General features: G+C 38.8%; 1 protein-coding gene, 1 non-coding gene and 1 pseudogene across 3 annotated transcripts; all 3 read right to left on the reverse strand.

The window, feature by feature from the left end:
- Positions 1-2,942: 2,942 nt before the first annotated feature.
- Positions 2,943-194,240, reverse strand: NEDD4 (NEDD4 E3 ubiquitin protein ligase). 2 transcript variants are annotated; one of them, XM_058294242.2, is made up of 29 exons: positions 194,031-194,240; positions 163,869-163,942; positions 157,710-157,788; positions 157,576-157,614; positions 115,756-115,809; positions 46,671-46,721; positions 45,187-45,248; positions 42,469-42,571; positions 37,138-37,304; positions 34,320-34,437; positions 34,071-34,238; positions 30,058-30,123; positions 27,634-27,753; positions 21,937-22,134; positions 20,838-20,918; positions 20,568-20,622; positions 20,419-20,477; positions 19,478-19,543; positions 15,356-15,585; positions 14,957-15,078; positions 14,791-14,861; positions 13,594-13,689; positions 13,224-13,297; positions 12,888-12,948; positions 10,581-10,640; positions 10,387-10,494; positions 9,691-9,787; positions 6,336-6,408; positions 2,943-5,824 (listed from the first exon to the last, which is right to left on the reverse strand). In XM_058294242.2, the coding sequence occupies exons 1-29, from the start codon at positions 194,073-194,075 to the stop codon at positions 5,722-5,724; spliced, it is 2,700 nt and encodes an 899-aa protein (XP_058150225.1). In that variant the 5' UTR covers positions 194,076-194,240; the 3' UTR covers positions 2,943-5,721. The 2 variants fall into 2 exon arrangements, with proteins under 2 accessions (XP_058150225.1, XP_058150224.1); XM_058294241.2 differs by lacking the exons at positions 115,756-115,809; positions 157,576-157,614; positions 157,710-157,788; positions 163,869-163,942; positions 194,031-194,240 and adding an exon at positions 101,551-103,478.
- Positions 88,497-89,541, reverse strand: LOC131278013 (kinetochore protein Spc25 pseudogene; annotated as a pseudogene).
- LOC111766527 (small nucleolar RNA U13) lies at positions 148,236-148,338 on the reverse strand. The gene has a single exon (XR_002798558.1). It is a non-coding gene; the product is annotated as a small nucleolar RNA U13 (small nucleolar RNA).
- Positions 194,241-287,927: the final 93,687 nt, after the last annotated feature.

Genomic DNA, 287,927 nt, shown 5'->3' on the forward strand with positions numbered 1-287,927 from the left:
ATATTACAATACTGAAAGAGCAAACCCAGTTGGTTGCCATCCAGTCATCATTGAGAACTTGGCCCTCCCTTCGGAGGGCTGAAAACATAGGGCATTTTACTGTCATCAGTCCTTGAAGAATATTTACACACTTGGGCTAACAACCAGTGTCATTCACCTGGATGTTTTTAAGTCTAGCATCAACAAAAACCCTGTTTAAACTGATATTATCCTTAGTTCACTGTGCTCATTACCTGTAGCTAATTTGAAAGAATGTGCTTGAATCTCTCATTTATAGAATATACTCAATAAGAACAAATCTACGGAAGGCATGGGGTTTGCCTTGATAATAATAGATTATTTTTCATAAGAGAACTTAAGTCAGAACCTAAAGGATGGATTGAGCATAGCTTAAAAGAGAAGAGTGTGCAGCCCACAGAGCTACTGGTATGGCTTTAAACTCTGGTTAACTTCACAAGAAGAAAAAACTGTTCTAGAGTTCCCATGATTACGTGGATCTTTCAGTTGCTAGGACATTTGAAGGCCTTCCTTCTCTCACAGAGGTTTATAGCAGCATAAACACCTCAACACTAAGTGATCACCAACTCTGGGCTGTGAACTGGGTTTTCTTCCCTTCCTGGCTCTTATTTCGATCTGGACTCATCTCATAATCCTGAACATGATTTCAGTGGAAAGACTAGCAACTCTTTAAATGAATAAAAGCAGCAGCTAGGACCTTGGTGTTTCCCTTTATTGGAACAAGGAAGCTTGTAAGGATCAGATGAATCCCATTTCAGGCCAATCCAACCTGGATGCCACTGAGAAAAATACAAACCCATAGATCATCTGAGAGTAGTGAGAGCTGCTAAAGTTGAATTCTACTGGAACCTCAGACCTACAGCCACAGGAATCAGGTTCTGCAAGTAACCGAAGGATCTTGGAAGCAGATTCTTTCTCAGAGCCTCCAGATAAAGAGCTCAGTCAGTGGAAACCTTGATTTTTGCCTGGTGAGACTCTTAAGCAGAAAACCCAGCTGAGGTCATGTGGATTTTTGACCCATGGAACTGTGAAATAATAAATGAAACATGTTGCTGTTAGCTGCTAAATTTGTGGTAATTTGTGTTACGCAGCAAAAGAAAACAAATACACCTTCGGTGACTTGTTTGTTGGAGTCCACTACTTTTCTTTGTTGTGGTTCATAACCCACTGAGTATACAAGCTGAGGCCTCAGAGGAGTTACTTGTCTTTCTTCAGCCTATAAAACCTGCCTCTCTGAGTTTTTATGAAGAAATGGGATCCACAAAAAGTGTTTACTGTTGGATCAAGTGCTCAGTAAGACCTCAACCAAGTTCTCTCTCTGCATGTGTACTTATGTATTTTCCAAGAGACCCCTAAATGCAGAGCCTCCTACAGAGTATAGCATCATGCCCAGTACACTGTATGAGCCCAGGAGACGAGTGCTGAACGGACATATACACAAACTATATTTATCAAATATTTATGTGCTGGGAAATGACCTATTAGTAGTAAAAATTTGTATACATAATAGCCTTTGTCTTCAAGCCGCCCAAGATAGTAGGAGAGAATGATGAAAACAATTGCAATTCAATGCCAGCTGTGCTAGCATACACCAAATGCTGAGGTGAAGGCACCTTCCCACTGGGTCCAGGAGGAGAGATTCATCAAATGGAAACCAGGAGCAAAAGCAGTCCAGGCAGGAGAGGCGCAGAGGAGCCGCGGTGATTAGAGGCGGCAGTGAGGTCCGGTTTGGGTGGAGCATGGGGTGCCCGCGTGGGCCTGGTGCAAGGTGGAACTGTACAGCAGGCTGCTGGCAGACCGCATTCATCCCGTGGGCTCTGCGGAGCTCTCGGAGTTTTTCTGGTAGTAAAGTAACCTGCTCAAATCTGTACACGAGAAAGGAAACACTGGTGTGTGACAGAGAGACTATATTGGGAAGACTACAGGGGAAGAGACTGGCAGAACAGAGATGAGAGGCTAATTTTAGTGGTGATCTTTAACAATCAATACACAAAATGTACAAAAACCTGCTATGGTCCTTTATTCATAATGAGGGTAGATCCTGACTGCCTAACACCTCCATTTACTAGCCTTCATAGAATGAGTGTTTGCCTTGACAGACAGCAGAGCTGGGGACTTCCTCTACTGGTAAGGCATGGTGTGTCCTAGCCACTGCCTTGCGGGTTGGAACTGGAGGGCTGGCACCAGAGACAGTGGCCTGAGTCCCACGCTGCAGCCCACGACCGAAGGCTCTGGTCTGGGTGTGGGCAGCAATGTGGGGTAGGACAATGTGGGGTAGAACAGCACCTTTCCAGGGCTGGTTTGTGGGGAGGAAGGGGAGGAGGAGCACTTTGGTGTGCTGTAAGAGAGGGGAGGAGAAAATACTTCTGAATTAATATGTGGAACTCATTTTCTCATAGAAACAGTGCTATAAGCTAGGTAACAAGGTTGGCGTCTTTAATGAGTGGCAGTGTGCCTGAAATCTAGTATACTTGCAACTTTATTATAATTGTCTTTTGGATGTCACTAAAACCCAGACTTTTGGAACATGACCTGTCTATAAAGTTATCTGTGGTTAAGTGTTTATAATCATGTTAGTCCCTCAGATATAAATTCAAGATTATCTGGAGAATTCTGTGGGTTGCAACTAAGGACTAGACCAGAAAATATTACCCAAAATACTGCCTTGGAAATATTTCTATTTAAAAATGAGTCACAATTTTAAAAATTAGAATAGAACTTTATTTATGGCATCAAGATTTTTAAAAATGGCTTTGTACTTATGAATAAACTTTAATGCATTAATTTTGATATATATTTACCATATCAAAAGAATTTAATAAACAATGTCAAATGGCTTATTAAAACAAATTGTATTTAACTTGGTATTTATATGGAATAATTTCAGCATTAAAAATAAAAACCTAAAGCAAACACCATGTAAATTTGAGTTAGGATAAAATTTATTGGTAATAAAATTGAGGTCTATTTACATTTTTTTTGTTACAGAGATGTGGACTAAAATTATGTGCTTATAATTTCTAGAAGAGTATGCTGTCCCTGCTGGATGAAAATGACCCCATGGACTGTCCAATGGTAGGATGCATTTTGAGATACTTTGTCTGGGGTAAGGGCTGTGTTCCTTCATCCAGATTCCTTATGGACTGTGAGCTTACACCGCAGAAGGGGCTGTTCATCTGTGATGGCAGAATCCAGTCTGGTCTCATTAACACCATGTTCTATCTGAATCACGGGATCATCCAAAGGCATATCAGTCAGATGAAAAGAAAGCTTTATATCTTCTCAAAGCTCTGATATTTTTTATCATACTTCATAGAACTGATATTTAAACAGTGATGTGGTAAACTGTTTGTGTTAACAAAAATAGTTTTAACATTCAGTTCTATATAATGAGGACATTTTCCATGTACTAGCCCATATGGATATTACTTTGCTGATGTGGATAAAATGAATTCTGATGGTAAGATTCATGTATAGATACATATATACACATGTGCACACATACATATATAAACATATCTATATACATAGTCAGTATCAGATGTGTTCATATTCCCTTGTATATTAGACATCATTTTATTTCTCAGTGAAGAGATTCTTCTTTGGGCATCTATTTAGTGTGTACACCTGATCTGACAAGTTCTGATGGTCAGCACAAAACATCTTTGGGTTGTATAATACTTTACCATTTAAAACGCACTTTCTGATACCTCATCCCTCTGGAACTTAAAACAATAACAGTGGGTAGATATGAATAATCTCATTTGACAGATGAAGAAACAAGAGCCCACTGAGGTTAAGTAAATTGCTTCCCTTTACATGGTTCCTTCATCTCTCTGGAACTTTAAACAATGACAGTGGGTGGGTATGAATAATCTTATTTGACAGATGAAGAAACAGGAGCCCAGTGAGGATTAAGTAAATTGCTTCCCTTTGCATGGTTGGCAAGAGACCAAACAAGGACGACATACCTGGTGGTCCTGCCCGAATGCTGGTTAAACACGGGTGAAGAAAATGCAGTGTGCGTGATCTGTGGATTATTTCCCCTACACCAGGCTGATGAGGTGGGGTTTGGAAAGTGGTTTTGCTACTGTTTTAAAAATGAGGTCTCTGCTAGGCACTGACAAGTACCCATCAAGCTTATTAAACCAATACCCAAAAGCAAAGCTCTCAGAAAAAAAAAAAAAAATTTTATATATATATATACACACACACATATATATTTAAAGATTATTCATAATATTTAATACATAATATATTCATAAATCACCAAAATACCATATTGAGAAATAGGTTTATATTTTAAGAGCATTCTCTGTTCATTCCAACAAAGGTATGAAAGCCAGGAAGAAATAGTCTTGGCACACTTTATCTTTGCAGGTGTAATGGCACCTATAACTCTTCCCCTTTGGCCTTATTCTGATTGTTTAATAATTCATATACACATTTGTAAGTTCCTGGAGGATTTGGACTGAGCTAGATTCCTTTGTAGTTGATCACTTTTTTCCCCCAGGGCCCAGCTCAGTGCTCGGCACACAGCAGGCATTGTTTATCACACTTCAGTTGGCTTACAGTGGGATTCTATCTGTAGCAATTTGCCTAAAGAGTTTTTGGTTTTGTAAAAGAACATCATTTTCATAGTAAACAGTATTATTTTTAAAAAGCATAAGAAATATGGTAATAAATTTAATACAAATTAGGCATTATAACTACTCTTTGGTTGTTTTTAACAAATTGTTTTTTTGACTGAAGTACTAAAAATATAAAAATGCAACTACAGAAATTAGCTTAATCTGTAAACATAATAAATCCTGTAAACATATATTTACTACATAATTGTGCAAGTGTAAAGAATGACTAATAAAGGCAAGTACTATCCATTTACCTTATTTCTTCAAGGCATACTTAGAAATACTGCTTTGTGGAGCTTTAGTTTAACATTTGAAGAAGAAATCTTCTAACTACACTAAAACATGAAAGTCATGTCTATGCCAATGAACCATAAGGATATACAAGCAAGAGGAAGGCTTTAGTACTTTCCACTTATTGCAAATTTGAACTTGTTTCACATGTGGTATGAACCACCTTGTTTAGTAAAACTACATTTTAACAAAAGCCAAATCCTCGTAAAATGAAGTAAACATTTTTTTTTTTTGCAAGTGAGTCAGTTAACTAAAAATATAGGCAATAGTTTTCTAAGGTTTAAAAAAAAAATTGGGTAGTAAGGTGCATTAGGCAGGACCACATAATAATAAATAGCTGCAAGCAGCACTAAATATACTGTAGTTTACTCAAAATTATTTTTTCCCAAATTTCAGCTTTCCTTTTCAAAAACCATCTAACTTTTCACACATAAAATTATCACAAATATTTCACAGTTATAATTTCAGTAGTTTAAGAAAGAACTGCCTGGCAAATACTGTAAAAGAGGTAAATGTTGAGAACAAAACTTGCTATTTCAGGCACAGAGGACTTATATCCTATAGTATGAACTCTAAAGATAGAATGAAACAACTGTGTAAATGCAATGCAAAAGTGTCTGAAATAATGACAAAGTTGTCATGAATTCTAATGCTTTTATATGATTTTCTAAAGTATCTGGGAAAAGTCAATGGCCAAGTTTTAGTAGTTCCCAGGAAAAACTTTAAGTCAAAATTTTAATAAAACTGAGGCAATAAAACACCACAGGTTATTATTTGTAACCTAATCAACCCCATCAAAACCCTGAGTGTTTTCAATTGCCATCTGAAGTTTATCCCATAATTCTTCAAATGATTCGTATGGTGGCAAGTCCAAGCGATTAAAGCTGAAAGAACAGAGAGGAACTGGTTATGAAAGGCATGGCAAACACAGTGATGCTGGCTAATTGGAAGGCGGCTGTGTTCCAACAAAACTAATGCGTGTTTATCACCAGGGGTAGAAATAAAGGTATAGGGCTGCACTATCCCCCTGACTCCTCGGGGAGTCCTTCTGACGGTATCTCATGCTCCAACTCTCAGGTTTCTCTGCCACTTAAACCCCAAAAGGGAACGTTCTAATCTCTAGGGGTGGCCACTCACTCATGCTTTGGTGGCAACACATTGTCAGCTGTTCAGATGGGCCTCTCTGATGTTCAGCTACCTGGACTTAAAGCCTGCCCTACCTGGTAAAGAAAGGCCTGCTATTGGGTTAGGTCACTGCCTCCTTCTCATCCATAGCTGCCACAGATACAGCCCAGAGGGGAGAACATCTCCCGGCCTCCTGTGCACCTAGACTAAGTGAGAAAAGAACTTTGCTCTCTGACGATAAGTTCCAGCAAGGTCTAAGCAACTGCTTACCAGGTATGAGCTCTTGGCAGCTTTTCAGGAGTACCCCACTGTTCGACTGTAAAAGACTGTGGTCCGTTTGAGCCTACAAAGAAGAAATGTTTCTTTGGTTTCATTTACTTAATACAGGAATCCCTAGGCATTTCTAAACTCACTTTTTCTGATGTAGAACTCACACATATAGGGAGCCAGTTCGGTTTCTTTGAACTCAAAAGAAATGAAGGCTGCCTTGTGCCTGCTGGCTTCATTGTTCAGCCATGAAATAAGGATTCCTCTTCTGTCAGTCCGTTTTTGACCCCATATCACTCTACTCCCTGGGGAGGCAGGTTTGATAAAGCTTTTGCTGATTCCTAGCTCTGTACACAATTGTATTTCCATGAACTATTTATTTCATAGGTACACAGAGAAATGAGCTTTTTTTTTCTTGAGTCTCACTGAAAAAAGCTTTTTTTTTCTGATAAAAATAATACATGCTTATTGAAAAAAATTAAGCAATATAGAAACATACCATGAAGGATGTGACTATCACCTCAAATCACCATTTTGAAACACACCATTAATTTTTGGGTAAACATTTTGACATGAATTTTTTTTGTGCATCACATATTTTTTTTACATGCATGCAATCATGTTATATATGCCACTTTTTCTATTATGGACACATTTAAAACTGACTTTTTTTTTTTTTCAGGGGTTTTCCCTTAGCATTTCTCTCTCCAATTCTCAACATCCTCTAACCATTCAGGTAATCTACGTTAACAACCTGATATGTAACCTTTCATACTTTTCCCCATGTCTTATGATCATGTACAAATATGTGTGTAAGTATAATTGTCAGAGGCAGCACTAAATATACATAATATTTTCAATATAAAGTCTTTACAATTTCAATTATCTTTCTCAAAAAAGGATTACTTTTTACATATCATCCATCACAATTATGTTCCGTTAACAATTTCACTACTTTTATCATTGTTTTCCATAATATGGACTCATTAGATATTTTTCTCTGCCTCTTAATTCTCTCACCTAAGCAATCCATCATGAAACTCCCTGCAAGTCAACTGGTATAAACTTAACAAGCTTTTTATTGGTTATATAATATTGCATTGCCTTACTGACATTTTGGAGCAACTTATATTATACATTTGTAAATACATAAGAATCTGATTTTCTAACACAAATAACACTGTTGTATAGGGTATTTTCCCCCAAATTCCAAACAGTTCATGAAATTAGTGGATATCTGAAGGTTTGAGTTGCATAAAAGAGGGAAGTAGAGCTTGAGAGGGAACGGGTATTTGTTTGCTCTGTTTTTTTTTTTTTTTTTAAAGATTTATTTATTTACTTATTGATCCCCCTTCCCCTCCTCCCTCTCTGTTTTTGCTGTCTGTGTTGTCTTCTCACTTTCTCTTCTCTAGGATTCACTGGGATTTGATCCTGGAGACCTCTGATGGGGAGAGGGATTCCCTGTCAATTGCACCACCTCAGTTCCTGGTCTCTGCTGCGCTTCAACTAGACTCTCCCCTTGTCTCTCTTTTGATGCGTCATCATCTTGCTGTGTGACTCACTTGCACGGAGCACTGGCTCACCACGCAGGCACTCACCACGCGGGCACTTGCATGGGCACTGGCTTGCCAAGCGGGCACGCTTTCTCTTCTTTTTCACCAGGAGGCCCCAGGAATCAAACCCAGGTCCTCCCATATGGTAGGCTGAAGCTCTATCACTTGAGCCACATCTGTTTCCTTGTTTGCTCTATTTTGACTTTCTCTATTAACTGGTTAAAATTAGGAGAAGAGAAAGGAAGGGAAGTCAGGCAAAACCACTAAAAGACAATGGCTAAGAAATCCTAAGATTAGGCATGGAGTAAGGGTATTGGTGAACTGCAAAACTCCTGCCTCCTCACTGTGAGTGGTTACTCTAGTTCTGCAAACAAATATATATGAAGCTTAATGAGGAGACCAAGTTTGCCAAGGAGATCTAGGAAGTTGGCAATCCCATCAGATAGTAACAGCTTTCTGTTTGCATGAAAAATTTAGTTTAGCAACTACCTATGCAGCAATCCCTGACTTCTAGTTCCCAGCCCAGAACAAGTCTATTCTTTTCTTCCCATTTCCCCCGCCCCACACCCCCCTGCTGTTTTTTTGCTGTGTCCATTCACTGTGTGATCTTCTGGATCTATTTCTCTTTTTGTCTTCTCTTCTTGTTTTTTTTTTTTTTCCTCCTCCAGGATTCACTGGGATTCGATCCTGGGACCTCTGATGTGGAGAGAGGTTCCCTGTCACTTGCACCACTTCAGTTCCTAGTTTCTGTTCAGCTTCACCTTGACTCTCCCCTTTGTCTCTCTCTCGTTGCACCATCATCTTGCTGCATGACTCACTTGCACAGGCACTGGCTTGCCACGCAGGCATGCTTTTCTTTTCTTTTTTTTTTTAGCAGGAGGCCCCAGGGATCAAACCTGGGTCCTCCCATATGGTAGGCAGAAGCCCAATCACCTGAGCCACATCTGCTTCCCTCTATTTTTATTTGTTGCTCTGAATAGGGATTTAACCATAGCTATATCTTTTCTTAAAGACTAGTACCTTTAAAAGCAAGGGAATGTCGTTTCAATAAACAAAATATTAACCAATGTGAAACAAACTGCTGTGCTTTATATCAGAAACAGAACTTTTTACAAAGCACACCTCTAGTGGTGTGATGTAAATCAAAAGGAAAATAGATAGGATGTATAGAATTTCACTTTATAGAATTAATATGAACTGTTTTGAATATTAGGAGATATATGCAGTCTTACCCCTAGTCCAGCATTTCCTACAAGAGGCTGAGGAACAGTACGGCCTGATGAGATTCTCTACCCACCAACACCCACCACAAATGAGAAAGGATTCCCTGATCAAATAGGTTTTGCAAACTCTGCATTTTAATTTAATAGGAGGGTTTCTGAACAAGGTGCAAAGAAATCTGCTTAACTCTGTTTTGTCCAGGATCTCCCTAAACACATTCTACCTTGATACTGTTTGCTTTTATTGTACACTTATTAACATTCTGTGGAATTTTAAATGCTGTCCTCAACACACTAGAGCCAAAGCTTTCTCTGTAATGCATCCATAGTGCAAATAGAATTTAAAGCTCAAGAGTGGAAAGCAACGCAAGGCATTTCATGTTCTCAGTTTTTCCCTTTGCCATCTGATTAAAATGTATTCCTATAGTTCAGCCTACCTCAGTATATCTAATTATATCATTTTAAAAATCTTTATGTTTTTAAGCTTAATGTGTGTAGAAATGACAGGTTGAAGGATAATCAGCTATGAAATACACAATCGGCATCACTCTATTTTTTTTTTAATGATCTATGGATAATCCTTACCATATAGTTCAGCAAATCCATTCATAGGCACACGGGATGTGCCAGTGACAAACTGAAGTAATCTTATTCTTTTTTCTGAATCCATCATTAAAACAGCCTATATAAGATTGAAACAACATTTAAGGACTATCATTGGAAAACAGGTAAACAATTATTTAAAAAATGTTATTAGAATTTAGTTATATTACTAATAACCATTTATTAAATTCGCATGATTCTTTTAGTTAACTTTGCTGTAACATGTTGATGGGTGATTTATTTCTCAGTTGAAGCTTTATCTCCAAGGTCACATGGTAACTCTTCAGAAAAGGATTATAGCCAAATAGAGTGAGAAATATTTATTTCCCAGATATGATGCATGGACTTCTAACAATTATATTAAAAATTATGTTTACTGATATTATTGAGTGGCATAGAAATTTCTTTATAAAATAGAAAGGCACATTTAAAGGAACCATGCAGGAGTCCCAGAGAATACTTTGCAGGTTATTTTTACAAGTTTTCTTTTAGGAAGGATCTAAGTGCCCATCTCATTTGGTCATTGCCATTTACTGCATTCTGAATACCTTATTCACTTATCTATAAATACATATGGAGGTTAGGATCAGACCCTGAAGGTATATGTATACAGTGAAAAATCAAAGATAATTTGAATCTATCAAAAAGTTATTTATGAAAAGAGAAGCTTTCAATTACCTTCCAAAACCACTGTATGACTTGATGATTTACATTGTAGCCATTTTTATACTTTGTGTGTTCTCTCCAATCATTCACGTCCACATCTCCCAATCCACACATAAGAAGCTACATAAATTAGAAATGTCAAACTGTAAACAAGAAAAACGGTGGGTACAAAATTCCTGTTTTAAAATAAAAATAATATTTCTTACCTCTAGTTCATTTTCATCAAAAATTTTGATGAGATCCTGTGGTATTAGTTCAAAAAATCCCTAGTAGAAAGAATGCATTTAAAAACCTGGTTAACATGGTGAACGGATATTCCTAAACTTCAGCTGCTGGCTGCTACTGGAGAAACCCATATCCATGTAGATTTCTACCAAGACATTACGGCCTCTTAACTCAACAGAGACTGCAGTGTTGCAAGAAAACCTACGTATCCATAGTCTGTTCTCTCACTTATTTCTCAAAGTAGATATTGTAAAACTTCCTCACACTTCTCGAGCTTCCTTCTCCTCCATGTCACCCTTCCTTACAGCAGGTGACTGCTATTCGAGAGAGAAAATAGAGGTAATTATGGAAGACAACTCTCCCTCAAGCCTCTGTCTCCCCACATACCAACCAGCATCAACATTCCCACTGCAGTGGGGGAGAGGCAGCCCTGCCTCTTTCAGGCCAGTCCCTCTACCTGGGCTTCATCTGTACACTCCGGGAGTTCATCTCACTAACCCTGCTTTTCGTTAGCTCACTTCTTAAGCATTTAAATTTGCTCAAGTCATATCCACCTTAAAAACAAAACCAAAAAGCAAATATGCTCTCTTCCCTTCAAAGCCAAGCTTTCTGTCAGTGTTAAACACCTACTGACTATTTGCTCTCCTTCCATCTATCGCCCAACCCAGGGCAATCTGATATCTATGCCATTCCTTCCCTGAAACTGATTTGGAAAAAGTCAATGACAGCTTGCTTTGTGGCTAAACTGAATAAACATTTTTAGTTCCTTATTTTATTTGACTCCTCTGCAATACGATATTGTGTTAAACATCTTTGTCCTTCAAATTTGGTCTGTTCTTGATAACTTTTTTCCTATTAAAAAAAAATTTCCTCTTAAGTTTTCTGTTTTACTGATAATTCCTTAAGTGCTGGTGTTCCCAGGTCTCCACGTGTTGTCTACCTATGCACCCTGCTTTTGCTCTTCCTATTTTCCATCTTTTCTAGTCCATAGACATGTAGATGGCCCCAAAATCCATACTACCACCCTAGATCTCTAACCTTTAAATCACTGCAAGCTATGACGTACTTTCCTAAATATCATTCAAATGCACATACAGCTTTCTTCTCACCACTGCTATCTCAGTTCCTGTCCTTATCATTTTTCAGCTGGATTACAGTAGTACTTTGCCTGCTATTCTCTGCTACTAGTCTTGCTCTCCTCCAATTCTACTTTTCACTTCCAGAAAGATCTGACTAAAATGCAGATAGAATCCTGATGCTTTTTCTGTTTAATAGTCTTTAATGCACCTTCCTTCTTCTCACTGGACATCAAAGAAAACTCCAAACTCTACTGCTTAATAAATAAGGCCCTTTACCATGTGGCTTCTGCTTAGCTCTCCATGAATATTTCTTACCTCTTGCACCCTATTATCCAGCATATTAAATTAACTGTATTTTCCGTAGTGTTTGCACACTCTTCTTATTGCCAGACTTCACACTTGCTGCTCCCTCTGCTCAGAACGGCATTTCCCTCTTCTCTTTGGCTGGCCAATTTCTCTGGTCTTCAGGGCTCAACACATGCCTGTCCCTACCTCTCCCCTCCCCGCTTTAGTTTTGTGTTCAGAACGTCTCTGCTGTGCTCACCTAGCCCTTTAGGCTTACTTCCATTCACTTCACTCTTTAGATTATACGTTCCTTGACAGTAGGACTTAAGTCTTTTTGCCTAGCATAGCACCAGGCACAGTGCTCAACACTGAATAAATGAAAAAGTATGTGATGAATATTTAACACAAGATTTTAAGATAGCTTATAAATGAGTATCCTGAAAATAGCATAAATGTCCACCAACTGGGGGACGTTTAAGTAAATTATGGATTTATGTTGTACATAAAATATAGCCAGAGAGGAAGGTAGTATATATCTTGACATGTAAAGATCTCCAAGAAATGTTTGCTAAGGGAAGCAGGTAAGTCACAAAATAACAGATATAAGGTGATCCTGTTTAGGAAAAGAAATAAACAGTATATTGCATGATCCCTATAGCACTCTCTTTCCTTTGCTCTCTGGAGGTAATTTAAGGTGAGAGGTGTGGGATTGGGGTGAAGGGGCAGGGAGAAATGTAAAGAGGTCTGTTAATGTTTATTACATAAACTTTCTGTATGATTGAATTTTAAAGCAAATATCTAAAGAAAATGGTTTTACAAAGCAAGGCATATACTAATTTTTCTCAGATGTGATTAGGCTTAATATTTGAAGCTGATGGAATGCACTTTGAAATTATAGAAGAGCAAACAAAAGAAAATGAATACCTCTTTAAAAGCAGCCATTTGCTTCTGGATTCGGTTTACAAAGCGCCATTGTATTACAAGACTGAAAGGAAGCAAAACATTTTATTCTTTTTCACATGAACCACAAAAAAAATTTAAGGTATATTTATGCCAATTAGAAACAAAAAATAACTAAGCACTGGTATAAACTGACTATAATGGGTAATAGTGTGTTGTTATGGAAAGAGAAAACAGAATATTCACACTTGGGCCATGGAGGAAGAGAAAGAAGGTGAGAAGGTCTTCCTGGAAAGAAGTACAACATTAATTCTCATAAAATATTTACTAAATATAGTAAAACACTAATTAAATACTTACTAAATATATTCCTTCTTGTTCTTGTTGGTGACAACTATTTCTGATCCACCATTTTTCAACTCATGTTGATGTGTCTAAAATTAAACATGATACCTTGGTATGTTATTTTAATGAGAAAAGTAAACAAATATATTTTATAGTTATACTAGAAACCTGGTGTTTTAAATTAAATTCATCAAAAGTTAAAAGCTAAGGAAACTTAAAATATTAGTTTTACTAAAACAAGTATGGAATGAGTCAAGCACCAATTCTTGCTGAGACAGCTTTTGTTGCTGGAAAACACATTTAAAAAGCGAAGCACAGAAATAAGTTGAATATAGTTATATTTGTTTCACACTATGGACATTGTAATTGATCCATATTTACAAACCTGTCCAAAAAGTTCTTCATCTATGATAAACCTAAGGTCCAATTCTGTTGGATCATTTTCAAGAATCCATCTCAGTGAATTGTAATATTCACTATCCTAGATGGGGAAAATTGCATATATAAAATTTTAATATATATAAAGACACCAGAAACTTGCAAAAAAAACAAGTATGCTGAAGGTCAGAATAAACGAGCACAAGATGGAAGGATCAGTTGGACATCTTTCATACACACACATACTCAAAGAGTTGGCTGACCAATAAATGTTTGAGTTGAGATGCATAAGTCAACGGAGTGTTGCTGCTTAGAAGTTTAGACATCTACCTCTACGTGGAAGCAGTGGAGGTAGGTTTTATTATCTAGTGAAAGGGTTAAATAAAGCAGTTTTCAGATAAATGCTAAATTCTGTGGCTATGCAGGAGCATTAGCATATTTCTCACGTGGCTATGTATGAGACTGTATAAAATGTTTGAGCAGCTATGAGGTGTTGTTACATACACCTGTTTCAAGTTAAAAAAAAACCCTCAAATTAAATACAGAACCAACTCAAATAACTGTGCAATCTTATGGTTTGTAAAGAATTATACTGTTTGCACTGATAATACATAATAAGAAAAGAGTTAAAAATGTACTTGGACTCCAGTATATACACACATTGTATGAGGTTATTCAGCAAAGGTAACAACAAGGCTACAGACAGGGATTTGACTCTTGGGTTTATGTTTCTTTGGAGAGGCCTAACCTCAAGTCTTGCTTATGGACTGCCATTTTGAAAACATACTCCATTCTTTATAAAAGATCTCAATTCAAATACTGATGCAAGAGATACATGTTATATAGCATGTTAAAGTATTTAGGGGGAAGTTGACTGATACCTGCAAATTACTTTGGAATGCATCCAAAAAATAAGATGAATTGATGGATAGAGGGATGGATAGATATGTGATAAAGCAAGTACTGAAAAGTGCTAATAGTGGAATCTACATGGTGGGTATATAAGTATTCACTGTAACAGTCTTTCGACTTTATTATAGGTCAGAAAATTTTCATAATAAAATCTTCAGGAAAATGTTCATCTGCATTTTGGAACACTCTAGTCTATTAATTTCCACATTATTAAAAGCTAATTCTTCAAAAATTTCAGTGTCTTGTTAAATTATACTTCCTTTGTATTATAAGTAAAAAAAAACAAACATACCACTGATTCCATATCATGAAGTATTATTGGTTTGTGTAGCATCATCTTGTAAAATGGGCGGATGAAAAAACCTTGCAAAAAATCAAATATATTTAAAATGATAAAAAGGTAAGTGGAAATAATCAGATAATTACATTTTTAAAAAAGCTTTATGGTTAATACTAACCATCCAACAGTTTTCCATGATAAACTGCCATTCCAGCCACTCGGCCTATAAACTTGAAGTAAGAGAGGTGATCTTCATTACATAATCCAGAGTTGGGATTTATCTGTAGGGTATAATTATCTCTGTAAAGAAAACCACATTTGAATGTTCTCTATATTTCGTATAAAATTTTTACATGACAATTATAAATTATATCCCTCTTTTTAGAGTTATCTCTGTTACAACCACATTAGATTGTCAGACTTAATGGTTTTAAAAACAGTAATTTCTGAATCAGCATTAGATGTAGTATCCCTTTCCTGGCATATTTTAATATACATTTTCCTTGTATCATGCAACTCCATTACTTTCAAAAGAGTGCTTTTCTTTTCTGTATATAGTCATTGTAAAGGCACTTACGTAGCAGAATATTCAAACAACCCATAATAAGGGTTAAACATTTCCTTTGAGATTAGGAAAAACCATTCTCTGGCAACTCCTCCATAATCTAATCCCTTTTCACCATCAAACTCAATCCACAGTCTAGCCTTGAGGAAATCTGCTCTCTTGACAGCCATAATTCTTCTGTAAGAATCCTCAAGAACAGTTGCACGGCGAAGTTTCATTTCAAATTTGTTTGGAATGTCATTCTGAAAACCCAGAGAAGAGAGACTTATAGTTTACATCAATTCAACATGATGGTAAGCTTACCTCTCATGAAAGTTATAAAATTTTATAACTTGTACTCTACCCTAAGCCCAAATTCCTTTTTCCTTAAGTAAAGTACTCAGGAAAAATGCAACTAGGTATACTGTCTTAAATATTTTCTCTATGGATTGAAATAATTCATGAATTTTCTCTAATCACTTAGTAACACAGACTTCTGATTTTTATATCTGAAGGAGCTATTGATGGTGACAATAGCGCCCTTGTGAAGGCATTTTATGAACAGTTCTTTCCATATTAATTTCCAGCGAAGACTATTCTGTGACCTAGTCTTGCCATACCTGCTACCTGCCACTTGCCTATCTGTTCAGGGTTTTCCTTACCTCCACTTTACTTCCTGGAGTCTATCCTGCTCTGCTCATTAGTAAGAACTAATATTTACAGAACACTTACACTGTGCCAGGCACTGATCCAAGCATTTTAAATGGATTAACCCATTTATTCCTAATAACACTATGAGATAGGTACTGTATTGTCCCCATTTTACAGATAAAGAAACTGAGGAAGCTAGAAGTCTTAGCTCTCTGTTCTTAATAAATGAGTTACACCGATTGACTCACTAATCTATTCTACAGCTTTTGCTTATGTGATAAATGTAGATAGCTATGGCTTTGGCCAGATATTGTAAATTTTATAAAAATATATCTGAATATTTGATTCCTGAGGGATTCATGTGCAACTTTCAAGTAGAAACCATTAAGAGAAAACATAACATTCTGTCACTTTAAATAATTTTACTCTCAATATACTTAAGAAAATGTAAAGTCCTATAGAAAAACACAATATAAGCAGTTTCCTCTTCTGCTTATGCAATAAAAAAATAGTAAGATTGGAGAAAAGCAGTTTTAGACTGGACACTAAGCAACATGGTGCAAGTAAGGTACTCAGTAAACATTTATGGGCTCGATGCTAGGTAGATGCCATGGTGGGGCCAGGGATGGGGGACACCTCCCCAAAGAGTTTATAATCTGGTGTGCACCCGAGGAACAAATGTAAATGTTACTAATTCTAAGACTTAAAAAGAAGAGGAAGATTGTTAATAGAGATATAACAAGGTTGCCTGGGGACATAAAAGATCTAGCTATTAACTGAATATGAGGCAATCAAGGAAGGAAGCTTTAGGATGTCTTTCGACATGAGAGGAAATGAGAGAAGGACTCAGAAACGACTGGCTGAGAGTACAGCATCCATGAGTCTGATATATTTGATAGTTAGAAGGAGGAGGGAATGGGAAAATAGGGGAAAGAAAAGGGAGGGATTATAGTAAAAGAAGAAGCTGGAGAAGCAGTTTGGTGCCAGATTGTAGGCAAATACGGATGCCAGACCAGGAAGAAGAGAGTTTCGGAGCAGGGGAGTGCTGTGATCAGATTGCTGTGTTTTCAGAAGCTGGTCAGGCATAAAGGTAAAGAGTGATTTTAAGGAGGAGAGACAAGAAGCATAGTATTCAAAGACCCCTGAAGCAGACCACATGAGAGAAGACAAATGGACAATGTGAGCGAGTGATAGTAATGGAAGAAAGAAGTGGCTAAAGGAAAATGAACTGAGTAGTGGACAAGGACATGGATTCTGGAGTCAGGTGGCCCTTAGTTCCAATTCTGACTCCACCATATACTGGATGTATGACTAGGAAAGTTTCCTGCCTCTACTAAGGTTGATTTCCTCATCTATGAAATAGGGATGATAATACCTACCCTCATGAAATTGTTTTAGGATTTAATGAGGTAATATATTTAGATGCTTACACAGTATTTAGATGGCACATGGTGAGCTCAATGAATGTTAGTCATCATTATTCCTTACTAATGAGATATTGAGGATTAAGGAGAAGAAAAGGTTAAAGAGAGCTTAAGGGTTTCTAGCACTGGTTTTAAACATTTTTCTTTGCTTAGGTGTTCTGCTCTTTTGTTGTAATGTGTCTAGATACAGAATTTTTTAAAAGTCACATTTAACATGTTTTTTGTCAATCTAAGATTCAAATTCTCAGCTTATTCCCCATGCTCTTGAGTCTTTTCCATGACTCTTAACCTTTCTTACATAGATTTTTAATCTCTTTATGTTTCTTTGTTGCATTCTGGATAATTTCTGGACTAATTTTCTCACTTAATAACGAATATAATTAAGAGTTAGGCTCTGGAGCTAGATCCCTTGGTTTCAATCTGGCTTTGCCAATTAATAACATAGAACTTGATCCAACTACTTAATTTCTCTGTGTCTCTGTATCTCTATCTATAAAAAGTGATTACAGTACCTTCCTTTTAAGGTTTTGTGGAGATTAAATGAGTTTTATGTAACTTGCTAGGAAGAATGCCTGGTATGTAATGAAAACTCAGTAAATATTGTTTTCATTATAGTTTTTGTATTCTGTGACCTGTTCATATCTCCTACTGGCTGGAAGACTTCAACAAGTAGATATTATAACATGCTCAGATGTTTTAGAATGGCAAATGGAGAAGCTTGGGCTTCAACTCCACCAGCATAAGAATGAAAATACTCGCCAAAAAAAAAAAATCAACAAAGAATTAAAATCCCAAAGCCTAGAATAGAAAATAAATTTCAAGAGTCATTATGCCATGAATTTATTATTTAAAGTGAATTTTAAAAGTTGTTGCTATTTTAGGACTCCATCAGGGCACAAAATATTTGCACTAAAAACTATTTTGTTTCATGTTTGTTTAAATTTTGATTGAAAAATCTATGGTAGCCCACCCACCATCTTGAATTTTTGGAAAAGCAGGCTTCTGGCTCAGATTGCAGGAAAGTGTAACTCAATATAGCCACCTAGTGGTAGTATTCCTAAACTGCAGGAAAAGGAGGAAAGTATGAGCAAATTAGGCACTAAAATAGATCATCACCAACAAAATGAAAGACATGGATAGTTGATGAGTTTAGTTCTAAACATGCTGAATTTGTGGTGATGGAAAAAAGTTTAGTAAAAATACATATCAACCATAAGGAAAATAGGAGCACTGTTCTACTCATAGTTATATTTTAAAATTATATTTGAAGTTGTAGAGAATGACTATCAAGGGAAAACAACAAAGTAGAAAAAGAATCGAGAGAATCCTCCAACACAATAAAAAACTAGGATTGAAGATAATCTCAGATTCTACAAACCCAAAGCCCATAAAACTAGAGCTTGTTAAAATAAACTTGAAAAATTTTTTTATTTTAAAGACTTTTAGATTACATAAATGTTACATAAAATATGTAAGGGATTTCCATATGCCCCACTCCTTACCCCTCCCACACTTTGCCACATTAATAACATCCTTCATTACTGTGGTATATTTGTTACAGTTGATGGACACATTTTGGAGCACTGCCACTAAGTGTGGATTATAGTTTATATTATAGTTTAAACTCTCTCCCGCACAATTTTGTAGGTTATGACAAGATATATAATGGCCCATATCTGTCATTGCAATGTAATTCAGGATAATTCCAATGTCTCAAAAATGCCCCCATATTACTTATTTTTCCCCTCTCCTTCTCCCTTAGAACCTCCAATGGCCACTGCCTCCGCATTAATAATAAAAATTCTTCCATTGCTAGAATAACAATACGTCTACAGTAGAATAACAGTAAGCCTACTCTTTCTATGTTACAAGATATCTTGAAAAATAAGAAAAGTCAAAATAATTGTGGTCTCCAATGATATGTAACAGTTACTCGATAGATAAGCACTATTTCCCTATAAGAAAAAGTTGTTACAAATACAGAATAAACATTGCTTTACTTAAAAAAAAGTGTATACCCTAGTACTTTCACTATATATAAAATGATCATTCCTGAACACTTACTATAAATATTACTAACCTGCTTCTTCATCTTTCTTCGGAAGAACTCATACTTTCGTTTATAATCCCTTGAGTAAGGCACAGCCTTTAGTTGAAAAATTTGGAAAAATAAAGAAGATTTAGATTGTTTTTATTCTGGAACAATTTTTAAACTTGCATTTTGGATATTTTATGAACATGAGTTAAAGGCATTAAAAGACAATATGTGGAAAGAAAAGTTTCATTTGAAGAAAAGAACAAAGTTTTAAAATTTTAATTTCTCTGTTTAAGGTAAAATTGTATTCAGTAATTCCTATAGCTGTAATTTTAATCAGGCAATACTCTTAAAGTGCAACATGCCAGAAACAGGAAATTTCTTCCAAGTGGAGAAATGCTAGAATTGAGAAATTCCATTTCTAAAGAGACTTCCACAGTGATTTCTCCATTATGGGAACAATTTGAAAAATGTACTTTTTCCTTAACTCTGAGGAGTTGCCTTTTTAATCCATTATTCTATAAAAGACTAAAGATGGAGATACTAAAGAGTAATCTTAAAAACAAAAACAAAAGCTGTATCTTCAATTTTACTTACTTTTGTGAATCAGAAACAAGTAAAAATCTGAAAAACTAAAATGGAAAAAGTGGCTATGTTTATAATAAAAAAGAGAATAATAACTTTCCTATAAGTAACCTGACTCAAGACTAGTATAATCATTATACATGTTAACATTTTTATTTAAATATGGGTATATTTAATATACCATAAGAAACTGATAATGATTTCTTCCAAAATGTTCAAGATGTGACTCTGGAGCTCGAGCTCGAGCCAATACCTGACATTGTCTGCAAGAGAATGTTGACAGTCCTCAAAAGATCAGAGTCCAGAGTAAGTTATCAGCATGAGGAGGCAGACGGCACTGCATCAACTCCAGAGTCTTAGGAGAGGACAGTCACAGAGCACAGTGATACAAAAAGACTTACTGGTCCAGTTATGGCTACATTCTGTAAGCGAGGATCTTCCCATTGTGTTCTTTTTATATCTGAATGGAAAAAATAAAAAGATGTGTTGCTTTCTCATGTACAAAATTCAGTATTACAAAAAATGTAATTAAAAATCACAATGCACATACTGTGATTTATGTAGAAGATTCTTCCATCTGTGTGAGTTCTTTCTTCCCATCCTGGCTATAATGAAGAACGTATTTTAATTATTTTAGGAAAGAGAGTTAGATGTAAAGGGAGAAAAAGGCAATGGTTTTACAGTTAATTTAATTTGTATATTACATTCTTAGTAGAAGGCAACAGCATTTTAATAATAATATTAATTACAGTTGTTAAAGAGCTACTATATTCCAAAATACAAAACAGTTAAGATAGCCATAGCAGTTCTATAAACTCACAGGTAAAGGTCCTAGATCATTAGAAGAATCAAGTGATGTCTTTTGTCTCAGATGAGCTGGAATTTTCAATCTTGGATCTTCCTTTTTTGGTAGAGTAAATAAAACAATACATAGAAACAAAAACACAAATTTTCAAACAGTGAAAGTTAGTCTAATTGTTACCATGTTTTCTAATATCAATGGGCATTTAAAATATTCTCTTTTTAAAAGTCCATTATATCCTTCATGTGTAATAACAGTTTCTCTTTTAAAATCTATTACTCTTAGGCTACAATAATAAAGCGAATGATAAGGATCATTCTGAGTGGGATTACTATCAGCTCATCATCTCTTTCAGAGAAACTATTTGCCCCACTCTTTAGGGATTGTGTCGCTACTCAGCACTTTTCTCTAAATAAAAATTGGGACTTCAATTGGACCATGTTATTTCTGAGTCCCTTGAATATGCTAATTTGGCACACATTAAGGTGTTGATTTATTTATATATGCGAAAGATAGGACGGTTAACCAAAAAGGTTATTAAAGTTAAGACTTGAATAAGAGAACAAAATTCTACTTATATGAATTAATTTTATATACAATCTTAATTATTTTATTAAATTTTGCATTAAATTAGCTTAAGGTACATTGGTCTTTTTAATTAAAATCTATTCATCTGTTACTGATTTTGAGTCATTTTTCTACTAGTGGTGAGCTGACTATTAAACAACTTAAAGCCTTATCTTAAAATAAAAATACTTGTTCTACCTAGCCTCACAGGATTATTTTTGATAATAAATGAGATATGAATTCAAAAGTGCTTTGCATAAAGATAAGAAATTATTACTAAATATATTCCTAAGCATTTATGGCTAACAAGCTATATATAAATTGGAAATGGGCACTAAATATATCTCCATGACAATTCAAAACAATACTAAAAATAGGCGCAAACATATCCTGAATAGGAAAATATTATAATTAAGATTTCAATATAACTTTGAGAGTACTAGGAAACACAGGCTATACTAATGTACACTTGAAAAATTATAAAGAAATCTACACAAGAGATTTTTTGTTACTGTTGTTATAAATTTATACTGGAGAGTATTGACGTTACCCAGGTGGTAGTTTTGGTGTTGTGGTCAATAAAGAAAGGCCTCCCATTTGGTGCATGCCGGACTTCCCAGCCTTTCGGAAGGAACCCCTGCTCAGTTTCGGATGGTTGGGTCACCTGCTGTGCTGAGTCACTTGTCTGTGGTTGAGGGCCCGCAGAAGTATTCTGGCTTGATGGGAGCTGACTGGTCTCCATTGTGACCTACCGCATTAATTAAATAATGTTGTAATGTTTTATAAGGAACTTGCAAATAGCTGTCGTAAAGGTAACAACCTGTAAACAGAGTACAGACTCACAAATGGGCCTAAACATTTGAGGTTTATTTTCAAATGTATTATGATATATAATTAATTTTCCTTCAACATTTTTATAATCTTTTTCTCTTTGGCTCACTTTTCTAAAATAAAATGTTTTGTCAAACTTTGTTTTTATAATCATTTATAATTTCTCAGCTAATTTGCAAGCAGTAACATGCTAGTTAACAGTCAAAGGCTGTTGCAAGTGCAAAGTCTGATTGAGGAAGGAAGATTACGAGGCCCCACCCTGGCTGTTAGTACCTACAGGAGGAGGTCGCCTTTGCTCCCCAGCCCCCCAGCAAGATTCACAGAGTAGGGCATTTTCCATATCCGAAAGTGGGTTCAGATGCTGGGTAGACAAAATGAACAACAAATATCCACCACAGATATGGATAATTGAAATGTATTCTATTCACGTGATGAAATCTTAGGGAATAGTTAAAAGGAACAAACTAAACCTACATATAATAACATGGGTAGGGTATCGAAGTATGGTTGAGCAGAAGAAGATGGAGAATAACATGTACAACATAATAACTATGAAAATTTTAAAACACAGACACACTAAACAATATTGTACATTGTTTAACTTTCTAAGGAAGTGTATAAAATAGGCCAGAAGAACACACAACTCAAGGTGATGGTTAGTTACCCCTGGATAATGCGACCAAGAACTTAGCTAAAAGGAATTTAGTTTTATCTGTAAGACTTTTTTTTTTTTTTGAGGTATAGGGCCAGGGATTGAATTCAGGACCTCATACAGGAAGCTCAAAACCACTGTGCCATATCAACTCCCCTGAGTTTTTTTTTTTTTTAAATTTATTGAAATATATCACCCATACATAAACAATAACTGTACAATAGCTGTGAACTCACAAAACAAATATTCATAACATCAAACATATATAACATCTCCCCCTACCAGCAATAACTTGCACTGTTTTTAAACTTTTTAAACTAATGATTAAAGAACATTGTCAAAATATTACTACTAAACAAAGTAGTTTTCCCCTAACCAATCCGATTGTTATTATCTTTATATAGTTTGTACATAAACAATTAAGTGTATAGTAAAAGTTGTGACTTACAAAGCAAACATGCATAACATCATACAGGGGTCCCATACATCAACCCTCCACCAACACCTTGCATTGTCATGAGACGTTTGTTACAAACTATGAAAGAATACTGTCAAAATCTTACTACTAATCATAGTTCTTTTCTTACATTTGGTGTATTTCCCCCCCAACCCATCCTATTATTATTTTTTAAATATATTTTTTTACGACAGAAGTTGTAAAACAATCATGCACATGTGCAGAATTCCCAAACAACACCCCTCCATCAACACACCACAATGTGGTGTGTCATTTGCTACAGATAAAATAATCTGATTGTTACCACGTCCATAGTGTACATTTGGCTCACATTTTTCATATTGCCTCAGTATCAACACAGTACATCTTTTGCATAGATATAAGAATATTATATTATACTACTAACCACAGTCCATAGGTCACTCCAGCTGTATTTTTCCCCTGCTGCTCCACGTTCCCATCACCCTGCAGTAGTGATATACATTTGTTCTAGCTAACATAGGACACTCTTGCACCTGTACCATCAACCACAATTCTCACCCACCTCTTGGTTTACTGTGCTATCCAGTTCCTAGATTATTCTCAAGCATTCTGTCAATTGGCATTTACATAACTACACTACCATTTTCAGTCACATCCCCATTTATAAACTAGCTGTTACTGTGTGTTACTATCCACTCTATACATTTCCACAATTTTACAGTAAAGCCAATTAAAACTTCTACATACATTAAACATCAGTAGTCCATTCAGTCCTTCTCTTATCTCCTTTAAGAATCCACTACCTACCACCAGGTCTTGAAGATATTTTCCAATAATTTCTTCTAGAAGTTTTATGGTTCTTGCTTTTACTTTTAGTTTTTTGATCCATTTTGAGTTAATTTTTGGAAAAGGTGTGAGATAGGGATTCTCTTTCCTTCTTTCAGCTATGGATGTCCAATTTTTTCAGCACCATTTGTTGAATGGATTGTTCTGTCCGAGCTGTGTGAGTTTGACAGGCTAGTCAACAATCACTTGACCATTCCTGTGAAGGTCTGTTTCTGAAACACAAATTTGGTTCCATTGGTCTATTGTGTCTGTCTTTAGGCCAGTACCATGTTGTTTTTACCAGTATAGGTAGGTATTATGACTTAAAGTCTGGAGATGAGGGTTCACTTTTCCTTTTTATGATGTTTCTGGCTTTTCAGGACTCCTTACCCTTCCAAATAAATTTAATGATCGTGTTTCCAATTTTTTCTTTAATGCTGGTGTTATTGGGATTGCATTAAATCTGTATATCAATTTGAGTAGAAATGACATCTTAATGATATTTAGTCTTCCAATCCATTAGCATGGAATGTTCTTCCAGTTATTTAGGCCTTTTTTGATTTGTTTTAACATTGAGTTGCAGTTTTCTGAATACAAGTGCTTTACATCATTGGTTAAGTTTATTCCTATTTGGATTTTATCTGTCATATTTTATTTTCACCACTCTTTTGACACTTTTAGTTATTTTATTGATATAATCTTCATTTCCAGACTCTCTTCCAGGCCTCTCTCTTCTGATTTTTCTTTTCAGGCTCTAACACACCCTTTAGTATTTCCTGAAATTCTGCTCTCTTAGAAATTCTCTGTTTCTGCTTATCTGTGAATATTCTAATTTCACCCTCATTTTTGAAAGACAGTCTTACCGGATATAAGATTATTGGCTGGAAGTTTTTCTCTTGTAGTATCTTAAATATATCAGACCACTGTCTTCTTGCCTCCATGGTTTCTGGTGAGAAATTAGCACTTTATCTTATTGGATATCCCTTATATAGGTTATGCATTGCTTTTCTCTTGCTGCTCTCAGAATTCTCTTTGTCTTCGGCCTTTGACATTCTGATGAGTATGTGTCTTGGAGTTGGTCTATTTTGATTTTTTCAGATGGGAGTACGTTGTGCTTCTTTGACAGGGATATCTATGTCCTTCAATAGGGTTGGGAAATTTTCTACTATTATTTCTTTAAATATTCCTTCTGCCACTTTTCCCTTCTCTTCTCCTTCTGGGACACCCATGACACATATGTTTGCATGTATTTTGCTGTCATTTAGTTCCCTGAGACCTTGTTCAATTTTGTCCATTCTTTTCTTCATCTGTTCTTTTGTGTGTTCACTTTCAGAGGCCATTTCTTCAAGCTCACCAATCTTTTCTTCTGCCTCCTCAACTCTGCTATTATATGATTCCAATGCTTTTTAAAAATTTCATTGATTGCACCTTTCATTCCCATAAGATCTGCTATTTTTCTATGTATGCTTTCAGATTCTTCTTTGTGCTCATCCAGTGTCTTCTTAATATCCTTAATCTCTTTAGCCATCTCATTGAATTTATTAAGGAGATTTGTTTGAACATCTATGATTAGTTGTCTCAACTCCTTTATGTCATCTGGAGGCTTACCTTGTTCCTTTGACTGGGCCATAGCTTCCTATTTCTTGTTGCGGATTGTGATTTTTTTGTTGGTGTCTTCGCATCTGGCTTACTAAAATATTTATTCTCAGTGCAGTTTTTCTCGTTAGTTTAGGGCTTCCTATCATTTCTCCCTTGCTGGTTGCACAGTAGGAGCCAAGCATGTAGTTGGTGTCGTAAGCTGTGGAGGCTCAAGCTGCCCTCACTGCACCAGGGACTGATGAAGCTTCTTCCAACTTTTACTTTGCCAGGGGTAGGGACAGAGTCACAGCTATATGGAATAATCCACATACAGGCCTAGACTGTAGTTGCCCAGAGAGACTGATGGAGCTTCACATCTTTCTCCCCTACCTGGGGCAGATGGAGCTGCAGTTGTGGGCATCAATCTATGCAGTGCGGGTCCAAGATGACCGCAGTTGCCCTGGTAGACTTCTGATTTTCAGTCTACGGCAGACAAAGTTACCTGCTTTTACCTATATAGGCTGGTGCAGGGCTCCTCAGCCTCCTCCCTGCCAGAGGTGGGGCTGAAGTCCAGGCAGGCTGCAGGCTGATCTGTGTGAAAGAAACTGGTTCCTGCCGACACTGAGAGTTTCAGTCAGCGCAGCTTCCCCTCAGGCTGGGGGCAGACTCAGAATGGTGGCTATTGGCCTCTTTCTGACTTGAGCTGGTTCACACTCCTCTGTTCCCAGGGTTATCTCTAAGCCAGCCTAGCCTACCAATCAGTAGCCAGAATCAGCAGTCAACCGTCTCCTCCTCCCCTGCTTCTGGAAAATGGAGCTTCCAATTCCTGTCACAGAGCAGCTCCTGGGGTGGCTTGTGCTGCCAGAGTAGGATAATCACTGACCTTTGCGGCTTGGCCGGAAATTTCCCAGAGAGGCTGGCGCAGGTCCTCGCAGCTTCCTCCCTGCTGGAGGTGGCACTGGGGCCTAGGCTAGAGCTGTAATATGACCTGGATGGGAAGAAGCCGGTCCCAACCAGCACTGGGATTTTCAGTCCACCCCGCTTCCCCTCGTGCCAGGTACGGAGTTAAGATGGCAGCTCCCAGCCTCTTTCTGACCTGGACAGGCTCAAGTTTTAGCTGTTCTCAGGATTGTGCTGTGGCCCACTGAATTTCCTCATCAGTAGCTGGAATTAGTGCCCAACTGTTTCTTCTCCCCCCATTTTGGGGAAGTGGAGCTTTCGATTCCAGCCATGGAGCAGCTCTCAAGGCGGCCTGAGCCTCCAGTGGAGGCTGGGCCATCTTGCTGGTTCTTCCCGACTTGGTTTTTTTTTTTTCATTTGTTTGCTTGTTGTATGTGTTCTTGTTTTTAGGAGGCACTGGGAACCGAACCTGGGGCTTCCCATGTGGGAAGTAGGTGCTCAAATGCTAGAGCCACATCTGCTCCCAATAGTTTATTTCTTAAAAATATCTAGAAACAAATATGATACTTTGTTAATGGTGGTTAATTCTGTTAGGAATATGAGCATATGCTATATTATTCTTTGCACTTTTCAGTCTCTGCTTTTTGAAAAAAAAAAAGAAATGATGGTAAGACAAAACATTTGCACTACTGCCCAAGACAGAGTGTCATCATTGCAAATTGTTCAAAAGGTATCAATCACCAAGATTACCTTTTAGCAAAATAATGTTCTTAAGCATTCAAATTAAAAAATCACCCAATGGACTAGGTTATTAAATCGTCTTCTTATTCACATTTAGGCTTGTTTTATATCACAAGTGGTAACTCATGTATATTAAAGATCCACAGGAAGTGGTATGTTTAGCAGCAATGTCAGAGAATAATCAGGAGATGGTAGAAGCCTTCAGTGATGTGAGGACTTCCATAGGAATATGTAGGTATAAATCTGTAAGAAAATAAGTTAATAGATAGCCTACAGCATACCTGTACAGTGGGCTTTGTCCAGGTAGTAGTTCTGGAATTGTGATCTACATAATATGATCTTCCTCTTTCATCTTGTTTTTCTTCCCAACCTGGTGGTAATCCAGATGAAGTAGGCAAAAGCTGAAGTGAAGAGTAAAAGAAGGGTTAAATATTAATAAATAATCCTTTCAAAGACCACATCCCCACTTTGTTGCTAGCTCTCTGTAAAAAGAGCCATGTTTTAAATCATATTTTAAAGTGTATGAAATAAAGTGGACAACATTTCACTTGGGAAAAAAAAAACAGTAGGACAGCAATAATGACAAGAGTGCAAACAATAATAAAACATGACAATAATCACACACCATGTGCTTTAACATAGATTGTGTCATTTAACCCCCATTCAAATCTTAATGAGATCACTGCTATTATTGGCCTATTTTACTGGTGAGGAAACAGAAGCTTATAAAATTCAAGTCATTTGCCACCAGATACATTGCTAATAAGAAATGGAGTTGAAATACAAACCCAGGTAGTCTCACTACAGAAATTAACAAACATGTGCTGAGTTGTTATCCCTGCCTTGTTTTTCTAAGGGATAGGGAGAGGCTGTTTATTATAGTTCATTACAAATGAACAAAGAAGGTCTGATCATTTCCAGTTCTACCTAAAATAGTCCCCAGTTTGACCTTTCTTGTGTCATTTTGAATCAGATTAGACTCTCTCAGGATTGATTGGCCTGGCTCCTGAAACATAAAAACCTTAAAACATAAAAACCATTACCACCAGTCTGTTTGCTAGAGACAACAGGAGCTGGATGCACTTTGCTGCCAGTTATGATGAGCTTTTCGACAAAATGATGGAACTAAAATGTGGCCAGTTTTCAAATGTCCATTTGTTGGTTGGACAGTTGGAATGAATAAACAAAATGTAGTAGGTAAATCTCACCACAAATGATTAAGACATGCAACAACATGGATAAATCTCAAAAATGTCATGCTAAGTAAAAGAGGCCAGACAGAATATACTATATGATACCATTCACAGGACATTTCTAGAAAAAGTAAACCTCTAATAACAGAAAGTAGATGAGTGGTTGCTTGGAGCCGAGACTGGGGCAGGAATTGATTGCAAAGAAGAATGAGGGAATTTTTTGGTGTATAGGAAGGGTTCTTAAACTTGATTGAAGGTGATGTTTGCACAATTGTATAAACTTACCAAAATTTACTGAATTGTATACTGAAAAATGGGGGGATTTTATGTGGGTATGAAAAGAATGTCTCAAGAAACCATAAAAAAATGGTAATTAACTAAAATGGCAAGAGACAATAAGCAAGAATAAGGCTGGTGAGGTCAGTCTTTCTGTGGCTTCTGCCTGCTTGGTGAGAGTCAGTGGGTGGGCCCTCTCCTTCCTCGACACAGGATCTGTGTTCCGGTCCTAGTTCAGGACCATTTTCTCAGACAGATGAGCAACTCCTGGGTCAAGTTGTTGAGTCTCTGAACACCTACACTAGAACTTCCAGAAAAGCAAAAACATGCCCCATCTTTCAAAATTAATATATAGACTTCCATTTAAAATTAAGAATGGTTGGTGAAAAAGAGTGAGGTGGCCATTCCAAGAGGGGAAATGGAGTATGCACAACCCAGAAGGGGAAGACAATCGGGACACAGAAACAGTCTGTTTGGAATAAAGGGCACAAACAGGAATGAAGGCAGGAGGTTTCCATGGGTAGATAAGGAGCAGGTTAGGCAGAAAAGGCTGGGAGTTTAAATTTGGTTTAAAAAATAAATGATGCCATGTAAGTGAGTGACAAACTTAGACTAATGTGAGCTGAAGTAAGAAAAGGATGGAAGCTAGAAGACCAAAAGGAGTCTAGGACAATAGTCCAGGCAGGGACTGGGAATACTACTGAGGAGGAAGCAGGTTTTTGTAGACTTGTGGATTTAAGACTGAAGGGAAGGGAGAGATTGGGGACTGATAAGCTCTGACCTGGTCACTGAGCCTGCAGACATTAGTGCACACTGGACCAGGGACTGAATCCTGACTTATGCACTTTGTATACACAGAAGAAACGGCTTCTAGATACAATGAGCCTTGTACAAAGCAGAGGCAGCTGGACACCATAACCCGAAATTGTATGCTGAATGCAGCCGCCCTCCTCCAGCCAGCACAGTGCTTAACAAGCCCAGATAACACCCACAGTCACCAGCACTCAGAGACTGTGCTTTTCTAATATGAAACTTCTCCAACTTTTGTCTTTAAAGGTCCTGCCCCACTTGCCCTTCCCTCCCTAGAGCTTCAATTCTAATGCCCAAATTAAAAAAAAAAAAAAAAATCTAATGCTCGGTCTGGCAGTCAGACTTTCATATGCAGTATTTTTTTTTAAGTTGCTTTGCTGAGTTTTATATTTTTATTAATTATTGAGGGAAGAGGATACAACTCACCACAGGAAGTGTTGGCTGTTCCTCAAAAGTATAGGCTTGTAAGCTGCCTCTTCTGCTGGAATGATTCTTGTTAAAAAAAAAAAAAAGATAAAAGACGTCAGGTTTTTAAATTTGTCTTTGAATGGCAAATAAGGTAGAGGGGGTGGGTATCAGGGGGCAGAAGATAGAAAGCTGGCTGAAAAGCACCTGTTGAGACTGCACGCAGGCAACTCAGTGCCCTCAGTGCCACCCAGGTGTTAATTCTTTCCAAACTGCAGCTCATGCTTCTCCTTCAGATTCTAGACTGCCTCCCGGATGCTTTCTCTTCAATGTTTAACAGATACTGCTCCTCTCATGTCCAAAATTGCATTCAGATTTCCCCCAGCCACACTCACCAGTCAGCCAGCTACCCACATCAGATATCACTCGACTTTTCTTCCCCTTCTGCCCCATACAGCCAGGTAGCTACCAGGGTCTACTCCTTGTATTTCTTTCTTAGCTCTCAAATACATCCCTCCTCCCACAATGGTTGCTACTTTAGTTCAAATCTTTACCATTTGTCCCTTAGATTTTTTTTTTAAAGATTTATTTATTTCTCTTCCCCCCCCCCCCCCCCCCCGTCCCGGTTGTCTGTTCTGTGTCTATTTGCTGTGTGTTTTTCTTTGTCTGCTTCTGTTGTTGTCAGTGGCACGGGAATTTGTGTTTCTTTTTGTTGCGTCATCTTGTGTCATCTCTCCGTGTGTGCGGCGCCATTCCTGGGCAGGCTGCACTTCCTTTCGCGCTGGGCGGCTCTCCTTACAGGGCGCACTCCTTGTGCATGGGGCTCCCCTACGTGGGACACACCCCTGCATGGCAGGGCACTCCTTGTGCGCATCAGCACTGCTCGTGGCCCAGCTCCACACGAGTCTCTTCGATTTTCACTGCAACCCCTCCTAATAGGTCCTCCTGCTTCAAGTCTCATTTCCTAACTTCTATTCTTCATACTGCATGCTGCAGCCAGAGGGCTTTCTAAAGTGTGATCTAGTCATCTTATTCTCTAGCTAAAAGCCCCTCAGTGCCTTCCTATGGTCCCTAGGATAAAATCAATAGCACGGAACACAAGGCTTCATGAGCTTCAAGACCTGGCTCTTCCCTGCTTCAGCCACTTCCTACCTTGCAGCCTACCATCTGGACAGTCCAGAAACTTGTTTTCTGGAAATCCCATATTTCTCTTTCCTTGTGCCTCTACATACACGCTGTTGTCACTATCTGAAATATTTTAGTTTTATTATTTAATGACATAAAAATCTACAAAATGCATATAAATTGAATCAGAATACTTCAGTATTTTTTATAATAACTATAAACAATTTATAGTCCATCAATAGGAGACTGATTAAACACCTTAAAGGTTAATCGTACAATGGAATATGGATTTGATGGTTGTTTTAAAAGGTGTACATCTACATTTGCTAAAATTGTCCGATGTCTAAGATATAGTAAGTTAAAACAGCATATTACCAAAAAAGTACAAAATTATTTCAGGTTAAAAAACTATACACAGATATATATGTATGAAAGCATGAACATATAGAAAATGTTTAGGAAAACAGATACCAAGTCATTAATGACTGAGGGAACATGGTAGAGGGAAGATGAAGATTTCTTTTTAATTTTATAAACCTAATTTTTTCAAATTTTAACCATAAACATATAATGCTCTGAAAATTTTGAAGAGGTAACACACACAGTATAAAATTCAAAAGGTACAAAGGATATACATTCTGTCTACCCTGTTCCTCTCTTAAGAGGCAAGCAATGTTACCAGTTTCTTTAATTCTCAAGAAATATCATATATATTATCTATCATTTACATACATAAATGGTAGCATACCAAACATACTGTTCAGTACCTTGTCTTTTATCATTTTCCAGTATCTGTTAGAGATTATCCCATACAACATGTATATTCAAAGCCACCTCATTCTTTTCAATGGCTGCACAGCATTCCATTGTATGCTTACCACTTTTATAATTGAAAAATAAATAACAGGAGGAAGAGGAATAGGATCCTATGTGATTTATCACCAGCATATCAATATAGCTTATTCTTTAAGACTTTTGACTGACCTTCCCTACCACCATGCCAAAAAATGAAATGAGCATAAGACAATAGAAAGATGGAAGCATGAAGGAAAGGAGGCAGGCAGGTTTGTTTTTCGATATTCTCAGTTCACACAGAACTGTCCACATCGAAGCTTTTTTTTTTTTTTTGGTGGTACTGGAGATTGAACCAGGGACCTCACTATACATGTGGAACTGTCCACATCGAAGCTTTTTTTTTTTTTTTGGTGGTACTGGAGATTGAACCGGGGACCTCACTATACATGTGGAACTGTCCACATGGAAGCTTTTTTTTTTTTTTTGGTGGTACTGGAGATTGAACTGGGACCTCACTATACATGTGGAACTGTCCACATCGAAGCTTTTTTTTTTTTTTTGGTGGTACTGGAGATTGAACGGGGACCTCACTATACATGTGGAACTGTCCACATCGAAGTTTTTTTTTTTTTGGTGGTACTGGAGATTGAACGGGGACCTCACTATACATGTGGAACTGTCCACATCGAAGCTTTTTTTTTTTTTGGTGGTACTGGAGATTGAACGGGGACCTCACTATACATGTGGAGCAGGCACTCAACCACTGAGCTCCACTTGCTCCACTGAAGCTTCTTGAGGAAGGCACCAGAAGTCGACAAATTTTTTTCTGAAAAGGTCCAGGGTTTGCAGGTCAACCATTCTGTAACCACACAGCTCTGTTGACGAGAGTGTGAAATTAGCTGTGTGTCAGTGAACCTTTATTTACAATGACAGGTAGCAGGCAGGCTGGATTTCAGGCTACATTTCCCAAGCCCCGCACTGAACTATTAAGTCTCATGAGGGCAGGAATTTTGTCTGTTTTATTTACTGATGTCTAAGTAACTAGAACAGTGTCTGGCATATAGTCAGCCTTCACTAAATATTTACAGAATGAATAAGAAGCAGGGAAACCCCAACCAGAAATAACCATAGTGTCCTCAGAGAAAAATCTTTGTCTCCCACTGATGTAATAACTGAGAGAGCTAGTCACGCATATCTCATCACAGCATTGTATGCTGTGAATACTTCCTTCTGAATCCCAGGGGCAGCAATTTTTATAGCGCTTACTGGGGTAAGAATGCCATCCATCTCCTTGGCCAGTCTGTATTCACAGATGGACGGTGGCATCTGTGATACAGTGTTAAACCAGCATCATAACTGAGAGAGAGAAAAGCAGCTCCTGACATCCAGGAGCTGGTCTAGTACTCGCCCCCAGGCCTTGGTCTTCTCCTGCTGAACGTAAACAATTTCACAGAACAGCAATGCCAGACAGCACCACTCTGACCGTGATGATCAAGACAAGAACAAGACTACTCTAATTGTGTCTGAACACAGACAAAAACAGGAATATTGTCCAAGCCACAAAATACCAAATAGCTCCCTATCCTGGCTGATATGAGTGGTGGCTACTTTTTTACCAGTTATAGCTTTAGCCTTACTACAAATAAAATTTATTGAGACACCCAATCTTAGAATTACTCCTGCTTCCTGACAGCATCCAATCCAGAGCAAAGCCCTGCTTCCTTGAACTCTCCTCCAAATCACCTAATCTGCACTCAAAGCCTTTAAAAGTTTTTTTCTAATATGCTCTTACTGAGATATCCCACAGTTTTCCTTAGTGCGTGCTCTTTCTTGCTGAAATGAGTAATAACTTCAACTTGTTCAATTACAGGTGTTTTTCTGGTGGTCTCTGACAGGAGGGCATTGACATAATGGGCATTTTGAATACAATGACTCTGCTCCATACTAATAGTGTGAATATGTGAAAAACTGACAAACTGCAAAGTTCCAAAGTCCCTAACACATTATTATATGCCAGTTAAGACAATATTTTATGCAAAAGTTACACTTATTGAGTGGAATAATATAAAGTGTGTAAAATCCTGAAGCCATAATAAAATCTAAAATCATCTTACTGAGCTGGATACTGGCTGGCTGGTGGCTGAATTTCCAGAAGTAGTGAGTCTGTCATTCAGTTCTTCTGCAAGATGACTCTGAACATCCAAGTTAGTTGATGGTGGAGGTGATGGGAATGCCTGATTGCTATACATGGTAGTTTCATCTTCTTTTATGATTTCCCAGTTCTAAAACAACCAGAATAAGCTTAAACAACATGTACTTTAGTCTATTGCAATAACACACGCCTGTCAAGGAGAACAAAATACCTCGGAAGACTCTCGATTGTCAACACTTTCTGTTTCCTCGGATATTTGCCGCCTGGTGGTAAAGGCACGTTGTGCTTGCAGTTGAATGTCACCATTCTCAACATCTGTTAGGGTGTCCCTATGTTGGAAGTATAAAAGCCACCACCCATATGTTAAGAAAGTTAAAAGGATAGTCAAAGTTTCTATGATCATTTTTTAAAAATACTTATATAGGTCACAATTTATTGTTTTGGCCAAAGGCTATTTCTTTTTTTTTTTTTTTTAAAGATTTATTTGTTTATTTATTTCTCTCCCTTTCCCTCTCCTCCCCTCCCCCCTAACGTTGTCTTATCTCTGTGTCTCTTTGCTGTGTCTTCTTTTTTGTCCGCTTCTGTTGTCAGCGGCACGGAATCTGTGTTTCTTTTAGTTGTGTCATCTTGTGTCAGCTCTCCGTGTGGGCGACACCATTCTTAGGCAGGCCACACTTTCTTTCGCGCTGGGCGGCTTTCCTTACGGGGCGCACTTCTTGCGCATGGGGCTCCCTAGCGCGGGGACACCCCTGCGTGGCGTGGCACTCCTTGCACGCGTCAGCAGTGCGCATGGGCCAGCTCCACACGGGTCAAGGAGGCCCAGGGTTTGAACCGAGGACCTCCCATGTGGTAGAGGGGCGCCCTAACCACAGGGCCAAGTCCGCCACCCAAATGCTATTTCAACATACATAGATTTAAAGTAGTGGACAGGGAAGTGGATTTGGCTCAACTGATAGAGCATCCATCTACCATGTAGGAGGTCCAGGGTTCAAACCCAGGGCCTCCTGACCCGTGTGGTGAGCTGGCCCACATGCAGTGCTGATGTGTGCAAGGAGTGCCATGTCACGCAGGGGTGTCTCCCGTGTTAGGGGAACAAGGAGTGCACCCTGCAAGGAGAGCTGGCCCACAAAGGAAAAAAAAAAAGCACAGCTGTCCAGGTGTGGCACCACACACATGGACAGCTGACACAGCAAGATGATGCAACAAAAAGAGACACAGATTCCGGGTGCTGCTGACAAGAATATAAGTGGACACAGAAGTACACAAAGTGAATGGACACAGAGCGCAGACAACAGTGGGGGGGCGGGGAAGGGGGGAGAAAAAATAAAAAGTAGTGGACACAGTGGTACCTTCAGAGTACCTTATGGAGTTAAGGTAAGTTTCTATGAAAAAGTATAACCTGTCTGGCTTTGATATTTTAGTTCATCATTGTGCTTAGAACAAGGCTAACACATACAGGTACTCAAAAATATCTGTTGAATGAATATCACCATTTGATTAATAACTTCATTACACTATTATTTTACCATGTTATTACAAGAATAAAATCTAAAGTAGCTCCAGATAGTTTACAAAAGAGAAGCTTTAAGTGTTACATAGATATTTTCATGAATCATATAGCAACATCTTCTAGAATTAAGCCAGTGCTAGAATTCCCCATCCATGGAGACAGAGGGCAGAATGAAAAATAGTGTAATCTTTAATATTTATAAAACAAAAGTTTAATAGATTAGGGAGTAAATGGTATGTGTTTTTGATCACATATAGCTATGGGCCTGGGTGGAAAAGGCTGACAATAAAGGCTTCTCTGAGTTTACGAAAGGTATGATTAATCAGACTGAATACTTATGCCCAGTCATTTACTAGTTATATTATCCTAGATTAGAAACATTTGTATTTAAAATACGACTATCAAGAATTTTGTTCAAATATCTAATAATGTAATTATTGTTAATTTAGCTAATGCTGCCATATAAGCCCAGGATAATCAGAAGTCAAGTTCTTATAATACAGTAGCTGGAGAAAACACAATTTTGACAGATGATCCTTCAGGGAATGATTCAGGGTTATTTCCTCCGCTCCCTAAATCCTTGATTCTGGCTAGATAAATACAACATCAGCCACAACTAAAAGAAATGCAATTCTGCTCAAGTTGGTGTGCCATGATACTCGGTTATGCATAAGGGCAACTGTGCAGAATTTTATGGGATCTTCAGTTCTGTAATATGTATATCATTCTACAGAGACCAATGCCTCTGTGCCATGAGGAACTTGGATCACAATTTGTTTTAGAAGGTTTTGATAACAGAAAATATCTATGTAAGTACTTGGGGATACATATTTCAGGCACAAAATATCAAAGCCAAAAGGTATAAGGTTACCAGACAAATAGAGAAGTTATGTTTGTGTCAAAAATATGAAAGAGATTTCATAAGACTATGTGGAAGGGGAAAGGGAATGAGTTTTGAAAATAAATATGTATAATGGGAGAATTTGTAAATGTATGTAGTCTGATGATTAAAGAAAAATGTCACTGAAGAGATACAAGTTAGAATCTTAAAAGTCATTCTGTCCTTGATCTGTATAAATTGGAAATTATGAGTACATCAACCAGACTGGCAAACAAGTATTGTTTAAAATAAAACCCACGTTACTGAGTCCTATTATTTAAAAAATAAATTAAATTGTTTATTGTAAGCATTTCGTAGAAATTAACATTTTGCTATATTTTAATAACAAATTTACAAAAATTCTCCGAGAGTCTAAACCAGGCTAAAGAGAATGATGTACATTTTGTGGCTATATAATACTTAAAAAGAGGCTTATAAGTAATTAATTATTATAAATTAAAAAGCAGCTAAAGGGTGGTTTATGTTTCAAATAATTTTGACTGATATCAAAATTCTGGTATTCCTACAGTTTATGGATTCCTATACTATTATGAATCCATTTGAGACATGACTCTTCAAAATGAAAACTAGTAGCCAACAGGTTTCCAGACCACAAATGTGAAAGCCATCAGCACATACTGAGGGGTTGGTCTTTTCCACTGTGTTCTTCTAGATTCATGGTTTACATAGTAAGTCCTTCCAAGGACATCCTGCCTCTCTTCCCATCCTGGAGGTAGAGGAGAAGGTTCTTGTTGCTGCTGCAAATGGCAAGCAGCATCTGGTTGGTCCAAAACAACCCAGCCAGGCTGAAAAACAGAGTGACAGCAATTAAGAGTTGATGCTTGATTTTGTGACTTTATCAATCATATGGTAAAGAAAAATTTAAGAAGAGATTTAGCATATACAGTCTAGAAATTAAGCACAGCCAGAATTATTAATAGCACATTGTCAACTTTTAAGACATTATTTTTTTCTGATAAATGAAGATTCTCTTTGTAAAATGAAACCATTTAAATTCTATCTGAAACTGTTTTAAAAGTTTAAAAAATTTAAAACATATCTAGTAGGAAAAAAGGCCAATTTTTTTCTTTATTAGAGAAGTTGGGGGTTTACAAAATAATCATGCATAAACTACAGGATTCCCATATTCTATCTTATTATTAATACCCTGCATTGGTTTGGAACATTTGTTACAATTGATAATAGCACATTTTTATAACTGTACTATTAACCAAAGTCAATGGTTTAATTTAGGGTCCACTGTGTAGTATATTTCCATGAACTTTTAAAAATTTTTATTCTGTTACTATATATACAATCTAACATTTCCCCCTCTAATCACATTCAGATATGTAGTTTAGTATGGATAATCAAGTTCACAAAGCTATGCCACAATCATCACCATCTATCACCAAAACACTTCCATCATTCCAAACAGGAACCCTGTACACCACTTCAAGTCCTGATGATATAAATTTGGAAAGCACTGAAAAGCTGAAAAGTATAGTTTAAACCAGCGTAACCTGAGGCACATCTCTAAATTAAAAGCAAATGAAGGGTACAGATCATGTCTTATCAGTCTTTGTCTCACCCACAGAAAAGCACTATGTATATGGTAAGTATACGAGACCTGAAAAAAAAAATCATTAGCTAGTGGTCACATATAGAGTCATGATAGGGAAAGGCAAAAAGGCAAATGATTTAGAAATGAACTCTCTATTGAATGAAGTCTTTATAATTCTCTTTTCTGACTTTTCTCATTATCCTTGACCAAGAAAAGGAACTGCAGTCATGAAATAGCCAAAGGAAGAAAGCTTTTTTTTTTTTTAAAATACCAGGAAGGCATTAGAAGCTTGGTTCCTAAGGAATTAATTGAAGTTTCATAACAAATAAGGCAGTAGGAAAAAGTTCTACTAAATACTGATATGGTTAGGAAATCAATAAGAATAGAAATACACTAGTGAAGAAAACTTTAAAGTGCTTCTAAAAAGACACAAAAGAAGTCTTGAATGAGTGAAGACATACGATGATCTTGGTTGGCTAGGAGGATTCAACCTCACAAAGATGTCATTTCTCCCTAAGTTATTCTAAAATTTGCTATGATTCCAATAAAACGACAATATTAATTTTTAAAATAACAAGCCAATTCTCAAATCAAGTAGAAATACAAACAAACAAGAATAACCAGCAAAATTCTAAAAAAGAGTAATGAGGACAGATTAACCCTGCCAGATAAAATATATTATAAACTATAATAATTAAAACAGTGTGGTCCTGATGCTCAATGGAACGGATCAGAAAGCTCAAAAAAGATCCACATTTATAGGAGTTTAGTATATGATAAAGACATTTTTTATCTGGGAAAAGTTATATTATTCAGAAAATGGTACCTACATGGGAAAAACTAATTTGGATCCCTGCCTTACATCTTACACTAGAGTAAGTTACAGACTGAATAATATAAAGATGTTAAAATGTAAAACCAAAAAGATAGTAGGAAGAACATTGGGAGATTTAAAAAATATATTCTAAGAATATATTCAAACCCAGAAGGCATAAAAGACTGACAGATTTGACCACAAAACTCTCAAATATGTACATGGCAAAATCTGAAACAAAGTAAAAAAAAAACACACAACAAAAACAAATGACAAACTGCGAAACATATTGGTATGGACAAATGATAGTTTACTTAGTATGTACAGAGCTTCTGCTCTAGGCACTGGGGATTCAGCAGAAAAGGACTCGTGCTGGCCATTTCTAACCATCTGTTTCCCTTCCTTCTTTCTCTTTCCCTTTCCCTTAAATAATCATAATATAGGATCTATTATACCTCAAAATTAGTCTTATATATTAATCAGATTTTACTTCTCTAGTTTCAATTTCAAAAGCATGTGAGTTGAATTTTTTATATTTCATTCTCTTGAAAAAAATTAAGTTTTTTCATTTTGGTTGAATATGCCATTGATTACTTTTCTATAGAGTAATGACATTTACTTAATACAATCCTTCATTTATTGCTATAAAGGACTGTAATAATATTCAAAGCTGGGAAAATGGTACCAGTAGAATATTTCTGAAAAGCTTCTTTAAAAAGATTTCTCTCTTAATATATATATATTTTTAGTAATAATCAACTTTATATTTTCAAAGAAGTTTTGTATTTACAGAAAAATTACACCAAAAGTAAAGGGAATTCACATATAAACCACACACACACATACCCTCCCACACACAGTTTCCCCTATTACTGACAGATTAGTGTGGTACATTTGGTACAGTTGACAAACCAATACTGCACTGCTACTGATCAAAGTCTATAGTTTACATTATGGTTTATACTTTGTGCTGTGCAGTTTTATAGGCTTTGACAAATGTATAATATCATGTACCTGTTACTGCGATTTGGGGCAATTTCCACTGCCCTAAAATGCCCCGTGCTTCACCTATTCACCCCTCCCCTCCCCTCTAAACCCCTGGCAACCACCATCTTTCTACCAACGTTACAAGTTCTTCCATTAACACCAGATAATAATCACAAAAGCGATAAATTTACTTTGGTCTGTGGTTACATTCCCCCTGTATATTTGTTCATTCCTCAATCCTGAAGGATTTGAGATGATGTACAAGTACTTTAAGTGTAATACACACTGGATTCAAAGACAGTACACAAAAGGGATGCAAAATATATCCTTAATAACTTTTATATTAATTACATGGTGAAATGATTATGTTTTGATAAATTGTGTTAAATAAGATATATTATTAAAGAAATGATTTCTCTCTTAAAGATGAGCTTATTGAATTTATGTTATCCCAGTAAACTCAAGAAGATGGGGGGAAAAACCTAATTTGTTTAAGGGCCTTTGATAAAAACTTGTTTCAAGTCTGAAGAAGTACAGCTGGACATTTAAACGTTGTTGGGACTATCTGAGTTTTCACTTTTGGTTTAGCACACCTCTCTAATAACCATAAATATTCTTCACAAAATAATTTTTTAAGTATCAATGAACCTTAATTATCAACCTCAAAGCTGATGATGCAATTACCTACAACTTAACAGAGTCAAAAAGAAAGCATTTACAGCTACAACAAACATTATATATATGTTAATTTTGTAAGATACAACTAACCCTAAAGTTGCAATGGGTACGAAAATCAGGGTACTATATAATTATCTATTTTGGATACACCATACTAAGGAATACAAACTACCTAAGAATGAGCCTTGTTTTAAAATTGCGATTGTTTTCTTTAAATAGAATTTTATACATCCAGTCACAAACTAGATGTCAAAGGACTAGGCAAGACCTCTCTGGTCATTAGCTACACGGAAGATAAATAAACACAGATTCATGTGTTTGAATTCCTAGGGCCTTTCATAAATAAACTCCTACATGCTTACATCTATGAAGTTATAAGGTGTATTCTGAGGGAATTCAAACATTGAGACATGAAACCACAGACTGAAGCAAAGCAGCTCTCCCCACAGAATCTGAACTGTGAATAAGGTACCTGTGAAACATGTGTGTGGGCAAAACTTGGAGCAGGTTACTAAATAGTGAAATGCTGTTAAAATTCTTATAAGTTACTAATTAAAAGAGCTTTCTTTATAGGATTCATCCTCCATTTCAAACAAAATTCCATTATGCAAGATATTCTGTGTTCCAAAATGCCAGGCAGTGAAACTTCTCATCCAATAAACATATTAAAATTTAAAAATGATTATTATATGATAAATCAGAGAAAGACAAATAAAGAAAAAAGCAATTGTATAAGTGAATACAGACTTCAGAATGATAAATTCTTTGGTCACCCAATTAAGGGTTACCTATTATACTTTATGATTTTAGGAGGAAATGCTTCTTCCTTCTGTTATTATAGATTCTCCTGCAAAGTAAAAGTTCACTAATGCATATTAAAAGTCCCCAGAAATTTTGTTGTAAATCTACCGCCCATTCCAGAGCTTGATATCTCTGGCAAATGGGCATGTGAAGTGGAGCCCAGAGTCTTTGGAGAGGTTCCTCAGCTTCACAGTTCAGTTAAGACTTAAGCAGACCCTCAGTCAAAGAGGCAAGAATGTTAAGGAAGGCACAGAAAAAAAACTTTCCAAAAGAATTTGGTCCCTAATACACTTTCCGTACATGTTGAATAAATGATGCCACCTTCACAGAGAACCTCAAGGAGCAGGTGTTTTTTTGTCCCCTTTTCAAATCATAGAATTTTTCTACTAGAAGAAACCCTAGAAGTCATCTGGTACAACCTCATCATTCTGCAAATGAAGATCCTGAAGTTCAGAGAAGTTCTCTGAACGACAGGCTGATTCAGCTGGCTCCAAATCCCTGTCCAATTCTATTTCAAATACATACTCACTGAGTCTTCTTCACTTACCCCAGAAATGTGCAGCTCTACCCAAATACTGACATGAACTTTCCTCTTATTCTGTCACTCATGAAAATTGTTAAATTCTACTTGACCCAAACATGTTTTTTATTAGATCACTTTAATTTTCTCCCTTCCTTTCTCTCATTTCCCTCCTTTTCCAAGTGTTGATCCACACACCCATGATAGGAAAAGTAACAAAAATTTCATAAAGAGTTCCTAATTAGTGGCAGCACCTCAGAATGAATTACAAATACTAAATTGTGTTCTTGCTTTAATGAAGAGGAACATGAAATGGTTGTAGAAAACTTTTAAATACTAAAAACAGTTAATAACTTAATCACAATAAATAATTTCATTTATAAACATTGTATTCCCTACTTAAAACTTTTAAGAATGCCATCAATATCCTTAGAGGTAAGAAATTACTGATTCATGCTTGGGTGAAATAAACAAATTTCCGGGTAAATAATTTTTATTGTATACATTAACGTCACTGAACAAAGTTGATTTTTCCTCTGAGTACAGTAGAATAAAAAATTACATAGTCTCTTTTTTATTTTAAGCAAGCTATTTACAGAGTCTCACCTCTAATTCCTCAGCCTGTTCTGTGTTATCCTCTTCAGAGCCACTGGTTTTAGGTAAATAAGTCATTTTTAATCTCAGATAACCTTTAACTCTTGATTTGTTACTGTAGAAAAAAGAAAACAATTATTTGCAAAACTTTAACACTAGAAAGAAAAGCATTCATTTCATAATAATTTATTGAACACCTGCTAGCTACTAAAGGAGATTCAAGGATGTGCTCTGGAGTAGAAGTTATCTAGCAAAAGGTATAGATAGTAGAGAAAAAGAAAAACACTTAAATAAATAATTGCTATGATATAAGTTGCTAAGGAAGTTTAAGTGAAAGAGAGAATTTCAAAGAGAAGTTGGCATTTGAGTTGGGCCTCAAGAATGGGTAGGGTTTTGATCTGTGGCAATGGAGGGAAAGACATGAAAGAGGAGTGGAGAGAAGAGCAAGAAGAAGGGTTGGGGTGTGATTAAGAAAATAGCAATAGTTGAGTTTGCTGGAGTTTAGTATACACAAAGGGGTTGTACAGGAGGTCAGGATGGTCCAGGTGATGGGGCCCTTGGAAAACCACGGAAATTAGACTTTATTTTACATAAGCTGGGAAGTCACTGAGAATATGAGGGAAAGGAAAGGCATCAAGAGAGGTATGCTTTAGGGATATTGATCTGGCCTTGTTGTATAGGATGAAAGAAAAGTAGAAAGTAAGGCCTGATAATGTGTGAAACCTGCTACCGTTCCCTGACAGCTGTCTGAATCTGACATATATATGTTAATTTACCTAATCTATTTTCATTTTATATTACATCTTTGAATAAGAGTTGTCTAAGCTAAAGATTGCCACCCACCTATTAATATTTTAAATATTTTCTTTTTTAAACTTGTCTGTCTGGGAGTGGATGTGACTCAAGTGGATGGATACCTGCTTCCTACATGGGAGGTCCCGGGTTTGGTTCCCGGTGCCTCCTGAAAAAACAAAAACAAACAACAAGCAAAACAAACAGAAAAACCAGGGAAGCCAATGTGGCTCAGTGGTTGAGAGCCAGCTTCCCACATACTGAGTCCAGGATTCTAGCCCCGACCCCCAGTACCTTAAAACAAAACAAAAAACAAAACAAAAACAAAAACTGTCTTTCTTAAGCTTCTAACAGTCCTATTGCCCCTACCAATTCTAGCACTCTAAGGTTTACTTAAGAAATCCTTGCTTTTCATATAGATTTTTTTTATGTGTATGTGTGATTTTTATAGATATCAGTCATGTAACCAATTATCCTGTCCATTTATATAACAGAGTCCTAACCTTCTATTCCGTCTTTAAAAGATAAACTCCCTCTACCCCAGCCTCCCTTAATCTTTTTAGTTGTTTTTCTCTGCATAGGTCTCACTCATTTAGCAAATCTAGTGTATCTTTTCCCGAGCTGTCACTAAAACCTTGCTGCTCCTTTCTAAGGCCATTATGTGGCTCATGTCTTCATATTCAAGAGGATGTGAACACTCTGATTTGCTGCTGTAATAGATGGATACAGACAATATGCTCAGATATTTTGTTGAAATTCTTTTTACAATTATCTGTTTCATGCTTTTCCAACTGGATAATAAGTTGTAGGTCTTGACTTAATGTTGCTCAAAAACCTGAAGAATGCAGTACATTTTCTATTTGAATTAAAGTTCCTTCTGTATTCATAATAATAGACAGTGCAGCTAGGAGAAGTAAACTGTTCTATTTTTAAAAAGATACTAGAAAGCATGTGACAAACTGAAGAGCAGGCTACTAGGACAATCAAGTAAGCAAGATAGATTTATTTAGTTATTCCTGGTATGCAGATGTTATAATTTATTATACCTTAAATCTAAAATTAAAGGAAGAGATTACATTCTAGACTTCTATAGAAATGAACTATGTTACTTTTCTTATAGAGAGTAACTATTAACACAGCCCAAAGCACTGTCCCTTTAATTCTATTTTAGTATTTATATTAGTCATTTTCAAAAATGGTTTTTAAATGAAAGTTTCCAGTAGCAGAGTCTTTCAAATGTATTTTTCTAGTTTAAAAAACAAGAAAGATGCTGTTGTTTTCACAGATGTCCTTCTGCTTTACTTTGACCTTTTTGACAGTAAATCAACACACATGTTTTGACTAGATTTTACTTCACTGTGTGGTAAAGAAGATCAAAAGGAGTTTTATTTACAGCTTAAACCTAGAACTTTTGACCAAAATCAAGTAATTCAGTTCAGGAAAATGGAATTATTAGCATGTTATTTGGATTTTAAATTCCAATCTTTGTTCATGTTATTTTCTCTATACATTTGAATTTTCAAAAATATCTTTTTTTTTTTAGTAAAGTATGCAAAACGGAGTTAGGTTTTTCTGAAACTGGTTTTGTGCATGTCAGATTAGATATTAGTTTTAAGTTAATTAATGTTTGCAATTTTTTAAAAGCACAGTATGACAAAATTATAAATACTTTAAGATATAAAATAAATATAGAATAATGACAAAATTTAGCCTGCCAGTCTGACAAAGATTAAGGGGATAAATCTTTCCCAAGGGGTATAATCACTTTTCCGTATTTTCTGAAATTTTTACAAAGTGCATATTAATTTTTAATCTGAAATTAAAAAGCTTTTTAAAAATAATAATATATTTAGAAATAGCTTATTTACGAAGATTTAATCCCCAAATTTCAAAAGAGAGAAAAAAAGTTTAATATGCTATTATTTTAGATTTACCGACCTTCTTGGGTGAAGAACAAAATCCTTAAATGTATATGGTCTCTCCATTCTTGGATTTTCTGTCTAGAATAAAACAGTGGGTTTTCAAGATATAGCTATAACATAAAAAATATGTACTTTTCAAAACTATTCATGAACTATGACCTAAGGCATAAATGAAGCTAGAAGTGAGAAAAAATTAGCATTAGTTTACTAAATGGTAACAACTGGTAACCTCGCAGTGCTTTCATTTTTCTGCACAGTACAAATTGCAGCCAGTCTCACAATTTGGTCTAAAACTAGACAAGTAGATGACTTGTGGAGCCAAAAGGAAGGTAAAAAGAGAACTGGTGGAAAAACAGTATAGAGTGGCACCCCAAAAGAATATGTCAGCAGGTCAGCTTGGTTAAAGCACAGAGATGATTGTAGAAGAACAAAGAAATAAAGAGCCTGAAAAGTAAGACTGGACTGAATATATGCATTAGTAAAAACTCATGACCTTCAAAGACTACAGAGAGCCAATAAATAAATTCTCTCAAAGGAAACATACAGTAGTTTTTTTCTCTTTAAGTTCAGCAGCCCTTTGTCTGTTTTTATTATCCTCTTTTTCCTGCTGTGTTTTGCACTGTTAACTACGCATTCTATTTTGAAACTCTTTTGAATTTCATGGCATTATTTTACTTGATTCTCTTCCTGTCTCCCCTGGTATGTCTTCTCTTTCTCCTCTTATATACTCACATTGATTAAAAATTCAGTGCTTAGCCCCCTGCTTGTAGCTCTCTTATTTGGAAAGCTCTTCATTCTTAGGAATTCTTTTGTTACCTTGACAGTAATAACTCCCAATCCTTCCAGTCCCTTTTCCTTACACAATTTATTTTCATATCTCTTTCATCTGCCCACTTTAAACTTTCATTTTTCTCCTGTTTTCTATTTAAATTCAATATGCCCAATAATAAATTTGAGTTCTAAAACAAAATATATTTATCTTTTCTACTTAAGACACCACTCTTATCTCCCAAGTTCAATCTCTACTATCTTTATTTTTTGTTTATTCTCTTTCAAGCTCCATGTCAGATGTCTGTACCATATTGTTTTATCCTGAAATGTCTGTTTTACTTCACTGCTATCAGTTTAGTCCAGTTTCTCAGTGTTTCATATCTATATTGTTGCAAACTATCTTAGCTTCCTTCTGTGAACCCAAGCTTTCCCTATTCTAATTATTTAGTAGAATAATTACAAACTGATCTTCCTTAAACAATGCTTTCATAATGTCAACAAACTTCAATGGCTTACTATTTTTTACCGTGGTTCATGTGAGGGTGTTCTGAAGATAAAAATGAAATAAAAAATTGAGCTACATTTTCAGAAAATAATATACTCAATAATTAATAGCAATATACATTTTATAAATAAAATATTTACATTACCAATAGTGTGGATCTGTAAGTACTTATTAAGTGAAAAAGAATAAACACAAAACGTAAAATCATGGACATCTAAACAAACCGGTAATGGATATAGAGGAACATCCACTTGACCCAGGAAATCATCTCTTGTCTACAAAAGAAAATAAAATAAAGTTAGTAATATGTGCAATTCCTTTAGAAACTTTTAATGAGTTATTGTCAACATTCACAGAATATGCAGATTCTAAAAAATCATATGAAACATGAATGGAAAATAAGTGGAAAATGTAATATGGAAAACAGGAAAAGTATTGTAGTACAACTTCTGATGATGACTGAGAAGAATATATTATATTAGTACTTCTAAAGATAATAATTATATACTCTGAGAAAAGATAAAACAACTTTGAAAGCACTAAGAATGACCAAAAGCAAGAAGAAACTGAAAAGGAGAGGAGTCACTTCCTTTTTTTTTTCCCTCCAAGATTTATTTATTTATTTCTCTTCTCTTCCCCTCCGCCCCAGTTATCTCTTCTCTGTGTCTATTTGCTGCATGTTCTTCTTTGTCCATTTCTGTTGTTGTCAGCGGCACCAGAATCTGTGTTTCTTTTTGCTGCGTCATCTTGTTGTGTCAGCTCTTGCTGTGTGCGGTGCCATTCCTGGGCAGGCTGCACTTTCTTTCGCGCTGGGCGGCTCTCCTTACGGGGCGCACTCCTTGCACGTAGGGCTGCCCTACGCGGGGACACCCCTGCGTGGCAGGGCACTCCTTTTGCACATCAGCACTGCATGTGGGCCAGCTCCACACGGGTCAAGGAGGCCCAAGGTTTGAGCCGCAGACCTCCCATGTGGTAGACGGACGCCCTAACCACTGGGCCAAAGTCCACTTCCCAGGAGACACTTCTTGAAAGAAGGAACTGTACAAAGGATGATATTTTCTCAAATGGAATTAAATTAAAAATCAATAATAAAAAGATTGTAGAAAACTCCATATAGTTGAAAATTAGCTAATTTCTAAGTAACCCATTAGCCAAAGAAGAAATCACAAGGAAAATTGAAAAATATTTAAAAATGAATAATAAATAAAATTTGTGGGATGCAGCTAAATCAGTGTTTAGAAGGAAGTTTATAATTTTAAATGCTTAAATCAGGTAGAAAGGAAAGCTTAAAATCAATTATCTAGGTTTCCACATTAAAAAGCTATAAAAAATGAACTAACCCAAAGTAAGTAGAAAAAAAAGGGGAGCAAAAATCAATGAAATAATAAAAAAAAAAACAGAGAAAATTAACAAGGCCAAAATTTGGCCCATTTAAAACATTAATAAAATTGATAAAACTAACAACACTGACCAAGAAAAAGAAAACTCAAGTAAGAAATACCAGAAATGAAAGATGAGCTAGTCATTAAATATTCTAAAGAGCATTGTGGTTAATAATACAAATGCAGGAATGTCCTTCTGTGAACTAGAATGGATGTATGTCATTGCAGGTTGGCGGGAATGTGAAGAACCATGGGAAAAATACAATTAATGTAACCTATAGTTAACAGCAATATTCTTGCATCAATGCCAAAGACGTACTGTGTTAATAATATGGAGGTATGGAAAAAATATGCCAAATGTACGCTATGGACCATAGTTAGTGGTAATCATCCGTTGATACCATTTCATAATCTATAACAACATTGTGGTATGTTGGTGAAGGGATGTTGTATGGGAATTAGTCACATGTGCAAGATTGTTTTGTAAGTTCACAACTTCTGTAATAAAAATGTATTTTAAAAAATTAAGAAAAAAAAAGATACAGGAGGGAAGCAAACTTGACCCAATGGATAGGGCGTCAGCCTACCACATGGGAGGTCTGCGGTTCAAACCCCGGGCCTCCTTGACCTGTGTGGAGCTGGCCCATGCGCAGTGCTGATGCGCACAAGGAGTGCCCTGCCACACAGGGGTGTCCCCCGCATAGGGGAGCCCCACGCGCAAGGAGTGCACCCTGTAAGGAGAGCCACCCAGGGCGAGAGAAAATGCAGCCTGCCCAGGAATGGTGCCGCACACACGGAGAGCTGACACAACAAGATGACGCAACAAAAAGAAACACAGATTCTGGTGCTGCTGACAACAGAAGTGGACAAAGAAAAAGACGCAGCAAACAGACACAGAGAACAGACAACGGGGGGGGGGGGGGGAAGGGGGGAGGGGGAAGGGGAGAGAAATAAATAAATACATCTTTTTTTTTAAAAAAAGGAAACTTGAATAGTTTTATAGGTATTAAATAAATTGAATTTGCCATTAAAACCTTCCTACAAATAAAACTTTGGGCCCAGCTGGTTACACTGGTGATTTCTATCAAATATTTAAGGAATAAAAAATATCAGTATTATACCTTCTTGAAGAAAACGGAGGATGATAGTAATGGCACATGTACTAGGGTTCTCCAGAGAAACAGAACTGATATATGAGCTTTATTATAGGAATTGGCTCACACAACCGTGGGGAGTTGGGACTTAATGATGAAGGCGTCAGTGAATTCTTCAAGAGAAACTGGCTGGCTGAAGTAAAGATAGAAATTCTTTTTGACTGCTAAAATCATCGGTTCTCCCTTTAAGGACTTCAAGTGATTGGATGAGACGTCTCTAATTGCTGAAGGCAATCTCCTTTGTTGATTGTAGATGTAATCATCATAGATGCAACATTCACTAATGATTTAAGTTCACAAAATAACCTCACAGTAACTATCAGGCCAATAACTGCTTGACCAAACAAATGGATACTATAACATAGCCAAGTTGACTCAATCATCACAGTATACTTCCCAGCTCATTTTATGAAGCCAGTATAATTCTGATACCAAACTCTGACAGTCATTATGAGAAAAGAAAATTACAGGCCTGTGTGCCTCAAGAACACAGAGGCAAAAATTCCTTAAAATATACTAGACAATTGAATCCAGTGACATATAAAAGGATACTATATCATGACCCAGTGAGGTTTATTCCAGGAATCCAAGGTACGTTTAACATTAGAAAATCAACCAAACAATTTACCACAGTAACAGAATAAATACCGTACGATCATCTCAACAGCTACAGAAAAGGTGCTTAACAAAAATTAAAACCAAAAACTCAGCAAACTAGGGATAGAAGGAAACTTTCTTAGTCTGATAAAGGTTATCTACAAAAACCCTAGTTATCATCATACTTAATGGTGAAATATTAAATGCTTCCACACTCCCTACAATTTGGAATAAGGCAAGGAGATCCACACTTACCACTTCTATTCAGTATGACACAAGAAGACCTACCTACTGTAATTAGGAAATCAATAAATAAAAGAACCAGAGGTGAAGAAATTCTAAAAGCTTCTAGAGACAGAAAACAGACCATACACAAAACTGAAGGACAAGAGAGTAGTGCCTTCAACATTGAGAGAAAAACAGATTTCCAACATAGACTTCTCTAGTTAGCCAAACTATCTTTTTCAATTATTTAGGTAAAATGAAGACATTTTCAGATACTGGAGTTCTCAGGAAGGCACCAGAGGATATAGTTCACAAAAATGAGGGAGTACACCATAGCAAGGGAAGATGCAGGTGATTCAAGACAGGAGCAAACCAAAGGAGGATCCCAGAATGATAGGGAAGAGAACTCTCAGAATAACAGCTGTGAAAGACCTAGAGAACAACCAGTGCATGCTGGGACAGGATGAAAGAGAGCTCAGGAAAGATGTTTCTAAGAATAATAGGAATAATCACATGCATCTAATAAGATGTTGTAAGAATTATATGAGTTAATACATATAAAGTATTCGCATGATGTCCAGCATGCAGTAAACACCTAATAAATGTTAGCTACTACTTTATTTTTAAATGCTGGATTCTATAATCACTGCTCCCTTTCCTTAATCAGTCTGTGGACATTTCAAATAAATACCTACAAGAAAAGGAGCATGGACAGAGAATGACGCCTAGCAAATTGGTTTAGTTTGGGAGTCACATTCCTATTCCAAAACATAAGTTGACAATTTTTGAAATGGACAAGTTAGCACAGCCAGAGGGGTGGTGATGCAAGTATCAGAATCTGTTGGCTTTTATAAAGCATATTTATTTGAGGTAAAAGCTTACAATTACAAGGCCCTAAAGAGTCCAACTCAAGGTACCATAAGAGGCACTTTCTCATCAAAGTCTATTGCCACATGTTGAAGCAAGATGGTGAGTGATATCTGCCTGGTCTCTCCTTCCTTCTTTCTCTTAAGGCTCTGTAGGCCCACCTTCTTCCAACCTCAGCTGTAGGCTGGCATAGGGCTTGTCTCTCTTCCTGGGGCTTTAGCTGTTTGAGCCTTCTCCTTTCTGTCACAATGTAGGACCAAAATGACCATGTTCTCTCCTCTTCCGTGTCTATGGAGCTCTCTCTCTCTTCCAGTGTGTTTTCTTGAGTGTCCATTTATACCAGCCCACCAAGGGGGTGGAGACTCAACCCTGAGTCACACTCTACTTACTTGGTGGAATCAAAGCCCTAATCTTTTTTTTTAATAAAATTATCTTTTTTTTTAAAAGATTTATTTATTTCTCTCCTCCACCCCCGGCCCGGTTGTCTGTTCTCTGTGTCTATTTGCTGCATCGTCTTTGTCCGCTTCTGTTGTTGTCAGCGGCACTGGAATCTGTGTTTCTTTTTTGTTATGTCATCTTGTTGTGTCAGCTCTCTGTGTGTACGGCACCATTCTTGGGCAGCTGCACTTTCTTTGGCGCTGGGCGGCTCTCCTTATGGGGCGCACTCCTTGCGCATGGGGCTCCCCTACGATGACACCCCTGCGTGGCACAGCACTCCTTGTGCGCATCAGCACTGCATATGGACCAGCTCCACACAGGTCAAGGAGGCCCGGGGTTTGAACCGTGTACCTCCCATGTGGTAGATGGACACCCTAACCATTGGGCCAAGTCTACTTCCCAAAGCCCTAATCTTAACAGGTAATTGTGATCAAGACAAGTCAGCTGAATCTAATGCAGTCAAATGATATCACACCCAGAGGAACAGACCAGTTTACAAACACAATCTTTTTCTTTTGGGGATTCATAAATAATATCAAACTTCTACATATGGTATGTTTCTTTTTCTTTTTTTTTTATTTGATGAGATCCTTTTTTTTTTTTTTAAGATTTATTTATTTATTTCCCTTTCCCCTCCCTGCCCTGCCCCGGTTGTCTGTTCTCTGTGTCTATGCGCTGTGACTTCTTTGTCCGCATCTGTTGTTGTCAGCGGCACAGGAATCTATGTTTCCCTTTGTTGCATCATCTTGTTGTGTCAGCTCTCCGTGTGTGTGGCACCATTCCTGGGCAGGCTGCACTTTCTTTTGCACTGGGCGGCTCTCCTTACGGGGTGCACTCCTTGCGCATGGGACTCCCCTATGCGGGGGACATCCCTGTGTGGCATGGCACTCCTTGCACGCATCAGCACTGCGCATGGGCCGCTGCACACAGGTCAAGGAGGTCTGGGGTTTGAACCATGGACCTCCCATATGGTAGATGGATGCCCTAACCACTGGGCCAAGTCTGCTGCCTGGTATGTTTTTTAATTCCTGTTTTGTTACAAGTAGATATTATACTCGACAAATCTCATCTTAAGAAGGTGTAAGTAAGGAAGTAAAATACAACAAAATATAGTAGAATCTCAATTAACCAGAAATACCAAGGAATGAGATATTTTGGCTAATTGAATCACCTATCTTAGGTAAAAGATATAAAAGAAATAAAAGCACTTCTTTGCTTCACTCTCAGTGAATAGTCATGTCCTTAGTATACTGAATATACTGAATCTCTCTTTAATGATTCAAGACCTTGCAGTGCTTTAAAAGCATAGCTGTGATCAACTATCAGTGTAAGAAAGCTATAGAACAGAGTTTCTCAATATGGTACTCATTGACATCTTTGGCCACATAATTTTTTTTTGTTGTGGGGGCTGTCACATGCAGTGTAGGATGTTCAGCAGCATTCCTGGCCTCTACCTACAAGATGCCAGTAGCACCCCTCCCTTAGTTGTAACAACCAAAAAATGTCTCCTGACATTGCCAAATATCTCCGGGGGGGGGGGGGGCGGGGCAAAAATGCTCCTGGCTGAGAAGGGATAAGAGAGAATATCTTAAAACAAAAAACAAAAAAACCCCTATTTCTTGTTTTAAAAAATAACTGCTTTATTGAGATATAATTCACATACCATACAATAGACTCACTTAGTTTGTAAAATGTTTTTTAGTATTTTCAGAGTTTTGAAACCATCAGCATAATTAATTTTAGAATAATTTCATCACCCCAAAATGAAACACTGTACTCACTAGTGGTCATTCCCCATTTCTTACCTTCTTTCCCCCCAGCCTACACAATTGCCAATGTACTTTCTCTATATGGATCTGCCTGTTCTGGACATTTAATATAAATGGGATCATATAATATCTGCCATTTGAAACCAACTTCTTTTACTTAGCATAATGTTTTCAAGGTTCAGCCATGTTGCAGCATATTACTTCATTCCCTTTTTACTGCTGAACAATATTCCATTGCATGGACACACCACATTTTACTTAGCCATTTATTATTTGATAGACATATGGGTTATTTCCACTGTGGCTATCGTGAATAATGCTTCTATGAACATCTGTGTATGAGTTTTTATGTAGAAATATGTTTTTCTCTTGAGTATATATTTAGGAGTGGAATTGCTAGGTCATACTCCATTTAACCTTTTGAGGAACTGCCAGACTGTTTTCCAAAGCAACTGTACCATTTTATATTCCCACCAGCAGTGTATGAGGATTCCAATTTCTCCACTTCCTTGCCAGTACTCGTCATTATCTGTCCTTTTGATTATAATCATCCCAGAGAGTGTGTGTATCTTATTGTGTTTATTTTCATTACTCAGAGAAGTTTTATTTAGGTGGATACAACAGTGCAGAACGAAAACACCGTTTCACCTTTATCTACAGACATAGCAGCCTTCATTTTCAGCCTTTCATCCCTCTTTAAATGAAAGTCAGCATGATCAGAATGCAGAGATTGGCCAAGTGGCATATTTGGAAAGATAAAATGTAATAGTGATAGCAAACAAAATGCAGAACTTTCAAGAGTCTTGTGAATTTTTAAAGGCTCATTTTCTAACACCACAAACTGTTCCCATCCTTGTGGAAGAGAAATAAGATGGTCTTAATTTTTAAAGTCATTCTTCATCTGTTGGCAGCATTCTTACCAAACGACATAGCAAAAAGCACATGCGTATTTTTCTTTAAAAGCTTTTGAAGAAATTTAGTCATTAAAAATTATTTAAATTGCACCTATAGCACCACTTCATGGAATACCATTAAATTGTAATTATGGTGCCTTTAAAAAGCCAACTACATAAAGAGGAGCTGATGGTCTCAGTTTCCATAGGGATCACGTGTATTACTATAAGATTCCAAGATATTCCTCCTGCGGTGGGCAGGGGAAACACTCACGGCATGAATGAGACACTTCAGTCACTTATACAACTTCAAGAACAATTCCTAATCAAGCCCCATGTTTTAAGTGACAAAGTATTTTTAATATCTAAGAGGAGGACCCAGAAACACTTTCTTTAAAGCGGACAGGACAAACCAAACATGAATGAAGATCTCTTATATTCCAAGAGCTATGACCATAAAGCTCCTAGAAGATAATGTAGGGAAGTAACTACAACCTCTTATAGCAGGAAATGGCTTCATAAACTTTACACCCAAAGCACAAGCAAGGAAAGAAAAAAACAGATATATGGGACCCCCTCAAAATTAAAAATTTTTGTGCTTCAAAGGATTTTGTCAAGAAAGTGAAAGAAGAGCCTACTCAATGGGAGAAAATAACTGGGAATCACGTATCTGATAAGGATCTAATATCCAGCATACATAAAGAAAACCTACATCTCAAAAAATAAAAAGACAAAAAGCCCATTTGAAAAATGGACAAGAGATTTGAATAGACATTCTTCCAGAGAGGAAATTCAAATGGCTAAAAAGCACATGAAAAGACTCTCAACATCACTGGCTATTAGGAATGCAAATCAGAACTACAATGATCTGTATGACCTTACTCCTATTAGACTGGCTGCTATTGAAAAAAGAGAAAACTTCAAGTGTTAGAGAGGATGTACAGGAATGGGAACACTCATCTACTGCAGGTGGTAATGTAGAATGGTGCAGCCATTGCAGAAGATGGTTTGGCGGTTCTTTAGGAAGCTAACTACAGAATTGCCATATGATCCATCAATCACACCTGCAAGAATTGAAAGCAAGGACACAAAACAGATATATGCACACCAAAGTTCATCGTGACATTATTCACTATTGCCAAAAGTTAGAAGCAACCCAAGTGGCCATCAATGGCTGAATGGATAAGCAAACTGTGGTAAATACATACAATGGAATATTACTCAGCTGTAAGAAGGAATGGAGTATTGACACACACAAGGATGAACCTCAAAGACCTTATATTGAGTGAAGTAAGCCAGTCATTAAAGGTCAAATATTGCATGACCTCACTGATATGACCTAATGATATTGAGCAGACTCACAGAGATAGAGTTTGGAAGACAGGTTACTAGGAGATAGAAAGGGAGTAGAGAGTGGTGAGCCAATGCTCAATCTGGGCAGAACTGATGATAATGTGGAAGGGGGTGGTTTGGCAGTGGATAGGGGTGATGGTGATACAGGGATGTGAGTGGGGTCGATGGTGCTGGAGTGTAAGGGTAAGCATGTTGGGGGGGTGGGTGGGTTAGGCTATCCGTGGTACCGGGGGGAGGGCTGGAGGAAAGAACAGGTGATCTCGGGGGAGGTATATGGTTGAAAATGCATTTGTGGGAATGTTCTTTTGGCAAATATGGCAGAGGAGGGTCACTGGTGCAGGGTGTCAGTGGTGGTGGATGTGTGGGAAAGGGTGTACCTGGGGCATGCTTCTATGGAACAAAGAATGTATTTATCTTGTCATAGGGTATTATCTCAGTGGATGGAGACCCACACAACAAGCAAGAAAATATTAAACCTGCATCCTGGAAAGTCTTGCTATATTCTCAAATAGAGGAGTAAAAATCTCTCCAATACATAGGCAGTGCCTATTAAAAGAAAAACAGACCAATATTCCAAGTTCTCAATATTAATACATGTAACTATGAACCTTATTCTTGTCAAATTGAAACAGCCTAACAATAACTATTACCAAAGAGTTACCTCCTGAAAACCTCCTTGTTACTCAAACGTGGCCTCTCTCTAAGCCAAACCCAGCAAATAAACATACTGTCTACCCCACAGTGTGGGGATGGACCTCCCTGGCAATGAGGAGTTAATACCAAGCACTAACTAGGGATGCATCTAGAAAAAGACCTTGACCAGAAGGGGGAAACATCAAATACAAAAGAGTTTTTACAGCTAAGAGATTTCAAAATGAGTCAAGAGGTCATTCCAGAAGTTACCCTTATGCATGTCTCAAGCAGATCTCACTAACTGCCACTGTGAACAAAGCCTCAAACAGGGTGCTCTGAGGGCTCTAGAGCCATTCAGATGCTACAGGCAAGACACACAATCCCTTGAAATTAGCACCGTATTGGTGGGCCTTACCTTGGAATATATGACAACCTATTTCCCCAATATAACAGAGTTAGACTCAATTTTTAATTTCCCTACACATGATTCTTCTACTCCTTTTATTTGAGCCAATAACTAGCACTATATCCATTAAAATATATGTCTCAGAGACTTGTCAGTTGAGCTCTGAATCTTAGAAGAATTGTAGCCAGCACCTGCTTTCCTGATCATCAGACTCACCCAGGACAACTAATAAAATGATGATGGACAACCCCCATCCCAAAAAACAGAGTATCTACAACTGCAAGCAAAACAGCTCCTTCCATCTGCCCCATAAGATCTAAGCCCCCTCTCAATCTGAGGCAGAGCAGGCATCACCACCCCCAAACCCTCAGGTTAAAGAATGAACAAACATAAGGGTGGAATGCAACCATGGGCAAAGTAAACTGATTGATATTGTAGTAATGGAAGAACATGTAACACTGATATAAAGACAGTGGTTACCAGAGGTTCTGAGGGGAGGGGCTGGGAATAATAGGTAGAACACAGGGCATGTTTAGGGCACTGGAATTAAGTGTAAACCACAATGTAAACTATAGACCTTGGTAAGTAGCAATGCTTCAATATTTATTCATTAATTGTAACAAATGTACTATACCATTGTAAGATGTTATTAATAGGGGAAGATGTGGGAGAGGGAGGGAGTGGGGTATATGGGAATCTTTTATACTTTTGATATAACTTTTCTGTAATCTAAAATTCTTTAAATACAAGGTTTTTTACGTTAAAAAAAAATCTCTTATATTCCATGTACCACACAATATATTCTTTGTCAATCTTTTAAAAAAGTTTCAATTTACTTGTGAAAATAGAGCCCAAATGCCAAGGATTGACCAGAAGGAAACATTTAATCTCAGTCAACTCAGATGAAACCTCGATTACTGATAATTGCGCAATCAATATCCCTTTTCAAGAAGTTATTCTGCGAACTTTTCTGAGACCAGGGCTTTTAAAACTTCAATTTCCCTAATCACTGTAAGTCAACATTGAATTTGTATTAAACTTGGAAAGCAGTCACAACTTACTTCACAATGGAAAGCTAAGAACTGTTGCTACCTACATGTGGAAACCAATCACTTGCAGAAATACTCTTCTCTCTACCAAGTGGCTCTAGGACCCTCTTTCCCCTTCCCCTCCCCTGCAGAAGACGATCTGTCCTTTAAAATCAATCATGGTTGCCAACAAAATAGGATTTATCAAAGAATTTGTTTGGCCATTCATTCAACAAATACTTTTGAAATGCCTATTACATGCCAGTCAGTGTTTTAGAAGCTTGTGATATAGCAGTGGATAAAAAATGTCACCCTCATGGCTCTTCTATTTACCCTGAACTGAGGATAATGAAAATAAACCAAACAATGAACGCATTAAAAAGATGTATAACAATCTGCCTCTAAGAGCTAAATGAATTCTCACTGGAACAAGATCACAGAGGCCCTGCCAGCCCCCTAGCTAATTCTTGTGTAGAAGAGGATATTCAATTACCAGTGAAACATAAATGTACAAACAATACCCACCATACATTTCTGAGGTTTCTTGTTTTCTCTCAGAATAACTACAAAGTGGGGCAAATCCTCTTAGAAGTGTTATGCCCACCTTCCCCACATTCATTCCAGTGAGGCTGAACAATGATTTGTATCTGGAAGGAGACAACGCGTTGTGGTCAGGGAGAGGCTAACAGTCCATGCTGGCTGCCTGATCTCTACTGCTGCCCACTCTTTTGGGGCCCTTGTTCAGTCTGACTCTGGAAAACAAAGGCTGTTACTCAAGAGACACACAGTTCACTCAGAAAGCAGGCAAACATGACTTGACTGAGCAAACATACAGCCAAGTCTTCTTATGGGAGAAAGAAGCTTCAAACAAGGGCAAAGGGAGACCCACTCTGTGTGGCAAGATCTTAACCGAGCAGTTTCTTAACCGAGATGCAGGGACTGTAACAATCTTTGAAGATGTATTTAAAATGTGTGTCCTTCTGAGGAGGGGGGTCTATAGCTTTCTAAAGATTCTCAATGGGGATTATAACCTCCCAAAGTTCAAGAACCTCCATACTGGATGGCCTGTGCCTGTCCCTTGGTAAAATTAAATATGCAGCTAGAATACTGCTTTCAGAATGGTCAGTTCAATCTCCAGTTGTAGGTAGCACTACTGTTACAAATCTGATTTGGCAGCTTTTCATTGTGGTATTGATTTGAATTTTTCTGATGGCTCATGATGCTGAGCATCTTTTCATGTGCTTATTGGGCTCCTTTCTTAAAACATATTTACTTATAAATCTTTCCCACAGCCTTAGTCTCCATTCCAGAGGCAGTGCCTGATTACTGTAGGACAGAAAGAAAACCTATCCCATTCCACCACCTTAAGAAGTCACCTGTTTTACTGCTCCATATTCCTTATTCATTGATTGTACATTGTGAACAAAAGCATAGGAAAAAATCCCACAAAGTGACAATTTCCATGTCTCAAGAAACTGGTATATAAAAATACATTTAAAAAATTCTTGGAACACATGGTCTTCCTTCTTTAAAGCAAGTGATCTGAAATAGGTTTCCTAACTTCTACTTAAAAGGAAATGATCCTTAAGAGTTATATTTCTAATATTAGTAGGATGAACAAATTTTCCAAACTAAAAATCAATATGCATAGTCTGACAAGAAGATGGAGAATAAGAAACTGGGAACTATCCTGGAAAATTTGGGACATATGGTTGCTATAAATATAGGACAATTAGAGGTTCTTTTTCCATTTATAAAGGAAAAGAAATAGCTTAAAATTCATTCCTGTGAAGGCAAGTCAGTCTGTGATGTTCATTACTGTTTCCCTAGCCAAACGATTGTTCCAAATTCTGAATATTAAGTATTTCTTTGCAAGAGTTATTTCCTATATTTGAACTGCATACAGCTTATTTCATAAAGCAAATTTGCATTTGGTAAAATATAAGTAACTTAAGAATGCCTGTAAATCTGAAAAAGAATTTAGAACAGCAGGTGATTTTAAAGAGGATCATTTGTCATGGACACAAATTATTCAGTAAATAATACTTTTAAAATATTCTGAAGATATGATTTGAAGTTTCTTAAACCTATTTTTTCAGCATGAAAAGAGAAAATCCATATGCTTCCATATTACTAATTTTTGCAAAACTTCAGCTAGAACTATAGATGGCTCTAAGTGTAGGAGGACAAACTACCACTGACTTCAATAAGGCTGAATAAGTGCCTGGCTGTTCTGCTTTAAGAGAACTCAAGGTAATACAATTCAGAACTTTTAAAAACATGAGTTAAAGTGTGATAGATCTGAAGTATACTTTGCTTTAAAAAGAGTTTCCATAAAATTTGAGTTACCAGGAAAAACTTGTAACATTGATTTAAAAATAGTGGTTAACAGAGCTTCTAAGGGGAAGGGAAGGGAAGAATAGGTTGAACATAGGGCATTTTTACGGCATTGAAATTGGTCTGCATGATATTGCAATGATGGATACTGGCCATTATACATTTTGTCAAAACCTGTAAAACTGTACTGTAAACTATAGACCATAGTTAGTAGAAATGCTTCAATATTTGTTTATCAATTTTAACAAATGTAACTACACTAACGTAAGATGTTATTAATAAGAGAAAATGTGGGAAGGGGAGAAAGTGGGTTATATGGGAATCCCCAATACTTTTGATGTAACTTTTCTGTAATCTAAACTTCTATAAAAATAAAGTTAAAAAAATTTTGAGTTACAATAATTTCCTGGGGTAAATTTATTATATAAAGCAACTATTAAAGGAAGAATCATTGTCTCATAACCAAACCCCAAAAATATAGCCAAAGTTTTCTGCTGTAATATCAAACTTATTTCAATCATGCTTTTTTAATCTGTAAAAATGAATTTTATACATGTACATTAAATACAGTACAGTATAGTATTTCAGTTTTCAGACCATTATCTAAGTTCTTTTCTCTCATTTTCTAACCAAGATGACATTTTTAAATAATTTTAAAACAGAGGTAACATATATACAGGGTACAAAATTCAAAAGGAATTTATATATTCAGTAGTGGGATTGCTAGGTCATATGGTAATTCTATATTTAACTTTTTGAGGAACCACCAAACTCTCTGCCACAGTGGCTGTAACATTTTACATTGCCACCAACAATGATTGAGGAGTGTTCCTATTTCTTTACATTCTCTCCAACACCTGTAATTTCCTGTTTTGTTTTTTTTTAAATTTTATAGTAGCCATTGTAATTGATGTGAAATGGTATATCATTGTGGTTTTGATTTCCATTTCCCTAATGGCTAATGATATTGAGTATCTTTTAATGTGCTTTCTGGCTATATATATATCTTCTTTGAAAAGATGTCTATTCTTTGCCATTTTTTAATTGGGTTGCCTTTTTTTGTTAAGTTAAAGGATTTCTTTATATATTCTGGACATGAAAACTTTATCAGATATGTGGTTTCCAACTATTTTCTCCCATAGTGTAGGACTTTCATGATATAGTCCTTTGAAGCACAAAAGATTTAATTTTAAGGAGGTCTCCTTTATCTAATTTTTCTTTTGTTACCTGTGCTTTGCATGTTAAGTCTAAGAAACCATTGCCTAACACAAGGTCCTGAAGATGCCTTCTGAAGTTTTCTTCTAGGAGTTTGATAGCTCTGGCTCTTATATTTAGGCCTTTCTAAAAAAAAAAAAATTATTATTTATTTATTTTAATCCCCTTTGTGCCCCCCCCCCCAACGTCTGCTCTCTCTGTCCATTTGCTGTGTGTTCTTTTGTGTCCACTTGCATTCTTGTCAGTGGCACCGGGAATCTGTGTCTCTTTTTGTTGCGGCATCTTGCTGTGGCATCTCTCTGTGTGTGCAGCACCACTCCTGGGCAGGCTGTGCTTTTTTTCAGGCAGGACAGCTCTCCTTGCGGGGCACACTCCTTGCGTGTGGGGCTCCCCTACCCAGGGGACACCCCTGTGTGGCAGGTTACTCCTTGCATGAATCTGCACTGTGCATGGGCCAGCTCACCACATGGGTCAGGAGCCCTGGGTTTGAATCCTGGACCTCTCATATGGTAGGCGGATGCTCTATCAGTTGAGCCAAATCTGCTTCCTATATTTTGGTCTTTGATTCATATTTGCACACCGACGTTCATAGTGGCATTATTCATCACAATAGTCAAAAGGTGGGAGCAACCGAAGTGTCCATCAACTAATGAATGGCTAAACAAAATGTGGTATTATATATATATAATGGAATATTTCTCAGCTGTATAAAGAAATGAAGTTATGGTACATTGACAACATGGATGAAACAAGAAGACATCATGTTGAGTGAAATTAGCCAGACACAAAAGGACAAATATCATTATCTCACTAATATGAACTAATTAGAATAAACAAACTTATGCAGTCAGAATCTAGGGGATGTGGTGGGGATAGGGATTGGGAAATTAAGGCTTAAAATACACAGGGTTCCTATCAGAACAATGGAAATGTTTTGGTGATGGATGGTGTGCTGGTAGCACAATATTGTGCACGTAATTAACAGCACTGAAATATATATCTGAATGAAGTTAAAAGAAAAAATGTTAGGTTGTATATATGTAACAGAATGAAATTTTTTTTTAAAATCCATGGAACTGTACTATGCAAACTGTGAATCCTTAGTTATACCATGGACTATAGTTAATAGTACAATCATAAAAATGTGCTTTCATCAATTGTAACAAATGTTTCACACCAATGTGAGGTGTTAACAATAGAATGGTATATGGGAATCCTTTATTTTATGTATGATTGTTCTGGAAACCCACAACTTCTTTAATAAAGAAAAAAAAGAGAAGCTATCCAACTCTACTCTCTATTCCCCAAAGGGGCAAGAGCTATTATCATTGGTGTATGTTTGAGTATGTGTGTGTCCCTTCAGAGTTTTCTTTTATATACTGCTCTGCATCTTGCATTTCCCCTGATTGTTACTGTGCAGGTATTCTGTGGGCTTAAATAACAAGTGAGTGGATTGCATCTATGGCAGACTACATCTACAATCAAAAAAGGAGGCTGTCTTCAGCAATGAGAGAAGTTTCATCCAATCAGTTGAAGGTCTTAAAAGGAGAGTGAAGACTTCAGAAGTCAGAAAGAAGAATTTCTATCTCTACTTCAGCCAGTCAGCTTCTCTGGAGGAATTAACTGAAACCGTCATCTGAATTCCCAAATTGTAGCCTGCTCTCCCGAATTCAGACTCACCAATTCCCATGGTCACATGAGCCAATTCCTATAATAAATACATATGCAAACATGTGTGTGTGTGAGTGTGTGTGTATCCTGTTGGTTCTGTTTGAATAATACAGGGTAGAATTTAAACTCTATTTCTACAATTTATAGGTTAAAAGGCTAAATGTTTTCTTGATTTGAACATATGAGAAGTCAGTGTTTTTGAGTTGAAGAATATTAGCACATGTGATTCACTTAGAAAAATAAGCAGAAATTATTACATATCGAACAATTTATAGTATTTTGATAAGGAATGTACATTTCTTCCCTTCAAAAGTTTTTAAGAACAATTATTTTTAATGAAGATCTTTCCTCTCAAAATCCATTACTCATTAGATATTGTTAACAGGAAAAAGGATTGTGAAAATGACTAAATTTAACTACTTCCTAAAATAAGCTAATTTGCTAAGTAAAATTGTATTTGCATCACTTCTACTCTCGTGCTTACATACTGACTTCCTCTATACCATCACAGGCTGTTTAAAAACATTCTTCTGGAAGTTCAAGATTTATTGATTCTATCTTTGTTGTGTGTCAATGGAAAAACAGCTAGGTAAACGGTATAATCTGATCTACATATAAAATCATAATGCCATAGATTTTGGTCAGCTCTGGAAAATGGATGTTTTTGCTAAAAGCGAACATTCAAGCTTATGATTTGCTCAGTCAGCCGCCTGCTGGAAGATTTACCATAAGACCTGAATTATACTTGTTCTTGAACAATAGTTGCACATTGCTTGAAAACTGGGGTACATACATTCTACAACCCTTGGTGACCCTTGTATTTCAAGAGAGATTTTTAACCAAATAGATAGTGGTGGCAATCTGGGGAAAACACTGACTAAATCAGTTTCAGTTTGAGCTATTCTGAGTTTCAATTTCTTTGGAGGTCTCCACTATATAATCATCACAGACTTCTGAAAACTGTGTTTTTACCTTGAAGACACTCTTTATCTCTACATGCTTTAAAATTGAGTTTATAGTTTATTGTGAGGAGTTTCAAATATAAACCAGCTTTTGCATTTGCTGCACAAAGAATCTGAAGCAGGCAAGAACTAATATATATCAGAGGCTGTGTTATATCAAATCTGAATTAAAATTATAGCAATGTACTTTTAGAGGCAATTTATATTGTATGCTCCTAAACTAGATAACTATGAAAGATGAGAAAACAGCTTTTGCATTTATTTCAACATTCCTCCCCCCTCAAAAAAGGAGGGGGGGTCATCAACTTTTCCCATTGTTTCAAATTAATATTTCTAAACAAAGGAAAATAACAAGAGGACTGAATGTATAAAGTTATAATTTAACCAGATAATACCCACACCTAGATAAGTGATAAGAAGATCTTTACTTGAGAGAAAAAATTCATTCTTGATTGAAAATAGAACAGTCTCAGAGATTCACTTTTCTGAGCTCCAATAAATTATGACAGTAATCTTTTCACTCTAGGTCTAGGAGATTCTGCCTAGCTCCCAGGTGGAAGAAAAAGGTAAACTTTCACAAAGATGGAAACTAATATTCTCTGGGGAATTATATCTGTAGTTCAAATGAGAAACATGTAACAGATGGCTGCTATTTTTGAGAAAAACAGATACAGAATCCACCTTAATTCTAAGAAACAGGTGCTGTATAAGCTTTCAGAAATTTATTTTAAAAACAATTAAGTTTGAGAAGATGAACTAAAGTCATCATTTAAAAATGGATAAATGAAAGCTATGGCAGCTCAGGAGAGTAGCCTAGAGCCTTTTGCTCCCAACGGAAACTACAGTTTCTAAAGATCCAAAATTGGGGGAAGCAGAATTGGCCCAATGGATAGGGCGTCAGCCTACCACATGGGAGGTCCATGGTTCAAACCCCGGGCCTCCTTGACCCGTGTGGAGCTGGCCCATGCGCAGTGCTGATCTGTGCAAGGAGTGCCCTGCCACACAGGGGTGTCCCCGCATAGGGGTGCCCCACGTGCGCCCCGTAAGGAGAGCCACCCAGCGCGAAAGAAAGTGCAGCCTGCCCAACAAAGGTGCCGCACACACGGCGAGCTGACACAACAAGATAACACAACAAAAAGAAACACAGATTCCCGGTGCCGCTGATAAGGATAGAAGTGGTCACAGAAGAACACACAGTGAATGGAGCAGAGAGCAGACAACTGGGGGGGAAGGGAAGAAAAATAAATAAAAAATAACTCCTAAAAAAAAAAAAAAGATTCAAAATTGAGTTAGTCTCTTGCAGTGTTTCTCAAACTTTAGAGGGTATCAGAATCCTCTGGAGGAATTTTTAATGACAGACCCCTGGACACTACCTCAACTAGGGTGACACCTGGAAATTTGCATTTGTTTCACATTCTCAGGTGATTCTAATACAGTTGGTCCCTGAATCAAACATTGAGCATGAGAACCACAGGTCTATTCAATTCTTGGAGAAAACCATGGAGAGAGTAAAAAATGATTGGTAACAGCTGAAGATTAATAAGCAGGCCATCTACTGTCTACTTTCAAATGGACTGGATTATACATTATAAATTAAGACATTGAAATAAACCACAAAACAGAATCCCTCTGAAAGAATCAAAAGGAGTCAGGTACTGATGCACTTGTGCATTTCTTTCTAATTTAAACTGTCTGAATCAGTAAAAATATATACTTATATTCTAACTATGGCAATCCTCTGTTCAAAAACCTTTCATGACTCCTTATTACATAACATAATTTTCCAAGTGTGCTCCAAATAATAATAGATTTGCTGGATTTTAAAAGAATTCAAAGGTGGTCATGTAATGCCACCAGCAATGTAGAAGTGTTCCTATTCTCTATATCCTCTCAAGCACTTGTTATTTTCTGTGCTGTCTCCTACAATTAATTAATTAAGGTAACGAATAGAGAACTGGGGAAGTGGACTTGGCCCAATGGATAGGGTGTCCGCCTACCACATGGGAGGTCCACAGTTCAAACCCCGGGCCTCCTTGACCCGTGTGCAGCTGGCCCATGTGCGGTGCTGATGCACGCAGGGAGTGCCGTGCCATGCAGGGGTGGCCCCCGCGTAGGGGAGCCCCACGCACAAGGAGTGCACCCTATAAGGAGAGCCACCCAGAGCGAAAGACAGTACAGCCTGCCCCAGAATGGCACCACACACACTAAGAGCTGACACAACAACATGATGCAACAAAAAGAAACACAGATTCCCAGTGCCGCTGATAAGGATAGAAGTGGTCACAGAAGAACACATAGTGAATGGACACCAAGAACAGACAACTGGGAGGGGGAAGAGAAATAAATAAAAAATAAATCTTTAAAAAAATATATAGAACCATCTGTTTTTTCTAACTTGTCATTATTTGCTTTATATATTTTGGGGCTCTGCTGCTAGGTGTATAATATCTATAACTGTTACAGCTTCTTGTTGAATTGACCCTTTCGGCAGTATCTAATGACTGTCTTTGTCCCTCGTAAGAGTTTTTGACTAAAAGTCTACTTTATCTGATATTAGCATAGCTATGCCAGCTCTCTTTGGTTGCTACTTGTGTGATATATGTTTTTCCATCCTTTCAACATAATTATGTCTTTGAATTTAAGAACTGTCTTTCATAGACAGCATATACTTGTGTGATGTTTTTTTTATCTATTCTGCCAACCTCTATCTTTTGATTGGGGAGTTTAACCCATTTACATTTAAAATCACTACTAATAATGCTGGACTTTTTTCCTGCCATTTTGCTATTTGGTGTTTGTAAGTCTTACACATTTTTGTTTCTCAATTCTTTCACTAATGCCTATATTATATTTATTTGATTTTTCTGATACTGTATTCTACTGGGCTCTTCTCATTTCTACCTGGAAATACTGTCCATACATTATCCTTGTGGTAACATTGGGGTTAAAATTTAACATTGTAAATATATAACAGTAATATCTGATCTCATACAAACTAACTCCAATAGCATACACATACACTTTCCCTATACCCCTCCCTCCCTTTTCATAATTCTTACAAACTATATCTTTGTACATTGTATGTCTGAAACCATAGATTTATCAAGACTTTTTATGTATTATACATTTTAGCATCTATAGGATGCTACCAAAAAATACACTATAATAGTACTGGCATTTTATAATTACCCAAGTGGTTCCTTTACCAGAGGTCTTTATATCTTCATGCTGCTTTGAACCACTGTCTAGTGTCCTTTCCTTTCAGTCTGAAGAACTCTCTTTAGCATTGCTTGTGGGGCAGGTCTAGCGGTGATGAACACCTTCAGTTTTTGTTTATATGGGAATGCAATCTCTTCGCTCATTTTTGAAAGAAAGTCTCACCAGGTATATATTTCTTGGTTGGCAATTGTTTTCTCTCACTACTGTAAATATTTGAACCTACTGTCTCCTGTTGTCCATGGTTTCTGATAAGAAACTGTACTTACTCTAATTGGGACTGCCTTGTACATAACACATTGCTTTTCTCTTGTAGCTTTCAGAACTCTCTCCTTGTTCTTTGCATTTAAAGGTTGATAAATATGTGATGGGGTGAATTTATCTTCAAGTTAATCCTCTTTGGTGTTTGATGGTCTTCTTACATGTGCATATTCACTTTTTTAGCTAAGTTTTGGAAGTTTTCTGTCATTATTTCTTTGACAATTCTTTCTGCCCCTTTCTCACTTCCTTCTCTTTTTGGGACTACTATAAAACATATTTTGGTGTGCTTGATAGTGCCTCAGAGGTTCCCTAGGCAACGTTCACTTTTAAAAAAATTTATTGAAGTATATCACTCATACATAATCGTACATTAACAGTGAGTGTATAATAATAGTTGTGAACTTACAAAACAAACATATATAACATCATACAGGACTCTCATAACCCACCTTACCACCATTAACTTGCATTGTTGTTAAACCTTTTTAAGCAATGATTAAAGTGCACTGTCAAAATATTACTACTAAACAAAGTATTTTCCCCCCCAACCAATCCTATTATTATTATCTTTATATCATTTATATATGAACATACATAAACAATTAAGTATAGTAAAAGTTGTGAACTTACAAAGCAAACATGCATAGCATCATATAGGGCTCCCACACATCAACCCGCCCCCAACACCTTGCATTGTCATGAGATGTTTGTTACAAATTATGAACGAATATTGTCAAAATCTTATACTAATTATAGTCCTTATCTTACATTTGGTGTATTTTTCAACCAACCCAACCTATTATTTTTTAAATATATTTTTTATGACAGAAGTTGTAAACTTATAAAACAATCATGCACGTGTGCAGAATTCCCAAACAACAACCCTCCATCAACACACCACACTGTGGTGGAACATTTGCTACAGATAAGATAATATCATCTGATTGTTACCATGTCCATAGTGTACATTTGCCTCACATTTTCCATACTGCCTCATTGTCAACACAGTACATCTTTCACATAGGTGCAAGAAGATTATATTATTACTACTAACCACAGTCCATAGGTCACTCCAGCTGTATTTTTCCCATACTTCTCTACATTCCCACCACCCTGCAGTAGTGATGTACATTTGCTCTAGCTCACAAAGGACACTCCTGCATCTGTACCATCAATAACAATTCTCATCTACCTCTTGTTTTACTGTGTTGTTCAGTTCCTAGATTATTCTCTAGCATTCCAACAATTGGCATTTACATACCTAGCCTACTGTTTTCAGTCACACCCCCATTTATAAACTAACTGTTACTATGTGTTACCATCCACTCTATACATTTCCACACTTTTACAGTAAAGCTAATTAAACCTTCTACATACATCAGTAGTCCATCAGTAGTCCATCTCAGTTCTTCAATTATCTCCTTGAAGAATCCACCACCTACACCAGGGCTTGAAGATATTTTCCTATAATTTCTTCTAGAAGTTTTATGGTTCTTGCTTTTAGGTTTTTGATCCATTTTGAATTAATTTTTGGAAAAGGTGTGAGATAGGGGTTCTCTTTCCTTCTTTCAGCTATTGATATCCAATTCTTTCAGCACCATTTTTTTCTTTTTTTAAATAATTTTCTTTATTTTCTTTTATATGTTACATTAAAAAAAAATGAGGTTCCCGTATACCCTCCACTCCCCCACGCCACCCCTCCCCCATCAACAAGCCCTTCCATCATTGTGGCACATCCACTGCACCCGGCGAATACATTCTGGAGAACCGCTGCAGCACATGGACAGTGGTCCACACTGTAGTCCACACTCTCCCCCAGTCCACCCAGTGGGCCATGACAGGACACACAATGTCCAGCATCTGTCCCTGCAGCACCACCTAGGACAACTCCAAATCCTGAAAATGCCCCCACACCATATCTCTTCTTCCCTCTCCCAAGCATCAGCAGCCACCGTGACCACCCTCTCCACATCACTACTACAATTTCTTCTCTTACTAATCACAATAGTTCCCCAGCAGAACACCAGTTAAGTCCACTCTAATCCATACTCTATTCCTCCATCTTATGGACCTGGGATGGCTATTTCCAGTGCCCCTCTACATCAAGAGGGGGTTTAGATTCCACATGGATGATGGATGCAATTCTCCTGCTTGAAGCTGTAGGCATTCTTGGCTCCCTGGTGTGGTAGTTGACCCTCTTCACCTCCCTGTCACCTGGCCGGGGTAAGTCCAAAAACTCAGCACCATTTCTTGAATGGATTGGTCTCCCTGAGCTGTGTGGGTTTGAGAGGCTAGTCAAAAATCCCTTGACCATACATGTCAGGGTCTGTTTCTGAACCATAAATTTGGTTCCATTGTTCTATGTGTCTGTCTTTAAGCCAGTACAATGCTGTTTTTACCCCTATAGCTAGGTAATATGATTTAAAGTCTGGAGATGAGTGTTCACTTTTCCTTTTTATGATGTTACCCTCCCAAACAAATTTGATGATCATGCTTTCAATTTGTTTTTTAATGCTAATGGAATTTTTACCAGGATTACACTGAATCTGTATATCAATTTGAATAAAATTGACATCTTAATGATATTTAGTCTTCCAATCCATGAGCATGGAATGTTCTTCCAGTTAGTTAGACCTTTTTTTTTTGTTTTAACAATGAGTTGCAGTTTTCTGAATACAAGTGCTTTACATTGTTGGTTAAGTTTATTCCTGACTATTTGAGTTTTATCTGTCATTTTATTTTCACCACTCTTTTGACACTTTTAGTTATTTTACTGATATAATCTTCATTTCTAGACTCTCTTCCAGGCCTCTCTCTCCTGTCTTTTCAGGCTCTAGCACACCCTATAATATTTCCTAAAATTCTGGTTTCTTGGTTAGAAATTCTCTCAGTTTCTGTTTATCTGTGAGTATTCTAATCTTGCCCTCCTTTTTGAAAGACAGTCTTGCCAGATATAAGATTCTTGGCTGGAAGTTTTTCTCTTGTAGTATCTTAAATATATCAGACCACTGTCTTCTTGCCTCCATGGTTACTGGTGAGAAATCAGCACTTAATCTTATTGAATATTCCTTAAATGTTATGTATTGCTTTTCTCTGCTGTTTTCAGAATTCTCTGTCTTTGGCATTCTGATGAGTATGTGTCTTAGAGTTGATCTATTCATATTTTTTTGGATGGAAGTACGTTGTGCTTCTTGGATATGGATATCTATGTCCTTCAGTAGGGTTGGAAAATTTTCTACCATTATTTCTTCAAATATTCCTTCTGCCACTTTTCCCTTCTCTTCTCCTCCTGGGACACCCATGACATGTCTATCTGCATGCCTTTGCTGCCATTTAGTTCCCTGAGACCTTGTTCAATTTTTCCATTCTTTTCTTCATCTTTTCTTTTGTATGCTCACTTTCAGAGGCCATTTCTTCAAGCTCACCAGTCCTTTCTTCTGTCTTCTCACATCTGCTATTATATGATTCCAATGTTTTTAAAATTTCATTTATTGTGCCTTTCATTCCTGTAAGGTCTGCTATTTTTCTATGGGAATGAAAATGCTTTCAGATTCTTCTTTGTGCTCATCCAGTGTCGTCTTAATACACTTAATCTCTTTAGCCATCTCATTGAATTTATTAAGATTTGTTTGAACATCTATTATTAGTTGTCTCAACTCCTTTCTGTCATCTGGAGGCTTATCTTGTTCCTTTAACTGGGCCATAGCTTCCTGTTTCTTGGTGTGGATTGTAACATTTTGTTGGTGTCTTGGCATTGGATTACTGGAGTATTTATTCTGGGTACAGTTTTTCTCTTTAATTTAGCACTTCCTGCCCTTTCTCCTTTGCTGGTTGTACAGTAGGAGCCAAGGAAGTAGTTGGTGCTGTAAGCTGTAGAGGCTCAAGCTGCCCTCATTGTACCAGGGACCAATGAAACTTCTTCCAACTTTCTCCTTTGCCAGGGGTAGGGACAGAGTCACAGCTATGTGGAATAATCCACGTGCAGGCCTAGATTGTAGTTGCCCAGAGTGACTGATGAAGCTTCACATCTCTTTTTCCCCTACCTGGGGCAGGGATGGAACTGCAGGTGTGGACAGCAATCTATGCAGTGCGGGTCCAAAATGACTGCTGTTGCCCTGGAAGACTTCAGATTTTCAATGTATGGCAGCCAAAGTTACCTGTAGTTACCTGTATAGGCTGGTACAGGGCTCCTCAGCCTCTTCCCTGCCAGAGGTAGGGTTGAAGCCTAGGCAGGCTGCAGGCTGATCTGCATGAAAGAAATTGGTTTCTGCTGACAATGAGAGTTTCAGTCAGTCTGGCTACCCCTCAGGCTGGGGGCAGAGTCAGAATGGCGGCTACTGGCCTCTTTCTGACTTGGGCTGGTTCACACTCCCCTGTTCCCAGGGTTATCTCTTAGCCAGCCAAGTCTACCAATCAGTAGCCAGAATCGGCAGCCAACGGTCTCCTCCCCCCGTTTTTGGGAACTGGCGCTTCCAATCCCAGCCACAGAATAGCTCATGCCACCAGAGTAGGACAATCACTGGCCTCCGCATCTTGGCTGGTAATTTCCCAGAGAAGCTAGTGTAGTTCCCCGCAGCTTCCCGCCTGCTGGAGGTGACACTGGGGCCTAGGCTAGAGCTTCAATCTGACCTCGATGGAAAGAAGCTGGACCCCACCAGCACTGTGATTTTCAGTCAGTCCCGCTTCCCCTCGTATGGAGTTAAGGTGGCAGCTCCCTCTGACTTGGACAGGCTCAAACTTTAGCTGTTCTTAGGATTATACTGTAGCCCGCTGAATTTATTCATCAGTAGCTGAAATTAGCACCCAACCATCCCTTTTCCCCCATTTTTGGGAAGAGAAGCTTTCAATTCCAACAGCTCCTGAGGTGGCTTGTTCCTCCAGTGGAAGATGGGCACTGGCCTCCACAGCATGGAGTGCTCTACTTATGAGTTTTCTCTGCAGATGGACATCTCCTCCTTCTATTCCTTCAAGGATGTTGCAAGACGCTCTTTTGGCCTCCTGGAGCCCCCAAATAGGTGCTTCACTAGCTCCAGAAAGCGCTGGGTGCTTGTTAACTTCCCTGTAGCAGGAGCTGACTCTGGGAGCCCCTTACTCCACCACCAACTGCTGGTAACTGGAATCAGAACTTGTAAAGAAGGATCAACTCAGACCAGCAGAATATCTCAGCCTACATGTAATATCAGTGTTAAAAACTGCTTTTTGACCTTGAATAAAAGGGGGAAATGAAAGGACAAATGAATTTATATGGCTATGAGTCTCCAAAAGAAGCGTCAGGAGGTCATCAGAGGGATAATGCTTATGCACGCCTCAGCAGGATACGAGAGACAGCCAAAGTAGACAGAAACCCAGGTACTCGTTCTCCTGAGGACTACAAAACCCCACAGATTCTATGGTCATGGCAGCTGGCTCTGGAGTTCAGTGCCATGTCAGTTGGCCCTCTTTGGAGTTTGTGTTCCTGAGTGTGACAGAATTGAACTCAGATATGACCTTTCTACATGTGCCTCTCCTGTTACTTTTACCGGATCTGTGGCTGGCATTGGGGTTGGTGTATACTCAGGAGACCTGAATCTCTGGACCATCCATGTGACAGCCGGGCCCTGAGCCTCAGCAGACTTGGACATAACCATCACAGGGTCCACAGGATGGAGTAATACAGTATGGATTAGAGTGGACTTACTGGTACCAAATTTTAGTTTTTATTATCCCTTTTTCATTCTGCTTCTCAGTCTCACTCATTTCAATTTGTCTTTTCTTCATGTTCATTGATTATTCTTTTGCCAGCTCCAATATGTTGTTGAAACCCTCCTGGGAGTTTTTCATTTCAGTTAACATGGTCTTCAACTCCAGTAGTTCTGTTCAGTTGCTTTTGAAATTCCCCTCTCTTTATTGAGACACTCATATTGTTCATTTACTGTTTTCCTGATATCCTTTAGTTTTCTCTGTAATTTCCAGCATTTCCTTAAGCATACTGAAGATTTCTTTTTTTCTCTTTTCCCTTCTTTTGAAGTATGGGCCAGGGATTGAACCACTGAGCCACAACGGCTCCCCTGAGTTGGTTTTTTTCATTTGCTTCCTTGTTTTTTGTTGTTGTTGTTTTTTATTTTTAGGAGACACCAGGGACCAAACCCAGGACCTCCATATGGGAAGCCCAGCTCGCCGGTCACGGGGCCGGTGCCAGGGCGTAGGCTCTGCGCCCCAGGAGACAAGCGCTCTGGAAGGGTTATATGCCTTTGCGGGCTGGAAATTCAGGAGCAAATGGAGCAAATGTGGCAGCAGGGCCGGGGTCCCATGGACCGCTGATGGGGTCATCAGAGTGCACAGTGAGGTCCCACCCGGGGCCCTGCTCCAACCAAATCGTTTTGTTTTCCTGGACGAAATGACTGAGAAACACAAATTCAGAGAAACAACGCTGAGAAGACCCCGTGTCTTACTGAACAAAACTTCAGCGGCACGGACACGGCGCTCTGGCGGGACGAGCCCGTGGCTGGGCCCAGGCATCCGCACAGCTGCCCAAGAGGAACAGAAGGGCACACCCCCAGTCCAGGTGCACACTGAGGCCCCTTTGCGGGGCACTTCCGAGGGGCCCAGCAGCCTGAGCGCCCCCCCCACAAACCAAGGGCAGAAATCACAGCCACTGCCCCAACGCAGCGGATGGTCTGGGCAGTCTCTGGCCTGTGCTTTTAAGGCTCCTCCACCACTTCTGCCCAGGGCGTGAAGTGAAGCGGCCCAAAGAGCTGGGCACGCCAGTGGTCTGATGCAGCTATTTAAAAGCATGATCTGCTATCAGACCGCACAGCCCTGGATTGTGGAGACTTAGGTCTTTATATCCCAATCTGTCACCAGGAAGGTGGACCAGGGGCTGGAGCTGAGGCCCTCGGGGCTCCCTGTTGTGAGTCTGGGAGACTGACCAAGGTAGCCACTGCTGGGACATTGCAGTTCACCAGTATTTACTATGATTTACCAGACTCTTGCTCCCATTCTTCCCTGGATGCTCCAGTGTTCTATTAGACGCAAGGGTTTCAGAATAGTTCATTCAGACAGTTCCTGCCTAACAGTTGTTCCAGTGGAGAGACTGATTTCTCAAGCTTCCTACTCCACCATCTTCCCACAATCCTCTCTGTGAGCTAGCTTTTTAAATTATGTTCCTTGGAAAGAACTCATCCTATGGGAAAAAGGACCACGGCCAAGTAGGACACAGCAACACCCAAAAGCGGCAATGGGATCTACTGCATAAGCTTGGAAACGCAGTTGCAGCTTCCTTGACAAACTGAATTTGTTCAAGAATGCATAAGTGGGAAGTGGATTTGGCTCAAGTGATAGAGCATCTGCCTTCCATATGGGAGGTCCAGGGTTCAAACCCAGGGCCTCCTGACCTGTGTGGTGATCTGGCCCACGTGCAGCGCTGATGCAAGCAAGGAGTACTGTGCCATGCAGGCGTGTCCCCCATGTAGGGGAGCCCTGGCACAAGGAGTGCCCCTGCATGGAGAGCTGCCCCATGGAAAGAAATGCAGCCTGCCCAGGAGTGGCACCTCATACACGGAGAGCTGATGCAGTAAGATGACACAACAAAAGGAGACATAGATTCCTGGTGCCGCTGACAAGAATGTAAGTGGACACAGAAGAACACACAGTGAACAGACACAAAGAGCAGACAAGGGGGGAAAGGGGAGAAATAAATAAAAATCTTTTTAAAAAAAGAATGCATTAGTATCCTGAGTGACACTGCTATGACAGATACAGGCCATGATATATCTTGCCATAACCTACGAAACTGTGCAGGAGAGAGTGTAAACTATAATCCATGCTTAGTGGCTGTGCTCCAAAATGTGTTCATCAATTGTAACAAATGTATTAACACTAACAAAGGATTTTAATGTGGGAAAAGGAGGGAGATATAGGGAGCAGACCATGTGGGAGTCCCCTTTGTTTTTTATGTAACATTTATGTAATCAAAGTATCTTTTAAAAAAATAAAAAATATATTTTAAAAAATTCATGTGGAACTTTAAAGGTGCCTCTAATACATAAAACATTTTTGAAAAAGAACAAAGCTGGAGGACTCAAAATTCTGGATTTCCAACTTCAAATTGTACTGCAGAGTTACAGTAATCAAAAGAGTTGTGGTACCGGCATAAAGACAAACAAACAGACCACTGGAACAGATTTGAAAATTCAGAAATAAATCCACACATCTAATTTTAAAAATTAGAGAAGTTGTAGTTACACAGAAAAACCATGCATAAAATACAGAGTTCCAATATACCACCTTATTACTAACACCTTGCATTAGTGTGGTACATTTGTTAATCAAAAAAAAAAAAAAAAAAAAGAATGTATAAGAACCATCCTTTGGGAAGCCCAGAAATACTGAATAGCACTTTACAGCTGCCTGGGATCTTTTGTGAGCAGACCAAAGGGCTATAAGTTAGTGACATTTGGGTTATAATTGTCGTTTTGTCTCCACTGGTACCTGCAAAGCTTCTAAAAACTTCAATTATACATAGTGAATAAAGAGGTTTGGCTGCTTCAAAAATGATGATACCAATATAATTATTTTCTTGATTTCCTTGTTAGACAGGTTATTGCTAATGTATACAAACACCACTGATTTTCTGGTGCTTATCTTTTACCCCACCACTCTGCTGAATTCATTTGTTAGTTCTAATAGCTTTCTGTAGATTCTTCAGTATTTTCTATATATAAGATTATGTCACCTGTGAACAAAGAAACTCTTACTTACTCCTTTCCAATTTGGATGCTTTTTAGTTTTTTCTTGCCTAATTGCTCTGGCCAGAGTTTCCTGCACAATGTTAAATAGCAGTGGTGAAAGCTGGCATCCTTATCTTTTTCCTGATCTTAGGGAGAAAGCTTTCAGTCTTTGACCACTGAGTATGATGTCACCTCTGGGTTTTTTATATATCCTTTTTAGCATGTTAAGGATGTTTACATGTATTCTTAATTTTTTGAGTGTTTATATTAATAAAGGAATGTTTATATTAATAAATTGTCAAATGCCTTTTCTGCATCGAGATGATCATGTAGTGATTTTTTTGTTAAAGATTTATTTTTAAATTTATTTCTCTCCCCTTGCTCTCTTTGTCCATTCACTGTGTGTTCTTCTGTGACCACTTCTATCCTTACCAGCGGCACCGGGAATCTGTGTTTCTTTTTGTTGTGTTGTCTTATTGCGTCAACTTTCCGTGTGTGCAAAGCTGTACTTTCTTTCGTGCTGGGCGGCTCTTCTTATGGGGCGCACTCCTTGTGCGTGGGGCTCTCCTACGTGGGGGACACCTCTGTGTGGCACGGCACTCCTTGCACGCATCAGCACTGAACATGGGCCAGCTCCACATGGGTCAAGGAGGCCTGGGGTTTTAACTGTGGACCTCCCATGTGGTAGGTGGACACCCTATCCATTGGGCCAAGTCCTCTTCCCCATGTAGTGATTTTTCCCCCTTCACTCCATTAATGTACTGTGTTATACTGACTGATAAATTCTACATGATGTATAATCCTTTTAACAGGTTACTGGATTTGGTTTGCTAGTATTTTGTTGAGGATTTTTACACCTATATTCATAAGGGATATTGGTCTGTATTTTCTTGTGGTATGTATTACTATTATCATTATTAGGGAAGTTGAGGGTTTACAGACCAATCACACAGAAAATACAGGATTCCCATACACCACCCCACCACCAACATCCTGCATTGGTGTGGAACATTTGTTGCAATTGATGACAGCACTCTTCTGTAATTTACTATTTTCTTTAACAGCAGTTATCTTTGTTACAATTGATGAAAAAGTATTAAAATAGTACTATTAACTATCATCTATAGTTTACATTAGGTGTATTTTCCATATACCACTTTAATTAGTGTCATATATTTGAAATAATTGATAAAAGAAAATTTTTATACTTGTACTATTAACTATAGTTTGTCACCTACAATAGGGTTCATAGTATTATACATTATACTTCTAATTTCTTGTATTTTTATCTGGCCTTGGTATGAGGGTGATGTTGGTTTCATAAAATGAATTAGAGAGAGTTCTCTCTTCTTCATTTTTTGGAAAGTGTGAGCAGGATTGGTGTTAATTCTTCTTTGTCTGTTTGGTAAAATTTACCAGTGGAAACCATGTGATTCTGGACTTTCTTTTTTGGGGATGTTTTGGCTTACTGATTCAGTTTCTTTTCTTGTTATTATATGTTGAAATCTTCTATTTTCTCTTGAGTCTGTGTAGGTAGTTTGTGTGTTTCCAGGAACTTGTCTATTTTGTCTAGGTTATCTGTTGGCATATAATTAATTATTCATAGTACCCTTGTAAAATATTTTTTATTTCTGTAAATTTGGTAATAATGTGCATCTTTCATTTCTGATTTCAGTTATTTGAGTCCTCTCTTTTTTGTCAGTGTAGCTAATGGTTGGTCAATTTTATTTTAAAAGAACAAACTTTGGGTTTTGTTGAGTCTATTTTTTGTTGTTGCTGTTCTGTATTCCACTTATCTCTGCTTTAATCTTTATTATGTCCTTCCTTCTGCTTACTTTGGGTTTAGTTTCCACTTCTATTTTCTTTTTCCTCCAGATGTGAGGTAAGATTACTGATTTAAGATCCATCTTCTTTTTTAAGGTACACATTTATAGCTATAAACGTCCCTTTGAGCATTGCCTTTATTACATCCCATAGGTGTTTAGTATGCTGTGATTTCATTTTTATACATCCCAAGGTACTTCCTAATTTCCCCTGTGATTTCTTCTTTGACCCATTAAGAGGGTACTGTTTAATGTCCACACATATTGTCAATTTTCCATTTCTCCCTGTTACTGATTTCTAGTTTCCTTCCTTTGTGGTCAGCTTGTATGATTTCAACCTTTAAAAATTTATTTAGACTTGTTTTGTGACCTAATATGTGGTCTACCCTAGAGAATGATCCATGTTCAGTTGTGAAGAAAATGTGTAATCTGCTGTTATTGGATGAAGTGTCCCATATATGTGTGTTAGTTCAAGTTGGTTTATAGTATTATGCAAGTCTTCTATTGAAATTCTCACTTTGGTCATACACTGTTATCCAGATTTTCTTTAGCTCTTTGTCCATGTTTTCCTTTAGCTCTTTGACAAATTTTTGAAAGTTTGTCATATATACCCAAAATCTGAGTTTCCTTGTTGATGGTTTCTGGCATTTATCTTGTTCCTCTGAATGGACCTTTGCTTCCTGCTTCTTTGTATGCTCTGTAATCTTTTGTTGCACAGTGGATATTTAATATTTTAATTTTAATGTGTTAATTTTGGAATTTAGACATTGAAATGACTTTACCTTAAGCTTGTATCCAGCTAGTGTTACAATAGAGATTTTGTTTAATGCCAGGAAATAACAAAATAATTAAGAAGGTGGGGGAGAAGAAGAAGAAAAAGAAAACTCCTTTCCCAGTCTTTGCAAAGCTGTGTAACGGCTCTCTTTCAGAGATTAGCCAGCCTAACAATGAGCCAAAAAACAGCCAGAGGGGAAAGCATAGATTCCTGTCTGGTCTTTTCTGCATGTCTTATTTTGTTATATATGCATGGCCTTAGGAAGTCCCTCATTTACCTGGATTGGAATGCCCCTCTTCCTCTAGGAAATGTATTTCCTTCCAGTCCTGAGCACTCTATTGAATGTCTTATAGCTGGTATAGCAGTTTGGTATTATTTATGAATTTCAAAAAAAAATATTGGATTATGTTTACAAACTGGCCTTTTCCTCTGGGTGTACTAAATTGTATTAAATTCAGAGGTTTCACTTTTACCTGATTAAATAATGATTAAGTTCTACTGATGGTCACATCAGTAGAACCATCCCCAAGGGGGCGGGGAATCACAGAGAAAAGACATGGCAGAGGAGAGAGTTGGAGATTTTTGGTGATGGAGCCCTGGAAAATAAACACACAGGAGAAGAACAGAGAGGAATAGAGATGGTTCCATATAAATAGCAGATGCCCTAGGAAAAGAGCCTGAGAGTCTACAGCTGACCTTGTGGAGCGACCAGAGCAGCTGAGCACAGAGAGAAACAAGCCTTGGGAGACAGATGAGACTTATCCCAGCCTACAACTGATATTGGAAGAAGTTGGGATCATGGAGCCTTAAGACGAAGAGGAAGCGTGAACCCTGGCAGGCATCAGCAGCCATCTTGCTACAACATGTGGCAATAGACTTTGGTGAGGGAAATAACTTACACTTTATGACCTGGTAACTGTAAGCGTCTACCCTAAATAAATACCCTTTATAAAACCCAACAGATTTCTGGTATTTTGCATCAGTACCCCTTTAGCTGACTAATACAGCTGGTAATCCGTTGTCCCAGGCTACTGCAATTTGATCATTTCCTACACTGATTTATCTGCCCCATTGAGCCATTTCTGCATGCAGAGCAAATTCTGGGATGGTGAGCCAGAGACTAGTGGCCTAGTTTAGTTCTCAGGTTGTCACCAGACAGAATGATACAGGCATACGTGCATGCCAATATGTGCATAAGGTTACTCTGCTCCTTCTCGAACTAGAACATGGACCTATACGGGAATGGGGGCTGGCTCTGAAATGATGCAGGGAGGGGTGGTGTAAAGGTCAGCAAAGACACGCTTCTGTTTTTAAGTTGCCTCTTCCTTGATTCAGTGCTCACCTAGTTATTGCAACACATTAACCATATTTCAGAGTTCTGAGAAAGATAGTTCTACCAGTTTTTTCTGGTTATTTAAACATTTCTGCACTCTGTGCAGGTACTCTGCGTGGGCTAGCTCTCTGCTCATATTTCATAAATGTGAAAATTAAGACTCAGAGAAGATATGAGGAATTAATATACCCATTTCACCATAGAGTAGATTCTCAACTCTGTCCAGGAATAAGGAATGTGGGTATCCCAGATGTTTGAACCCTAAATGCTGAGTTGTCGTGATTAGAAGTAAGGTAAGGTGTGGTTAAGTGATATATACCAAGTCTTGACTCTAACCCTTTTAGTTTTAGGTTCCATAGGAAAACCCCACTTATACTGGTAACAAATATATTTTCAAAAGTAATTAACTAAATAGAAAATCTTATGGTAAATACTTGACATGCTCAATCCCACTGTGAACATCATAAAATAGATAAAAAGATGAAGTATTGGATAGACAAAAGTCAAAAGACATGCACCTTTCTTGAACTTTGTCAACACTAAAATACCTAGCTGAGTTAGATATATATCCAGTCAATATAGTGTAGTTTTTAAATTGTATAAATTTGTAATTTGTTAAGTGTGGTAATTGCCTCATAGTTTTAGATATTTCAAAAGTCCTTATCCACAAGAGAAAAATCTCAAGTGTTTGTGGGTAAAATGGTATGCTATAAGGAATTCACTTTTTTTAAAAACGAGGGGACAAAGTAGATGAAATCATTTAAAATTTTTTGATAATTATTGAAACTGGGTAATGGACACATGGAGGTTCATTCCATTATTCTAATTTTGTGTGTGTGTGAGAAATTTTCCATAATAAAAAGTGTAAAAATACTTGGGCAAGAAGATAGGTAGTTTATAATAATTTAAGTAATTGGTAATAGATACTACAGAAAAAAACTGTGAGGATGAAATTAATAAACAGTGTTACAGGAGGTAGAAACAAGAAGTTTTGGTTATAATTTGATCTATCAAGGCAAGGACAAAGTAATCTTGGGTGACAAGATGGAAATATAGAAAAAGAAATATTGTTTTTAACAAATTAATTTTATTCATACACATTAAAAAAGCATAAGTCCATCCAAAGTGTACAACCTATGGTATTCAGTGTAATCACATATTTGTGCATCCCTCACTTCAAACATTCTTAGAGCATTTTCATTATTCCAATAATAATAATAAACAAAAAACAAACAAAACTTATCACTCTCAATATCTCTTATGCTTCCCCTGCTGTATATAGCTGCTATTCTGTTTCCTTCTCTCTAGTATATTGGTATTGATATTTTGCAATGAACAGTCTTATACATGAAATATTACCCATATTTGTGTTTTACATGAGGTTTTACTATCTTATACAGCCCCATGTTAGAGTTTTTAGCTCTCCTTCTAGTAATATACATGGCTTTAGACTCTCTTTCAACCACTGTCATATCCATATAATAGCTATGTAGTTACAAACACCATGATATGCTTCTACCATTTTTATTCAATTCCAAAGAGTTACAACCTTTTTACCAGTTATGCCCTGATTAACCTCAGCATTCCATTCCTGTCCTCCTCCTATTTTCTGGTAAACCTATATTCTAATTATTAACTCCATGAGTTTACAAATATATTTAGTTCATAACAGCACAATCACACAGTATTTGTCCTTTTGTGTTCAGCTTGCTTCACTCAGTATAATGCCCTTCAGGTTCATCCATGTTATCATATGCTTCACGACTTCATTTCTTCTTACCACTGCATAATATTTCATCAAGTGTATATACCACAATTCATTTATCCATTTGTCAGTTGATGGACAATTAGGTTGTTTCCAACTTTTGGCTACTGTGAATAATGGTGTGCAAATGTCTGTTTGTAAACATTGGTGTGCAGATGTCTGTTTGTGTCTCTGCTCTCAGTTTTTCTGGGTATATACCTAGTAATGATATTGCCGAGTCACATGGCAAGTGATAGTCAAACTCCTTAGGAACTGCCAAAGAACCCTTCACAGTGGCTGTACCATATACATTCCCATCAACGGTAAATAAGCTTCCCTATCTCGCCACATCCTTACCGACATTTAGTTTTCTGACTTTATAATAGTGGCCAGTCTAATGGGTGTGAAATGCTATCTCACTGTAGTTTTGATTTGCAAATCCCTAATTGCTAGTGATATTGAACATTTTTTCATATGTTTTTTTGTCATTTGTATTTCTTCTTTGAGCAATGGTCTTTTTAAGTCTTTAGTCCATTTTTAAATCAGATAGTTTGTCATTTGATTGTTGAGTTGTATGCTCTCTTTGTATATCATAGATATGAAACCCTTATCAGATACATGATTGCCACATATTTTCTCCCATTAAGTTGGCTGCCTTTTCAACTTTTTCACAAAGTCCTTTGAGGTGCAAAAGTGTTGAATTTTGAGGAAGTCCCATTTATCTATTTTTTCTTTTTTTGCTCATGCTTTGAGTGTAAGGTTTAACAAACTACTCCAAGATTGTGAAGGTGTTTTCCTACATTTTCTCCTAGGAGTTGTATGGTTGTTGCATTATATTTAGGTCCTTCATCCATTTTAAGTTAATTTTTTCCTCACTATTTAAAAAATTTTTGCAGTATATCACTCATACATAAATAATAAGCAAATAGTAATAGTTGTGAACTTACAAAACAAACATACATAGCATCATACAGGACTCTCATATCTCACCCTACCACCAATATCTTGTATTGTTCTTATACATTTTAAACTAATGATTAAAGAGCATTGTCAAAATATTACTACTAACCAAAGTATTTTCCCCCAACCCACCCTACTATTATTATTATCGTTATATCATTTATATATGAACATACATAAACAGTAAGTGTATAGTGAAAGTTGTAGACTTACAAAGCAAACATGTGTAACATAATTCAGGGGTCCCATACATCAGTCCCCCACCAATACCTTGCATTGTTGTGAGACATTTGTTACAAATTATGAAAGAATATTGTCAAAACCGTACTACTAATTATAGTCCTTATCTTACATTTGGTGTATTTTTCAACCAACCCAACCTATTATTTTTTAAATATATTTTTTATGACAGAAGTTGTAAACTTATAAAACAATCATGCACATGTGCAGAATTCCCAAACATCATCTATCAACATACCACACTGTGGTGGAACATTTGCTACAATTAAAATAATATCATCTGATTGTTACCACGTCCATACTGTACACTTGGCACACATTCTCCATACTGCCCTATTATCAGCAAAGTACATCTTTGGCATAGATGCAAGCATATTACATTATTACTGCTAACCACAGTCCATAGGTCACTCCAGCTGCATTTTTCTGATGCTTCTCCACATTCCCACCACCTGTAGTAGTGATGTATATTTGCTCTAGCTTACAAAGGACACTCTTGCATCTGTACCATCAACAACAATTCTCATCCACCTCTTGGTTTATGTGCTGTTCAGTTCCTAGATTATCCTCTAGCATTCTGTCAATTGGCATTTATATCCCTAGACTACCATTTTCTACCACATCCCCGTTTATAAACTAGCTGTTACTATGTGTTACCATCTACTCTATACACTTCCACACTTTTACAATAAGGCTATTAAAACTTCTACATACATTAAACATCAGTAGTCCATCTCCATCCTCCTCTGATCTTCTTTAAGAATCCACGACCTACCATGAGGTCTTGAAGATATTTTCTTACAATTTCTTCTAGAAGCTTTATGGTTCTTGCTTTTATTTTTAGGTTTTTGATCCATTTTGAGTTAGTTTTTGGATAAGGTGTGAGATAGGGGTCCTCCTTCCTTCTTTTGGCTATGGAGATCCAGTTCTTTCAGCACCATTTGTTGAGTGGACTGTTCTGCCCAAGCCGTGTGGGTTTGACAGGTTAGTCAAAAATCACTTGACCATACATGTCAGGGTCTGTTTCTGAACCATCAATTTGGTTCCATTGGTCTATGTGTCTGTCTTTAGGTCAGTACCACGCTGTTTTTACCACTATAGCTAGGTAATATAATTTAAAGTCTGGAGATGAGAGTTCGCTTTTCCTTTGTAAGATGTTTCTGGCTATTCAGGACCCCTTACCCTTTCAAATAAATTTAATAATCGTGCATTCAATTTTTAAAAAAATGCTTGTGGAACTTTATCAGGATTGCATTGAACCTATATATCAATTTGAGTAGAACAGACATCTTAAAGATATTTAGTATTTCAATCCTTAAGCATGAAATGCTCTTCCAGTTTTTTAGGCCTTTTCTGATTTCTTTTAATAATCACTTGCAGTTTTCTGAATATAAGTGTTTTATATCTTTGGTTAAGTTTATTCCTATTGAGTTTTATCTGTCATTTTATTTTCTCCACTCTTTTGACACTTTTGGTTACATTTATTAATATAATCTTCATGTCTAGACCCTCTTCCAGGCCTCTCTCTCCTGTCTTTTCTTTTCATGCTCTAGGACACCCTTTAGTATTTCCTGAAAATCTGGTCTCTTGGTTAGAAATTCTCTCAGTTTCTGTTTATCTGTGAATATTCTAATCTTGCCCTCATTTTTGAAAGACAATCTTGCCAGATATAAGATTCTTGGCTGGAAGTTTTTCTCTTGTATGTTAAATATATCATACCTCCCTCTTCTTGCCTCCATGGTTTCTGATGAGAAATCAGCACTTAATTTTATTGGGTATCCCTTACATGTTATGCATTGCTTTTCTTTTGCTGTTCTCAGAATTCTCTGTCTTTGGCATTTGACATTCTGATTAGTATGTCTTGGAGTTAGTCTATTTGAATATTTTCAGATGACAGTACGTTGTGCTTCTTCGACATGGATATCTATGTCCATCAATAGGTTTGGGAAATTTTCTACCATTATTTCTTCAAATATTCCTTCTGCCACTTTTACCTTCTCTTCTCCTTTTGGGACACCCATGACACAAACACGTATGTTTGCACATCCTTTGCTGTCATTTAGTTCCCTGAGACCTTGTTCAATTTTGTCTGTTCTTTTCTTAATCTTTTCAGAGGCCATTTCTTCAAACTCACCAATCTTTTTTCTGTCTCCTCAAATCTGCTATTATATGATTCCAATGCTTTTAAAATTTCATTTATTGTGCCTTTCCTTCCCATAAGATCTGCTATTTTTCAATGGGAATGAAAATGCTTTCAGATTCTTCTTTGTGCTCATCCAGTGTCTTCTTAATATCCTTAATCTCTTTAGCCATCTCATTGAATTTATTAAGATTTGTTTGAACATCTATGATTAGTTAGTTGTCTCAACTCCTTTCTGTCATCTAGAGGCTTATCTTGTTCCTTTAACTGGGCCATAGCTTCCTGTTTCTTGGTGTGGATTGTAATATTTTGTTGGTGTCTTGGCATCTGGCTTACTAGAGTACTTATTCTGGGTGCAATTTTTCTCTTTAGTTTAGTTTAGCACTTCCTGCCCTTTCTCCTTTGCTGGTTGTACAGTAGGAGCCAAGGAAGTAGTCGGTGCTATAAGCTGTGCAGGCTCAAGCTGCTCTCATTGCCCCAGCAACCCATGAAGCATCTTCCAACTTTCTCCTTTGCCAGGGGTAGGACAGAGTTACAGCTGTGTAGAATGATTCAAGTTGTGCAAGCCTGGACCAGAGAGACTGAGGAGGCTTCATGTCCTATTCTCCCCTGCCTAGGGCAGGGATGGAGTTGCAGGTGTGGGCAGCAATCTATGCAGTGCGGGTTCAAGATGACCGCAGTTGCCCTGGTAGACTTCTGATTTTCAGACTATTCCAGCCAGAGTTACCTGCAATTACCTGTATAGGCTGGTGCAGGGCTCCTCAGGCTTCTCCCCACTAGAGGCGGGGCTGAAACCTAGGCTAGGGCTGCAGGAGTGAAAGAAACTGGTGCCTGCCGACACTGAGAGTTTCAGTCAGCCTGGCTTCCCCTCAGGCTGGGGGCAGAGTCAGAATGGTGGCTACTGGCTTCTTTCTGACTTGGGCTGGTTCACAACCCATCTGTTACCAGAGTTATATCTTAGCCAGCTAGCCAAAATCGGCAGCCAACCATCTCTTCCTCCCATTTCTGGGAAATGGAACTTCCAATTCACGTCACAGAGCAGCTCCTGGGGTGGTTTGTGGTGCCAGAGTAGACAATCACTGGCCTCACCTGGTAATTTCCCGGAGAGGTTGGCGCGGGTCCCCGCAGCTTCCTCCCTGCTGGAGGTGGCACTGGGGCCTAGGCTAGACCTGCAGTATGATCTGGATGGGAAGAAGCTGGTCTCCACCAGCACTAGGATTTTCAGTCCACCCCTCTTCCCCTCATGCCAGGTGCCGAGTGAAGATAGCAGCTCCCAGTCTCTTTCTGACTTGGACAGGCTCAAACTTTAGGTGTTCTCAGGATTATACTGTAGCCCACTGAATTTACTCATCAGTAGTTGAAATTGGTGGCCAACCGTCTCTTCCTCCCCCGTTTTGGGGAAATGGAACTTTAGATCCCAGCCACGGAACAGCTCCCAAGGCGGCTTGTGCCTCCAGTGGAGGACGGGCACTGGCCTCCATGGTGTGGAGTGCTCTACTTACGAGTCTTCTCTGCAGATGGGAAGTCTCCTCCTTCCACTCCTTCAATGATGTTGCAGGATGCTCTTCTGGTCTCCTGGAGCCCCCAAACAGGTACTCCAGTTAGCTCCAGATAATTGTGGGTGTTTACTAATGGCCCTGTAGCAGGAGCTGACTCTAGGAGCTCCTTACTCTGCCGCCATCTTGCTGGTTCCCCTCTAATAAAAATTTTTTTGGGGGGGTTTTATATGGTTTTATTTATTCATGTAAATATATTTTTAATGTTTAATATTCTCAGGATTCATTTTATGTCAATAATAAAGCCAAATGTGAAGGTCTGTCTGCCTTAGTAAATTAGATAATTTGCTTTCTGTGTTCTCTGTTAAAATACTCCCTTCAGCCAAGTCTATGCTGGAATTGGACTGCTACATGATGGTAGCAGGGCCCTGAGCCACATCCTACCCATGAGTGGCAACTGGGAACTAGTGCTCTTAAGCCTCCTCCTAGTCTCACTAACTAGACAACTGGCCTGAACAACTTTTTTTTCCCAAGCTATTCAAGAAGGCTGGAGAAGCAATTGAAGGCATGAAGGCCATTGTTCCACAGCTTTTAGGTGTTCACAGGATATCCTGAAACAGTATTTTGCGACTTCTGCTACAGCAAGCAATTCTAAGTATAACAAAATTTACAATGAGGGCAAAAACAAAATCAGAGAAGCCAATATTAGAGATCTAGTCTGAGTTGAAAACAGACTCCCATGATAGCAAACTTATATCCAGTACATATTTAAATGGTATGAACATTAAAAAATGGAAATTGGTTGTAAAATTTTCTACATTTGGATTTTCAAAAATATATCCTTGGGAAATGGATGTAGCTCAAGGAAGATGAGCATCTGCTTCCCATGTACAAGGTCCTAGGTTCAATTTGGTCTTGGTAACTTCTAAAAACAAACAAACAAAAAAACAACTCTCACCACGAAGTGTATGAAGCTCAATGGTTGAGCACCTGCGTCCCATGTATGAGGTCCTGGGTTCAATCTCCAGCACCTCTTTAAAAAAAAAAATCCTTTTCTGGACATTTTGGTAGAACACTGCCAGTTTTCTTCTGATAGGAAGGACTGCCCTTTATTCTACCAGTGAACACCTCTTGTTATAAGAGAAATATTCTTTTATGACATTAGTTTCATTTTGCCAAGTACATAAAAAAAATTGCCAACCCTAGGATGGGACCATCTTTTTCTTTTTCTCTCCTCTTCCCCTTCCTTTTTTTCCCTTCTTTCTGTCTGTGTCCATTTGCTGAGTGATCTATGTTTCTTTCTTTCTTTCTTCCTTTCCTTTCCCTTCCTTCCTTCCTTCCTTTCCTTTTCCTTCCTCCCTTCCTCCCTTCCTCCCTTCCTTCCTTTCTTTCTTTTTTGTCTTCTCTTCTTGTTTTCTCTTCTAGGCTCCACCGGGATTCGATCCAGGGACCTCCAATGTGGGAGAGAGGATTCCTGTCACTTGTGCCACCTCAGTTCCTCGTTTCTGTCAAGTCTCACCTTGACTCTCCCCTGTCTCTTTTTTTGTTGCATCATCATTTTACTGCATCATTTGCCATGTGGGCCTGGCTTACCACACAGGCCTTGTCAGGCCTTTTCCAGGAGGCCCCAGAGATCTAACCTGGGTCTTCCCATATGGTAGATGTAAGCCCAACTGCCTGAGCCTCTGCTTTCCCTTTCCATTTTTCAATATTACTAGTCCAAAACCTTCAAAAGCTTAGAGACCACTGAGACAGTGTATGCTATACAAATTCTCATTCCCAGTATTAGCCATAAGCTACCCACACCTGTCATTTTAACTTAAAAAAAAAAAAGGTATACAGGATGCTAATTATCTTTCATTTTAAAAAGAACACATATTACATTATAAATTTTCTTTCCTAGGATTCTTTTTTTTTAAAAAAAGATTTATTTTTTTATTTATTTCTCTCCCATTCCCTCTCCCCCAAGTTGTCTGCTCTCTGTGTCCATTCTCTGCGTGTTCTTCCATGACTACTTCTATCCTTATCAGCAGCACCAGGAATCTGTGTTTCTTTTAGTTGCATCATCTTGTTGTGTCAGCTCTCCATGTGTGCGGCGCCATTCCTGGGCAGGCTGCACTCTCTTTCACGCTGGGTGGCTCTCCTTACGGGGTGGCACTCCTTGCATGTAGGGCTCCCCTATGCAGGGGACACCCCTGTGTGGCACAGCACTCCTTGCGCATCAGCAGTGCGCATGGGCCAGCTCCACATGGGTCAAGGAGGCCCAGGGTTTGAACCGCGGACCTACCCATGTGGTAGGCGGATGCCCTATCCACTGGGCCAAGTCCACTTCCCTCCTAGGATTCTAATTACAATACTGTAAAGAAATACACCATACAGAAATGTCACAGGAATACAAAAGTGGTGATGAAGCAGATAACGGGTAAGGGGATCTCTTTAAAAGAGATATATGACAGGGAAGAAAAATAAACAATTTTTACATACTATCTTTACATTAATTACAAACCATAGTAGTAAATGTTTTCCGAACATTGGCAAGAAAAGCTGAAAAATTGTTGGTCTTCCTTACATTCTCTTGGAACTCAGCGAGATGTTCAAGGTAAGGGGCACTATCTGACACTTCATAGTCCCTTGCTTCATTAGATGCAGGGAAAATATAAATGGATTCTCAGGATGCTTAGGGTCAATATTAGTGAAAATAAACTGTAATTTATCACCATAAATTTTTCTAATTTCTAGTCCAAGTCTATCTTTATATAAGTCTTCAGATTTCTGCAGCCTTTTCAACCTCTCTTCATTGGCTTTGTTTGTAGCAGAAATTGTTTCCTTCTTCTTTGCATATTCTTCCTTAAGATCCTGGATATTTGCAGTCAATACTTCCACTTCTTGCTTTTTGTCTTTTACTTCAGCAATCAACTTTAACAAGTTATCTTTTTTTTTCCTGAATGAGCTTATTTTGCCTCCAGATCTGATTTTGATATTCCAGGAACATCTCAAACATTCTGTCTTCTTCCTTTAATTTCACAGACAGCTTCTCTGCAAATGCTTTAACGGAGTCCTTGTAGGTATCTCTTAGCCCCACCATCTGACAGGAGTTGTCACTGACAGTCCTCTTCAATTTATTCCAAAATTCATTTATGCTTTTATCAAATAGTGCCAGTTCGTACTCTATCATCATGTAAGACAATGCTTCACCGGCAGGCCTGAGCCCCGCCACCTTTCTCACACCCGAAGAGGGCCGCCTCGGGCCAACAGCAAATCTCCAGCCACTGCTCCCCTCTAATATATTTTTAATCTCATCCATCATGTCTTTCATTCCCATAAGGTCTATTCCTTTTCTTTTTAGGCTTTCAAATTGTTCTTTATGCTCACCCAGTATCTTCTTAATATCTTTTATTTCTTTAATGATATTTTCTTTCAATTATTTGAATTGATTTAGGAGAGTTGTGTGATTATCACTGATTGTCTTAAATCCCGTATCTCTTCAGGATATTTGGTTTGTTTCTTTGGCTGGGCCATGTCTTCCTGAAGCCTAGTATGGTTTAAAATTTTTTGTTGATGCCTAGGCATGTGAATATATTGGTAAATTTACTCTGGTCGCCAATTTCTCTCTCTTGCCTATTGTGTGTTTCTTCATAGCTCTCCTTTGATACGTGTTTCAACTTATTCTAAGTCTTTAAAACTGCCCTGCTTAAGTTATCAAAATTGGGCTAGGGACTCAATTATGGGGCACAGATTTTCTCCCATGGGTTAGGATACAAAGAGAACCAAAAACATTTTTTTCCATGAAATTTCTAGAATGGGCAGCATATGGCACTCGTTGGTACACCTTTCCATGGAGATGTTTCATTCTTGGCTTTCCTGTATTCCTGTGTTGAATATGCAGAGCAGAGATTCAAAGCAACTCTCCTAGCTGTATTCACAGGAAGACAAGTCCACCGGCTTCCCCTCCCTTTTCACTTGAAACAGTTGACGGGGAGGAAGGTGTCTGTTTCCCTCTCAGTCAGCTGCAGTGAGACAGGGGTTTTACCCCAGCTAAATATCTTTTACACATATGGGGTTAGAAAAGACAAACAACCCATTTAAAAAATGGGCAAGAGATTTGAATAGACACTTCTCCAAAGAAGAAATATAAATGGTTATAGAGCACATGAAAAGATGCTCAGCATCATTAACTATTTGGGAAATGCAAATCAAAACTGCAATGAGATATCATCTTATACCTATTAGACTGGCAGCTATTAAAAAAAAAAAACAAACAAAAAAAAAACCCAGAAGACTACAAATGGAGAGGATATAGAGGAAAGGCAACACTCATCCACTGCTGGTGGGAAAGTAGAATGGTGCAGCCATTGTGGAGGACATTTTGGTGGTTCCTCAGGAAGCTAATTATAGAACTACCATATAATCCAGCAATCCCACTCTGGATATATACTCAGAAGAATTGAAAGCAGGACACGAACAGATATGTATACACCCATGTTCACTGTGGCATTGCTCACTATTTCCAAAATTGGGAAGCAACCCAAGTGTCCATCAACAGATGAATGGATAAGCAAACTGTGGTATATACATACAATGGAATATTACTCAGCATTAAAAAGGAATGCAGCATTAACACATGGAACAACATGGATGAATCTTCAAGACCTTATGTTGAGTGAAGTAAGCCAATCATTGAAGGACAAATATTACACGACCTCACTGATATGACTCAAGCAAAGCAGACTCAAAGAGCTAGACTTTGGAAGATAAGTTATCAGGAGACAGAAAAGGAGTAGAAGGTGGTGAGCCTATGCTCAATATGGGAAAAATCTATAATAAGGTGGAAGGAGGCGGTTGGACAGTGGATGGGGGTGATAGTGGTGCAGTGATGTGACTGGATTCAATGGTACTGGAATGTGAAAGAGACTATGGTGGGGAGGATTAGTTTGGACTATTCATGGAACTAGGAGGAGGGCTGGAGGAAAGAGCAGGTGAACTCTGGGGATTTGTAGGTCTGTGGTTTAAAAATTACAATAGTGGGAATGTTCTTCTGGGAAATATGGCAGGGCAGGGTTACTGGTGCAGGGCACTGGGGGTGGGGGGATATGCAGGATAGAGCACATTGGGGCATGCTTCTATGGTATATGAAAGTGTTCATCTTGTCATAGTGTATTATCTCAGTGGGTGAAGACCCCCAAATAAACAAGAAAATATTAAAGTCCCATCCTGGGGAGTCCTGCTATGTTTTCAATTAGAGGGGCAAGAATCTTTTGAGAACATAGGCAGTGCCTTATAAAAGAAAAGAGACCAATATGTCAAAACGTCAATATTATTGTATGTAACTATGAACCTTATTTTTTAAAAATTGAAACTTAGTGGTTACCATAGGTTATGAAGGGAAGAAGAGGGAAGAATAGAAGAGATGGAACTTTGGACATTGGAATTGTTCTGCATAATCTTACAATGACAGAAACAGACCATTTTAAATTTTGTCAAAACCTATTTGACCATGGTTAGTAACAATGCTTCAATATGTGTTCCTCAATTGTAACAAATGTACCACACTAATAAAATATGCTGTTAGTAGGGGAAAGGGCAGAAGGGGGAGGGGGTGGGGTATATGGGAATCCCCTACATTTTTTATGTAACATTTCGTTAATCTAAAGCTTCTTTAAAAATAAAAAATTAACTAAAAAAAAAAAAAAAAGAATATATCAGGATTTTCTCCAAAATAAAAATCATAGTTGAAGTTTCAAGTTCTAGTGACAGAGCATATTTAATATTAAAATTCAAAATGCAATTAGTAGGACATCATGGTCTCTTTGTCCTCCTCATTCTATACTCAAAACACATTTTTTTTTTTTTTTTTAAAGATTTATTTATTTTATTTAATTTCCCCCCCTCCCCTGGTTGTCTGTTCTTGGTGTCTGTTTGCTGCGTCTTGTTTCTTTGTCCGCTTCTGTTGTCGTCAGCGGCACCCACTTCTGTTGTCGTCAGCGGCACAGGAAGTGTGGGCGGTGCCATTCCAGGGCAGGCTGCTCTTTCTTTTCACGCTGGGCGGCTTTCCTCACCGGCGCACTCCTTGCGCGTGGGACTCCCCCACGCGGGGGACACCCTTGCGTGGCACGGCACTCCTTGCGCGCATCAGCACTGCGCATGGCCAGCTCCACACGGGTCAAGGAGGCCCGGGGTTTGAACCTCGGACCTCCCATATGGTAGACGGACGCCCTAACCACTGGGCCAAAGTCCGTTTCCCTCAAAACACATTTTTAATAGGTCTAACCTCTTCCCCAGAGTGACGGGTATGCATGTTTACATTTACATACATTGGGAAATAAGTTAAAGACATCACAAATTTTATTTTAGAGAATGTATAATTTATGCTTCTAGGAATACATACACTTCTGGAATATACCCAATATATTTCGGACAACAAATATGAAAATCAGACACCGCATTTAGTGTAAATAAATTATCATTAGTACCTTAAGCACTCAATAAATAAATATCAGTTTTTAAGACATGGTTTATCCTGAATTAACTCAGTTTCAGAACCCTACAGAAAGAAACCACCTTCATTCCTAGTTGATCCCTGACCACAGCTATAAAATATAATTAACTGGGCAATCACTGGACATTTCTTCTCTGGAGAAACAAATTGACCTCAGAGAAAAGACCTCTAGATGCTGACAGCTGGAGGTCTCGCAACAGTGAAGCCCACCAGCTGAAAAGCCCCACAATTACTGCGCCTCTAGACAACTTCATAGGGAGTCACTCTCAAATATGAACAGACAGCCAAAGTTCACTAGCACCTGGAGGAAAATGTCCAGTAACAAAGAGAAACACAGCAGCAGCAGCAGCAGCAAAGTAACCCACAGAACCAGAGACAATGTAGGATCCAGAACAAAACTTATAAAAGATTTTTAAAAACCCAACTAAACTAAAACATCCCCAGAGAAATAGAGAGGAGACTTCATTTATAAAATAAGCAGGATATTAGGAATAGAAAATTATCAGAAAACATAAAAGAATGTCAGGGATTATAAATAACCAAAAATTTTAAAATTAAAAGGAAGGGAAAAGTTGAGGAAATCTTCTAGAAATAGAACAAGGAGGCAAAGAAACAGAAAACAGAAGAGAAAGAGAACATTATAAAAATCAGTCCGAGAGTTATAAACTGACAAACAGGAATTCTACGGAGAACACAGAGACAAAAAAAAAAAAGCAGAAAGAAAATCTTCAAAGAAATAACACCTGACTTTAAAAACAGGCACATATATTACTTTAAAAATAAAAATAAAAAATTATACCAGAACCATGTATCTCAGAGTGTGGGTTGTTCACCTGCCTGAGGTAGATACGTGGACATTTTTCTGTATTATACTGTGCTATGCTCCAGTTGTTTTCTATGGATTATGCTTTGTCTTCTCATTTTAATTATAATGTCTTCAAAGCCAGGAATAATATTTGCCGCTTACAACTGGCACATATTTTATTTCTGATAAATACTTGTTAAACACATTTGCTTTGAAGACTACTTGAATTTCCATTAAGCTTGGTGACTCTTTAAGCGGGTTCAATCTTTCAGCCTTGGTATAAAGGTAAAGGTCATTCTTAGCTAAAAGAGTTATTTGAAACTTCAGGAACAACTACGAGAATCTCAGCTCTTATATCAAATCTGAAAGGAAGTAATTTTAATAAACTGTGATAAATTTAAAACTAGTTAAATGGTGACTGTTTAAAGCCCTTAATAAAAGTCTTGGTGCTTCAATCTTCTGTTCTAGAAAATTTGATCTAAGTCTCTAACCAGACACAAAGTTCTACGGTACCAGTTAGTGGAATATGTAGGCTATGAATCAGACTCCACTGTGGAAACTAATCCTTGAGTCACGATCATAATATTCCACTGGCATCCACCCCTGGGACAAGGTATTCATTTAAGAGTGCCAGTCTTTCATGCAAAGGATGAAGCACCAAGTGGCTCCCACTCATCACTCAAGTCATCACTTAAATATCTCTGTTTAGTTATCTGTTTGTGCAAGGCTGTCTGGTCACCCAGGATTCTACAGCCATCTCTATCCCATTTCAAAAGGTTCTTGGCTTCATTTATTCATTTAACAAATATTTACAGAGTGTCTATTGTGAGCTCAGCACTGTTCCAGGTACTGGGGATATACCAGTGAACAAGACAGTAAGTCCCCAATTTAGGGAATTACATTCTAGCTAATTAGAGCACAGAAAAGTTTACCCATTTGGTTAATCTCATCTCTAGAATTTCCTTCTCTGATCAATTCTAGAGACTTACATTTGCCTTCCTGCCTGGCTGCCTGCCTATCTGGCTATCTAGTTATCTAGCTAGCTAGCTATCTCTATCTCCCCATTTTTAACTCTTGTTATGCTTCTTTTTTCTCATTTCTGAAATGGAATGTTTCATCTTTTATGGGTCTAAAAGGCATTCTCTTTGGTCCCTGCCAATTCTCCTTGAAGTTAGGCTATGCCAGACGTGCAGCCAAAAGATCACAAAAACTCAGCCACCAATAAGATGTTTCAGGCTGCTGCAATGGAAGAACAGTTTAAGGTTTTCAAATACTGATTTATATTTGAGAAGAAGTACATAATTTAAGGGACATTACAAAGTTATATATAAATGATTTTTTAACTTTTTCTTTATAAGGCTATCAAAAGAATGGCTCACAACGAAGAGCTGCTTACACGTAGTGTTTCAAATCAGTACATAGGATAATGCAGATTTAAACATCTTAGTAGGTACTCTAGCTGGCTCTGGTCAAGGAAAGATAGAAAATGTTCACAAAGAGGAAGACAGATGGTGTTGCCTGAATAAGCCAGAATAGTTGAGGAAAAGAGAGATTTAAGTAAAACTGTATGTTACATAGAACATTATTTTCAAGTTCTTAAAAGAAAATAAAACGTAATTTTGGAAAATTTACAAGACAGAATTCTACAAGAGTGAAACTAAAGTTCTTTTGCAGATTGACAACCTTGTTCTTGAATTTTTGTCATCCAGTCAATCTTTTCTATATTACACACCATGTTGTACTAGTCTAAATACCTAAGTGGATTTAAAATTCTCTGCAAATAATTCTGGCCCTAACTACAGGTATACCTATAGTTTTATGTAAAAGTGGGGGAGTCCTCCATTGAATCAAGAATTTAAGGATGAGTTTCTTATTTTTCAAAGTAAAAATTTCAGTTCTGCTGCATGTATACCTAGTTTCTACAGTACAGAGATCTCTTTAAGCAATTATTCATTATAATGGCACTTCAGGGATTCAATGGATCCTTCAACTATGAATTGTAATACTGTTCTCAGTCTTAAGCCTGGTTTCTTAAGCAAGGGCATAGCCTGAGAGCTTGTTAGAAATACAAAAATCCCAAACCCACCTCAGGCCTACTGAACCAGAATCTTCATTTTAATAATATCTCTGGGTGATTTACATGCACATAAATGTTTGAAAAGCACTGGTCTAACTGACATCTAAAACAAGCCATTCTCCAATTGCAATCCTTAATAAGGCATTAGAAAGCAGCCTACCAACAAAAATTTAAGAAATAAAGAAAACAAATCAAGACAGTAATCCTAGATAATATATTTTAGCTATATAATAAAATGTTTCACTGTCAGTTTTTGTAAGAGGGACAAATATTAAAATTCTCTTAAGAATGTGTCTATACTTAATGAACCGTATTTAATGGACAAGTACATTGTCCATTGTACTTAAAATATCCTTGGTGTAAATTTCTTCTTGCTCAATAACATGTTTCTACTAAAGTAAATCACAAAATGTTTCGGTGTTATGGTTTTGTAATATATTTAAGTCACAAGAAATCCTGGTCTTTTTCACCCACAAATTTCCTACAGCTTAATTAGAAATGACATGAATTCATTTGTTCAAGGTGTCCTTTATTGTGACTAGCCCATGTATTGAGCTATAAACTACACAGACATTGTAGGTGCTTGCCCTTCAGATCCACTGCACTAGTTACATCAATGTCTAAGCAATTAAGTTGAATCCTAAAAAAGGTATGACTGCTTTTCAACAACTCCCCCCATGCTCATATCTTCCCCCAAAACATCTCACTGAACTGGGATAGTGCTGCTAAACTCTTGTTTTGAAAGCTTTCTTAGATCTCCAAGTGTCTGCATTCATCTAACCATAGGCTTCCAAACTCACACATGGGCAAATAAAGAATACTGAACCAGACACTTGAGCAATACTTCAGATATTTCCTGGATATGTTGACAATATAATTGGTTCCCTTTCTCAGCACTCATTCACTCTTTCTGCTAACCACCCTCCTGACCTCAATCCATTGCCTGGCCACACCCAGGGACTCTGCCAAGCCCCTTCTGCCTAAACAGAAGGTCCCGTCTTCTGTTCTGTCCTGTTCCCAAACTGTAGTTGGAGAGTAGATAGAGAAGGGTGAAACCCCACAACAGACAGCACTCGGTGGCCTCCATATGCTCGAAGAAGCCAGTGACAGAGAGGCAGGGGCTCCTATTCTTCAAGCAGTTGCCAAATAGGCCTTACTACCCCGATGTTTTCTATACAGAAGTTTTGGCTTTGTTTTTTGTTTTGTCTTATTTTTGGTGGTAGGGAGGGGCTTGAAAAAGTTAGACTAAGACTATTCAAAATGAGTTGTGAATATTCATTGGTAGTCTCAACTTTTCACAGCTTCTAATTTTGTTTCCCTCATTTCATATTGGCGAAAAATCATGTCAGTTTTCAATGGCCATACTCACTTATGCTGTGATTCTAAGGTGAAAGAACAGAGAGCTATAGTTCTTTTTCACTCACCCCTTAGAGAAGAGACTACTCTCCTTGTACACAGGGAATGTGCCTATTCATCTTATATCCACCTAATACCGTGTCTTCTATATATCAAGCATTATATACCCTACCTACCCTATCTCCAGTCAGCTTTTCATGACATTTAGGAAGCAGACTACATTTAATGACTGCTTTCTTAACCTCTTTTATTTTATCTTCAACCTGGTTTTTTACCCCATTATTCTCCTGAGCCTACTCTTGCTAAAGTCACCGAGGAGTTCCTAACTGCCACATGCAAGACACGCTTGAATTCTCTGTGGCACTGTGTGCCATGCTCGTTGAGCTCGACCTCCCCTTGATCTCCAGTACACCACGTTCCCCAGGTCTCTCGCGCTAAAGGCTCTTTCTTAGTGTCCTGTTCATTTCTTCTTCTGCCATCTCACCAAGGTTGGTGCTACCTGGAATTCTGGTTCATCCTTCTTCTTGTCTCACTTTATGCTTTCCCTAGAGGAGTTCATCTGTATCTGAGGCTTCAACTATACTATAACTACATTTCCAGCTCTCACTTCTCTCCTGAACCCTGGTCCTATTATTTTCAACTGCCCCACTTGACAGCAGTGCTACCAGGGCAGCCTGTCAGCACATAATCTCAGCAATACCCGTGGTTGTCTTCACCCTCCCAACCTGGCCCCTTCTTGGGAATTCATATCTTAGTTCATGACATCACAGTTCACCCAGTCATCCAAGCTAAGAAAATGTGGATTCATTTTAATCTGTGGTGCCACAGAAACATATTTTTAAAACAAAAATGGGCACTTTACACTCCTGAACAAAGACTCTATTGGCTTACTACTGCCTACGAGTATCAAATATGCTACTTTCTCTTCAGGGTGAGGTATTGGGCATACATCTAGTATGCCACCTCTTCCCATATCCTCAGGCTACCCTTTCCTTGAGTCACAATGAACTACTGATAGTGTGAGATTCTTTTACTTTCACCTAGTAGGAACTGCTGCTTCCGCCTATAACAGTGTTTCTCAATCTGAGGCACTTTTGCCCCAGGTAATATTTGGCAATATCTGGAGACGGTTTTTGGGTGGTACAACTAAGGAGAGGGGAGTGCTATTGGCATCTAGTGAGCACAGGCCAGGAATGCAGCTAAACATCCTACAACGCACAGGACAGCCCCCACAACAAAGAACTATCTGGCCCAAAATGTCAACAGTGCCAAGGCTGAGAAACCCTGATGTAAGATATTCTCCTCCTTTTCTCTGCCTGATGAATTCCATCTCATCGATCAAGACTCAGTATAAATGCCATTCCTTCTGTGAAGCCTTTCTCTTTGAACCAGATTCTCTCCTCCAGAAAAATATTGTGACATCTTTCTCATTTTCCCCATACACACCTCTATTTTAGCACATCACACATCATATTGAAAATCTGTTGTGTGTACCAGGATGTCTCTATCAGTTGAGTGGGAGATCACCTAAGTAGACCTGTATTTTATTTATCTTTTGTTCCCAGTGCTTGCAAAAGTACTTGTCAAATAGTAGACACTCAAATGTGTGGTGGCTGAATGCATTAAATAAGACACATTTATAAAGAAACTGAAAATATTGAAGCATGAACTGTTTGCTGAATGCTCCCAGAACTTCTTTGAAAAGTGTTTTAAAATCCTTAGTTCTAAGATATACATATACATATCTCACCAAATTTTTAAAACTGGTCATTAATATTTTTGCATCACAGTTGTGGAGTCAGTATTTATAATTACATTATTTTTTTAATAGGAAAGATTTAGTGCTGTTCAACATAAATTTAACCAAACCTCTCTAAATATTTGGCTAAAGCAAATTAATAATAATATCTATAATCTTGAGATTAGTGTTAAAAGTTTTTGAAATAATTGAGACATGCATTTTTTTTTAAAGTTCTAATATAATAAGCTTATGCAATTCACCTACCTAGGATTAAGGAACAGATAATGAACAGAAACAACAAACCCTGTAAAACCAAAGCTTCTAATAAAAACATGTACATAAATAAGGAATGGAAGACATGTACAAATTTGGGCAAATTTAAGATATTTTAAATAATAAGATAATGAAATCACTGAGCATCCTAACACAGGAGATTCACAAAACAGGGAAATAAGATAATAGTTTAACTACTATACAGAGTTCAGAAATTGGAATAGTAATAATTTCAATAACTGGACAAGAAGTACCTTAGCTTCTTAACCTACTCTCTTGAATGAGATGACAAAATATTACACACCATGTTAAAATATCACATCTACTTTCAAATCAAAAGTCATTACAAAGCCTTTACAAAAGTAATGTAATCAAAAGGTATACGTAATAACCATGTGTCAGTTACTGCCATGTTTTTTGGTATGCCTGAAGAAACATTATCATGCAGACTACAAAGCCTCATCTTCATTCTATGTGGTAAACAGAATACAGTCTATATCCCACATACAGGTAAAAGTTCTCACTAAATTCTAAAAAGTAGCCATTAACAAGCTATAGGTTATAAAGAGTTAGAAACTATGCGGCTCGAGACTGGTAGCTAAACACGTTAAGAATCTGCAGACGTCTTAGTACATTAGAAACCAGGGTCTCTGACCAAAGCAGTGATTTGATTTCATGGCTGCTCAGTACAGATAGCTGACATTACTAAATGCTACTCTAATATCAACTTGTTAAATGTGAATCCAGACTCAGCATATCAGAATACTAACCCAGACTAACTGGAGTCATGGGAAATATTTTGGGAACTGTTTATTTATAAATGAGTTACAATATACCACTATAATTAGATTAATATATAATTATTGATAAACACAGGATTATTTCTAAAACCCCATTGTTGTTGCCATTGTTATGTTTAGAAAAAGCAACATTACTATTTTCTTCTTAAAACAAGCCCATAATTTACCACTTCAATAGATATAGTATAAATTGAATCTATTACCAATATTGCTTACAAAACATTTATAAAGAGAAATGTTTAATCATTAAATGGAGATAATTTAAAGTTCTTCAGCAAACTGAATACTTCTAAACTATTTTATAATCCAACACTCTACAAAAAAATAGAATTTTCACAAAGCTAGGCATGGGTTATAATAAAAAGCATTTAAGATGGCATACCTAAGTTTAAATAAAACCAATAAAACTTTACATTTTTACCTATGCAAAAAGCATTTAATTCATACTTCATTAAGAATACTCTTTTTTAAAAAGTATCAACAAACTGTATTATCACAAAACCAACTATTTTATTCCTATTAAACTTTTCCTCAGATTATTTAATTAAATGTCAAATAAATTTACAAATAATATGTAATTCAATTAGCAAACTATTAATAGGTTTCCTCATAATATCACTTCATTGCTTTTTTTTAAAGGGAGGAAACAGTTGAATGGCTTACCATCTCCTAAAAGCTAATTTTTAAAAAGTTTTAAAATGGAATTTTAGTATTTTACAACATAGATCAGAATTTGAAATCTGACTTCTTTTTATTATCCTCATTAAAGTAGTTCCTTGTATCAACATCTGGGCTTTGGATGACAATGATTATATTTACTAGATTCAAAACAAAAGGAAAAAACCTAGCAATTTCCAGCTATTTTATTTACCTAAAGGTTTGTTTCTTAATCTTTAATATAGATATTGAACAGATAAATTAATATTTATTTATTTTTTACAAACTACTATGCACTGTCATTTAATTGGTTTAGTTAGATCGTTTTTACAATTTCCTGGAATTTGGCAAGACCTTCCAAATACAGACATTTAAAAAATCTATTTATGTTCAAAACACTTCAAATACTTTGGAAAGGCAAAATTTTATAAAGAACTGTTTTGGTTAAGAGTCATTAGAGTTAAATTACTAATATAATAAAGCAAAATTGCCAAAACAACAAAAATATTAAGGTTACTAAAGCATTATGGAAAATGCCTGCCAACTGAAACCAAATTCAAAAATATAAAATTTAGAATTCAATATTGTTAAAAGATTGAGTTACATTTTAGAAAGCAGTCTAACTGGTGGCTAAAGAAAAATAGGGTGGAAACAAAATTCCTGTGGTTAAGGGTATATACAAATGCAAATGCCATTTATTTTTCCTCTGTTTTAAATATGCAGCATAATAGGTTTTCCAGTGATCTAATAAAAACATGTATTTTAAATAAATATTTCCTTTATATTTATTTATAACAAGATCTTCACATTTTATACAGCTATTTTATTGTTTAATGTAATAAATAAGCATTTTATATTTTCCTTTATTTCACATTATTAAGGAGGGAAGAAAACTAAATGATCATTTTCTAAAGTAGGGATAAAATATGGAGTTAAGTAGTAGAATGTTATGCCACTTCAAGGAAAATACATCAAGCTTAGATGTTATGAAATAAATTATTATTTAAAGCTTGTTTTCAGGCTATCTGAAATATTTAACATCACTTAGAAAAAATTTTTAATACATATTTTTACATTGGTAAAATAACAAACTGAGTAGAAAATGGTTAGTTCTTCAGCTCTACAAATATAAAGTTCATGACTATAAAATACTTGGTAGCTAAGCACCAGGAAAATACATAAAGCTACTAACTAGTAATATTTTGATCATATATTTCATTAAGCTATTCTATAAGTTATAAATTAACATTTACCAAGAGCAAAGGAAGCTTACCTTATATGAATGCTTCAAAGAATTAGACAGTTCACTTGTGATATCTCTGTTACTCTCTCTTGATAAACTAGTAGCTTTACCTTCATTTCCAGATGCAAACTTTATGAGTAATTGAGATGGTCCCCCCTTAGAACAACTGTGTTTAAGGCTGGATAAACAGGAAATATTTGGATAAGTTCCTCCCAATGAAATACTTCTTTGTAAAACAGCATGGTTTTTATTTATCTGTGAATTTGGCCTTTCTAACTGTCCATTGATATTGATTTGATAGTCTACATTTTGGCAAGATGGTAAACATGCAGATGTCCTATGTATGAGCTTAATATACTCTGAATCAGAATTAAGCTTAATTTCTGACATTTCTGGTTTACAATCCCCATTTGCTGTTTCACAGTCTAATGTAGTTGCTTTCTGTTGGGTGAAATGGACTGAAACACAGGAATACCCTTCAGATGACTTTTCATAGACAGTCTGATCTGGACTATTATTTGAAATAACTATTTTCTTTTGTAGTGAGCCCTTCATGTGAAGTGGCCTTATGTCTCTTACTTCTCCAGGAGTACAAACTGATTTAGATAACCGAAGTCCATTGACAGCTGTTGAAAGAAATCCCTTAGCATTAGTGCCATCTTCATTGTGTGCAATTTCACTAGGAGAAACCATAAACTGGTATGAAGTTTGGTAGGATCCTTTACTTGGAAGTGTACCTGTACTTGTTGGAGACATTGGTGGGGTATTTGAAGGACTCCTAGGAAAAATGACTAAGGATGAACAACGTTTTAGTGGATTTTTTGAGTTCCTGCTCACGGGCAATTTCATGATCTCTATTCCATGCTCCAAGTCATCCTGGACGAAGGGAACAGTACTTGTACTTCTTGAAGATATTTCACATGGAGTAGTATTCCTGTTTGGCATACTTCTATTGGAGGTGCTGTCAGAAGATACATTTTCACAAAGGAAAGTATCATCACTTGATGGAAAAGTACAACCACTGCTGTCACTGATGACACTGCTGGTGTATGAACCTCCACTTGTGTTACTTATACATGACCCATAATCACTTGCATTGCTGCTACCAGATCCATTATCACTGGTTGAAAAATTACTGAGGCTACCACCACACAGGGCAGAACTGCTTAAAAGGTTACCATAATTCACAGCATTCAGTTCATTATCAACCACAGTATTGCTACAAATGCCTTCCTGCAAGACACAAGTAAATGAAGCATCATCCCCATTAGTAAAGACATTGCTAGACTGAAGACATCCACTGTACCTTGGCTGTAGAGAAATCTGTAGACAGCTGCTCTTTGTATTAACATTTTCAGATGAAGGAACAGATGATCTTTCCTGAGGTTTAACGTTTTCTTTTATTAACGGAGCTAGAGCAGTCTGTCTAGGAGTCAGCTTCATTTGAACAACTTTATATGTTGAAATCTGTGTTGGTCTTTTGAAGCACATGTGAACATTGCTATCCAAATCATCTCCGGAGGTTTCTGACAAAGGATAAGTATTACTTCTTCTGGCTGCAAAGTGCAATCGTAAGCTTTGTGCCATTTGTTCTCATTTCCAAACATGTTAGGGGTTGAAAGTCATAACAAAGATCTCTGTCCGTAGACAAGCTAGAAGCAGCTGCACTGCATCGAAAGAAAAAATCATTTGCTCTTAAGTAGTTGTCTTTATCCTAAGTAAAACATTAGATACCAGATATCATAGGAAGAAAAAGACGGCCCATTCCTGAGACTGACGTTTCCAAAATGTCTTGAATCGCTTGTAGTCAAAAATGCCTTCACTTACAAAGCACTTGATTTCCAGCGACCTTTAAGCTGAGCTCAGCTGCAGCATACTGACTCAAACACTGCCAACCTTGTTTCAATTATACCTTCTCCAATTTGCATGAATGAGTAACACAAGAACAACAATCTTCTAGCATTTCAAGTTGAAACTATTTTTTTCACTCCAGCTCTACTAAATGAACATTTAACTATTTGAATCGCAGTGCCTATACTCTCTCCAAGCAGCATTCGACCACTAATATTTTTACCCATAGCTATAGAATTACAGGAAGTTGGTAGGAATGAAACCCCATGTAATTGAGTATCAAATCAAGGATTCAATTTCCAAATAGTAGCCATACTAGGAACCTAGTCAAGTTAGTTAATGTAGAAAGGAACATGAACTGTTAATTTTTTTAAATGAGTAAGTATAAACAGTTGTTTAAATTTGAAAATACTAAAACTTTGGGGTGAATTAAAGCTTTAGTATTAAATCAGATAGATAAATATTCTAGCTTCCAACATCTTATAAAAACTGAGAGTTTAAGGATAGAACTACAAATTAGCATAGTAATACTTTAGCAAAAATTGAGCATAGGTCTGAGAAAAAAAAGTTTAAGAGAAGCTGTCACCAAGCTTTTCTCCTGTAATTTTAAGGTCTTTTTCAGCCAAGTAGTACAGTTTTTAAACGATGCCATTTATATTTTGACTATTAAAACTCTGCCAAGAAATAGGCTAAGCAAACATTCCATTAAAAATATATGCAGATTAGACAGAAAAACTAATACAGTTTGAACACACAGGATATTTTATTCCACTGTATCTGCAATTCATTCACTTAAGAGAGTGCTGTGGTGAGTAAAGAAGTCTAAAAAGGATTTAACACATCAAATAAACATCTCTCAATGCCAATTCTGTTCAGAAAAATACTAAGCGCTCTTTGCTGGCCCCTACTGGTACTTTGAAACAATCCATTTAGCTGTTTGATATCTAAAGAAATACAAACCATGCTGCATATTTCTTTATATAAACAAAGTACATATTTGTTTACATTTTTTAGTACAAGCACTGCCCTAGAGGTGGAACTACTTACTACTGTAGATAAAGCTCCCACAGAAGAGAACAGTAGACTGTTTGTTCTTTTAGAGGTTGTGATTTTGTATATATATTTTTCTGCTTTGTATTTATTTAACCTTTATTTTCAGTTTACTGGGCAATAAAAGTTTAATATTTTAATTTCTCTCCCAAATGTCGCAGACCAAGGCTGGTATTCTATTTGAAAGAAACAAATTTATTTTTAAATAATGCTCTAGGGTATATTTAAACTCCTTACCTGAATTTTATAGTTGGAACTCCAGTAATAAATATATACTGGCTCATTCATAGGAAAGTAAAAAGTAAAATAGTTCAGTTGTTTACACCACATGGTACTACACCCAGGTTTTATTTTTTTAAGTAAGTTTTTTCCCTAAGCAAAAGTAAATAAATAAAACATATACTTGCACTTTGTTAAAAAAAAAAAAAAAAAACCCTGCCCAAGATAGGTGTAAACTGCTTTCAATCACAATATTCTAAGCAGTATTTTTAACCAATTAAGACATAGCAAACTAAGAATGTGGGAATTTACTAAATTATATTTCTGACTAGAATGAGATAGTTCTATATTTTAGAATGTATACAGAAATTATAAACCTAATATGTATATGTATTTTGGTTTCAAGTAACTTATTAATATCTCCTTTATGATTTTACAAACTTCAGTAAATATACCTTTATCATCTTTTTTCTTTAAAGAGTCCTAATTTTTTACTTTGCCTTAGAATGACTTCAGCTTTCATTTCTGGGTTAAGATAGAGATCTGATAATTCAAATAATAGATTACTTCTAACAGCTAGCCCATGCGATCTAAGTGCTCATGGCCGTGGCCTAAAACTTCCAGTTAATAAGCAAAAAACCCCTGTTTGTTAATAGAAAATAACGAACCCCACATATTTGGTTGGATAAATGTTTTCTCTTTGATAAGCTTCACTATAAGCTTAGTTTCATGTCTCCTAACTAGATTTTAAACTTCCATTATTCAAAGACCATAACTAAACATTTCTTCTGATCCTCGGAGCTCATGCTAGGCACAGAGTAAGCACTAAATAATGCCAGGTAGGAGGCTGAATGGGCTGATGGTCACTACAGCATGCCGACCCCCTAATGCTTCCCTTCAGGTTGTGTGTGTGGGTGTCTGTGTGCATGTGTGATATTGATCGTGTGGTTATTTCTAAAGAAATATCAGAAAGCATTGCAGCTTTACAAGACAGAAAGGAAAGATTCTTGAAAAGTTTGCAGAGAAGGTTTCAGGGAAGAAAAGGTAGTATAAGAGAAACATATGCAGCGCCTAGCACTCCAGTTTGAGCTTGCATCCTAGAGAGGCTGAACAGTTTGCACTGCTGGCTGCAGTCTAGGATCTCACAGGATCTGTAATATTATTATAGTGCTCGCAAGTGGAACCTGGGAAACCTGGGGTAAAATGTAGCCTGTTAGTCCAAAAAATGGCAAAAGAAGGGCATCAACACAACCTCAAGTGGGGAAGAATGAGAGAGAGGTGACAGTTCTCATCTGGGAGGAATCCAAGCAAGTCCGATGGAAGTTCCTATCAGGTGAAATTAACAGATACAGGCATACCTTGGAGATACTATGGATTTGGCTGCAGAACACCACAATAAAGTGAATATTGTGATAAAGTGAATATCGCAATAAAGCAAGTCGTATGAACTTTTTGGTTTCCCTGTGCATATAAAACTTATGTTTACACTATATGTAATCTATTGAATCTGCAATATCATTATGTCTTCAAAAAACAATGTATATACTTCAATTAAAATGTGACACAGAGATCTGAAATGCGCATATGCTGTTGGGAAAACGGTGCCAACAGGTTTCCTCAACATAGCGTTGCCACAAGCCTTCCATTTGAAAAAAATGCAGTATCTCCTAAGTGCAATAAAACGAAGTACAACAAACAAGGTATGCCTGTAATGCCTTACGATTAGATGGAGGCTCATGACTCCACATTCTGAAAGATTCTGGTTATTGATTATCTACACAGAAAACAATGTGATTGCCCACATGGTATGTGTAGGCCCTAGATGACTCTACCCATTTACTAGAATTCTAAAGGTCCAAGATTACTAAACCTGAGCAGAATATAAGAGTCTCCTAAACTTTCAGTGGCTGGATGTGTAGATCTCTCTCTTCAGTGACAGAGAAGCAGTAACTTCTGCATTGGTCGACAGAATTTTCCTAAAGGCACATCATTCTAAAATGTTCCATTACTATCATTGCCACCTCCAATATTATATCAACACTGAACACCACCACTAAAATTTATAACCAACTCTCAGGACTATCGCATTAGAGCCTATTCCTTAAAAGCAAATATCAGTTATACTGCAAAAGTTTTCCAGATAATAAAAAAATTATTTCTGCTTAAAATTATACCTGTGGTCTTCTCCCTACATGTCCAGAGAAAATTTGGTAGGTAAATGATATGTTCTTAATTTAGTCGTGATGTTACAGGAGGAAAAAAGAATGACTTGTGCAATGACATAGTTATTCATTGCTATAGAATCAAAACTGTTATTCTACCAATAGCTATAGTTTCTATAATATTTCAGGTATCTGAACACTCCAATTACCTGCTAGGAGTAGCAACAAATCAGAGGATTAGAGTGATACACATTACTCTGTTCTAATGATCTTTTGCAAAGTGAGTATCTTGAGAAAAGCAGCTATATTCTACTGCATAGCAAATTATCTAATACAATAAATACATTAAAAAGCATAACTTAAATATAGTATCAGAAAGCCATAAAGGCATGGGTCCAAGAATGTTAAATAACACTTTATATTCATCATGATGGATAATTTTCTGAATGCTTTCATGGTCATTGTCTCATTTTATCTGTACAATAAACTTATAACATAAGGCAAATATTGTTAACCTCCTTTTTAAGAGAAAAGAAAATATTTTAAAGGGGTTAAGTGATTTGTCTAGGGTTACAAGATAATGTACCATAACAGAGGAGAGCTATAATAATACTTCTCATACCTGGGTGTAGGGATTTATAATATCCTTATTAATGCGTTTTTTGGTGTTCCTTTAGTAAAAACTTTTTAATTTTTATCTATCATACCTATCAGTCTAGAAACATCTAATTGTCAATATCAGAGGCAGAGCTTTTGTCTTCCAACACAGCATGGCACCCCATATATTTGCTTTATACATAGCAAATGCTCAAGGGATGTTAATGCACTGATAGTGTATGACAAACATCAATGTTGGCAATGAAAGAGTCACACATTATTAAAGTTATTGTCAGAAAGGACTAGACAGCTAACCAGGGTGGAAAGGACAAATGCAAGCTATCCCGTTGTGCACAACATGCAAATAACTCAAATAAAATACTTTACAAACAATACACTCAAGAATTGGGGAGAAATGTATGCTAGTATCAGTAACAACAGGAAAAATAACACACTAATACCATGATCTAGCAATTCAACTCCAAAATACGGACTTTAGAGATGCCCTTGTGCATGTTCATAAGGAGACACAGAAAGAACATTTATTTATTAATAATAGCAAAAAACCAGAAACAATCCAAAAATCTATTAAGGGGGATAAATACACAAATTATGGTATTATGGCATTTGTAGATGATAGAATACTATTCATCAGTGAAATGTGTCATCATGGATCAATACATAAAAATACATTAGGAATGCGGATGTGACTCAAGCAATTGGGCTATCATCTATTGTATAGGAGGTCCAGGGTTCGATGCCCAGGGTCGTCTGGTGAAGGCAAGCTGGCCCATGTGGCAAGCTGACCCACACAGAGTGCTGCCCTGTGCAGGAGTGCTGGCCCATGTGGAGGGCTGGCACAGCAAGATGATGCAACAAAAAAAGACATAGAGAAGAGAGAATAAGAGACGCAACAAATCAGAGAGTTGAGGAGGTGCAAGAGAATGATTGCCTCTCTCCCACTCTGGAAGGTCCCAGAATCGGTTCCTGGAGCTGCTTAATGAGAATATAAGCAGACACAGAAGAACAAACAGAGAATGGACACAGAGAGCAGACAATGGATGGAGAGAGGAGAAATAAATAAATTTTAAAATCTTAAAAAAAAATACATTAAACAAATCGGGGCGCTGATAAGCGCCATCTACTGGCCAGTCTGGAAAATGCATGGATAAAAGCTTTTGGGTTCTCTCTGTACACTAAACCCTGGGAGAAAACCTGCAGCCCATTAGTGAGCCCCTGGCTTGATTCTGAGAGCAGAAACTGCGCAATTTTAAAGACTTAGAATAAGTTCAACCAAATATCAAAGAAGAGCTGTGAAAATTAAAAAAAAAAAACAACGGGCAAGACAGAGAAATTGGCCAGCAGTGTAAATTCACCAACATATTCAGATACCTTGAAATCAGCAAAAATTATAAGCCATACAAGGAAATAGGAAGAGATAACGCAGTAAAAGTAACAAACCAAATATCCTGAAGAGATATAGGAATTAAGATAATTAATCACTGATAATCACATAACTCTCTTAAATCAATTCAAAGAATTTAAAGAAAATATGACTAAGAAATAAAGGATATCAAGACATTGAGTGAACATAAAAAACAAAATGAAAGCTGACAAAGAAAAGTAACAGGACTTATGAGAATGAAAGACACAATGGATGAGATTAAAAATACATTACAGGGAAGTGGACGTGGCTCAAACGATTGGGCTCCCACCAACCACATGGGAGGTCTGGTCCTTGCTTTGGTTGTGATGCCTCCTAAAGAAGACAGCGAGCTGGTGAGACCGGCAGGTGTGGTGAGCTGACGCAACAAGATAATGCAACAAGAGACACAAGAAGAACATGAGTGACATAGCAAAGCAGAGAACAGAGAAGGCTCAAGCAACTAGATACCTCCCTCCTACATCAGAGGTCCTGGGTTCGGTTCCTGGTTCCTCTTAAAGAAACAAGGAAGATGAACAGACACAGCAAGTGCAAACAACAAGGGGGTGGGGGGAAAAAATCTTTAAAAAATACTTTAAAGGTGCATAAGTGCAGGTTTGAATTGCTTGAAGACAGAATTAATGATATCAAAGATAGAATATCTGAACCGGAAAAGACAAGAGAAGGAAAAAATGGAACATGATCAGGGAGTTGAATGCCAATATGAAACATATAAACATTTGCATTATCAGTGTCTCAGAAAGAGAAGAGAATGGAAAATGGGGGTGGGGTTGTGGGAATTTTTTTTAAAAAGTCAATAAATCTATTCAATAAAAGATAATCTTAAAAAAAAAAAGTGAAAAGTTAGAAAAAGATATTCCATGCAAATAGTAACCAAAAAAGAGCTGGAGTAGATACCAATAGCAGACAAAATAGATTCAAATGCAAAATGGTTATAAGGGATGAAGAAGGTAATTATAATTAATAAATAATAAATAAATAATAAATAATTAATAAAAGGGGTAATTACCCAGAAGAAATAACTATACTAAATAATGCTGCACCTAACCAGAACGCCGCAAGGTACATGAGGTACACACTGGCAAAAGCGAATGGAGAAATAGGTGTCTCTACAGTAATAGTTGGAGACTTCAATGCACTACTCTTGGTATTGGATAGAACATCTGGACATAGGATAAATAAATAAACATATATGAATTATATGATAAATGAACTAGACCTAACAGACATCTGTAGAGCACTGTGCCCCAAAACAGCAGGACATACATTCTTTTCAAGTGCTCATGGATCCTTCGCCAAAACAGACTATAAATTGGGTCAAAAGACAGTTCCCAATAAATTGAAAAAGATTGAAATTATACAAAACATGTTCTCTGATAATAACGGAATCAAGCTAGATATCAATAAAATAATGGATGGAAAAAAGGAAAATTTATAAATATATGGAGATTCAACAACATACTCAAATAATCACTTGGTCAAGGAAGAAATTACAAGAGAATTCAGCAAATATCTTAAGACAAATGAAAATGAGAACACAAAATATCAAAACCTGTGGGACACTGCAAAGGCAGTACTGACAGGGAAATTTATAGCCCTCAATGTTTACATTTGAAGATCTAACTTCACAGCTGGAGGAACTGGAGAAAAAACAGCAAACTAATCCCAAACGAAGCCAAAGGAGAAATAGTAAAGATTTGAGCTGAAAGAAATAAAATTGAGAACAACAACAACAACAACAACAAAAAACCAATAGACTCAACAAAACCCAAAGTTGATTCTTTGAGATCAACAAAATCGAGAAACTCTTAGGTGGACTGAAAAAGATAACATGAGAGAAGATGCAAATAAATAAAATCAGAAATGAGAGGGGGGACATTACCATTGACCCCTCAGAAATAAGAGAGATCATAAGAGGATACTATGAACAACTGTATGCCAAAAACCTAGACAATATAGAGGAGATGGACAAATTCCTAGAAAAACACAAACCACTTGCACTGACCCTAGAAGAAAGAGAAGACCTCAAAAAACTAATCACAAGTGAACAGACTGAAATATTCATCAAAAAGCTACCAAAGATGAAAAGCCTAGGACCAGATGGCTTCACAGGTGAATTCTACCAATCATTCAAAGATGATCTAATACCAGTCTTGCTCAAACTCTTGAAAAAACTGAACAGGAAGGAACTACCAAACTCATTCTATGAAGCCAGTATCACCCTAATATTAAAACCAGATAAAGACACTACAAAAAAAGAAAATTACAGTTCAATAATCTCTAATGAATACTAATGCAAAAGTCCTTAACAAAATACTTGTAAACAGAATCCAAAAACATACTAAAAGAGTTATAAGCCATGATCAAGTAGGTTTTATCCCAGATATGCAAGGGTGATTCAACACAAGAAAATCAATTAGTGTAAATAATCACATTGATAAACTGAAGAAAAATCACATGATCCCCTTAATTGATGCAGAAAAGGCATTTGACAAAATACAGCACCCTTTCTTGATAAAAACACTCCAAAAGACAGGAAGAGAAACAAGCTTTCCCAATATGGTAAAGTGCATATATGAAAAACCTACAGCTCGCATTGTACTCAATGGTGAAAGACTGAAAGCGTCCCACTAAGATCGGGAAGAAGACAAGGCTGCCCACTGTCATCGTTATTATTCAATATTGTGCTAGAAGTTCTAGCCAGAGCAATTAGGCTAAATAAAGAAATAAAAGGCACCCAAATAGGAAAGGAAGAAGTAAAGCTTTCATATTTGCTGATGATATGATCCTATACTAGAATCTCCTAAAAAATCCACAACAGACCTACTAGAACAGACAAGTTCAACAAAAAGGCGGGATACTAGATTAATACGTGAAAATCAATAGCGTTTCTATACACTAATGATGTGCAATCTGAGAAGGAAATTAGAAAAAAATTCCACTTATAATAGCAACAAAAACAATTAAATATTTAGGAATCAACTTTACCAAGGACATAAAGGATCTGTATTCAGAAAACTATAAAACATTGCTAAAGAAACTACAGAAGTCTTAAATAAATGTAGAGCATTCTGTGGTCATGGATTGGAAGACTAAATATTATTAAGATGTCAATTCAACCCAAACTGATTTATAGATTCAATGGAATCCCAATAAAAATCCCAACAGGCTTTTTTGGAGAAGTCAAAAAACCAATTATCAAATTTATTTGGAAGGTTACAGGACCCCAAATAGCTAAAAAGATCTTAAAGAACAAAGTTGGAGGGCTCTCACTTCCAGACTTTAAAGCATATTACTTAGCTACAGTGGGGAAAACAGCATGGTACTGGCATAAAGACAGACACACTGACCAAAAGAACCAAATTGAGAACTCAGAAATAGACCCTCACATCTATAGTCAAGTGATTTTTGACAAGGCGTTCAAGCATTCCCAGCTGTGCCGGAATAGTCTATTCAACAAATGGTGCTGGGAGACCTGGATATCCATACCCAGTTAAACAAAGGGTACCCCTCTCTCACAACTTATATAATAATTACCTCAAAATGGATCAAGGACCTCAATATAAAAGTGACAACCATAAAATTCCTAGAAGAAAATGTAGGAAAATATCTTCAAGATCAAGGATAGGCAGTAGTTTCTTAAACCTTACACCAAAGCAAGAGCAACAAAAGAAAAAAATAGATAAATGGGATTTATTTAACACTTTTGCACCTCAAAGGACTTTGTCAAAAAGGTGAAAAGGCAGCTTACTCAATGCGAGAAAATATTTGGCCATCACATATCCGAAAAGGGTTTAATATCCATGATATATAAAGAGACCATACAACTCAACATTCAAAAGACAAACTACCTGATTAAAAAGTGAGCAAAAGGGAAGAGGATTTGGCTCAAGGATAGAGCATCCACCTACCATCTGGGAGGTCCAAGGTTCAAATCCAGGGCCTTGTGACTCGTGTGGTGATCTGGCCCATGTACAGTGCTGATGTGTGCAAGGAGTGCTGTGCCATACAGGGGTGTCCCCTGTGTAAGGGAGCCCCACGTACAAGAAGTGCACCCCGTAAGGAGAGCCACCCCATGCGACCAAAGTACAGCCTGCCCAGGAGTGTGCCACCGCATACATGGAGAGCTGATGCAGCAAGATGACACAACGAAAAGAAACACAGATTCCCAGTGCCACTAACAAGAATACTAGTAGACACAGAAGAAAACACAGTGAATGGACACAGAGAGCAGACAACTGGGGGGGGGGGGGGGGGGCGAGATAAATAAATAATAAATCTTAAAAAAAAAAAAAGAAAAAGAAAAAAGAGTGGGCAAAAGACTTGAAAAGACAACTGTCCAAAGAGGAAATACGAATAATACGAATGGTGAAGAAATACATGAAAAAATGTTCAACATCACCAGCAATTAGGGAAATGCAAATCAAAACTACAATGAGAGATAATTTCACATCTATTAGACTGGCCACTATTAAAAAGTCAGAAAACTGTAGAAGGGAATAGGAAACGTTATTCACTGTTGATGGCAATGTAGAATGGTACAACCACTGTGAAGGACAGTTTGGCAGTTCCTAAGGAAGTTGAATATAGACTTGCCATGCAACCTGGCAATACCATTAGTAGGTATATATCCAGAAGACCTGAGAGCACTGACAAGATTAGACACCTGCATACCAATGTTCATAGCAGCATTAGTCACAATTACCAAAAGCTGGAAACAACCCAAGTTTACATCAATTGATAAATAGATGAAGAAATTGTGGTGAATACACATGATGGAATATTATGCAGCTGTAATAAGAAATGAAGTTGTGAAGCATATGACAACATGGAAGAAACTGGAGGGCATTATGATGAGTAGGGAAGAAAGCCAGGCACAAAAGGGTAAATACTCTATGACTGTGCTATTATGAACTAAATAAATTATGTAAACTCTTCAAGTTATTAATTAAAATTTAGGTTACCAGAAAATAGAAGGAGGATAGAGAATGGAAAGCTGAGGGTTAATCTGTGCAGAAGTGGTGAAAAGGTTGTTTATAAAACTTTGGTAATGAAAAGAAATGATGAAAGCACATCATGGTGTTTGTAACTAGCAGAGCTACTATATGGTATGACAGGGGTTAAAGGAAGAGTCTAAGGTCATGTATTACTAGAAGCAAAGCTAAAATTGTAACAAGGTACTGTATGTGATAGTAAAACCTCATGTAAAACATGAATATGGGTCATCTTGCATATATAAGACTATTTTTACAAAATATATATACCAATATACTAGAGAGAAGGAAACAGAATAGCAGTAATGTATGGCAAGGAAGCATAGACAGACTGAGAGGTGATGAGTTTGAGTTTTGTTTGTTGGCTGGTGTTTTGTTTATTATTATAATTATCATTGGAATAATGAAAGTGCTCTAAGAATGACTAAAGTGATGAATGCACATATCTGTGATTACACCAAATAACACTGATTGTATGCTTTGGATGGATTTATGCTTTATTAATATGGATCAATAAAATTTACTTGTTAAAAAACACATTAAACAAAAAAGCATGTCAAAGAAGAATGCATTGAGAAAGATACTATTTTTATAAACAAAAAAATACGCAAAAGGAAACCAAATTTTTAGAATACAGACATATATGATAAAAATATCTTAAAAGAATAAAGAAATTATAAATACAAAACTCAAGATACTGGCTGCTTATGGGAGCAGAAAAGGAGATACGACTGGGAAAGGGAAAAGGGAGAGTTTCAAAGATTTTAGTTATGTTCTAGTTGTTAAGCTGAGTAATGAGTATACAGATGTTTATCACATTATTTAAAATAAAGATTTATATTGCATATTCTTTGTATATATTATATATTGTCTGAATAAAAAAATACACCAATACTAAATTTTGCCTTATCTCATGTAGAAGAGAAACAGATCTGTACAGATGGGGGAATAAAAGAAAGCATCCCCTATTCTATAGAAAATGCAAAACACACGAACAGAAAACAAAAAGTTCTGTAACTGATCATATTTAGTAACCTAATCATCAGCATCTGTCACTTAAGCCTTAAAAAAATCAGATTGCTGTCAGTAATGAACAGTCCCTTTTGGCAGCATCTTTGCTTATTATGATGCTTATTAATAGATTTGTTTAGAGTATCTTCAGTTACTAGCAGAGTTATGGTTTCTTGTGGGAGAAAATAAACTGTGGGCTCTGCAATCTAACAATAAATACAGATGCTTGCAAAATTCATTTTCCTCATTAGCTTAAAAGTAAATGAAACTGTTTAAATTTTTTTAGTGCATGTAATAAACCCATAAGCCTTGAACAAATAACACTATTCTTATACCTATATGTAAAAATCGTACAGGTTTAAAATATAAACATAAGATGCTAAGAAGAAAGTTGGAAATAGGATCCCAAAGAGACAAAATAAGGAAAAGGACGGGACTTCAAGACAGTCTTTAGGAAATCAGGAATCATACCCAAAATTTTATAAAAATAAAACCGGGAAATACTTTAGAGGATTTGGCATCCCTTTGTTGGTGGAAAGAGGCTAGTCCTCCTTTGTAGAAGAGTGGGAGGAAGGGCGGAGATGGGCTGTAGAACCCAGGCAAAGCCACTGTAGTGAAGACCCTCCTGGGCCCTGGGCCACTGACCAGGGTACGCGGGTGAGAGTGAGGAAAGGCAGGACAGAGGCTGGCTTTCCCTAATAACACCTGTCACACGTGGCCTCACACTCAGCCGACAATCAGAAGAGGTGCTCAGGAGGACAGCAGTAAGGCAGAGGAGCACCAGGAAGGAGGAAAAGGATTTGTATCCATCATCTGCCAAAGCACAGGTTCCCAATCCACTTTCTCTCACTGCTTTACTGAAATATACCCTTGATTCATACTTCACACTTAGCACGGTATAACTTACCAAGCGGTTTTCATCAAACACTTCAAAAAGAAGCCGGTGTTGCTGAGGATGGACCTACGTAACAAAAACACAACATTTCTTTTTAAAAAGTGAGTATCAATCCACAGATCCTGAGAAATAAATGCTTGAAGTTTTGTGTCTGCTTAATTCCTGTTATTTACAATATATTTTATATTATGTGAATTAATAGAGTAGACGAGTCACATGTAACCATTTTCTAAGAATCCTCCCATAACAACAAGATGGATTTGGTGGGTGTTTTTTTCTTTCAGTATTTTCTAAAATAGAATAAAAGGAAGTAAAAATTTCAAAAGATTATTTAAATGTTTGCAAGCACTTAAAAATATAGACTAGATTTTAACTGATTATCAACCTATTTACTTAATGTATTAGAATTACCCAAAATTGATCTTGATTTTTATGGAAACTAATGCTCTGAAACCTTTTAGTACTGACTTGATAAAATCATTCGTTGCTTCTACTACATAAAGTACATATAAACAGTCAAAAAGTATATACTGAGTTTTAACTTACTATTTATATTTTATAGCACAAGAGTAAAAATTAACTGACAATATTTTATATTTCAAAGCTGATGCTTTCATTCTTGCTAAAATCTCTGAAGGTCAAGTTTAAAAATCTACTTAATATGAAACACAAAGAAAATCTCTAATAACTTTTTTAAACAAGAAGGTAGGATGATATATAAAAATTTCTCACATTTAGGTTGATATTTTTTCCCCCAAGAGACATGTATTATATTGAGCATGATGATATTTTCAAACTTTGGTTACATGGCAAAAATATCAATAGCCTTCTGAAAAAAGACCTATAAGTGCAACAAAGATATCTAGTTAATGTAATGTTCTGGGGCAGTGGGGGAAGAGTATTCTTTTTTTTTTTTAAATTGAGGTATAACATACACTCATACAGTATAACACTATGAAGTGCATTAATCTTGAGTATACAGCTTGATGACTTTTTACATTTATATACTGTGTAATCAATACCCTGATCAAAATATAGAACACTCCCATTCTATTCTATGTATTGTTTTTTATATGAAAGGCACTCCCCAGAATTGTGGAACATGGAGATCCTTAACATGTCCATCTAAAAAATGTCGCCCTTGTACCTAGAGTTGACCGATGAGGCCAAACTAGCAGGAATCATTGGACGGGACTTTTGGAAGAGCTCTTTAAAGAGGGCTAACTCAACTGAGAAAAAAGTCCCTTTTGCCCTTTCCATCTCTCTTTCCTGCCTGGAACTTGGTTAAGATAGCTAGTACTCCTGCAGCCATACTGTAACCATGGAGCATAAGGGCTAGATGACATGGAGATGGAACAATGGTGTAAGACAATAATCTTTTCTAATAAGGAAATAGAGGAAGTGTTAGGCAGTTAAGTGAAACTTGAGTTGAGACTTGAAGAAAGGGAAATTTTTAAAAAAGAAGGAGGTGACAACATTCACAGCAAGCAGGTCATATGAAGAAAGGCATGGGGGCAGAATGAGCACGTTCTAAGGAGACCAAACTGACAAGATATTTTTTTATTAGAGAGTAGCAAGAAAAATGTGGTTAGTTAGGGTTGTGCCAGGTTGAGGGCACTGAAATTTAGAAAGGGAGTTAAAATTTGATTGGTAGGAGAGAAATGAAAATTTTAAATGAGAAATGAAATAAGGCAGAAAGCAAATAAATATTTGCCAGTAGTATAAGAGATGAATTGGACTAGAAAAAAAAACCCATAATGCACAAGGATTGCAACACTAGTAATTCCGGCATGATGTGATGAGAGCTTTGCCTGGGATAGTACCAGAGAGAATATCAGGGAGACAAGGCCATTAGAAACATTTGGGGGGAAAAAATCAAAATTATCAATATCTATCAAAATACCTGGCAGACTCTACACATACAAAGAACATTGCTAAGAAACACATAGAACAGCTGATTTCACCAGGCTTTTGTTACCCTGGTTCAGGCTATCATTAATAGTTTCCTAACAGGATTTTCTATTTCAACTATCGTTTTAATCTATCCTTCCCACAACAACTAGAATGACTTATCTAAAATACAGATTAGGCCATGATATTGCTCTATTCAAAAGTTGTTCCCAGTGGCCTAAAGAATAAAATCTAAATGCCAAAGCATGGAATGATCCTTAATGGTCAGAGGCCAAGCCGCCTTTCCAGACTCATCTCCTAGTGTTATACCACTGCTCACTCAAATACATTATGTTCTAATACCTGAGAAACAGATGACTCACTGTTCACTCTATTTTCTTATCTGTACTTCTGTGCATGTTTAAAGCCTCTCCACTTGCAACACCCTCTCCTCTCTATATGTCCAAATTCTATTCATTGTTCAAGCTTCAACTTCAAAGCCAACTCCTCTCTAAAGCCCTTTCTCCCTGGTTGCTCCTACTCTTCCATTTTCAAAGCAGTTTATTATGATCCTTATTATATTCTGCCTTTTATAAAAGTGAATTGAGTATGTGTGATATCTTCCTACTGAATTATAAACACCAAAAGACTTATTTGCAGAGTTTTTTGGTATACCAGAGGCATATGATATTAAAAAACACAGCAACGAATGTGAGGTGAGAATTCTATTCTTTTAATTGCACATAACTCCTTTATTATCCTGATCTGGGAAAAAGATAGAATACACTTATCCTCAAACTACGTACTGAGCCCAAGCAGTAGGGCCAAGCAACTGGAACATGATTCAGAAGTCGGACACAGTGAAAGACATATTTTGACATGAACAAGAGACAACTCACTGTCATAAAACAGTGGAGGGACTCTCCTGTAACAGTGGAAGGAGTGATTCTAAAATACACAGCACGATGAACTCCCCTACTCCTTAGAACTCAAGGCGCTTGCCCCACAATGGTATAAGAAACAGCTTATTTTCTAATGACCACATGTAAGACTATTCTTTCAACGGCCACTAGAAACCCCAGAAGGGTTTTTGTATTATTTACTTACATTTTGTAAAAGCAAAAGCAGCACTTAAACATTAAGGGTTGATCCCAACCTTCTGGAGCCAGCTCCTCCAGGCTTAGGAATGAAATAAGTCACTGTTTGTTTGGTTCTGTTTTTAAATCACTATGCAGGTTACATTCATCCTCCACTTGTAAACTAAGCAGTATTCTGAGAAATATTTGGAAAAGTGTAGCATCCATATAAAACAAAACTAGGATGCTATAGAAAGGGAACAATTGGAGAGCACATTAGACGTCTTGGAATTAAAAATTACTGTTAACATCAAACAGAAGCAGTTGAAGATAAAATTGCGGAAATCTCCCAAAATGTTGAACAAAAAAATAAGTTGAAAGAAAATATGTGAGGAAATAAGAGCGGTTTTTCTGAACCAATTTAATGAGAGAATTAGCTCTTCTAAAATAGGAGTTGGGCAAAAACTATGGTTTGAAGGTAAAATCTAGCCAGCTGCCAGGTTTTGGTTTTGTTTGTTTTTTAAGGCCCATGAGTTAAGAATGTTTTTACATTTTTAAGAGGGTTACATTTTAAATGGATATATAAGTACCTACATAATTGCCCTGATTTTGCTGCTTAGCCTGCAATACCTAAAATATTTACTACCTGGCCTTTAGGAAAATGTTTGCCAATCCGTGTCCAAAGACACTCACTACACGCTTCTATTAATAATTCTATGCATCTAGAATGGTACAGGTTAAAGACTATCCCTGGGAGGTTTGAGAAATAGCCACTCAAGTTATTTTCTATGTTCTGTGGCTCACACGAAGAATTCTGGTTGAGAAAGACTGAGAGAATCAGTCTCAAGGTGACGCTACATCCAACTAGTTGGAATTCTGCAAAAATAGTACAGAAAAAAGATGATTAATAAATTATTTACACAAAAGTATTTTAGAGCTGAAGGAAAACGGCAGTATTTAAATTGAAAGGTCCAACATAATCAATTAGAAAAGTTGTACACATAAGACATGTCACTGTGAAATCTTAAAATACTAGGGTAAAGAGGTAATTATAAACTGAGGAGTGCATGTGTGTGTAGGAGATGAAATGCTGCCATTTTACCCTGCCATGTGAGAGAGGACTCCATGGTCATCTGCAGCCACAGAAACACAGAGAAACCCTGAGAGGTTGGGAGAGAGGCCAAGGATGGAATCAGTGGAGCCAACTGAAGCAACAAGGCCTGGAGGAGAGGGGAGAGATGAGCCATACTCCTGATTTCCCACAGCTGAGCTTAGGTTGAAAGTAAGCCAGGAGGGGAAGGCAAAGATCTCAGCAGAATCTGGCCATCATTGTGTCCTGCCGTGTAGCAGGAGTGTAAGATCACCAGCAGGTGACCTTTGATGAGACAGCATTTCTCATGATCCCTTGATTTAGACATTTTCACAACCTCAGAACAGTAAGCTTAAAAAATTTTTTTTGAAGTATATCACTCATACATAAACATACATAAACAATAAGTGTATGGTAATAGTTGTGAACTTACAAAACAAACATACACAACATCATACAGGGCTTTCACACCTCACTCTACCACTAATACCTTGAATTGTTGTGAAACATTTTTAACTAATGATTAAAGAGCATTGTCAAAATATTACTACTAGCCAAAGTATCTTAGGAATTTCATCTCCTACACACACATGCATTCCTCATTTTATATAGTACTCCAGTAAAGGATTAAGACCCATATGTGTCCTGCAATCTAATCAAACGCACCTAACTGAAGCAATGTAATCAAAAGTGACCTAATCAAAAGGTCATTAAATGAATCTAACCAAAAGGTCTCACACAAATAGGTTTACATGCACAGGAATGTGTCAGCTAAGAACTTAATTTTCTAGGTTCCAAAAAATACACAATCCAGCATACCCTTTTATCATTATGCAATGTCTATATTTATCTCTAATAATTTTTCTTGTTCTGAAGTATATATGATTTGCCTGATTTTAATAAAGCTTTCTTTTGATTATTGTTATCATGGTATTTTTTCCCCAACTCTTTGTATTTACTGTATCTGTGTTTGTGTATACACACATATATATGCTGAGTTTCTTGTAAACAACATGTAATTGGATCTCACTTATTATTTTATTTACTCTGACAATCTGTCTTTCAATTGCTGTATTTATACCACTCTTTTTTTTTTAAAGTAACTCACACCTGCTGCTTTTTTAAAATTTATTTCTCTCCCCTTCCCTCCCCGCCCCGCCAGCCCCTTTTGTCTGCTCTCTGTGTCCATTCACTGTGTGTTCTTCTGCATCTGCTTGTATTCTTGTTGGTGGCACCAGGAATCGGTGTCTCTTTTTGTCGTGTCATCTTGCTGCATCAGCTCACTGTATGTGTGGTGCCACTCCTGGGCAGGCTGCACTTTTCTCACACAGGGCAGCTCTCCTTATGGGGCGCACTCCTTGCACGTGGGGCTCCCCTATGCGGGGGACACCCCTGTGTGGCAGGGCACTCCTTGCGTGCCATCAGCACTGTTTATGGGCCAGCTCACCACATGGGTCAGGAGGCCCTGGAACTCCCATATGGTAGGGGGACACTCTATCAGTTGAGCCAAATCTGCTTCCCTACCACTCAAATTTAAAGCATTTATTGATACAGTGAATTTAACATCTACTATGTTCATCCCTGTCTTCTATTTGTTGCACTTTTTCTTTCTTTCTTTTTATTGTACCATCATTTTCTGACTTCTCTGGTTTTAATTTAGCATTTTATATTACTTTGTTTTCTCTCCTTTCAGCATATCAAATATACCTCTTTTAAAAAATAGTAGTTGCCTTACCATTTACAATATAACTTTAAAACTAACCCACTCTCAAATACTACCTTTTCCATCTCATGGAATGTGCAGGTACCTTATAAAAGGGTATTCTCAATTCTTGTTTGAACATGTAAAAGACTGTTATCATTAAATTTGCTTATTCATAACCACAATTACCCAATGTATTATTATTATCAATACTTTGTTTAAGCAGTTATCAAACAGACCAATTAAGAATAAGATCAATAAATGCATTATTTTACCTTTTTTTAAAAAAAAGAGATAATCATAAAATTACTTCAGAGAAAGAAAGGAGGATCACCCCCAAAAGAACAATTAGACTTCTGAATAGCAATAATGCTAAGACGATGAAAGCCATGCCTTCAAGTCTCTGAAGAAAACTCTGAAGAATGCTATTTGGAGTCAAACTCTTGACCAAATGTAAGTTGGCTATTTACTCATGTATCAAAGTTGGAAGTAAATTTGGGACATGGATGTATGAACTTTTCAGCAACCTAGGAATAATGACCAGAAAAACAAAGGTAGTTAAAAGGTAGTTCCCTCTTTCCTCCTGTCAGCCTTCATGTTACTCAAATGTGGCCAGTCTCGAAGCCAAACTCAGCATGTAAATGCAATGCCTTCCCTCCAGCGTGGGACATGACACCCGGGGACGAGCCTCCCTGGCAACGAGGGACCACTATCAAATACTAACTGATGATGCAACTGGAAAAGGACCTTATATGGAAGGTTCAATGCGGATCAGCAGAATATCCATGTCTACATAAAATAACATGACTTTAAAATGCTGTTTGACCTAAAGTAAGGGGGAAATGGAAAGAAGAAATGAGTTTATATGGCTACGAGTTTCTAAAAAAGAGTCTGGAGGCTGGCAGAAGGATTGCCCTCATGCACAACTGAGCAGAGTCAGAGAGACAGATAAAGCAGATACAACCCCCAGATATTGGTTCCTTTGAAGGCTAAAGAGACCCATGAGAGTTATGGCCATGGCCGATGGGGTTAACTACCAGGGCAGATGGCCCCTCATTGGAAATGGTGTTTATGTGTGATGAATCTGGACTCAGATGGGATCTCCCTTCATAAGACTTTCATGCTAATGTGCTGGAGGTGCAGTTAACGTTGGGATTTAAGATATATTTAGGGGATTTGAATCTCTGGACTGACAATGTGATAGCCAGGTCCTGAGCCTCAACAGACTCCAGCACCTACAATCTGATTTATTGGACTTACCACACTCAGCTAAGATGGAGTTGAAGAAGGACAATCACCACACCATGGAGCCTAGAGTGATTACAACTGAAAATGGGAGGATTGCATCCAGCATCCATGTGGAATTTGAGCCTCCTCTTGACATAGAGGTGCAATGGACACAACCAATCCAATGTCCACATAGAAGAGGTGGTATTGGATTGAGAAAAGTGGACATGGTGGACGATGGGTATGGGGAAAGGCAGGAAGAGATGAGAGGTGGAGGTGTCTTTGGGACATGGAGCTGCCCTGGATGGTGCTTCAGAGGCAATCATCGGACATTGTAAATCCTCACAGGGCCCACTGGATGGAATGGAGGAGAGTATGGGCCATGATGTGGACCATTGACTATGAGGTGCAGAGGTGCCCAAAGATGTACTTACCAAATCCAATGGATGTGTCATGATGATGGGAACGAGTGTTTTGGGGGGGAGAAGGGGGGTGGGGGAGTGGGGTTGAATGGGACCTCACATATATATTTTTGATGTAATATTATTACAAAGTCAATAAAAAAAAAAAAAAAAAGTGAAAAGAACCTACAGAAAAAAAAAAAAAAAAAAGGTAGTTCCCTCGAGGAATCAGGAATAGGAGGGAGATTAGTGGCCCAAAGTCTGTTGCTTTTCGTTTTCATCCCTTTCATATTGTCATTAAAAAAAAATTATTTTGACACAATTTCAAACTTACGGGACAGTTGCAAAAACAATATACAACCAACACAAAGAACTTCAACAACCCCCCACCCATATACCCAGACTCACCACTTTCAACATTTTGTCACATTTGTCGTATCATTTTTTCTACTGATCTATTTATCCATCATTCCATCTACCCATTCATCTACTTTCTAAAGATGTGAGAGTAGGCTATAAACACAACACTCCTAGAATACTTAATATGCCATGTACAGGAAGCAGATGTGGCTCATCCGATAGGTCCTCTGCCTACCATATGGGAGGACCCAGGTTCAATCCCTGGGGCCTCCTGGTGAAAAAGAAGAGAAAGCGTGCCTGCAAGGTAAGCCAATGCCTGCGAGGTAAGCCAGTGCCTGCGCGGTAAGCCAGTGCCTGCACAGTGAGCCGAGTACCTGCACGGTGAGCCAAGTGTCCAAGTGAGTGCCTGCGTGGCGAGCCAATGCCACTGCAGTGTGTCAGTGCCGGTGTGGTGAGCCAGTGTCTGCACAGTGAGCAACTGCCTGCGTGGCAAGCTGAGTGCCAGTGCAGCAATCCAAGTGTCCGCATGGTGAGCCAGTGCCCACACAAATGTGTCATGCAGTAAGATGATGATGCAACAAAAAGAGAGATGAAGGTGACAGTCAAGGTAAAGCACAGCAGAGACTAGGAACTAAGGTGGCACAATTGACCACTCTCCACATCAGAGGTCCCCAGGATCAAATCTTGGGGAATCCTAGAGGAGAAAGATGAGAGAAGACAAAAAGAGAAATAGATACAAAAGAACACACAGTGAATGGACACAGACAGCAAAAACAGCTGGATGGGGGAGAGAGATGGGGAGGGGGAGTGGAAAAAAGAATATGCCATGTACATTTCCTACCAACAAGGATATTCACTTACATAACCACGTTAAGTACGTTATCCAGTTCAAGTATTTAATATTAATATAGAGCTTTAATCTATATTCCAACTTTTTCATATTTCAGTCTTTTCTCCTCCATTATTAGATCCCATCCAGGATGATGTATTGCATTTAATGTCATTGTTTTCTTAGTTGCTCTTTTTTAAAAAATTCTGGAAGCATATATACAATATAAACATTCCCATCTCAACCACTCCCAAGCATATCATTTAGAGGGATTAATCACATTCACAGTGTTGTTCTGCCCTCACCCCCATTCATTATCAGACCTTTATCATTAACCCAAAACATAAACCCTACACCCATTATGCATTAACTCACCTTTCTCCCTCATCCCTTTGCCCCAGACAATCTATACTCTACGTTCTGTCTCTATGAGATCGCACAGCCTATTTCATATAAGTGGAATCATACAACATACATCTCTTTCTGTCTGACTTATTTCATTCAACATGATGTCTTCAAAGTTCATCTAAGTTATAGGCATTATATATTATCTCATTTTTTAAATTGGTAAGATAATTTAAAAAGCTATTAAAACATGAGTAGTTATGGTCACAAAAAATAGAATTCATAGAGTCATTTAAAGGAAAGGTGAAATCAGAAGACAAAATTTAAAATATTGGTGATAGATATTCTTAGAAAAGAATAAGTACCTGAGTCTATAAATGCATAAAAGAGCAGAGGAAAAAATCTGACACCTCTGTCACCCAATGTCATAAAGGAAAAAAGGTATTAGAAAGTGTCAATTTATTCTATTGTATTTATAAAGACTGTAAATTTTGCTGATGGTTATAGGAAAAAACAATGTAGATACATTTTATATTAGCTTTATTGGGATATAATTCACATACCACAGACTTCACCAATTTAAAGTTTTTGGTGTATTCACAGAATAAGACACCATCACTATGATCAATTTAGAAGATTTTCATCACTCCCCCCCAAAATGTCCTTTTATTTTAACAGGTAATCTTCATTTCTCTCCAATTTTCTCAGTCCTAGACAATCACTAATTTACTTTGTGTCTCTATAGAGGTGCCTATTCTGAACATTTCATACAAGTGAAATCATGCAATATGTGGGTCTTTTGTAACTGGTTTCTTTCACTTGGCATGTTTCCAAGGTGCATCCATGTTGTAGCATATATTAGTACTTCATTCCTTTTAAAGGCTGAATAATATTCCACTGTATGGATGTACCACATTTTGTTTATCCATTCATCAGTTGATGGACACTGGGTTGTTTCCACTTTTGGCTATTGTAAATAATACAGCCATGAATATTTGTGTACAAGCTTTTGTGCGAACACATGTTATAAGCACATATTTAAATAAAATTGGTGTGAGATTCAAATGAATAGACAAAATATTTTTTTACAAATATAAAGCATTAAATACATAGGAAGTATTGCAGCATTTAAAGAATATATTTTTATTACAGAGGTTGTAAACTTACAAAACAATCATGAACATGCATGGAATTCCCATATAATAGCCCTCCACCAAGACACTACATTGTTGTGGAATATGTTACAGATTATGAGATAATATCTTCAGACTATTACCAGTAACTAAGGTCTATAGTGTACATTTGGTATATTTTTTCCTCATACCCCCCTATTATTAACACAATACATCTTTGGCATTGATGCAAGAATATTATAGTATTGCTGTTAACTGTGGTCCATAGGTTTCTTGGCATTTTTATTTACATGTTTTATGTTTTTCTACTTTGTTTCTCTATACAGATAGTTATTTCCAATCAACAAATACAAAACTAAATTATTGATTACAAGTGACATCAGAAAATACTTTGGGACAAGTGAAACGCAACATGCCAAAATTTATGAGGTATAGCAAAAGTTGTGCTCAGAGAGAAATTTATAGCTGTAATCACCTAAATTTAAAAGGAATAAAGATTTCAAATCAGTAACCTAACTTGATACCTCAAGTAATGAGAAAGATAAGTGTTAACTAAACCCAGAGTCAGCAGAAGGAAGGAAATAATAAATACTAGCGCAGAGATAAACAAAATACTAGGAAAACAACAGAAAGAATCAATGAAAACAAAAGTTAGTTCTTCTAAAATATCCCAAAAAATTGACAAGCTTTGAGCTAAACTAAAGAAAAAGAGAGAAGACTCAATTTATTAAAATCAGAAAATATAATGAGGCTATTACTACTGACAGTAGAAAAATAAAAAGGATAAGAAGAGAGTACTATAAAGCATTATATGACAATGAATTAGATAATCTAAATGAAATGGATAAATTCTTAGAAACATACTACCCAAACCAAGAATAAACAGTAATTCCAAAACTTACCAATATAGAAAACTCTTGGACCAAATGTCTTCACTGGTGAATTCTACTAAACATTTCAAAGAAGAATTAACATTGATCCTCAAACGTTTCCAAAAAATAATAGAGGAGGGTATATTTCCTTCCTAACTCATTCTATAAGGCCAGTATTACCTAGATACTAAAGTCAGACAGATATGTCACAAAAACATTACAGACCAAGATCCTTTATGAATATAAATGCAAAAATCCTCAATAAAATATGAGCAAGCCAAATCCAACAGCATATTAAAAGGATTATACACCATGAACAAGTAGTATTTACCCTAGGAATGCAAGGGTGGTTCAACATAAGAACATCAATCAATTTAATACACCATATTTAAAGAACAAAGGAAAAAGACCACATGATCATCCTAATTGACATAGAAAAGATATTTGACAAATTTTAACAACATTTCATGATGAAAACATACTAGGAATAGGAAGGAACTTCCTTAACACTATAAAGAACATTTACGAAAACCCCACAACTAACATCACATTCAATGGTGAAAGAATGAAAGCTTTCCCCCTAAGATCAGAAACAAGACAAGGACATCCACTTTTACCACTTCTATTCAACCTATAACTTGAAGTTCTGGCCAGAGCAATTAGGTAAGAAAAAGAAACAATACACATCCAAACTGGAAAGGAAGAGTAAAACTATCTCTATTCAAGATTATAAGATCTTATATATAGAAAATTCTAAAGAATCCACACCAAAAAAAAAAAAAAAACTGAAACAAAACAAAAAACGAAACACAAACTATTAAAGCTAATAAAGGAATTCAGACAAGTTTTAGGAAACAAGACCGACCCAAAAGTCAGCAGTACACACACAAACACACACATACATACCCCACCCAGATTTTGGAGGAGTAAGGTCTTTCTGTCCACCTTGACACCAGCAAGATGCATCAGGAGGCTGGGTTGCAGTCTGCCACAAGATTGGGAGGTAAGGGATGGTAGCTGCTGCATGGAGGGTAAAATTCACTGATATTTTACCATCTTTCTCCTCCAGCTCCTTCCTGGATGCTGCAGAGTATCCCACTAGTCTGGATTTTCAAAATGGTTGATTCAAACAGTTCCTACCAACTCAATTGTTTCGGCAGAGGGTCTGGTTCCTAGATCTTCCTACTCTGCCATCTTCCCTCAATCCTCTTCCCTCTATGTTCCTGTGATTATATATAATAAATGTCTTTATTGTTTAAACCAGTCTTAGTAGTTCCTTCAAGTCTATTACTTGAAGCTAAAAGCATCCTAAATGATACACTTCCAAGGGGAGGCCTTCCCTAGTTCCCCAGATATTCACTCCTTTCACAGTTTTCAGCACACTGGAAATTACTTTGAATTACTTGTTCATGGTCCCCTATAATAGATAACATGCTTCACTGAGGATAGGGACTGTGGTCACCTCAATAACCAGCATTAGCTGGTTAGTAACTAGCAAATAAGTAGAGAAAAATATCACACCACATCTTTTTTGTGAATGGAGATGGCATATAAATATATGGATAGAAATACATAGATAGGAGAGTGCAAGATGGTGGCAGAGTAAGGAGCTCCAAGAGTCAATACATCTCACAAGGCAGTACGTAATCATCCAGAGCTATCTAAATCATCTGTTTGGGGGGCTCAGAAGAGCATCCTGCAACATACTTGGAAGAACAGGAGGAACCTGACCATCTGTAGTGGATTCATGAGTACAGCACTCTGTGCGGTGGAGGCCAGTGCCCAACCCCACTGTGGTGCAAGCCACATCAGCAGCTTTCCCTGGCTGGAGTTGGAAGCTCTATATCCCAAAAATGGGGGAGGAAGAGATAGTCAGGCACTAAATTCAGCTACTGATTAGTAAATTCAGCTGGCTAAATCCCAATCAGAAGAACAGCTTAAGTTTGAACCTGTCCAAGTTAGAAAGAGGCCTGTAGCCTTCATTTTAACTCTACCCCAGATATGAAGGAAAGTGGGGATGACTGAAAAATCACAGTGAAGGTAGGAACTGGCTTCTTTCCATCCAGGTCAGATTGCAGTCCTAGCCTAGGCTCCAGCCCTACCTCCAGTAGAGAGGAAGCTGGGAGAGCTATACCAGATTCTCTGGGTAACTGCAGGTGCTTTCAGACTACACAGACTAGAGTGTTGTGCACTTCAGTGGTTCCATCCCTGCCCCGGACAGTGCTCCCTCAACCTCTCCAGGCAACTGCAGCCAATTTCAGTCTGCACAGACTAGACTGTTGGACACATCTCTGATTACTGGATACATCTGTGGCTCCTTTTCTGCCCCTGACAGAGCAGGAGAAGGGACAGTGCTCCCTCACCTTCTCCAGGCAATTACAGTTGCTTTTGCTTGCATGGACTACACCACTGGGTAGTAGTCCAGCAGGTATACCAGCAATGTACCTGGCAGGGGAGAAAGGGGGCTGGTGTTTCATCAGTCTAATTGGGTAACTGCAGTCATTTTTGACTCACGTGCCTTAGTTTGCTGCCTGCACCTGTGGCTCTGTACACACCCCAGGAAGGGAACGAAGGGGCAAGGGGCATGGAGCTTCATCAGTCTCTCCAGAGAACTACAGATGGTCTTGGCCCGCATGGCTTGGACTGCTGCACATAGCTGTGGATCCATACCTATCCCTGGCAGGGGAGAAAGGTGGCAGAAGCTTCATCAGTTCCTGGGGCAACATGGGCAGCTTCATCCTCCTTGGCTTACAGTACCAATTGCATCCTTGGCTACTATTCCATGACCAGCAAGGGAGAAAGGGCAGGTTCAGACTGGCTAAACACGAGCCACTATAAACTTCCAAATTAAGTTGAACCAAGTATCAAAGAGGGGCTATAAGACAAAGCCAATCAAATAGAAAGCCCTAAACTAAAGAGATAGTAGAGGCCAAGAATAAATACATGTAGTAAATCAGATGCCAAAACACCAACAAAAATTACAATCCATACCAAGAAACAGGAAGATATGGCCCAGTCAAAGGAACAAACTAAGCCTCCAATGACATAAGAAGTTGAGACAACTAATCATAGATGTTCAAACAGACCTTTTAAATAAATTCAATGAAATGATTAAAGAGATTAAAGACATCTAGAAGACACTGTGTGAGCACAAAGAAGAATTTGAAGGTATACATAGAAAAAAATCTTATGGGAATGAAAGCCAAAATAAATTAAATTAAAAATACACTGGAGGCATATAACAGCAGATTTTAAGAGGCAGAAGGATTAGTGAACCTGAAGACAGGGCCTCTGAAAGTAAACATACAGAAGAAAAGATAAAAGAATGGAAAAATTGAACAGGGTCTTAAGGAACTAAATGGTGGAGAAGACATGCAAACATATGTGTCATGTTGTCTCAGAAGGAAAAGGGAAAAGGGTCAAAAGGTGTATGTGAGGATATAATAGTAGAAAATTTCCCAACTTTATTGAAGGATATAGATATCCGTGTCAAAGAAACACAACATACTCCCATCTGCATAAATCCGAATTGACCTACTCTGAGACACACACTAATCAGAAAGTCAAATGACAAAGATAAAGAGAGAACACTGAGAGCAGCAAGAGAAAAGTGATTCATCACTTACAAGGGATGCCCAATAAGATTAAGTGCTGATTTCTTATGAGAAACCATCGAGGTAAGATTTATTAAGATACTGAAAGACTGCCAGTCAAGAATATTATATCTAGCAAGATTGTCTTTCAAAATGAGGGTGAGCTTAGAATATTTACAGATAAACGGAAACTGAGAGAGTTTGTAATGAAGACACCAGCTTTGCAGGAAATACTAAAGGGAGTGCTATAGCCAAAAAAAAAAAAAAAAAAGACAGGAGAGGGCAGCTTGGAGGAGAGTCTAGAAATGAAGATTGTATCAATAAAAGTAACTAAAAGTGTAAAAGGTGTAGGGAAAACAAGATATGACAGATAAACCCCAAAATGAAAATGGGTGAAGAACTGCCTTTACAGTAATAACACTGAATACTAATGGATTAAACTCTCCAATCAAAAGACACAGACTGGCAGAAAGAATAAGAAAATATAAATCATCTATATACGGTCTACAAGAAACTCACCTTACACCCTACGACACAAATAGATTGAAAGTGAAAGGCTGGAAAACATATTCCACGCAAGCAGTAACTAAAAAACTTGGAGTAGCTATACTTATAGCTGATGAAAATGACTTTAAAAGCAAAGCTGTTTATTCGAATCAAGGAAGGTCATTATATGCTAATAAAAGGAGCAAGTCACCAGGAGCAAATCGCAATCATAAAATTGTATGCACCTAACCAGGAATACCCAAATTACATAGAGTGAACACTGGCAAAACTGAAGAGAGAAAAAGATGTTTCTACACTGATAACAGGAGATGTCAATACACCACTCTCATCATTGAATAGATATTCTGGGCAGAGGATCTATAAAGAAATAGATAATATGATAAACAAACTAAACCAAATAGACACATATAGAACATTGCATCCCCACACAGCAGGATATACACTCAAAAGTTAGATTAAGATATTACAAAAAAGAAAATTAAAGACCCATTTCCCGAGTGAATATGGATGCAAAAATACTCAACAAAACACTCGCTAATCAAATCCAACAATACCTTAAAAGAATTATTCATCATGATTAAGTGGGTTTTTTCCCAGGCATGCATGGGTGGTTCAACACAAGAAAATCAATCGGCATAATACACCACATTAATAAATCAAATAAGAAAAATCACATGATCATCTTGATTGACACAGAAAAGGCATTTGACAAAATATAGCATCCTTTCTTAATAAAAACACTCCAAAAGACAGGATTTGAAAGAAACTTTCTCAACAGGATAAAGGGCATATATAAAAAAACCCACAGCTAACATTGTATTCAATCGTGAAAGACTGAAAGCTTTCCTGTTGGTATCAGAAACAAGACAAGGATACCCACTGACACCACTGTTGTTCAATATACTCCTAAAGGTTCTAGCTAGCACACTCTACACAACAGTAATAAGCTATCTGAGGAGGAAGTCAAGAAAAAATTCCATTTACAATAGTGACAAAAAGAATCAAATAATTAGGAATAAACTTAATGAAGGATGTAGAGCACTTATATTCAGAAAACTAAAACACAATGCTAAAAGAAATCAAAGAAGACCTAAAAAATGGGATGGGAGAACATTCCATCTTCATGGATTGGAAGACTAAATATCTTTGAAATGTCAATTCTACCCAAATTGACATACAGATTCAATGCAATCCTAATAAAAATTCCAACAGCCTTTTTTAAAAGAAATGGAAAACCCAATTATCAAATTTATTTGGAAAGGAAAGGGGGCACTGAATAGCCAGAAACATCTTAAAAAGGAAGAACAAAGTTGGAGGACTCTCACTTTCAGACTTTAAATTATATTAATTGATGGAACCATCAATTCTGTTCCATTCATCCAAATTAGACATACAGACCAATAGAATGGAATTAATGGTTCAGAACAGATCTTCACATCTATGGTCAAGTGATTTTTGACAAGGCTGTTAAACCCACTCAGCTGTATCAGAACAGTCTAGTCAACAAATGGTGCTTAGAGAACTGGATATTCATATCCAAAAGAAAGAAAGAGGACCCCTACCTTAACTTATACAAAAATTAACTCAAAATGGATCAAAGACCTACATACAAAAGCAAGAACCATACAACCCCTAGAAGAAAATAAAGGGAAACATCTTCAAGACATGGTGGTAGGTGGTGGTTTCTTAAACACTACACTGACTGCAAGAGGAACAAAAGAAAAAAATGTATAAATGGGGCCTCCTCAAACTTAAACACTTTTTTGTGCCTCAAGGGACTTTGTCAAGAAAGTAAAAAGGCAACCCACTCAATGGGAGAAAATATTTAAACCATATATCTGATAAGGGTTTGATTTCCATGCTATATAAAGAGAACATACAACTCAACAATAAAAGAATAAACAGTCCAATTAAAAAATGGGCAAAATACTGAAATAGAACATTTATCCCAAGAGGAAATACAAATTGCGAAAAAGCACGTGAAAAAATGTTCAATATCCCTAGCTATTAAGGAAATGCCAATCAAACCTACAATGAGATATCATCTCACACCTCATAGAATAGCCATTATTAAACAATAACAACAACAAACAAAAAACAAGTGCTGGAGAGGATGTGGAGAAATAGGAATACTCCTTCACTGTTGGTGGGAATGTTGAATGGAGCAGCTTCTGTGGAAGACAGTTTGGCAGTTCCTTAGGAAGCTAAATATAAAACTACCATATGATTTGGCAATTCCTCTACTATATCCAGAAGAACTGAAAACAGTGACACAAGCGGACATCAACACATCAATATTCATAGTGGCATTATTCACAATTGTCAAAAGATGGAAACAATCCACGTGTCCATCAACCAATGAATAGATAAACAAAATGTGATACATTCATAAGATGGAATACTATGCTGCTGTTAGAAGAAATAAAATTGGAACATATGATAACATGGATGAACCTTGAGGACATTATACTAAGTGAAATAAACCAGACACAATAGGACAAATATTGTATGGACACACTAAAATGAACTAAATACAAAGAATAAACACATGGAGTTAAAATAAAAACATGGAGTTAATGGGAGATAGGATGAGGACTAAGAAAGGGTACTGATGCTTAATATATGTAGAATTTTCAATTAGCTTGACTGTAAAAGTACGGAAATGGATAGAATTGGTATTAACACATAGTGAGAACTAACAGTTTATAAATGGGATTGTGGTTGAAAGGGGTAGTCTAGGGATGTAAATGTCAATGGAAGAAAAGCTAGAGAGCAATCTAGGGAATGAATAACAGTGAATACAGAAATGGATGAGAATTGTGGTTAATAATACAAATAGACGAATGTCCTTCAGTGAACATTAAAAAAAATATTTTAATTAAATTTTTATTATTTCAAATTCTTTTTAATTCTTTGTATTTTGTCATTTTAAAAACTGTCATTATTTCATTTTCATATTAATTTTATTTGGTTATTTTGTTGGCTTCATTTTTAAAGAAGTTTTGGATCACAGAAGGGTTACAACTGTGGCAAGGAGGATCATTGGTACAGGGTGTCAGTGATGGGGGATGCATGGCAGGAGGTTCACCTGGGGCATACTTTTAAGGCATATGAATGAATTCAACTGTTCATGGGGCATTGTCACAGTGGGTGGAGATCCACACAATACCTGAAAGAATATCCAATTTCCATCCTTAGGAGTTCTGCCACATTCTTTAATGGGAAAGCAAGAATACCCTGAGTATAGGGGCAGTGACTAGTGAAGGAGGATGGGTCACTAATGGGCCCCTGAAATTGATGACTGTACTTCCGAACCTTTTCTTTTGAAATTGAAACTTACCTAGTATTACAGGGTGCCTAAGAATTATCATTTGAACCTCCTTGTTGTTCAAATATGGCCTCTCTCTAAGCAAAACTCAGCATATATATGCATTACCTTCCCTTGGGCAAGGGACATGACTTCCAGGGGTAAGCCTCCCTGGCACTGAGGGATGACTACCAAGCACCAACTAGCAATGCAACTGGAAAACAACCTTGACCAAAAGGGGAAAGGGTAAAAACAAATAAGCTTATATGGTTAAGAGACTTCAAAGGGAGTTGGGAGGTCATTCCAGAGGTTATTATGCTTATGCAGGATCTCACTGACTGCCTCAGTAGCAGGGCTCCTGAGGGCTCTGGAGACATCCAGACACTATAGACAGGGCAGACAGGTCAGAATTTTTCCACCTTGCCAGTGGGCCCTACTTTGGAATTTATGCTCCCCAGTGTGACAAAGTTGGGTACAGTTGTGGTTTCCCTACACATGGCTCTTGCCCCTTCTATTTGAACCTATAGTTAGTACCCAAGTTAATAGGCTTCTATTCATGAGACTTAAATCTTTGGCTCTCCATGTGCTAGATGGGTCCTGAATCTCCACAGAGTTGCAACACCTACTCTCCAATTCACTGGACTCACCCAGGAAAATTAACAAGGAGATGATGATGGACAACTATGATTCCAAGGAACAGAGAGAGTTTGCAACTGCAAACAAGATAGTACCATCCATGTGTCCCATGGGATCTAAGCTCCCTCTCACTTAGAGGTGGAGTAGGCATCACCGTCCCAGAATCCTAAGGATTGGGGAATGGATGATGGACTAGAGTAGACTTATTGTTATTCTACTATAGACTTATTATTATTCTAGCAACAGAAGAACTTTTATCATTTATGTGGAGGCAGTGGCCACCAGAGGTCTGGAAGGAAGGAGAGGGAAAAATAGATTTGTAATATGGGGCATTTTTGGGACATTGGAATTGTCCTGAATGACACTGCAATGATACAGGCCATTTTATATCTTGTCATAACTTACAAAATTGTGCAGGAAAGAGATTAAACTATAATGTAAACTATAACCCACACTTAGTGGCAAAGCTCCAATATGTGTTCATCAATTGTAACAAATGTACCACAGTAACGAAGGATGTTGTTAATGTGGGAAAGTGTAGGAGGGATAGGGAGTGGGGCATATGGGAATCCCCTACATTTTTAATGTAACATTTATGTAATCTAAGTATCTTTAAAAATATATATATAATATTAAAAAAAAAAAAAAGATTGGTGTTTGAGGGACAGCAAGGAGGCCAGAGTAGCTACAGAGGAGTGAGCAAGGAAGAGAACAATGGAAGATGAGGTCGAAGAGGTAACAGAGGGCCAGACCATGCTGTCATCAACCCAGTTAACCACTCACTGAAGCCATAGCTTAGCTGAATAATGGGGTAAAGGATTTCGCCTGGCTGTGATATGCAGTGGCAAGTACCAGTACCCAGGGAGATATGCATAAATAAAATATTTCCCACAGGAAAAAAAAACAACAAAAAAACCACAAATGTACATCACTATTACAGGGTGGTAAGAATATAGTGATACATGGGGAAAATACAATTAATGTAACTTATGGGCTATAGTTAACAGCAACATTGTAATATTCTTGCATCAATGTCAAAGCAGGTATTACATCAATGCTAAGGGCCAATAAAAAGGACACATGGGATCTTTTCATTCAACTAAGGAAAATGTTCAAAGGATTACTGGGGCGGTGACTGCACAACTCTGAGATGAAAGTGAGAGCCACTGAGTTTACGCTTCGGATAGAATGTAGAAGGCATGGGACTGTATAACATAGTGAGCCATTTGGTGGGAAAATGGGCTGTGGTTAACAGTACAACTACGAGAGTGTTCTCTCATGAACTATAACAAAAGTACAATAGTAATACATAGCGTTAATAATAGGGGATGCAAGTGTATGCTATAGACTGCAATTAGTGGTAATAATCTAATGATGTTCTGTCATAATCTTCAACAAATGTTCTATAACAATGTAAGGTTTTGATGGAGGGGTGAGGTATGCGAATTCTGCACATTATGCATGACTGTGTTACAAGCTTACAACTTCTCTAAAAAAATGAAAACAAAAAATGGAAAAATACATAGAAAAATAATGCTGGAAGATCATGCAATCAGTAATGGTTTGAAATTATGACTGACTTTTATTTCTTTTATGAGAACATATATCATGTACAAGTTACATTATTTCTAAACATAATACAAATATACACACATACATGTATGTAAATATAAGTATTAGTAGTAATGATACAAACAGAGCACCATGGTAATATAGGAATGAAGTGGTGCTGTCTTTTTTAGATGCTCATGTGATATGCTTATATAGAATACTGTACCTAATTTGTTGTTTTGTTTTTTTCCTTTTCATAGACTGCCTCCCCTGGCCTCATCTGTGCAAACCTAAGTGTAGAATTTACTACAATGTACTCTTAAGCATTGACTTAAATTTAGAGTTTCCCCTATTTGCTAACCTACCAATAAAAGTTCTCTACTAAAATTCCCTTTGAACTTCCTGTTTTCTCAAAGATATAAAGGCTCCCTTCAATTCAAAACCACAATTTCCACCTGGCTGAATGCCCAATAATCAAACTATGACTTTAATATATCTTAGCAAACATATTTATGGTGAATACATTCAGTTGAAAACATTTTGTGCTATGTATAAATTATTATATAAGTGACAGGGAGGGAAAATAAACAACCACATATAACAATGTCCTTTGTACATAAGATACTAAATCACCATATTTTCAGTTCTTCTAGCTGTATGAATTAGCATTGACCCACAAGAATTTCTTTAGTTATCATCGTAATAAATTTTCAAAATTTCCAATTGAAATAAATATGCAGCCTATGATCCCAGAATAAAGTAATGATGGCTAGAAAATTTGGTAATACTGAACTTGTTGCAAAAGAAACAATAAGTTAAAGTAGAATCCTGAGTCAGAGTTTTCAATTACAAGTGGCCTTTCTTCTCATTTTTGTGGTAATCTCTCTAACCCCAAAGCAGCAGTAACTTTAAAGAATTCTTTCTGATAGAACAAGAACATCAGGGGAGTGGATGTAGCCCAGTGGTTGAGCACCTGCATCCCAGTACAAGGTCCTGGGTTCAATATCTGACACTTCCTGAAAAAATAAAAAAAGAAACTAACCATAAAATAGAGTTTGCTTGAGCATGACTTTATACTCAATTTGAATATGGATTATTTGGTGTGTACAAATTCATTTATCCATCTATTCTTCTACTCAACAATCTAAAAGGCATTTACTGAACCCCTCTCAGGTACCAAGAGCACTGTGTTGGGGTCTTCATAGGAAATTGACAATGCTTCCTTAAAAAAGAAAAAGAAAAAAAGAAAATGCAAAAATTCTGATTTAGGAGACTTTATAAATCTGTTCTGTTCCCATATTTTTTTCCTCTTCTGTTTTGGTGCCCTATTGCTGGGAATATCAAGCATCACATTTCATTAACCTTAAGCTCAAAAACTATTTAAGTGCTCATGAAATACTTAGAAACACTGACCATGTATGAGAGTAGAAATTAGAAATGGTACAGACCACATTTTCTCATGGGAATTCAGTAAAACTAGAAAATAATTTAAAAATTGGAAAAGAAACGTATCTTCAGAATGTCTGAAAAATAACAACAAAAAAACCCCCACAAAATTACTACCCATCTAAACCTCAAGATATGGCTGGAAGTAACACTCCAGGGAAATTCATAGCTTTGAAGTTTTCATTACTAAGCAATAAACACTAAAAAGAAATTAAACTTTTGACTTAAAAGTCACCAAAAGAGGGAAACGGACTTTGGCCCAGTGGTTAGGGCGTCCGTCTACCATATGGGAGGTCCGCGGTTCAAACCCCGGGCCTCCTTGACTCCGTGTGGAGCTGGCCCATGCGCAGTGCTGATGCACGCAAGGAGTGCCGTGCCACGCAAGGGTGTCCCCGCGTTGGGGAGCCCCACGCGCAAGGAGTGCGCCCGTGAGGAAAGCCGCCCAGCGTGAAAAGAAAGAGCAGCCTGCCCAGGAATGGCGCCGCCCACACTTCCCGTGCCGCTGACGACAACAGAAGCGGACAAAGAAACAAGACGCAGCAAATAGACACCAAGAACAGACAACCAGGGGAGGGGGGGGGGGGGGGGGAATTAAATAAATAAATAAATCTTTAAAAAAAAAAAAAAAAAAAGTCACCAAAAGGGTTCATACAAAACCCTGAACAGTCAGTGGAATTAATAAAAATTAAAATTTGAAATAAATTATCAAATACAAAGGAACACTGGTACGTGCAAGAGCCTTTTTTGATAAAAATGATAAAAATAATCAATTCTCCAAAATAATCGAGAAAAAATTTTTAAAAATTAAATTAAAAACTAGGAAGGAGAAATCCTAAGCAACAGAGAAATCAAGAGATTAATTTTGCAACTCTGTGTAAATAAACTTGAAAACTCAGCTAAAATGCATAATTTTCTAAGAAAATGCAAATTATCAAAGCTGACTTCATAAAAAGAAAGAAAACAAAAAACAGGCCAATAACATGAAAGAAATTGAGCAAGGTGTCAAATACTTAGTCTCTCAAAAAGTACCAGGCCCAGACAATTATGCAGGTAAATTCTTCCAAACCTTCAAAGAAAAAATTTATTCTAACACTTTTTAAAAAATTCCCTTCACAGTTTTTAACTTTTTATTTTGATACAATTTCAAACTTACAGGTATCTGAAAATACAAATCCCATGCAAAGAATTCCAAACTACCCCACACACAGATACCCAGATCCATCAATTTTAACATTCTGCCACATCTACCGTACCCTTCTATCATCTATTTTCTGAACATTTGAGAACATGCTGCACTCATATACTCACAACAAATATGAGTTTTTTCATAGACACTCTATCAGTTGAGAAAGCTCCTTTCTATTCTTAGTTTGCTGAGTGTTTTTACCATGAAACAGTTTTGCGCTTTCTCAAGTGCTTTTTCTGTAGCTGATCATGAGTTTTCTCCTTTATTCTGTTAATGTGGTGAATTAACATGAATTGCTTAAAAAAAAAAAAAAGATTTATTTATCCCCTCTTCCCCAGATGGTTCTCTCATTGCTTGCTCACCTTCTCCAGGAGGCACTGGGAACCAAACCCAGGACCTCCCACATGGGAGGTGACTGCCCAATGGCCTGAGCCACATCCGCTCCCTCCAGGCTGCAGCGTCTGCTGGTTTGTGATATCTGCTCGTTGTGGTGGGTACAGTGTCTAGCTCATTGAAGTGGGTGCGGCATCTGCTCAACTCCTTTAAGAGGCAATGGAACCCAAACCTGGGACCTCCCATGTTGTAGGCAGGTGCCCAACAAATTGAGCCACATCTGCTTCCCTGATTGCTTGCTCCCTGATCTGTTGCGTCTCTTATTATCTCTCCTCTGTATCTCTTTTTGTTGCATCATCTTGTTGCACCAGCTCTCCACATGGGCCACCACTCCTGCATGGGCCAGCACTCCACGTGCGTCAGCTCGCTGCGTGCGCCAGCTTGCCTTCACCAGGAGGCCCTGGATCAAACCTTGGACCTCCTATATGGTAGACGGGAGCCCAATTGCTTGAGCCACATCCACTTCCCCTGACTGCTTTTTCAAATGTTAAAACTAAACTTGCATTCCTATGTTAAGCCCCACCTGCTCATGCTGTATTAACATTTTTTTTATTTTGTGAATTAAATTCACTAATAATTTTTCATGTCTATGTTCACAAGGGATAATGGTCTGAAATTTCCTTTTCTTATGATGTCCTTGTCCAATTTTGGTATTAGAATTACATTAAACCTTTTATTTTATGAAAGACAGTGTGTAAGATTTCTTCTTTAGATGTTTGCTAGAACACACCAGTGAAGCCATCTGGGTCTCAATTTTCTTTCTGGAAAGATTTTTAATTACAATTTAAATTCCTCTAACAGGTATCTTTATTTGCTATTTCTACCCTTATTGGTTTGGTATATTTGGCTTTTAATGAAATGAACATTTTAGTTAATTATTAAAATTGTTGGCATTAAAGTGCCATATACAGAACTTGAAGTTGTCAATATTTCCTTATTTTTATCATTTCTGTATGATGTTTCCCACTTTCATTCCTGATATTGGTCACCTGAGTCTCCTATCTCCTTTCCCTCATTTGGGCTATGTATATATTATAACAATTTTATTAGTCTTTTCAAAGAACTACTTTTTATTTTATTTTCTCTACTTATTGCCCATTTCATTTACTTGCATTCTTATTTCTTTCCTTCTACTTATTTTATGCTTAATTTACTCTTCTTTTTTTTTACTTGAGATAGCAGCTTAGATCATTGATTTAAAATCCTTCTTTTGTATTTAAGTATTTAAAGGTATATATTTTCATCTAAGCACTGAATTAGCTAATTCCACATTTTGATATGCTGTGCTTTAATTATAAATTAGTTAAAATTTATCTTATGATTTCTTTTTTGACCCATGGGTTATTTAAAATTATGTTGCTTAATTTCTAGGTATTTGTGGATTTTCCAGATGTATGTGTGCTATTGAATTCTAATTTAGATCTGTCCTGGTCAGACTTTCTGCCTTTGTATTCAGATTTGTTTTATGGCTCAGAATATTGATTCGGTGAATGTTCTATATGCATATAAAAAGAATGGATAGTCTTCAGGTGATAAATGCAGTGTTCTATACATGCCAAATAGGTTAAGTTGATTGATAGTGTTCAAATCTATGTATTTGCTGACTTTTGGTGTTATTATTTAATCAATTTTTGTGAGAAGATTGGCAAAATCTTCAACTATAATTATTTATTTAGCTCTGTCAAATACTGTTTTATAATTTTGAGTCTCTTTTATTAGGTTTATACACATTTGGGATTACTATGTATTCTTAATGAATCTGGTCTTTTATCACTATGAAACATCCCTCTTAATTTCTGATAATACTATTTATCCTGAAGTCCACTTTGTTGAATATTAATCAGCCACATCAGTTTTTTTATTTATGCTTCGTGTTTGCGTGGTATATCTTTTCTATCTTTTACTTTTAACCTTTCTGTATATTTAGATTCAAAGTTTTAGTTTGTTGCCAGTAAATAGCATATAATAGAGTCTTGATTTGGGGGAATTACTGTATAGTTTGCTTAATAGCTCACATATTGCTGTTTCTTTTTGTCTTAATTCCTCTTTTCCTCCCTTTTGTCCATTTTTAATAAAAAATTTTTTCTTCCCTTCTCCCTCCCCCGCCCTGCTGTTTTTGCTGTTTGAGTCCATTCACTGTGTGATCTTCTGTATCTATTTCTCTTTTTGTCTTCTCTTCTTTTTGATTCACTGGGATTCGATCCTGGGGAACTCTGATGTGGAGAGAGGTTCTCTGTCAACTGCACCACCTCAGTTGCTGGTCTCTGCTGCACTTCACCTTGAATCTCCCCTTCATCTCTCTTTTGCTGCATCATCTTGCTGCGTGACTGACTTGCACAGGCACTGGCTCACTGTACCTTTGAATTAAGGCTTCCCCTTGATTGCTCCCAGGCAATGACTGAGCAATGTAGGAGGATCTAGAGCCCAGCCATTCTTGACCAACATTGGACTGCTCTGACAGACAGTCTTTGCTTAGAGCCTCTCCATCAGCCTGGATGAGACCTTCCCAGAAATGTGCTACAGTATGAGGCTCTTTCTACCCAATCCTTTATTCCCTCACTTCTTCCGCAGGAGTTTAGACCTATGTTACAATGAGAAGGCTCTCCCTACCTGCACCTTCTCCCACTTTCTTTAACCTTCATTGATGTTTCCCCCTATAAATCTCGTGCACATTTAATTCTATCTTGCTATCTGTTTCTTAGAGCTCCCAAACCAACATAGGTGGTACAGAGGTTTTGGGACTAGCCCAATCCATCTGGCTGGTAAGAAAAATCCTGAGTAGGATGTGGGACACATACAGTCCCAGCACATGGTGGTCTCCCAATTGCTAAAGATCTCTCTAATAATGACCTGGGGAAATGTCCTGCTGGAGGGGAACACCCTTACTGGTGTGATGATTCAGGCAATTGAATTATATGGGGGAGAACAATACCTACAACAGAAGTGAAGTTGGCTAGTTATTACTAAGTTGTACTGATGTCTTGCAGAGATTTATAATGAGAAAATAAGGGTGGCTAAAGTTAAAGGATAAATATGAAAGACAGAGGGCCTCTTTGGTAGCTTATAAAGAGGCCCTTATCTCCTGAACAGTTCTCAACTGAGGAGTAGACTCAGACAGAGAGTTATAGAGTTTGCAGAGCTTCAGAGACATTTAAATGCTCAGCTAAAGCAGATCTGCTCTTTCAGGGCTCTCGCTGGAAAAACCTGGAACTCTGACATGGAATAGAAGCATCTGGGGGGAACGTTTCTTAGGATTGTAACTCTGCAGACCCCTTGACCCCCCCAGTTTGCAGAGCAGCCCATCCCTACATAATAAGAGCTAACACTTCTCTCATGCCCGAAGACATTGCAGAGACTTCTCCCTCCTCAGGAGCTGCCTCCACTTCTCTCTTGGCTGCCAGGATAATAACTAGTGTTAAGTCCCAGTGTTACCCAAGTGGGGATTTGTTGCGTCTCACTAAGAATGAAAGAGATTACATCTTGAAGATGCTTCAAGAGATATATACTGGCAGGAACTAGAGGAATAGTCCTGGGACTGAATTTTGAAATGCTTAATGAAGGGATGGAAACATAAGACTGAATAAGCAAGAATTCATTGACTTGGGGGCACTTTCTAAGTCATGAGATTTACCACGTTAACGAGTACCCCATAAGAAGAGGCAAACTTGCTGCTGAGATGGCTCTTAGAAGTGTAAAAAAAAGTGATAGTCCACAATGAGCCTAGAGGAAATGCCTGAGTTGCCCTGGCAGATAGTAAGGCAAAGAATAAGAAGCTGAAAGAAGTGGGCATTCTGCAATCAATATATTATGTGAGGTCAAAAGACTATGTCCTATGGGAAGGTGCAGAGGACACACACTTAACGATGGTCATTAGAGTATGCCGGTGAGAAGGATAGCAGCATCACCAAGAAGTTAAGTGATGGCTCTTCTCTACATGTCAAAACTGATGGTAGGAGAGAACGTCACAGAGCTGGGCTCAATAACTACCATAGGGGTGATGGGCTGCCCTCATCTCAAGTAACAAAGGACAGGTGGTAGCACTTAACTGCCAGAAAGGGGGGAGCTACAGTTATTGTAATGATTAGCCAAGTTGCAGAGACAGGGAAGCAGACATAGCCTGCAATAAATTGTGTAGATGGTTAACAGACCATGACATCCTGTCATCCTTGTGGCAAAACAGGCAAGTGAACAATAAAGGAGTTGTTTAACATCTAAAGTCATGAAGAAGCAGGAATGGAGAAGTGGTAACTGGTTGACCAATTAAAAAAAAATCATGATCTCTTGTTCAGTTCCCCAAACTGAGCTAATTTTCATATCCAGAGATCCCTTCTAGGGACTGGAAGGACTCTGCCTCATTGCAAGAAGTGTACATTAAAATGATTCAGTGTATTTGGGTGACAGTATATTGGGGAAAGTGGATACTCAGACATGTTGTGTTGGAAACAGGGTTTGTACTGATACCCAAAGACCCAAAGTATCATCATGGCTCCCATATTAGAGCAAGGACATGAAGGGAACAGATAATAAATAGAATCCTGCCTAAAATCCAGCTTATAATGGGTCTACTAGGTTTATGGATCGACCCAGTGATCATTTTCCTGGGCTAAAGGGTATAACTGGAATTGGATAAATGGAAGTTGGATCCCCCCATATTGGATCTTTGGCCTGAAGGATGAGTGATTATATTGGGAAGACCAAGTAAAAGCCTCTGAAGCTAATTTTCCTCTGGTCAAAAAAGTAAATAAAAATAATATTGATTATATATGATGCCAAAAGCACAAGCAACAAAAGAAAAAATAGATACACTGGACATCATCAAAAATAAAAACTTTTGTGCTTCAAAGAACACCATTAAGAAAGTGAAAACGCAATCCACAGAATGGGAGAAAACTTTTGTAAATCATATATCTGATAAAGGACTTGTATCTAGAATACATAAAGAACTATCACAACTAAATGATAAAAAAAAATATCCCAATTAAAAAATGGACAAAGAATCAGAGAAGACATTTCTCAAAAAAAATATATATAAATGGCCAATAAGACATGAAGAGAAGCTCAACATCATTAGGCATTTGGGAAATATAAATCAAAACCACAATGAGATACCATTTCATACCCAGTATAAGGGTTATAATAAAAAGACAAACAACCAGTCTTGGCAAGGATGTGGAGAAATTTGGAACCTTTATATACATACCACTGGTAGGAATGTTAAAACGGTACTGCTACTTTGAAAAATAGTCTGACAGTTCTTCAAATGGTAAAATGTAGACATTACCATATGATCCAGCAATTCCACTCCTAGGTATATACCCAAGAGAAATGAAAATATATGTCCACACAAAAACTTCTACACAAATGTTTATAGCACAGCATTATTCATAATAGTCAAAATGTGGAAACAACCCAAACGTCCATCAAATGACAAATGAACAACTAAAATGTGGTAATTACATACAATGGAATATTCAGCAATAAAAAGAAATCAAATATTGATATAAGCTACAACATGGATTAACATTTTTGGAGATTGAATCAGGTACCCCCCAAAAAACATGTTCAGGTCTTAGCCTCTGGTCCTGTGAATGTAAACCCATTTGTAAACAGGACCTCTGAAGATGCTACTATTAAAGTGTAGACTCATTTTGAACACGATCTTCAAAGATGCTATCTAAATGAGGCCAGATTGAATCAGGGTGGGCCTTAATCCATATGACTGAAGTCCTTATAAGGAAATTTAGATGTTCAGTTATTAGAAGCCAGAAGTCTATAGAAATCAGAGGAGCAGACACAAGGAGAGTGAGCCAAGTGACAAAGGAGTAAGGGAACACAACAGACTCTAGAAGAAAGCAAACCCTGATGTTGGGCTTTCCGCCTCCAAAACTATGAGATGACAAATTCCCATTAAAACAACATATTCTGTGGTATTTGTCATAGGAGCTTTGAAACACTAAAAAAACCCTGAAAACATTATGCTAAGTGAAAGAAGTCACTCACAAAGGGCCACATAATGTATGATTCCATTTATATGAAATGTCCAGAGTAGGAAAATCAACAGAGACAGAAAGCAGACTGGTGGTTCTGGGGGAAAGCAGGAGGAGGAGAATAGGAAGGATGAGAATGACTACTAATGGGTTCAGGGTTTCTTTGTGGGGATGATGAAAATGTTCCAAAATTGACTGGGCTGATGACTGCACAATGTGTGACTATACTAAAACCACTGAGTTGTATACTTCACAATATTGCCAGTATTGCAATCCAGTGGGGATATTAGAGATTAGCGCCACCATTAAAGACCTAAAGGATACAATGGTGGTTCCTATAATATGGCCATTTAATTCTCTAGTCTTATCCCTGCAGAAATCAGATAAACGCAGGAATTGGCTATTCTCTACCACAAGTTCAACCAAATAATAGCCCCAGTTGCCTGGTGATTCCTGGATGCAGAGAGTCCAGAATGCCCTATCAGCAGCTATAGATTGTGGTTTGATGGGATTCTTGCTGTATCCCCTGGAAAAAAGTGTGTCCCCTTTGGAGACTAGTACTTTTAACCTTGCAGAGCCCAGACTTGTGGGGATGGGAAGCACAAAGTCCTCCAGTTGGTCACTGGCAATGATGGTAACTGGGGCTACTCTTATTTCTACACCTTTGTTCCTGGACCCATGTATTCTTTCTGTTATAGACACAGCCCCATATAGAGGTTTGTAATTTAATTAATTAAGAATGGCACCCATCTTTGCAGAATATGCCTCAAAAATGGACTTCAGCTGTATCTCACTAGGCCCTGCCAATGCTCTATGAGAACGCCTGTTTCTTCTATATGTGATATGACCAGTGGAGCCCACAGTCATGTGTCCACCCCCATACTTCCTTCTATGTGAAGTGGGTCCCCTGGAAGGATGAAATATTGCATTTCCATCCCTACAGCTCAAGCATTCTGTAAGCTCCCAAATAGCTGCGCTGGCTGAGGTTCTGCAAACAGGAAAGGCAAATCCATACTCAAAAGAGGTATCAATGCCTGTGAGGACAAACTGCTGGCCCTTTCAGGAAGCAAGGGCCCAATTTAGTACTCTTACCATCAAGAGGCTGTGGTCATGGGAGTTAATACTTGGTGATTTTATTTTCTCTTAATTTATGAGGTTTTATTATTAGGGTAATGTTGGCCTAATGAAATGAACTGGGACAAGTTCCTCCTGTTTGATTTTTAGTAAGACATTGTATAGACTTGGTATCATTGTTTCCTTAAATGTGCAATAGAATTTACCAATGGAACCATCTGCGCCAGGAATTTTCTTTGTTGGAAGATTTTTAACTTCCAATTCAATTTCTTTAAGAAATATAGGTCTATTCAGGTAATTCATTTCTTAAGTGAGTTTGGTAAACGTATGTGTCTTTAAAGGAATTGCTCCATTTCATCTAAGTTAACTTAATTTACGGGCACAGAGCTGCTCATAGTATCCCTTATTATCCTTTTAGTATCTGTAGGTTCTAAAATGATGCTACATTCTAATTTCTTGATAGAAGCTTCAATTAATGATTTAAAACCTGTCTTCTTTTCTAATACAAGCATCCAATTCTACATATTTCCCTGCAAGTCTTACTAACAGCATGTTGCAAATTTTGAGGTTGTATTTTTATTTCACTGCGTTAAAAATACTTCTAATTTCCTTTGAAAGTTCTCGTTCAACCCATGGATTATTTAGAACTGTGCTGTTTAACTTTCAAACACTTGGGAATTTTTCAGACATATTTCTGTTACTGGTTCCTTGTTGAATTCCATTGTAGTCAGAGGCCATATTTTGCATGATTTCTATTCTTTTAAAACTGTTAAGTTTTCTGTTCTGGCCCAGCTTACCTGGTAAATGTTCAAAGTGAACTTGAAAAGGCTATGCATTCTGCTGTTATTGGGTGAAATGTCTATAAATATCAGTTAGATCAACATGATTTGGTAGTGTTGTTCAGGACTTCTAAATCTTTGATTTTTTTTTTTTAACCTGTTCTACCATTAACTGAGACAGAGAAGAACATTGATATCTCTTAAAGTATAATTGTGGATTTGCTTTTTTCTCCTTTCAGTTCTATAATTTATTGCTTCATTTGTTTTGAAGCTGTTAGGTGCCTTCACAGAATTCCTATTGTTGTGGAAATCAAGAGAGTCAATAATTGCGTATGGAAGGCCAGGTCTCAGTAATAATTTTGGGAAGGAAAAAAAAAATTATTTACGACCAGCCAGGCTCTGGAACTTCTCTGTCCAAAAACCTGATCCCCAAATAAGATTTTCGGGTTCTTTTTATACAGAGCAAGAGCCAAATGGTCTTTTGTTTGAGTTCTTGATATGCTTGTGTTAACACTTATTTCCCACATTCCAGGCAGGCTTGAATTAACATATTCAGTTTGCATCCTCCCTGAATATTGGAAGTCTGTAGAGCTTACATTGTTATTTGGCTTCCCAGACTGGAGTGGCTGGCCTGGTTACAAAAGGTGAAGCTGCAGTTTTTTTCATTGTCTGCCACACACAACCCAGGTTATTTATGAAGAGATGCACAGCCCCCACCCATAGCTCATATCACTATGGCCTCTTGATGAAATGGCATTTTATCCTTATGTAATATCCCTCTTTAGCCTTCGTAATTTTCCTTGTTCTTCAGCTGTGCATGGTATTTCTTTTTGCATCCTTTTATTTTTAACATATTTATTTAATCTATTTAAGTAGGCATCTTAAATAGACAGCATATATATGTATACCAGCATATAGTTAGGTCTTGAATTTTCATAAACCCAATTTGAAAATCTCTTTCGGTTGGTATGGTCCATCACTTACATTTAGTGAAATCATTGGTATAAATGGATTAAGTCTTCCATTTTTTGTTTTATATTTCCTTCCTGTTTTTTGTTTATCTTTTATCGGCTTTGTGGCTTTATCTCTATATTGCTTTTTTTTTCTACATCAGACAGGTAACGTGTCATGTCTTAACAAGGTTTATGGGAGGCACATTTCACACAAACGCGTGTACACCCATTCATCATGTTTATGAACCACAAAAGGATCTACTATATTACTTTTTAGTGACTGAACACTACATAGTCTTTTAAGTCCACTTAAAGTTAATATTTAACTGCTTGAAGTAAAAATGTAGAAGGCTTACAACTACATAGGCTGCTTTGGCCTCTTATGTAATGGTTGTAATATGTATTAAACCTATGTAAACTGAAAATTGCACAAATGTTATAATTTTTGCTTTTAACAGTTACACATATTTTAAAGAACTTAGGAAAAAATAGTATGTCATAATTTCAGATATTTACTATTTCTGTTGATTTTTCTTCCTTTCTCAAGTCCTAAATTTCTCTCTGGTTTCATTACAATTAGCCTAAACAACTTCCTTTAGAGTGGATCTGCTGGCAGTGAATTCTCTTATTTTTTCATTCAGCTGAGAATATCTTTACTTACACCATCATTCCTGAAGGATATTTTTGCTATAGAATTCTGAATTGACAGTTCTTTTGTTTTAGTAACTTTTAAAAATGTTGTTCCATTATAGTTCCTATTATTTGAATCACTGTTCCCCTACATGCAATGTCAATTTTCCTGACTGCTTTCAAGATTTTTTTTTAACAAGGGTTGAAATTTTTTTTCTTTTTTTTTTTTTTTTTAATTTTATTCATTTCTCTCTCCCAACTCTCTCACTGTTTGCACTTGCTGTGTCTGTTCATCTTCTTTGTTTCTTTAGGAGGCACAGGGAACTGAACCCAGGACCTCTGATGTGGGAGGGAGGCACCTAATTGCTTAAGCCACCTCCATTTCCTGCTTTGTTGTGTCTCTCGTTATGCTTTTCTTCTTGTGTCTTTTGTTATCTTGTTGTGTCAGCCTGCCACACCTGCCCATCACACCTGTTCATTGTACCAGCTTGCTGTCTTCTTTAGGAGGCACCAGGAATGGAACCACAGACCTTCCATGTGGTAGGCAGGACCCAGTTGCTGGAGCCACATCTGCTTCCCACAAGATTTCTTCTTTATCTTCAGTTTTCAGTAGTTTGATTATGTGTCTGACTGTGGTCTTCTTTGAGTATAAATTGCTTGGATTTTGTTGAGCTTCTTTAATCTGTGAAATGTATGTCTTTCACCAAAATCAGAAAATTTTTGGCTATTATGTCTTCAAATATTTTTCTCTACCAATCTCTTGTTCAAGAGTTCTGACCTCAATGACCCAAACATTAGGCTTTTTTTTTTCTCTCCCTTTCCCCCCCACCAGTTATCTGTTCTCTGTGTCCATTTTTGCTGCGTGTTCTTATTTGTCCACTTCTATTGTTGTCAGCAGCACGGGAATCTGTGTCTCTTTTTGTTGCGTCATCTTGTTGTGTCAGCTCTTCGTGTGTGCAGCACCATTCCTGGGCAGGCTGGACTTTCTTTCGTGCTGGGCGGCTCTCCTTATGGGGCACACTCCTTGCGCGTGGGGGTCCTCTATGCAGGGGACACCCGTGTGACATGGCACTCCTTGCGTTCATCAGCACTGCGCATGTGCCAGCTCCAAATGGGTCAAGGAGGCCCGGGGTTTAAACCGCGGACCTCCCATGTGGTAGACGGATGCCCTAACCACTGGGCCAAGTCCGCTTCCCACATTAGGCTTTTTTGATAGCTTCCAGGTCTCTGAGTTTGTGCTAACTTTTTCTTTCAGTCTTTATTTTCTCTGTTCTTCACTGGATAATTATTACTGAACTATCTTCAAGTAAAAGAAGACACTAACTCTTTTCTCTGGCATCTCCATTCCATTGAACTCATCCAATGATTTTTTAAAATTTCAAACATTATTTCTTTTTTTTTATTGTCTTTTTCATTTCATTTCAACAAACATTATATTTTAAGTTCCAATATTTCTATTTCATTCTTTTTTATGGTTTCTATTTCACTGCTGAGAACTTCCATCTTTCCATTCATCTCAGGAGTCTTAGGAAGCGGGTATAGCTCAGTGGCCAAGCACCTGCTTCCCATGTATGAAGTCCTGGGTTCAATCTCCAGTACCTCCTTAAAAAAAAGTGTTTACCTTCATGTCATGGAGCATGGTTATAATAGCTGCTTAAAGTGTTTTGCTGATAATTCCAATGTCTGAATCATCTTGAGGAATTGGCATCTGCTGATTATCTTTTCTCTTGAGAATTGGTCATATTTTTCTGGTTGTTCAGATGTCAAATAATTTGGATACACTTTTAAACATTATGTTATGAGACCCTAGGTCCTACTAAAATCCTTTAAGTATTTTCTCTAGCTTTATGGTTATTTAAAGCACCAGGTTAAGTCTAATACTCTGTAACTTCATCTTGGCTAAAATTGGACATGCCGACATCTTTTTTAACTCTTAAAAAAATGGCAATAGTTGAATACCTCTTCAATAGGATAAATTATAAAAGTTGATCCATGTTTAATGGAGAAATGCTAGGTGCATTCCCACTAAAATTAGAAACAAGACAAATATTCATCCATCACTACTGTGATTAAACATTGACATGTGCAAGCCAAAACAAAGAGAAAAGAGAACAAAGAAGTATAAAAGAACTTCAATATATTGAAAACATATACTTCTGAGAAAAATGTCTAAATAAGTTAAAATAATACTGAAAGTAAAAATAAATAAAAAGCCCAACCACTTGGGAATTTTAACTATTTCCTAAGTAATACGTAAGCCAAATAAGCAATCAAAACCAGATGTTATCAAATCTGGAATTTTATTTTGGTGAAAGAGTTAAGATTGAAATTTATTCAATTTTTCGCCATAGGACTATTCAGTTGACTCAATATCATTTCCTCAATAATCCAAAATTTCCAAACTGACTTAAAAAGTTTTTTTTGTGCCACACTAAATAGAGTGGGATAGATCCTTCTTTCAACAAGAAAAACCAGAAGCACATTAGTGCTGTTGGCTGGATTTTTGGCAATAGCTTTCTTGACCCCTATTTCAGCGATAGCTTTCCTTTCAATTCACTTTACTTAAATAAAGAAACAAAACCTTTACACATGGAATATATGAGTAGCTTCTGTTTTCCACAATGAAATCAAATGTGGTACCTTAGAAGACTTCAGAGAGACTGAGATTTCAAGAATGCTCAGCTATGTCAAATGCATGAATAAAATGAGATTGGAAAAATAGTGACTGAGTTTGGCAACACGAAGGTCACTTAATAAGTTAAGAGCACCTGAATAAAAGCAGTTTCATTTGAATGCAGGGGTGTGAATCAGTGTGAGTTAACAACCATATTGGAGAAATGGGTAAACTGAGAAACGAGTTAACAGCTAAAGGTAAATATGAGATAAAGGAGGAACATTTTTAAGGACGGAATTACAATGTAATATTCCTGCAGAGAATGAGAGATTACAAATATGCACCTCTACCACTGCTGGTAAGGTGTTGATCTGGGCATCGGTAAGGATTCTGGAATTAAACAGGCACAAGGAGATATTGTCAGTTTGAGGGATGTTTTCGCTTCCTAGGCTGCTTAAAGCAGATACCATGAAATGTGTTGGCTTAAACAATGGGAAGTTATTAGCTTACAGTTTAAGGCTGTGAAAATGTCCAAATCAAAGTATCATCAAGGTGAGGTTTTCTTCCTAAAGACCAGCTGCTGGCCATCCTTGGCTCTTCTGCTACATGGTAAGGCACATGGTGCCATATGTTGGTCTCTCCCTTCTTTTCTGGGTTTCACTGATTTCAGCTTCCCACTTCCATGGCGTTTTCTTTCTCTTTATATAGTCATCCCATCTACAAAGGACTCGAGTAAGAGGATTAAGACCCATCCTTATTTAGGTGGGCCCTATCCAAACTGAAGTTAACCTCACCGAGAGGCCCAATGTATAATGTCCACACCCATAGGAACGGATTAGATTTAAGAACATGTTTTTCTGGAGTACATTCAGCTTCAAACCACCAAACTCCACCCTCTGGATGCACAAAAGACATGTTCTTTCCACATACCAAATACATTCATTCCATCACAAGATACTCAAAGCCTTAAGTCATTTCAGAAGCAATGGTAAGTACAAAGTCTCATCAAAATTGGTTTATAGGTGTGATCTATCCTGGGGCACAATTCCCCTCCATCTTCTTGACCTGTGCAACCCACAAAACAAGTTATCTGCTTCCAAAATACAAAGAAGGGACAGGCACAACACAAACATTTCTATTCCCATAGGAAGAAATTGGAAGGAAAACAGGGGTCATGGGACTCAAACAACTCCAAAATCTTGGAGGGCAGCAATAGATTTCAAGGTCTGAGCGTCATCTATGGAACAATATTTTGTCTCTCAAGCCTAATAGAGTGGCAGCCCCAACATTTCCAAGTGCTTGCACAGCCCCACCCTTTCCCATGCTCTCCCCAAACAAAAGAGTGAAAGCTCCACATTCTTCAAGCATTTTGGTGATGGTCAGGTTCTCTCCACTCCCAGGGACTAGGCTCCACTCTCTAGAGAAAACTGTGGTGGCAGCCAGACTCTCCATAACCCCGGGGCCTATTGCCACGTTCACTGTAGACCGAAGAGGCAGCACTCTTCCTGAACAACGAAGCGGTAGGCGCGCCCTCTCCAAGTTCCAGGAAGGTGTTACCCTTTTCACACTTATGGGTAGGCCCGAGAAGATGTCTTCGGCCTAGCCCTCAGCTTTCATATTTCTACCTTTGAAGTGATTTTTCCATCAGTCTGTCCCTTGTCTGTCCTTTTTCGTCCAGGCAGGCAGTGATTCTGTTCATACAGAGCTCTCAAAAAACGTCATTTTTTTTTTTTCCACACCCATTAGAAAGCCAAGGATTGCGGGCAGCTGATCTTTGGGCAAAAGGCATCAACTTGATGATACTTTGATTTGGACATTTTCGCAGCCTCAAATTTTAAGCTCAAATCACTACTTGTGCGCAGCTTCTTCCTACCACAAGGTGTTCAGAGAAGGCTTCTCCACTGTCCACACGCCTCTCCCGGGCCAGCGGCATGGGCAGCTTCCTCTTGCAGTTGCTGTCCCACTGCCATGTGGCCTTGCCGGGCACCTGCTCCTCAACCTTGTCGCTCAGCCTGGGCCTAGACTTGAGTCCAGTGGCAGGAAGTGTGGGGGGTCCCCTGCCAAGCTGGTAGCAGTGCAAACCCAGGCAGAAGAGCAGCAGGGCAGCCATGCATTGGCTGCAGTCTGGGAGGCAGAAGCGCCGCAGAAAATAACAAGTGTTGGAGAAGATGCAGAGAAATAAGAATACTCATTCATTGCAGTTGACAGATACATATGCAAAGGAATTGAAAATAGGGACTCAAACAAATATTTGCACATCAAAGTTCACAGTGGCATTCCAAAAAATGGAAGCAACCCAAGTGTCCTACAACTGATGAATGGATAAATAAAATGTCATATATAGAATACATATACACAATGGAACATTATTTCCACATAAAAGGGAAGGACGTCCTGACACATGCAACAACATGAACCTTGAGGATATAATGTGTAAAATAATCCCTACACAAAAGGACAAATATCACATGATTTCACTGATTTAAAATAATGAGAATAAGCAAATTCACAGAGTCAGAATCTAGAACATAGGTTACCAGAGGATGGGGCGGGTACAAGGAATAGGAAGTGAAGGCTTAAAATATACAAGCTTCTTATTTTGAATAACCAAATTGTTTTGGTAGTGGATGACGGTGATGAAGGCACAACGGTGTGAACACAACAACACTGGAAGATATGTCTGAATTTGATTAAAAGGGGGAATGTTACATTGTATATATGGTAACAGAATAAACCCTAAATTAAACCAAGGACTATAGTTAACAGTAGAGGTATAACAATTTGCTCTCTTCAATTTTAACAAACGTTCCACACCAATCCAAGGTGTTAATAACTGGGTGGTATATGGGAATTCTCTATTTTATGCATGATTCTTTTGTAAGCTTCTCTAATAAAAAAAAATTTAACAAAATATGCTCTGCATCAGAAAATAGCACAAGTACATGGGTCCCAAGGTTTCTGTCCTGTCCTGCAATCCTCAGAAGGCAAAGAAGCCCAGAAACTATAGAACCTGGTATTTTAGAAAAGTGGCTGCTGAACTCCTGTCCTGAATTAACCATCATTTAAAGCAAGGTCCCTGGATTTCTCTTTCTCTCTCTATTTGTGTGGTGTGTGAGAGAGCATTAATCTTCCATAAACTGTGAATTACTCATAAATCATCATTACTAATTAAATACAGCCCCACCTAGCACACTTCTGCACTCCTCTGTAGCTGCAGCCACAGCCACGCACGCAGCTGTGGTTCCAGCACCATGAGCTTCGGCTCAGATCACTACCTGTGCACAGCCTCTTCCTACCACAAGGTGTTCAGAGAAGGCTCTCCACTGTCCACACGCCTCTCCCAGGCCAGCGGCATGGGCAGCTTCCTCTCGCAGTTGCTGTCCCACTGCTATGTGGCCTTGCCAGGCACCTGCTCCTCAGCCTCGTCGTTTAGCCTGGGCCTAGGCCTGAGTCCAGTGGCAGCAGGCACCAAGGAGTAGAAGAACATCTGCACCACAGAGAAGGAGCACCTGCAGCAGGGTCAAGGATTACTTTGCCATGTTCACTGAGTACATGAGCTGGAGATGCATGCGAGTGCTCAAGGCTGAGCTGGCCACTCCGAGCCTTCAAGCACTGGCTGGCTCTTTCAGTGCGAGCTCTGAGACGTGCGAGTACAGCTAGAGGTGGCAAGCTGGGAGCGAGTACAGCTAGAGGTGGCGAGCACACATATTCTGCTGGAGTATAAAGGGCTGGCCAAGGAGGTGCAGCAGCTGGTGGCTTGCTGAGAGGAGGAGAGCCATGGGCATGAAAGTGCCCAGCAGCAGCATGATTTGAAGGGTGCCACGCTGGCCTGCCTGAACCTGGAAAAGTTGGAGTCACTGCTGGATGAACTGGCCTTTGCACACCAGGTGCATGATGAATGCTGCTGGCCACTCTGCAGGTGTGGTTGTAAGCTGGGGGCCAAGGTGGATATGGCTGTGGCTAAGCCAGATCTGAGTTTGGCACTGAGAAAGATCCATGCCTGGTATGAGTCCCTGGAGGACAGGAACCTGCCATCAGTTGAGGAATGGTAGAAGGCCAAGTTGCCAACGTGAATGAGTAGGCTACATGCAGCCCTGAGGACATCTTCATGAGGCCAGACGAGATCCATGAGTACTGGTGTCAGTTGCAGGCAGGCACCATTGAGACTGAGAGGCTGCCTGGGGCTGAGTCCTTGCAGAGGGAGGCAGATCCTGGAGCTAGAGGAGTGGAACAGTGCTGAGTTGGCTGGTTACCAGAATGTACTGCGCACGTAGGTACTGGCACAGGCCAAGCAGGAAGTGTGGGGGTGTCCCATTGAGCTGGTAGCAGTGTGAGCCCAGACAGAAGAGCAGCAGGGGGCATGCAGAGGCTGTAGTCTGAGAGGGAGAAGCACCGCACAACAGCAGGAAGGCTTGGTGCCTCCAGCCAACAAGGCTGGGTCCAAACCCCCCAGAGGGGACCCACGGGTCCAGGGCCCTGCACCACCGCCACTGTGAAATTGCTGCTGTCTCTTCGCTGGTGCCGCCACAGCGCACCACCCACCCTTGTGGGGACAAGGCCACCATCCACACACTGGGGGGCGAGGCTGCTGATGTTGAGGTGCCAACTGACAGGGGATATGGGCTGTGGTTCAGGGAACTTTACTCAGCATGACCCCGATGCTGTGGCCCAAGGGCCGAAGTGCCGTTCAGTTTTGCATGTAGTTCACAGGAGTCCAATCCATCAGACAGTAGGACTTCCCACAGATCCTTCCTGGATAAGTGCAATGTCTAATCCTGACTTGCACTGAAATGGCTATCTGGATCCACAGTCAGTTAAACCCTCACATGGTGAATTATTCTCTGGGGACTTGCTTTCCACAAGCTCAGATTTTTCCAAGCCATCAATTTCTGGTTTCTTTGTGCCCAAGAGTTCTCAACGTATCCCTTTTCTCTCGCCTTTTACTATAACCTGCAAGGAGAAACCAAGCTGTACTTTCCACATTTAGTCTGGAAATCTCAGCTAAATATCCAAACTCATCACTTTCAAATTCTGCCTTATATCTAACATCAGAACTCAATTTTACCAAGTTCTCTGACACTTTAAAACAAGAATCACCTTTCTTCCAGTTTCCAAAGACACATTCATCATTTTCTTCTAAGTCTGCAACAAAAGTACCTTCAGCATCCATATTTTTACGAAAAGTCCCTTCAAAGCAATCTAGGCGTTTTCTATCAAGCACTTCACATTTCTTCCAGCATCTACCTATTACCCATTTCCAAAGCCATTTCTACATTACCCCACTCCTGGTAACAAAATCTGTTTTAGTTTCCTAGGCTGCTTACAGCAGATAAGCAGATACAATGAAATGTGTTGCCTTAAACAATGGGAATTTCTTAGTTTATAGTTTGAGACTGTAAAAATGTCCCAATCAGGACATCAACAGGAAATGCTTTCTTCTTCAAGACCAGGTGCTACTGGCAATCCTTGGCTCTGCCACATGGCGAGGCACATGGCGGTGTCTGCTGGTTTCTACCTTCTATTCTGGGTTTCATTTTAACTTCTTGCTTCCATGGCTTTCTCTCTCTCTCTGTATTCAGACCATTTATAAAGTAAGAGGATTAAGACCTATCCTGATTGAGGTGAGTCACATCCTAACTGAAGTAACCTCATCAAAAAGCCCAACTTATAATGAGTCCACACCCATAAGAACGTATTAGATTTAAGAATATGTTTTTCTGGGGTACATACAGCTTCAAACCACAAGAAGTTCCCTCTCAAGGAGTGTGAAATAACTGCTGATTGGTGTTTGCTCTTTGGTATAACGAGAGAGAATGGGGGAGGAAGGTGGGAATATGGAAAGGATATATATGTATCTCCATTTATTCATAGGGCCTCATCATCTCTTGCTTGGGTACCCATTCATATTACATCATCTTTGAAGGGAAAACACCAAAATCTACTAAACTGGAGTATAACTATTATACAGTCTCTAAATCAACTTTGCTTATTAGAATAAGAATATATCAGTTTTATAATAGTCTTTTACCTCTCCCTCTATTACTTCACATTTATGTTTTACAGGGGATAAATGACTTCTGGATCATATCAATATGGTTTTGCCTAGTTTCAATTCTTTTTAATTTTTTTTTCAAAATCTAGGGAAATTCTTATAAGGTGTATTTTAGTAGTAGTATAAGTGAGAACTTAAAATTCTAACCTACTGAGAAAAAAAAATTTTGTTGTTTGAATGAAATAAATTGCATACTTACTCTGAATAATATTTCTTCATTCCACTTTGGATTCAAAGTCTAAAAGATAATAAACATAGTATAACTAATTTTTTAAAATGTTTTGTCATATAAAAAATACATTTAAAATTAAAAAAAATACTATTAAGTCTAACCTTTTTAATGGTTTTCGTTTGTGCACTTGTAAAAACTCCATTCATTGGGTCATATAAGGTCACTCTCACATAAGGATCACTGTTCAAATTAAGAAAAAGTTTTAATTGTTGCTTATCCCAAGTTCAGATTGCTAAAACTATGAGAAAAATAGAATTCTCCTTATAAACAATTGCTACAATTATTTCCTACACTTAAAAGTCAGGGTTCCTTGGACAGGGGTAAATAAATATAGTAACAGTTGCATCTTGTTAAAAAGCTGAAGTACCACGTTAGTGAAATAACACAAAGAATTAGAAATAAAACCTTTTAATAACTAGCCCGATGATTTCCAACCTTCCCAGATTTTTGAGATTTTGTTTGATTTTTTATTACGTTCTTTCTTCTTTTGAGTTAAGATGGCTAATTCAGTAATTCCCAAGCCTGGTTTTGTAATACCTCAGATTGTTCCAAGTTTATCTCATGGGTATAAACTCTTTTTACAAAATAAAAGCAAACTACTTTCAGTTAAAAATAATTGCGTGCCAAGTAACTTCTTCTACAAAAAGACACGGGGAAGGAAAATCTTGTGATATTTAGGTTGGCAAATAAAAGACTTTGAACACTTTACTTGTCCATGATCACATTTTTCCTCATTTCCCTTGGGGATTCTAAAATTTACCATTCTGTTCCCACCAGCTCCTCCTCCCCTCCCCCCATTTCCCCATACAAACTTATCTCTTACTTTAATTGACAAAAGTCAAAGCTATCAGACCACTCCCAACACCCTGGTGTTTATTAGGACCCACCCTTATTGCCACCACCCTCAGTGATTCAGGATTCCCTCCAGTTGGAGGCCAGTCCCTTTGTCCAGTTCCTTCCCACCTTCTATAGAATCTTGCACTATCTCTTTTCACTTCTTTCTTTTGTACCTTCAGCCTTTTCTTTGGTCTAGATTTTTTTAAAAATGATTTTTATTTTTTATTTATTTCTCTCCCCTCCTCCCCCCAGCTGTCTGCTCTCTGTGTCCATTCACTGTGTGTTCTTCTGTGTCTGCTTGTACTCTTGTCAGCAACACTGGGAAACTGCGTCTCTTTTTTGTTGTTTGAGCTCTCCGGGTGTGCGGCACCACTTCTAGGCAGGCTGCACTTTTTTTGCACAGGGCAGCTCTCCTTACAGGGTGCAATCTTTGCATGTGTTCCCCTACGCCGGGGACACCCTTGCGTGGCAGGGCGCTCCTTGCGCACATCAGCACTGTGCATGGGCCAGCCCACCACACAGGTCAGGAGGCCCTGGGTTTGAACCTTGGACCTTCCATGTGGTAGGCAGACGTTCTTATCAAATGAGCCAAATCTGCTCCCCTCTAGGTTTTTATTCTAGGCCTTTAAACATGTTTTCAAAAACCCTCCCTTGACTCTCCCTCCCTCCTTTAGCAAAGCAAAACCAATTCTCTCCTTCCTTCTTAGTCAAGCTATTCATGAAATAATCTATAATCACCACCAACACTTACATAGCAATTATTCTGTGCCAAGTACAGTTCTAAGGAGTTTACATATATTAATTCTTTGAATCCTTATAATCACCTATGAGATAGGTACTATTCTTATCTCTATTTTGTACACAGATAAAGCAACTCATACAGATCACATAGCTTGTAAATGAAAAAGCCAGGACTGAAATTCCAGTATCTGGCTCTAGAGCCCATGCTCTTAAACCACAATAGCATACCACCTCCCTTTCTTCATTCTGTAACAACCCTTGCTCTTTAAACCCTGCAATCTGGTTTTTGCCTCTGTCCTACAGACATGTTCCTCTGAAAATATTCTTGAAAAGTTACCAATCTTACTAAAGAAATGAACATGTTTCAGGTACTTATTTTATCGGCCCTTTCTACTCAATTTGATACCACTGACCATTTTCTCTTTGAAAAATCTCATCTCATTTAGCTTTTATGATACAACTCTTCTGGTTTTCTTTGTACTATTCTAACTATTCTCTGTCAGTGTCTTTCTTAGGTTCCTCTTCTACTGTCTGGCAATTAAATATTGATAATCTCGAAAGTATTGCTTCCAGTCCTCTGCTCTAACCCTTCATTTCCTCTTCACAATCTCATATATAGTTTTACAACTAACTAGATACCCTCAAATATAAATATAAATGTAAAAATGTATATAAATGTAAATCTCTATCCCAGATCTCATCATTCAGTTACATATCTCCACCCAGAGAATCCACTGACATTATCTATTCAAAACTTTTGTGCATTTTTAATTGGCTTTTTTATCATGTAATTATTATCATTGAATTATAAAAGGGCTTTCTATATTGCAGATGAAGCCCTTTACCAGGTAAATATTTTGAAAATATTTTCCCCTATCAGTGGCTTCCCTTTTCTTTTCTCAAACTGTATCTTTCAAAGAACAAAAGTTTTTAATTCTAATGAAGTCCATTTCAACTATTTTTTTTTCTTTTATGGTACATGCTTTTAGATTCTGTTCAAGAAATCTTTTTTTGTGACAGCCAGGAGAGCAAAGATTTTTCTCCCACATATTTTCCTGGAAGTTTTATAGTTTAGCTCTTCTTAATTTTGTGTATCATGTTATGTAAAGGATGAGGTTCATTTTGTTCCATACAGGTAGAGTTGTTCTAGTACAACAGGCTATCCTTTCCTCCTTGAATTACCTGAGCACTTTTGTCAAAAAGCAGCTGAAGAACATATAAATACATTTTAAACTCTCTATTCTATTCCATTGAACTATATATCTATTCTTATGTCAATGCCACTCTTTTCATTACCATAATTATAGACTTAAGTCTTGAAATCAGGTCGCAGATCCTCCAAACTAGTTCTTCCTTTTCAAAATTATATATCCTCCAAACTAGTTTTTCTTTTTCAAAATTGTTTTGGCTAGTCTATGTCCTTTAATTTTCCACATAAATATTGGAATCAGCTTATCAATTTCTTAAAAAGGTATTCTGGCAAGTAACTCCATAGAAACAAAACACAGAGTGGTGGTTGAGTGGCAGGAGGGAATGGGAGCAACTGCTTATTGGGTACTAGATTATCTTTTGGGTGATGAAAATGTTTTAGAACTAGATAGAAGTGGTAGTTGCACAACACTGTGAATGTACTAAATGTCACTGAACTGTTCACTTTAATATTATGTGAAATTCACCTTAATAAAAAACCTACCCCCAAAAAATTTACTGGTATAAAGCTCTTATATTATTTTTTACCATACTTTCCTGTCTGTAGGATATACAGTGATGTCTCCTTATTCATTCATGGCAATGGTTATTTGTGCTTTCATTCACATTTCCTTGATGACAATTGCTAGGTTTTATCAATTGTATAAGTCTTTTGAAGATCTGAGCTTTCGACTGTGTTGATCCTATATGCTGTATATTTTATATTATATATCATTAATGTCTGCATTTGTCTTTATTATTTTCTTCCTTATACTTTCTTGAAGTTTACTTTTCTGGAGGTTCTCTAACTTCTTGAAATAGACTCAAAGAACAGATTTTCTCCCTCACTTATCTTTTGGAATATGTACTTGTGGCTATACATTTTCATCTAAGTATTGCTTAAACTGCATCCTACAACTTTGACTAAAGTGTATTTTCATTATTATCCAGCTAAAATTTTTATTCTTTTATACTCATTGTTATTTCTTCTTTAAATTATGGGTTGAGTCAAATAATTCCAAACCAAAAAAAAGTATTCTGGAATTTAGATTGGGATTGTGTTTCAAATCTCTAGATTAATTTGGGGCAAAATACCCCCCAAACCATACTGAGTTTTCCAATCCATGTTCATGACATATTTCTCCATTTATTTATATCTCCTTCAATTTCCCTCAGCAATGTTTTGTAACTTTCAGTGTACTGGTCTTACAAATTTATTTCTAAGTATATTATTTTTATACTATTTTAAACTGAGATTTAAAAAATTTATTTTCCATTTGCTCATTGATAGGGTATAGAAATATAATTGATTTGTATTTGTATTTTTATCTTGTGACCTTACAAAATTTACTTATTAGTTCTACTAGCTTTCTTTTGGTAGATTCCTTAGAGTTTTTTACATACACAATCATGCTATCTGCAAATAAAGACAGTTTTGCCTCTTCCTTCTTTTCCTTACTGTATTAGACAGATAGAACTCCAGAACTTTGTTAAATAGATAGTGAGAGCAGACAACCTTGCCTTACTCCTGAGCTTAAACAGAAAGTATTCAGAGTGTAACGATTAAGTGTGATGCTGACTATTGTTTTTTTCATAGATATTCTTAATCAGGTGTAGGACATTCCCTTCTTTTCCTAGTTGGCTGAAAGTTTTTATCAGGAAAGGGTGTTGAATTTCGTCAAATGCTTTCCCTGTATTTAGTAAAATGATGTCTTTTCCTTTTATTCTATTAATACGATGAATTATGCTAACCACCTATTTTATTCTTAATATGTTGAGAGTTTTATCATGAATGGGGAACTGAATTTTGTCTAATGCATTTTCTACATCTATTAAAATGATCATGTGCTGCTTCTTCTCTGATACAGTAACATGATAAAATACATTGACTGTTTTTTTAATGTTGAACATTAAGTTAACAACCCTCCCCAGAAGGGAGAGAATGCATAGTTTCATAAACTATAATCTTCCCAAAGCAGTAAATATCCTTCCCAGGAGAATAGTGAAAACATCACCACACCCCATGTGTCCACTTCACGTGACCCTAGCAGGAACTCTGTTCTCATACCCTACGGAATGTCCTTTCTCTAAAACCCCGTATAAATCATCCCTCATTTTCTCATCTCTTTGTGGAGCTTTAACTTCATTCATTCTTTGACTAGCCACCATCAACGAATCTCTCCTGTTTGGAAGTCCCAAAAAAGCTTACACCTGACGAAAAGCCAGGTGTGTTCTTTGGTCTTGTGGTCGCCCCAAGTCATGCCCTTTGGGAGCTGGGCTGTAACAGTCTACCAATATTAGTTGTTGTCTATAACCCACCCTGAAATGTTTTTCCTTATTATTTCTCTCTCCTTTCCTTCTGGGACACCAATTATATGAACATTAGATGGCTGGATGTTATCTAAAACTCTGCTAATTTTTTCTCTTTTCTCTCTCACATTCTTATTGGAAAATAATTTCTATCACTCTTTCTTGAAGTTCAATTACTCTTTTCTCTCAATCTCTTTTCTGCTAATCCACCCAAGAATTTTAATTTCAAACATGGTTATTTTCAGTTCCAGAATTTTCTTTGTTTATGGTTTCTATTTCATTCCTGAGATTTATTGTGAACACATCTTCTTTTCTCCATTGACAATGCGTTACATTTCCCTGATGCTCTACAGGCTGAGTATTTTGGATTATATTCCAGGCATTATAAATGTTAACTTGTGAAGACTCTGGATTTTGCCATTTATCTCTAATTGTGTTTTTCTTTTATTCTGACATGCGGTTAATTAATTATCTTGCTTGGACAAGAACCTAAACCCTATTTCTTGGGCTGCAACTCTGATCTTGGTTCAGACCTTTTATCTTTAGCTGAGCTGCTTTGAATCTAATTTGCATATGGTTCAAGGTTAACAAGAAATGTGAGAAGACACAGTTTGGGAATCTCTTCCCCAGGTCTTTCCCTTCCGGAATTCCACCCTATGTCCCCCTCTCCTCCAATCGCCATGCTTTCCTCAGTTTTAATCTTCTTGTTCTGCAGGCCAGGAAGACTATTATTTTTCTAGGTTCCAATACTGCCTGTCCTCAGACCAATTCATGAAATTAGGAACTCATTCAGTACAACCGCCCTCCTTCGCATGTGGACTCCCCATTAGAATCTGCCTACTTCTGTTTACTCTCCACTCTCTTCCAGATGCTGTATTTTGTATCATAAACAGAGTTTATGGTTGTTATCTGCTAGATACTGTTATCTGTTAGAATTTTACCCATTCGTAGCAGTGGAATCAATAATGTATAACTACCACCTTGATTTGTGCCCTTTGTCTAATTTCACAAATTCATTAATTCAGATAGCAAGGCATGTAGTAAACCAACAACTTGGAAATATTACTATTCTACTTAGCACAAAACATTACTAATAATATTATTAGAGTTTTCATTTAATCAAAGTTTAGAAGAAATTAACAAATAGTAAGTTTTAAAATTACAACCCAACTTGTTATCCGTACCTGGATCCCAAGATATCCTTCTTGGCAAGGCCTATTCCAGCTATAACTTTCACTCTCACAATTCGTGAATTTTCCTAAAATACAAAAAACGTATATTTTATTTTCATGTACTTTATAGTTTAACTAAGACACACACCTTTAAGACTATATACCAAATAAAGTAATTAGAATGATATTAAAATTAATTGGAAGAATCTGCTTTTCCTACAATTTGATTAAAAGTGATGTAAGAGGGAGAGCAGATGTGGCTCAAGCAGTTAAGCTCCCACCTCCCACATGGGAGATCCCGGGTTCAGTTCCTGGTGCTTCCTTATAAAACAAAAATGAATAACAAGCAAAACAAACAAAAAACCAACTCAAGAAAGCCAATGTGGCTCAGTGGTTAAGTGCCAGCTTCCCACATATGAGGTCCTGGGTTCAACCTCCGGCCTCTGGTATCGCAGGAAAAAAAAAAGCTATGTAAGAGAAGATAATGAAAATGAAATTCTTATTTGTAGATGACTTGATTATCTAAAAAGAAAGGCTAAAAAACTAGAGTCAAATTATTACTATCAATAAGATTTCATCATCCTTTCCAAGAATATCTAAAGTCAAAATATTAGAACTAATATGAATTTATCAGTATTGCTATGTTCATGATAAAAAAATTAAAACTCAGGAGCTCATAATCATTTTTAATACCTAATTAGAAAAGGCAATTATTTTTAAAATCCTGCTCAACAGATTAAATATCAGATAATTGCTGTAATGTATTGATACTATAATGTATCAAATATTCAATTTCTTGAGTGTGACATGGTATTAATAATAGTATTGGTGTTGATAATGGTATTTATGTAAGAGTGTATTAAGATTTCAGAGCTACATATTGAAGTATTTAAGAATAACATGTCATGGAATCTGCAATTTACTCTCAAATGGCTCAGCAAGTGCATGTGTGTGTGTGTGTGTGTGTAAAAAGCATTGTAGATCCAGCTGACAGGTATAAGGATGTTCACTATACTACTCTTTCAACTCTCCTGTAGATTTAAAATTACTCATAAGAGAAGGTGGATGAGAAAATATCATAGAGCACAATGTATATGGTTAATAATTTACAAGTAGACGAAGCTATTAGATTATTAGAAACATAGAAATAAAATTAATGAGAAATATAAGAATGTTTATGGAGGGAAGCAGATGTCGCTCAAGCAACTGAGTTCCTGTCTACCATATAGGAGGTCCAGCGTTCAATGCCCAGGGCCTCCTGGTGAAGGCAAGCTGGCCTGTGCGGAGAGCTGGCCCACTCGAAGTGCTATCCCATGCAGGAGAGCTGGCTTACACAGACTACTGTCCCTCACAGGAGTGCTGCCCAGTGCAGAGAGCTGGTGCAGCAAGATGATTCACAAAAAGAGACACAGAGGACAGATAATAAGAGATGTAGCAGATCAGGGAGCTGAGGTGGCACAAGAGAATGATCACCTCTCTCCCACTCTGGAAGGTCCCAGGATCAGTTCCCGGAGCTGCCTAATGAGAATACAAGCAGACAGAGAAGAACACACAGTGAATGGATACAGAGAGCAGACAATGAGGGAGGAGTGGGGGGGGGGGGGGAGTAAATTTTAAAAATCTTAAAAAAAAAATCCTGGGAAGCAGATTTGGCTCAAATGATAGAGCATCCACCTACCACATGGGAGGTCCAGGGTTCAAACCCAGGGCCTCCTGGCCCATGTGGTGAGCTGGCCCACACACAGTGCTGAGGTGTGCAAGGAGTGCCGTGCCACACAGGGTTGTCCGCCACATAGGGGAGCCCCACGTGCAAGGAGTGCACCCCCACAAGGAGAGCTGCCCTATGTGAAAAAAGTGCAGCCTGCCCAGGAGCACTGCACACATGGAGTGCTGAAATAGCAAGATGACACAACCAAAAGAGACACAGATTCCTGGTGCCACTGACAAGAATACAAGCGGACACAAAAGAACACACAGTGAATGGACACAGAGAGAAGACAACTGGGGGTGGGGAAGGGGAGAGAAATAAATAAAACATAAATAAAAACTTTGAAAGAAAATTCTTATGTATAAAATTATAAAATATTGAAGAACATAAGAGAAGACTTAAATGGAGAAATTACTATGTTTAGGCTGGAAATATTTAATATTATTATGTTGTCCATTTTCTCCAAAGTAATCTATAAATTCAACACAATCCAACCGCCCCTTACATTTTGTCATAGATCTCAGCAAATGATTCTAAAATTTAAAGAGTAAAAAATTTGTAAAGAAGTAAACAATAACACTCAATCACTATCTTATACTAAATACCAAAACAAATTCCAGATAGATTAAAGTGTAAAAAGGAAAATTTTTTAATTTTCCTAAGAAATTTTAGTCTATTTCTATGACATTAGGGTATAAAAGGATTGAAAAATATGAACACTGAAAGGAAAAACTGGCGGCGGACTTGGCCCAGTGGTTAGGGCATCCGTCGACCACATGGGAGGTCCGCGGTTCAAACCCTGGGCCTCCTTGAACCGTGTGGAGCTGGCCCACATGCAGTGCTGATGTGGGCAAGGAATGCGTGCCACATAGGGGTGTCCCTAAGTAGGGGAGCCTCACATGCAAGGAGTGTGCCCTGTGAGGAGAGTCACCCAGCGTGAAAGAAAGTGCAGCCTGCCCAAGAATGGCGCCACCCACACGGAGAGCTGACACAAGATGACGCAACAAAAAGAAACACAGATTCCTGTGCCACTGACAACAACAGAAGCAGACAAAGAAGACACAGTAAATAGACAGAGAGGACAGACAACCAGGGTTGGGGTGGGGGAAGGGGAGAGAAATAAATAAATCTTTAAAAAAAAAGAAAGGAAAAACTTAAATTTAATGACATGAAAATTACATATCTTTTGTTTAAGAAAAGATATCATGAGAAAAATGAAAAACAAGAGGATAGACTGGGTGGTGGTATCTGAAATATGTATCGCTGACAAATGATTATCCAGAATATATGAACTTCTAAAAATCAATAAAATATAAACAATCTACTAGAAAAAATCATAAGAGTGTGTCCAATAAATGCATGAAAAAAAAATCAGTCATCACAGAGAACTCTAATGTACTAGTTGTGGAAATAAATTGGTGGAAGTATCATTTTGAAGAGATATTTGGCAATGTTGACTAAAGCCCTAAATCAGTAACTCAGGAATTCCACTTGTAGGTGTATCCCCTAGATAAACTCTTACTCATGCACATAAGAACATAAGTACAATTGCATTCACAGTGGCATTTAAAAGATCAATATGAAATATTGTAGCATAACAGACAGTCACCTAATTGATTATATTCTAAAAGTATTCCACTGACAAACAGTAGTTCCTAATCCCTTCTGAGAAAAGGTCTGGGTCAGAGAAAATATACATATCATAGAATTTTTATTTCAAACTTCTTCCCTTTCTAAAAACTTAAAACCATCTTTGTCCCCAACTTAAATACATGATTTCAGATGTTGGATAAAATATAACTTCCCTCCATCACCAAATAAAATTAAATACATAACTTATCTTCCAAGAAAGAAGGGAAATCTTCCAGTATCAGAAATAAAGACAATTGAAAGCCAGAGAGGAAAACATTTAAATTGAAATTTCAGATTTTCTGAGATTCTGATTCCCAAAAATCTGAAGGAATTTACATATTACCCTTTTTTCCTGGCAGTCATTGAATAAACATGCTAACCGAAGTATCCCACTGGCCCTAACAACCAACTGTACCAGTTGACTGGGAAGTGACTGTGCTACATTAAAAAAGGTATTAATCTCCAAAACCAAATTCTGAAAACTAAAATCCTTTCTATGATGACCTAATTAATAAGTACAAAGTTTTTCAAGTGGTAAAATACAATTGGAAGTGACATTAGCAAATAGCGTTACTGGATCATCTTATCTTTCCTAAATTCAAACAAACATTTATCACTTGCATATAACCTTATCACTCCCCTCTAAAATGTTAATCTGTGTTTGTGGCACTTTTGATTTTTAAAAATATCCATTTGACTTTTGTTGAAACTACCTCCTTGGAGTTTCCTGGAGAAAAATCTAACAAGCATTAATTGAAAACAATTCCAGGAAATTATAAATTACTCATAGACACAAACATGTTTAACTTTTAAAACTTTCTCCTTGTTCTGTCTACCACAAAAATCAGAACTAGTTATTTTAATGTGGTGGTTAATCAATGTGGAGCTATACTGACTTAAAGATTCTTACATTAGGGAAACGGACTTTGGCCCAGTGGTTAGGGCGTCCGTCTACCATATGGGAGGTCCGCGGTTCAAACCCCGGGCCTCCTTGACCCGTGTGGAGCTGGCCATGCGCAGCACTGATGCGCGCAAGGAGTGCCGTGCGACGCAAGGGTGTCCCCCGCGTGGGGGAGCCCCACGCACAAGGAGTGCGCCCGTGAGGAAAGCCGCCCAGCGTGAAAAGAAAGAGCAGCCTGCCCAGGAATGGCGCCGCCCACATTTTCCGTGCCGCTGACGACAACAGAAGCGGACAAAGAAACAAGACGCAGCAAATAGACACCAAGAACAGACAACCAGGGGAGGGGGGGGGGGCATTAAAATAAATAAATAAATCTTTAAAAAAAAAAAAAAAGATTCTTACATTATATTAAATAAGAAATGCCATTTATTTTCATATGTGAACTTCATTTTATAATTTTATGATAGAAAATTGTGAAAACTGGTCTTTTCAGTCACAACCACATGCAGAAATTATAATCTCTGATATCACCTTTGAAAATGAAGGACAACAGCATAAATGCTACAACTAGATACCAAAGTCTTCAATGGTTTTAGAATATTAATACTAAGTAAGAATATTCCTAACAGAAATCTGGATAGTGCTCAAATCAGTGAAAAGGAAACAAAAATTAAACATAATCAAAACAGGGGCAGGAAGGTTATTCACAAACAGATCAGAGCTCCTCACTGAAGTTTGAGTTCTCTTCTTCTTCGCATAAGTAAAGAAACCTTTTTTGAGTTTTGAGTGAAATGGAAAAGATGCAAAGTGCAGACAATGAGATATGGCTTGTTGCAGTCCTAGGAGAAACAAATCGGCAATGTGTTATCTATGCAGGCAGCTTCACTAATTAAAGGCAGCTTTCCAGGGCTGAGTTTTATTTCCACTATTCAGGAAGATACCTACTACTTACTCCTTAATTTCTTGTCAATCCCCACCCCACCCCACCCCCCCAAAAAAAACAGGAATAGGAAACAGAGAGCTTCAGGATCTTGCCATTTCTTACAGGTCTTGGTAGAATTTTTTTCAAACTCTCTTCGTCCTTCTCCTATCCCTATTACTACTATTGATGCTGCCACTACTACTACTATTATTTTAGTTAGCTTCTGGCAAAGTACTAGTACCACCACCACCACCACTACCACTACTACTACTATTACTACTACTACTACTACTACTACTACTACTACTACTACTACTACTACTAAGATTTTGGTTAGCTCCTGGCAATCAAGGAAAGCTCTTTCATAACACTAGCTAGATACAATCTTCCATCTTAAGGAACAGAGGCCTCAGAGTCTAAATTCTAGCAATAACACCTTAAAATATCAAAATGCCCAGGTTTCAACAAAATATAACAAAATATGCAAAGAAAGGAAGAGATGATCCAGACAAAAGAGAATATTAAAGCTTTAGAAATCATCAGTATGGAGGACAAGACATGGGACATACCAAAGACTTTTAAAAAATGGTCCTAAATTTTTTTACTCAAGAAGTAAAAGAATAAATCAGGAAGGCAACAGATGAACACAAGGGAAATATTAATATAGAAATGGAAAATATGAAGATGACCTAACCAGAGCTAAAGACCACAGTAGCAGGAATTAAAAATGACCTAGGGGGATTCAACAGCAGATTGGAGCTGGCAGAAGAACGAAATCAGTGAACTTAAAGATCAAGCTATTGAAATCATCCAGTCTGAAGAGAAAGAAAAAGAATAAAGAAAGGTGAATACAGTCTGAGGAACCTGTGGGGCAACCATTAAGCATACCCATATACACATTGTGGTAATCTCAGAAGGAGAAGAAAGAGAGAAGGAGGCAAAGAGAATATTAAAAGAAATAATGGTTGACCACTTCCCAAATTTAACGTAAGACTTGAATACACACATCCAAGATGCTCAATGAACTCTAAACAGGATAAACCCAAATAGATCCTACTGTGACATATTATAATCAAACTGTTGAATGCCAAGGATAAAGAATTCTGAAAGCTGAAAGAGAGAAGGAACATGTCATGTACAAGGGAAGCTCAATAAGATTAAAATCAATTTCTCATTAGAAACCATGGAGGCAAGAAGGTAGTGGAATGACAGCGTTAAAGTGCCGAAGGCAAGAAATTACCAATGAGAAATTACCAATGAGAATTCCATACCCAGCAAAACTGTCTTTGAAAAATGAGCAAGAGATTAAGACATTCTCAGATAAACAAAAGCTGAGGGATTCTGTCATCACTAGACTACCCTACAAGAGATGCTAGAGAGTTCTGTAGGTTGAAAGGAAAGGATAATAGGTATTAGATTGAATAAAGCTCTCTAGTGAGAGTAACAACATAGGTAAATATAAATGCTAGTACTATTGTTTCATTTGTGTGTGACTCCACGTTTTTACTTCCACAGGATCTAAAAAACAAATACATAAAAGGTAATGATAAATTAGTGGTTTGGGACTCAATGTATATGTTGGCAAAAACACGGTGCTTATTGGGACACAGACTGAAAGGACTATAGATAAAGAAAGATTTATTGAGAAGCTCTCCTAACAGGGGGATCTGAAGAACAGACTTCAGCCCCCCACCAGCATGGTGGGGTCTGAAGAGAGACTTCAGCCCACTCCTGGAAGGGGGGACTTGAATTTATACAGAACTTTCCTAGGCAGAGAAATGATAGTTAGTGGGAGGGGGTTGAGGGTCCAAGTAAAGTGCAGGGACCAATAGGAAGCCCTAGAGATGAAGACTTTCCCTAATAGTGACTAGAAGATAGTGAGTTAGGGAGTTATGGTTTCTTGGAATGTTGCAGGAGCAGATGTTTCTTTGTTCTGTAGGAATTTTATCTCCCTCCGATATGTAGGTAGGAAAGGTTTCCATTTCCCTTTACTACCCTCTCTATGTGGTTTCTTCATTTAACCTGTGGGGAAGTGCCGTGCCCTTGGACATGTAGGCTTAAGGGGGATGGGGTTAGCCTTTCCCCAGTGCATATCAGAGGAAACGGAACTACAGCTTGTTAATTATTGCAAACCTCTAACAGTATAACATACAATTCATGACAAGAATGGCATAAAGATAGGGAAATGGAAAGGTATAGGAGCACAGTTTGTGTATACTACTGAAATTAAGTTGGTATCAAAACAAACAAGATTATTACAGACTTAGGATGTTAAATTTAAGCCCATGGTCACTACAAAGAAAATACTGTGGAATATGCAAGTTCATGGAGACAAAAATTAGAATACAGGTTGCTAGGTGTGGGGGGCAGAGGAATGGGAAGTTAGTGCATACGAGGTATAGGGTTTCTGTTTGGGGAGATGGGAAAGTTTTAGTAGTGGGAGGTGGTGAGAGTACCACTACACTGTGAATGTGATTAATCCCACTTAATTTTATGCTTGAGAATGGCTGTAATAGCAAAGTTAATGTTGTGTATGTGTTCCCATAATTAAAAATAAAGAAAAGAGAGTGCAACTAAAAAGAGAATGACAATTAAATGCAATATGTGATCCTGGAAGGGATATAAAAAGGAAGAGAAAAAGCTCAAAAGGACATTAATGTGACATATGAAAAAAACTGGAATACAGAATGTAAGCTTTATATCAATGTTAAATTTCTTGAACTTGTTAACTGCACTTAAGGTGGACATATAAGTGAATATCCTTGTTCTCAGGAAATGTACATGACAGTATCAAGTATTTAAGGAGCATGATTATATAATCTACACTCAAGTCTTTAGAAGATAGATAGATGGATAGACAGAATGATACAGCAAATGTGGCAAAACGTTAAAATTGGTGGATCTGGGCATCTGAGGGAATAGGTTTTCTCTATATTTTGTCCTGAAAGAATCAAAGTATTTCAAAACTAAAAAATTCTTTAAAAAGAGTATGTCCTCAGGTTTTCCCCACAACTCCTACACATACAAATACAACTTGAAAGCTAAGCAATAATATTTTACCTAAGAAGACTCCTTAGACAACGTGCGATTAGGCAAAGATATTTCTGGAACCCATGTTGAATCTCAGCATTCACTTCCTCATCAACACAATTTCATAACTGACAATTAAAGGTAGTTGATATAGTAACATAAGAGCTACACTTTTGATAAATAGTAGATTAAATAAGCTTTTGTACATTAGTCTAGATTTCAAACTCGGCTTACAAAAAAATGCTACCTAAGTATTAAGCCTAGAAGAATCAGGTTAGGCTTCCCTGAGAAAGTGATATCCAAGCTGACCTGAATGATCTTGAATGGGTTAGACCAGTATACAAAGAAGAAGGAATAGTATTTGGGTCAGTTTGAAATTCTTGTATGAATCCCAAAAAGAGAAAGATGATGTTTATTTAGTAATATATTTCTTTGGGTATGAGACCCTTTCTGATTGGACTACATCAATGATGTGTGACTCAGGTTGAATTTCCAACCACTTACTGGAGCTGATATAAATGAAGACTCAGAGAGAAACAGATACAGAAGAAAACGGAGCTCTGCCATATTGATTTGGCCATGTGAAAGAAAGGACTCCAGGATCACTCAAAGTTGCAGAATAGCAAAAAAGCACTGAGAAACTGAGAAAGAAGGCCCAGAAAGGTATAGGCCCCATGCCTGGCTGCCCACTGCTGAGGTCTAGGAGAGAACAGGTTCTAGAGGGGAAAGCAGAGACCTCAGTAGAGATCAGCAGCCATATTTGCTATGTGGCCAGACACCAGGATTACCAGTAGTTGGCTTTGGTGAGAAAGCATCTCTGATGGGTGCCTTGATTTGGACATTTCACGGCCTCAGAACTGTGAGCTTTTACCCCAAGTAAAATTCCCATTATAAAAAGCCTCCCCAGGGGAAGCAGATATGGCTCAACAATAGAGCGTCCGCCTACCATATAGGAGGTCCACGGGTTTGATGCCCAGGGCCTCCTGGCTCGTGTGGTGAGCTGGCCCGTGCGCAGTGCTGCTGCACACAAGGAGTGCTGGCCCATGCAGGGATGCCCTTGTGTAAGGATGCCCCCCGTGCAAGGAGTGGCCCCCGTGCACAGGAGAGGCGCCCCGTGCGAAATCACAGCCCACCCTGGAGTGGTGCCACACAAACGGAGAGCTGGCACAGCAAGATGACACAACAAAAAGAGCCATAGATCAGTGCTGTCTGATGAGAATACAAGCGGACAGCGAATGAACACAGAAAGCAGACAAGGGCGGGATGGGGAAGGAAGGGGAGATAAATAAATCTTTAAAACAAAAAAAAACAAACAAAAGCCAACCCATTTCTGGTACTGGTAGCCTTTGGCAAACTACCACAGTATTTAAAAAGACAAAATTTACAAAGAAAGAGAGCACATCATGTACTATGTACTAAAGGAAGTCCAAACAACCACACTACTGTGTGAAGCAGAGGGCAGCAAGAAAGGCCAGAGAAAATACAGGGACTAGAAAACACAGGCCTTATAGGCCATGTAATGGAATCTAGATTTCATTCGAAGTACAACAGAAAGCCACAGAAGGATTTAACATAGATGAGGGACAAGCAGAAATGGAATTTAGAACAATGTCTCTGGCTACAGGATGAAGAATGGACTAGCAAAGTATCGACTACTGCAGTAATGGAATCCCAACACGGTGGCCAAAATTTGGCAGGCAGCAGTGGAGATTTTGAGAAGTGTGTAAATTAAAGTTATTAAGAGGTTGAACTGGGAAGCGGACTTGGCCCAGTGGTTAGGGCATCCACCTACCACATGGGAGGTCCGCGGTTCAAACCCCGGGCCTCCTTGACCCGTGTGCAGCTGGCCCATGAGCAGCGCTGATGCGCGCAAGGAGTGCTGTGCCATGCAAGGGTGTCCCCCGCGTAAGGAAGCCCCATGCGCAAGGAGTGCGCACCGCAAGGAGAGCCGCTCAGTGCAAAAGAAAGTGCAGCCTGCCCAGGAATGGCGCCACACACACTGAGAGCTGACACAACAAGATGACGCAACAAAAAGAAACACAGATTCCTGTGCTGCTGACAACAACAGAAGCAGACAAAGAAGAACATGCAGCAAATAGACAGAGAACAGACAACTGGGGTGGGGGGGAGAAGGGGAGAGAAATAAATAAATAAATCTTTTTTAAAAATTTAAATTAAATTTTAAAAAGAGGTTGAACTGACAGGACCTAATACTGACTGAATGTGGGGTAAAAAGGATAAAAGCCTCAAGACTGATGCCCAGGTTTCTAGTGTGGGCAACTGGGTATATAGTGATGTCATTCATTATAATAAACAAAGGAAACCCAGACTTCTACAGCCAATTGATTTTTAACAATTGGGTGCCAAATCCACTCAATGGAGAAAGAATAAGCTCTTCACCAAATGGTACTGGAAAAACTGGATAGACATGTACAAAGGAATGAATTTGGGTCTTTACATCATACTATATACGTAAAATAACTCAAAATGGATCCATAACCTAAATATAAGAGCTAAAACCACAAAACTCTTACAACACGTATGGGGAAATCTTCAGACCCTTGTATCAGGCAATGGATTCTTAGATATGATACAAGCAACAGGAGAAAAGATAAACTGGCTTTCAACAAAATTAAAAATGTATGCATCAAAGGACATTATCAAGAACGTGAGAAGATAAGGTACAGAATGGGAGATAAATAGTTGCAAATTATATATATCTGATAAGGGTTTAATATCTACAATATGTAAAGTACTCCCACAACTCAACAAAAAAGACAAACAACCCAATTAAAAAATGGAAAAAGGACTTAAATAGACATTTCTCCAATAAAGACCTACAAATGGCCAATAAGCACATGAAAAGATGTACACATCATTAGTCAGTTGGGAAATGCAAACTGAAACCAGAATGAATGACCTACTTCACACCTACTAGGATGGGTATGGTTAAAAAAAAAGACAATAACAAGCACTGGTGGAGAAACTGGAACTGTTGTTTATTGCTGGTAAGAATGAAAAATGCTGCAGCCACTGTGGAAAACAAATCTGGTGGTTACTCAAAAAGTTAAAAATACAATTTCCATATGACCCAGCAATTCCACTTCTAGGTATACACCCCAAAGAAGTGAAAGCATGGACATAAAAAGATATTTGTACACCAACGTTCAGAGTAGCCTTATTCACAATATCTAAAAGGTGGAAACAACCCAAATGCCCAATGATGGATGAATGGGTAAACAAAATGTGATATATATGTACAATGGAATATTATTCAGTCATAAAAAGGACTGAAGTTATGATACATACTACAATATGGGTGAACCTTGGAATTACTATGTTGAGTAAAATAAAAGGACAAATATTGTATGATTCCATTTATATGAAATATCTAAAATAAGCAAATTCGTAGAGAAAGAAAGTAGATTAGACGTTACCAGGGGGTAAAGAAGGGGGAATGGGGAGATTGCTTAATGGGTAGTGTTAGAGGTTTGCAATAATCAACAAGCTGTACCTCAGTTTCCCCTGATATGCACCTGGAAAAAGGTAAACACCCTCTCCCATGTGGCACTAACCCACAGGTTAAACAAAGGAACCCCATAGAGACAGGAGTAAAGGGAGATAGAGATCTTCACCATCTGCATATCAGAGGGAGATGGAAATCTTTACTGCCTCTACCTGCATATCAGAGGGAGACCTAGACAGAAACCTTCACTATTTACAAACCCTTTAAAACCTTACAGATCAAAAGAAACATTTGTTCCTGCAGCATTCCAAGAAGCCATAGCTCCCTCAACCCCCTCCCACTACCTCACTCAGACTCTGAACCCCCTCCCACTATCATTTCCCCACTTAGGAAAGTTCTGTATAAATTCAAGTCCCGCCCTTCCAGGATTGGGCTGAAGTCTCTCTTCAGACCCCACCATGCTGGTGAGGGAATTGAAATCTGTTCTTCAGAACCCCTCCATTGGGAGAACTTCAATAAATTCTTTGCTTATGATCAATCAGTCTCCGTGTCCCAGTAAGAGTCATATTTTCCCCAACAGGTAGAGTTTCTGTTTTAGGTAATGAAAATGTTTTAGTAATAGAAGATGGTGATGGTAACACAACATTTTAAAAATAATTAATGCCACTGAATTAAACACTTATAAATGGAATAAATGGCAAATATTATGCCATATACACACACACATTATCACAAAAAAAGAAAGAAACAAAGAAGGACAAAGTTAGTAGAAACTGGTATGTTTCAGTATGAGGAGTTTTGTATAGATGGAACTGGGCATGTGGGGTAAGTACTAGACAGAAGATGAAAAAGTAGAACAATTCTTTCAGGACTTCATACACCAAGCTAAGGAGACAGGCACAGAGCGCCAAGAAAGGAAGGAACAAATCTGGCAGTATGAATTGAAAGAGGTTAAGACCAGGATCTGAGAAACCAGCGATGGGTAATCCAAGGGCCTGCATTAGACATGAGAACCTGACCTTAGACAGTTGTGATGGTGATGAGGTAATGGATCTAATACACAAAATCTGTGTGTCCCTACCCCTTGACATGCTATGGAGAAGAAGAGAAGAATTTACATTCATTTTCAGGTTTCTGGTTTGAATGAGTAAGGTCCTTAGGAGCATTTAAAAAAAAAGACAGAGTAGGTTTTGAGAGGCAGCTGATGAGATCAATTTTGGACATGTTGCCTTTGAGATGCCTGTACATCATCTAGATATATAGGCCTGGTGCTCAGTAGACGTGAGTTCAAGATAAAAATGTGGGGATCATCAAGATATGTGGAAGGTCAAGGGCACGGTTAATCCATGAAAAGAGTATAAACCTCAGATTAGAAGCAATGAATTAAATATACTCTTTTATCTCTGCTACATCCTGAAACACCACTAAAATAAGAGCAAATGAATAAAAAAGCATAGCCCACAAAGACAAAGAGAATAAGAAAAAAGATAATTGCATATAAAAGATGTTGACCAGTTTTAGAAAATAGTACTAAGTGACTTAGCAAATTAGAAAAAGGTGAACCTAACCACTGCAAAAGGGAAATGAATAAGTAGCAAGTTTACTCAAACCAGCAAACCACCAAAGAGCTTAGGAATTGGAGGTATCAGGTATTTCTGAAGGCAGGGACATAGGGTGTGACTAAAAATAGTAGGACTAGTAGAAAGTCTGTGTGAAGAAAAGTTGGACCCCCAGATTCTCTACCCAAGCCCATAAAGTGATTACTTCTCTCCTATCCAACAAGAAAATAAATTTCTCTTCTGGATAAATTGACCCAGAAATGTCCTGTGACACTAGTAGGTACAACTGAAAGCAGGAATAAGGTACCTTATTAAAATCAAGGAAAAGATGGCACAATCAGTGAGCTGCCCAGTACCCCTACCTTACTTAGTTCCAAGAACACTGGCTGCCAGACTTACACACACCATACTGAAAGATGGAAGACTCCTCTCTAAGGAAAGTGAGTGGCGCACAGGGACCCATATGCTATAAATACTGATGTGAGAATACCACAATGAAATGGTAGCTTCAGATCACCCTACTGTGAGAGTCTCCACTCAAGAACACCTGATCACTCAGAGTATGTAAGTCACCAAATGAGAGAATAAATTAGGAAAGAAGAAAACGAGATCAAGGAACAAAGGGTAGAGCACAGAAAGTGAACTCAAGAGAATTCTCAAAATGATGGCAAATGGAAGGCCCTAACTGATGGCCATTCAGCAGGTCTAGATACAAGTAGTATAGCTGGAACACCACAACACAGCAAGAGTATGTTTCCAAACAGAACAAGGAAAAAAGAAACTAGTAGCATTCGTATAGTTTTTGGTGACTGTTCTTTGTTTTGTTTTATTGCATTGAGTACTTTTAAAGCTTTCACAGAGTTTGCAATTAAATTTGTGATGGGTGTACAGAAAACTAAAGCAAACCAAAAAACAAAAGTGTAATAAATAATCATAAACATAGTACAATGGTTCAGGATGTGAATGATACTGTATTTACATAGTCATAATAATATAAATACTGATTATTCAACAAAAAAATTGCTGGAGTGGAATGGAAAGAAGTATACATTTTTCCATTTTATTTATTTTTAGTAATACATGCTATATAAATTATGGTGACCCTATTTTCCAAACTAAAAATCGGCACTAAGGACTGCCAGCAGGTTTTAAGTTGCCATCCCCCCCTCCCCAATATGTAAACTTACTTGAAGCATTTAAAGAACATGCTTTACTGGAAAATAAAATAAAAGAAATTGGAATGTCCTAATAAAGCTGGAGAATATGATTGCTATATATTTGCTATGTATGCATTGAAACTCCTCAGAAACTTTCACAGAAATAACCATGATAAACAAGAATACGGGTGGCAGACTTGGCCCAGTGGTTAGGGCGTCCATCTACCACATGGGAGGTCCACAGTTCAAACCCCGGGCCTCCTTGACCTGTGTGGAGCTGGCCCACGTGCAGTGCTGATGTGCACAAGGAGTGTCCTGCCCCGCGGGGTGTCCCCCGCATAGTGAAGCCCCACGCACAAGGAGTGTGCCCTGTAAGGAGAGTTGCCCCACAAGAAAGAAGTGCAGCCTGCCCAGGAGTGGTGCCACACACATGGAGAGCTGCCGCAGCAAGATGACACAACAAAAAGAGACACAGATTCCCAGTGCTGAAAAGAATGCAAACAGACACAGAAGAACATACAGTGAATGGAAACAGAGAGCAGACCCGGGGGGGGGGGGGGCCGAGGGTGGAGAAATAGTAAAATAAATCTTTTAAAAAAAAAAGAATACTCTGAATCCTTAGATTCAGGATAGTATAGTAGTTCTAACAGTATATTCCCTGGACCAGAAGTATTAGTATCATCTTTGAGTCTGATAGAAATCACAAATTAATCAGGCCCCATTCCACATCCACTACATCAGACACTCTGGGGTAGGGCCAGAAATCTGTGATCTAGGATGGGACCAGAAACCTTCTGGAGATTCTGACAGACACTGAAGTTTGAGAACCACAGGGACAGAGTGTGGGGGTGGGGAATGGGGGTGCTATAGTGAATGCAGTTATAGGAATATCACTTATTTAGAATACATAACTTTATTCAGTCAGCACAAGATAATATCCAAGAAAAACTCATCATTTTATATCTTAATACTACTTTAAAATGTGATAGCACCAAATATGCCTATACATAAAATTCTACTGTCAGGATACATAGGAACCTGATAACCTTGGATGCAACACCCAGAAGGAGAAGGCTGGGAGGTGTGGATGGAAGACATCTGCTGATACTTCAAATGTCGGAGAAGATGTAGAGCAACTAAAATTCTCATGCATCATTGGTGGGAGTATAATTGGTATACTTTGGAAAACTGTTTCGAGGTTTCTTATAAGGTTAAATATACACTAGCCTAGGATCCAGCAATCCCACTTCTAGGTATTTACCTGAGAAATGAAATTTCCACAAAAAGATTTGTACATGAATGTTCATAGTACGTTTAAACATAATAGTCAAAAGCTGAAAACATTCAAGTATCCATGAAAAGGAGAATGGATAAACAACTATGATATACTCATACAACAGAAATCTATTTAACAATCAAAGAATAAGCTACTGATACGTCCAACTACATATATGAATCTTGAAAACATTATGTCAAACAAAAGAAGCCTGACACAAAAAAGTACATATTGTATGATTCTTTTTAAAGGAAGTCCCAGAACAGGGAGAAATAACTGAACATGATAGAAAGTTGCTTGTGGGGATAGGGGATAGGGGATAGGGAGTGGAGTGGGATTGCTGGAAGAGAGGCCAAGGGAACATTCCAGAGTGAAAGGAATATTTTATATCTTCACTGGATTGTTGGTTACACATGTAGAAAATCATTAAATTGCACATTTGAGATGTACATTTCACTGTTTATAAATTTTACTCTCCCTGCCCCAAAAGAAGGAAAGCAAAATAAAGACATTTTTCAGATAAACAAAAACTTAAGAAGTTCGTTACCAGCAAACCCTCAATGAAAGAAATTCTATAGGATGTACTTCAGGCAGAAGTGATCCCACATGGAAAGCCTGATATGCAGGAGGAAATAAGAACAAAGAAAATGTTAAGTATGTGAGTAATGAGCATCAGCTATAACAATAGCAATGTTAATGATGCTCTGTGCGGTGTGTACGAACACCCACGTTTAATGATTTTCCATTCTACTTGGAATCCAATTAAACATCCTTAAAATTGCGTATGGAAGAAGGGAAGAGCCCAATAAAATCAACTTGGCTTTTCTGGTCTCCAGCCTGATCTCCTAGCAACTTCCCTCTGCTCCACTACTCTAGCATTTAAGTTGTTCTCCATCTCATTTTTACACACACAAGTCTATCTCTCTGGAAAGCTTTTTGCTTTTACCTGGCTAATAAACCTTAGTTTCAGCTTAAATGTGACTTCCTCAGCCTTTCCTGATACTCTTTCCCCTCCTCCATACCATGCAAGATTAACCAATTTTCTGTTATATATTTTCTGTTAAATGTTGGCATGAGACAATTGGGACACAGAGACCAGCAACTGCAGACAAGGATTTATTGGGAAGCTCTCCCAACGGAGGGGGTCTGAAGAATAAACTTCAGTCCCCCTGCCAGCATGTCGGGGGTCTGAAGAGAAACTTCAGCCCGCTTCTGGCAGAGGCAGTTATGAATTTCTACAGTACATATATGCGTGGGAACATGCGTAGTCAGTGGGAGTGGGTTGGGGCTTCAGTAAGACCCGAGGGCCTATAGGGATGACTAGGAGGCGGTGGGCTAGGGGCAGTGAATTCTAGGGGTGTGGGCAGGGGCTGGTGGGGTGGGGTGGCTTCTTTGTCTATTCTTGTGAGGAAATGAACTGTATCTGGACATGTAGGGCCAGGACAGGGGTTATTCTATGTCACGGGACGCAGTTTCTTCTGAGTAAACAGTTGGCCCTTTCACAATGGGGTAAGTTTAATAATACACTTGCAGCTTCTGCAAGTTGTGGCTGTTATGGGGGCTAGGGACAGGGCCTAGTCCTGTCAATCTCTTGGTTTTGATTATAACAATAAAAAATAAAGTAGGTCTAAGAGTGGACAGTCAGGCTCGCATGTGAAGGGTGGAGGAAAGGGGGTGTCGACTCATTCGGCTGCTTTCTGCTGTTAGGGGCGACAGGGGTTTCCTTCTCGTGCGGCCCAGCTGGTGGGGTTTTGCGTTCTGAGGTGGTTATTGATTATTGTTCTCATAACAGGAAGGCCCAATTTACATATTCTTGGGTGGTGGTTTGAACAACTTGGATGAATCGGGAGAGGAGCTGTAGGAGACAAGGGCCACACATGAGAAGGAGAAAAATAGTTATTAGTGGGGTTATTAGGGGTATTAGTATAGTTTCAAAAGGTGAAGAAAAATATGAGAGCCATGTAAAAGCGAAATTGTTTTCAGAATTTTCATCTAGGGGGATTGTGAAAAAGGCATCTTTGAGGTCTACTACTATGTAATGTGTGGTTTGGGGAAGGATGTGTGATAAGAGGGTATAGGGGTTGGGGACTAAGGGGACTACGGGCTGGGTTGCCTGGTTGATAGCTCTTAGGTCCTGCACTAGACAATAACTGCCATTAGGTTTTTTAACAGCTAGGATAGGTGTACTGAATGGAGAGTTGATGGGGCGTGACAGCTGAGAGGCACAAAGTTTGTTAGCGGTGGGTTTAAGTCCTCGCTTGGCACTGGAGGAGAGAGGATATTGGAGACTGTTGATGAAAGATAGCTGTCTTTTAGGGTGATTCTCACAGGGGAGAGGTGTGAGGCTATTGAGGGAGAGTCAGTGTTTCAGCCTTGGGGGTTTACTTCCTGTTATAAGAAAGGAGCGATGTCAGTAGGAGGGGAAGTAGGAGTTAAGGCTGGGGACAAAAGGAGAAGGAAGCTAGCTTGTGGAGAGAGTAGTGAAAAGGAGACAGAGGAGTGCCGTTTGGATAGATATCTCATCCAAAGAGTGGGGAAGGGCATGATGGTATAACTAGGAATAGGTGTGAGAACATGGGATTTTCTATAGTACAAGAAAGGGGGTATGTAATTAAGGGAGAGGAAGGAATACCATCAACCTCCACAACAGAGATTGAGGAAGATGTTTAAGGTTCTGAATGTTCTGAAAGGACTGAATACGTGGGCCCTGTGTCAATCAAAAACAAGATCCGCTTACCTCCAACCTTGATGATAACCCTTGGCTCAGACTTACTGGAGATGTGGGTTCTCTACAAACCTGGGACCCATCAGTCTTCTGCTGTTATTTGGAGTAGGTTAGGAAGGGAAGTTGATTTAGGTTCTAGGCCAGTAAGGCATGTTGAGGGATTTTCCCAGAAACAGGGTTTTCGGGGCAATCTAACTTCCAATGGCCTTTACATTGGCACCCCAGACAATGCCCCTGCAGGGGTCTTGGATTAGGGCATGTGCATGCTGTGTCCTTCCTTCCTAGACTTAAAGCAGGGCCCGGGTGGCCGCCACAGGGAAGAGGAGGGATGGGGTTTTCAGAAATCGACTCTGAGGGCAGCAGTAGGAGGGAGACTTTTGCTTGATCTCGTTTGTTTTTCTAATTTGCCTTCCTCCTCTCTATTGTTAAAGATCTTAAAGGCTGCTTTAATTAGGTCTTTCTGAGGGGTTTGAGGGCCCTCCTCTAATTTTTGCAGTTTTTTTCTGATATCTGGGTGTGCCTGAGTGATAAAGTGGGTATGTAAGTATAGTCATCTGGATTCCGAATCTGGGTCTAAATTAGTATATTTGAGGAGTGATTCAGTTAATCTATTCATAAAGGCACAGGGTTTTCATCTGATTTGGGGGAAATTTCTTTGATTTTGTCAAATTTACTGCTTTGAGGGCTGCCTTTGCATGCCTTCTATTATGCAGGTTAGAAAGTGTGCATGCGATCTAAATCTCTAGAGTCTGCCTGGTATCCCCTTGGAGGAGAGGCTGCGGGGACTGCCTCGGTGCCAGGGGCGCATCGGTGAGGGTCCTATGTGGTGGTGGTGGGGGGGGAATTGGCAAAGGCAGCGGCTGCAGCCCAAATGTGGCTTTTTTCCTCAGGGGTAGTAGGAAAAGTTATTATGACATGGACATCCTGATATGTGAGATCATAGCAGCAAGTGAGGTGTTGAAATTCTTTAAGGTATGTAGCAAGATTTTCTGAGGAGGAGCCTAATCGCTCTTCTATTTGACTAAGATCTGAGAGTGAGAAAGAAATAGGTACTCGGATGATTCGTTCAGCTCCCACCTCTTCCCTAAGGGGAAGCAGGGGGGCAGAGAGTGGCTCAGTTTGTGGGGTGGAGGGAGGCATTCCACAGGAACAAGTATGAGGGGTAGAAAAGGACGTGGGAGCAGGGGGAGGGGATGGAAGTGGAGAGTCTCAGTCAGGTGAGGCTGGATCCTCGGAAGGGGATACTGACGGATGAGATGGAGGAGGGGGAGCATGTTCAGACGGATCAAAATCAGAAGAGTCTTTAGGTGGGAGAGTCTTATGAGAAAGTTTGTGGTTGAGCAATAGGATTTTGGTAAGAGAAATTGACAGAGGGAAGGACAATTTCGGAGAAATAGGAAGGCCTGAATGAAGGGACCTCTAGCCACTTGCCATTGCATTAGATGAAGATTTCCAGATCTCTAAGGATCTGTATGTCAAAAGTACCATGTTCCGTCCATTGATTTTCATGTTCCAATTTGTACTGAGGCCAAATTGTGCTGGAGTGAAAGATAAATTTCTTGGGTCTGATTATCTCCCTCAGAATTTAAGGTTTTAAGGTTCTGAAGGAGGCAGCCCAGTGGTGTAGTTTTTGGAGGAGTCGAAGGAGTGTTTTCCATTTTAGGAAGCTGGGATGAGGTTAGGGACTCTCAAAGGTTAACTGTGCAAGTCAGTCATCTCCAAGTTAGTCAGAGAACCTTATCAGCAGGAAGTCCACACCCAGGATCAGATATCTGATTCCTGAGGGGCTTCTGGGGACACAGGCTGGACACCGGCCATGGTCCCTGAAAACGGAGAGGATCACTGACCTAGCTAGGACTTGTAGAGTTGTCTGAAACCACGGGAGAAAGAACAGGATCCTCCAGAGGAGAATTTCCTTAACTCACCCAGCTGGTAATCAGAGTCTGGAGTTGGATGGAGCTACAGCAGCGGCAAGGGTAGGTCTCTCACCAACCTGCCAGTCTCAACACAATCCCAAGTGTCTCTGGGGTTCACTCTGGGAAGTTGCAGGAGAGGGCGAAAAGGACTCAGAGTTGCAGGATCAGGATCAAGGAGTAAGCCCAGGCAAGCTGCTGCTGCCCACTGCTTCCTCTTTTCAAGACTGGGCAATAAGCTCACCAACCAGGATCTGGGAGGAAGCCCAAGCGAGCTGTCGCTGCTCACTGCTTCCCACGTTGCAAAGTATGGTGGCGGGCATCTCCTCTTCCAGGATTCCACACTTTCATCTTATACTCTTTTCCTTCATAGTATTAATAAAACATTTGATGTCTGATTATTTAATATCCCTCTCTCCCTCTAGGACATAAATTCTATGACAGCAAGGTTCATGCCTATCATCCATCATTTTTATCTCATGGTCTAACCCAAATGCCTTACATATACTAGTGTTCAATGAAAACATTAAGCATATGAAGCATGGAATTCAAGTGCTTCAGAGGTACACCTAAAAACTATAACAAGAAAAGACAGAAGATAATAAAATAAGAGCTTAAGAACAATTACGTGTGGAAAGTGGATGTGGCTCAAGCTATTGAGCTCCTGCCTACCACATGGGAGGTCCCAGGTTCCATTTCCAGTACCTCCTGGAGAAAATGAGCAAGATAGCGGAGCTGGTACAATGGGCAAGCACCATGAGCTGATGCAACAAGATGATGCAACCAAGATGATACAACAAGGATGAGAGATCCAACAAAGCAGGGAGCTCAGACGGCTCCAGTGATTGAGTGCCTCTTTCCCACATGGAAGGTTCCAAGTTCAGTTCCTGGTGCCTCCTCAAAAGAAGATGAGCAGACACAGAAAGCACACAGCAAATAGACACAGAGAGCAGACAGCGAACGCAAACAACGGGGTGAGGGGTGTAATAAATAAGAAAAACAAATCTTAAAAAAAAAAAACAATTACACGTTAATTCTACATATGTCCTACTTATCATCTTCCTGAGATTGAGTCAGATCTGCAACCTACTTGGAAGGGGTCACTGAATAAACTGCAATCTCAGATTCCCTATCTGTAATGTGGGGATACTACTATCTACCTTTGCAACACTGTTGTGAAGCTTACTGCAAAAGTCTGTAAATTCCTAACCTGGTGTTGGCATAGCAGGTATTCAATTAAAGGCAAGTATTAATATATTTAGGGTAACATTTTTTACCCTAAAGAAGAAACATTTTCACAAAAACATATTTTTGCCCTAATATGATTGTTTGTTCACATTACCCTCTTCATTGTCCCAACATCTCTTATTAGTGGAAGCCAAACTCAAATATTTATTCATCAAGACTTTGTGAAGTCTTATCAAAATCTTTTTCATTTGTGCAAATGAACATTTCTCCCTTCCTTTATCTCCAAACTCCTCCTACTCCCTCCACTCATTTATCCTTTTAAAACTATGACAGGATTGGCAAGAGAGCCAGAATAAATAAAGCTTCAAGGAGGTGAGATCAATAATATTGAATGCCACATAATACAGAACAGTTGGTTGAGCAATTCAAATCAGCAATCTGACTTAAAGGTTCAGTGCTGGAGTGGATAACTACAATAACCTAAAAAGCAATTGTGTTAAATCCTTGAAGTTCTTACATCTCCAGGTACAGCAGTATATTTCTAATACCAGAAACAGCTAGAGGAATGGAGAATCAGCTGATTTAAATATCCTGGCCTGAGAGATGTTAAATAATTTATCCAAGATCACTAAGTAGCAGGGCCAGAATCCAAACTAGTCAAATCCCATTCTAGACCCATTTCACCCCAAATGATTTATTTACAAGGTCCCTTCCACCTCCAAAATGCTATTTTTATGTAATATATGAATTCCTAGTAGCTAACTGTAAAAAAAAAAAAGAAAGAAAGAAATTATAGCCCCCTCTCATCTCCACTTCTCTTCCTGGTACAGTGGCGTTAACGACAGGCCCACCGTAGGCTGGGTAAGTGGGTGGAAAGGGAGTTCAGTGGAGGTGCACAGTCAACATGCTCACTACTGTGAGGCACTGAGGGGAAAGGGGAGATGCCATGGTGAGGTGCACTAGGGGCATGCCCACTGGAACGGGGCACTGGGGAGGGGAGAAAGATGCCACAGTGAAAGGCATTGGCAGCATTCCCCTCAGCATCCACAGAGGCAGGGAATCAGATATAGTACAGAAGTGACAGGCAAAGGAGATGCCTGCGAGTCTGGGAAATCGGTTACATCCAACAAAGTAAATGGATTGACCAAATAAGTAAATACACTGAAGATAATGAAAGCCAAATTTTCCATGTTGGAAAAGACACTTACAAACATGGAAAGGGGAAGGCTAGAGAAAATCTTAAGTTTTAGATTTGAATTAGAGAACCTGGTATGAATTCATGATTTTTAAATATATGTACATAGATTGATATAGAAATAGCTATAGATTTATGTGTACACACACACACACACCTCCTTACTCTCTTCACTGAGAGGGCCAAGAAGCAATGACATCCCAACAGCAATGAGCACACTGAACACTTGGCTTTCTAAATATCATTTTCTAATAAATGGAACCTAGATTTCTCAGAGAAATGGCTGATTCCAGACAGCTGGAGAAGAAAAAGTATAAGGGTAGCTGGAGATCTTCAGCCAGAAAATAAGTGTTCAAAAATAATGTGGACATGTCACAAGGACTCAGGAACCTCCTTGAAAAGTCCTCAGCTAGCCAAACTGGAACAATTAGAAAATCAAAATACTTAAGGATAGTGATTGATTATAACCTGTTGAATATGGTAGGACTCTGAGTCCTTGCTGATATAAATAAATGAATGAATACATAAAAGTGAGGAAAGGGAAAGTTCCTCTCACACAGAATACCAACTAATAAAGAGAGAAAATAAAAAACTAGTGATATTTGATTCAGATGAGTTACCAATGGATGCTAAAATTGGCGAATGGAGATTTGATGAGTTAAGATACTGACATAAAATTAGAATATGTCTCCTCAAAACACTAATCAATTATAAAAGGAAAAATGGTGACTTTACAAAGAACAAACCTGGCACACACCAAAGGACCAAGTGATTAGGTTATCATCAATAGTGATGGGACAGGGGAAATGGACTTGGCCCAGTGGTTAGGGCGTCCGTCTACCACATGGGACGTCCGCGGTTCAAACCCTGGGCCTCCTTGACCCGTGTGGAGCTGGCCCATGTGCAGTGCTGATGCGCGCAAGGAGTGCCCTGCCATGCAGGGGTGTCCCCCACGTAGGGGAGCCCCACGTGCAAGGAGTGTGCCCTGTAAGAAGAGCCGCCCAGCGTGAAAGAAAGTGCAGCCTGCCCAGGAATGGCGCTGCCCACACTTCTGTGCCGCTGACGACAACAGAAGTAGACAAAAGAAACAAGACGCAGCAAATAGACACAGAGAACAGACAACTGGGGGAGGGGAGGGAATTAAATAAATAAATAAAATCTTAAAAAAAAAAAAATAGTGATGGAACAGATCAAAATCATGTACCCCTGATGTGATGCACAGAGAACAGAGCATCATTGACAGGTCACGAGGAAATAGTGGGCAGAATCAGACTGAGGGGCATTGTACAGATGTACAGTCCACAATCCTTAAAACTGCCAAGGGAAAGAATGAGGAATGGTTCTGGATTAGAAGAGATGGAAAAATGGAAGCTCATGGATGGGATCATAAGCCAGAAAGAAAAAGAGAAAGTATTAGAACAATTATAAAAATTTAAATGGATTGGACGATAGTGTTGTATGGATGTTGATTTCTTGACTTGGTTGTTATGTAGGAAAGTGTTTTATTTTAGGAAAATACACATTATAGCATTTAGAGGTGATAGGCATTGTGTCTTCAGCTTGCCTTCAAATGTTTCAGAAAAAGGCTAATGAAAATCGGGGAAAGAACTATAGAGAATTCATAGCAAAGCTCTTACTGTGAATAAATGAATTCAGCAAAGTGGTAGGTACAAGATCAACACCCCAAAATCAGAAGTGTTCCTAAAGACAAGCAATGAACAATTGGAAGAAATCAAGAAAAAAAAATTTCATTCACAACCAACTAAAAGAACCCAGTATCTAGGAATAAATCTAACCAAGGATGTAAAGGACTTGTACACAGAAAACTACAAAACATTGCTAAAAGATATCAAAGAAGACCTAAATAAATGGAAGGACATTTGGTATTCATGGACTAGAAGAATAAATATCATGAAAATGTCAATACTATCCAAAGCAATTGATAAATTTAATGCAATCCCTATCAAAATTCCAACAACATTTTTTGTAGAATTGGAAAAACCAATCATCAAATTTATACAGAAGGGTAAGGGGGCCTGAAGAGCTAAAGCCATCGTGAAAAAGAATAATGAAGTTGTAAGACTCCCACTTCCTGATCTTAAAACTTAATACAGAGAAGCAGATTTGGCCCAATAGACAAGGCGTTGGCCTACCACATGGGAGGTCCAGGGTTCAAACCTAGGGCCTCCTGACCCATGTGATGAGCTGGCCCATGTGCAGTGCTGATGCACGCAAGGAATGCTGTGCCACGCAGGGGTGTCCCCCACGTAGGTGAGCCCCACATGCAAGGAGTGTACCCCGTAAGGAGAGCCGCCCAGCGTGAAAGAAGCACAGCCTGCCCAGGAATGGCACCGCACACATGGAGAGCTGACATAGCAAGATGACGCAACAACACGGGACACAGATTCCAGGTGCTGCTGACAAGAATAGAAGCAGACACAGAAGAACACAAAGCGAATGGACACAGAGAGCAGACAACTTGGGGCACGGGGGAGAAATAAATAAAAAATAAATCTTAAAAAAAAAACTTAATACAATGCCACAATAATCAAAACAGCATGGTACTGGCACAAGGACAGACATAAAGACGAATGGGATGAATTAAGAGCTCAGAAATCAACCATCACATTTATGGCCAATTGATTTTTGACAAGGTAGCAAAGATCACTCAAATGGAAAAGAATAGTCTGTTCAACAGACGATGCTGGGAAAACTGGATCTCCATTGGCAATGAAAAGGAGGACCCCTACATCACAGCATATTAAAAAAATCAACTCAGAATGAATCAAAGAGCTAAACATAAGAGCTGGTACTATCAAATTTCTAGAAGAAAATGTAGGAAACCATCTTCAGGACCTTGTGTTAGGCAATGATTTCTTAGACTTTGTATCTAAAGGACAAGAAACAGCAAAAGAAAAATAGATAAATGGGACTTGATCAAAATGAAAATATTTGTGCCTCAAAAGACTTTACCATGGGAAATGGATTTGGCTCAAATGATAGAGCATCTGCCTTCCATATAGGAGGTTCAGGGTTCAAACACAGGACCAGCTGGCCCATGCACTGTGCTGACGCATGTAAGGAGTGCCCTGCCACACAGGGGTGTCCCCCACGTAGGGGAGCCCCACATACAAGGAGTGCACCCCGTAAGGAGAGCCGCCCCATGCGAAAAAAACACAGCCTGCCCAGGAGTGGTAAAGCATACACGGAGAACTGACATAGCAAGGTGACACAACAAAAAAAGACACAGATTTCTGGTGCCGCTGTTAAGAATGCAAGCAGACACAGAAGAACACACAGTGAATGGACTCAGAAAGCAGACAATGGGGGGGGGGGTGAAGGGAAGGGGAGAGATATAAATAAAAATAAATAAATCTTAAAAAAAGAGTACTTTATCATGAAAGTAAAATGACAACCTACACAATGGGAGAAAATATTTGGAAACCACATATCTGATGAAGGATTAATGTCCAGAATATATAAAAAAAATTCTTTGACTTTACAATAACAACACAAACAACTCAATCTAAAAATGGGCAAAAGACTTGAATAGACTTATCTAAAAAAAAGATATACAAATGGCCAGAAAGCACACAAAAATAACCTGAACATCATTAACCATCAGGGAAATGCAATTCAAAACCACAATGAGATACTGTTGTATTTGATGTAGCAGCATCAGAACGGCTGCTATCATAAAAACAGAAAATTACAAGTGTTAGAGAGGATGCTTTAAAATAGGAACACTCATTCAGTGCTGGTGATAATGTAAAATGGTGCAGCTGCTGTGGAAGAGTTTCACGGTTCCTCAGAAAGCTAAGTATAGAACTATGATATGACCTGGCAATCCAGCTACTAGGTATATAACCAAAAGAATTCAAAGCAGGAGCTCGAACAGTTATTTGCACACTCATATTCACAGCAGCATTATTCACAATTGCCAAAAGATGGGAAGATGGAAGCAACCCAAGTGTCCATCAACTGCTCAACGGATAAATAAAATGTGGTGTGTATATGTATGTATGTATGTGTGTGTATATGTATTTGGTTCTTTTAGTAGGTATTGTGAATTGACTTTCAGAGGATTGAAATACCACCATGAAACTGGCACACCCAGGAAGCTACTACCTCTGCCGCAGACAGAAAAAGGGGGGAATGAGAAGCCACCACCAGAAATGCTGACTTTAAGAACATAAAGAACATACCCTGCAGCTGCAATCTAGATACCAGGAAGCTACCACTATTTCTGTGACTTCCTATCAATATCAATTTTTAAAAGTGACCAGACACTGGAACACTTTTACAGAAAAACTCCAAGCCTACATGACTATGCTTGTCAGCAGAAAAAGCCAGAGAAACAGGAAGCTATACTCCACCTCATTTCCACCTTCCAAATCTCAAGTCATTGTACCTAATTGGGGGAAACTATTTCATATCCAGAATACTAAGCGCAAGGGAGTCTGGGAAACACTCTAGCCCTTGCATAACTGGGAGTAGAAAGGGTTTCCAGTTTCCATACCCAACATACTCCTCCCCATCAAAGATAAATGGGTTTACTCCCTGTTAACCGGCTAGACTGTCCAGAGTAAATTTGGTATTAACTATATTAAACTTCTTTCTTAGTTTGTTAATGTTTTAATGACACAATTCTGCACATGGAACCAGGGCTCTCTGTTCTAATAGACACATATGTGGAAGAACTAAAACTCACTGAAAAATGAGAGGTATTATTATGTAAATTTTAGAATATGCTCATACAGGTGTGACTCAATGGCTATTCAGTAATACTGTTTAAATTCTCTCGCTAGTTTCTATTTCCTTTCTCTTCATTTTCTCCTTGTTTCACTTGCAAATTTAAAATAAGAATCCTCTCCTTTCACTGTAATAGGAAAGCAACCTTACTTTTAATCAACAGCAGAGGGCTAACTATTCCCAGACTATTCTGTGAGTTTTAGAAATGACATAGCTGCAATGTTTTTCTTCTAAAAAAGTGAAAAAAAAAACAGGGAAGGGAGGAGTGAGGGTAGGCTTTTCTATGCCCTCTTTTAACTAGAAAATAATTGGCAAATGATAGTCAGAAGATGGCAACCTCTATCAAGGCACAAGCGATGTTTGTCTTTCCCACCAAACTGAGCTCATTAAAAGCTGAGACTGTTTTTTCTCTTTATCCCTGGTGCCTTGCATAATGCATGATACACAGCAGGGTTAATCATATGTCTGGTGCAAGATGTGGAAGATGCCTTCATCAATTGAGTCTCTTACCTTCCGACCTTACACTCTTCCTCAGTGCCACCAAATGAAAACAATTTGTGTCATACGACTGATGGCTAGACCTCTCCACCAAGTATATAGGGTGGGCCTCATACCATGAAACTTCCCAGGAGTACAAATCCTTCAATAAATTCAGGAAATCCTCCTTTAAAAGGGTGGAGCCTCTGGCCTTTAGCCCCAGCAGCCTATTGACCACCCCCTAACTACCACAATTAGTTTTATTTCTTCTGGGCAGAGGGGCGATGTGAGAAGCAATGTTTGCCAAGAGGGGAGAAAACTGACTGTAAATGATACCTTTGGCAATATTCTACCTATGCTCAATCAGTTCTACTGAAAGGGAATGAGGTAAGCAATCTGGAATACAGGACCTACCTCTGAGTAGTAACAACAACAACAGGAAAATAAAGTCGAAAGCCAGCCTGATGGGATCAAATGCCAGGCTGGGGTTATTGGCTGTTATATAGCAAACAGGGAGACCAGAGTGACAAGAAGAAAGCTATCCTGGGTGCAGAGCTGTAGTATTCCCCTCCCTTCTACAGAACAATAATGGGGACATAAACTAGATTATCTTTAGTCATAACATACTGACTATTGTTTCTGAGGGTCTTCCAGAGCTGCTGCCATTTGTCCAACACCACTTTGCTTCTAAGACGGGGGTTCTTAACAAGGGGTCCATGAGCTTGAATTGAAATTCAAAAAAAACATTACTCTTGTGGAGATGTGTTGGTGCGGGTGTGATAACATTTATTAAATAATACACAGTATAGTGTGGACTTAGTAAGGGGCCTGTAGTTTTCACTTGTCTGGTAAAGGCGTCCGTGGAACAAAAAAGGTTAAGAACCCCTGTCCTAAGAGGAAGCAGTACTAAGAAATGAAGTTCGAAGGCAAGATAAGTATTCTCAAAATACCCTGGAATAACTTGCCTGCATTAACAAACTGCCTGCTGTTTACAAAGAACTCTCAAGAGAAGTGTAAGACACCTAAAGACAAGTTACTAAGAGAAAGCACAATTACAACACTATTAGAAGATACTTAAGCAATCCATCTAAGTTAGGCTGCTTTACATTGTAAGGATTCAATCTTGATATCCAGTGCATGAGACTGCTTAGTCGCCATACGACAGTGCTTAAATTTTAATTTTTTTCATCTGAACTAGTCATTGTTAGACTACCTACCCTTTTCGCCTCCCACCGATTCTAATTTGGGACTATCTGGGAAGCCATATCTCACTTAAAACGGAACTCCTTCCAAATGGTCTTATTTCTAACAAGCGTTAGGCATAACCAGTATGTCATTTAACTGAAAAGAGACAGCTTTGCCTTCTTTAAATCTCAGAACTTTCCCAAAAAGAACACCTGTGAGAGGTTCTTACCAGGTTTTTTTCAGCTTTATTTTTCAATATCAAAGATTATCAGTGAAATACAAAAGAAACTCCACATTTGACACTTATTGCTAAATGAGGGAAAAATCTACGTCTGTAAAATGGATTTATGATGGAGGGAGGGAAGAAGGAGAAAAGAAAAGAGGAAAGGAAATAAGAGAGAAGAGAAGAGAAGAGAAGAGAAGAGAAGAGAAGAGAAGAGAAGAGAAGAGAAGAGAAGAGAAGAGAAGAGAAGAGAAGAGAAGAGAAGAGAAGAGAAGAGAGGCGAGGAGAAGAGAAGCGAGGAGAAGCGAAGCGAAGCTAATGGCAATTCAGTTGCGAGTCTTCTAGTCAAAGTTCACAAAGTTAAGTCTGTTTGGCTTCAGCCAGAGCAGGCTAATCAACACCTGGGAAATTCGTTTTTGGGTTTCCTTACTCTCCTTCCCTGCCCCCCTGCCCCCGACGGGAGCTCACGTACACTGGCCACGGGTGGCGGGAAAGGACTGGGGAGACGATGTGTGCGCCCCCTCCCGCGCACGCACCCTCTGCTCACTGCCTAGGCCCCCTCCTCAACACTTCCTGAAGGAAACCGACAAAGAAGGCGACGCCTCCAGGGAGGAGGAGGGTGTGGAGGCAACAGGCTTGTGAAGAAAATGCAGCTCCCTAAAGCAAGTCCCCCGCAACCAGCGCGCGCCGGTCCGTCCCCAGGGCGCCCACGGCGTCTCCGGCGCTCCCCGGGCTCGCTAAGAGGAAGGATGGAGCTGACAGCAGGCCCGCGGGCCATGGCCGCGGGCTTCGCCGCTTCCTCCACCCGTCAGGCTAATGGGCAACGCGATGAGAAGCCCGCCCCGCAGCCCCGCGGCCCCCGCACCTCATCCTCCTGGAGCCCGAACACCTCCACCGCGCAAGTTGCCATTTCTGCACGGTGCCAGCAAACCGGACGCGCTTGCCCCCGCTCGCCCCCGCCCGCCCCCGCCCTGGGCGGGGAACTATAGTGAGGAGAAGCAGCAGGGGGAGGAGGCGGGGAGGAGTTGGAGGAAGAGGAGGAGGCGCGTACCCAGCGGCAGCAGCGCCTCCCCTGGCGAGCGGCCGCTAGTGGCACGAGGAGGCGCAGCTGGAAAGGCCCGCACGCCTCGGCCGGCGGCGCGCACCCCCCGCGCTAAGCGGCGACGCGCGTGGCCGGGCACTGGGAGTGTGGTAGTACGCGTGGTGGGAATCGGCGAGCGGGAGCGGGAGCGCGAGTGGCGGGGCTCCGGCGTGGTGGGTTCTGGTCGGGGAGCGCGCCCTTCGCCCCGGCGCGCAAGATGGGCGGCTCACGAGCTTGCCTCCGGGGGTCCGGCAGCGCGGGGCTTTGCTCCCGAGCAGAAATGGAAGGCGGTTGAGAAAGTCAGCCCTATACCAGGGAAACAAAGCTGCGGGTTTCCTCAGCAACAAGTCTCGGCGAGCCCGCCCCGAACTCGGCTGACTAGACTAGAAATAGGAGGGCTTTTTCCCTCCAAACAAGCAGGGAAAATAATCCAAGCCATAACACACGCTGAGAATAATAGCACCTTCTTGGTGAAGGATGTTGGTGCCGGTTCATTTCCCATAGGAAGCTAGACAGACCCCTGGGACCGCCGGGGAATGCCCAGCCTGACAGTGGCAGCAACTGGGGAGGCCTGAAGAGATCTCATCGTTCTTGGACTGAAGATCTTAAATCCTCTCCCTGCAATTTGTAAGCCCTGTGCAAATTCATGAGCTATTTCCTGTCTTACGGTCAGACTATTTTTAAAGCCCTCCAATATCGTCCAGTCTCCAGGCTTAAACATCTAAACCTGTTTAGCTAAGGGTAGCAAAGAAAGGAGGGTGAGGGGATAAAATGAACTAAGACCTCCTGCACCAAAGAATACTCATGCTTTTTTAATATTCATGTCTGGTGGATTTTATAAGTCCGTATTAACAGGAAGACTCGCACCAAATAAAGCACTCATAAAGAAAATAGGAAAGATCATTAGCAGTCATAAAGAAAATAGGAAAGATCATTAGCGCCCATCGTCTAAGTTCGAATTCACATCTTGTTTATCTATAATTGTTGCAGAAATTATGCGAAATTCTAAAATTTAAAAATCTAATTTTTTTTTTCAAAATAAAAATCTAATTTTCATTTTCCTTAAGGACCTAAATATAACAGTTTTAAAATGTTGATATGTGGCAACAAGACTAGGGCCTATTTGTTATATAAGATTTTGTTGTACTTTATGTTTGGCAGGTTCCATTTGGTTAATATTATGTATCAGAATTGTATTAGTTCATAATCCAAGTTGTACAATGTGTATTATGGGGAAAGAGGTGGCAGTTAAGAAAACATGAGTGGAAAATTCTAAAAGGTCAGAAATTGTTGGCTTAACTGAATCTAAAAAGCCATCATACCATTCATTTCTTTGTTTTATGAACGGTCATGTACCAGTGTTTTTTAGTAGGTGAGGAATAAAATAGAATATATTCATGTGACCTTTTATTTTGGGAAAAATACCCCTAATCTCTCATAATACATGAGTTTTATGTTTAATTAAGGTATGACATTCTTGCAATTTCTGGGCATAGTTACAGATAGGTATAGAAACAGCTTCCATTTCTCCTAGTAAAATTTAATTAATGGATGAAAAGTATAAACAGAGTCTAAAACTGGGAAAACAATCACTCAAACATACCAAAGGTTTATAAAGTAAAGCATTGGTAAAGCCCATAGGTAGTAATGAAGATAATTACAAATACAAATGATTTGACTCATGGTTTCTTATTCTTTCTGTCTGATTCCAAAATTATAATGAAGAATTAAACAGGCAACTACTGATACATGATAAAATAGGGTAACTATTTCCCAGCTGAAAGCTAGGAGGGGCCCTGTGAAGCTGGCACTTGCAGTTAAGAAGTTCAAATAAAGAAGGCTGTGTCAGCTGGTAGCTGAAAAACCACTATCAAAAGATTGTGCGGTGTCTCGAAGGATATTATCAAGAAAGTGAAAGACAATTTACAGAATGGGAGAAAATAGTTGCAAATTGTATATTGGATAAGGGTTTAATATGCAGGCTATATAAAGTCCTACAACTCAATGACAAAAAGACAAACAACCAAGTTAACAGTTTAAAAAGGGCAAAGGACTTGTATAGACATTTCTGCAAAGAAGATATACAAATGACCAATAAGCACATGAAAAATGTTCAATATAATTAGCCATTAGGGAAAGGCAAATGAAAACCCCAATGAAATGCCACCTCACACCCATTAGAATTAGTTTGCTGAGGGATGCCAAAGCGAAATACCAGAAATGGGTTTGCTTTTACAATGGAAAATTATTAGGGTAGAAGCTTATACTTCCAAGACTATGAAAATGTCCTAATCAAGGCATCATCAGAGATGCTGTCTCACCAAAGGACACTGCTGGTGATCCTGGACACCTGCCATGTGGCAAGGCAACATGGTGGTCGGTCTCTGCCTTCTCCTCACTGAGCTCACTTTTTCCCGGAGCTCAGCTATGTTGATCAGGTATACGACTCATTTCTTCCCTCTCCTCATTGCTTCAGCTTCCAGGGCTCTACTGATTCCAGCCTCTAAGAGTTTCTCTGTCTTTCTGTACCTGTAGGCAATCCTGGAGTCCTCATTTACATGGCAGGGTAAAATGGCAGCTCTCTTTCTCTCTCCTCTGTTTATATAGGACTTCAGTAAAGGATTAAGACCCACTCTGGATCCTGTGATCTAATCAAAAGTGATCTAATCAAAGGGTCCCTTAACTGAATATGATCAAAAGGCCCCACATAGAAATGACTTAGCTGAAGAACATAATTTTCTGGGGTCCACAAAAGATTCAAACCAGCAAAATGGCTAATACTGGAACCTTTGTAGATCCCAATAATCTAAACATTGTTGGGAATGCAATATGGAAAACAATTTAGTGGTTCTTAAGAAAGTTAAACAGGGAAACGGACTTTGGCCCAGTGGTTAGGGCGTCCGTCTACCACATGGGAGGTCCGCGGTTCAAACCCCGGGCCTCCTTGACCCGTGTGGAGCTGGCCATGCGCAGTGCTGATGCGCGCAAGGAGTGCCCTGCCACACAGGGGTGTCCCCCGCGTAGGGGAGCCCCACGCGCAAGGAGTGCACCCATAAGGAGAGCCGCCCAGCGTGAAAAGAAAGTGCAGCCTGCCCAGGAATGGCGCCGCCCACACTTCCCGTGCCGCTGACGACAACAGAAGCGGACAGAGAAACAAGACGCAGCAAATAGACACCAAGAACAGACAACCAGGGGAGGGGGGGAAATTAAATAAATAAATAAATCTTTAAAAAAAAAAAAAAAAGAAAGTTAAACATAGAATTACCATATGATCTGGCAATTCCACTTCCAGATAAATAACCAAAACAGTTAAAAACAGACTCAGATATTTGTACAATGTTCATAGATGCATTATTCAAAATAACCAAAAAGTGGAAGAAACCCAAGTATTAAATAAATGGATAAACAAAATAAGTACATACAATGGAATGTTATTCAACCATAAATAGGAATGAAGTTCTGACACATACTATAGCATGGATGAACTTTGAAGACATCCTGTTGAGTTTGTTTTTTTTTTAAAGATTATTTCTCTCCCCCCCAACCCCTCCCCCGCATCTGCTCTCTATGTCTATTTTGCTGCACCTTGTTTCTTTGTCCGCTTCTGTTGTTGTCAGCAGCATGGGAATCTGTGTCTCTTTTTGTTGCGTCATCTTGTTGTCAGTTCTCTGTGTGTGCGGCGCCATTCCTGGGCAGGCTGCACTTTCTTTCGTGCTGGGCGGCTCTCCCTACGGGGCACACTCCTTGCACGTGGGGCTCCCCTACACGGGGGACACCCCTGCGTGGCAGGGCACTCCTTGTGCGCATCAGCACTGCACATGGGCCAGCTCCACACAGGTCAAGGAGGCCCGGGGTTTGAACCGCGGACCGCGGACCTCCCATGTGGTAGACGGATGCCCTAACCACAGGGCCAAGTCCATTTCCCCTGTTGAGTTTTAATAAGCCAAAATAAAATGACAAGAATTGTATGATTTCATTTATATGAAATTTTTAGAATAAGCAAAATCATAGACAGAAAGTAGATTAGAGGTTACCAGGCACTGGAGGGAGGTAGAGGTGGAGAGTTATTGCTTGATAGGTATAGTTTCTATTTGGGGTGATGGAAAATTTTTGGTAATAGATGGTGGTGACAGTATCACAAAATTTTGAACATAATTATCACCTCTGAATTATATATCTGACTATTAACCACAAAGGAGAAATTTTAGCTTGTTATATATTATTTTTAAAAGCCTTAAAATTGTGAACCCTAAAATAAATACTGAACCCTAAAGTAAACCAGGCACTATAGTTAATAATACAATTATAAAAATATTCTTTCATCATTTTCAACAATTGCACCACACTAATGCAAGATGTTAATAATAGGGTGAATAAGGGAACTCTGTATTTTATGCATTATTTTTCTATAAACCTATAACTTTTCTAATAAAAATAATTACAGTAAAATGTTGGTTCTTTGAAAAGAAATCAATGAAACTGACAAACCTTTAGCTAGGAAAAAAGAGAAAAGGTGCAAATAACTATAAAATAAAATCAGAAGTGAAAAAAGTTATATCACTGTTGACCTTACAGAAATAAAAAGAATTATTTTTAAAAATACTAAGAATAACTATACATCAATAAATTAGATAATCTAAACAAAATGAAAATATTCTTTGAAGTGTGCAAATTACCTATATTGACTCACAAAGAAATAGAAAACCTCGACAAACATAATAAATACAAAGATTGAGGCAATAAGCCAAAACCTTCCACCAAAGAAAAGTGCAGGTCCTAGTGGCTTCTGTAGTGCCATGAAAACATTATGGTCAGTGAAATCAGCAAGGCACATACATTTTTGTATGATCTCACCTATAAGAGATAGACATAAAGTAGAGGTCACAGGGAATAAGGGGAGGTCGGAAGGCAGAATGTTTGGGGGAAAAAAGAATTATGTCATTACCCTGTATTACACATTTCATCTGGCTGAATCTAGGTTTTGTGATTTTTAACCATTTAACTTTTATTTAACAAGGTATAGTGGAGGTTCTTGTGCCACATGACGTTCTTTGAAAATCTGATGAAGGCTGATGAACCTCTGCCTAGAAATATGAACATATATTCAAAATCTCAAAAAGTGTTGCAGACATTTCAGGAATTTTCATCACATACCCAATTCTTCCATGGATCCCTGGTTAAAAATAGGTCTAGTGGGAGAGGAGTCATGTAAACATATCATTTCAAAGTGTGTGTGTTATGAATCCAGGCATTATGCCTGACATAGAACAGGCATGCAATAAGTATTTACTGAGTGAATCAGGGAAGGTTTGCCAAGAGTGAGGAGGGTGGAGAGAAAGGGTAGCACATGTAACTATTATATCCTAAGGAAATAAGAGCAATTTAGATAGTATTTGCTTTGTTAAAAACTCATACAAAGTGGTTCCATCCACACTTGTTAAAAAAAGAAAGACTTCATAGACAGGCTTAGTAGGATAAGCTTCAGTCTCCACTGCAGTAATGGGTCCCAGGGCTGTAATTGATATATATACCATCTCTTCTTCTACCACCCAGTATGGATTTCCTCCATCCTCAGCTAACATTTCAGCAAGCCTGAGTTGTTGCCTGATGGTGACTCAGATTTTCATCCTCAAGGGTTATGAACTGTCAGTTGTGTTAACCTCATTGGGCCATGGTTGCTATAGTTGCTTATTTACATTTATCATTGGACATTCAAGCCCTAAGATGTACCCCAGTGAGTTCCATGCTGTTAGTTTCACAAAGGCATCTGCCGGTTCCAACAGCTTCTGACACCAGTTGCAAATACTACAGTAACTCAATAATTCAATTCAGACTCTTTCTGGAGTTAGGCGAGATGCTACAGGTTAAGAGCAATCTTCTATGAAATTGCCCTTCAGGTATCAGACACAAGCTTGGGAGCCCAGGCACCCACACTTCTGATCAACCAAATACATGTTCAGAGGCCAAGCCCCTTGGGTTCGAAAATTCATTATAACAATTCACAGAACTCACTGAAAGCACTATATTTACCTTTATTGGTTTATTATAGTAAAAGGATGCAAATAAAAAGCCAAAAAGGAGAGACACATAGGCTATGAAGGAACTCAAATGGAAACGTCAGTGACCCTTCCACATGGAGTCGGGACTTGCCACTTTTCTAGCAAAGCAATGTATCTTCTCAGTTGTAGAAGGTCATGGGGGCTTCAAATGTCCCAAGTGTCTATGGGATCTCATTATTCAGGCATGATTGACAGAATCAATGTACAGATTGATGAACTCAATCTGCAGTCCCCTCCCCTGCTCCAGAAGTCCAGGAAGTAGGCTGATATGATGTGGCTTGAAGCCCTATTCCCCTAATTATATGGTAGGTCTTTCTGGTGTGGCCACCCCCACCCCCATCACCCAAGTGGGCAGATGTGGCTGACCCCATCTGTCATCCCATTAGCATATTTGGAGTGGTTCTGGGCCCATTACAAATAACAGAAGACATCTATTATAGGAAATTACAAAGATGTAGAGGTTACCTCTCCAGGAACTAGGGACAAACACCAGTCACATTTTTCATTAAGCTACACATGCATACTCTTCACCCTCTTTCTTGTACAGCCCAACAGCAGCTCCTCATGGTACTAAAGGTTAATCACCCAGCCAATATAGTGACTTCTTTCTTTCTCTGCTGACCCATTAGCACAAGAAGCCCAAAATGATCAAGTAGTAGTTAGTTTCAGGTATAGTGGGAATCCTACTGTGTCTCCTAGAAGAAGCACCCCTTATTGAAACCTAAGAACTAGGACTTCTATTCCAGCAATCTAAAGTTGTGGGGACCAGAACAAATGAGTCACTGAGATGATTGTGAGAAGAGTAGCCTACTTCACCCTTTGGATCACTGACCTGAGAATCCAGCTATATAGCATATGCCATATAACACCATATGCCAGCCACCTTACTGCCCATTATAATAGTTATGTCCACAGGCCTTGCTCTTTCAGAATCTTCTCATCTTTACTAATGCTGGAGGGCCCAGTTTTCATGACAGTATCTGCTATTGCCATCCCTGCCCTACAGAAGATAGCCAACAAGTTCAAAGATGTCAATAGCTTCTGACCCTTGTGTGCCTTATTGTCTTAGTGAAGGGAGTGTCCTCTGTGTCCTTGTAGAGAACATAGTTAGGTGATGAGTTCTCTGGTCCAAACTTCTGGTCAGCAGCCCACTAAGACTGGATTCAGGTATCCTTTCCAGGACTTCAAACACTGTATCAGGGGAGAGTGGTTCTGTGTTAATAAATTCCCCCCAACCAGCCTTATAATCTGCCCTTATTCAACACTTTCAAGATCTAGTCTCACATGGCTCTCTTGGTCTTTGTCAGGTATAGTAATACTTATACGTGTACAGTATTTTCTCCCACTGCAGGGACTGTGTTTCCTTGTTTAGGCTGTTCTGTGACATGATCCCAAAATGCATCCATTTATTCATCTGGAGACCTTAAGGAGAGATGGGGCAGGAACTTGAAGAGGACAAGATCATTTTGAGAGGCACGTCCCTCACATAAAGTCTCCAGATGGGGAGAGGCTTCTCTCTGCTACCAGGGACAAGAGAGTTCAGGAGGAATGTGGGAGTTACAAGATTCTCTGGCTCATCCACCCAAATAACCCATCTGAGGTTTCAGGGTCTAGCATCTTCCCCATCAGAGCCCTGACTTTGGCATGACCAACCTTTCTAGTTTTGTTACCCTCACCCTTAAATCTTGGGCCTTGGTTTCACCATAGTCTGCCTTAGAAGATAAGGATTTCATTAAATGCCGCCATGGAATATTTCTTCTTTCACTTTTCTATAGCTCTGCCCATGCTATTTTTTCTTGCTGCAGTGCCCTTCTGTTTCACCTTTTCTCTCACTGGAAGGCCCTTACTCATCTTTCAGGATTCAGCTCAAATGTCACCTCTTCCCTGAAGTCTCTCACAATTCCCCCAGAGTTAGTGCTTTCTTTTCTATGTAATCACAGTCTCCTATTCATATATCAAAAAACAAAAAAAAACAAAAAACAAAAAACAAAAAACAACTTTAATTGGCTTTTATATATTTTTTAATTACTCATACCTCATTTACAGTACTTACGTTGTCTTACAAATTGTCTTAAAGCTCTCCCTAAACTGGTCTGGGAGCTTCTTGAACAGAGGTACTTGAAAAAACAGTACCTGTGTGAATTTAACCTATTATTGGACACATAGTAGGCAGTCAACAATTGTATGCTAAATGAATGAAAGATGATATTTCCCTGCAATAGCGAAAATGCATATGTAGCACTCCGATTTTTTTCATAAACCTTTATATTTTTGTGTTTTATATTGTTTTCTTATTGCACATAATTCAATTCTGTATTAGAGAAGCCATATTAAAAACAAATACTCTGTAGCTCAAAATCTTTGAGCAAATACTTTTGTTTTTTCTCCCAAGTGTAAAATAAGATTACAAAGAACATTCAATCTCAGTTATTAACCATTTTTGAGAGATGAAATAAAGAACAGATTTTATTAAAATTATCAATAATTATTATAAGTGTGTGGTCTTTCAAAAAAGAATGAGCTTTTGTTAGAATGAGTAGTATTTAGAGTGAATAAGTGAAGATTCCTGCTAAAGTTCTTATGCTCCTCCATTATTATTTGAAATGACTCAAATGTATGAATGAAAATAACATTACCTCCATATAAGACAAAGAAGACAACTTAGCAAGTGTTAATTAGAAGTGCTTACTATTTACTTTAAGATTAAAAACTAATTAATATGTAATATGGGGATGTGTGCAGAGTTTGTCTTCTTTCTTTGCATGTCACATTTCTGAGGCAAATAAGTCATTTCTAAGTTACACGGCTTAAATGTCAAAACAATTGGGAAAACTGTCTTCAAGTTTTCTTACCAAATATAGATTAACATTCTAGTTTTATTATTAAGAGATGATGAGTAATTAAAATGGCTTGAGGGTTTTGCAGGAAACTATTTATAATTAGGCTAAAGGACTTATCTACCTGCAAAGACTTGTTCAGCTTTTGGTTGAAGTGACTCAACTGGCAGATAAATATTTTGCAAGCATTTGAATCTGTTAAATAACTTTGTTGCAGTTGAATTCTCCCTCCATCTCTTTTTTTTTTTTTTTTTTTAAAGATTTATTTTTATTTATTTAATTCCCCTCCCCTCCCCTGGTTGTCTGTCTTCTGTGTCTTTTTGCTGCGTCTTGTTTCTTTGTCCGCTTCTGTTGTCGTCAGCGGCACGGGAAGTGTGGGCGGCGCCACTCCTCGGCAGGCTGCTCCCTCCTTTGCGCTGGGCTGCTCTCCTTATGGGTGCACTCCTTGTGCGTGGGGCTCCCCTACGCGGGGGACACCCCTGTGTGGCACAGCACTCCTTGCGCGCATCAGCACTGCGCATGGGCCAGCTCCACACGGGTCAAGGAGGCCCGGGGCTTGAACCGCGGGCCTCCCATGTGGTAGACAGACGCCCTAACCACTGGGCCAAAGTCCGTTTCCTCCCTCCATCTCTTGACTAAAACCAAAAATAATGTTATTCCTAAGCAAGTATTTTTGAGGTCAAAGTACTATGTCTCTCTAGTGTATAGTGAGAGTACAAAATCCAACTTGGTAACTCATATTGGGAATACTTATAGAACACAGAGTTTTAGAACAGGAGGGCAATCCCTCATTTTATGTGTTAGCTGATATTGAAGGACATAAAAGACTTTAGTTCAGGAAAAAAGACTGGAAATATAAATAAACTGTGAAAATAAGATGTTTTTTTTTTTCTTTTCTCGTTTCTCACTGAGATTTCAAATCAATTTTGGGTATAAAGAATTTCCCTATTTTGTCAAACATTCATAGGAGACAATGATAAATCTAAACAAACTAATATCAATAAGGAATAGCTTAAATAAACTATGTATATTGATACTCTGTATTTCCACATAACTGTTGAAAGGTGTAATTCAGATGTGTATGCAACCCATAGACTTCTAAGACAAAGTATTGAAGAAATAATGCAAGTTGTAGAACTATGTAAACTGTCGATATAAGTGGTACTGTGCACATCAAACTTATAACAATGGTTACTTCTAGCAAAGAGGGAATGTACTGGGATTTGGAGAATTAGTCAAAGCTGACTTCAGCCTTATCTATAATTTTTTTTTAGGAGGTACCAGGGATTGAACCAAGGATCTTATACAAGGGAAGCAGGCACTCAACCACCAAGCTACATCTGCTCCCCAATGAGAGCTAGTTTTTTTATTTATTTATTTGTTCATTTGTTTTTAGGAGATACTGGGGATCGAACCTGGGATCTTGTACATGGGAAGCAGGCACTCAACTACTTGAGCTACATCCACTCCCCAATCTATAATAAAATCTAATATTTTATTTTTTTAAGATTTTTTAAAAATTTATTTTAAAAATTTATTTCTCTCCCCTTCCCTCCCCCCCCCCATTGTCTGCTCTCTGTGTCCATTCACTGTGTATTCTTCTGTGTCCTCTTGCATTCTCAGCAGCACTGGGAATCTGTGTCTCTTTTTGTTGTGACATCTTGCTGCGTCAGCTATCCCTGTGTACGGCTTCACTCCTGGGTGGCCTGAGCTTTTTCGTGCAGGGTGGCTCAATGCGGGGCACACTCCTTGTGCGTGGGACTCCCCTACACAAGGGACACCCCTGCATGGCATAGCACTCCTTGCGTGCGGCAGCACTGTGCGTGGGTCAGTTCACCAGACGGGCTAGGAGGCCCTGGGTTTGAACCCTGGACCTCCCATATGGTAGGCGAATGCTCTAGCAGTTGAGCCACTTCTACTTCCCTCTATAATGTTTTAATTTTTAAAAAGGAGAAGTTTTTCATCTGTATTTTTATTATAAGGAGGATTAATTTAGTAATTAATTCATTTAAAAGTTAAAATAATGAATGAAAAAATATTGTTCTAATAAGAAATATATGAATATTAGATAAGATTAAGTGTAAGGAGGAAATGATTAAACATTTTACCAAAACGACCTCTGATTCTTACATAGTGATAAAATTGCAAGGAAATAATTTTAGAATTAAGAATCAGAGGAAATTTTAGGATAGATTAAAATTTCACCTCAAACAACAAATCAAAATTCTCCTTTGTTCAAGGTGGCTCCAGAAAAACACAGTTTAAAAAGAACAATGTAATAGATCAGTATTTAAATAAAAACTAATGTAAAGAATATGCCACTTGCTTTTGACAGCCTAGTGACCCTTCCTATGGAAAACATTGATTATTCCCACTTTATATAGTTCTGAAAGAATGACCATAGGGACGATCCTATGTGATCCAAGTTAGGCCAAACTCAGCTGGAAATTTAAATTTAGGTATAGAATCTAGCAAAGGACTTGATAAGAAAAGAAAAGCAAAATACTAAACAGATAGTTCACAAAAGAAGACATCTAATTTTCTAACAAGCATATGAAAAGGTGCTCAACAGTTGTTAGTCTCAGGGAAATGAACACAAGAATTAACACTACTCACTTACCAGGAAGGAGAAAATGTTTAAAAATGATAAAATACAAAGGGTTGGCAAGAATGTGGAGCCATTGTAATTTTCATCCTCTGCTGGTAGGGATATAAATTAGTATACAGACTCTGTTAAAAGTTGTTTGAAATATCTATTAAAACTGAACATACAGTTACTCTATCATCCAGCAATTCCATTCTTAGAGAGTGACAACATATGTGGACTTAAAGACATTGTTACCAGATTTTATCTAGGTTCTTGGCTATGCTGCAGAAATGAATTTCAAAAGCACATTGGGTGAGTTAGGCCAGTAATTTATTCAGGTAGAGAGGGAAAAGAAATGGGAGAAAATAAGAGAAAATAACAGAACAGGGGTCCCAGATAGAGAGGAAGGGGATGAAAAGGGATAAAGAGAGCTGATTTACCAGCTACAATTCCCCACTACAGATTATAAATTCCCAGGTTTACTTGCATGGCCACATGGAAGAGTTAAAAATCGTGACAGAAGGCAGGACAGACCCTCAGGCAGAAGAGCAGGACGAGAGTGTACACAAGCCTGGCGGTTTGCTTTTAAACTGTTAGTTATTCCACCCCTTTGCTAATGGCAGGGGAGGGGGCTCCAGCTGTTTGCAGTTTGGATTGATGACCCCACCCATCAATCCCTTAGCGAGGACCTAATGATAGTTTCCAGGGAACATCGGAGCTTTTCCTTGTTCTCAGGAAGGAGTCTTTGTTCTGGGTAGCAGAATCCCGGGGGTGGAGTTCCTTCAGCAGCCATCTTGGGGGTTATCGATGTCCATGTGGACTCTCTGTCAGGTTCCAGATCCGTCTATTCCCTATCTTACCAGCCTTCTTCAACATGTGCATCTAAGAACATTCATAGTAGCTTTGTTTATAAATCTCCAAACTGGAAACAATACAAATGTCCACCAGAAGTGTAGTATTCAGAGTGGAAGATTACACAACAATCAACACAAACTACTGTTCCCATACAGCAGTAAGGACAAATCTTACAAGCATAATGTTAAACAAACAAAGCCAGATATTAAAGGATACATGCTATATGAGTCCAATGAAATAAAATTCAAAAATAGGCAAAACAAATTTATTGTGATAGAGTCAGAATTGTAGATGCCTTTAGAGGCTAATGACTGGGAGGGAGCCTGAGGGAGGCTTCTGGTGTACTGGTAATGTTCTTGATCTGGGTGCTGGTTACCTGAATTTATTCCTGTGGTAAAAATTTGTTGACCTGTACACTTAAGATGTTATACACTTAATGCATATTATATTTCAATTTTTAATTTTATAAATAAAATCTCTAGCAGAGACACAGGGAGATGGAAGGCAGTTAGTGTTGTTATCCCAAGGCAGCCCCTTAAAAGACTCTCCATGAGTTCCTACCTGAAATCTCCAGAGCTCCAGAGCAGTTCTAGTTTTTCTTTTTCTGCTTCCCAAGAACTGGTTGTTAATTTGTTTTGGTTTTGTTTGTGTGGGTTGTTTTCTTTTGTTTGTTTAATTCTCTAGGATCATTAAGATAAATTATTTTCCCTTTTTTCCTTTAACATGATAAGTTTGTTTTTTAATGAGTTCCAACTTGAGTTGCTAGGAAAAATGCCAATTTCATTCTTGAGTAAATAGTAACATTTAAAAACAAGAGAGACAAATACCTTATATGTGGAAAGTGGCAAAAAAAAAAAGAAAGTACAAAAAACAGTATATAAATTTCTTCTCATAAACGATAGAAGCTTAATTGAGGGCATTGGAATGTTTTGACTACAAGAAAGAACCGTATGTAATTGGCATCTGTAATGAAATGCCATCTAATTTTAATAGCAATAAAATCCAGATTGCCCAAGGTCAGAATCAAAAGAAAAATTTCCACATGGGCAAAAGCAGCGAGCACTGGGGGAGCTCTTGCCAATCCTTAATACTCCTTAGAGCAACCAAGAAGGCTGGAATGTTTAAACAAGAATGTTTAAAATTGCTAACATATAAGGACAATTCTCTTCTAAAGAGGGTGGATTCTGTTACAAGACAGTCCCTTTTGTTCTGCTGAATACCTTGATAGGTTTGATAAGCAAAGTGAGCTTGAGCTAAGTTTGGGATTGAAGAGTTTTACATTTTTGAGAAAGAAGAAACTGTAGTTCCTAATAGATGGGTTTGGGGGTAGAGGAAAGAAAGGAGAGAAAAAAATGCCCTGGGTTATACACACTTTAAGAATAAGAGTAGACAGCCCAGAGATTCAAGTCTCGTGGACATACACCTAAAACTCCAGTGCCAACTATAGGTTCAATAAAAGGGACAGAAGAGGCAGGTGTAGAGAAGTCACATCTGAGTCCAGCTCTGTCACACTTGGGAGCACAAACTATAGACTTATTGTAATTCTAGCAATGGAAGAAATTTTATCATTGATGTGGAGACAGTGGCCACTGGAAGGCAGGAAGAGGGAAAAAAGAGGTGTAATATAGAGGCATTTTCCAGACTTGGAATTGTTCTGAATGACATTACAAAGACAGATATAGGACATTATATGTCCTGCCATAATCTATAAAATGGAGTGAGAGAGAGTGTAAACTACAATGTAAACTATAATCCATGCTTTGTGGCAATGCTCCAAAATGTGTTCATCAATAGCAATGAATGTACCACACTAATGAAAGAAGTTGTTAATGTGGGTAAAGGGGGAGGTGTGGAAAGTGGGGCATATGGGAATCCCCTATATTTTTTAATGTAACATTCTATGTAATCTCTGTATCTTTTAAAAATAAATTTAAAAAATGTTATAAAAAAAAAAAAGAATGAGTGTTTACCAGTCCTTAAAATTGTTTGCATTTTTATAGTGTAAACGCCTTATCTGTGCCCCCCACAAATATTCAATGACTAAATAGATATATATCTCTTTTGCATGTATTTCAAATAAAAGGGTTATAGTACATATAAAAGTTGTTATGATGTTTAACGCATGTCATACAGTTCAACATACACTAGATAGTGGATGATCCATAAAGTTAATCAAACTCACAGTGTTATCGGATTTCATCTACATTCTTTGACTCTGCTGCAGAAATGAATTTCAAGAGCATGTCAGGTGAGTTAGGCCAGTAATTTATTCAGATAGGGAGGGACGAGAAATGGGAGAAAGTAACAGATCAGGGGGCCCAGGTAGAGAGGAAGGGGTTGAAAAGTGATAAAGAGGGCTGATTTACAGGCTACACTTCCACATTATAGATTATAAATGCCCAGGTTTACTTGTGTGGTCACATGGCAGAGGGAAAATGGCGAGAGCAGTGTGCAAAGGGCAGGAACTGGTCCATAGGTGAGAGAACACATGAGAGAGAGAACTTAGGCCTGGCACCCGCTTTTTGAACTGTTGATTATCCCACCCCTTTGCTAATGGCAGGGGAGGAGTTCCAGCTGTTTACCATTTTGATTACTTATTTCTCCCATCAATCTCCCAGGAGAACCCAATGATAAAGTACTTGGAGAACATCTGGGGCTTCTCCTGGCTTCTGGAGGAAATCTTTTGAGTGACAGAATCTTGGGGAAGGTCTTCCAGCAGCCATCTTGGGGTTATTGATGTCCACGTGAACTCTCTGCCAGGTTCCAGATCCATCTATTGATTCCCTATCTTACTAGCTGGCTTCAACAAGAGAACATATGAACATGAGTGCATTGAAAATTCAAGGAAATCTAGAGGAGTGCTTTGAATTTGTACAGAGCCTGGAATAATAGGTACTTTCAGCTCTATTTCATGGGCAAAGAAAGTTCAACTAACACAGGACTTTTACAAGTCTTTACTAAAAGGCTAGGAGATAACAAAAGGGAAATAAACATAACAGGTAATACCTACATAGATTGTCTGGGGATGACTTCCTCATCAGAGCTCCCATTCTTCTGTCCAGTTGCCTCAATCTTAGACATTGCTTGGGAGACTCTCTGGATATGTATTGTTTCAGTTAGGAGGCTTTTTACTCCAACTGACAGAAAACAAAGTCCAGGCTTAAACAATGAAGTTGGCAACCAAAATTAGCAATGCAGACATATGCAGGCTTCAGATACAATATGATCAAATTCTCACCCTATTTTCTTGCAGTTCTCAGCTCCATCCTCCTTTGTGGGTAGGTTTTGTTGTCAAGTTGGCTTCCCTCAAGGTCACAAAATGGCTACCAGCAGTGAATAATGTGGCAGGCTTCTTTGCTCACATTCAGTGTGGATAAGTGAAATTGGATTTCCATCACTATCACTGAAGTATAAGAAGAACATTTCCAAATTTTGTTGGCCAAAAAGAGGACACATTCCTAAATCAACTGCTGACCAGGGAAGGTGAGATTACCATCATTTACTTTATTTAATGAAGTAAATCCTCACTCTTTGAGGACAACATAGGGTTAATTTTCTGAGTCACAAAAGCTGTGTAGGTAAGGGACAAAGTTGAACAAAATTGGAGATTTATGAGGAAGATATGGGGAATGGATTATGGCTAGGCACCAACAATATCCACCATATATATTTTCTACCTTCCTCATATTCTTGCACTATTCTTCCCTTGCTTTTTGTGATTCAACTACACTAGCTTCTTTCAGATCCTTAACAAGCCTTGCTCTTTCTCACCCTAGGGTCTTTGCTCAGGCTTTTGTTTTAACTTAGAATTCTCTTCTCCCTCTCCCTTTCCCTTGATTAATTACTATTTCTTTGTTGGCTTTCCATTTAAAAGTCATTCCTTGGTATAGTCTTCCCTCAGTCCTATACTAGATCAAGCACTTCTTTCTCCAACTTTAACTTTGACAAACAGAGAATATATTTCTAAAAATACCTGGAAATTTCAAGGATGTGAATCTGATGTTGGGCATGTCTGAATTCAAGAGTTCCATGTCTCTTTCTTTTTCGCCATCATCTCTTGCCTCTTCTGGGCTTCATTCTTGAAAAGGCTGTCTCCAGGTAATAGCACAATAACTGTGAGAAGTCCAAAATCTATGTAATTCTTAGTTGATCACAAACCCAGTAGAAAAAGAAACCCTTTATCTCCCAAGATAAATATACTTATAGGTTTAAAGTGTGAAATTAACAGTATCTCTGCTCTCCAGAATAACACAAGGACCCTGACCAAACTCTCCCACTTCACATGGTCTGGGTGCTAATAATTTTGTTCCCACCTTATTGATTGCCAGTGTGACTCCCATCAGGGTATAGCCTAGAAAAATTATGAAGTAGACACAGGTCCTTGACTCCTCCTCTCCTTTCTGTATTCTTGCATATTCTTTCCATCCAGGTAGAGTTTTATCTGAATCTATATATTCTGGTTTTAATGCATTTGAAGTCTTTCCTTCACTCCTTTCTTTTAATACCTAATATAATGAAAGGATCTTATTAACTTAGTCACAAAGACCAATAAGACTTAAGTGTTACATCACCCAGCATAATTATATTTGAATATAAAACAAATGAATATGTCAATATATCCCAAATGGGAAAATTTAATTTAAATAATTATTTACCTGGTCAGGGGGCTCCCTTGCCGCTCCTAAAATATGTCATATAAATTTTGCTAACTTTTTTATTCATTGCTTTTGTCCCATCAGTAAGAATTATCCACAGCTGATTTTACCTTCTCAAATTATTTTTCTTCCTTCATTATTTCTTACTCCTCACTACTTTTATCAGTAATATTCTCTCTGATCTTCACCAGCATTCAAAATATCCTTTATTGTATCTGTATTTGTAATACATTATGATGCAAATATATCTTGTTTACTTTTTTTATTAACATTGATATGAATTTTGTTAACCTGTAAATATATGTTTTTTAGTTACAAACAACTTAGTAGCATCAGATGCTTGACTTTTTGTGGGATAGCTACATTAAATATCTAATGGTATGGCTTTTAAAATATTGTTTACTTAAGTATTTCTAAAAAAAGAAAAGACAAAATGCTTGAAACCAATTACCTAAATTAACAATAAAAACTCAGTACTGTTAGGAATAAAATATCTAGGAATATATTCAACCAGGAAAGTGAAAGACTTGTACACTGAAACGTACAAAACATAGCTGAAAGAAATTAGAGAAGACCTAAATAAATGGAAAGATATCTCAAATTCATTAATTGGAAGACTTAATGTTGTTTTTGTTTTTGTTTTTGTTTTTTTATCCTCCCCTTGTTGTTGTTTGCACTTGCTGTCTGCTCTCTGTGTCCATTTGCTGTGTGTTCTTTCTGTGTCTGCTTGTCCTTTCTTCTCGTCTGCTCTTTAGGAGGCACTGGGAACCAAATCTGGGACTTCCAGTGTGGGAGAGAGGCTCTCAATTGCTTGAGCCACCTCAGCTCCCTGGTCTGCTGCATCTCCCTGGGGCCTCCCATATGGTACATGGGAGTTCAATCTCTTGAGTTACATCTGCTTCCCTTAATATTGTTAACAGACCCATATTAACCAAAGCAATTTACAGATACCATGCAATCCCTATCAAAATTCTAGCAGGGTTTTTTTTTTCTCCCAGAAATAGGGGATTCTCAAATTTATATGGAACCCCAAGGGTCCCTAATAGCTAAAACAATCTTGAAGAAGAACAAAGTTAGAGAACTCATACTTTGATTTCAAAACATTACAAAGCTATCATGATCAAAACTGTTACGTACTGTCATAAGGTTAGAAATGCAGACCAATTGAATGGACTTGAGAGTCCAAAAATAAACCCACACATCTAAGGCCAACTTATTTTTGACAGAAATGCCAAGTACATTAAGTGGGCAGAATAGTTTCTTTAGCAAATGGGTTCTGGGAAAAACTGGAAGTCCACATGTAAAGAAATGAAGATGAACCTCCACCTCACAGCATATGCACATGAACTCAAAGTGGATGAAGGACTTAAATGTGAGAGCTAAAACCACAAAACTTAAAGAAGAAAACAGGAAAACATTTTCATGATCTTTGATTTGGCAGTGATTTCTGAACTATGACACCAAACATGCAAACAACAACAACAAAAAATAGATAAGTTAGACTTTACCAAAGTTAACAACTTTTGGGCATCAAAGGACATTATCAAGAAAGTGAAGGGGGAAGCAGACTTGGCCCAGTGGTTAGGGCGTCCATCTACTACATGGGAGGTCTGCGGTTCAAACCCCAGGCCTCCTTGACCCGTGTGGAGCTGGCCCATGCACAGTGCTGTGGCGCAAGGAGTGCCATGCCACGCAGGGGTGCCCCTGCGTAGGGGAGCCCCACGTGCAAGAAGTGCACCCCGTAAGGAGAGCTGCCCAGCGCAAAAGAAAGTGCAGCCTGCCTAAGAATGGCCCCGCCCACACAGAGAGCTGACACAACAAGATGACGCAACAAAAAGAGACACAGATTCCCATGCCGCTGACAACAACAGAAGTGGACAAAGAAGAAGACACAGCAAATAGACACAGAGAACAGACAACAGAGGCAGGGGGTGGGTGGGAGGGGCGGGGGGAGAGAAATAAATAAATAAATCTTTAAAAAAAAAAAGTGAAGGGACAACCAAAACAATGGGAGAAAATACTTGCAAATCATATATCTAATAAGGGTGTAATATCCAGAATATATAAAGAACTCTTATAACTCAATAACAAAAAGACAAGGCAATTTTAAAATGGGCAAAGGACTTAAATAGACATTTCCCCAAAGAAGATATCAAATGGCAACACAAACAGATGTTCAAATCATTAGTTATTAGGTGACAATGAGAATCAGATATCACATCATACCCACTAGGATGGCTATTGTTTAAAAAATGGTAAATAAGGATGTGGAGAAATATGAACTATCATTCATTGCTAGTGGGAATGTAAAATGTTGCAGCCACTGTGGAAAACAGTTTGGCAGTTCCTCCAAAAGTAAACATAGAGGGAAAGGGACTTGGCCCAATGGATAAGGTGTCCGCCTACCACATGGAAGGTCCGCGCCACACACGTGGAGAGCTGACACAACAGCAAGATGACGCAACTAAAAGAAACACAGATTCCTGGTGCCGCTGATAAGGATAGAAGCGGTCACAGTAGAACACACAGCGAATGGACACAGAGAGCAGACAACTGGGGGGGGCGGGCAAAGGGGAGAGAAATAAATAAAAAATAAAATAAAATCTTTTAAAAAAGTAAACATAGAATTTTCATATGACTTGGCAATTTCATTCCTAGACATAAACCCCAAAGAATTGAAGACAAGGACTTGAACACATATATACGTTCAAGCATTTTATTCATATATATATATATAGAGAGAGAGAGAGCAATGTTTATAGCAGCATTATTTGGGTATTTGCACAATAGCTAAAATGAAGAAACAACACAAGTGTTCATCAACAAACAAACAAAATGCAGTATATACATATAACGGAATTTTACTCAGCCACAAAAAGGAATGAAGTTCTGATACATGCTACAACTAGGATGAACCTGAAGTCATTAAGTTGTGTGAAACAAATCAGACACAAAAGGATGAATATTGTATGATTTCAAATATATGAAATATCTAGAATAAGCAAATTCACAGAGAGAAAGTAAATTAGAGGTTATCAGGAGCTTCAGGGAGAAGGAATGGCGAGTTATGGATTAACAGTTACAGAGTTTCTCTTTGGGGTGATGAAAAAGTTTTGGTAACGGAAGGTGTTGATGGTAGTGAATCATCATGAATGTAATTAATACCACAGAGTTTTCCCCTGAAGATGGTTAAAATGGGAAATTTTGTGTTATATATGCTAGTACAATAAAAATTTAAATGATTAAAAATTTAGTATTATTTCATACATACCTGTTCATGAAGTAAAAACAATGCATATTGATTATTTAAAGTGCACAGTTCATTTAATGTTTTCATATTTTTATTCTTGTGTATTTTCTACTTTTTCTCCATTATGTATCAATTTCTCTGTAAAGTTAATGTTTTATCCACTACTGATTTATTTCCCTTGAACATATTCCTGAGAGAGAGATTGCCAGAATAAAAGAGGTCTGAATGGTTGTATGACTAGGGGTGGGTGGAGGGCAGCACTGTGATGCACAATTCACATGGGCTATAATGCGAATGGTACTTGGAATTGTGCAATAGGGCTGCTTTGCTCTTGTTAGCAGAAAGGTTACACAATGTACTGTTAAGAATACCTATTTTCCCATAACTTCTTCAAGACAGGGTTTTAACATTTTATTTACTTTTGATAAATTATGTGTAAAGAAATATACAATAATTTTAATGTGATTATTAATTAGTGAAAGTCTAAATATTTTCTTGGTTCTCAGTTTATGTTTCTCTTTTTATGAGCTGATAGTTAATATCTTAAAAAAGAGTTAATACATATAGAATACTTTGACTAGAACCCAGGATACAGTGAGTTCTCAATAACTTTTACTTCTTCTGTTAAAATAATTTTATTGTTGCTGCTATTGTTGTTATTGTTACTATTACTACTGCTTTTATTGCTATTCTTATCCATAGACCTAAAGAGGCTGAATTTGGCAAATGGATCAGTACCAAGTTCTTTATTTTTTTAAATTAGCAAATATATATTCTTTTGTTTTGGAGTGAAAAATGTCTTTCTAAACTTGACACAAAAAATGGGAAACAAAATGATTAGAGTTATCCTGTAAGTTTCTACCACTGCAGCTTCCCAAGTATTTGTATTTGTGCCCCTAAGTCTGCATCCTCTCCTGTTATTACAGGTAAATCATTCTTGCTTCTAACAAAGGACAACCAGGGAAACGGACTTTGGCCCAGTGGTTAGGGCGTCCGTCTACCATATGGGAGGTCCGCGGTTCAAACCCCGGGCCTCCTTGACCCGTGTGGAGCTGGCCATGCGCAGTGCTGATGCGTGCAAGGAGTGCCGTGCCACGCAAGGGTGTCCCCCGTGTGGGGGAGCCCCACGTGCAAGGAGTGCGCCCGTGAGGAAAGCCGCCCAGTGTGAAAAGAAAGAGCAGCCTGCCCAGGAATGGCGCCGCCCACACTTCCCGTGCCGCTGACGACAACAGAAGCGGACAAAGAAACAAGACGCAGCAAATAGACACCGAGAACAGACAACCAGGGGAGGGGGGGAAATTAAATAAATAAATAAATCTTTAAAAAAAAAAAAAAAAAAAAAGGACAACCTATTCCTCCACCAATATTCTAAATCACATCTATCTAAAGTTATGAATTTATTTTGAATGATAAATACTCTTATGGAACAAAAATTGTAAAAATAAATTTAAAAAAAATTTTTTAAAGTATGTGAAGGATAAATGAATAAAATTGACAAAGTTATGAGAATTGTTGAAAACACATAATGAGTACCTGAAGGTTTATTATAATATTCTTTTTATTTTTATATGTATTTGAAAACTTTCCATAATAAAACACTAAAGAAAAAGTAAGTTTGACTAATTTTGTTTTTTTTTAAATGAGGTACTGGGGATTGAACCCAGGGTCTTTAACATGGGAAGCAGGTGCTCAACCACTGAGCTAGCACCTGGGGCATTCCTTTATGGAATACGAAAGTGTTCATGTGGTCATGGGGTCTTGTTTCAGTGGGTGAAGACCCACACAATAATGGAAAGAATATTTAATTCCCATCCTGGAGAATCCTGATTCATTCTCTAACAGACTGGCAAGAATCTTCTAGAGTACATGTGCAGTACCTAGATAAGGAGGACAGACCTATACACCTGGCCCTTGATACTGATGCTTGTACTTATGAAACTTTTCTTGTGAAGTTGAAATGTAGTCTAATATTATATATTGCTTAAGAGTTATCTCCTGAAAACCTCCTTGTTGCTTAAATGTGGCCTCTCTCTAAGCCAAACTCAATATATAAATACACTACCTTCCTGCCTAGTATAGGACATGACTCCTGGGGATGAGCCTCCCTGGCACTGAGGGATTATTGCCAAGCACTAACAACGCATCTGGAAAAAGCCCTTGACCAAAAGGGAGAAATATCAAATACAAATGAGTTGTTATGGCTAAGAAATTTCAAAGTGAGTCAGGAGGGCATTCCAGAGGTTACACTAATGCATGTCTCAGCAGAACCTTATTGACTGTCACAGTAAACAGTGCCTCAAACAGTGGGATCCCTGAGTCTCTAGAGACATCTAGACACTACAGGCAGGGCAGACAATCTCAGAAATTCAGCATCCTGTTGTTGTAGAATTTGAGAGAAGTTCAATTATTTGTGTATAGAAAGGCCAGGACTCAGGATGATTTTGAGAAGGAAAAATGATTTATTGACAGCCAGCCAGACTCAGGAGCTTTCTATTCCAAACCTGAGCCCCAAACAAGATTTTTGAGTTTCTTTTATACAGAGAGGAAAGGCCAAATGGTCCTTTTGTTTCAGTTCTCAATAGGCTTGAATTAGCATATATCTTCCACATCTTAGGTAAGCTTTTAGCATGGACTTCATACATTCTAGATAAGCTTTTAGTACATTTGGTTTGCATTTTCCCTGAATATTTACAGTTTATAGAGTTTGCATTGATAAACTGTTTCCTGGGACTGGAGTCGTTGCCATGGTTACCAAGGGCAGGGCTGCAGCCTCTCACCATCCCACACCCACAAGTCAGGACAGACAGCTTAGTTTAAGGTTATCTCCGAAGAGACAAAGAGCCTTCCACCCAAAGCCCACATCACTGTCAGTGGGCCTTACTTTGGAATATATGTTCCCCAATGTAACAGAGTTAGACTCACTTATAATTTCCCTACAAATGGCTCCTCTACCCCTTTTATTTGAACCTATAATTAGTGCTACACTTGTTAAATATATGTCCCAGAGACTTAATTCTTTGGTCTGTTCACCTTCTCTCCAGTTAATTGGACTCATCCAGAGAAACTAACAAAAGGATGAAGATGGATAACACCTATCTCAAAAACCAGAGTGTATCCACAACTGCAAGCTAGACAGTTCCATCCATCTGCCTCATGGGATCTAATTCCCTCTCAATCAGAAACAGAGTAGGCACCACCATTCCAAAATCCTCAAGATCAAGGAATGAACAAACATAAGGGGGGGATGCAAGTATGGACTAAAGTAGACTTATTATTATTCTAGCAATGGAAGAACTTGTATCACTGATATAAAAGCAGTGGCCACCAGAGATTCTGAGGGGAGGGAGAGGGAAGTACAGGTGTAACATGGGGACAATTTGGTACATTGTAATTGTTCTGCATGACATTGCAATGATGGATACAGGCCACTGTGCATTTCAAAAAAACCTATAAAATTGTGTGGGGAAAATTGTAAACTATAGTTCATAGTAGCAATGCTCCAGTATGTGTTCATCAATTGTAACAGGTATACCACACTAATGAAAGATGTTGTTACCGGAAGAAAAATATGGGAGGGGAAGACAGTGGGGTATACAGGAATTCCCTATATATACTTTTTTTTTTTTTTTTTGAGGTACTGGGTCCAGGGATTGAACCCAGGACCTCGTATGTGGAAAGCAGGCTCTCAACCACTGAGCCACATCAGCCCCCCTGAGTTGTTTTTTTTTTTTCATTTGTTTGCTTGTTTGTTTTTATCCTTTTAGGAGGCACCAGAAACTGACCCTAGGACCTCCCGTGTGGGAAGCAGGTGACCAACTGCTTGAGCCACATCTGCTCCCCACCCCCTTTATTTTTGATGTAACATTCATGTAATCTAAAGCTTCTTCAAAGATAAAATTAAAAAATTAAAAATTAAAAAACAGAAAAAGTAGACTTGAAGTCTTTTTCCCATTCTTGCCCTATCCACCTCATTTCCCCCATCTCTTACATGAAATAACTTTTATTAGTTTCTTGTGTATACTTTCAGTGTTTCTTTAGGCAGCTACAAGTAAAAATGAATGTATGTTCTTTTCCTTCCTTTCTTACGCACAAAGCCACACACCACAGACACACTTCTGTATTTTGCTTTTCATAGTGCATCACCTTTTAGCCAAGGTGGACTCAGATAGAAATCTAGGACTTTCCTTCTTCTCCCTCTGGTCACCTTCTCCTCCACAAGGGTCCCTGGTCTTTTTCTTCCCTCGTGTTATGTTTCATGAGACCCAGGCTGTGTCCTCCTCTGGAGGAGGTGTCATTCCTTCAGGGCCTCGGGAGTAAAGCCTCTTGGAGACAACACGTTCCTTTGTCAATAGGGACCACTTCTCAAAAGCGGTGTTTGGTGTAAAGTCTTATTGAGTACTTCCTTCCACTTTGGGGTTGGTGGGGAGGGATAAGCAGAGAATAGGAATGTAAAGAAGGAAGAGAATGGGGAGGACAGAAAGTCAAATCTAGTCACCCAGTTTAAACTTTAAAATGTTTAGATAAATTTTTATATACTTTCTATCATTAACCTCTGTTTATACAGAATTTTTAAAAATAAATAATTGTTTTATACTTTAAAAGGTTGTTATTTTCCACTAAAAATTGTTTCTGGAATTCTTATGCTTTATTTTTCTATAAATGGTTCACTATTTTCTTGAGAATTTCTATAGAGATTTCCATTGGAATTTTACCCGTACTGCATTAAATCTAAGAATAACCTTGGAAGGATGTTGTGTTCCTAACAATACTAAGTGTTCTCAGTCCAGAATGTGACACATTTCTTCTTATATTCAAACCTACTTTTATTGTAATGTCAGTTTATTAGATCTAGTTGGCCTTTATTAATTTTAGAAATGCCTTAACATTTTTTAGCATGGGTTAGATATACCAGATTGCTCAAAAGAGGTGCAGCAGTGCTCGGAGATGTATTCACCAAATGCAATGAATGTCTCATGATGATGGAGGAGATTGTTGTTATGGGGGGAGGAGTGGGGTGAGGGGGGTGGTGGGTATATGGGGATCTCATATTTTTTTAATGTATTATTAAAAAAACAAAGACAAAATTTTTTAAAAAAAAGAAGGAATGGGTCATAGATGAGCAGTTATTAAAAAAAAAGAAATTTGATAATAAACTAAAGAAAAATCAAAATAACATAGAGATGGACATGTTTGAAAGCATCAAAACAGTTCAAATAATTATGCTAATAATCCAAATTAACCGTACTGAGTTCAAACGATGCATATCCTAAACTGATACCATTCTGTCAGGAGAATGAACTGACACAATGTCTCAGGCTCCCAGTTAGCACTGGACAACTTGTATCATTTGGACTAACATCAACTCTCCTTTAAGCTAAACTATTTTGTGGTTCAAATGTCCCTAGGTCATTGGGAAGTGGATGTGGCTCAACTGATAGAGCATCTGCCTACCATATAGGAAGTCCAGGGTTTGATACTCAGGGCCTCCTGGCCCATGCAGTGAGCTGGCCCATGTGCAGTGCTGCCACGCACAAGGAGCGCACAGGTGTTCCCTGTGTAGGGGTGTCCCTACACATGCAAGGAGTGCACCCTGCAAGGGGAGCTGCCCCACGCAAAAGCGCAGCCCACCCAGGAGTGGTGCCACACACATGGAAAGCTAACACAGCAAGATGACACAACAAAAAGACACACAGATTCCTGGTGCTGCCTGACAAGAATGCGAGTGGGCATAGAAGAACACACAGCGAATCAACACAGAAGGCAGACAATGGGGTGGGGGGAGGGCAGGAAGAGGAGAGAAATAAATAAAAAATAAATCTTTAAAAAAAATATGTCCCTAGGTCAGAATTTCCAGATAAAGTACAGTACACCTAGTTACATTTGCATTTCATATAAGCAATGAAAAATAATTTTATTATTTCATAAATATGTCCCAAATATTGCATATCCTTTATCTGAAATTCAAATTTAACTGGGTGTCATATACGTATATATCACATGCATGTATATATACACACATACGCCTGTAAACTCATATACATACATATGTGTTATATATTCATTTTCCTTTTATCCTTTGCTAAATCTGTTTCCCCTAGATACTACTAACCAGTTTTATTTTCTGATCTGAGGAATGTACCTAGTTCACAATTAATGGGTGGGGATATACCTTTTGAGACCAGTCAAGTAATAGAAATTGCATCTGTGAAGCATTCAGTGGCTTTCAGTCCATGCCTTTCAGGATATAAAACATCAGTACAGAAGGCACGAGTCTCTGTTTTCACAGCAGTGGTGCCATTGAACTGCTTGCTCCCATTCAGCTCGTCTAAGAAGTCTGATCCCTAGCATACCTGCCTAGGAACTCCTTCCTTCCCTATTTCCTCTGGTTCTCTTGGAATCTATTCTTTATCTGTGCTCTCCTGGCTGGTTTGATAGCTCAGACCCTGACTTCAACCTGCTTAGGGAAATGTGCTTCCTGTGTGCTCCTGACCAGCTTGTCTGACGCCGCAGATGCTGGCTCCAGCCTGTCGGTGGCTTCCTGCCATGCCCTCCCACGGCATGGTATTCTCACACTCCTTCAGTCACAGTCCTTTTCTTACATTGCCTGTGTGTGACCTTGAAGAACTCTGCCCCTCACTACAAACTGGACTCTGAGAAAGATGAGAAGCTCCTGACATCTGGGAGCTGACCTGGCACTCACAGCTAGGCCTTGGTGTTTTCCTGTTGAACATCCATTATTTTACAGACATCTGTGATCTTGATGGATCATTACAAAAGAAGACCATTCTGTAATCAATCTGAACACAGACAAAAACATGAACACTGTCCACACCACAAAAACGATCAACCCAACATGCCCCTATCCTAGCTAATATGAGGATTGCCACCTCTTAACCAAATACACATTTAGCTTCATTCCAGTCTTCCCTCCTTCTAGATAGGATTCATTAAGATTTCTGAGGTTCTCCAATCCAGAGAAAAGTCCCGCTTCCTTAAACTCTCCCTAAAAACACCCAGTAATAACCCAACTCCTATAGCAAATTGTTTCAAACACCCCATGATTACTGAAATGTTCTATTCAACTACAGGTCTGTTACTGGTGGCCTTTAGCTGGAGGGCATTGGCAACTCCCAGTGGTTCATAACTCAATGCCAATAGTCTCCAAGGAGTCTCCTTGGAGAGACAAAAGTGGTGAACATTTTGTCAAGACACGAGCTGTGTTGTGTTCCCTACAAGTACCCTTAGCTCTGGCCCCTGCCTCATCACTAATGGTTAACAGCAGGACCTAGAGGCCAGCCGCAGTGTCCACCCAATCAGAGGGCCTGGGCTGGCATGGAGGAACTCACTGTCTTCACACAACCCAGGATCACCTGGTTATTGAGGTGAGGGGGTGGTAGCCCCATTCTCAATCCAGCTGGTTTCACTATGATTGGGGGGGGACAAACAAATCTAGAAGAGCTAAGCAGCCTGGAGTATTAACAATCTCATTTAAGAATTGTGGTTTTATAGTTCTGTCTTCATTCCCCTACCCCCATCCCACCGAAGAACAATAGTCTCTTCCTTGGTGGAAGCACCCCTTCTCTGTCAGTGATCAAAAAAGAGCAAGAAAAATATCAGGTTCAGTCTATAATGGATTCAAAGTGGGTATAGGAGTATCTTTACGAGCTAACATTTAGGAGGAAAGAGTTGCCATCCAGGATGCCTGCCCTAAAAATTCAAATGAACAGATTCAAATATCCCACTAAAGTCCAGAACTCTGTCCTCACGTATATGAGAAACAGTATTTTTTTAAAAAGTTGGATTATGTAAAGGTGTCCCTGGGAATTGTTTCCAACCCTCTGAGTTGCTGTGAGGTAAACTCCTGTCTCTGGTCCTAAGCATATAACTACCAAAATTGTTAACCCACACCTAGCAGTATAGGGTGCATTCTGTTTTAAATCACTGTGGTTGTGCCTCCTATCTGAGACTATGAATCTTCAGTCTCTGTTAAGGTACCTGCTTTTTTGATTTCTCCTTAGAATACCAACACTGATCTACTTGTCTGAAAATGGCTTCTAGCCCATTTGTTATTGACGTTTGTTACTGCCTTGATCTGAGAAGCTGATCTCCCAGCCATGGCCCCTTGTACCCACGACCTCTTACCACTATACCATTGACTTAGTTCAACGCCCTTCTTGGCAGGACTCACAGAATTACCCATGAGGTAATACATTTTTCTCTCTGTTCTCTTTGAACTTCTTTTGACTTTGTTTTCATCTCCATTCCTACAGTTTAGGTTTTCTTCCCATTTGCCACTTTTCTTCATTAGCTCACTATCTGAGTGTTATCTGAGTTCTCCAGAGTTAGCAGCATTCTGTTCCACAGCTCTTTGGAAAGGAAAAATAATTAAACCACAGAATTACTCAAAATTAAACTAGATGATCTCTAAATCTCTTTCAACTTTACAATTACATGATTCTTTGAAGTGCTATTCTCCCCAACTTCTACCTGCTACATAAATAAATAATCCAATTGGAAATTTCAATTTAGTAGGTACTTTCCTGATCTGTTCAGATTTAATTTAGAAGACAGAATACTGGTTTATAAAAATGTTTTTTACCTTCACTAATAATCAAAGATATTCAAATTAAAGCAGTAATAAAGTATTATCTTCAATCTATCAAACTCATTAAAAAAAATCAATAATTCCCAGGGTAGGCAAAATTGCTGGAATGAGGCTTTGGTACAATCTTTCTAGTAAGAAATCTGGTAATGTGTATCAATATTTTAAATGTGCATACCCTTTAAACATCAAGTCCACATTTATGAATTTATCATAAAGACAATTAAGCAAATGTGTATATAAAATAATTTTAATTACCTCACTGCATATAATAGAAAAAATTCAAAACCACTTAAGTGTCCATCAACAGGGGATAGTTAATATATCATATATATAGTACTATGCAGATTTTTATAAAATAAGATTGAAGGAAGCAGATGTGGCTCAAGTTATAAGGTCTCTGCCTATCATATGGGAGGAACCAGGTTCAATCCCTGGGGCCTTCTGGGGAAAAAGAAGAAGAGAAACTTGCCTGCATGGCAAGGCAGTACCTGCCTGGCAAGCCTAGTGTCTATATGACTGCCCACAGAGCGATTAGAATGTCTATGTGGTGAGCCGGGTGCCCATGTGAGTGCACGTGTGGTGAGCAAAGTGCCCACATGGTGAGCCAAGTGCCCGTGCAGTGAGCCTAGTGCCCACGTGGGTGCCTGTGCGGCGAGCCGAGTGCCGATGTGGTCAGCTGAGTGCCCACATGAGTGCCTGCATGGTGAGCTGAATGCCCGTGCTGTGAGTCAAGTGCCCGCATGGCAAGCTGAATGCCTGTGCAAGTGCCATGTGGCGAGACGAGTGCCTGGTGAGCTGAGTGCCCACAATGAGCGCCTGCATGGTGAGCCAGTGCCCACTCAGCAAGCCAAATGCCTGCATGGTGAGCCAGTGCCCACATGGCGAGCCAGTACCCGTGCAAGTGAGTCACAGAGCAAGATGATGATGTAAGAAAAAGAGAGATGAAGGGGAGAGTCAAGGGGAAGCGCAGCAGAGACCAGGAACTGAGGTGGTGCAATTGACAGGGAATATTTCTCCACATCAGAGGTCCCCAGGATCGAATCCCAGTGGATCCTAGAGGAGAAAGACGAGAGGAGAAGACAAAAAGAGAAATAGATACAGAAGATCATACAGTGAATGGACACAGACAGCAAAAACAGCAGGGCAGAGGAGGGGGAGGGGAAGAAAAAAATGCATTAAAAAAAAAGATTGACCAGTGCTTCTCAAGCCTGGCTGTATATTTGAATCACCAGAAGAGTTTTGAAAAAAATCTTAACTCAAGGACCCTATCCACATAGGTCTGCTTATTCGGTATGGAATAAGGCCCAGCATTTGTATTTCTTTAAGATAAAGATAATTCTATTGTGCAATCAGATTTTAGAACCACTTTGACCTTAAAACCATTTGAGGTTCTTGTACCAACCCTAATATGATACATGATGGAATATGTGTCTGTAGTGCTTTTTCAACCATATTTAGATTTATTTTATAATATAACTACCTCCATATTGAAAGAACAAAAAGGTAGTACAGGTTGAAAACACAGAGAGAAAAAGAGAAAACTGGCTTTAGGATGGCTTGTGTATGTAAGAAGGAGCTTCCATTGTAAACACAGCATTCTGTGTCTGACATTAGCAATAGTACATACTTAGAGAAAATAGTTGTCTAAGCTCAAGTAAAAAATACTGGCTTTGGTCCTGGAAGGTACAGGTCATCAAGATCGTAGAGTGAGTCTTCCCCCACATGCAGGAACTCTGAACAACAAACAAGAGCTAGCAGAAACATCTTTCTCAAAACTCCAGAAAACATTTAAGTAAGCACTGAAAGAGACAAGTTAAAAATGGAAGGAAAACTTTCTTACGGCACCCTTCCTCCACCCCCTTACTGGCTCTGTATGAAGCTGGATTGCATCCCCAGGGCAGATCCCTGGTCCCAGTTCCTAAGGGAGTATGGGAGTCCAGTGGGTCCCAGCCCTGATTTCCCCTCCTTAAGAGAAACTCAGCCCACAGCACATAGCTACTTGCATGCTCTAGACACAAGTTAAAATATAAGAGACCTCCCCATAGGGAAATGATGTACAGATGGTATCAGAGACTGTAATTTTCCCAGGCTGTACACTTCTTTCCTACAATAACATCACCAAACCCCACTCATGCACTTCATGTGACCCTAGCAGAAACTCTGCTATGAAATGTCTTTGTTTTGAGGCTCTACATATTGCCCCTCATTTTCCCACCACTTTGCAGAGCACTACTTTCATTATATGGCCGGTTCCACCAGAGAACTTCTCCTGTCTGTAAGTCACAATTAATAAAGCTCATGTCTGATTCTGTGCCTGGTACAATTTTTGGTCTTGTACCCACCTGACCCATGTCCTCCAGGAGCTAAGTTGGAACAGGGAATAGAGTATCTCATGCACACATACTAGGAGCATATATGGCTGTGTAAATCTGTCTGGTGGTAGCCTGAAGGACTGAACCAAGAAACATGTCACAGGTGTGCAGTCCCAGAACTTTCCGTGAATGCAGAAAGCAGCCCACAGAGCTCTCCTAAAGAATGCTGGAAGACAACAGTCACATCACAGCTGCCTGGGGCAAATGTTAACTCACTCTGAACATAGAGTGCAGTGCCCAGGACTGTGAGGAAACATTGTTTAGGGAAGAGGAGATATTTAGATCTGTTTAAATGGGGGGAATTCCTAGGGTCATGCACAAATGCCCAGCACAAGATGCATGTGCAGAAAGGACCAGGAAGGACCCTATGGTTTTGCCTTGAGCTAGACTCTAAATTTATTGTTAGGAAAGCTAAATTTTAAAGGAGAGTACTCACACAGGCCAATCTGGAAAGACTGGAACAGTGGTTTTTTCTTTCCTTTCCTTCATTTTTTTGTTATTGTTGTTTGTTTGTTCCTGGCCTTCAGGCAAATCCGGTCATAAAACTAGCTGGATACGAGCTTAAGGAACCTCAGTATCTAAATTTCAAAGATAATACATTAAAATACCAGAATGTTCAGGTTTCAGGCTTTCTAGTGACAGTGATGCAAGATGGTAGACACCCCGGGCTCAGGTTGGGAATGATGTCATCAACACGGTGATGGAAAACATCCCCAGAAAAAACCTCCCCAGAGGCTCAGTATATAAAAGGACAAATCCCACCCATGTAGAACTCTGGAACAAGATTCCACAAATCCTGAATCAAAGAAAAAGAAAACTATTGAGGCAAGAAACAAATGAAAAGGAGCTGAAAAAATCTGAACATTTAAACATGGGCTATTCTAAAGGTATAAAACAAGTTGGAAAAAGTGTCAAAGAAAAGCCTTAACGCAAAGCCAATTAACAATAAAACCCTAGACAAGAAGGGGAAACTGACCTTCAGAGTTAATTTGCCAAGATAATCAGATGCTTAGACATCAACAAAAAATTCCAAGTCATACTAAGAAACTGGAAGATGTGGCTTAATCCAAGGAACAAATAAAAACTTCAGAGGAGACAGAGAAATTGGAGCAACTAAGCAAAGATGTTCAAACAAATCTCCTAAATCAATTCAAGGGGATGAAGGAAAATATATATAAAGAGGTCAAAGATGTTAAGAAGACAATGTGTAAGCATAAAGAAGAATTTTAAAGTATGAAAAGAAACATTAATTATGGGGATGAAATGCAGAATAACAAAGATTAAAATATACTAGAGGCATACCAGGCAAAGGCAAAATGGCAGAAGAAAGAATCAGGAAATTGAAGACAGGACAATCAAAGTTATACAGTCAGAAGAACAGATAGAGAAAATAATAAGATAATAAAAAATTGAGCAGTGTCTTAGGGATTTGAGTGACAGCACAGAGCATACAAGCATATAAATCACTGGTATCCTGGAAAGAGAAGAGAAGGGAGAAGGGGCAGGAAAAATATTTGATGTAATAATGGCCAAAATTTTCCCAACTCTTATGAAAGACATAAATATATATGTCCAAGAAGTATAAATCCTAACAGAGTTACTCTGAGACACTTACTATTCAGAATGTCAAATGTCAAAGATAAAGATAGAATTCTGAAAGCAGCAAGCAAAAAGTGATTTGTCACATATAAGGGATTGCCAAAGGGATCAAGTGCCAAATTTCTCATTAGAAAACATAAGGCATGGGAGCGGATGTGGCTCAAGTGGCTGAGCACCTGCCTCCCACAAGGGAAGGTCCCAGGTTCAATCCCCAGCCCCTGGTACCAAAAAACAACAACAACAACAAAAAAAAAAACCAGGTGAGAGGGCAGGGGTATGATGTATTTAAGGCACTAAATGAGAAAAATTGCCAGCTCCCAATTTTTTATCCAGCAAAACTTTCCTTTGAAAATGAGGAAGAGTTTAAAATATTCACAGATAAACAGAAACCAAGTGAGTTCACCAACAAAAGATGTTCCCTACAAGAATTACTAAAGGAAGTTCTTCAGTTGAAAGGAAGACAGAAAAGAGTGGATTGTAGTAGTGTGAAGAAATGAAGTAAGGGTGACTAAAAGGGTAAATGCAAAACCCAAGAATCCTATATCCTCAATATACAACCCTACTCTTTAATCCCCATAAGAGTCAGAATACAACTGGACAACAAAAAGCTTATTTCTTGATAAAGGACATACAGAATATAAAATGCAGTGGAAAGTGAGACAAAAATAATGCAAATTGGGGAAAAGAAGGATATAGGAGCAGGTAATATGTATGCCATTGAAGCTAAGTTGGTATCTTTACAAATTCGTTGATTAGTAGGTGTAGGTTGTGCAATCCAAACTCCAGGGTAACCACAAAGAAAGTATTGTTTAAAAAAATACTGAAACAGAAATAAGAAAGGAATCCATCAGATATATCACAAAAGATCAACTATACAGAAAAAGAGGTTGCAATAAAGGAAAAGAAAGAAAAAAACACAACATATAAAAACCAAAGGAAAGTGGCTGAAGTAAATACTGCCGTTACAGTAATAACACTGAGTTCCCCGCCCACGCCCCCACCCCCGGATGGCTCCCTCATCTGTTTGTTCAGTTCTGGGAACTGAACCCAGAACCTCCCATGTGGGAGGCAGATGCCCACCTGCTTGAGCCACATCTGCTCTCTATAAGACTGAATTTTAACAGAATAAAATTCAAAATCGAAAGACACCAAGTGGCAGAATGGACAAAAAAGAATGATCCAACTATATATTGTTTACAGGAGACTCATCTTAGACTCAAAGACAAAAGTAGGTTGAACTGAAAGGTTGTAAATAGATATTCCATGCAAATAGTAACCAAAAGAGAGCTGCAATAGCTATATTAATATTGGGCAAAACAGAATTTAAGTCAAAAATTGATGTAAAAGAAAGAAGGACACTATATAGTAATATTAATTAAAGACGGGGCGGTGGACTTGGCCCAGTGGTTAGGGTGTCCGTCTACCACATGGGAGGTCCGCGGTTCAAACCCCGGGCCTCCTTGACCCGTGTGGAGCTGGCCATGCACAGTGCTGATGCACACAAGGAGTGCCCTGCCACGCAGGGGTGCCCCCCGCGTAGGGGAACCCCACGCACAAGGAGTGCACCCCGTAAGGAGAGCCACCCAGTGCAAAAGAAAGTGCAGCCTGCTCGAGAATGGCACTGCACACACAGAGAGCTGACACAACAACAAGATGACGCAACAAAAAGAAACACAGATTCCCGTTGCCGCTGATAATGACAGAAGAACACACAGTGAATGGACACAGAGAGCAGAAAACCGGGGGTGGGGGGGTGGGGGGGGAGAAATAAATAAAAAATAAATCTTTTTAAAAAAATGGGCAAAAGACTTTATTCAATAGACATTTTTCCAAAGAGGATATACAAATAGCTAAAAGAAAAACAACAACAACAAAAAAAACACACACACACGAAAAGATGCTCAACATCACTAGCTATTGGGGAAATGCAATTCTAAACCACTATAAGATATCATTTCATACCCAATAGAATGGCTACTATGAAATAAACAGACTGTTGATCAGGATGTGGAGAAATAGGAACACTCATTCATTGCTAGAGGCAACGTAAAATGGTGCAGCCACTGTGGAAGACAGTTTAGTAGTTCCTCAGGAAGCTAAGTATAGAATTACCATATGACCCAGAAATTCTGCTACTAGGTATATACCCAAAAGAATTAAAAGCAGTGATTCAAACAGGCATTTGCACACTGATATTCATAGCAGCATTATCCACAATTGCTAAAAGAGGGAAGCCACCCAAGTGTCCATTAACTGATGAATGGAGAAACAAAATGTGGTATATATATACATACACAATGGAATATTATTCAGCCATAAAAAGGAATGAAGTCCTGTTTCATGTAACAACATGGAAGAAACTTGAGGACATCATGCGAGTGAAAAAAAACAAAACAGATACAAAAAGACAAATATTGTGTGCTCTCTCTGAGGTCATATAATAATCCAGAACTAGAATCTAGAATGTAGCTTACCAGGGGATAGATTTGGGTTAGAGAATGGGGAGTTGATCCTTAACTTGTACAGAATTTCTATTTAAGTTGGTTGTACATTATTAAGACTAAAATAAACAGCACTACATTATATAGGTGAATGTGATTAAAAGGGGAAACTTTAGGTCATATATTTACTAGAGTAAAAATTAAAAGAAAAAACATATTACTGTATAACACATGAATCCTATCATAGACAATAGAATACAGTTAATAGTACAAGTATAAGAACGTTCATTTATGAATTATAACAAATATATGCCACTGATAGAAGGTGTTAATAATAGGGTGGTATGTGGGGAAAAAAGAACCTAAAGTAAACTATGGATGATAGTTAATAGTACTATTTTAATAATCTTTCATCAATGTTAACAAAGGTAACTATTGTTTAAAAAAAAGTACAATTATAAAAATTTCTATCATCATTTGTAACAAATGTTCCACACCAATGCAAGGTGTTAGTAGTGGTGTAGTATATGCAAATCCTGTATTTTATGCATGATTGTTCTATAAACCCAGAACTTCTCTAATAAAAAATTATTAAATAAAATAGTCTGATTCAGTGCATTAAAATGCATGGGATATAAAACATATGATAGATTAAAAAATGTCCAGGTTGAAAAAAATATTACAAACATACATACATAGAAATAGGAAATTATGACCTGTGTTAAGAAGAAGGATAAAAAAATTATAAACCATAAATAAGGAAGACAAGAACTTAGATATACCAGACAAATTCTTTTTAAGCCCCATGGTAACCACAAACAAATTATTGGAACAACATGCACAGAAAGAAGTGGAAAGGGATTCTAAAGGGTTTGCCAGAAAAAAATAAGCAAAGAATTTGAATAGACATTTCTCCAGAAAAATATACACCTGGGTTAATAAGCACATGAAAAGATGCTCAATCTCATTAGCCATTAGGGAAATGCAAATCACAATAACAGTAAGATACCACCTCTCACCCACTACAATGGTTATTATTAGAAAAATGGAAAGTAACAAGTGCTGACAAAGATGCAGAGAAATGGGAACTTGAGTACATTCATTGTTAGTGGGAATGAAAAATGGTATTGGCACTGTGGAAATTAGTTTGGTGGTTCTTCAAAAAGCTAAACATAGAACTACCATATGACCCAGCAATCCCACTTTAAGATATGTACCCAAAATTATTGAAAGCAGGGACTTGAGTCAGATTCTTGTACATCAATCTTCTTGGCTACATTATTCATAATAATGAAAAGGTGAAAGCAACCCGAAAGTTATTTGCTGATGAATGGTTAAACAAAATATTGTGTACACACCCTGTGGAATATTACTCCGTCCTAAAAAGGAATGAAGTTCTGATGCATGCTACTACATGAATGAAACTCGAAGACATCAAGTTGAGTGAAATGCCAGACACAAAGTAAGAGTATTGTATGATTCCACTTAGAGAAAATGACTAGAATATGCAAATTCATAGAGACAGAAATTATAGTACAGGTTACTGAGTCAAGAGAAGAGGAAGAAAGGAAAAGAACAAATGACAAAATGTTAAAAAAAAAGTTGGTGAATCTGGTGGAGATATGTTGGAGTTCTGTATGGGGTTTGGATAATTTTTGCAACTATCCTATAAGTTTGATATTATTTCAAAATAAAATGTTAAAAAAAATTGCTGGCTTTGCCAAGTAATTCATTTTGGACCTATCCTCCATGAATTTATACTATGGAGAAAGAGAAAAGCAAACAGAATTTAGATAAATTCCTAAAAATACATAATCTGTGACAGTTTGAAGATGGATGGGGAAAAACATATTCTTAAAAGCTAATCCAGGAAGCGGACATGGCTCAACTGATAGTGTCTGTCTACCATTTGGAGGGTCCAGGGTTTGCTCCCCAGGGCCTCCTGATCCATGTGGTAAGCTGGGCCATGCACAGTGCTGCTGCACTCAAGGAATGCCATGCCATGCAGGGGCACCCCTGCGTAGGGGTGTCCTATGCTCAAGGTGTGTGCCCCACAAGGAGACCCACCCTGAGTGAAAAAAGCGCAGCCTGCCCAGGAATGGTGTCACACACACGGAGAGTTGACGCAGCAAGATGATGCAACAAAAAAGAAATGCAGATTCCCAGTGCTGCCTGATAATGCAAGTGGACACAGAAGAACACACAGTGAATAGACACAGAGAGCAGACAATGGGGGTGGGGGTAAGGGGAGGGAAATAAAATAAATCTTAAAAAAAAAAAAGCGAATCTATTCTTGTGGGTGTAAAACTATTATAGGTGGAACTTCTGATTAGTTACTTCAGTAAGGTAAGGTCCAGAGTGGGTCTTAATATTCTTGCTGGTATCCTTTGTAAGAGAATAAAATTCAGATAAAGAGAGAGAGAAACCATGGAAGCCAGAAGCTGAAAGCAATGAAACCCAGATGAGAAAGGAGAGACCAGTAGGCATTGCCATGTGACTTGGCCTGTGACAGAGGAGTCCAGGATTGCCAGTGTTACAGATTAGCGATATTGACCAGACTCAGACTTTGAATATAGTTCCAATTGAGAGCTTTATTAGCCACACGGCGACTGTCTCATCTTACACAGAGGAGAGAGCAGCCCCAAGTCTCAGGGAAGAGGTGTTTTTATAGCCTTTTAGGACGGGGAGGGGGTTTATGAGCAAGCAAGCAGGCACAGAAGCGGAACACTGCGGTTAGCTGAAGATAGCGTATCTATTTTTTTTTCTAAAAACTCCATGTTATTTATTGGCACTTTTCTTGTGGGCAGTTCTGAGTTATTTATTGGCACTCTCCTTGGAGGCTGCCTTAAGCCATTTATCTATCTGAAGGCATCTGCAATTCCTACCCCCCAGTGTAGTTCTGTTCCTATTTTCCCAATGTGGCCTTACCCTTACACCAACAGCCAATATTCAGGGAGAAAGCTTTGCCTGATGATGCCTTGATTTGGACATTTTTCTCAGCCTCAGAACTGTAGACTTATAAGTCAATAAATCTCCATTGGAAAAGCCAACCTATTTCAGTTATATAGCATTTTGGCAGCCCAGCAAACTAAAACATCATTTTCTAATTTAGAAACCACATGTTCAGGCAAACATTTCTAAATTCATATATTGAAAAAGTTAGTGCTCATACACTTGAGATTGAAAAGTTAAACTTTGTATGGCTAACATGTGTAGCTTATATATGAAAATGCAATGGGATTTACTCAAAATCTTGATTCAGAGTTTTATCACACAGTATAGTTCATTAAAAAATTACAATTAATAAAACTGTGTCTGCATATATACACAGACACAGACACATTTATATACCAATATAAAATGTCCTTGATTTTAAATCTTAATTTATTTTTTATCTTTCTCTCCCTATCTCTTGCCCTCTCTCACTCCCCCTCCCTTTCTTCCATCCTTCCTCCCTTTTGTTTTTTGACTGATCTCATTAATCAGTGTGCTCAAGAGCCAGTTTGCCAAAGAACTGATTTCTACATATTGTGTAAATTACACTATTCATGTATTTTTAAAAAAGGTCTCCCAGGTGATATCATCATTTCCTTTGCTCATTTTTTCTACCATATACAATCTTCCAGAATGGTAGAGATTGAGGCTCGATTTACAATAATTTAGATTCAGCTCTCAGGAAAGATTAAATATCTTTCCTATCCCTAGGAAGGGTATGAACCAAGCAGAAAATAACCATGAAAGTTAGCCTGATGATTTCCCAGATTCCTATGCTGTAGTATATTCTAGCTCAGGGGAGGAAAATAGCATGGTTTTGTGCTATATTGTGGGATGGAATATGAAATTAATATTCTGGCTTCTCTGAAGTCATCTTCTAGTATGAATTATTTTGCTTGAAGTATTGTTTCCAAAGCATTTAAACATCAATTCCCAAATACAAAATTCTAAAAATAAAAGTCACAAATTATGTGATTTTTGAAGCATTCACTCTTTATACCATCTGTGCCTTGCTTTTCCTCTTCTATTAATAGCATGGATAATCTGAAGTAAATGAAGCACTAATAGAAAATAAACCTCACATGATTTTCAGGCTAAAAATGAGAAAAAAGAAAGTAGTTCCTGTACCTTGATGATACACTTTACTCCATCTCCAGAGGTAGCTGTAGCTTACATGTGTGACTCATGTTGGAAAAGCAGGCTGATAAAATCAAAGCATCACGTGCTGGTACATGCCATGCTAGATGACAGGCTGGTTATCTCATTCAGCTGATGCAATACTGTTATTTCTTGAACTAAAATACAATTTTGGGCCAGAAGGGAGAGGCCCTAGGTTGTTTGATTAGGACATCACTTTTAGCTAACCTGCATTTTTTTTTTCTTTTCTTTTTCTTTTTAGCATTGTCTATTTCCTTCTTTTCTTTTGTATGAGGGGAGATAATTGCTAACAATTAAACTGTACCAACACTGATATGAGTGTTTTACTCTCAATCTTCACAAGAATCCTGTGAGGTAGGCATCCCCATTTTATGATCTGATATGCAAAAATACTACGCAATTGCTCTTGGTTACTGTGATGGTTAGGCTAATGTGTCAACTCAGCCTGGTAATTGTGCCCAGTTGTTTGGTCAAGCAAGCACTGGGCTAATTGTAATACAAGGACATTTATGGACTTTAGTCACAATGACTTTACTGCATAGAGAGCTGATTACATCTACATCAGTCAGGGAGATTGCCGTCAACAATCTGTGACGGCTTATCCAATCAGCTGAATGCCTTAAAAGGGGAAGTGATTTCAGAATTCAGAGAGAATTTCCCAGCTCATCTTTGGACAGCCAACATCTCCCAGAAACTCATCAAGAACCTTCACTGGACTTTCATCAGAGCCCTGGTTTGCAACCTGCCTGAGGAACCTGGACTTGTGCATCCCCGTGGTCACACTGAGAGAACCGTACAAAATCTCACACTATTTACAGATATCTTCTGTTGATTCTGTTTCCCTAGAGAACCCTGATTAATGCAGTTACACAGCAGAAAAAAAATAAGCTTTTTTTTTTTGAGACTTGTATCTGAGGATCTTTACCTCAGAGTACTCAGATTGTGTCTAAGTCTTCTAAGAAGTCCCCCTTTTGGAAAGACCATTCCCACTATGAGGTGTGATAGAGGGGACATTCTGTCTCTGGTACCCTCAAAGCTCTGGTCATCCATTTTTAACCTCAATGCCAGAGCTTTCTGTGAATTTTATTGAAATTTTATTTTTCTACCATTATATTGTTTTGGATTATTCTTAGTATTTTAAGACTGTTGTTAGTGTTTTACCTATAAAGGATCACCACTCAAGAGTCCCTCCTTCATTTTTAGAATCTAAAGAGTAGAATTTGTTTGTTTTTTCAGTGTTTCAAGATTATTTTCAGATAAAAGCAAATGGTCATCTCTTTTTTTTTGTTAAAGATTTATTTATTTTTATTTATTTCTCTCCTCTTCCCCCCTCTCCCCCCCAGTTGTCTGTTCTCTGTGTCCATTTACTGCATGTTCTTTTGTCCGCTTTTGTTATTGTCACCGGCATGGGAATCTGTGTTTCTTTTTGTTGCATCATCTTGCTGTGTCAGCTCTCCATGTGGGTGGCGCCATTCCTGGGCAGGCTGCACCTTCCTTTGTGCTGGGCGGCTCTCCCTACGGGGTGCACCCCCCCACCCCCACGTGTGGGGCTACCCCACATGGGGGACACCCCTGTGCAGCACGGTACTCCTTGTGTGCATCAGCGCTGCGCATGGGCCAGCTCCACACGGGTCAAGGAGGCCCGGGGTTTGAACCGCAGACCTCCCATGTGGTAGGCAGACGCCCTATCCACTGGGCCAAGTCCGCTTCCCCAAATGGTCATCTTAATAACCTTATGTACTACATTATTTTACTTTGTTTTAGATTTAATGCCAATATTTACATAAATCAAAGATCAGAAGAAAACAAACAAACAAACAAGGAGTATCCTCAGGAGCCACACAATTCAAAATCAGTATGTCTTTCACTTCTTTTCATCATATAAGAAAGCAGGAAACTGTGAAATGCGACAAATCTGGAGGCCGTATTCATGATGGATTTCATTAAGCCCTGGATGTTTTGGTGTAATAATTTCACGTGGTAGCTATACCCATCCAAACCATGTGTGACTACTGGCAGTTCACTAGGAAGTCAAGAAGTAGACAGTAATCACAGATTGCTTGCCCAAACGACCTAGATCCAGTTTCTTGCCTTTTAACACCTCTAGTTATGATTTAGAATTGGATTTTTCAAAGTTAATATCAGCCTGAGGCTGTTTTACTACCTCAACTTACTTAAACACACTTGAGACATGATGTTAACTCTTGCTCTTAAGGGTTTCTAAAGCTGCTAGAATGTATGAAAGGTTAAAGTCAAGGTTCTTTAACCTCACCTCTAGTGCAGGGACCTCGACCTCATCCTCACTGGGCCCTTGGTCCAAGACAAACACTGTTTCAAGACTTTCTTTCCTCTGTTGAAAAGAAGAAATGTCATGTTAAACTAACAGAGGGTAGACAGAACATTACATTTTATATTCTAATTAAAGGAAAATTATGATCCATAACCATGTATAGACAAAGACTCTCACACAAATGATGCTTTGATTTTTGCTTATTTGAAGATAAATTCCCAGCCCTCCTACCTCTCCCCACTCCATACCATGTTATTTGCAATCAGTAGACTTACAATTTTAAGACAAAGGTGTATCTGTCAAGGGTGATAATGATGGAAAGCTGATTTCCCCGCATGGGACTTGGAAATGCACAGGAATTGGAGATGCCACATACCTCAGAAGAGGTGTGTGTGTGTGGTGGTGGTGGTGGTGAGGCAAAAGCAAGAGGATTGTTTGGAAGTCTGTAAAAGCAACAGTCAGTCTCCCCAGTTGCAATACACAACTAAATGACTTCAGGTCACCACGTGCCTAACACAGCAGAGAGGATGTAAGCTCTTCAGAGAAATTTAACCAGAAGCTCTAGACTTGAGGATACCAGGATTAGAGGAGAGTAAGGATAGGATGTCAGTCTTAAAACAAGGTAACTAAGTGATAATCTGTAAACCAAAAGGTAAAATCCTTTTCTCCTTCCCCCACTGAGTTTCAGAATACCAATAACCTATCTTATAACCACAGGCAAGAAATGGAAAGATGACAGCCTCAGAAAAATACTGACATTTTGGGTTATACAAAGACAAAGCCAGCTGACCACCTGATTGCCCTAGAGTGAAGATTCATAATCAACAAGTAATATTCATTCACATAGATGTTCTAGTCAGTCTCATTCCTAATATGAATGGATCTATGGATCCATAAAGGACTCTCAAGGATCACTAAATAGTTGAAGAAAGCCTACAAAAATAAAAAAATAATGACTAAACATTCCAAAGGAGAGAATAGAGGAAATGTGGAGAGAAACTTATTAAATAAATAGGTTAAGAAAAAATGTTCAGGGAAGTGGATTTGGCTCAACTGATAGAACATCTGTCTACCATATGGAGGGTCCAGGGTTTGATCCCCAGGGCCTCCTCACCCATGTGGTGAGCTGGGCCATGCGCAGTGCTGATGCAGACAAGGAGTGCCATGCCATACAGGGTGTCCCCTGTGTAAGGGAACCCCACGTGCAAGGAGCATGCCCTGCAAGGAGAGCTGCCCCGTGTGATAAAAGCACAGCCATGTGATAAAAGCACCGCACACATGGAGAGCTGATGCAGCAAGATGACACAACAAAAAAGAGACAGATTCCTGGTGCCACTGACAAGAATACAAGTGAACACAGAAGAACACACAATGTATGGACACAGAAAGCAGACAACCAGGGGAGGAGGGGAGGAGGGGAAGGGAGGAGAAATAAAATAAAAAATAAATCTTTAAAAAAAACAACAACAGAAAAAATGTCCAATCTGAAGGACATGAATACCAGATTAAAAAGGACCATGGAAGCCCCAACATAATGCAGAATTTCACACCAACCACCTCATTTGAAATTTCAGAACACCAAAGTCTAAACAGAAGATTTCAATACTTTCACTGAGTAACATATAACAGATCAGGTATCAGAATTATACAGTGGTGATGGAATTAGAAGACACTGGAAAAATTCCTTTAACATTGTGAATGAAAGTCATTCTAAAGTTAGAATTCTAAGTCCAGCTTAATTATTAATCTAATATGAGGGAAGTATAAAGAGATTTTCAGAAATGCAAAGTTTCAAAAATTTTACTCCACATACATCCTTTCTCTGGAAGCTTCTGGAGGTTATATGCCACTAAAAGAGAGTAAATCAATAAAGATGAAGATATGGGATCCAGTAAACAGGAGTACTGAGCTGGACAGAAATGAAGGGAATTCCCATAGTGATGGTAAAGAAAGGTCCTTAGATGACAGCCATGTAGTTGGCTTAAAGAGTAACTAGGGAAGACTGGAGCCAGATGATGGGGAGCCTCCAGGACAGGTATCTCCAGGGGAAAGAAAAAAAAAAGGAACTGACCTGACAGACTTGACTCCGGAGATTGTATTGAGAGGTATTTTACAGAGCTATAGAAAAGCTTAGCCATTGCCTCAAAGGAAACCAAACAAATGAAAAAGAATGAGTCAATAATTAATTCTAGGAAATAACAAAGTCAAGCAAGAAAGGAACATGAAACACTAGCTGGATTATATGTGAGCTATGTGCACACAGTTACAGTAAAGAAAAATACTAAAACTAGACTTCAGCAAAATTTGTTAATGAACAGTATTGAAAGGATGGGTCAGCAGAAGATAAGAGCAAGGAAATCTTCCTCTATCATAATAATAGCTAATTTAGGGAATCTCTAAAATTAATTAATAGATAACAGCAGGGTCTGGATAGTATTTAGAAATGTGAAAGTAAATGGTAGAAGAAATATAAAAGAATTGTAAGTGGTTACATCTGGGAGCAGAACAAGAAGATGAAGTCCAAAAAGGATTACTGTGGTGTTTTCTTTTATTTGTTTTGCAGCCTTTAATTACTATATAATTTGTAAACTATGGATAAGTATTACTTTGATAAAAGTAATATAATAAATAACTAGTAGTAAATTAGATTATTTCTTTTATTTAATAATTTTGAAAGTTCACGCCTTAATCTAACTAAACACTTTATAGGTAAAATAGCCCATTCCCTTTTTAGCAGGAAGTAGATTACCCTTTTTAAGCATACTTCTCATACATGAACTAACTCTCTAATGAAAGGCAAAGAAATTCCTCATAAGGTCATACTTGAACACAGAGAAGGGAAAAGAGAAGGCTGTCTCTCAGTAGATTCATCATTCTTTCTGTACTAGTCTGTATATCTTTGCAATAAATGACAATTACCTACTTAAAATTTCAAAAGCAATTGTTTCATTATTTAAGATGTTACTGAGCCACAGTCTGAGGACATAAGTTGAAAACTGAAGAAAATATACCATTTCTTTATTAATTATAGAGGGTGAAAAGATGCTTTAAAACCTATTTTAAAAATACATTGCCTCTTTATCAATATTAGGTTATGCTCTGGACAAAAATCAAGACCGTTTGCAGTTACTAAGTGGAGAAAAACTACAGAGTCAGGAGACATAGGTTAGGGCTTAACTATATGATTATCATGTACAAGTTATGTAGGCATAGGGAGGTGTTACCGGATTTTATCTAGGTTCTTGGCTATGCTGCCAAAAAAAAATTTCAAGAACACACAAGGCAAGTTAGACCAGTAATTTATTCAGGTTGGGAAGAACGAGAAATGGGAGAAAATAATAGGTCAGGGGTACCAGGGAGAGAGGAAGGGGGTGAAAAGTGATAAGGAGGGCTGATTTACAAGCTACAATTCCCCATTATAGATTATAAATGCCCAGGTTTACTTGCGTGGCCACGTGGCAGAGGAAGAACGGCGAGAGTGGTATGCGGAGGGCAGAAAGGGGTTCAGAGGCAAGAGAGCAGAGTGTGTGTGCTTAGGATCTGTGCTTGCCTTTTAAAACTGTTAATTATTCCACCCCTTTGCTAATGGTGGGGGAAGGGTTCCAGCTGTTTGCTGTTTTGATTGATTACCCCACCGGGCAATTCACCAAGAGGGCCCAATGCTAAAGTCCTTGGGGAATAGCCAGGGCTTCTCCTGGCTTTCAGAAGAAGTCTTTGTTCTGAATAGCAGAATCTTGAGGGGGAGGGGGTTCTTCCAGCAGCCATCTTGGGGGTTATTGATGTCTATGTGGACTCTCTGCCAGGTTCCAGATCCATCTATTGATTCCCTATCTTACTAGCCTGCTTCATTCCTCCCTCAGAGAGTTCACACCTTTAATCTTAAATGAGTGATGAAGGGAGATGATCATTTTTCTGTAGCTACTTCCTGCTGGTTAGGGGCAGTAGGCCCTACCTGACAAGGTGTAAAACTCTCCTGCTATTCTATTTTGATTGGAGGAAGATGGATCTGGCATCCTGGGTGAAGCTGGATGAAGTCCCCATATGTCTAACAAGATGTTGATTCTGGAAGAAATAGACTTAATTCAAATTTTAAGAATATATGGTCCCACTAAGAGGACACAAGACCACAGAAGTAGAAGAGGCCGGATGTCTATAAGACTGCATTTCTCTGACATTGGTGGGTTTTATTTTGTGGGTTTTGAATCCTGTTTAGGACTATTTTAGAGTAATTTACATAGAGATGACATTCTTCCTTAAGGAAAGGACATACTCTTCCCTGTGTTGCAGTGAACATGTCAAGTGCCCTGTGACTTTGCCTCACCACAGCAGCGAGTGAGTCTACTTGCTGTTTTAGAGCTTTTAAGGCACAGCTGGTTTCATTTATGCTGTTAGTTAGCTCTAGGGAGTGACTGAAATAGATAATGGGGTTTGGTACAGATTGCCACCTCCAGTTTTCAATGGTGGTGGTTATGCCTAAAGCAGCCAAGTGGGGGATGAGGAGAGACATTGCCTTTTCCAAATGAGAACAGACAAGGGTTTTTTAAGGTGCCTGTGCTTAACAGGTGACCTACTGTTAGTAAGCAAGCCTCGTTCTTTTCACATAGCAGAGTGAGTGTGAAGGACAAGGAAAGCATCCTTAGAGTCTGTGTAAATATTAGCCCGTTTCCCGGCTGTTAGCTTTAAACTTCGGGTAAGGGCAATCAGCTCTGCCTCCTGGGCTAAAGTTCCAGGGGGAAGAGCTTTGGCCTCTGTGGTTTCAAGTTGAGAAACCACTGCATAGCCTGCCCTTTTAATTCCTTCTTTAATAAAACTGTTTCCATCTGTGAACCACTCAATGTCTGGATTCACAAGAGGCTTGTCTTTTAAATCTGACCTGCTGAGTAGTTTTGGTTAAGAGTGTCAGGGCAGAAGTGAAGAAGGGGCCCCTCAGGATTTGACTGTGGGCCCTCTACCGGTAGTAGAGTGGCTGGGTTGAGAGTCTGGCGCACCCTTATCTGAACCTCGGGGGTTTCTAGTGATTGAGCCTGGTTTTTAATTAACTGGCTACTTGTAAGCCACTGGTGGCCCCCGGCCTCAAGCGCATCCTTCACCTGGTGGGGGGTGAAGACTGTGAGAAGTTGCCCCCAAGGTTAGTTTGGTGGCTTTCTTAATTAAAAGGGCTTTTGCCCCTCCGCTTTCAGGCAAGGGGGCCATCCCTGTGCTGTACTGTCTAGCAGCTTCAAGAAATAAGCCACTGGTCGAGAAATTTCACCCAGTTTCTGAACACTCCTAGAGCCACCCCCTTCTTCTCAGTTACGTATAGAAAGAAAGGCTTGCTTAGGTTGGGAATTCCTAAGGCTGGAGGGCTAATTAAGGTTCGTTTTAGGGCACCGAAGGCTGCTTTCTGGCTTGTTCCCTATTCTAAGGGTTGGTTATCAGTCCCTGCAATAGCACTGTAAGTGGCTGGGCTATTTTCCCAAACTTAGGTATCCACAGTCTACAGTAACCAGCCATTCCGAGGAAAGTCCTCAGCGCTTCTTTGTTTGAGGTAGGGGAACACTAGTGATGGCTTGAACTCTTTCTGGGGAGAGAGACCTTTCCCCCAGGGTAAGAAGGAACCCTAAATAGGAGACTTTCTGCCTAGAGATTTGTGCCTTGGATGCTGATACCCTATAGCCCCTATCAGCTAGGAAATGAAGGACTAAAATGGTGTTGGCATTGGAAACTTCCTTAGTTGGACTGCAAAGCAACAGATCACCCACATATTTTAAAAGGGCACTCTGTGGCAAGTGGAGATCAGCTAGGTCCTGAGCTAAGGCATTTCCAAAAATATGGGGGCTGTCTTGGGACACTTGAGGCAACACAGGCCACGTAGGCCGGACTAGGGGCCTCGAGCTGGACTCCTGCCGTTCAAAGGCAAAAAGGAATTGGGAGTCCGGGAGGAGACAAATGCAGAAAAAGGCATCTTTTAAGTCTAGAATGGTAAACCAAGCCGCAGTTTCTGGGACCTCTTTAGCAGATAATAAAGGTTGATTATGACCGGGTGAATTGGTATTACAAAGCTGTTGACCGCTCTTAAATCCTTACCTAGCCTGTAGGTACCCTTGGGCTTTTTCGCAGGAAGAATTGAAGTGTTGCAGGGAAATTGGCAGGGAATTAGGGGGCCATTCTCCAAGAACCGTTTAACCGTGGGCCAGAGGCTTTTAACAGCCTCCTCCTTGAGGGGGTACTGCTTTTTATGAGGGTATGGCTAGTTAGTGTCAGAAGAAATGGAAACTGGGGGAGCCCGGAGGGCCCTTCTGGGTATTCCAGTTTCCCAGACAATAAAATTTACTTTACTCTTGATTTCCTGGGGAATAGCTGCTGATGACACACCTGACACTTTATCCAGAACAATGGCTAAACACAAAGTTCCACATTCTTCCTGTGAGCACTTGACTATAGGCACTTTAGAGGTTTTAGTTATCTCTACTGTTTGAATGCATCAGGGATAATTAAAAATTGATGGCTTATGATTAGGTTTCCTATTTGGCAGAGGAGAGGGTCAGTAAAAGATCTAATTTTAGTTTTACTGTCAACACCCACTATCAGATAGGTTCTGGGGGAGGGAGGTTTGGAGTGACAGGTCAGAACTGAATAAGTGGCTCCTGTATCAATTAAAAAGTTAATTTTTTTTACCTGCCATGTCAAAGGTCACCGGGGACTCCTCTAGTTGGATGTTCCACGGAGTTGTCCAAGGAGCCACTCTTTGCCCCAGGCCCCTCAGTACTCGGGGAGGGCTGTTGCCACAGGGCCCTGGGCTGTGCTCCACCTCCCCTTCGGGATTCAGTGCACTCCAAGCCCAATGGCCTGTCTTCCCACACCCGGGGCAGGGGCCAAGGGGTTCTTTCCGTGGTTTAGAGCAGTTTTTCTTCCAGTGGCTAGGCTTTCCACAGTTGAAGCAGGATCTCGACGGTCTGCAGCCTGAGCTGGGGTGACCCCATGGTGGCCGGCTGCCATTTATGGCAGCTGCCAGTAGCTGAGCCTTCTGCCTGTCCCCCTTTGCCCTCGACTCCTCAGAGGCCTGGTCACGGTTGCTGAAGACGGAAAAAGCTACTTTTAAAAGAGAATTCATTGAGGCTCCAGGACCTAGAGCTAGCTTTTGGAGTTTTCTTTTTAATATCTGGAGCTGCCTGGCTGATAAAATAGGTTTTTAATACAGTCTGTCCCTCCAGTGAGTCTGGATTAACTTGGGTATACCGTCTCATAGTTTCTACTAGTCTTCCCTGAAACAGGGCAGGATTTTCCTTTTCCATCTGGGTTATTTCCTGCAGCTTATTATAATTAACAGACTTGACAATGCACTTTTTCATTCCCTCTAGTAGGCATGCTACCACATGGTCTCTCTTCCTTATGTCTGCTTGCCCTCTTTGGTAGTTCCAGTTGGGATCAGCCTCTGGAACTGCCACGACCTCTACAGCATATTGCTGGGGTTGCTGGGCAGCCATCCCATCAGCATGCCCCTGGGCTGCTTCCAAAGTGGCATTTTTCTTCAGGGGAGCAGCATGAGACTAGGATAACATGTCCGTATCCCCAGTCAGCTCAAAATTTAGGGTTTTCTGGAATTCCTTGGTAAACTTATCTGGGTCTTCTGAAAATCAACCCAACTGTTCCTTACACTAAGTTAAATCTGTCATGGAGAAGGGAACATGGACTCTAATTGTTCCTGCTTCTCCATTTGCTTCTTCCCTTATTGGGTAGAGGCCATTTTTGCAACCTCTAATAGGGTGGAAAGATGCTCCACTCCTAGTGACTCCCGCTGGGCTAGCTATGGAAGCAGAGGCTGGAGGGGGAGAACTGAGGAGGGGTTCATCTAAGATATCACCCTCCTTTTCAGGGAGTGGTTTTGTTATAGAATTTGAGAGAGGTTCAATTATTTGCATATAGAAAGGCCAGGACTCAGGAATGATTTTGAGGAGGAAAAATGGTTTATTGACGGCCGGCCGGACTCGGGAGCTTTCTGTTTCAAACCCGAGCCCTGAACAAGAATCTTGAGTTCCTTTTATACAGCGAGGAAGGGTCAAATTGTTCTTTGTTTCAGTGCTCAATAGGCTTGAATTAGCATATATCGTCTACATCCTAGGTAAGCTTCTAGCATGGACCTTATATATTCTAGATAAGCTTTTAGCACACTTGGTTTGCATTTTCCTTGAATATTTAAAGTTTATAGAGTTTGCATTGCTAAACTGTTTCCTGGGACTGGAGTCATTGCCATGGTCACCAAGGGCAGGGCTGCAGCCTCTCACCATCCCACACCCACAAGTCAGGACAGACAGCGTAGGTTAAGGTTATCTCCAAAGAGGCAAAGAGCCTCCCACCCCTAGCCCCCATCAGTTTCACTTCCCAAGCATAGGATAGCTTGCAAGATCCACTTAACCTTGTATCCTGATATAGAGCCATAAAAAGCTGAACATATAAAATCTCTGACTTCTTCCTTTCCTTCTTTCATAGGAGGTCTGTCTGCAAAATACGGTCATAATTTTGAGTACCGTTTTCAGGTCAATTTTGACCACCTTCAAGGCTGTCCTGTGGCCATGCAGTGTTGCAGATCAGTTTCTCCTTCTTCAACCCTTTGGCTGGTAAGGTTGTCCAGTTCTCAAGAATACACCCCAATGGGGTATTATGCTAGAGGCTGTGCCCATTATTCTAGGAAGAATGAAGAAGCACTTTTAGTCAAACTGTTCTGGGGTCCCAGAGTCCTAATCTGACTAAAACGTTCACTGCTCCATGTAATTTGGAGCTGGAGCTCTGTCTCAGTGTCCTGAGAATTTGCATTTTCAGAGCTTGTTGGGCCCACAAGTGTCCTTATGGGTGACCTAGGTCTTGGGGGTATCTGATTCCGGATATCAGATTAATGAGTCCAAGTCGAATTGGTGGGAGACTGAGCAGTGGCCCCAAATCGAAGCCCCTGAGATGTCTGTCCCAGGGGATATTTGGCTGCTCCCTGAATGGATGGGCCAAGGAATGAGGGCCATTCAGTTTCCTGCTCTGGTTCTCGGCTTCCCTACATTCCAGGGTCCGAGACCAATTGCTCTCTGAATCGAAGTGCCCAAGCCTTCAAAAGTCTTGGGGGACATTCAGAGTTACTTCTCTGGTTCCCGCCACCCTGGGGACCAGAGGCCCTGCCTCCAGGCATACCCAGGGCCATTCTGGACTTGGAAGACAGGCTGAATAATTTCAACCTGAAGCTGCCAAGCCAAGTAGTGCTTCTTCCTCCTATCCTTCCAGAAGTCTTAGACACAGTCTTAGTTCTATGACTTTACTGTCTGATAGTTTCCCAGTTAAACAGGCCATCCAAAGGCCGTTAAGTGATTAGAGATTAGTTGTCCTAGCTAACAGGCTTTGGGACCCCGAGGCAATAGCTTCCTTGTTAAACAAAGACACTTTCCAAAATATCCCAAAGCCCTCAAACACAAACTGGTAATGAGAAATTCAGTAGCAAGAAGTAGAAAGGTAAAACATGGGTAAAGGTTAGATCAGGAGTATCCTGGCTTGTGGCCTCCCACGGCACGGTCTTGGCTTGGCCCTCCCCCCCTCCACCATTGCCATGCACCCCCTAGGGGAGAGGGTGGGAGAAGGCAACAGCAGGCAGACCTGAGGACAAAGACTCCAGGTGCTAAAAGGGCTTGAAAAAGACCCTTCACAGGGCCAGCGCTCTGCCAGGGAACCTCGGTCTTGGCAGGTCTGTGATTTAATTCACTGCCCTATGACCCAGCCATCCTGGCTGGGGTCAGAACTCACAAGCTTGGGTGCATGGTGTGGACGCGGAGAATTCCTGAGCCCTGGCCCCTTCCCTCCCAGGATTACACATGACCTTTGGGAGCTCATATGTGAACCTGTTTAAAATAGAGAAACAAAGGAAGGCATTAAACAAGCTGTAGGCCATAGTTTCACTCACCAATAAACTCCTGGACTGGCTCGCCAAATACTTTACCAGATTTTATCTAGGTTCTTGGCTATGCTGCCAAAACGAATTTCAAGAATACACAAGGCGAGTTAGGTCAGTAATTTATTCAGGTAGGGAGGGATGAGAAATAGGAGAAAATAACAGGTCAGGGGTTCTAGGTAGAGAGGAAGGGGGTGAAAAGTGATAAAGAGGGCTGGCTTACAAACTACGAGTCCCCATTATAGATTATAAATGCCCAGGTTTACTTGTGTGGCCATGTGGCAGAGGGAAAATGGCTAGAGCGGTGCACAGAGGGCAGGATGGGTCCAGAGTCAAGAGAATGGAGTTTACATGCTTAGGCTCTGTGCCTGCCTTTTTGAATTATTATTCCACCCCTTTGCTAATGGCAGGGGAGGAGTTCCAGCTGATTGCTGTATTAATTGGTTACCCCACCCATCAATTCCCCATGAGGGCCCAATGATAAAGTCCTTGGGGAATATCTGGGGCTTCCCCTGGCTTCTGGAGGAAGTCTTCTTCTGAGTGGCAGAATCTTGGGGGTGGGGGTCTTCCAGCAGCCACCTTGGGGGTTATTGACGTCCACGGGGACTCTGCCAGGTTCCAGATCTGTCTATTGATTCTCTAACTTACTAAGCCTGATTCAGAAGGAATTCCAGGGAATTCCAGGACTCAGTCCTTCAACCAACCAAAACAACTATTAAACAGGCAGGAACTGTCTGAAACAGCTATTTTGGAACTCCAGAGGCCAGAAGATCACTGTACACCATCTGGGGAAGAGCAGGAGGAAGAGGCTGATACATTGCGGTAAAGAACTGTAAATTGCTCTCTCCATGTGGCAGCGACCAGCGTCCGATCCCCGATCTTGTGGTAGATCACATGGGGTCCAGTCCCTGGCTGGGGGCTGGTGACAGAAAAGGACATAAAAATCCTCTCCCCAAGAACAGGGGCAGGCGTGGCTGATCAGTGATCATGGCTTTTGATTAGCAAATTCAGATCCCTGGGTCCTGGCTGTGAGGGCAGCTCTTGCTTCAACAGGCCCCCGACAAAGGTGGAGGCAGCCATTGTTTCAACCCTTCCCAGAGAAGGGCAGAGGTAGTGGAGATTCAAAGACGCAGGGCTTCCTCAAGACTGCGGGTAAGTTTAGCAGGACTACATTGGCTGGGCAGGCCAGGAAAACTTAGCTTTGGAGAGTCATCAGAGAAGTCCTGGCACCCTTACTGACCCCTTCCACAGAGCACTTTGGAGCCAGTATGTGCCCCCTTCATGGGCCCCTGGCACTGTTTTGGCTGGAAAAGACCAAACTGGGAGAGTCCTCCCTTGTGTGACCCTCCCCCCACCCCCCATTATTTGTCTGCCAGGAAAAGTAGCATGAGAATGAAAGGTGTGTAAAAAAATTATAAAGGTGCTGCTGATAAGGATAGAAGTGGTCACAGAAGAACCCGCAGCGAATGGACACAGAGAGCAGACAAGGGGGGGTGGCAGTTAAGGGGAGAGAAAGAAATAAAAAATAAATCTTAAAAAAAAAATTATAAAGGGAGATAGTCTGGGACAAAGAGCTGCCAATTTCAAATGCTCAGGAGAGGAGGCCTGTTCCCTGGGAAAGAGAGGGGAAACCCAAATTCCTTTAAATAGGGGAACTCTAAAACAAGTAACCAGCAAAAGCCCAGGACAAGACGAGGACCAGTAAGACAGGGAAAACCCTGCACAGTGCGTCTGTCTTGGGCAGGCCTTCTTGCTCGGAGAGCTGACGCTCAAGAGAGTCTCTGTCTTATCGGCAGATGTTTACAAAACCAGGAAATAGACCAGGGAGTAAATCCCAGAGCTAACATTTTTTTAAAAAAATTAATTTTATTGATACATATTAATAAAGCATACAATTCATCAAAAGTGCATACTCAATGGTATTTGGTATAAACACATAGTTGTGTGTTCATCACTTCAATCATTATTAGAGCATTTTCATTATTTCAATAATAGTAATAAAAACAGACAAACAAGAAAATTTCTCACCTCTCAGCCTCTCTGTTTCCCCTGCTGTATATAGCTGCTATTTCTGGCTATCCTTGAACAAATATTTATTTGTTTATGAAGCAGTTTTATTGAGATATATCCACATACTATATGATCTATCTGAAGTGTATAATCAATGGCTTTTAGAATAATCACAATGCTGTACATTCACCATCTCAAAAATTCTAGAACACTTTCATTACTCCAAAAAGAAAGACTCCACACCCCTTAGCTTTCTTTCCCCAGGCCTATGTAACCTCTAATCTCATTTCATCTTTATAAATGGATTTATATTTACATTTTATATAAATGGAATCATACAACATGTAGTGCTCTGTGTGAGGTCTCCTTCACTTAGTATAATGTGTTTTTTTTGGTCTGCTATTAACATTCTGTAGCATTAACCTACATTTTTTCAACTTCAAAGAAAAACAGTTTTATATTTGCAGTTTTACCCATATTCTTATTTCACATAATGTATTTATATTTCATACAATATATTTAGTTCATAATAGCCCAATCACACAGCATTTGTCCTTTTGTGTCTGGCTTGCTTCACTAAACATAATGTCCTCCAGGTTCATCCATATTGTTAAATGTTTCACGACTTCATTTCTTCTTACTGCTGCATAGTATTCCATTGTGTCTATACTCCAAATCTATTTATCCATTCGTCAGTTGCTGGACACCTGGGTTATTTCCAACTTTTGACTATCATGAATAGCACTGCCATGAACATCAGTGTGCAGATGCCTGTTTGTGTCACTTTCTCAGTTCTTCTGGGTGCATACCTAACAATGGTATTGCCAGGTTCCATGGCGAGTCTAAATTCAACTTCCTTAGGAACTGCCAAACAGTTCTCCACAGTAACTGTACCATTCTACTCTCCCATCAAGAGTGAATAAGCATTCCTATCTCCCCACATATTCTCCAATATTTACAGTTCTCTGACTTTTGAATAGCATCCAGTCTTACAGGTGTGAAATGATTTCTCATTGTAGTTTTGATTTGCATTTCCTTAATCTCTAGTGATGTTGAACATTTTTTCATGTGTTTCTTTACCATTGTATTTCTTCTTTGGACAGTTGTCTTTTCAAGTCTTTCGTCCATTTTTTTAAACAAACCAATTTTGTTGGTTCATATTAATAACACATAAATCCACCCAAAGTGTACAATCTATGGTATTAGGTGTAATCACATATTCATGCATTCATCACTTCAGTCATTCTTAGAGCACTTTCATTATTCCAATAATAATAATAATAAACAAAAAATAAACAAAAAAACCTGCAAAACTTATCACCTCTCAATCTCTCTATGCTTTCCCTGCAGTACAAAGCTGCAATTCTTTTTCCTTCTCTCTAGTATATTTGTATTTATATTTTATAATAACAGTCATATATGCAGTATCACCCATATTCATGTTTTACATGAAGTTTTACTTCATACAGTGCCATGTTACAGTTTTTAGCTTTTCTTCTAGTAATATACATGACCTTAGACTTTCCCTATCAACCACTCTCATACTCACATAATAGCACTGCTAGTTACAAACACTGTGATATGCTTTCACCATTTCTATTCATTTCCAAAGACTTACAAACAACCTTTTTTATCAATTCTGCACAGGTTAAACCTCAGCTTTCTGTTCTCTAATGTCCTTCTATTTTCTGGTGACCTAAATTCTAATTACTAACTCCATGAGTTTACACAATATATTTAGTTCATAATAGTGCAATCATACAGTATTTGTCCTTTTCGTATCTCGCTTGCTTTACTTAACATAATGTTCTCCAGGCTCATCCATGTTGTCATATGCTTCACGACTTCATTTCTTCTTACCACTGCATACTATTTCATCATGTGTATAAACCATTTGTTTATACATTCATCAGTTGATGGACACCTGTGAATAATGCCACTGTGAACATCAGTGTGCAGATGTGTTTGTGTCTCTGCTCTCAGTTCTTCTGGATACCTAGTACTGGTATTGCTAGGTCTCATGGCAAGTCTATATTCAACTCTCTTAGGAACTGCCAAACAGTCCTCCACAGTGGCTGTACCATTCTATATTCCCATCAATAGTGAATAAGCATTCCTATCTCTCCATATCCCCTCCAACATTTACAGTTATCCAAATTTTTAATAGTGGCCAGTCTAATACATGTGAAATGATATAACATTGTAGTTTTGAGTTAGATTTCCCTAATTGCTAGTGATGTTGAACATATTTTCATGTGTTTCTTCATCATTTGTATTTCTTCTTTGGACAATTGCCTTTTCAAGTCTTTTGCCCATTTTTTAACTGGGTAGTTTGTCTTTTTATTGTTGAGTTATATGATCTTATATATCATGGATATTAAACACTTATCAGATATATGATTGCCAAATATTTTCTCCCATTCAGTTGGCTGCCCTTTCACCCTTTTGATAGAGTCCTTTGAGGTGCAAAAGTGTTGGATTTTGAGGAGGTCCTATTTATCTATTTTTTCTTTTATTTCTTGTGCTTTGGGCATAAGGTTTAAGAAACAACTGCCGACTACAAGATCTGGAGGATGGTTTCCTACATTTTCTTCTAGGAGTTTTATGGTTGTTGTCTTTATATTTAGGTCCTCGATCCATTTTGAGTTAATTTTTGTATAAGGTGTGAGATAAAGGTCTTCTTTCTTTCTTTTGGATACGGATATAGAGTTCTCCCAGCACCATTTGTTGAACAGACTGTTCCGGGCCAGCTGGGTGGGCTTAACAGCCTTGTCAAAAATCACTTGACTGTAGATGTGAGGATTGATCTCTTGAGTTCTTGATTCAGTTCCATTGGTCAATCTACGAGTCCTTATGCAAGTACCATGCTGTTTTTACCACTCCAGCTAAGTAATATGCTTTAATATCAGAAAGTGAAAATCCTCGAACATCATTCTTCTACTTTAAGACATTTTTCGCTATTCAGGGCTCCTTACCCTTCCAAATAATTTTTTTTTAAAGATTTATTTTTTATTTATTTCTCTTCCCTCCCCCCTCCCCCCACCAGTTGTCTGCTCTCTGTGTCCATTCATTGTGTGTTCTCCTGTGACTGCTTCTATCCTTATCAGCGGCACTGGGAATCTGTTTCTTTTTTGTTGTTGTTATTGCATCATCTTGTTGTGTCAGCTCTCCGTGTGTGTGGCGCCATTCTTGGGTAGGCTGAACTTTCTTTTGCACTGGGCGGCTCTCCTTATGGGATGCACTCCTTGCATGTGGAGTTCCCCTACGCAGGGACACCCCTGCATGGCACGGCAGGGCACTCCTTGAGTGCATCAGCACTGAGCATGGGCCAGCTCCACACGGGTCAAGGAGGCCCAGGGTTTGAACCATAGACCTCCCATGTGGTAGGCGGACACCCTATCCATTGGGTCAAGTCTGCTTCCCCCAAATAATTTTTATTATCGGCTTTTCAGTTTCTGCAAAAAAGGCTGTTAGGATTTTTATTGGGATTGCATTGAATCTGTAAATCAGTTTGGGTAGAATTGACGTCTTAACAATATTTAGTCTTCCAGTCCCTGACCATAGAATGTCCTTCCATTTATTTGTCTTCTTCAGCTTCTTTTAGCAATGTTTTATAGATTTCTGAATACAGGTCCTTTATGTCCTTGGTTAAGTTTATTACTAAACATTTGATTGTTTTGGTCACTATTATAAATGAAAATTTTTTTTCTGATTTCCTCCTCATCTTTCACATCAGCAGTATATAGAAACACCATTGATTTTTGTGTATTAATCTTGTATTCCATTACTTTGTTGAACTTGTTGATTAATTCTAGTAGTTTTGTTTTGGATTTTTCAAGATTTTCTAGATATAGGATCATTTCATCAGTGAATAGTGGAAGTTTTACCTCTTCTTTTCCTATTTTGGTGCCTTTTATTTTTTTTTCTAGCCTAATTACTCTACCTAGAACTTCTGTGACAATTTTGAATAATAATGATGACTGTGGGCATCCTTGTTTTGTTCCTGATCTCAGCAGGAAAGATTTTAGTCTTTTACCACTGAGTACAATGTTAGCAATAGGTGTTTCATATATGCACTTTACCATATTGGGAAAGGTTCCTTCTATTCCTATCTTGTGAAATGTTTTTATCAAGAAGGGGTGCTGTATTTTGTCAAATGCCTTTTCTGCATCAATAAAGAGTATCATGTGATTTTTCTTCTTCAAGTTATCAATGTGGTTTATTACACTAATTGATTTTCTTGTTTTGAACCACTCTTGCATATCTGGCATAAAACCCACACAATCATGGTGTATAATTCTTTTAATGTGCTTTTGGATTCAGTTTGCAAGTATTTTGTTGAGGATTCTTGAATCTATATTCATTAGAGATATTGGTCTGCAATTTTCTTTTTCTATAGTATCTTTATCTGGTTTCAGTATTAGGGTGATTTTGGCTTCATAGAATAGATTTAGTAGCATTCTTTCCTGTTCAATTTTTGGAAGAGCTGAGCAAGATTGGTATTAAGTTGTCTTTGAATGATTGGTAGAATTCATCTGTGAAACCACCTGGCCCTGGGCTTTCCATCTTTGGAAGGTTTTTGATGACTTTCAATCTCTTCACTTGTGATTGGTTTGTTGAGGTTTTCTATTTCTTCTAAGGTCAGTGTTAGTGGTTCCTGTGTTTCTAGGAATTTGTCCATCCCATCTATATTTTCTAGTTTTTTGGCATATAGCTGTTCATAGTATCCTCTTATGACCTTTTTTATTTCTGTGGGATCAATAGTAAGGCTACTCCCTTTCATTTCTGATTAGTAGATCATCAAAAGACATAGACTGGTAGAATGGATTAAAAAAATATGAGCCATCTATATATTGTCTACAAGAGTCTCACCTCAGATGTAAGGACACAACCAGGTTAAAAGTGAAAAGTTGGAAAAAGATATTTCACACAAATTGTAACCAAAAAAGAGCTGGAGTAGTGATACTAATGTCAGACAAAATATATTTTAAATGCAAAACTGTTATAAGGGATGAAGAAGATCATTATATATTAATAAAAAGGGAAATTCTCCAAGAATAAATAACTATACTAATATTTATACCCCTAACCTAAGTGCTCCAAGGTACATGAGGCACACACTGGCAAAGCTAAAGGGAGAAGTAGACATCTCTACAATAATAGTTGGTGACTTCAATACACCACTCTCAGTATTGTCAAGAACATCTGGACAAAGGATAAATAAAAGAGATTTTAATAATATAATATACAAACTAGACCAAATGACATCTGTAGAGCATTGCACCATAAAACAGCAAGATAAACATTCTTTTCAAGTACTCATAGATCCTTCTCCAAGATAGACAAAATGTTGGGTCATAAGACAAGTCTTGATAAATTTAAAAAGATTGAAATTCTAGAAATACTTTCCATGATCATAATAGAGAAGCTATGAATCAATAATGGATGGAAAAAAGGAAAATCCATAAATATATGGAGATTAAACAACACACTCTTAAATCATCAGTGGGTCAAAGTAGAAACTGCAAGAGAATTCAGCAAATATCTTGAGATGAATGAAAATGAGAACATAAGAATCCCAAAGCAAGGTGAAGGAAAGAAATAGTGAAAATCAGAGCAGAAATCAATGGAATTGGGAACAAAAAACAATAGAGAATCAACAAAACCAAAAGTTGGTTCTTTGAAAAGATCAACAAAATCAACAGACCCTTAGTTAGACAGACAAAGAAAAAAAGAGAGGAGATGCAAATAAATAAAACCAGAGTTAGCATTTTAAAATGTTAAAATCTACAGTGTGCAGCAAAAGAGTATAAGACAAACAAGGAAAGAAGAAATGAACCATCTGAAAAGAGCGGATAAAAGCACAGGAAATATCAATGAAGTATACAAGAATGTAGGCATACCAAACAAAACCTTTCAAAAATGATATTAAAAATGCTGGTGGTGGACTTTGCCCAGTGGTTAGGGCATCCATCTACCACATGGGAGGTCCGCAGTTCAAACCCCGGGCCTCCTTGACCTGTGTGGAGCTGGCCCATGCGCAGTGCTGATGCGCGCAGGGAGTGCCCTGTCACGCAGGGGTGTCCCCCGCGTGGGGGAGCCCTGCGCGCAAGGAGTGTACCCCGTGGGGAGAGCCGCCCAGCGTGAAAGAAAGTGCAGCCTGCTAGGAAAGGTGCCACACACACGGAGAGCTGACGTAACAAGATGGCGTAACAAAAAGAAACACAGATTCCCGTGCCGCTGATGGCAACAGAAGCAGACAAAGAAGACGCAGCAGATGGACACAGAGAACAGTCAACCGGGGTGGGGGAGGAAGGGGAGAGAAATAAATAAATAAATATATCTTAAAAAAAAAAAAAGACTAAGAACATGTTGTTAAAAAAAATTGCTTATGGGGAAGTAGATTTGGCTCAACTGATAGATCATCCAACTACCATATGGGAGGTCCAAGGTTCAAACCCAGGGTTTCCTGACCCATGTGGTGAGCTGGCCCATGCTCAGTGCCGATGCGTCCAAGGACTGCCATGCCACACAGGGGTGTCTCATGCGCAATGAGTGCACCCTGCAAGGAGAGCCACCCACGTGAAAAGAGCACAGCCTGCCCAGGAGTGGCACCCCACACACAGAGAGCTGGTGATGCAACAGAAAAAGACACAGATTCCCAGTGCCGCTGACAAGAATGCAAGTGGACACAGAAGAACACACAGCAAATGGACACAGAGAGCAGACAATGGTGGGGGGGGGGAGGAGAGAAATAAATAAAAAATACATCTTTTTAAAAAATGCTTAAGGAGGGAAGTGAATGTGGCTCAAGTAGTTGGGTGCCTGCATACCACATGGGAGGTCCCAGGCTCAGTTCCTACTGCCTCACAAATAAGATGAGCAAGACAGCAAGCTGGCATGATGGGCTGGTGCAGTGAGCTGATGCAACAAGATGACAGAACAAGGAGACACAATGAGGAAAAACAATGAGAGACACAACAAGCAGGGAACGGATGTGGCTCAGGTAATTGGGTGCTTCCCTCCCACATGGAAGTTCCCAGGCTCAGTTCCTGGTGCCTCCTAAAAAAGAAAATGATAAGACACAGAGAGCATACAATGAACAGACACTGAAGAGCAGACAGTGAACACAAACAATGGGTGTGGGGGTGGGAAATAAATAAATAAAATACATCCTATAAAAATGCTTAAGGAGATGAAGGAAAGTACAGAGAAATAACTAGAGGATATCAGGAAAATAATGAGTGAACAATATGAGCATTGAAATAAAGAAACAGAAATTTTAACAAGGAACCAAACAAAACTACTAGATTTGAACACAATAACTGAATGAATATGGAGGGTATCAAGAACAGAATGAAGCTAGCAGAATAAAGTGGCTTGAAGACAAGACGCTTGAGATGAGTCAGGCTGTGGAGTAGAAAGGAAAAAAATACTAAAAGCAAAAATAGCCTAAGACATCTGTGGGACACCTCAAGCACACCAATATATACAATATGGGAGTCTCAGAAGAAGAAGAAAGAGAAAAAGGGTGAAAAGGAATAGACAAAGAAATAATGACAGAGAACTTCCTAAACTTATCAAAAGATGTGACCATTCACATCCAAGAAGCTTAGAACACACCAATCAGGATAAACATGAAGAAGAATACACCTTGCCATATATTGATTCCACTATCAAATGTAAAAGACAATTTGTGAGTTCTAAAAGCTGCAAGAGAAAAGCAACGTGTTACATACCAGGGAATCCCAATAGATTGAACACGATTTCTTGTCAGAAACCATGAAGGCAAGAAGACAGTAAGTTGAAATACTTAAAATCCTGAAATAAAATGACTGCCAGTCAAGACTTGCAAGACTCTCTTTCAAAAACAAGGGAGAGATTAAGACATTCTCAGATAAACAAGAGCTGAGGGGCAAATGATGCAACTCATAAGAGCATACCCGCACTCCTGTCTTAAGTGTGTTCTTTCACTTTACATTAAATTCTCCTGCTATTACATGACTAGTGTTTGAATTATTTCTCATGACTGTGTCAAGAATCCTCTTACCCTAGTTTGAGGACCTCCCGGGACTTCTCCAACATCAGATTTTGGTGACCGATGAATGAACAGGAAAAATAAGCATCGGCCTGTTGACCTTTTCTACCCACCCCTGGCCTTTCCTACCTGCTCCTTCAAGCTCTGTCTTTTTGGCACCAGAACATAATCTTGACCCATTGCCTGACCATGGCTCTCCTCCCCAGAGGGTGGTGAAGGACTTGGTCCTCATAATGTAATGATTCAAGGGCCACATGGATGACAGCTGCCACTGTCCATAGTGGTCTGATTGGGAAATTACCTGAGTCAGAAAGGAGTTCACTGGCTACTTTTCCTCTCCCAATGCCATGCAAGAATCTCTCTTTACTGCTTTCTCTTTTTATGACTTGTGACCTAACTTTACTCACAGCTTAGGTATGTCCTTTGGTTCTGAGATGACAAACTGCTTCTTCTACATAGCAGGTCCCTGCTCCTGAGTTCATCATTCAGAGGGATTCTGTTGTCTCCATGGTCCAGCTACAAACAGTTGAGCCCATGGATCTCTCATTTAGCCACCCAATGTGACTTGTTAACACTAGTTAGCTGTTTTGTTTTCCACCATGTGCTTCTTTGTCATCATGATCCCTGACCTCACCATTTCACTGGGGAGAGCTGGACATGATGTTAGTCATGGGATATGACCCAACACCTTCCAAGGCACATTCTCTCCAAATCCTTGTGGACCACCCTAAAGATCACTCAGGTACCCTCAGAAGCACCCACCAGGGACATGTCCTCTTTTTCATGTTAGAAACCCTTCTGACCCATATCGATCTTGATAAGAGATGAGTTGATGGACATTTTAGTTCCTGCCAGTTCTCAAGCTGGAACTCAGGAAGCAAAGGGGGAGCCCTTGTAGGGACCCCACACTTACCTGGGAATCCTCCTTGAGGACCCACTATATCTCTCCTTTCTTTTCTTCCTCTTTCATAGGTCAATATGAGCCTACCAGAAGACCAGGACAAGGGAGATAATTGGCAAAGAGGAGAATCAATGGAAAATTATCATCAGATTATACCCAACTGCAGTGGAAAATCAACCACCCAAGGTCTAGGGTCCAAGGCCTAGTGACAGGAGATACGAGATGACAAAAGGCCCACCCATCATCTGACCTGCACATACTTCATCTACTCTCCCCCTGGACAGTTTCCACTCTGAGGAATATGGAGCCAGTAAAAAGTTGTAGTTTTCAAGCCCTTTTTTGCATAAGGCAGACCAATGAGAATGTTGGGATTTACAAGTCCTAATTTACATGGAAGTGGAAGAAGGTAGAGCCCAGTCTCAATAAAGCAACACCCCTATCCCCATCAAATGCAACTCATGCAACTTGTACGAGCATGCCTTCACTTCCATCTTGAATGTGTACTTTTGCTTTACATTAAATTCTTCTGCTACTAAAAAAAAAAAAAATTGAGGGAATACATCATCATTAGACTAACCCTACAAGCAATGCTAAAAGTTCTTCAGATAAAATGAAAGGACTCTAGACAGTGGTTCAAAGCAGGGCTAAAGAAATAAAGAGCTATGGTAAAGAGAACAATTTGGATAATTATAAATGCTGTGGTTTGATATGTAACTCCACTTCTTACTTCCCAGAGATGGTAAAAAGCAAATACATAAAAAGTAATGATAAAAAATCTAGGTTTTTGGACATACAATGTACAAAGATATAAGTGGTAACTAATTTAAAAAATGGGTGGACAGAGGGGTATAGGAAAATGTGTATGTGCATGCTATTGAATTAAGTTGGTATCAAACCAAATATAGTTGCTATGTATTTAGGATGTTAAATTTTAACCCTGTGGTAACCATAAGGAAAACAGATGAAAAATATATCCAGATAGAAATGAGTGGGCATTCAATATGGCACAACACAGAAAGCAAAAAAGTGAAAAAGTAGACTTTAATGGAAGTGAGGGACAAAAGGGTAAATAGCAAAATGGCAGAAGAAAGAGCTGTATTATCAATAGTGACTATAAATGTAAATGAATTAAACTTCCAGTCAAAAGACAGAGATAGGCAGAATGGATTAAAAAACAAGACTCAACCATATGCTTTCTGCAAGAGACTCACCTTAAAGTCAAAGATACAAGGAGGCTAATGGTGTAAGGATATAATATCTAGTCAGAAGATCAATAAGGAAGAACAGGACTTGAATGATACACTAAACCAACTAGACCTAACAAACATATATAGAACACTGCATACAACAAAAATAGAATACACATTCTTGTGTGCACATAGATCATTCTCCAATATAGACCATATGTTGGGTGACAAAACAAATCTCAATAATTTAAAAAACATTGAAACCATGCACTGTATATTCTCTGACCACAATGAAATGAAGCCAGAAATCAATTACAGAGGGAGGAAGAGAAAATTCACAAATATGTGGAAATTAAATAACATTCTCCAAAACAATGAAGGGGTTAAAGAGGAAATAAGAAATGACTTTGGGAAGCGGACTTGGCCCAGTGGTTAGGGTGTCCGCCTACCACATGGGAGGTCCGCGGTTCAAACCCCGGGCCTCCTTGACCCTTGTGGAGCTGGCCCACGCGCAGTGCTGATGCGTGCAAGGAGTGTCCTGCCATGCAGGGGTGTTCCCTGGCATAGGGGGCCCCCATGCACAAGGAGTGCACCCCATAAGGAGAGCCGCCCAGCGTGAAAGAAAGTGCAGCCTGCCCAGGAATGGCGCCGCACACACAGAGAGCTGACACAACAAGATGACGCAACAAAAAGAAACACAGATTTCCGTGCTGCTGACAACAACAGAAGTGGACAAAGAAGACACTGCAAACGGACACAGAACAGACAATGGGGGGTGGGGGGGGGAGGAGAATAGAGAAATAAATAAATAAATCTTTTAAAAAAAGAGTTCAATTCCCAACATTTGGAAAAAAAAAAAAGAAAGAAATGGCTTGAGATGAATAAAAATGAAAATAGAACATAGCAAAACTTATGGAATACAGCAAAGGCAGTGCTGAGAAGGAAAATTATAGCTCTAAATGCTTACATTAAAAAAAAAAGACACCCTTAAATTAGATACTTAATTTTGAACCTGGAAGAACTTGAAAAACAGAGCAAACTAAACCCAAAGCAAGCAGAAGGAAGGAAACAACAAAGATTAGGGCAGTGATAAAAGAAGTAGAGAAAAAACATAGAAAATCAATAAACCAAAAATTGGTTCTTTGAAAAGATCAACAAAATTGACACACCCTTAGCTAGACTGACAAAGATAAAAAGGAGAGAGGAGACAACAAAAATCAGAAATGAAAAGGGGAACTTTACTATCAACCCTGCTGAAATTAAAAGGAGTATAAGTGGATACTATTGAGAACTGTAGGACAATAAATTAGATAACCTAGATGTAACAGACAATTTCTTAGAAGCACACAAACTACCAATATTGACTCAAGAAGACATAGAAGATCTCAACAAAGCAATTACTAGTAAAGAAATTGAATCAATATTCAAAAACCTCTCAACAAAGAAAGGCCCAGGACCAGATGGTGTCACAGGAAAATTCTACTAAATATTCCAAGAGGACCTAACTCCAAATCTGCTCAAAGTCTTCCAAAAGATTGATGTGGAGGGACCACTTCTTAACTTCTTCTGTCAGGCCAAGATAACCCTCACACCAAAGCTGTATAAAAACAGGACAAGTAAAGAAAAATACAGAACACTAACTCTTATGAATATAGAAGCAAAAATTCTTAAAAAAATGTTAGCAATCTGAATCCAAAAACATATTAAAAGAACTATACACTATGATCAAGTGGGATTTATCTCTGGTATGCAAATTTGGTTCAATATAAGAAAATCAATTAGTGTTAATATACCATGCTAACAAAACAAAGGGGGAATAAAGCACACGATCATCTCAATTGATGCAGAAAATACCTTTGACAAAACAAGCACCCTTACTTGTTTAAAAATATTTTAGAACACTAGGAATAGAAGGAAACTTTTTCAACATGATAAAGATCATATATGAAAAGCCCACAGCTAACATCCTACTTAATGATGAAAGACTGAAACCTTCCCTCTAAGAGCAGGATTAAGACAAGGATGCTCACTGCCACCACTGTTATTCAATATTGTACTGGAAGTTCCTTCCAGGGCAATTAGGCTAGAAAAAGAAATAATAAGTAACCAAAAGGAAAGGACAAAGTAAAACTTTCCCTAATTGCAGACAATATGATCCTATTTACAGAAAATCCTGAAAAATAAACAATAAAACTCCTGGACCTAATAAATGAATTCAGAAAAGTGGTGGGTACAAGGTCAACACCCAAAAATCAGTAGTGTTTCTATATACAAGCAATGAATAATTGGAACAAGAAATTTTTTAAAAATCCATTCACAATAACAACTAAAAGAATAAAATATCTAGGAATAAATACCAAGGATATAAAAGACTTATACATAGAAAATGATAAAATATTGCTAAAAGAAATAAAAAATACTTAAATAAATGGAAGGACATTCTATGTTCATGTATTTGAAAGCTAAATATTATTAAGATGTCAATACTACCTAAAGCAATTTATAGATTCAATGTAATCCCTATTGAAATTCCAACAACCTTCTTTGCAGAAATGGAAAAGTCAATCATCAAATGTGTATGGAAGGGTAAGGAGCCTTGAAGAGATAAAGCGATCTTGAAAAAGAATGAAGTAGGGGAAACGGACTTGGCCCAGTGGTTAGGGCGTCCGTCTACCACATGGGAGGTCGGCGGTTCAAACCCCAGGCCTCCTTGACCCGTGTGGAGCTGGCCCATGCGCAGTGCTGATGCACGCAAGGAGTGCCCTGCCATGCAGGGGTGTCCCCAGCATAGGGGAGCCCCACTCGCAAGGAGTGCACCCCATAAGGAGAGCCGCCCAGCGTGAAAGAAAGTGCAGCCTGCCCAGGAATGGCGCCACCCACTCTTCCCGTGCCGCTGACGCCAACAGAAGCGGATAAGACGCATCAAATAGACACAGAGAACAAACAACGGGGGTGTTTAAATAAATAAATCTTTAAAAAAAAAAAAAAAAGAATGAAGTAGGAGGATTCACACTTCCTGATCTTTAAACGTATTGCAAAGCCACAGTAAGCCAAACAGCATGAGTATTGGCACAAAGACACATAGACCAATGAAATTGAATTGACAACTTAAAAATCAACTGTCACAATTACGGCCAGCTTATTTTTGACATGGTGACAAAGACCACTCAATTTGGAAAGAACATTCTGTTCAACAAACAGTGCTAAGAATATTAGATCTCCATTTGCAAAAAAAAAAAAAAAAAAAAAAAAGGAGGACTGCTACTTCACACCATACTCAAAAATTAACTCAGAATGGATCAAAGACCTAAATGCAAGAGCTAGTAACTATCAAACACTAGAAGAAAATGTAGGAAAGCATCTTCAGGACTTTCTGTTAGGCAATGGTTTCTTAGATTTTGTATCCAAACACAAGCAAGTAAAGAAAACATAAATGCAACCTTATCTAAATTAAAAACTTTTGTGCATCAAAATTTTTTGTGCAATCCTGTTCAAATGCCAGTCATGAAAGTAAAAAGACCACCAAGGGGAGCAGATGTGGGGAGATGATGTGGCTCAAGCTGTTTAGCACCCGCCTCTCACATGGGAGGTCCATGTTCAGTTCCCAGTGCCTCCTGGAAAAACAAAAGCAAACAACAAGCAAGTGAAAAAAAACAACTCAGGGGAGCTGATGTGGCTCAGTGGTTGAGAGCCAGCTTCCCACATGCAAGGGCCAGGGTTCAATTCCTGGCCCCAGTACCTAAAAAAAAAACAAAACCAAGGATGGTAAAAAAAAAACTACATACATAATGGGAGAAAATATTTGGAAACTACATATCTGATAAGCAATTAATACCCAGTATATAAAGAAGTCCTTCAACTTAACAACAAAAAGACAAACAACCCAATTTAAAAAATTAAAAGACAGGCAAAAGACTTGAACAGACATCTTTCCAAGAAGATACACAAGTGGCCAGAAAACACATGAAAAGATGCTGAACATTATTAGCCATTAGAGAAGTGTAAATCAAAACCACAATGAATTACCTTTTCATACTAATTAGAATGGCTGCTATTTAAAACAAACAAACAAATGGAAAATAACAAATGTTGGAGAGGATGTGGAGAAATAGGAACACTCATTCATTGCTGGTGGTAATGTAAAATGGTGCAGGAGCTGTGGATGATAGTTTGGCAGTTCCTCAGAAAGCTAAGTGTAGAACTACCATATGATCTGGCAATCCCACTACTAGATATGTACCCAAAAGAATTGAAAGCAGGGACTCAAACAGATGTTTGTACACCTTTTTTCACAGCAGCATTATTCACAATTGCCAAAAGATGGAAGCAATCCAAGTGTCCATCAACTGAGTGGATAGATAAAATGTGGTGTGTGTGTGTGTGTGTGTGTGTGTGTGTATACACAGTGGAATATTATTCAGTCACAAAAAGGAATGAAGTTCTGATGCATGTGATAACATGGATGAACCTTGAAGACATCATGTTAAGTGAAATAAGCCAGACACAAAAAACAAATATTGTGATCTCACTGATTTGAAACAATTAGAATAAGTAAATTCATAGAGCCAGAATCTAAAATATAGATTACCAGGAGATTGGATGGGAATATGGAATGGAAAGTTAAGGTTTCAGATGTAGAGGGTTCCTATTTGGAATGATGGGAATGTTTTGGTAATGGATGGTGGTGATGGTAGCACAATGTTTTGAACACAATTGACAGCACTGAAATATCTATCTGAATACAATTAAAAGGGGAAATGTTATATATATGGTAACAATAAAAATGTTTAAATAAACATCCATGGACCTACACTACCCTAAGTTAAACCATGGACTTTAATTAATAGACTAATTATTAAAATGTGCTGTCATCCATTGTATCAAATGTTCCACACCAATGCAAGGTGGTGGTGGGTGGAATATGGGAATCCTATATTTTATGCTTGATTTTTCTGTAAACTCTCAACTTCCTTAAAAAAGAGAAAAAAGTGATATGAACTAGATAAAGACTCCTTTGAAGAAAATATGTAATTCTTTCTAGAATGTTCTCCTCAAGATGTAACTAAGGGAAGCGGATGTGACTTAACTGATAGAGCATCCGCCTACCACATGGGAGGTCCAGCGTTCGAACCCAGGGCCTCCTGACCCATGTGGTGAGCTGGCCCACAAGCAGTGCTGCCATGTGCAAGGAGTGCTGTGCCATGCAGGGGTGTCCCCTGCGTAGGGGAGCCCCACATGCAAGGAATGTGCCCTGCAGGGAAAGCCACCCTGTGCGAAAAAAGCGCAACCCACCCAGGGGTGGCACTGCACACACGGAGAGCTGAGGCAGCAAGATGACACAACAAAAAGAGACAGATTTCTGGTGCTGCCGAGAATGCAAGTGGACACAGAAGAACACACAGCAAATGGACAAGAGTAGGCAATAGGGGGATGGCGGGGTGGGCAAGGGGGGAGAAATAAAAAATAAACCTTAAAATAAAAAAGATGTAACTAAATACTATGACCAAAGTGGAGAACCTAAGAAACAGACTGCTAATTAAAGAAAGTCTTAAATGTATTCAGTTTCTTTATCAGTTTACAAAAACAAGTTCAAGTTCAATGATTAATCCATTCACTTTTTTTCCTATAAAAATGACCTGCCATTTTAAGTAGGTATTCTTTCTATTTAGAACTAGACCATAAAGAGGCCTTAAAAAATATCAGACAAAATAACCAGATTTCATATAAAATTTTGGTAAAGTTTTAAACTATTTCTTTGTTTAACACTTACCTTTTCACAGTGGCTTTGCAAAACATGACAGTAAAGAAGTGTTCATCAAATATGTTTAAAGCCATGATGGTATTCTTGAATATACAAAGTGTCAAAACAAAACTACACAATCAGCAATAATTCAAAGCATTCACCATTACAGTATAACAATATCTCAGTGTGTCTCTAAAAAATACTGAGTTAGTATTTAGAGATTTTAACCTTGGGGATTTTTGTCTCTTAAAAATATTTGGCAGCTCTCAACTCATTGGATAACCACATTCACTGTTTGGGGAAGGCAGATAAATCCTACAAATAAATAATTCAAATAATTTAATTGAAGGCTTAAAGGATTTTTAAACTCACACCTGGCAAAATAGTCTGAAATAAAAGCATTTTTGGATTTGTATGAGCCACATCTTTGAGAAATGGTTTTGTTTTGAATTCCAAAAGGGCTTGCTTCCAAAGTTTGAACTGAACTCAAGGATCAGAGTTCAGACTTTACATAGCCATAGAGTAGAGAACAATACTTATGAGTCATGGGAATTTCTTCCCAGGCAGGAAAACCAAAGAAGCTTTTCCTGGGCTGATTGGGAGGAGTTGGAGAAAGAGGCAGAGGGGAGCAAGAGAGCCCACCTGCTCAAGGCGGTGCCTGCTCCCTGGCCTTTCTGTCAAACCTCCGACAGGGGAGGCTAAACAGGTGGAGATTGGCTTATATTTCAGAACAGAAGACACCTATACCCAACTTCCCAAGGGGAACTTGGAGTGCCATACAGAGGCCCCCCACCCCTCCACCCCCCCACCCTCCACCCCACCCCTGCCACCATGGGTAGCTTCAGTGGAGTAGAAATGGTGCCTTGATGAGTCTGGTAGACGAAGAGAGCCTGAGTGGGTACCAATTGATTCTACATTACCTGGAAGACATCCGGAAGTTCCTGAGTCTGTCTCAGGCTGTGTGAAGACAGCACAGATCAGGCGTGCTAAGTGGAGAGAGACACTCAAGAGCGGGTGGAAGACGAAAGGAAAGAGCGCAGAGTGCAATCTATTAAGCCTCTATTCTTTCTTGGACTATGAATAGTTCAAAGAACTATGCCTTTTTTCAGAAAGAAAAAGACACAAAACATAAAACAAAGCTGTAAAGCTACTAAGTTTGTTAAGTGTGGCATATTTGGAAAGACTGGTCCTTGGAAAAAGAAACAAAATTTTATGGCTAGGCTTGAAAGAGAATGCTGAAACTGAGACAGGCTTAGCAGAAGTTGGGGCGGCAGAGAGGAAACAAGGGGAGGGGACCTATTGGTCTGGAGAGAATCTAGGCTCAGGAGGAGGAGCCCATAGTCTTTCCTCGCCAGCCAAGGAGGATAATGTCTCTGGGATGCGGACTCAGTCTACATTTCCTGTTGCTCTTAAGCAAAGACAGCCACTTACCTCTGTAAGGTGAAGGACACTATGTATTCCATGAACAAACCTAAGGGGAGTGTCACATGCAGACTGGGATAAAAATGATCCCCCTAGACTGAATAATGCATATCCTGCACAATTCTACTAGGGACTCAGTGTAAAGTTTGCCTGAGACTTATCTTCTACCTGGAGAAACTGTCTATATCAAGGCTGAAACTCAGTGCAAGAATGGAAACCAGTAAAGGGGCTTAGACATGCCCCTTCTTACCTAGAGGGACTGGGAAGAAATATAGAAACTTGATTCTGCACAGAGACCTTATAGGACGTGTGGACAAACAGATTGGAGTAAAGGTCTTTATGGGGATCACAGATACTTTACTAGAGGAGAACTTATCACAGGATGACTTGGAGATTTTAAGCCATAGTTTGTTTTCTTTCAAAAAATGATATCTGATGCCCTGTGATTCTTCACCCATTAGAATGACGTTACTGCTTCAGGGAAAGACTGAGTCAGCCTAGAAAAAAGAAGGCAATCTAAGGACTGAAAAGTGGTATGTGTGTATGTGTAGTCTGTGTTCTCTGTGTGAGTGTGGTCTGAGAATGGTCTGTGTGTGTGTGTAGTCTCTGTGTGTGTGTAATCTGTGCAGCATATGCATGTGTGCGTGTGTGCAGTGTGTGTCTAAATTCAGAGCAGACAAAAATTGTGTGAAACCCTGCACTATAAAACTCAGTAAGGGGGAAATGGACTTGGCCCAGTGGTTAGGGCGTCCGTCTACCACATGGGAGGTCCGCGGTTCAAACCCCGGGCCTCCTTGACCCATGTGGAGCTGGCCCAAGCACAGTGCTGATGCACGCAAGGAGTGCCGTGCCACGCAGGGGTGTCCCCCGCATAGAGGAGCCCCACATGCAAGGAGTGCGCCCCGTAAGGAGAGCTGCCCAGCACGAAAGAAAGTGCAGCCTGCCCAGGAATGGTGCTGCACACACGGAGAACTGACACAACAAGATGACACTGTTGTAGAATTTGAGAGAAGTTCAATTACTTGAGTATAGAGAGGCCAGGACTCAGGAATGATTTTGAGAAGGAAAAATGGTTTATTGACGGCCGGCTGGACTCGGGAACTTTCTGTTTGAATCCCGAGCCCCGAACAAGATTTTTTAGTCCCTTTTATACAGAGAAGAAAGGCCAAATGGTCCTTTTGTTTCAGTTCTCAATAGGCTTGAATTAGCATATATTTCCACATCTTAGTAAGCTTTTAGCATGGACCTCAGGCATTCGATAAGCTTTTAGCATATTTGCTTTGCATTTCCCCTGAATACTTAAAGTTTATAGACCTTGCATTGTTAAACTGTCTCCTGCTCGCCAAGGGCAGGACTGCAACCTTTCATCATCCAACACCCACAAGTCACAGATAGTTTAGGTTACCTCTGGAGACAAAGAGCCTGCCACCCATAGCCCACATCAACACAACTAAAAGAAACACAGATTCCCGGGGCCGCTGATAAGGACAGAAGTGGTCACAGAAGAACACACAGAGAATGGACACAGAGAGCAGATAACTGGGGGGGATGGGAGATAAATAAATAAATAAATCTTTAAAAAAAACAAAACTCAGTAAGGTTTGAAGTTTATGGCCATAATGACTCAGATACAAAGAAATATGTTTCTTTGTCTGTAAAAATAAAAATAATCCCTCCTTTCTACAAGTGTTGGCAAACATTTCATCTTGCCCCTTTAAGGTAACTCAGATACCTCTAGTTAAAAATGTCATCTATTTTGGAAAAAAATAACCAATTTGTGGTTCAAATTTAGTGTGTTCAAAGTTCAAACTCCATGTTTGAGGCTTTTTAGGACTCCCTTGCCCATCCTGCCCACAGGGCAGAGCTCTGAGCCCAGGGGGCAGGTGGCAGGTGCCCAGCATTGTGCTGTAGAGAAGAGGAGGGTCTGGCCCACCTGCCGGCCTTGCCCCTGGCTGGTGTCAGCTGAGGTGTCTTGTTCTCTGCTGTGTCTACTCCCCACAGGCTTCGGGCTCTGCCATCGCTTGCTGGGGACGCCTTTGATTGTTGTGTTGGCCTCATGCTCGGCAGTTATGCATCTCACACAGAGACATCAGCCTTAACTCCTCAGCCCGTCGTTTCTTCTCTATTGTGGCTCCCATGTTGGCATGGGCTCTTCTTTAAGGTGTTGTCCTTCCAAATATCCAGACAGAAAATTATGCATGAACCTCCCTGCTCTAGGAATCTCAAGCATGGAGTTCTTGCCCCCCCCCTCCTGGCTCTTGTTGCTCGAGAATCCTGCTCTCCTCAGCCTTTCCTCCAAATTCCTCCTCCTGAGCCAGGAAGGATTTTTATTGCCTTTCTGTGTGACAGGAAATTGCTGTTACCTCATATCCTATACTCTATGGTTTATATTAAAAACTCTAAACTTAGCTCTCCAAGCTTTGGATCTAAATATTTAAAGAGAATGTTTTGGAAGTGAAAAACAAAACAAAACCCTGTACTCTCTCACACGGCTGGCACTTGTGACTGGTGTGCTGGTCCTGGGCCTCTTTGCCCTCGAGTCCATTCCTGCCCTCCCGCTGCCCAGCCCTCTGGCCTGGGCAGTTGGCTCTGGCTGTGTTCCCCATGGGTCACACTTGCAGGAGATAGGGTGGGGGTAGAAAGTGAGAAGCCTGAGTATTTCTTGGTATATCTGCAGAGTGTTTCTCTCTCCTCCCTTTGTCTCTCTAATCTTGCTGATGTTGTTAACCTCTGGGTGACTCCACTCTCCATTGTTTGGTTTCCCAGGTCTTCCATTTCCCATGCATTTGATTACCTACGCGTTTTCCCTCTAAGCTCTTAAAGTGGATTCTGTTTTCCTGGTTAGTCCCTGACTGACATACCTGGTTTTTAAGACTCTTGCTTCTGAAATTGGCTTCAAGAGTTAAACACTTCGCATTTCTGCTATAAAAATCCTAAACCTCATTAAGGCAATGGATGCTAAATAAGGGAGAAAGTCATGATAAAGGAGTACAAAAACAGAAAGTATATTGATATATTTCAGAATATCTCACTGCCATAGTTATTGCATGCATCATGCATCATATTGTTTTTTTTTTTTTAGGAGTTACCAGGGATTGAACCTAAGACCTTGTATATGGAAGCAGCAGGTGCTCAACTGCTGAGCTACGTCCATTCCCCATGAGAGTTGGTTTATTGTTTGTTTGTTTGTTTTTAGGAGGTACCAGGGATAGAATTCAGAACCTTGTGCATGGGAAGCAGGCGCTCAGCCACTTGAGCTACATCTGGTTTCCCATCGTGTTGCTATTTGGGTAGATGCTTTTGCTGCTCTGACCATGTTCCTTGTATACTCATGAGGCAAGGTTCTCAGAAGTTCCAATAATCATGTGATCTTTCTTCATTACTACCATGCCTCTTACCTCTTACTTGCAGCAATTGTACCCCATTCAATAGCAAGTCTCACAATTCCCTCAGATTATAGAAGTAATGGTATAGATTCAGTGTGACAACATAAATTTTACACATAACCAAAATGTGGATGCAGCCTGTAAAGAATTTTAGAACACCAGTGTGCAAAATGACTGATAATGACTGGTTTAACAAATACCCTAAAATTCATAGATCCAAATGAGCAAACTCAAGGGTCACACATATCAAGTGTCTGAAAGGCTGGACCGATAATGTAAATGAGAGGAGTGGGTCATGTGTATTTCAAAATAGAGTAGTGGGACTGTGGCAGACAAGAGGGTACATGCATTATCGAAAGGGGGTGGTCTCTAGCTCCAATCAGCTCCAACTGATTTTGCCTTGTTACCAGATCTTTCAATTTGTCAAGAGAAACCAGAATGGATGTGAAAATGTCAGGATTTGTCAAGTCATATCAGTGAATTCAAAACATTTAAAACCATTACACAAATTTCACAAAACATGCCACCAGTTTGCAATCTCTGTCCTAACTGCTCAGTATACAATGGAGCAATATACATTATATATTCAAATAACACTGCATTAATAAAATTTGCTGCCTGAAAAATGTGATGGTTTAGAAAGATTTATAATGTGGTGTATTCTTTGGAATATTCTCATTTGTAGGAAGTCTACCTTCTTTAATGGTAGGCCAAATTTTTAAAAATAGTCAAAATCACAGTATCATGAATTCCTATTATGATCAGAGAAAAAGTGGGGGGAAAATAATTTTTAAAAAATCTCTTATTTTCAACACCCCCATATACATTTATTTGTCAACTTTCTGGTCTACCACAGATCAATTTGCTACCACCCTACTTCAGGCAGTCATTACTTGATTCTCTTGTAATAAACAAGTCCCCAAACTTCCCACTTCTCTGGTCTCCTGAGCTATCTGATATTTATTCTTATTTTGGAGCAGCTAACATGTACCTAGCACAATGCTAGGGACTCAAAGATGAACTGAAAAAAAAAAATCTCTGCCCACAAGAAATCCATTTTCTAGTTAAGATACATTCAAGTAAACAACCAGTTATGAAGCACTGTGGTGAGTGAGGTAGGTCCAAGGGCTGTGCCTACGGGGAGGGATCCCGACGGCCTGCAGGAGAGAATGTGGAGGTGCTGCATGCATTGAGCTTCTAAGAAACCTCCAGGGACGACCCCATCACTGGTTAAATTAATTATAATGATTCTCTTCATCTCCGCATTTAAGGCAATGTAGCCAAGTTGCAACCTTAGTCTGTTGAAATACTATCCAAATATATTCTGCTAACTCTTAGAATTATTCTTTTTTTTGAGTTTCCATGGAACTGCTTGTTTATCTTTAAACATTTATATTCTGCTTTGAAATACAACTTCGTAAGTTCTTGTCTGGCCCGCACTAGAATATAAAGACATGGGGCATCATCTGCGTCTTAGTTTTGACCAACCGCAGGGCCTTGTGCTTTGCACTATGTAGGCAATCTTTTGAGGTTTGTGTCTTGCATTAGTGAGACGATGCATTCTCCATCTAGTGGTAAAACTGGAAGACTGCATGCACCCTTTGCCTTACTGAACTCAATTAGAATGTAAAGCCAGAAAACCATACCAAAAAATAAAATAAAATAAAATAAAATAAAATAAAATAAAATAAAATAAAATAAAATAAAATAAAAAGAATGCCTCACTGACACCACAGATTGCTTTCATCTTAATCTGTTTTGAGGACTGCACTGTGTCAGTTCTCAAGCATACATACGGGAGCTGAAATGGCTCAGTGTTTGGGCAACAGCTTTCCACATTTGAAGTTTAGGTTCATCCCTGGTGGTGGTTCCTTAAAAAAAAAAAAGGCCTATCAAGGAGACATATCTCTCTCTTTTTGCATTTTTGATCAAAACACTTTGTCCAAGAAATTTCTCTCCATGATAAAACGTGATACCAACAATCACAGATTCCTTTAAATAGGTCAGTTGACCTGTACCAGGTTTAGGCAAGTGTTTGAGGCTAGTGATTTCTGACCTATGACTAAAGGCAGATTTCAGACTCTTCATACTGAGCAAACTTGTATTTGCAGAATTTGTGAACTAAAGGAATCTCAATGAGATCTGGTTTTCAGTACAATTCTAATTATTAATCATTTAAGAACAATTCCAGAAAAACTAAGATTGCCACTATGAAATGTAGGGTTTTACGGGTTTCAGAACAGGATGCTAATAGATGAGGATCCCGCGGCACCTCTCTGTCAGGGACACCGTCGGGAGGTCGCAGAGGCGCTGCATCCTGTCCACACGAAGTTGTACCAGCCCCGCAGGCAGTCGTCCTTCGGGTCCATGATCAGGGCCACCAGGCTGTCCGTGGTCCCGCGAAGCACCGCCACGGGCCGCAGCGCAGGCAGCGGCCCCGGGTCGGCCGAGGACCGGCTGTACCTTCACAGCCGCTGTGTGCTGGGTTCCCGGGATGACTTCAAGGACACGCAGCCGGCCCTCCACTCCCGCAGGAACCGCTCCTTCTCAGGACACACGTCCAGGCACAACCCAACAAAAGCCCCGGCTTTGTCCAGGTTGGTCCTCTTCACCTGACTTTGCTGCGTGATTCTGTCCCTCTGCTCAGGTGGAACTTCTCCGATGTCTGGGCCATGCAGCCCGCCAAGGGGAGTGGAGACACAGCCTGAGGCCCTCAAGTCTCCAAGCTGAGGTCTCCCTCAAGCTGTGGGACCTTAAGCAGCCGGCTTCTTGCCTGTGGAGCTTTTGATCAGGCCATCTGCTGCCCGTCTCACTGTGGCTGTGCCAAGTGGGGAGTGCTGAGAGGGTGATTCTTGCATGCTCTGGTTCATTTGGCTGTCACCCGGTTTCCAGGAGGGAGTGACAAGGGGTATGGTTTGGGAAATGGCTTATTGTGCCAATGGAAAGCAGCAGACGTACCTGTGATTTTGTATATGAGCTATAATGAGAGCACGAGCTAAGGGATGTTTTACCTCCAGAAGAGGACTAATACGAATAAGTAGTATTATCTTTGATGGTGGTGGGAATCTGGCTGCCCTTAGGGAACCAGGTGATACCCAGGAATTTGATTGAATTTGATGGCCCTCGTATTTAGTGGGGTACTGTTGCACAGCCTCATTTCTGTACGTGACCTGTGCATGTGGCTAGGTCCTCTCAGAGGCCCTCTTTAGAGTCGCTGCTGATCAGATGTCAGCTATATAGTGCTGTTACTCAGTTTTTAAAAGACCATTTGTTAAGATCCTGGCGGCAGTGGTTAGGAATTCTCTCTCTCTGAAAGTATTGGTACTGAGGAAAATAAGTTGGCCAAAAAAGTCAGTTATAGCAAAGCAACTGCCCACGCTCCTGTGAATATCTGTTATTAATTAAATGATGTTAGGAATAGAATCTTGTGCACTAAGGTTAGTATAAGTTAAGGTAATCGCACGTCACTGGGGAGGCTTTAACTGGCCCAATAGGGCTATATTGTATGGGGAGATGGCCAGTAGCGTGAATGACTCCCTCTTTGAGGAGATCTTGACTTATAGGCTGGAGTCCCACGGTGCCTCGTTTCAGAGGATATTGTGGTGCTTATGACTTTGATTGGCAGGGGCCATTTGGTGTGGCTCATCAAGGGACTCAAGGATTTGATCTTATTCCGGGAGTTGTGTTAAAGTATCAATACCTATAGTGGGGAAAGTAAGAGCAAAGGGTGCCATTAAACAGGGTAGCTGTTTATTAAGAATTATTTCAATAGATAAGACTCCCAGGAGTTTGTAGACAGGACCTTTGATATGCAGGAGGAGGAAGTGGCCGTGTAGGCCCCTGTAAAGGGGACTCCTGGGCCTGATAAACCAGGGTCTATGACTGTGATGAGAGTCCTCACATCCTGCCAATAGCTCCACCTCATCCACAGCTTTGTGGACAGTGAAAGCCCTGCTGATAAGGCTGAGCAAAACTGCCTGGTAGGATGGGGGGAGAGAGGACCCTGTAGGACACTTTTCCATGACTTGGTGTCAAACAGGGCCTCCCAAGGGCCAGAGATTGAACTCTGGGTCTCTTTTGTTGGAATGATCAAAGAAATGCCAGGCTCATTGCATCATGCAATCTTTTCAGGTAATCTGGGCTTCATTAATTGTTTGCCAGGGGACATCTGCCTTGGTGGTAAAACCTGCTAGGGATAGGTGTGTCTCTTCTTTTTTTCCAAGGTAATAGGGTAGGGGTTCAGAGTCTTTAGTGATACCAGACCACTGCCTCATTTTGGGGGGAAGAGAGTGGCAACTCAGACCTCATTTTAAAGATTCTCTGCAAACAATCTTCTCCTTTCTCCTTGTTCCCTTTAACAAAATCTTTTAAATATAGCTCGAGTCTTCAATGAAGTAAAATTTTGAGTTCTGGTTTCCACTTTGGGCTCCCTTTTGGGGCCCTACTTGACCTTACATGTGGTGATGAGGAAAATTTTGTGCTTCCCGCTGACCAGACCCATAGGCATCATTCTCCCTCTCCAGGGTGTCCCAACTGACCTCATGGGGTTGAGGTTTGCTTTCACTAGTGGTGGGATCACCAGGCATAGCTGTGACTGCAGCAGCACAGCACCAGAGCTCTGGCGAGACGACGCACGCTCGTTGCACGGGAGACTTACATTTCTTAAGTCACTTAGAAACTTCCTCCGTGTCTTAGGAGGTGCCGGCAAAATGTGCTCAGGCACCTGCCCCCACACCCCCTCTTTTTTCCCCCAACAGTTCCTTAACCATCTCAATCCAGGGGTCTGGAAAGCAGCGGAGGCAGCTGCATCATAGCAACTTGTTGCAACAGACCCCAGCAGCACCATTACGGCGTCTCATGCAGGGGAACCCTCAAGCCAGGGACGGGTTTAAGACCTGACAGGCCAGTCCACAGGCGCAGTGGCTGGAGTCTCCCACAGCAGTCTCCCCGGGGCTGTGGTCCAGGCGCCAGGAGGTCTTGCACTCTAACTTTCGGCAGCGTGTTTAACTCTAGCTGCCTCGCTCATGAGTCACAGCTTGGGGCAGGGATGCTGGTCTCCTGCCTTGAGGGCTTCTACTCTCCAAGCTGTGACAAGACTTTCATTATGTGGTGACTGTTATTCAGTGTCCACAGGACAGTTGTTCCTGTTAAGGAGAGTGTTAGACACCAGAGGGTTTCCCATCTCGCTGTACTAGGCCTGACCGTTTGCGGCTCCTAAGGAGAACTGACATCTACAGGAACACCAGTTTGAGGGGGGAAGCTTAGGCAACACCACAAGAGGCAAAAGGCGCGGCACAAAGCAGCGTGACTATTCTTCAGTAAGCCATAGATCTTCTCAGATAGTATTAGCTACCTGGAAAAGCCATTCGTAAGCTGAGAGCAGCCAAAGGCATTATGCCTCATTGCCCATGGTCACCACCAACAAACCTACTGGCAGGGCCTATTGTTTTGGATGTTAAGTGGAAGACCTTTGGGTGATGAGTCACAAACACAGCCAGACAGCCAAGAATGCATGAAAGGACAGGTTGTTAAATCAAAGGGCCTGGAAGGGAAGAGGGGAGACTGAGCGTGCTGGAGGGTCCCAGGGCTCATTCAGGCTAGGCTCCCACAAGAGTCAGTGGTGGGAAGTGGACTTGGCCCAGTGGTTAGGGCATCCTTCTACCGCGGTTCAAACCCCGGGACTCCTGGACCTGTCTGGAGCTGGCCCATGCGCAGTGCTGATGCGCACAAGAAGTGCCCTGCCACGCAGGGGTGTCCCCCGCATAGGGGAGCCCCACGCGCAAGGAGTGTGCCCCGTAAGGAGAGCCACCTAGCACGAAAGAAAGTGCAGCCTGCCCAGGAATGGTGCTGCCCACACGGAGAGCTGACACAGCAAGATGACGCAACAAAAAGAAACACAGACTCCCGTGCCGCTGACAACAATAGAAGCGGACAAAAAAAAACCACGCAGCAAATGGACACAGAGAACAGACAACTGGGGGGAGGAGGGGAGAGGGGAAAAAAAAAAGGAAACACAGATTCCTGATGCCACTGACAACAGAAACAGACAAAAAGAACATGAGGCAGCAAATGGACACAGAGAACAGACAACTGGGAGGGGGTCGAGGAAGGGGAGAGAAATAAATAAATGTTTAAAAAAAAAAAAGAGTCAGTGGCGGAGCAGGGTTGGGGGGGTGGAAGAGAAAAGATATGGGTCCTGGGCTCTCGCCTTTAATGTAACCCAGAGGGAAAGAGGAGGGCTTTCCCACAGATATTGGGAATTGGCAGTGTTAAACTGTGTGGCACAAAAAGAAGCAGAAAGGGCAGTTCTTACCATCCAAGCCATATGGCGATACATGTCTTGTTAGTAGGTTATGTAGGGTGAACGGGCAGAGTGGCAAGGGCTGTTTGGAGAAGCTGAGGGTGGCTCTTATCCTCCTAACCACATAAAGGTACAGGTCTTGCTAGTTGCAGTTATACCCAGACCAGGGCTAACTGGGTGGTTGCACAAAAGGGGAACTTATGACTAAGCTGGACAAGATCATGATGAACCAGATATAATATCTTTTATGCCATTAAACACTTTTCCTTATCAAAGTATATCTTGCTTTTGACTACAGTTCTTGTGGTACTGTGTACCCACTGGTGTTAGACTGAAAAGCATGGCCACAATATTTTGCAGGTTGAGTTCTCCACCTCTTGAATACAGGGTGGCCTTGTGACCTGCCTTGGCTAATGGAATGTGATAGAAGTGACATTGTACAAGTTCTAGAGAACCAGCTTCAAGGAGCCTTGCAGTACACACCCTCTCCTCTTTTAAATACTGCCATGTAAGGAAAATGGTCTAAAATCTTGGAGAATAACAAGAACATGTGAAGGAGAGCTGAGATGTCCCAGCTGACAGCCAGCACCAACTGCCAGACTTGTGAGCAAAGCCATCTCGGACCTTCAGGCGTGAGCCCAGGAAAAACACCTACAGGCGTGAGCCCAGGAAAAACCCCAGCTAAACCACAGAGCTTGAGAAGTAATATATTAGTCAAAGCAAGTCATGAGGCCAACTCGGATTCAAGGAAAGGGGAAATTGCCTCTCTCTCTTGATGGGGGGGGACCCCCAAAGAATTTGTAGCTATCTTTAATCCATCACAGCATTTCTATTTCATCTATCTATTGCTTTATAACAAGCTATACCAAAATTTAGCAGTTTAAAAGAACAACCACGTACCTACTCAAAATTCTGCAATTGGGACTTGCTGGACTAAGCAGGATAGTTCTTTTCCTAGGCTGGAAATTCAAGATAGTTTCACTCACATGTCTGGTATCTCAGCTATAATGGCTAGAACACCTGGGATTTGGGCAGGCATATTTCTCTTTCCATGTGGTGTCTCCAAAGGGTGGCTGAATTTCTTTACTTGGTGGTTTGGGGCTCCAAGAGGGCTGGAATGTGCCAAACTTAAAAAGACCTAGACCCAGAACTGGTACAGCATCACTTCTGCTATATTCTATTTGTCATAGCAATTCACAAAGCCAGCTCAGATTCAAGGGGGAGGAGAAATAGACTCTTCTCTTGATGGAAGAGCAGAAAGGGTGTTATGGCTGTCTTTAATCTACCACAGTCCACCTTTTGGCTACAAATTATTTACATTTCTCCTACATGCAAAATACATTCACCTTCTTCCAAGATCCCCAAAGTCTCATCCAATCATGGTAGCAGCTCAGTGTCCTGAATTTCATAATATATATCAAGTCTGGATGGGGATGAGTTTGCTCAGATGCAGCTTTTTTATATGAAGCCTTTATATGAAGATTAGGGCCTGAAGAGCATTGGAAAGATTGTAAAAACATTTCATAATGATAAACTAATTTGTTAATAGTCACACTTTCCTACTTCTTTTAGAAGGAGGTTACTATCTTTATATGATGAGACTCCTTTTTAAAGATAAGTTAGAAACTTCTTTTGTATTATTTTCATTGGTTAGATGATTTGAGGCTTATTAGGATGCTGTGCTTTATCTGTAATAGGCCTCATTTTAAGATATTCCTGGAAATTTGCATGCAAAACAAATTTCTGTAAAGCAAATCATTTCCCCATTGATTTTCTTTCAGTTTTGGAGACATGCTTTCATACTGCCTTGACTGCCAATTATAGCTTAAAGCAGGAGATGGGAAGTGAAGAAACTCATGTAAGCCCTGGCATTTTGGAGTTCAAGGCAGGTATCTGATGCAATGAATTTTCATGTTCTTTGCCTAGATCAAGAAGTCAGAGAGAGCAGGAGTTTGATGCCATCTTCCAGTTGACAACTACTTTGTTTGGCCCTGATAATCAGTCCAGGAAGTTGCTCATCTGCTGATGGGATTCAATTAATGAGGAACTTTTGATTATTATATGTATTCCATATTACATATGTCTTAATTTGGGGATATGTAAAAGAGATATTGCTTGGCCCATGATATAAAGGATCACAAAGAATTAATGGGCTCAGGAAAAAGTTCAGGAAGCGGATTTGGCCCAATGGATAGGCCATCTGCCTGTTACATGGGAGGTCCAAGGTTCAAACCCAGGGCCTCCTGACCTGTGTGACGTGCTGGCCCATGTGCAGTGCTGATATGCGCAAGGAGTGCCGTGCCACACAGGGGTGTCCCCAGCGTAGGGGAGCCCCACGGACAAGGAGTGTGCCCTGTAAGGAGAGCTGCCCATTGCAAAAAAAGTGCAGGCTGCCCAGGAATGGTGCCACACACATGGAGAGCTGACACAGCAAGATGATGCAACAAAACGAGACACAGATTTCGGGTGCTGCTGGCAAGAATACAGGCGGACACAGAAGAACACACAGTGAATGGGCAGAGAGAGCAGAAATGGGGGGACGGGAAGAGAAATAAATAAAAATAAATCTTAAAAAAAAAAAAAAAGAAACCAGTCCATTCTTTAGCCTAATCTGATATTTTCCACCAAGGTGGCACTGGAACTAGAAGATCATGTTAATGTTGAGTGCTACCATATACTGGGCATTCATCTAAGGAGTCAGAACTGTGGGTCCAAAATCCTCCAGTGACAAAGCCCTACTCCTGAGTGAGCAATGTAATAGATAATGGGTTGTTTGGGCAGGAGACCAGCAGAGCAGGATGCTGCACTTATGCTATTAGATCTCCCTAGATTTACAACTAGGGAAGACCCATTCTGCTGGGCATTTCTGCCTCTGGAATAGAGATAAGGAAACAGATGTGAATTGTTTTGATGGAGATCTGCTGGGAGATTTGTACACACAAACACACAAATTCACACATCCTTCCTATAATGTTGTACAGTTAAAAAGGTGATTGGAGAATGGCCCAGAAATGGAGCTAAGTGGAGGGAAGAAACCTGGTGTAAGAGAGGTATATCAGTTTAGCATGCTTTCAGCTGCAAGTAACAGTGAACTAAAAGTGTGATTGCTTCATATCCTCTAATCTTTCCATATAGCTGCACGTTCTCAGGGAGGTCCTGAATACATAGTGGAAAAAGTACTGGGTCAGGGACCAAGTGGCTTGAATGCTAGTACAGACTTATTACTCACTTCATCTTTCCAAATTCCATTTTCCCACTTTAAGAAGGAGAGGGGTGGTTTAACTAGATATTTTCTGATACATTATCAGGTTCTTAAGGTCCAGCAATAAATAAATAAGTGCTGAGATAAAAACTTGTGAAATATTGGAGAGGGGCAAACTTAGAAGGGGGTTAATAAGTAGGTCCTCTGTAGAAGCTGGGCTTCCTGTGGTGGGTACGGGATCATTAAGAAGTGGGAGGAACTCTTCCCTCATTTTGTAATTATGTTCAAAGCCAAAAACTGGCCCTGCCTTTTTGGAAGAGGTTAAACGAAGGCACCTTATTCAATGAATTGTAGATTCCTGCCTCTTCTCATACGTAGGACTAACTCACCCTGACAAGAGAAAGTAATTCTTTTGATTTACAAATGCAAACACAGGCCTACATCAACAAGACAGCTTTAAAAAGGGCCTAACTACAGTAAAAAAATATTTGCATAGTGTAATTTCCCAAAGACTACAGTGGACTTCAGTGACCAAATTAAAAACCGAGTAGTTTTTACACATTCAATAACAATATTATATTCTTATTATAATTCAGTTGGGTTTGAAGATGCTCCCATTTACATGCTCACACAATAAAATAGTAACTTAATCAAAGATTACTTTAATGCAAATATTTGGCACCCTACCAGAAAGACCATAAGTCTATGTCAAATGAGTTAAATGTCTGTTACAAGCAGTAAGGTTGGCCATCTGCTGTGGTTGGCAAAGAAATAAATATATTTCAAGATGCAAACACATCTTGGTTTCCTCTTACAAATCTCTACACAGGCATCTTGGCTATACATAGGAATCTAATATCCAGTACTTACTCTAAATTGAGATCCAATGTCTTTATCAAGAGCTATTATTAGGTAATAAATGTTCTATTTGCTTTTTTTTTTTTTAAGATTTATTTTATTTATTCATTCCTCCTCTCCCCACATTGTTTGTGCTTGCTGTCTGGTCGTCTTCTCTTTAGGAGGCACTGGGAACCAAACCTGGGACCTCCCATGTGGAAGAGGGGTACTCAGTCACTGAGCCACCTCAGCTCCCTGTATTTATTTGATATTATGAAGGATAGCAATCTTTTGGCTTAATACTTTTTGCCTTCCTGAGAAACCTCTATCTGAAAATAATTAGCTTCAATTCAGCAAACAAGGATTGTGCCCTTCCTATAGACAAATCATTGGGCTCTGTGATTAGAGGCATAGAAACGAGAGGGGCCCTTGAGGATCTTCCAGTTTGGCAGGGGATATGGATACATACATATTGGTCTAACACTATCTAAGTATTTTGCTAAGGTGACATACTGTCAAAGAGGCCTGAAATAAGTGCGATAGGGGTCTTATTACCATGTGTGGGACCTGGCGAAGGCCGTCCGTGATGGCAGTTGAGGTGGGTTTTTCAAGGAAAAGTGATATGACAGTAATGGGGGAAAAAGGAATACAGAGAACAGCCTGAGTAAGACTCAGAGGTGGGGGATGTTTGTGCTTTATTCAGGATACAGGAAGTGGTTATGATTGGCTTGGTACAGGTGGTAAAATGACGCTTGAAAGGTTAGGGGGAACAGTAGTGGAAATCTATTATGATTTTTGCCTAGCTTTGATTCCCTCTTTCTCTGGAAACAACACTCTGATTTTCCTTTAGGGAAATTGTGCTTGCCCTCTTCTCAGCTGATGTGACTTGGAGGAACTGATTTTTTAGTGCTGTGGATACTATCCAAAGAAACATGGGCTTTGAGTTATATCTTTTAAATTTCTTATTTTATAGGGAATGGAGAATTATTTTAAAAACACCTGTTGTTTTTGTTTTGCTGAAAAATATTCAAACATTTACAAAAGCAAAAAAAAAAAAAAATACAATGAACTCTTCATAAACCCATCATCCAGATTAAACAATTTTCCAGATTTTGTCAGACAATCTCCCTCTATCCTCCTCTCTTCCTTTTGCTGAATTATTTCAATAGTAAACCTAGGCATGTGGTGCTTCTACTTCTACATATTTCAGCATGCCATTATCACACCTAATAATTTCTTGTCCCAATCCATATTAAATATTTCTGGATTACCTCACAAATGTCTTTTTACAGTTAGTTTGTTTGAATCATGTCTAAACAAGGTCCACACGTGACATGTGGTAGTTACAGCTCTTAAGTCTTTTTTAGTCTAGAGCAGCCCTCTTCACCATATCCTTTTTGTTTTTGTTCTTTATGCCATCTCAGCTGTCCCTTAAAATATTCCCAATTCTAGATTGGTCTTGTAGCTTCATGTGGTAGTGTTTAACTTACTTCCGTAACACCTGTGTTTCTTGTAAATGGAAATTACCCAATGTCTGCTTGTCCTACTCATGTTAATAGTAACACTAAAATTGATCAGTGGCTTCAGATAGTGACAGCCTGAGCCCTCTAACATAAAATTTCCCATCTACCTTCTACCTAATGGCTTCATCCATTGATGACTTTTGCCTAAAACTTCTATTTCAGTTGGGGTGGTAAACGGTGATTTTCTAATTTTATCTCTGTCCACACTTATTTCATGGAATTTTTCATTAATTCAGGTCATCCTGAAATACATCTCCTGTAGGAAAGGAAAATTTCTTTATAATCTTAAAAAACAACATTTATAACTGTAAAATAGAGCAGATAAAGAAAACCAAGTAAAACTGATTAATATCTTAGTAAATTATTGTAAGCAAACACCTTTGTAACCACCTCCCACTTGAGAAATTAGAACTTTGGCAGTCATCCTGGAAACCCTTCCTGTGCACATTTTTTTTTTTTTTTTTTTTTGGTGTTTATGGTGATCATTTCTTTGCTTTTTGTTATTGTTTTACCATTCAAGTATGCATTCCCTAAACACTATATTTTAGTTTTATTTGCTTTTTAAGAAAGTTTTAAAAGTCCTGTTTTATTCTTATAATTTTATTAATAATGCATAGTTAATGGACAGACATCACCCATTTGAAATTTTTTTTTTTAAATGATGGCTCAATGTACATGTTAGATTTATTTATTGCTTAAACTTGGGGTCCAAGATGACATTTTCATCTGCCTATGAACAGGTATCTGGTAAGATATATAAAATGGAAAATTCTTTTTCATAGGGCTCTGAAAGTAGGATTTAAAGTCTCTCTTAATCTACAGATTCCCCTTCCATCTTTTTATTTCCTTGAAATTTATTTGTTAAAGAACCTGGGCTGTCTTATCTGTAGTTCCCAGGAATCAGGATATTACTGAGTGAATTTGCATGATACAATGTATCATGATCTATGTATTGCCTGCAAATTAGTAAGTAGATACAGAGATTTGATCAGATTTAGCTTTAATTTTGGTCCCAAGACTACTTGATTGTGGGTTCTGCTCTTCTGTTAGGAGTTAATATCCATTGACCTAATTTTTTTTTTTTTTTCCTTTGGTGAGTGTATGTGATATTTTCAACCACTCATACCCAATATCTGGATCAAATCATTAGGGGTTACAAAATGATGATATTCCAATGTCATCATTCCTTCTTCATTTATTAGCTAGAATATTTCTCCAAACAGCAGCTCCCTCTTATAGTTTGCTGAAAGCTGCTGGGAGCAATATACCAGAAATGGGTTGGCTTTTATAATGGGAATTTATTAGGTTAAAAGCTTACAGTTCTTAGGCTGTGAAAATGTCCATATCAAGGCATCACCAGAGATGCTGTCTCACCAAAGGTCAGCTGCTGGCAATTCTGGTCTCCTGCCACATGGCAAGACACAATGGAAGTTCTGCTGGTCTGGGTTTCTGCCATCTCCTCCAGGCTTACTTTCTTTCTGAGCTCAATTGTGGGCAATCAGGAATATGGCTCCTCTCTCCCTCTCCTCCAGGCCTCTCTTTCAGTCTCTCATGGGCCTCTTTCCATGCCTCTGTTCTCTGCTGATTTCAGCCTTTGTCCTCCAGGACTCTCTCAGCCTCTTGGGGTTTCTCTGTCTCTGCTGCTTTTTTGGGTGTCTGCTGCTTTCAGTGTTCAGTTTATAAATGACTTCGGTAAGAGGACCAAGACCTACCCTGGGTCACACCTGACTGAAGTAATCCAATCCAAGACTCCCACTCCCCAACTGAATCTAATCCAATGAAAGGGATCTACACCCACAGGAATGGATTAACTCTAAGAATGTAATCTTTTCTCGTACCTACAAAAAGCTTCAAACTGTCGTACTCTCCCTCCTTTGTTATTTGGTTATATAATAGGGCAGCTCACATAGGACAGGCAGGATAAATACTTCGTTCTTCCCTTTATTTACCAGTTTAAAAAAATAATGAATTGGTTACCTAGCATCTTCAAAAGGTGACCAATGAAAGATACAGGATCATTAAAAATCATGGGTTTAAAACATATTTTAGGCATTTCAATCCACTGAAGTTCTTACTCTGAGATCAAATCGTTCCATCTTTGGCCAGTGGCGGTTTCTTCACCTTGGTTTCTGAGTCTTTTTGACATAGCCCAGTAGTCTTTGATAGCTTCTTTGCTATCAGTGACAAGGCGTTCCATGATTTCATATTGATACTTCCATGTTAAAGTCAGGACTGTAGGGTTTTTACTTAGGACCTTCTTTCTTACATTGATACTTCCTTTCTTCTGAGAATCCAGAATGCTAGAATTAGAATAGAATATCATACTATTACAAATCGTATTGTCTTGCACCACCTGTACAAGTTTCAGCAAAATCACCCCTTCTTCAACCACCATTATTACTGAAAAAGTTTTAAAAGTTTGCATATGCTTTCTATATTTTTATAGGTATATTTTATCTACATTTTCAGAACATATATCTAATATATACTATACTCTCTTTAACTCTCATTTAGTCTTAGTTTTATAAGTAGGTATTTACTGCTTATCACACCACTCCTCTTTAGATTGACATCTCTCTAGTCATGTGGATGTCTGAAGTTCATTTTCTAGTAAATTCCTTAAGAAAGGTAAAAGGAAACAACATTGAATGTTGTGCCCCACAACATTGCCAACAGAGCATGTTGTCAGACTTGGATTTTTTGCCAACCTAATAGGCAAGAAGTGGTGTCTAGGTATAGTTCTAATTTCTATTTCTCTCCTGAGCCACCTTTTTTCCCCCCCATGTTTAAGGGTCATTTCTTTCTCTGTGAGCTGTTTATTAACATTTTTTTGTTCATTTTTCTATTGTTTGTTGGCTTTCCTCCCCTGTCCCTTTTTGGGGACTCTTTGCATATTAGCGTTATTAGCCCTTTGTATGTGATATAGATTATTATTGTTGTATTTGGCATGTGGCTCTATGTTTAATACCATGCATGCTGCTTTTTTTCAGGTTTTATTCTTTGATGTAACAGTTTATACTCTTAAAATTTATATCCCATTTGTTTAGTTGTAGAAAAAAATCACTGGCATTTTTGTTGAGATCATGTTAAATTTATAAATGAATTAGGAAGATGATATTTTTATGATGCTGAGTCTTCCCATCTAAGAACATGGTTTCTCATTCCATTTGCTTTGGTCTAGCTTAGGGATTCTTAACCTTTTTTGTTTCACAGACCCCTTTGCCAGTCAGGTGAAAAGCATGGAACCATTCCTAAGTCCACACTATACTGTGTATTATTTAATAAATGTATCACACGTGCACCAACACATCCCCATAAGAAAAGCAATCAGGGAGAGCTGTAGGGGTATTTGAAACTACTAGAATAAGAGAAAAGCAATGGTAGAATATAAAATAATTTCTATATTTAAGTAACAGTCAGAGGAAGCTGAACTGTAAAAGAGATTGAGAATGAGGGGTCTGAATGATAGAAAGTGAATCAGAATACAAAGTCATAGAAACCAAGGGAATAGGCACAATCATCATAAGGGGGTGATCTACTAAAACAAACACTGGAGAGAAGCTGAAGATTAAGAATGAGAAGTTGTCACTGAGTTTGGCTATTATGAAATCAACAATCATTTTTAAGACAGGAATTTCAGAACTGTCATGACAGAAAAGGTGAGATTGTGAAGGATTAAGTTGTTAAAGACATTAGACCATATTGACTAGGAGTGGATTTGTGTTAGCAGATTTAAACTGTGCACTTCAACAAGTAAAATCCAAGCGCAGGTTTCATGATTCAAGTAATGTATGGTAACTATCAGTTAACAAACATGTGAGATGATGATAACTTGACCCAAATTAAATTTTCCTAACAATTCCTTGTTTATGGCTATTAATCCAAAGTTCAGTCCTTTGCCTAAATATCCATTTATACTTTACCTTCTGGTAGATGTATATGTTTGTATATGTCTTCAAGTAAACATAAAATGTAAGTGCTAAAAGGGACAAGACTTTTATTTATTCTCAGATAAATACCTGTACTTTTATATAGGTGTTTGTAACAATTATAATAGTTTGCACTTAGAACTTATAAAATATTGTCATATCGCACTTGAAACTCACGACTCTGGAAAGTAACCAGAACAGGTATTATTTCTTGAAGTGCGGAGAGGTTACAAGAATGACAGAACCAGGTCAAGACTACAGGCGTGTTATCAGTTCTAGGTATTTTAAGCAGAAGAGTATTTTTTTTTTTTTTTCATTGTTTCTTCTATTTTTTTTTTAATTTTTTTTTATTTTTTATTGACTTTGTAATAATATTACATTAAAAATATATATGTGAGGTCCCATTCAACCCCACCCCCCCACCCCCCCTCTCCCCCCCCCAACAACACTCGTTCCCATCATCCTGACACATCCATTGGATTTGGTAAGTACATCTTTGGGCACCTCTGCACCTCATATACATTGGTTCACATCATGGCCCATACTCTCCTCTATTCCATCATGTAGGCCCTGTGAGGATTTACAATGTCCGGTGATTACCTCTGAAGCACCATCCAGGGCAGCTCCATGTCCCGAAGACGCCTCCACCTCTCATCTCTTCCTGCCTTTCCCCATACCCTTTGTCCATTATGTCCACTTTTCCCAATCCAATGCCACCTCTTCTATGTGGACACTGGATTGGTTGTGTCCATTGCACCTTTATGTCAAGTGGAGGATCAGATTCCACCTGGATGCTGGATGCAATCCTCCCATTTTCAGTTGTAATCACTCTAGGCTCCATGGTGTGGTGGTTGTCCTTCTTCACCTCCATCTTAGCTGAGTGTGGTAAGTCCAATAAATCAGATTGTAGGTGCTGGAGTCTGTTGAGGCTCAGGATCTGGCTATCACATTGTCAGTCCAGAGATTCAAATCCCCTAAATATATCTTAAACCCCAACATTAACTGCACCTCCAGCACATTAGCATGAAAGTCTTATGAAGGGAGATCCCATCTGAGTCCAGATTCATCACACATAAACACCATAGCAGAAGAGTATTTAATGCAGAGAATTGGGTACTCATAAATAAGTGGAAGAGTCTCCAGAAATCACTCTTTGAACAAAGCAGAGCTGACCATCATAAGAAGTACCTATAAATTCATCCCTGGAATAACTCTAGGGACCAGGAACTCAGAATCAGGAAGTTACTGATAATGCTACTGCTACTGTTACTCCTACCACTCAACTGCCTTTTGTTTTTAAGACTTTTTTATTTCTCTCCCCTTCCCTGCCCTCCCACCCACCCAGTTGTCTGCTCTGTGTCCATTCGTTGTGTGTTCTTCTGTGTCCACTTACATTCTTGTCAGCGGCACCAGGAATCTGTGTCTTTTTGCTGTGTCATCTTGCTGCGGCAGCTGTGTATGCAGCGCCACTCCTTGGCAGGCTGTGCTTTTTTTTTTTTAATGCAGTGAGCGGCTCTCATTATGGGGTGTGCTCCTTGCATGTGGGGCTCCCCTATGCAGGACACACCCCTGCGTGGCACGGCACTCCTTGCGCGCATCAGCAGTACGCGTGGGCCAGCTCATCCATGGGTTAGGAGGCCCTCGGTTTGAACCCTGGACCTCCCATGTGGTAAGCGGACGCTCTGTTGAGCCAAATCCGCTTCCCTCAACTGCCTTTTGAGTCAAAGAACTGGTGATTTGGCACTGGAATCCTTGCTACCTAAGACTCTCAGGGACAACTCTGATGCTGAATACTTAGTCTTCATGAACTTGTTTGCACACACACACACACATAAGGTATAAAAAAATGAGTAGGGAGATTGTTTCTATTTCATTTTTGTCTTCCAAATTCTTTAAGAATGTATTTAACAGATCGGATACAAGCACATCTAGAGTCCAAACTGCAAGGAAGCCTAGAAAATGTAGTGTTTTTTTTTGGCTTTCTACCCTCTACACACCAGGAGGCCGGAATAGAAACTGAACAAGTCAATCCACAATATCTGCCAAAGCACAGTTCTGTCTCCATTGAAGATGTTGGCAAAAACTGACCAGAACCATGTGGCACACCACTCGAAAATGCTCTCACTAGTGTTCAAATAACTTTCCCAGAATCATGGCTTTATTGGCATAGCTGGGGTTTAAACCCAGATCTGACACAAATGACCAAATGCTGTATTGCTTTTCAATTTAATTCTTTTTAGTTGTTTAAGCAGCTTAGTATCTACTAAATGTATCAAACTTCTTTTGGACAGCTATGAAACAGCATTTAAATGCTGTGCTAAATTCGGGGTATTCTAAGTCCCTGACCTAACCTACCAATCCTAATGAAAATAAATGCAATTTGCTATTCCTGGGTGATTCATGATGGTTTAGTGGTCCCCATGTTAATCTAATCATTCTACATTCCATATTCCAATTTAAAATCTTTTGGTGGCTCTGATAGTTAGAATTTGGATTTGCGTGGAGTGACAGAAAACTCAAAATAAATAACTTAGAGAGATCCATCTCTCTCTTGTGTAAAACACACCCATCAAGTCTTGTAGAACAATTCCCTTCAGTGACAGGGCTCCAGGTTCCTTCTCTTTTGCTTCTTCATCATCCTCAGCATGAGGCTTTACCTCAAAGTCCAGATGCTCTAGCCATCACATCTGCAAAATGGGAGGAAGGAGGGCAGGACACTTCAAAGAAGTTGTACACAGAACTTTTGATTTCATCTCTTTCGTTGAATACTCTATGTCTCTAAGGGAAGCTGGTAACAGTAATCTTTCAGAAGACCCATGCGTCCAGCTAAAAATCTGGAGACTTTAACAGTAAGAAAGAATGGGAAACTGGATATTGGTGGCAAGCAGCAGTCTCTGCTACAAGGCCCTTGCTGCATCCCACAATTTATTTCATTGAGCACCTTCTTCATTATACTGTAAAACTTCACTGGCAGGCACCTTAATATCTCTTGTTCCTGGCACAGAGAATAATGTATTTTAGGCACTTTATGCAACAAAAGTCTAGTTTTTCTGAAGAATTTCAAAAAGTGAGTTAAAAGTAAATGATTAGATCTACCTCTAGGAAGTGTACTTGCACAGCAATGTGTAAAATAAAATTTTGTATTTGAAATTTATTTTCCCCCTAACTTCCAACACATCAGGACATATATTTCCAAGGGGGAGCGGAAGGGAAGGAGGATGCTAATAATTTTAAGGGAAATTTACAAAATACAGATAAAATCTAAAAGCAACAAAAATGAACAGGAATTTTAAGGATATAAAAACTGAAGGCTATGAAAAAAAAGCCTCCATGAAAGTGAAACTTAATACCAAATTTTAAACCATAATTACATTTTCAAAAGAGTCATCAGCTCAAACAACTAAAGTAGGTACAGTTTGAACAAGTGTCTTAAAGTGTAGCATAATGGTTAAGAACTGGGTTTTGGAGTCAAGATAATTCTGGTTCTTCCTATTACTAGCTTTGTGACCTCTACCTGTTTATCTGTGAGCTAAAATGTTCTCACCTATTCTTCCAGAATTATTGCAAGGAAATGAGATAATATATACAAAGTAGTT

The sequence above is a fragment of the Dasypus novemcinctus genome, chromosome 3, assembly GCF_030445035.2.
Source record: "Dasypus novemcinctus isolate mDasNov1 chromosome 3, mDasNov1.1.hap2, whole genome shotgun sequence".
Classification (NCBI taxonomy): Eukaryota; Metazoa; Chordata; class Mammalia; order Cingulata; family Dasypodidae; genus Dasypus; species Dasypus novemcinctus.

Bases quoted from the DNA above. Each gene is read 5' to 3' on its own strand.
- NEDD4 (XM_058294241.2), bottom strand. From the start codon at position 103,107: ATGGCACAAAGCTTACGATTGCACTTTGCAGCCAGAAGAAGTAATACT. The intron at 14,862-14,956 runs GTTAGTATTAAC...ATTTTTTGCAAG, and splicing joins TCATGGAAAACTGTTGGATG to GTTTTTTCATCCGCCCATTT. The intron at 6,409-9,690 runs GTAAGGATTATC...TCTTCTTTGTAG, and splicing joins TGGATTTGCTGAACTATATG to GCTCAAACGGACCACAGTCT.